The 250496-nt window shown below is 38.5% G+C and overlaps 1 protein-coding gene across 1 annotated transcript; it reads right to left on the bottom strand.

Annotated features, from left to right (window-relative positions):
• Positions 1 to 30276: 30276 nt before the first annotated feature.
• On the bottom strand, positions 30277 to 196176 carry SDK2 (sidekick cell adhesion molecule 2). Its single transcript, XM_051995180.1, is given in 44 exon segments — positions 30277 to 31543; positions 49652 to 49778; positions 52979 to 53117; positions 54065 to 54205; positions 55550 to 55714; positions 67251 to 67376; positions 73324 to 73485; positions 77565 to 77702; positions 79722 to 79908; positions 88239 to 88354; positions 88607 to 88708; positions 90874 to 90930; positions 94813 to 94948; positions 100025 to 100095; positions 100791 to 100894; positions 103050 to 103251; positions 107039 to 107176; positions 107179 to 107232; positions 109939 to 110037; positions 111418 to 111607; positions 112508 to 112623; positions 113977 to 114214; positions 118541 to 118691; positions 118864 to 118973; positions 119562 to 119683; positions 123629 to 123820; positions 125254 to 125352; positions 125582 to 125777; positions 130431 to 130546; positions 132160 to 132341; positions 133239 to 133379; positions 135979 to 136126; positions 136491 to 136627; positions 137656 to 137832; positions 146151 to 146253; positions 152962 to 153129; positions 154360 to 154476; positions 157253 to 157294; positions 157297 to 157446; positions 160323 to 160406; positions 160576 to 160766; positions 161520 to 161631; positions 178055 to 178188; positions 195311 to 196176. Coding segments are annotated over 44 exon segments (6312 nt in total). The 5' UTR covers positions 195592 to 196176; the 3' UTR covers positions 30277 to 31192.
• Between the last annotated feature and the right edge of the window lie 54320 nt (positions 196177 to 250496).

The raw sequence follows: 250496 nt of genomic DNA, 5'->3' as shown, positions 1-250496 counted from the left end.
CATATGTAGTCATGTAAAAAATTTCCATATAATCATATTGTAAAAGAAAACAGGACCTTCCCCTCCCCCCCCCAAAAAAAAAAAACCTCTCAAGGAAAATAAAGACTAAAAAGTATGATTCAATCTGTATTCAGACACCACTGTTCTTTCTCTGGTTATGGATAGTAATTTTCATCATAAGTCCTTTAGAGTTGTTTTGGATCATTGTATTGCTGAGAATAGTTACGTCATTCACAGCTGATCATCTTACAATATTCCTATTACTTTGTACATAGTATATTTCACTTTGCATCTGCTCCTGAAGAGCCATTGGATTTTATTGAATGGGTGAAGGAGGATAGCATGATATATGTAATCAGATTTGACTCTTTTTGCGAAAAGCCTTCCTCCTCATTACTAATGCTTCCCTCTAAATTATCTCTAATTTATATGCTATGTGACTTGTTTGTACATAGTTTCAAGTTGTCCCCACCTTAGAATAGTGAGATAAAGAAAAGGAATTATTTTTGCCTTTTTTCATATCCCCAGAGGTCAGCGCAGTGCCTAAAAAATAATAAGTGCTTATTGCTTTCTTGACGATATAGCTTGGATTTTTTAAAAAAAAAATGTTATATTTAACACAGTAATACCAATACTGCCCTGCATGTCTCTGTCCCTTTCAACATTTCCTTCTGTTCTTGTACGTGTATTTTATGTTACACAGTTATCATAAATTTCATTCTCTCTTCCATTCATTAATATCCAAGGACAGCACAAAAATTAACATGACTGGCAATGGCCCTAGATGCAGTGAATGACCTTGGCATGTGTGATGTCCAATCAAGCTCTAAAACAACTGCTTCAGTTGCTTTCATGGCCTTTGGAACAAATGGTTCCACCCGTTCTGCCAGAGGAATTCTTCACATGCTTGGGGTACACATCCCACTAATTCACCAATAGGTTTAATACCTGTAGGTTACCCTCAACCTGGTTTAGCCCTTCTTCTGAGATGGTTTACCAGGATACAGCTGCTGTTGCATGTGCATGCTGCAGCTTGGAGCCACAGGTGAGAGTTGTATGAATGTGAACACTAACTGTGGGTGAGCAGCCCTGCAACAGGGCTTGTTAAGCCCTCAAATCTCAGGTTCTACTCTTCCCTGAACACCCTATGTCCCCTATTATATTTTTTACATATAACTTTGAATTGTATGAATTTTAATAAAGAGAACATGACAAAGGATCCATATTGCAAGTGCTATTTGGGACCTGGCTGTTTTTTTTTTTTTTTTTTCTTTTCCTTTGACCTAGAAGCTAGGATATCTCTAAATGTTTTATTTTGTGGTTGCTTTAAGGATAAGATTAGGAGATGCTTTCTATTTTCACTTTGACCTCTATATCTCATAGGACTGAGGGTAATTTTCTTTTTATGATTTCTTAAAATACAATATCTAATTTTTTAGTTTGTTTTATTCTGCTATGCTTTTCAGGGTTCAGAAATGGTTTTCACTAGTTAAAAATTCTTTTTCCTTGAGCTGTTGTCTAGGAACCAACTTCTTAAACTGAAGGTTGCAACTCCATAAAGAGTTTCTTAAAACTGAATGTAGGGTTACAAAAATTATGATTTGTCATCAGTTAATGATTGATTTATATACCTGTTTTATGTACCTATATACCCAACTTTATTGGGAAAAAGGGGGTTGAAAGTGGATAAAGTTTAAGAAGTCTTCGTATGAATCATTTGTTATTAATAGTGGATAGTTGACATGGTGGGTGGCTAGATTGTACAATGAATACTAGGATGGGAACCAACAAGACACATCTTCCTGAATTCAAATTCAGCTTCACTTATTAGCTGTGTGATCACAGGCAAATCAATAACTCTATTTACCTCAGTTCCTCATCTGTAAAATGAGGTGGAGAAGGAAATGGCAAACTACTCCAGTATCTTTGCCAAGACACCCAAATGGGATCACCGAGTCTGCCAGGATTTAAATGACTTAATGACAACAAACTTTTGCTATGATCTTTCTTTTCTATTCTGTTTTTGTTTTACTTTTTTTTTTCAGTTTGTTGCATTCCATTTTTTTCAGGGAATTTATTACTTGGGTAAATGTTTCTATCTTATATTCTTTTTTAAACAAAAAAGCTATGATTGATATTTCTAATATAACTATAGTTATCTCAAGTATCCCTTCCCCTCCTAGAGAACCATCCCATATGACAAATAGTATTTTTAGAGAGAAAAAAAATCACAAATGAAGGATACACTGAAAAAGTCTGAAAGCATGCAGTATATAACACCTGTGGACCTTCCACCTCTATAAAATGGTAAGTTGGTTGGTTTTCTATCATATGTTTTAAGCAATTTATTCTTCCAATTTTTTTCTTCCAGAGCTCTTATTTCCATTCTAATTTCATTTTAAAAATCTCTTGCTTCATTTCTCCCACTTTTAGAGTCTTTGTGGCCAATTCCTTTTTTTTTCTCTGATATTCTTCTTGTACTTGTGAAGTGATGCTCTTCTAGGCTTCTTTCTTGGGATTCTCTTAACCCATAGTAATTCTTCATTATGTTCTCATTGTATAAGCACTTTTTTCCTCCTTACTTATATCTCCAGTCTCAGTTCTTGAATTAAGACTTTGTGCCAGGGCAAAATTCTGCTCTTTCCTACACTCTTGGGTGAGGGAAGATAGAACCTATTTGATCCTATATTCTCTGTGGTCTGCAGTCCCAAACTAACTCACCATTGGCCAAAATCCCTGCTTTTTGTCTCAATCTTCTGGTCTGCCTGTCTTTGTCTATCTGTCTCTTTCTCTGTTTCTCTCTTTCTATCTGTATCTCTTTGTCTCTCTGTCTCTTATCCTTCCACTCTTGATGTTATACCTTCTTTTTGTTTTATACACCCACACACACATACAATATTATAATCCTCTCTTCTCTATCCTCTCCACTTTTGCCAATATCACCTGTGAAACTATCCTCTTGCAAGCTTTTAATATTTGCTTCTTTTAGGAAACCTTCATAACCAGAAAGGCACATAGAGGAAAAAACACAATTGGGAATGTGAAGGCTTAGACTCTAGTCTTAATGTGCTGAGTCACTTTGGGAAAGTCATTTAATACTTAATTTTTTTTACAAAAGAAAATAATACTTGCCTTGTTTATCTTTGAGGGTTGTAAAGATCAAAGGACATATATATCAAAAGTGATTTGAAATATGCAAGGTGGTTGTTTCTCTTATCGGCTCCTCCTAAAGAAAGTCCTTCCCTTTTGGCCATAAAGGAAACAGGATATGTTCCAAATTTGAACACTCCCACTCTCCCCCATAGATTACATGTCATTTCTGACCCAAGAATTACCTTTCTCCTTTTCTGTACAAACTGATGACTCCTTTCCCTTTCCAAGAACCAGCAGTATGGCATAGCATAGGGAAAACAGCAAGAGAGCCTCTGCTTGGCCACTTTCTACCCGGCTGATGTGGGAATCTGGAAAAGTGGGCTTGAGATTTGGCTCTGACTGAGTTACTTTGGACGGGCCACTTTCCAAAGGCCTGATGTTCTCTGTTTATAAAAATGAGGCGATAGCACTAGATAACTTCTTAGCACTTTTTAATCTTTAGCTAAAATACTAGATTTCCAATGAATAAAACCATCCCTGTAGAAACCACTTAGGATTAATTCCAGAGATTCCTGACCTGATTCCTTCCCAGCCTTTGTAACTACTTAACACTTGTATTTTCAATTTGTAATTTATTACTTGACACCTGTATGACTTTGGGTATTTGGGTCTCAGTTTCCTTATGTAAGATGAGGCAGTGGAGAGAAAGCTGTACTTGAATCAGAAAGATTAATTCAAATTCTTCCTAAAAGGGCACTAGGTAGCTCAGTGGATATAGTGCTGGGCCTGGAGTTAAGAATCCCTAAATCCCAATCTGGCCTCAGACACTAGCTGTGTAACCCCTGGCAGGTCTTAACTCTATTTCCCTTACTCCACTGGACAAGGAAATGGAAAACCACTCCAGTATCTTTACCAAGAAAACCTCATGAGCTATATGAGGTCATGAAGAGACTGATATTACTGAAAAACAACCAAAGACAAATCTCTTAACTTTTCTCAGTCTCAGTTTTTTCATATGTAATACAGGATTAATAATAGTACTCATCTTACAAAAGTGTTGTGAAGATCAAATGAATCAACACATGCAAACAACTTTAAAGTGCTATATAATTGCTAACCTTCTACCTCCATGTGATAGACCCAGTTTGCAAAATGAGACATGCATTTTCATTTTTGGATATGGCCAGTGTGGGAATTGGTTTTGTATGACTACATAGATTTATTACAGAAGATTTGTTTTTCTTCTTTCTCCTTTTTAGGGGGGTGGGGTAGGTAGAGGTGGGGTAGAAGGGAGAGGACATAAATGCTCATTAATTGAAAAAAAAAGTTATAGAGTGAAATGAGGAGATTGACCTCAGAGTTCCCTTCTTCCAGATTTATTTATTTATTTGTGTGTTTTTTGGGGGTACTCTGTGATAGTTTCTTTGCCTCAATTGCTACCTAATCTTAATCACTGAATGGGTATTGCCTCAGTCAAAAATGAAACCTGTTGAAGACCTTAATTTAAAAAGGTCAAGGTCTCCCATTTCATCTAGGACCATTTCATCTCCAGTCTTGATCTATATCTTGCCACTGGACCCAGATGGCTCAGGAGGGGAAAGTGAGGCTAGGACTTTGCCCAGCCCTTCCTCACTTAAATCTGACTCACTTGCATATGCATTACATTTCTGTTGTCATGGTCCTCTTCGAGAAGGAAGGACAAATAGCGACAATAGCAACCTCCAGGTAAATCTCAGATTCTGTTGCATCATAGAAAGGGTTCTATTTATAAAACTCTCTAGAATTATCTTGGCTATTTCCTTTCCTTATTCTTTACTCAGTTGGCATTCAGTGCCAACCAATACATTTTCCAACCAGTTTATTGAGAATCCAAGAAAATTAGTGAAAAAATCAAGATCTTATTCTGTCTCCTGGTTCTGAGGGAGATGAAATACTCTTGCCTTTAGATAGAGATTTGAGCTCTGTAGCTTCTGCTTAAGGGACCCATAAGCCTTTAAACCAGAGAGTGTGTCTTTGCATGTAACATTACAGCTGTTAGCCTACTGTTGGGGTTCAGAAGAATTTCAGGAACGAGTTATCCTTGCATCTTCATGAGCCCTTTCTTCCCTTGATATCTAGCTTCTGATGTTTATGCACAGAGTGTTTTAAACATTTAAATTTACTCAGTTTTATCAAGTTCATAAAAAAATCAATGAGATATGATAGAACAATAGGAAACCTAGTCTCCAACACAGCTCTTGAACTGGCTCTATTAAGGTGGGCGAATCACTTTATAGCTCTGAGGCCTCAAATTCCACATCTGCATTTTACAGATAATACTCACACAACCTTATTTTCAGGGCTGTTGTGTGGAAATCACTTTTGTCAATCATTAAATGCTATATGAATATGTTATTAGTAGGATTTTAGATTTAGGAGTGGAAGATACTTTATAAACCATGTAGTTATTCCAACCCATTTATCTTTTGTTATTGTTGCTCAGTCATACCTGACTCTTCATGACCCCACTTGGGGTTTCTTGGAAGAGATAAGGGAGAGGTTGGCCATTTCCTTCTCCACCTCATTTTACAGATGAGGAAATTGAGGCAATACAGTTAAGTGACTTGCCCAGGATCACATAGCTAGTCTGAGGCCAGATTTGAACTCAGGAAGATGAGTCTTATTCCTGGCCCATCTCCTTGTGCAAATCATTTAACCCTGTTTGCCTCAGCTTCCTCATCTGTATAATGAGCTGGACAAGGACATGGCAAACCACTGTCTGCCCAAATAGGGGCATGAAGAATCAGACGCCACAGAATAACAGTGCTCTATCCACTTAGCTGCTCTCTCACTCATCTTACAGAAAGGAAAAGGGAAACCTGTCAAGGTTAAGTGATTTGCCTAAAATCACAGATGTAATAAGTGACATAAACAGACTTCAGAATTAGATCCTTTTACTCTAAATCCAGCTTGCTATCTATTACATTTTAATTTCTGACTTCATGGAGGTCAGTTTAGCTCAGTTTCTTGGAATCCTGAGACATGACTTTCTAGGTCTGGGCTATGACAATTTCTCCCTCTTCTTTATCTCCAACAGCCTTTTCCACTGCTCTTTAAAGAATTAAATATATAGGTCACTTAAACTGCCTCATCTCCAACAGGGGACAGGATCCTTACTAACCCTGCTATTCTTCTACCAACAAGTCCATCTTCTGGATTGGCTACAGCTGATTTAGTGACTCTAAATTAGGTGCAGGGTGTGATCCATACAGTAAAGTACTTTCCCATTAGGGAAGGTTGGGCATAGAGAATATCCAGCATAAATGGTTCTTGGGCCAAAAGAGGGAGGGCAGCCCAGATGTGCCCCTTTGGCCCCTGCAAAATTGATTACAGTCATGCACAGCCTTTGCACAGGAGTTTATTCATTGGTGCTCAGAATACAATTGGAGACAGTTGGGCAAGAGCAGAAGGCTGAGTAAGTGTAAGGAGATGAAATCAAGGGAGTGGGCAATCTAATTCTTAGCCATAATCAAATTCCTGATTTAAAAACAACAACCAGCCTTCTATTTGAATAGTTACTTACACCTTAACAAAATATTTTCATTAACATTATCTAATCTGATCCTTATAACAAGCATGGGAGGAATGAAGTAAACAGAACCAGTAGAACAATAAACCAATATCTACAATCATTTGAGAAAATAAAAAGTAAACTCTGGTTAATTGCAAAGATCCATCTTGGTTAAAGATAACAGATGATGAGACACATTCTGCTTCCCTCTGCAGTTTGGGTGCAGAGGATTGTCTATTCTGACTACTGCAGCTGAAGTGATAAGTTGTACTTAACTTTTCCTTTGCTATCAGGGAATTTAAGGGGAAGGAAGAGTTATATTAGAAGATTTCTGGGATGTAAGAACAAAGGGGAATAACTTTTTTTTTTTTTAAATGAACTAAATTGGTAAGGTAATTATCATCCCCACTCCTTTTTTTCAGCAAAAGAAATTAATTGGCCAAAGTCACATAGGCAATAAGTGGCAGCCGTGGAAATCAAATCCAAATCATTTCCATTTCAGCATGGTGTTATTTTTCTACATTTCTGGGAAAGGAAGATGTAGTAGTATAATGGATATAGGAGGAAATAGAAGATAATATTGATGAGGGGATCCCCTCCCCATGGGTCATCACAATTTTTACAGTTTCAAGTTTTTAGGTCCATACCCTGCTGCTTTCTAGGGGAACTAGTCCCGATTTAGTCCTTTCTTACTGAATGGTGTATGTATCAGTTCTGGTATAGTCAACTTCACTTAGGTCAATGGACATTTTGGAATTTTAGGAAGGAAATGGTGCTGACTACCCCTTGGGTCAGATATCCCCATGAGGTAGGATTAACGCGAGGTGTGCTATCAAGTTTCATCTCCCCAAAAGGAAAAAAAGTGCAGATTAGAAGAATAGATCTAATCCAGTATCTGTAGCAGGAGCAGAGGTCAGTCAGCCACCACCAACCTCTTAGGTTTGACTATAAGGAGAAAGGGACTGTTTTTTATCTCCCTTAGAATGAATGGATTTGAAGCTACACAGGATCCTAAAAGGTTATAGATTTGAGCTGGGAAGGATTTTAGGGGTCATCAAATCTAATTCCTTCATTTTACAGATGAGAAAATTGAGGCAAAATGAGGTTAAAGGATTTGCTCAGGTTCATAGATCTTTCCTGACTCCAAGTCCAATTCTGTAACTACCAAGCCCCTTAGTCCAAACCAGGTAATTTTCCAATAGGATAATTGATGGGAGAACATTTGCAGAGAAATGGAATATGTCCAGTGGTTCCACAGTTAGCAGAATAGTATTAGTAACTGAATTAGTATTGAAGTCTGGGTCCTATTTTCCCTCCCCATCCCTACCAACATACATCTTTGGGGTAGAGTTGGGGATCTTAAGTGATTACTCAAGGGAGTAGAATGAGAAAATGAAATACCTTCTAAGATCTCTGTTGTTCTTTTCCACAATGAATTAAATAACAGAAGACTCCAACTATGAGCTTCTGATTCAGGGTCCTTTCAGATGTAGGTGAGCTTTCAGAAACTAACTATGGCTCTCCCCCCTTATCTCTGGGCTAGTAGGATAACTCTGGTTGGGGGAAGGAAGAGCACTGTCAGTTCTAGAGATGGTTAAGGTTGTTACTCCAGAGAGGAACTTGATTCAGTTAAGAACCCAAGGAATTGGCCAAAAATAAATGTTTAGACATCATGAAGAATTTGATGTGGATTAAGAGAAAGCTGCTTTTTGGATGATGTCTCTTCTGAAGATCTCTCTTTATAGAACCAAGAAAACATATACAGAAACAGCAATATTGTTTTAAGAACAACTTGAATGAATAAATCATTTTGACTATTATAAACATCCAAATTAACTATAAAGGACATATGAAAGAAGATACTATCTGCATCCAGATAAGAAGTATGTGTAGAATGGTTTTATATATACATACACATACATGTATATACACATGTGTACATTTATGTATATAAATATATATTTGTGTGTAACAGTAATCATCTCTAGAATGGGAAGAGGGGAAAAAAGAAAAAAAAGAAATTTATATAATAACTTTATTATATATTTAAAAGGAATAGCAAGTTGTATATAATAGATTTGCATTTTCATATGCAGTCATCTTTTTTAGTTATACTATGTTATAGAAATGCTTATTTTATTCCCTAAATGAGAAATAAAATAAAGAATTTAAAAGATCTCTCTTAAAAAAATTTTTTTTTTTTGCTTAAGTTTTTTTACTTTAAGGATTTCTTTTAAAATGGGAGTAATTTATTGAAAGACCATAGAAATTCAGCACCAGCTAGGTCTCTTTCTTGATTCTAACTGCTGCCTCAAATCTATTAATAAAAAGATAATCAAAGCTTAGTCAACTCCATGGAGGGGGCCTCTTTTAAAGTTCCTTTCCCAACCCCCACTCCAAACACACACACACACACACACACACACACACACACACACACACACACACACACACATCCAGGACTCCAATTAAATATCTCCCTGGGGCTGGGGCTGTCTGGAGAGCCAGGACTGCAGCCCTTGAAGGTTTGAGCCCATCAGTCTTCATCCAGTCAATCTGAATGTGATGTGACACATCGGGCCAGATGTTGGCTGAGCTTAAAGAAGCATTCGTCCCCCCTCACACACACCTTTTTCCTGACATGTCCCCTCCCCCCTTCCCTAATTCTAGGGAGAAGTTTTACTTTAAGACAACCAGGAGTCTCTGCTTCTTGGGGAAAGCTGCCCCTTTCCCTCAGACCTCCCAACTTATATCGACCTCCACCATCCTAGGCTAAAGAACAAGGTTCTAGATGCAAATAAAAACCTTACTCAAACTAGAGAATTTTCCTCTTAAAAAGGGAGGGAGTTTAGTTCTTGCTCTGCTAGTGACCACTTATTTCATCTTGGACAAATTACTTGGCTTCCTGAGACTCAATTTCCTTTTCTTTACAAAGTGGGGTTGTGCTAATCAAAAGATACTTCTTATTCTTGTTGGGGGAGATAACATGTCAATAATTACCTACAAACAAGAGATAGACAGGGTATAGTGGAGATAATAACAGAGGGAAAGCATAATCATTAAAAGGAATTTAGAAATGCTGCTTGCAAAAGATGGGATGATTTCTAGAACTCCTTTAATCTTCAAATACTATGATCCTCAGGTTGAAAAGTCATCTTAATTGTTATTTTGGAATTGTTTCAGTCATGTCTGACTCTTCAAGACCCTCTTTTGGGTTTTTCTTGGCAAAAATACTGGAGGGATTTCCTTTTCCAGTTGATTTTACAAGTGAAAAAACTGAAGCCAACTCATTCAAATGACTTTCTCAGGGTGACCCAGCTAGGAAGTGTCTGAGCTGGTCCAGCACTCTCTCCACTGTTTCATTTAGTTTGTTTGATCTTCCACCTAACAAAAATAGCCCTAAAAGATTTGTGCCAATGAGAACATGTTTAGCTTGAATTCTCAACTTCTAAGAAAATGCTTAGCGTCCAGAATGGCAACAGTCTTCCTTGGCTTCCTTCAAGTCTCAGCTGAAGTGCCATCTTCTATAAGAAATCTTCCTGTTCTTCTAAATCTTGGTGCCTTCTTTCTAAAACTACCCACAATTTATCCTGTATATATTTTGTTTGTCCGTAGTTGTCTTTACCATTGGATAGAAGCTAGGTGGTGCAGTGAATAGAGAGCAGGGCTTAGTGTCAGGAAAACTCATCTTCCTGACTTCAAATCTGGCCTCAGATACTCACTAGTTGTGTGATATTGAGAGAGTCACTTAACTCTACTCACCTCAGTTTCCTTGTCTTTAAAAGGAGTTGGAAAAGGAAATTACAAACCATTTCGGTATCTTTGCCAAGACAATCTCAAATGGGCTCATGAAGAGTTAGACATGACTAAAAGTGATTGAACAGCAACTGAGAGATGGAAGACTGGGGACAAAGATAAGAGAAAGTCAAAACTGTGGGCTAGTACCTATTTGCAAAGCTCCAACTAAGCTGTGGGATTTTTCTTCTATTATTTTCTCTCACTCTCCCTATTCTTGAGTTTCGCAAGTGGTGGCTGTGGGGAATTTTTCTGTTTGTTTGTTTTTGGCCTATGTGTGTGTTTTCTTTCTTTGCCTCTGGGAAAATTTGGAGTCATAACAATAACCAGTTCTGGATCAGTGTCAAGCATAATTGTGTTTCCAGCTTGTCTTGATGCTGCAAAATGCCGAGCTTTCTTTGATTCAATACCATGTCCCCCCTCCTTCTCAAGCCCCCTTTCACCTTCCCAAACCAGTTACTCCCCAGAAAGCTGTTGCAGTTGATTGAGACAACAACAGGAACTGTCAAAGGGAAAATCACCTCAACCTGACCTCAGTGGGCATCAGGCCCAAGGACAAACAGTTTGATTGAAGTTCTGAGTAGCAAAAGAGGCTGAAACTGAGAGTTGACCACTCTGGCCCATGGCCAGGCAGGACAAATCCAAGGTGACCTAGAAGGCCAGTGGAAGAATGGCCCCCATCCCTCAGCCCCTTCCAAAAGCATGTGTCAATATACACAGGAAAGGAGGCTCTTTGAAAAGAAGGGAGGGGAGGGCCATGCAACATCCAGTACCCTCAGGCCTCTTCATAAATCTGAAATCATTGCTGCAATAAACCTCATCAGAGAGCCCACAGTGGGGGTAATAGAAAGCACCCACCATCTCTGATTCATGTGGGACTGGTTTGGGCAGAAACAGGGCACAACAGAGACAGCTGGCTGACTAGAGGGAAAAAGTCAAGGAGGAATGGAAAAGGAAAACATACAGAAGGTGTTATCTTTTTGTTCTTTTACCCACATCCTCTTACAATCACTATGCATGTGAGAAAGGAAAGAATAGGGAAAGTACCTCCTCACATAGAGGGATGGATTCAAAATGAAGGAAGAGACAGAAGCCAATGTGAGGAGCATAATGGTTGTTCCTGTTACTGAGGAGACTGAAACCAGTGGAAAGATCTTGGGTTCTGAGCTGCCTTAGGTCTAGCTCTTCCATACTTTTTGGCATCAATGTGGTGAGCCCCCCTGGAAGAAGAGTATAGGTAGATCTATGGATTTAGTGAGATCATCTGATCAGCAGGGAGATCCAAGCAATGATGGTCCCTATGCTTTCAGCCTGGGGCAAGATAAAGAAAAATAGAGAAAAAGAAAGAAAGAAAGAAAAATTAAAGAATTAAAGAAAGAAAGAGTAAGGAGAATGAATTTATAAAGACAAACAACTTTCAAAGACTTAACTCTGATAAATGCAGTAATCAACCATGATTTCAGAGGACCCATGATGAAATATATTACACATCTCCTGACACAGAGGTGATGAATTCAAGATATAGAAAGAGATAGAAGCCAATGTGAGGAGCATAATGGTTGTTCCTGCTATTAGGGAGACAGAAATCAGTGGAAAGATGATGGGTTCTGAGTTGCATTAGAGCTAGCCCTACCAATTTTTGGCACTAATATGGTGAGCCCCCTGGAAGAAGGGTGTGTGTGAGTTATTCCAGCCTGGGGCAAGATAAAGAAAAAAGGGAAAGAAAGAAAGAAAGAGAAGGAAGGAAGAAAGAGAAGGAAGAAAGATCGAAAGAGAAGGAAGGAAGGAAGGAAGGAAGGAAGGAAGGAAGGAAGGAAGGAAGGAAGGAAGGAAGGAAGGAAGGAAGGAAGGAAGGAAAGAAGGAAGGAAGGAAAGAAGGAAAGAAAAAAAAGAAAAGAAAGATTTTGTGTTGTTTTTTCCCAAAGTGGGAGGGGACTTAAGGAATTCAGGGATAGAATTTCTCTCCCCCTTCTATCCCACTCTCTCCCCTACCATATAAGAAGAGAACAGAATGAAGGGAAGAAAGAATCATAGATAAGCATGTTATCTTTGAAAATCATAAGCTCAATATATTATACACTTTAAAAGAAAACAAGTGTTACATAATACAGATTTTATGTATACATATATTCTCTTTATATAATCTATAGTATATTTATTCTATATATGGAAATTCTCATTTTATAAGAAGTTTGTTAAGTTCAGACTAATAAAATAAAATGGGGAGGGGGCAGAAAGAAAGACTCAATAGGAAAGAACATTTACATTAAGGCTAGATGGAAGTTAATGCAGCAGTTTTTTTTTTTTTTTTCCTTTTAATTTTCAGTGGGGATTACCTTGCAGGAATTTCTTCTCATTCTTATCTTTTGCTTCATTTGTTTCATTTTTAGATGTGTCTGAAGTGGGGGCGGTAGCTGAGTTTGACTACAAACTTTAACTGTACCATTTTGGAGCTCTTTTCCTGCCAAAATAACAAACAATTTCTAAACCAATCTCTCTCTCTCTCTCTCTCTCTCTCTCTTTCTCTCTCTCCCCTCCCCCCTCCCTCTTCTCCCCCTCTCTTTCTTCCTCCCCTTCCCCCTTTGTGTAATGCATATCCCACTTACATTTGTTAATGTGACTGTCCATGTTCTTTTTGGACTTTGTGTAAAGAAATCTGAATTTGAGGTCACAGGAAATGGATTCAAATCCCAGTACTGACATGTACAACTCAAAGTAAGTCATACATCCTTTTCAGGTTTTAGCTCCCTCATCTGTAAAATGACAGATTTAGACCAAATAATCTCTAGCGTTCCTTTTGGATCTAATACTTTACAACTCTGAAACGTTGAATAATTCCTTGAATTCTGAGGTATAGTCAGATTTAAAAACACAACAATCATAACCAAAGGGACACTTTTCTGAGATTGTACACCATTATGAGACTTTGATGAGAGCCACAGTTCTAAAGTAGGTTTCACAATTTTTCTTTCTGTTCTATCTGATATGTAGTTTCTGATTCATGTATCAGTCCACTCCCTGTTGCCTTTAACCTCCCTTTCTTGTATGGAGGAATGTTACTGTCCTGGTAGAAATCTCTGTAATCTCTGTAACTATTCTCTGCATTCCTAAAATCTAGCTGAGTCCAGCTGGGAAGGATTCCTGTCTACCCTGATTTCATGCCTCACCCCCTCAAAGCCTCCTAGAATAGGACCACACCCACTGTGGGTGGCCAATTAGTATTTGAGAAAGGGAAAGGGAAAAAAAAAAACCCGTAGTAGAATTATGTCTTTTTCTGGAGTAACTTTCATCCCCAGACATAGAGAGCCTACCAAGGCCCAGAAATCCAGGCCATTGACCCACTGAGCTTCTCTGGGGTTCTCTGGGCTTTCTTGAGCTAAATACTAGTTTTTGTAAACTTTCAGAGAATTGCAGCTTTTGAGCCAAAAGGGATCTCAGTAACTAATATAATCCATGCAGGAATATGCTTGGTTAGTGATTATTCAACCTTTGTATAAAGACTTCCAACAAGGAGAGCCTGTTCTTGTTCTCCCACCACCACTCCCCTAACTCCTAGACTGCTTACTACACATTTGGACAGTTCTAATTATTAGAAAGTCTTTCATTCCCTGTCACCAGGTCCAAATTCATCTCTTTATAACTTCCACTGATTTTGTCTTCTTAACCAAACTCTTGTCCAGGGTCACAAAGCTAAGAAGTGTCAAGTATCTGAGAACATATTTGAACTCCATGTGGAGGTGATTACTGAAAGTTGAGATGGCTGTGGCAATTTCTTAAAATAAGACAATGAAATTTACCTCATTCATTAAAATTTCCTTTCACTTAAACACTTAAAGGCCCTTGTAGGGTTATCAATTAACTTAATTTCAATATAGTTGTATCTCAGGGAATAGGAGCAGAGGGAGAGAGATGGATGGAGGTAGGGGTGTGTGTGGTGTGGTAACAGCTAGTCAGTGAAGCAGTCAGAACACACATACCATAAGTTTACAATCTTATATGAGTGCCCCCAAACAATTAAAATAATAACATTAATAATAATAATAGTAAGAGTAATCAGTGACCACAGATCACTATAACAGATATAATAATAGTGAAAAAGTTTGAAATATTGGGAGCTACCCAATGTGACACAGAGACATGATGTAAATACTGTTGGAAAAATGTCATTGATAGACTTGCCCACTGCCACAAACCTTTAATTTGTTAAGAAGAAAAAAAAGCAGTATCTGCAAAAGTGCAATAAAATGAGGGATGGCTGTCCTAATTTTTGTTTTTAGAAAATATTATTACATTTAGCTGTCTCCTGTGTCTAACAGAGACCGAGTTGGTCCATCAGACAGAATGGCATTTTTTTTCCTCTGGGCATCAGGCCTCTGAATGGAGTGTCCACTCTGAAAAGTAGATATTAGTGACCCCAGGGATCCCCATAGTAGAATAGACTGGCATGATTGGGGGGACAGGAGGAATATTCTTTTGTCTTCTAGGATTCCTCCAATAAGGGCTTCATGACGTTGGAAATTAGAAAATCCATTTTTAAATTTTGTAGCTTCGAAGGGCTCAGAGGTTATCAGTCCAATACCTTCTTTTTAGAACTGAGGAAAGTGACATCTAGAGAGAGTTTCTGTTAGCAGGACTTGGAGGAGATCAGTTTCAACTAACTTCCTTTCTATTCCAATCTATCCTTCTCAGTTGACAGAATGATTTGGGTCTGACTATGTTTCTTCTCTATTCAGTATACTCCCTTGGTTATTCTGGAGTAGACTTCTAGTAGCAAATATAAAAATCTAATGTAATTCACAATTTGCATCTTTCCTTCCTTTTGAATTTTTCTATACTACTTTATTCTTCTCTACACACTGTATGGTTAATTCAGTCCTATTGGCTAACTTGCTGTTATTCTAAAACATTGACCATTTCTGTACAAATGTACAGAATGCTCAAGCTGCGCTTCATACCTGGAATGAATTTTCCCTCTCACCTCTGCCTTTAAGTTTCTTTAATTTCTTTTGAGACAGCTTAAATTCTACTTTCTTCAGGAGGCCTTTCCAAGTCCCCTCAGCTGCTGGTGCCTTTCCCTCTGAGATAACCTCCCATCTCCTTTGTATTTATTTGAGCTGTTTGTGGACAGGGACTAGTTTTGTTTTGGAAATTTATTATTTATTTATTTTAAACATTCCTTTTCTTTTAAATTTTGAATTCCAAATTCTTTCTATCTCTCCACCCCCCCCACCTAGAAGACAAACAACATGCTATCAATTATACATGTGAAATCATGCAACATATCCCTACTAGCCATATTTCCAAAAAAAAAAAAAAAGGCAAGAAAAATAAAGAGTGAGAAAATTGTACTTCAATTTGCTCATAGAGTTCACCAATTCTTTCTGGAGGTAGACAGCATTCCCCTGAAACCATCCAGTAAGAGACTATTTTTATCTTGATTGAACCTATTTGACTTTCTTGGGGTTTCATACTCTATCCTACTTACTTTTATAAAGACAGAGAAAAAGATTGAGGATATAAACCCACTTCATGCTCATAATCACAGAATCTTAGTTTAGAGGTTTTCTAATTAAGGTACAAATTGAGGAGGGAGTGACTTCTCCAAGTTAGCAGGCCCTTTTCCAAAAGAGACATTCTTCTGCCCTTAGAAACTTTCTTGGACCCTGGGCTACCCTGTTCCCAGCTGTGGCCCAGGGAGGAGGGACTGTGATCAGATCAATCTCAGGAAGGAACTGATAAGCCATTTGGAGTCTCAGTCATAAGCATTTGTGATTAATATTTTGTGGGCTGGCTTCTGGGTGAGGGTTTTTCCTGACCTCAGGGAATGACTGAGTATTCACATCTTAGTCACATGTGGAAGCAATTTAAAAAAATCCAAACCTAAAAGGGCACTTTAGCTTGGGGGTGGGTATAGAGTGGGGCCTTTCCAGAGAAATTTGAGATGGGGTTAGGGAAAAATAAACAAGGAGGACCCAAGGAACTAAGAAGTTGCTTGATTATAGAATCACGTGATCCTGTTGGAGGAAGCTGATCAGAACCCAAAAAGGAAAGTTTAAGAAAGTCCTATCTATATAATTTGAAGTCTTGAAGTCTCAAGTCAGATCATTGCAAAGATTACTGTCAATGTGGACTTGACTATAAAATTGGTTTCCTGGATAGAAGGCTTGATGCATTTAGGGGTGTTAAGTAATGCCCAGAGTTGGGAGGAAAGAAAAAGCATAGTGTTAAGGCATCTATTTTTGTCAGTGGCTCAAACATCCCTGGGCAACCAAACTTCCCTTCAGTTTGACATGCAATCTCCCCTTTGGGATTCAGATCTCAGACCCTGGAATGGCCAGGAGTGTGAGCATGAGAATGAGGCCAGTGGGCTTCAGGCTACAGTGGCTGGCATCATGGGAGACAAAAGGACCTGGGTCCAGGGGGCTGTAAGAAGCAAAAAGTGAAGGTTAGCTAAAAATTGACTGGAAAAATCTTCTTGATTGGCTTTCAATGTCCAGAAAGCCCTTCTTGCTCCAAGTTCATTTTTCTGACTTCCTTCAAGTCCCAGATAAAATGCCTTTCCCAATCCCTCTTAATTTCATTGCCTTTTCTCTGTTTTGACTGTCTCTGATGTATGCTGTTTATATCTTATTTCTACAATAGTTGTTTGTATGTTGTCTCCAGAACCTGGCCCAGTGCCTGCCTCATAGTAGGTGTTTAATGAATGCTTATCAACTGACAGACATGGAAGGTAATTATGGAGTGAAAGAGAAAGGGGACTTTATGAGAAGTACTAGCATAGTGGATAAAAGGAAGTCAGAAAGACCTGACTTCAAATCCTGTGTCTGATATATACTGATTGTGTGGGTCAGGGGCAAAATACTTTATACTGCAATGTTCCAGGCAAGTTTCTTCATAGAGATGCTTTACTTTTATTGTATTATGGTCCCCTTGGGCAATCTGGGGAAGCCTGTGGGCCCCATCACTGAAAATTGTTTTTAAATACATAAAATAAAAGACAGAATAAATTAATTCTATTGAAATAGTTATTAAAATATTAAAAAAAAAACAATTTCCCCAGTCCTATGTTAAGAACCTTTGCCTAAAGCTATAAATTACAGAGATACTGATCTTCATTCACTTGAGAGAATTCCCTACAATCATGAAATCATATCTAGTCAAAAACAAATTTGAAATGCAAGTCACCTCATTACAAGTATAGAGTCTTACTTAGCAAAAAAGAATGTTTTCATAAGCACTAATACTTTCTACCCCTTTCTGTTATTCCTTGACTCTGCAATCTGACTTCAGGTCTCAACACTTAACTGCCCTCAACTGAAACAGCTTTTTCCAAAGTTACTCGTTTTAATTTTTAAATCAAATGGTCTGTTTTTAATCTTATCCTTCTTGACCCCTCTGCACCATTTGACCCTTTAAGCACCATTTGATAAGCTTCCTGGATCTTTTCTCCAGGTTTTTGTGATTTTGTTTTCTCCTGCTTCTCCTCGGATTACCTGATTGCTCCTTCTCAGTCTCCTTTGTTTGCTCTCTATCTCTGTCTCTCTGTCTCTCTCCCCCCCTGCTCTCTACCTCTCTCTCTCCCTTTCTTTCTCTTTCCCTTCTTTTCTCTCCCTTCCTTCTTCTCCTTCCTCCTTTCTCACCTTCTTGCTCTCTCCTCTCCCTCTAACTGTCCTTCTCTCTCTCCCTCCCTCCCTTGTCCAGGGTCCCATGGAGCAGTCCGCTGCATCATTTAGTTGGAGTGGAGGAGGGAGAGACTGAAGACAAGGAGTCCAAAACACGAGAAGTTGAACTAGAATAATAGCTGGATGGTGCAGTGGATAGTGCACTGGACCAGAAACCAGGAATACCTAGGTTTAAATGCAGTCTCAGACAATGTGACCCACCTTCTAGTATAAAAAGTCTTTTTTAAAATACCATTTCATTTTTCTAAATACATGCAAAGATAGTTTACAACATTCACCAATGCAAAACCTTGTGTTCCAAATTTTTCTCCCTCCCTCATCTTCCCTCTCCCCAGGACAGCAAACAATTCAATATAGATTAAACACGTGCAATTCTTCTAAACATATTTCCACATAGCCTAAAAATGCTTAATGCTAAATAGAAGAGTTTTTATTTTCTCCTAAGAACAATTGGAAGTTCCTATAATTTCTTGAATAAGGGAGTGACATAGTTATTATGCTTTTCTTAAGGAATATCAATTTGGCAACTATATATGGAAGATAGATTGGAAAGAGGAGACTTGGATGCAGACCAATTAGAAAGCTGTTGCAATAGTCTGGATGAAAGTCAAGTGGTTTAGCTAGAAGAGATTGAGAAGGTACACTTGATGAGACTCGGAAGCTCATAGGATATGTTGACTTTTACTCAACAGTGAGTAAAAAATCATGGGTCACTTCTAGCTTGGGAATCTGGTATGATTGGAAGAATGGTGGTTCCTTGGATAGAAATAAGAAAATTAAGACAAGGAGAGAGAGATTTTAGGGGAAAAATAATAACTTCTGTTTTGGACACAATGAATTTGAAGTGTTTTGGCTACATATAGGTGAATGTATCAAACAGATTTTTGGAGAAGCAAGACTGTATCTCAGGATAGAAATGGGAACTTGATGTATAAATATGGGAGGCATTTGGGGAGAAACAATTGTGGAATGTTGATGAAATCATCAGGAAAGTAAAAGAAAGACCAGGGTAGAGCCTTGGGGTACACTCCTGCCATAAAGTGAAACATTTGAAAGACATTTCATAGAATTATTGTGTTTTGGAGGTCATCTAGCCTAATTTATCAACTTCCAATGCCGGAAGATCCTTTGTAATATCCCTGACAAGCCGTCATCTTGCCTCCTGACTCTGCTTGAAGGCTCACCAATTGATGAGTTAGCCCATTCCTGTTTATGACAGTTCTAATTGTTAGAAAGTTCTTCCTTTTTATAGGATCACAACATCTCTTCACTGGGCACAGGGAGAGACCAGCTGGGAAAGGAAACATTTCAGGAAAGACTCTTAACACCGGGATGTCCCTGAAGTCTTAAGTTTTAAGATCTTGGAAAGGGATAGAGAAGCTCTTGCACGCTTCTCTTCTGACCTTCAGAAATACTACAAGCCTGGAGAAGAGAGTAGGAATAAGGAATAGACCCTAGGAGTTGGAGAGGCCAGTTTGGGATGCTAATTAATACTCCTAAACCTCTTTACTTACTCCTTATCTTAGCTGCAAGTGAGTTGCTAAGTGGATCCCAAAGCAAACTGCTTTCAAAAGTCTGCTTTATTAGTGGCTCCTGGAGCCATATGTCAACAGAAGGAGTTGGAGACCCCCACCCAACTCCCTGCTGTGTCCTTCTTCCTCCTCAGCAGGCACTAGGAACACAATCCATTGAAGCAGTTGTTTAATGTGGGTGATTAATAAGGAAAATAAAAAAGCTTGGCTTCCAGACCCCCAGCAGGAAGGGACAACTGCCACCAAATAAATTAGGCATATGTCCCGGAAGTAAAGCTCTTGGGCAGGGTTTCCAAAGGAAACCAGGAGGCTTCCTGACATAGTGGAAAGGGCATTAGATTAGAAGTTAGAGGACCCTGACTTGGCCACTTTCTTATGTGAACTGGGCAACTCCTCCACACTTTAAAAATATTTATTCATAAAATAAAATTTGTTATTGTGCTTAGTCATTTTCAGTTGTGTCTAATTCTTCATAACCTCAATTGGGTTTTTCTTGGCAAAGATACTGGAATGATTTGTCATTTCCTTCTCCAGCTCATTTTTACAGATGAGGAAACTGAGGTAAATGGTGATTAAGTGACTTGCCCAGGATCATACATGGTCTTTCAGCTCTAAATCTATGATCTATTGAGATTAACACATGATTTCTGTTAGTTTGATTATTAATATAGTCAATTATGGCAATAGTTTTCCTGATATTGAACCAATTCTGCATTCCTGGTATAAATCCCACCTGGTCATAGTGTATTATCTTGCTGATAAGTATCTCTTTGTTAATATTTTATTTAAATTTTTTGTTTCAAAAATGTTTGTAGCAACTCTTTTTGTGGAAACAAAAAATTGGAAAATAAGTAGATGTCTATCAATTGGGGAATGATTGAATAATTTGTGGTATATGAAAGTAATGGAGTATTATTGTTCTATAAAAAATGATGAATAAGCTGATTTTAGAAAGGCCTGAAAAGATTTACATGAACTGATGCTGTGCAAAACAAGTAGAATCAGGAATACATTGTGCACAAAAAAAGCAAGAATGTGAGATGATCAACTATGAAAGCCTTGGTTCTTCTTGGTTCAATGATTTAAAGTAATCCCAATAAATTTTGAATAGAAAATGCCAGCTGCATTCAGAAAAAGAACTAAAGAGACTGAATATAAATCAACTCATACTATGTTCACTTCTTTTTTCTGTTGTTGTTTTCTTTTAATTTATCCCATGGTTTTTCCTGCTTGCTCTGATTTTTCTCTCCCAACATAATTCATAAAGCAACGTGTATTAAAAAAAATTTAAAAAGTATAATACAACAATGTGTGTTAAAATAAATTTAAAAAAATAAAATTTTTGCCTCGATTCATTAAGGAATTTTCTTTCTCTGTTTTGGCTCTTCCTGGTTTAAGTATAAGTACCATATTTTTGTCATAGAAGGAATGTCTTTATCTTTCTTTTTTTCCCAAATAGTTTACATAGTATTAGAATTAATTGTCCTTTAAATGCTTGGTAGAATTGTAATCCATTTGATCCTGGAGATTTTTTTTTCTTAGGGAGTTCATTAATGACTTGTTCAATTTCTCTTTCCAAAATGGGACTATTTGAGTAATTTATTTTCTCTCCTATTAATCTGGGCAATTTATATTTTTTAAAAATATTCATCCATTTCAATTAGATTGTTAGATTTGTTGGCATACAGTTGGGCAAAATAGTTCCTAATTATTGCTTTAATTTCTTCTTCTACGATCTATTCTTTATACCCATCTTCCCAAGGAGTTTCACATATTCTGAGCACTGGGGATAAGTATACAACATTGAGAAGTGGACTTACCTGCCAGAAGTCATAGAGCCATTTTGTTTTAAGATAAAAACTTGAAATCAAGTCAGTCCTCTATTCATTATATCTCCCTGGGTTTAATGCTCCTAAAACCCTAATAAAAGATTATGAAATTATAAAGCCCAAACTTCTCTGAAGGAGTGTTTGGTTAGCTTAAAGGGTTCATTGTTGTTGTTTTTGTTGTTTGCCAATATCTTCTCCAGCTCATTTTACAGATGAAGAAACCAAGGCAAAGAGACTTTGCTTACTTGCCCAGATTTACACAGTTAGGAAGTGTCTGAAGCTGGATGTGAACTCAGGAAGATGAGTTTTCCTGATTCTAAGCCCAGTACTCCATTTACTAGTCACCTAGTTGCCCCTCTAAATATATGAGAGACTGCAAACCTCAAATAGAGAGATCCTTAGATCTGGAAACAGGGTCAGAAAAATGCCACCTCTGAAAAAGAAATTCAACATAAGATAAATGAACTTGGCCAGGGCTGCAGAAACTACTTAATCTAACTGTAATGATCAATATTGACTCAGAAGAGATGAGGAAACATACTTCCCTGCTTCTAGTTGAAAAGTAGCAGGACTTACAGGGGTGAGATGTTGCAACCATTGTTACAGTTACTATAATGGTTTTGCTTAACTTTTTTGTTGTCAAAAGAAGGACTCAGAGTGGGAAGGAGCGGAGGAAAGGGGTTTAAATAGAAATGGAAGTTGCTGCCCTATAACAAAACACATCAATAATTTTTTAAATTGCAAAGTTAAAAAAAAAAAAAAGAAATAACTCAAAGGAATGATGTGTGAATGGGCTTGCAAATTATCCAGAGTATTTCCTGAAATCTCCCTAAGGAGATACAAATTCTAAAGCTCAGTTGATTATTCTTTTCTTTTAAATCTGCTTAATTTGTACTTTTACAAACTAAAAGTAGTAAACCCAATTTATTTTTATATCAAGTTTTATAGTTTACAGAAGCCTTCCTCATTATCACTGTATTGTAGATATTCCAAGTATTATTTCCTTTAAAAGATGAGAAAGCTGGATCAGAGACATTAAATGTGTTGTCATGGTCACAGAGCTCGTAGAAGAGGTCTGAATCCCCATCTTTACTACTTCAGCTCTAGCAGTCCTATCCATTATATCATACTGCCTCTCTTTTACCATAACTGAAGCAAAGAGCGTAGAAAAAGAGGAGCAAAAAGTAAAGATTAGTCAGTGTTTGTCAAACTGTTAGACAGAAAGACAGACAGACTACACAGTGTCTGTGCTTGACTGAAACTAGAACCCATCTGGTCAATAGAATAGTATGTTCCATAGTAACGCAGGTCAACTTTCCAAGGTCAGCCATAGTCTGGACAAACCAGTTCCTCCAAGTCCCTTTGTTTTTTTTTTTTTTTTTTTTTTTTTTTTTTTGTTTTTGTTTTTGTTTTTTTTTTTTTTTTTGGTGTTAATGTAATAATATTCTCCATACTAATTCAGTTTTCTAAATACTTGGACATTTAGGATACTGCCTGAATAGCAGTCAGACCCAAATCACTAGAATGGTAATAAAGTGGTCTACTATTTCTGCCATTTACTTCCCGTATAACCTTGAACAAGTAAGTTGCTTTTCCTATTCTGTGCCTCATTTCTACAAAAAAGAGAATTGCACCAAGAATTCACCTCTAAGCTCCCTTCTTGCTTTAAATCTGTGGTCTTTTCTGTTTTGTAGCTTGTTTTTCCCTCTCTCCTTTTTCTAATCAGATTTACTGAAGGCTTATCAATTTTATTGGTTTTTTCATAAAACCAACTCTTAGTTTTATTTATTAGTTCAATAGTTTTTTACTTTTAATATTATGAATTTCTCCTTTTAATTTTAGAATTTCAAGTTTAGTAATTGATTGGGGGTTTTTAATTTGGTCTTTTTCTAGCTTTTTAAGTTGCAAGCCCAATTCATTGACCTTTCTTTGTTTATTTTATTCAAGTAAGCCTCTAAGGACATAAAAATTCCCCTTATTACTGCCTTGGCTGCATCCCACAAATTTTGGTATGATGTCTCATTGTTGTCATTATCTTGAGTGCAATTATTAATTGTGTCTATAATTTGCTGTTTCACCCAATCATTCTTTAAGATGAGATTATTTAGTTTCCAAGTACTTTTTGGTCTATTTACCCCTAACTGTAGGTTGTTTTTCAATACTAAGATGAACAGTTTTGTGATATAGTTTGCTCAACAATATCATGTAGATTTCCAAACTAATAAATACTATGTAAACCTTCAAATATGAATAAAATAAATAAATTAGTGAATAAATAAGACACTTGGTGATTCAGTGGATAGAATGCCAGGTGTGGAATGAGGAAGAGCTGAATTCAAATCCAGCCTCAGATACATATTAGTTGTGTGTGACCTTGAGCAAGTCATCTAAACCTACCTTCCTTAGTTTTCTCATCAGTTAAACAAGCTGGGAAGGAAATAACAGATCATTTCAGTATCTTTGATAAGACAACCCCAATTGGGGTCATGAAAATTTAACAACAAATGGTAAGAAGATGTTTCCTTTAAGAAAAAAAAAAAGATTGCTAGTAATTCTGGATATTCTGAATTAGTTTCTCTATACCTCCTCATCTCTGGGAGGGCGGTAAAATCAAACGACTCAGGCAAGGGAAGGGAGGGAAGGAAGGAGGGAGGGAATCTTCCAATTGACCAATTCCAAGCAGAGCCAATTTTACTCACAGAGGTTATTTGTTGTTACTTCTCCAAAAAGACCATGACAATGATAATGGTGTGTTGAACAGTGAGAAACTAAAGAATTGATCCCTGAGACAAGCAGGGAGAAGGCACTAATAGAGATCAGTTCAGTTGAGCTTCATGGTCCTACCCTCTGGAGAGGTTGTGTAGTCTTAAATTCAAGTTATGTCAAATCCCTGAGATCTACCCTCTGTTGAGGTCTCCAGTAGTCTTACCTTGCCACCCCCTGTCAGAAATATCAGTCATGTCCCTGATGTTAAATTTTTCCTATAAAATCTATTTTTTGGCCAGATCATGGCTGGTGCCTTCCTTTGGGTTGTGATATCTTTCACTTTTCCCTTACCCCATCACCACATGGTATCTCTTCTAATTTCATTATGCTTTCCAACAAACACTACTTTTCCTCCTTATAGCTAGCTAACTCTTTTGGGATGCTATGTCCCTTTCGAGAAAATCACTTTCTATGCTTTCCCAACCCTATTTAATATTTATCACCTATTCTATCCCTTCATTTTGTCTGTAACTCCTTCCTCTAAATAAATCTACCTTTTGCCAAAGAAAAATGTGTGCACTCTTCACATAACCAAAACCCCATATTTGGTGCAAAACCCCACATCATAAACCACATCAACATAAGGAAAGTGATGGCATTACATACAAGTGAATGGAATTAAAGTGAGGAAAGGCTATGCAAGGTCACCTGCCTCACTTTCTCCTCCAGAGCCATCTGGGTCCAGTGGCCAGATAGAGATCAGGACAACTGGAGATGGATCTGGACAAAAATGGGAAATCTTGGCCTTTTTAAACTGAGGTAGGTCCTAGGCCAAGTCCCATTTAGTCTTTTTTTTTTTTTTTTTTGGTGCTAATTAACTCAGATTGAATGTAAATAGCAATTATTTTGCTTTGTCCAGAAACCCTGAGAGTCTTTCCCTCCCAGATTTATTTATTTATTTAGATTTTTTTGACTAGGTGAAAGAGGATATTCTTTGCCTCAGTTGCTATCCAGGCTTAATCACTGAATGGGTACAACCTCAGTTAAACTGAGACCTGTTAAAAAAAAAAAAGGCCAAGGTCTCTCATAGCATCCAGAATATCTCTAGTCATTCTGATCTATTTCTGGCTATTGGACCCAGATGGCTCTGGAGGGGAAAGTGAGACAGGTAACCTTGCACAATCCTCCCTCACTTAAATGCATTTCCCTTGGATGTCATAGCATCACCTCCCTGAAGTCAAGGTCCTCTTTGAGAAGGAAGAACAAACAACAACTTCTGTGATTTCATTGGTATGAAAACTTCCAATTTTCACTATCAATTCACCACCACTGAAACAATGGTCAGGAGAGAGCTGTTTAGAGTTCTTCAAAGTTAAATAACTTAGATTCACAGCCAATCTGTATCAGAGATAGATTTGAACTCAGATCTTCCTAGCTTCAGGACTATAACTTTCTGTCTTTCCCAATTAAGAACAGATTGCATCATATCCGGAAACTTAGTAAAACTACAGACTAGAACTTTCAACTGATTTATAGATCTGACCCTAATCTCTAGGAGTTAATCTCAAATTGATTGTTCTGAGAATGATTGATTTCTTTGGCCCTTCCCTTCAATCCCACCCCTGTTTAGGTACTGATGCAACAACAAAAGCATGGTCAACATGACATTTCCTAATATGACCTTGACTGGGTTCTTTTAAAGAGTGAAAAATCCACCAAATCTCAAAAAAAAATTTTTATTTAGAAAATGCTGACAGTTTGACAGGACATGAGACATCTTGTGGCATTATATTTCAAACCATTTCCCCCCCTTGCCTTTCATTTAAAAAATAAACCTGCTAACAAGCTATATGACATATAGATATATAATTTTTTCTTACAGACACCTGCCATGATTAAATACTCTCCTCATATTTTTTTTCATTATCTCTTTTAAATCAAAAATAAAGATTTTTGTTGATTTTATTTTTCCTTTTTTTTTTCAGAGTGAACGTGAGAGTAAAGAAAAATAACATGTTCAAACACTTTGGGTTATTCAGAGGGGACACAAGCACATCACGAAGGCATGGACACCAGGGAAGGGGGGCATTGGCATTGACCTGCCTGCTGGCAGTCCACAATGGGAGCTGGACTTGGGCAAAGGTCAGAGTCACCCCTTTCAGCCTGCCTGTTTGGTCACAGGAATGACCACCACGAATATGACTGTGTAACAGGACTCACAGAGTTGACTTTGGCCACTCAGAGAGCTTCTGAGCTGCTCCCCATCCCTCCTCTTCTTGAGCTCCCTTTCCCAAGGGAGTGCAGCTTCCAAAGACTTGCTTACCCCCAGAGAGCAATTAGGCTGATCTTGGCACATTGAAGACACCAAGGATAAAGGGAGTCCCCTCCCAGGAGTGGGGCTCTGGCACCTTTAAAATCACTGCCCTAGGAGTGGTGTGGACAATGTCAGAAGGCCACGGGGCAGCATGAGCTGGGCAGGGCTGAGCTGGGCTGAGGCAGGTTGGGCTGGAGATCATCTTAAGACAGTATCCTTTTTCTATCTCTTCTAGACGATGGCAGTGGTGAGTAGGAAGAAGAGTGGTTGATGACCTCTTGAGATCTTCACCCTTAGAGCTAGTGCCTGAAAATACCCCTTAACTCAGGGGAAAAGGTGCTTTTGGAATCCAAGGTAGGAATATTTGGTTCATCTTGCAATCCTTGTGTGCAGCTGGTCCTGTGTGCAAGAGGCAATGAAGGAATCCCCAAAAATAAGGCTCCCTTGATGCCGACATTGGTGAGCGACTTTAGTTGCTTCCCTTAGTTAGATGGGGTCATCCATAGGTAATGGGCACATGAAGCCATTGGGAGGTCATGGTTCAGTCTTGAGATGAGATCTGTTCCTCCTAGACCCTTGTGGATAGTAACATGGGCATCCCTTCCAAGACCTAGTCAAAGTAGGATGTAGCATCCAAGGTGTGCTTTCTTGGGATGCCTTTCAGTACCCTATGCCAAACACTTGCCTGATGCAAGTTATCTGGGAAGAAAGCAAGCACAGTGATCTAGCTCAGTGATCTATGTAAACAGGGGTGGAGAGAAGCTGCTTTTGGAGAATATGGTGTTTCCCAGATGCCAGAAACCTGGGTTCCCAAATGTGGCTATAACCAGCAAAAGGCAAATTTCCAGATGAATGGGCATCTGATCTGTGAAAAAGACTCACCTTTGGGTTAGCTTGACCCCACAAGTACTTCTGGTCTATTCTTTGTTCTGACAAATCTCAAACACTAGTTTTGGCCCAGCCAAAAAACTGGCTAGTTACCTGTGTGCCTTGTCCAAGAGAAGCAGATAAGTACTACTTGGGATGTTGTTTTTCTCTCTCTCCAAGGAAGCACTGGAGGATGTTAGCATGAGGTCAGATGAGGGTTGTATCTATATTTATATCTATGTTTGTGTGTATGTGTATGTGATTGCAAGTTTATATATTTTGTGTATAGAGGCAGTGTGGTATAAAAAAAAGACAGCTGGCCTCAGAGGAAGGAAGACCTGGGTTTCTCCAACTTTTCAGAGTCCCAGGTATCTCTAAGACTATATGACGCAGAGAAGGTAATAATTTCTATTGGTAGGGAAAGTTCCTCACTAGCAGTTTCCTGTAGTAATGAATTCACAGGTCTGATTAAAAAAATAAGAGTGCACATTAAAAAAAACAAACCAAAAGAAAATTTGGCAGTATAAGATACATATGTGTATATATACATACATATGTTATATATTATGTGTATAATATATATCTGTATACATATACCCATATTTTATATTTTAAAAATTCACAATTATCTAAATGGAATGGAGTTTTAATCATTACCTAATATTAACTGGAAACTTCTTTAAGGGACCCAAACACATTGCAGGCTGGGAAAAGGAGGTTATTTCTTTTCTTTTCTTTTTAATGAGAAAGAGAAGAAAGAAAAAGCAGTATGATCAAATGGGGACAGTGGCAGATGTGTTACCATGGAGATGATGGGATGCTTGATATGGGGTTGGGGGAAGGGCTTTCTGAGACTTGAATCCCATGCTGGCTATTTCTATTCTTTTTTCCTCAAAGCCAAAGGGGGCTTTCACTAAGCTTAGAAGCTCAGGTTAAAAAAAAAAATCCCCCAAACCCCATACCTTTGCTTTGTGGTTTTGTGTCCTAGTATGTATCCAAGGACAGGGATTTTCCATTCTTTAAGGAATCATCTCTGAACCATTTTCTGCCAGCTAGTTTTGATACCTTGCACAGACAATCTGTCAGGTAAGTTACTCCTCTGGTCTCCAAGAGCATTTCCTTCACATGTGGCCAGGTTCTAAGTTGTTCCTAAAAAAAGCAGTGGTTGATTCTGCCCCATTACTGGACTCCTATTACTTTTGGAACTCTTGCTAGAAGGATGATCAGTATAGAAAAGGCAGACCATATAAACCAGTCTGTAATAACAGTGAGTTTTTTTTGGAATGGGGTAGGGTTTGGATTCCCTCTCCCTATTTCCTTCAGGGTTTCTCATAATGTGGGCCCCGAATGTTGTTGTGCTAATCCAGTTTCATACCTTGTAATGTTCTGATGGGTTCTTTTAAGAGACCTGGTCAGCCCTATCTATATAATCTCATCAGCCACTACTATCACCAGGAAGTCATTGGCTCCATTCTCCAGCCAATTTTCCAGAAGAAGTTCTAACTCCCCGCCCTGCATTGGGGTCCCAGACCTTAATGGTTGCTGTGAGGATGTCCATCTACCTTTCCCTAGTCTCTGGGTATTCTGGGTACCTCTTTTGGGATAGGGATCCTGTGTGATTCTCCCTTTCTACTGCTCTATAGACACTGTCTCTGGACATGACAAACTGGTGAGAATAAACAAGAAATCAAAGAAAGTAACTTTTTAAAAGAACAGTCTTTGAAGTGAGTAATTTTTTGGAAAAGGATTTCCCGCCCCCTGTCAACTATTCTTGTCTCCCAGGCCATCCTCTTGGCTGCCCTTTTCTGGGGCTGATTCCAAGGGACTTCCCACACCTTGTGACCAGATTCTCCCATTTATCTCAAAGGTATTTTTCCCCCTCTAGAGAGGTCTTTGGCTCTTTGTAAATGGGGTATTTTAGGGAATGTGCAAATGATGTGTACCCTTCTTAAGAATGACCTAATCTCTCCCCTTTCTTCTTATCTCTTGGGAGGAGGAGATAGGACATTAACATAGCTTCCTCAGGCCTTACTCCTGTGCAGGCATTGAATGTGTGTGTGTGTGTGTGTGTGTGTGTGTGTGTGTGTGTGTGTGTGTTTGTGGCATATGTATAAATGTGTGTTGTATAAGACACAGAAAAATGAGACGTCAATGTAAATGTGTTTGTTTTGCTATGCTAGTAAAAGAGATCCAAGTGTTTTCTGTTCTAAAAAACAAGAGGCTTTGACTATCCTTCAGAATACCAAGCCCCGATCCTTTTTCTCCTTGCATCCTGTCTGTGCTGTAAGAAGGGGGCTCCTTCAACATGGAAGAAGGTTATAGAATGAGGAGGGAGAAGTCTGGTCTTTACCTAGGTGAGGACCCTTATCTCCCACCCAATTCCCAGCTCCAGGGAACAATGTTTACATTTTCGGTTTCTTGCTTCTCCAGAACAGTTCTTCAGAGGAACTTTCCCTTCTCTGTTTTCCCCTGAGGCAATTGGGATTAAATGACTTGCTCAGCCTTACACAGTTAGGAAGTGTTAAATGTCTGAAGCCTCATTTGAACTCAGATCCTCCTGATTCCAAGGCCGGTGTTCTTTCCTATCCACTGCACTTTATAGCATTCTTCTTCTTCTTTTTTAAAGGATCAGGGAAAATACAGGAACGGAAAAAAGATGAATCAAAGCTTCATCCTTAATTTCAACACACTGACATTCTCCAGTAGCATCTTCCCCAACGAACCATGCCTTCTCTGCAGTGGTGCATCCCTGCTTCTTGCCAGCCTCTACTCTCCTAAGCCTGCACTCAAGATATAGAATTCAAGTAAAGTGATTTATAGAACTTAAGCTGCCAGGCCTTCTCACCCAGCTTCCAACTTGCCTGCTTAACAAACAATAGGTTAAAAAAAAAAAAAAAACTAGCTGGGCTGCCTCCTGAGCTTCATTTATTTCATATTTTAAAAAATAAAGGAAAAAAAAAAAGCTTGTTGGAAGTTGAACCAGAGGGAAGAATGGAGTATGGGCAGATACCAGGAGAACAGGGAGCTATCCCAGGACCAGTTGTGCCCAAGTTGGATATGACAGGGCACTGAATGCTACAAAGCCCAATATCTTCTGCCTATGGTCTACTCACCCTGAGTCCTCACATTGTCTAGATTCCCAAACCCTCAGAGGTTCAAACTAACCCAAACTCCCGTTTCTTCCCGACTCCCATCTTTTATCCACTTCCACTCCACCCCAACCCAACCCCAATCCTTGAGGAATTAGCAAGGCCAGCCTGGGTAAGAGGGGATGAGAAGGGCAGGGCTTTGGCTTGAAGGATTCCCCTCTTAGTGGAGAAAGGCAGCAAATGTTGGCGTGGGCGGGCACTGGCATTTCCACATCCCCAAACTGCACCCCAAGTGCCATAGTGAAAACGGAGCAGGGAGATGGAGGCCAGAGTCCTCCTGTGTTCTGCGGTGGAGAAGGCTTTAGTGTCCCAGCTAACTGCTTCTTGGTTTTCCCCTTTCTCCCCCATGCCCTGTTGAGGTCTGACTGGACTTGTCCATTCTGTGGAGATTGGGCTCTGTTCTTCATCTCTCTGCAACCCTCAAAGCAGCAAAGGCCTAAAAACCTTAACTAGGATTGATTGTCTTCCACAGGCACGTAAGAACACATCTGCTTGGTTTTTCCTTTCTCCCTTCCATTTCAGGATTAGGTTTTGTTAGCCCCTGGAATCACTGGAAAAATAAAGTTGGGAGGTGAAAAGTTGACTCGACTCTGAGTTTTGTTTTAGGAGAGGGAAGGTGGGGTGGGGTGAGTAGGAGGATTTATCTTGTACCATTTCTTCCTTTCCTTTCCAACATCAAACAAATGATGAGAATCCTGCTATAGGGGCCCGAGAGCCAGGAGCTAGGCTACTGGGGGGCCGGTAGAGCGTGCTCTGTTGGTTGGGGGGATTGGCAGGGTTCTGAGGCGTTGGAGTCCGACTGGCTTTGGGCCGGAAGAGGCTGCCCTGTTGGGTGCTGTTGTTAGCGATGGCGGCCTGTTCGGGCTCCCCTGAATCACTCTCTGTGTAGCTGTAGGCTTGCGCCCGAGAGATCCCCTTTTGCTGCCGTCTCCACGAGTTGTAGTAGGTAGGATCACTGATGTAATGGTTGACAAACGAGTGGGCTTTTTGGTGGTTCTGGTCTACCTCATACTCACTGTCGCTTCCCTGAGGGGACAAAGGATTATATTAATGGCTAAGACAGTAGATCAGTCAGACATTACCCTGAGGGGAACAGAATGGGGTCCTATGTCTTACAGAATTGGGGCGGGGGAGGCAGAAAGCTTGAGTTTTAGCTCCTGGTCAGCCAAAGGATCACTGTATGAACCTGATCTGGTCAGTTCCTCACGCATGAGCATAGAACATTTTTCAAACTCATACAAGGCCCAAGGAGATCAAAGATATAAGGATATTCTCTGGAACTACTCAATAAGCATTTATGAAGTGCTTATTGTATACCAGGCACTGCACTGAGTGCTGGGGATACAAAGTTTCTCCCCCAAGGAGCTTATGCTTTAATATAAATCAGAACATGCAAGATAGACTGCTAGGTTTAGAGTCAGGAAATTGTTCATTTGTTTCGTTCCTGTCCAACTCTTAGTGAGTCCATTTGGTGTTTTCTTGGCAAAGATAATGGAGTATACTTTTCCAAGAAGACCTGAGTTCAAAGCCAGCCTCAGACACTTAATAGCTATATGAGCCTGGGTAAGTCCTCTTGTTTGCCTCAGTTTCCCCATCTGTAAAATGGGGATAATAATAGTAATTGCCTCTGAAGTTCGTTGTGATCAAATCAGATAATTATAAAGTGCATAGTACAGTGCCTAGCACATGGTAAGCACTTATATAAACATTATTTCTTATTATTATAATAAATACAAAATAACCTTAGTGGGGATTGAACCGGCAGCTGAGGGTAGGGATAGAGGAGGAAAAGGCCTCCTGGAAAAGATGGCCCTTGAACTAATTTCTGAAGGAAGCTGAGGATTCTAAGAATCAAAGGTTGGGAGGGAGACCTTGTCAGCTACCTGTTAACACTCAGGGCAAAGATTAGTGATAAGAGTCAAGAGTTTGGGTAACAGCAAATAGGCTAGTATGACTGGATCATAGAGTGCATGGAGTGTGGAAAGGATGGTAAGATGGTAAAAGGGAGATTAGAAAGATAGGAAGGTGCAAAACTGTCAAGAGTTTTAAATGTCAAATCGAAGAAGTCATTGGTGTTTAGTGAGTGGAAGGGACGGTTTTAGGAAAATCACTTAGTTTTAGTGGTGGATGGTTTGGAGTAGAGGGACTCCTCAGGCAGGTGAGCCAGGTTAGAAGGCTATTGCAATAGTCTAGGTGATGAGAACATGATTTTTTTGTTGTTGACCAGTTATTTGAGACTCCTTGTGACCCCATTTTGGGGTTTTCTTGACAAGAGATACGGGAGTGGTTTACCATTTCTTTCTTCAACATATTTTATAGATGAGGAAATTAAGGCAAATAGGATTAAGTGACTTGTTCAGGGATTTGTCACAAGTGTTTGAGGCTAGATTGGAACTCAGGAAGACAAGTCTTGATTCCAAAGTCACTGCTCTATCCACCTAGCTGCCCACCATCATCTGGATGGAATCATCTATAGAGAGGTAATAATTGAACTCATGGGAGCTGATAAGATCACTAAATGAGAAGGGAAAATGAACTAGAAGATAATAAGAGTGAAGATTGGTGAAGAAAGGGACTGCTAGTTTATACATAATTAATCTTTGATTTTTTTTTTTTTTGGATGCTATATTATTTCACATGGCCTCTCCTCTCATGGAGATTTTGCCCTATAGGAAGTGACTATATCTATGCCATGTATTATTGTATGAGAAGAATTTGAGGGAATAATACTCAACTTTTTCCTAGAATTAAAAGCACTTTATAGATGAAACATCAGTATAAGGAACAAGTTGTGATAATTACTTCTGTGTTACAGATGGTCATTTACAGGGACTGAGGAACAGCAAAGAGATGATCTGGTATAAAGGAAAAAGCCTTAGTTTTGGGAATGGGACACTTAGATTTGAATCCTAATCTGTGTATCCAGCCTGTGGTAACCTGGGGCAAGGCAATGAATGTCTTAGAGTCTCAGCTCCTTAATCTGTAAAATAAAGGGTTGGATTCAATGATCTCTGAGATCCCTTTTTGCTCTAGACCTATAATTATATCATCCAATGAATCAAGACTTTCTAAGCTAACCTATTTCTTTGCTCCCATGAGACTGTTTTACTCCAAAGCCAAACCCAAAAATGGGGTCACAAAGAGTCTCAAATAACTGGCCAACAACAAAAAAATCATGTTCTCATCACCTGGATTATTGCAATAGCCTTCTAATTGGCCCACCTGCCTGAGGATTCTCTCTATCCTAACTATTCACTACTAAAGCTAACAAAGTGATTTTCCTAAAACAGGTCCTCTCCAAAGCATCTCTGGATCCCCTGAAAGATGAGTTAGAGAGATGCCTCAGATCCTGCTACTCCCCTGCCTTACCCCATGAAAAACTCCTGCAACCAACCCTAGCTCAGAGACCCAGCTTGTCAGGCAGCTGCTGGTGCCTGCCCAGAGCAGCCAGACAATAGAAAACCCTCCTGCCCAGCTCTGCCTCCTGTTCTGTGACACAATCCTGCACAATACAAACCACCCCTTTTCATTTCATTAGTCTAACGGCCTGCCTGGAGTGGAACAAAGAGGGGCAATGGGATAGGGAGGAGAGACCCATTCACCATTTCCCTCTCTCCAACCCAGAAAAAAAATGTGGAGGGAGCCTTGTCATCTGGCTGAAGGAGACACGGCTGGGTGGGAACGAGCCCAGAACAAAGTCATCCTTACTAAGCTGGGGGGGAGAGGATGTGTCAGGCTACAATTGCTTGAGTTAACAGTTCCTCTTCTAATATTGAAGGATGTGAGTAAGGACTTTAACTCCCCTACCTCCCTCTGTCTGAAGTCCTTAGTGGCTCACAAGTTTTGGATATGATGGAAGTCTTTAATTCCTTCCTTCTGATGAGATGGAGGACCTTAACACCTACATCATTATGCTAAGGTCCTTCAGGCTTAACTTTGCCTACCTGTCTCCTAAGATTATCTGACCCATTTATACAATCTAGGAATCTGTGAATCCTTGTTACCACCAATGCTGGGACCTTTCCATGTACTCTGACTTTTCTTAGAGCTTAAGCTCTCTTTGAGAGGCCAAAACTGTTTCAATTTTCCCAGTTCTATGCTCAGCTTTTAGCATGGTGCTTGGTACACGGGAAGCACTAAACAGAAAAAAATTTCACTCAGTCATTTAGAGCTGAGAAAACAGGGAGCAAGAAGGTAGATTGACCTGCCAAGTCAAACAGTGATAAGGAGCAAAACCAACATTTAAACCTAGACCCTCTGACTTCAGATCTTATCTTCTTTGTATTATAGCATGGTCTTGATCTTGGAGAAATCCCAGGGAGGCTGGAGTTGCTCTGGGGATGCCCAGTCATTTCAGGATTTTGGGTCCTTTTGCTCCCTCCCCCAGCCTCTAGAAGCTTTCCCTGTAAGCCTTCGTTGAGCTGTTGTTCCACTAGCTGTGACCCCGTTTGAGATTTTCTTGGCAGACACTTTGATGAGTGGTTCATCGTTCCTTCTCCAGCTCATTTTTTAACAGATGAAGAAACTGAGGCAAAGTGGGTCAAATGACTTGCCAGAGTCACACATCGAATGAGTGAGGCTGTATTTGAACTCAGTTCCTTCTGACTTCAGGTCCAAGGACACCTTATTCACAGCATCACTTAATTTCCCCATTAAAGGGTTACCTTCAATCTATTCTCTATCTAGTTTTGTACACATTGTCTCCCTTACTAGAATGCCTCCTTGAGAAGGGTGGGGCAGGGATGGGATTTCTGGTGGATTTTCTTTCTTTTCTTTTTTTTTTCTTTTTTTTTTTTGGGACCCTGGGGCTTAGATCGGCCTGGAACATATTAAGTATTTAATAAATGCTTGTTGATTGATTGACATGGGGCTGGATCAGAACTGGGCAGACCTCTGGGAGGAGATGGGGAAGTATGGAACTCTCCAGTTCTGGGATGGCAGAGATACACAATGGGGGCATCTGTGGCAATACTTGCCTGAGTCTCTGAAGGGGGCAATAAGGAGGTTTGGGGAAAGTGCAGGGAGGTGGCAGGGGGATTCATGTCCCTGTGCAAGGAGAAAGCTGGTGAGCAGCTGGGATGGAAAAAGAAAAACTCCTCCTTCTACCCCTTCCCCCCTGATTAGCACGAAAGCATCAAGGCTTGGAGCCGGAGAAATGGTTGTAGCTTGGCAGGGGGTGGAGTGGGGTGGGGAAGCCTTTTTTCTGCTTCCCTCTTGAGCATCTGGCACATACCCTCCTGGGAGATCACATCCCCCATCGAGAACCCCATCCGTTGGGTTGGAATGTGGGACAGGGCTTTTTATGTTCCTGGTAGGAATGGGGGTTGGGGGGAAACCCGGTGCGTGAATGGGGGGAGGGGCCCTTGCTTGTGAACTGGGGGAGGGGCTGAGAAATGAACAAAAAAAGGGGAGAATCTTTATCTAACCTGCATTTGCTTCTACCCCAGCAAACTGACACCCCTCCTTTCCCCAGTCTCTGGCCAGGCCAGGTCAGGTTAAAGTGGCTGCCCTGAGCTCTCTCAGACCCAAGGGAGGGCGGTCTGTCATAACTGGAGATGGTGGGGGGGAGTGGGAGAGTGGGCTTTGTCTTTTACAACATCTGTTTCTTTTCAGGCAGGAGGTGGAGTGTGAGGAGGAGGAAGAAGAGAGATGGGGAGGGGGGACCAGGGGCTCCAATGCTTTGAATCTTCTTTCTGGTGCTTTCAGCTCTCCCTCTGCTCCCCATAATTGAATTCAGCTTTGCTGTAACTCTGCACACAATAGGGGCCATTCATGGGCAGCCCTCAACTCTACCAGCCAGGCAATCGAGTGACAGCTTTCAGCTCCTGCAACTCTTAAGAACTCCTCAAAGCCACTCCATCATCGAGAAGAGGAGAGTTTGGCAAGAGAGGGGCTCCAGGGGCCGGTGGCACAGAATCCAAGCTGAGGGAAGGGGAGCCATGGTAAATAAAAGTCGTGACAAAAGGAATGGGAAGCAAAGGGCTTCTTGTTTTGAGGCTCATCACCATATTGCTGACGAGGTTCTCCATCAGAAAGAGACACTTTCCAGTGGGTAGATGTAGGTGGGTACAATCAGACTGAAAGAGCTTGGGGTGGGGAAGGAGGAGGAGGTGTCCCCCTGATACAAAGCAGACAGTGGCCACGGGACTATGGAATGCAATGTGCTGTCACCCTGGCTTTCTGTCTTCAGTTCCCCTTTGCACTGGTATCCACCTTTATGGGAAGCTTTTTCAAATCCTTCTTAATTTTAGTGCTTTTCCTCTTTATTTCCTCTTTATTCTATATATAACTTGTTTGTACATATTTGTTTTCCTATTGTCTCCCTTATTAGATTGCATTAAGTTCCTCAAGAATAGGAATTGTCTTTTGCTGTACTGGTATCCTCCTTTATGGGAAGCTTTTCCAAACCCCTCTTAATTCTAGTGCCTTTCCTCTTTATTTCCTATTTCCTATTTACTGTGTATAACTTGTTTGTACATATCTGTTTTCCTGTTTTCTCCTTTATTAGATTAGATCCTGTCCTCAAGGATAGGAATTGTCTTTTGCCTTTCTTGTATCACCAGCACTTAACACAATGTCTGCAATATAGTTAATAGGTATTTAATAAATATTTATTATCTGACCTGGCTTTTTAAAACTAGAGGAAGTTAATGTGGTATAGTTGATAGAGTATGGTAGGGCATTCAAAAAAGTTAGTTTGACCTTGGGCCAAATTAAGAGAGGCAATGGAGAATGAGGAGGCAATAACTGTTCTGATCAGATTTCTGGAATAGGAGGTTCAGCGATGGGCTGTTAGTGAAAAGAATAATAATAATAGCTAGCATTTACATAGTGCTTTAATGCTTACAAAGAGTTCTATAGATATTTTATTATTTGATTCTCATAATACCTCTAAAAGATAAGTGTTATCATTATTCCTATTTCAATAATGAGTAAACAGAAACAGAGGTTGAATGATTTGTCTAGAATCACACAGCTAGGCAATGTCTGAGGATGTATTTGAACTCAGGAATTAAGTGACACAATGGATAGGTTGCTGGTCTAGGAATCAGAAACTAACTTCCTTAACTCTGGGCAAGTCACTCAACCTGTTTACCTCAGTTTCCTCAATTATAAAATGATGATCATAATAGCACTTACATCCCAGAGTTGTGAGTACCAAATGAGATATTTGTGAAGCACATAGTAGGTACTCTATAAATGCTATAAAATGGGGGAGAGGATGGAAGGAGGAGTTTGTTTTCCTAGCATTTAAATATTTTAGGTCTTCCTGATTTGGGGTCCAGAGATTTATCCCTTCTACTACCCAGCTACCTCAGCTTCCTGAGAAGAGAGACATTGTTCCCATAGTCTCTGTGGGATTTTTGATGGACTTAACCAGACTTACCTATAAGGCAGTCTGATATGCTGAGGTTAGAGTTATATTAGAGTTCCAGCATTTTTTAATTAAAAAGATGAAAATAGGAAGCTATTTTCCTGTTTTTGTCTATCCCTGAAAATGCATTGCTCGATCACCATTTCACAGACTCTGATATTTTTGAGTAAAGTAATGGCAAATTTCATGGCACTGGGGCTCACTTCTCTCTCCCTTCCACAGAACAGAAGTCATATATTTTTTTTAAAGGTTACAGAGGGTGGGTCCATTGAGGCAGAGAACTAAGATTATTTCCTTTTTGGGAATGTTTTGGGGATACATTCTGGAAGAGGCAGAATTGGGGCTCAAGCCTGAAGCTGGATTTGAATTTTCCTTCTTTTTTCTCTATAGTCTTAAATCCTACTCTGTCAGCTTTTAGGATATTTTATTGTGTTGAGTACAGGGCTAGGAAGTCTTTTTTGAATTATATCTAGATTTTAGATGTGAAAATATAATTTATAGATTGTCCCAAGTGACAGTCCAGTTTTAAGACTTAAATAGTTTGAGACTTTTGGAATAGCCTTTTATTTGTTATATCAATACTCAATAAACTCCAGTGACTCCCTATCACTTCCAAGATCAAATACAAAATGCTCTGTTTGGCATTTAAAGCCCTTCCTGACCTAGCTCCCTCCTACTGACTTTTTCCATCTTTTTATACCTTACCACTCATTGACAGTCTTTGATCCAGTGATACTGGCTCTCAGCTAGCTGTTGTCCAAACAAGACACTCCATCTTTTAGCTCTGGGCATTTTTTTCTGCCTGGAATGCCTGCAACTCTGCCTATTGACTTCGGCTTTCTTCTAAGTACCAACTAAAACCCCATATTTTATAGAAAACCCTTCCTAACCTTCTTATTTCTAGTGCCTTCCTTCCGTTAATTATTTCCTATTTATCTTGTACATCACTTGCTTTGTCTATCTTTGTTTGTATATTGCCCCCAAGATGAGATTAAGAACTTGTTCAAGAGCACAGACTGTCTTTTGCCTCTTTTTGTATCCTCAGTGTCTAGCATAATGCCTTGGTATATAGTAGGTGCTTAATAAATGTTTATTTATTGATCACTATTTGTAAAATTGAATTAGGGTTGGATAGGGCAATCTTGTGACAATGTAAAGGCACAGGAGGTAGCAACAGGTGAGGCTGTAGCTACCTTCCTACCTTGAATTTGTTAGAAGAATGATGAACACTACTACTGGCCTGGGGAAGACATAGCACTTGGAACATGACAGTTGTGACCATTAAGTAAAGAAGGTTACTTGCGACAAGACTCCCTTCAGAAAATAGACAAATTCTAGCATATTCATTAAGAGAAACCAGAGTTGCTCCCATTGGGAATTTGGTCATTCATTCCAATGATGCTGCCTTTACTGAGGACATGAAGCATCTCTTTGGGAACTAGCTCTTGGACCTATGACATATCTTTTTTCCCTTTGAAGGTAGAGTCAATTTTCAGACTGCCAAGAATCCATTGGAGCCAAGTGTAGTAAATGAGGGATCAAATATGTATTACTAGGACATCAGTTCCTTCATTGGCAAAATGAAAATAAGGGCAACTTCCTCAAAAGTTTGTTTTGAAGGTAGATAAAATATCCTTGAAGTCTTAGTGGAATCTTAACCTATTGCACTTTGTTTTTTTGGATTCCCTTTGTAAAGCTGAAATGCTATCTACAGAAATATGAACTAATTGTAATAAAAAAATGAACTGGAGCTATAACTGCCTCTGAAAGTCAGAATTTCCAAAGAGGGGTCAAATGCTACTAATGGTAATAGTAACACATTTCTAAAATGATTTAACAGATATTCATATGGCACTTAGAACTTAGCTGTACATCCATTGTTTCACATGAGTCTAACAAATCTGTGAAGGAGATGCTACCATTGTTGGCCCATTTTTTAATTGCGGGAAAGTTCCCCTTCCTTGACTGCTAACTGCCTATCCTGAACTATTATTTCAGAAAAGTACCAGATACTATGATCTACTTTATTCCTTATTTTCCCACTCTCTCCTCCTTTCCAACCTCTTCTAATTTCCTTTTCTCTCTCCTGCTCCTCCTTTTCTTACTACCTCGCAAGTTTTGAACTATGAAGTATAAACGCATCTCAAGGTTCTTTGATGGGATGTGTTAGTCTATGCCCTTATGGCTCCATTCTCCAGCCCTGTATTTTTCTCCAAAATGCTTCTTCCTGACTACCACTTTGCTTTATTTTGTAGCCTCTTCCAGCAGAATATAAGCTCTGTGAAGGCAAGGGCTTGTCTTTGCTTGTATGTTTATGGTCCTTGTGCTTAGCACAGTGCTTGGCCAGTAGTCAGCATGTACAAGCATGTACATTTATTCATATATATTCGATTTAAAAAGCAATCGCATGACTTCATAATCATGCCTCCAACTTCAGCTATCTTGTTATCAGTTGGTGAACATCAGCCATCTTGCTGACTTGGAATCAGTCCAGATTGATCAGCAGCTTCCACATGACCACATTCTCTCTCTTTATAAAATAAAACCTAACAAAATAACCACACAACCCACACTTAGGGCCAGTGTTGATATTAATCCTCTTTGAAAGAAAGCTTTTAAAGTCTCCAGTCCAATTATTCCCTAGAGCCTGAGGCAAGTAGAGACCATGTGGCGTCCCCCTTTTCACTTCAACAAATGGAATTTTGAGTTGCTGATTTGTCAGCGTCTGAAACCTATACCTAAGTTTCCATAAACATAAGATAGCTACATCCAAAGGTGTGTTGATAAATGTTTAACAATCAGTTTTCTGGGGGAAAAAGTGCACACGACATACTTTTAAGTTTCATCACATTACTTATATTTCTTAATTCTAGCCATTCAACCAAGCCCTGATGTGTAGCATTTGCTGATTTCTGAGGTGAAAATGTTCACGATAAAAATTTAACAATTGGCTCTGTTAAGTGGATTTTAGCTGTTCCCTTGGCTAAATCCTAAGTAAACCCAATCAACTCAAAAAAAATAAAGCTTCAGAGCATCCTTCACCCAAGGGGAAAGTCAATAGTTTCCAAAAGAATATGATCTATGATATAGATTTCTGCCCATGCAGCCTCTTTAATAAAGGGGTGGGGGCTTAGACAACAGTATACTAAGCATACTTTCCTCTTGGTACACTTCTTCTCATGGCTATTGCATTTATTTCCATGGTTTCAACATCTGCCCTAGTGTAGTTCATAGATCATAGCAGAAAGAGTGCTAGGTTTAGAATTAGGGGGCCAAGGTTTAAATCCCAGCTTTGCTACTTGGAAATTGTATAACTTTTGGCAAATCATCTGACCTTTTATTTATCTGGGAAATGAGGGGGTTGAATTAGATGACTTCTGAGGTTTATTTTAGAAATGAATGCACAGTCCTCTTATGATTCTTTTATCATTTGCTTGGCCTTTTGTAAAAGTCTAGTAAATAGGCCTTCCTGCCTCCACTTTCACAGAATCTTGGCAGGGACTTCAGAGGTCATCTAGTTCAAGTGGGATTTGGAATCGCCTCTCCATATATGTAAATGGTCAGTCAGCTTCTACTTAAAGATCTCCTGTAAATGGAAAAACACTACCTCCCAAATCAGCTCATTACAATTCAATGTTGGATGGCACTGATTGTTAGTACATTCTCACCCTCCACCCTTGCCTTCCCCATCTCCGCCCTTATATCAAGTCTAAATCTGCCTCTCTACCCATTACTTCTAATTTGTTTTGCTAGATCAAGAACAGATCTTATTTCTTTTCCATAAGGTAGCCCTTCAAATATATGAATTAATCAATTAACTTATAAGCATTTATAATTATATTATAATATTAATCACTATGAATTTAGTTAATATTTCAATATTATTAGTTAATTATATATATCAAAATTCCTTCTACAGGAAGTGCTGGTTGAGCTTAATAGTTTTATAAAATAGATTTTTATTGATATCTTATTTTTGCTTCTAGATTTCTCACTATATCCATTCCTTTTTCCTTCTCTAAAAAAAAACTATTCCTTAAAAACAAATAATTTTAAAAAAAGGAAGAGGAAAAATGAAGTTCTACAAAGTCAATACCTTTAAACAATCTGATGTTAAATCTGCAAAGGTGAGAGGAGATATGTCTCTGAGCTATGTAACAGAGATATGTATCTAACCTTAAAGGAAGCCAGGGATTCTAAGAGATTAGGAGAGAGAGAATTCTAGGCCTCCAAATCAGCTTGGACAAAGTTATGGAGGCAAGAGAAGAAGGATTGTATATGAGGAATAAGTAAGTAAAGTTGCACTATAGCATTTGTGATGGATAGTAATGAGTCAAAAGATTGGGAAAGTAGTAAGGAGTTTAGTTATTAAGGGCTTTAGATATCAGTCAGAGGAGTGAATGTATATTTACACACTATGCACATGTGTGTATCTTCTTCACACAGTGCATTCATGCTAGATTTAAACATGTGCATATATTTCACACGTGCATGCATGCAAACATTCAACAATATTTATATGCATGTATATGTTCACAGGAATAATATGTGTATACATATATATGTAACACACACACATACAATTTTATCCTTATAATAACTTTAAGAAATAGTTACTATTTTAATCTCTTGTTTTTCAGATAAAAAAAACTGAGACAGATAGAAGTTATGTGTCTTGCCCAGTGTCATAAACCTAAGTATCTGAAGCAATATTTGAACTCAGGTCTTCCTGACTTCTTGACTCTTATCCACCATGTCACCTGGTTGCATCTCTTGAGTTTATATTTACTTAGAGGGAATAGGAAGCTATTAGTATTAAATAGAATGACACAGTCAAATTGATGCTTTCGATATTTAGTAGCTACATGGAATATAAGATGGAGTAAGAAGAATCTTAAGACAGGAAGCCTAAGAAGAAGGCTATTGCAAGAGTTCAGGTAATAGATAAAAAGGACCTGAACAAGGTGCTGGCTGTGTGAGAGAAAGAGACATATGTGAGAGAAGTTGTGGGAAAATAAGTCACAGGATTCAGCAATTAACTAGATATATGGGATGATTGACATTGAGTTGAAGATGATACCACTAGAAGTTTTTGCATATGATTGATGGAATACCAGTATATTATAAGAAATTTTGATTAGGATGTTCTCAGAAAAACCTGGAAAGACTTATATGAACTAACGCAAAGTAAATAGAAGCAGAAGAACATTGTATACAATAACAACAACATGGTATGATGATTAGTTAGGAATAAATTAGCTATTCTCAGCAATACAATAATCCAAGGTAATTCTAAAGGACTTATAATGAAATGTGCAGTCCATCTCGAGAAAAAGAACTGGTGAAGTCTGAATGCAGATTAAAGCATGGTTTTTTTTTTTATTTTTGCTCCATTTTTCTTGTGCTTTTTGGTCTATGTTTTCTTTCACAGCATGACTTGACATGGAAATATATTTTGCATGATGACACATATATAACCTACATCAAATTGTCTGCCTTTTCAATGAAAAGGGGAAGGAGAGAGGGTGGGAATGAATTTGTAACTCAAAATTTGAAAAAGCATGTTGAAATCGTTTTTACATGTAATTGGGGAAAATAGTAAAATTTTAAAAAATAACACTATTGGTTGCAAATCTGGGTTACTGGAAGGATGGTGATTCTCTTAATAATAACAGGGCAGTATGGGAAAAGAGTAGGTTTTAGGGGAAATAAAACAAGTTTTATTTTGGACATTTATTTTTATTTATTTCTGTTGAGTTGGAATACTTATGGTACATACACAGTTTGGAATTTAGTGTAAGTTGCTGGTGATGTGGAACTAAAAGGTAGGGGAGGAAAGAGAAAGAGAGCGAGAGTGAGAGAGAGAGAGAAAATGATGATAGTAATGGAAAGAACAAGAGGTGATGAGATCACGAGAGTTGTTGGCCTTGGCAGTTAGCTAAGTTTCCTCATAATTGGAGACAGAGGTGAAGGACAAGATAGTGGAATATGAGGAAGAAGAGAAACAAGAGTGTTCTCAGAAAATGGCCTCAATTTTTTTTGGTTAAGTATGAGATGAAATCTCAGCTGAAAGGGTAGCATGGAAGGTATAATGATTAAAGAGATGGTACAACTATTGTACTCTAGAAATCTTTGTACAGTTTAAACATCCCTGTTTCCTTTTCAGATCCTCATGTGGCTTGGTTTCCATTCCCTTTACCACCCTGATCATTGTTTTTTGGACATTATCCATTCTCAATCCATTTTTCCTAATACTGTCTCAGTAACCTTCCTTACTGGTGGATTTGTAATTGTCCGTCCTTTGCAAAAAATTGGTCGCTCTTCATTGCTCTTTTGTTTGAGATTCAAGGACCTCTATTCCTTTTCCAGCCTTGTCTCATCCTATCCATTCAGTTCAACCTCCAAATCTGGTCAACTTTGCTACTCCTGGATATACACTGGGCTCTCTTGCCTCTCTGCCTTTGATCATGATGTTCTCTGTGCCTAGAATATCTTTTAACCCATACTTTGCATCTTTATTCCTACCCATTTTCCCCCCTGAGGCAATGGGGTTTAAGTGACTTGTCCAGGATCATCATTGTTATTTTTGAAGAGGACCAAAACATCAAGGAGATGACACCATGACAGCTAGTAAGTGTCTGAGGCTGGATTTGAACTCAGGTTGTCCCGACTCCAGGACTGGTGTCAACTAGATACTGTCCCTATTTCCTGCCTATTTTAAAAGCTAAACTCCAATGAAACTTGGAAGCTAAACTCTCATGAAAACTTCCCTGAGTCCATTGGTTGGTAATGACCTTCACTTTTAGACTTCACATAGTCCCTTGTGTTGTATTTCTCTAATTCACTTATCATATATTATTATGTTCTTGGGACTGAGATTAGATATTATCTCCTCTTTGCATCTCATGCAATGTTCTATACCCAGTTGCTGTTTCACATGTGGTTTGTTGTTTTTATAAGTTGGAGGAAACATCCTGTTCCACTGACCGACCTTCGTAATTCAACAGAGAACATTCACACAAAGTCATCACAGACTCCTTGGAGACTTAGGAAGACATGACTTGGTACTTCCTTTAGCTAAATCCTTCAAATTTATAGGAAGCAATTAAAGTGCTGAAATCTGGTTATTTAACTTGCTATGGATTAATTCTCATGTGGCTCTAAAGCTTCTAAAAAGTTACATAAAAATACAATCAAAGATTTTGATGAATGGAAAAGGAGATAAACCAGGCCCATAGCAAGGGATCTGTATGGCATATTCATCTGGACTGGGAGTTAGAGGATATGATTCATTCACTTACTGACTTCCCTTCAATTCTTAAGACTTCTTCCTTTGTAGAATCGCTTTAACTATAAAATGAGGCTTTGTGGCCCAATGGAAAGAGTTTTGGATTTGGAGGCTGTCTTTTGAGGCAGATGGTACGGAAGACCTGGATTCAAATCTAGTCTTAGATACTTACTGACTGTGTGACCCTAGGTAATCCAGTTACCTTTTGTCTACCTTAGTTTTCTCAACCATAAAAATGAAGATAATAATAATACTTCAAAAGGTTGTGAGGACCAAATGAAATATTTACAAAGCACTTAGCACTGTAGGCATTATATACAATTTATTTTCTTTCCTTCCCCTATTAATCTTTGGATATCGAATATTTAGTTTTCTGCTTGGTATACAGTAGGTATTATATAAGTGCTTATTCTCTTTTTTCTCTCTCTTAACCTCAGGAACACAGAATACCAGAGTAGAATGGACTTCAGAGGAGTTATGAACAACATTCTTCTCTACAACATTATTCCTGACAAATATCTCATTAGGCTTTTGCTTGAAGATTTCTAGTGACCAGATACAACCATTTTTATTTATTTGTTTGTTTTTGGCAAGGAAATTGGGATTAAGTGACTTGCCCAGGGTCATACAGCTAGGATGTGTTAAGTGTGTGAGCTGGGATTTGAACAAGATTCACAACCTTCTGACTCCAGGGCCAGGGCTCTTTGCCATCTAGCTGCTCCAGGTACCACCATTTTTGCCAGGGGCAATCCATTCAACTTGTGGACTGCTCTAATTGTTTCCCCAGTATCTAACCCAAATGTGCTTTGTTGCAGCTTTTCATTTTTCATTCTAATTATGTTATTTCTGAACCTTAATTTCCACATCTAAAAAATGGGGATAATCATACCTCTTGGATTTGCTACTTCCCAAGGTTTCTGTGAAAATCAAATGATTTTTATTGTTGTTGTGAAGTCTGTCTGATTCTTTGTGGCCCTTTTTGGGGTTTTCTCGGCAAAGATACTGGAGTGGTTTATCATTTTCTTTTCCATCTCATTTTACAGATGAGGAGACAGAGATTAAAACTAGGTTAAGTGACTTGCCTAGGGTCACACAGCTAAAAAGTACTGAAGACTAGAAAATTAAATTATAAGTATAAAACTTTTTGTAAATCTCAAAGTACCAAATAATCATCAGTTATTATCACTAATGTTATTATTAGTAGAAGAATGATATTTAACCAGAACAAAGGTTCTTATTCTGGAGGCCATAAACTTATATATATATATATATGTATTGATAAACTATATTTGAATATAATTTTTTTCTTTGTAGTATTATATATTTTATTTTATACATTTTTAAAAACATCATTCTAAGAAGGGGTGTCTAGGCTTGCCTAGATAGGGGTCCATGGCAGAATAGTCCATAGAGTATTTCCTAGTATTGTACTTGTTTCTATGAAACATTAAAATGACCAGAAAAAGATTTGTAGTCTACTGGGTGGATGCCTTTTGAAGAATTTCTGGAAACACAAGGATGAGAATAACAAGAGAATGTGATCAGAAGGCATGGATAGACTGTGATCCGTAACCATGGGAGTAAGAAATACTCAGGCTGGTGAGGTAATAGTTCTTTCAAAGTAAAGAAGTGTCTCTAGTGAACCCAGGGAAAGTACAGAAGGTCATGGGTAGCAAAAAAAGAGGTGGGCTTTGGGAGACAAAATGCCTCTTTTTCTTCTTTCTGTAGAAGTGACTGTTCTTTAAGTAGCCTCTGTATCGTATCACTTCCAAGAGGAGAGAGAAGAGGAAATAAAATAAAACTCATGCATTAGTAAAAGGAGTCATTCCTTGCTAGGCACCTTGACACTAAGCCAGGAACTCAGTAGCCCTATTTCTTAGTTTTGGATAGGTCAGTTAATTGTGGATATTGGATTGGTTCAGACCACTATAGTTAAGACTCCTGTACTTGAGTGTTCATCAGTACCAGTCTCCCCAGTAATTGGGATAATAACTAGATCCTGATTTGTGTGATTGCTCTGAAGTTATACCATTATCCAGATTCACACGGTATATTTTTTCCATTGGATTCTATTAATTATCTTATTTCTAGTCTATTTTGTGCCATTTTGTACCAGTTATCATCTTTAATATAATCACTTCAAATAGTGAGAATTACCATATATGTAGCCTCTTCAGAAAATTCATTACATGAATTAATTGGGACTTAGCTAGACAGACACAATGATCTCTTCAATATACTATATTGCCTAGGTGCTTTGGGGTTATACTAACAGGTGGGAATCACAGTTAGGATTAAATCCAAGTTAGGATAGGGACAGGAATTAGATTGGAACTCATTCCAAGTCACTTTGATTAATATCACTTTCATTTCCCTTCTAATTCTTTATATAAAGTTGGAATTGTCTCTTTCAGGAGCAGCTTTGGACCTGGAAGTTAGGTTTTTGCTGTTTGTATCTTTGGCAAATCATAGTGGAAAGGATGCTAGATTTGGCATCAGAAGACCTGATTCAAATCTTTTATGAATGCAAATGAGTCAATTCTTCTTTTTGGATGTCAATTTCCTTATCTGTCAAATGAAAACCTCTAAGGATACCTTTGATTCTCAGTTCCATGATCTTAGATTACACACAGCATGAGCTCTGCAAACAAAGGAGTAGCAAGTTTGGAGTTTCTGTAGCCTCATGGAAATGAAGATGGCTAGATGATACAGTGGATAGAGCCATAGACCCAGAGTCAGGAAGACCTGAATGCAAAAATGGCCTTAGACACTAGCTCTGTGATCTTAACTCTGTTTGTCTTAATTTCCTTATAAAACAGGGATGATAATAGCAACTATCTCTCAGAATTGTGTTAGGTGCAAATGAAATGATACTTGCAAAGCACAGTGCCTGATACATAATAGATGCTATGTAAATCCTTCCTTGTTTTATTCAGTTGTTTTAGCCATGATTCTTTGTGATCCCATTTGGAGTCTTCTTGGCAAAGATACCAGAGTGATTTGCCATTTCCTTCACTAGCTCATTTTACAGAGGAGGAAACTGAGGCAAACAAAGTTAAGTGACCTGTCCAGAGTCACTCAATGAGTAAGTGTCTAAAGCCAGAATTAAACTCATAAAGATGATCTGAGTCCAGGCCTTGTACTCTATCTGTACATACAAGTAAATGTCTATATACACATACACACATTTATATATGTACATATATACATTTTCTTATACATATAGTATTATCTGCATAGATACAACCATAGATAAATTTACATAGAACATATAATATGAATTATGTTTCTATTTGTATCTCTCTCTTGTAGAGAGTACAGCCTGTGTGGATATTTATATAGCTCTTTCTATCTATCTAGATCCATATCTGTGTAAATAGTACCATCTGGCTCCCTTTTTCTTTTTTATAATATTTTATTTTTCCTAATTACATGTAAAACAATTTTTAACATTTGTTTCTTTAAATTTTGATTTCTAAATTCTTTCCCAGCATCCCTCTTTTCTCCTCTCCTTGAAATGTTAAGCATTCTGAGATAGGTTATATACATCATGTACATGTATATAATTTTGCGGCAGAACACTTGAATGACAGAGAAAAAAAAGAGGAACAAAGAGAGGGAGAAAGGAAGGAAGGAGGGAGGGAGATGGAGGAAGAAAAGAAAGAAGGGAAGGAAAGAGGGAGAAATAATATATTTCAGTCTGTATTTAGACTCCATTATTTCTTTCTTAGGAGGTGGATAGCATTTTTCATCATGAATCCTTTGGGATTGTTTTGGATCATGGTAGTGCTGAGAATAACTAAGTCATTGACAGTTGTTTATCATACAATATTGCTATTACAATATACAATATTCTCCGTGTTCTATTCACTTTACTTCGCATCAGTTCATGTAAATCTTTCCAGGTTCTTCTGAAATCATCCTGCTTGTCATTTCTTATAGCACAATATTCCATTACAATCATATCCCACAACTTGTTCTGCCTCCCTTTTTCTGATGCTGATTTGCTCTACCTTGCCTTAGATACTTTCTTTAAGCAAATTAGAGCTAAGTTACTAATGAATCTTCCTACTAATTAGCAGAGAGACACTACCTCACTATCTAGTTCCCTGTCTAGCTGATGACAGCTATCATTCTGAGTAATTAATCTTCAGAAAATAAGGAATCCCTTAAAATTTAGAGCATTGTACTAATGTGGACTTTGTTCTGACAGAGCCTTAGAATTTTGTACTAATACATAGGTCTCTTGTTCTGTTGTCAGAAGCTGGGCATGGGTAGGGAGCTACCCATGGATTCTGTGCCTTGTGGATTGGAATCTTGGGAGGTTCCCTTCATCTTTCTGACTCCCAAACCCTGCAGGGGCTGCTTATGCATGCAGTCCCTGTTCCTATGGCAGTACTGCATTATTCTCCACCTTTCTTTCCAAACTCAGGGTGTGGAGCCTTGATCTCAGCTGGAACCTTTTCCTCACCTGAGAGTCTGAGATTTCGGAGGGCTTTTCTGTCAGGCTGCTGCTTTCTGCCGGAATCAGGTCATTGTACTTGGTGACATCCTCATCTGAGTAGTGAAGACTGCCTGGGCTGGGTCGTGGAGGAGACCTGGAGAGGAATGGGAAGGCAGGATAATGGGAAGAGGAAAGATGGAGGCTACAGGGTACTATTTACTGTGGAGAGAAGTTTTTCTTCTGGGCCAGTTTTTTAGTAGAGGGTTTCTTCTTTCACTTTTCATTTATTTATTTAAAAGAAAATGTGTGTGTGTGTATGTGTGTGTGTGGCAATTAAGTGACTTGCCTAGGATCACACAGCTAAATAAGTATCTAAGGTCAGATTTGATCTCTAGTTGTCCTGATCTATCTATTATCCAGCTAGCTACCCCAAGAAGGCTTTTTCATATTTCTATTTTAGATTGCTCTGGCTAAGACATTATTTAAATTGCTTCCATCTCTTTGGGTGAGGTGGGGGGAGGGAATCTGGCTGTGGATCATCAGAATACACATGGGACAGAGGAGCTTCTGGCTTTTAGCATGAGGAGGAATAAGGGGATATGTATAAGAGATAGCAGAGATAAGGATGATACTCATTTGAGTAATTTAAAAATGAGTTTGCACTCACTGCAGGAGATGGCTGTCTGCCTCCCTATTCTCCTTTTTCACCCTTTCATGTGAACATCACTGCTGTGTCTGGGACCCTTGAGAAACCTGTGTACTTCCCAAAGAAAGAAGCTGGATCGCCTTCCCAGACAATTTTCCCAGCCTGATGGGTAGCGGTCAACCCTTTCTGGTACTCATACACAGAGAGGTAGCTTTCTAGGAGGGGGCTTTGACTCAGAGCTGTCTCTGCAGCTGGGTTAACGACTGGTCCTGCTTCGAAGGAATGACCTGTATCAAGGAGGTCCCTCCCTCCTCTTCACCTCAGCTTCTCCCACACAGTTTAAGTAGGTCCCATTCATCTCAAAGGAAGTAACTGAAAACAAGCTGGTGACCTGCTGCTGTTCTGAATGTAAGTCACAGAGAGTGCCAGGGTGGAAGATCACAAATACAGTTTCTTGTACAGGCAGCTATGAGGGAAAGCTGGAAGCAGCTCTGGGGAGCTTGGGGCATGTGTATATGGCTGGAGAGGCATTCTGTATGTACACAGTGGTTATAGAGAGGGCCCCAGGTCTGTGTATTCTGTGGTTGGGTGGGATGGGGAGGGAAAGGAGGGATAGTGAGGTGCTCTGTGAAATATGCCCTTGTTCAGCTGTGGCTGGGCAGGGGAACCAGCCCAGTGGGGCTGATCTGGCCATCCTGAGTCCTGCTGAGGTCCTGACGCTCTGGCTTCAAACGGCTCTTTCTTTGCGGAGGCCTGGGGGTTGGCTGGGGATGAGAGCTTGCCTCTCTGGTCTGTAACAGCCCTCTTCTCTTCTCTCCCTCTCTCCGTCCCTCCCCCTGCTGAACACACACATCGCTTCTTCCCCTCCAGCCCTGGGAACAGAGCGTGCTTTGTTAGCCTTGCCTGGGAGAGTCTTGAACTCCCTTCCTCTCTGAACTGCCTTCTCCTGATGAGCCTGAGACATGCATGCTAAATAGATCCTGGGGAGGAGCCTCTCATGCTGGCCCTTTTCCCTCCCTGTTTTCCCTAAACCCTAGAAAAATAAAACATTCAGGTCAGTTAAGGTGACCATTTTGCACCCCAATAGATTGCTCTGTATTCTAGCTTTGCATCAGCCCTGTGGCCTTCAGCAGAGCAAAGGATCGACCATGGGAGGGGACAGTGTGTTTGAAAGGAGGTTGGGGTGAGAGGATGAGGAATGTGTCTTTTCCATATTGTCTTGCCCTTTATCTTCTAATTCTTAAAAGGCCAAGATACAGCCTGGTAATCACAGGATTGATCCAGTATGTGGGAGGAGGGATTAGCAAATACTTTTACATTACATATGGATAAATGAGGCTCTGGGGCAGGATGTCTGGGACTTTGGAAAGAAATAGCGATGGAGTGAGGAGGGGAGATGAGTCTGAACAAAATCCCAGACCCCCACCTGATGAAATTTCCCTTATTTTCCAAGAGACATGGAACCTCCTAGATCATGGGGTATAGAGAGGTCCCTCAGAAAAGAGAGATGGTGTCACAGAGAGCAGTCGGTGTCCAGCAATGGCTCCCCTGTTCTCTCCTTTCTAGGTAATTCTTTTCAGGTGGTACTCATGGTAGGACAGAAACTGTTAGGTCTTTATGCTTTCCCCCAGGAGAGTTCTCTTGGAGAAGAGAATGGGAAGGTGACACTGTATTGGAGAAAAATCTTCAGCCCTTTGCACACAGAAGCACTAAGCCTGACCTGGAGATAACTTCCTTCATTCTCATTTTGGCAGAGATGAACATCAGGCCATGTCCTTTTTTCTTTTAAACTAAAAATGCCAAAGCACCTGTCTAATGGAAGTAATCAGTTTGCACCTGTGCAGTATCTTTATGTAAAATGGCAAAAGAAGAGGTAGGGGAAGTCAGGTAACTCAGTGGACAGAATGTTAGATTTAGGATCAGAAAGATCTGAGTTGTAATCCTACAACAGACACTTATTGTCTGTGTCTAACTTCCTTATATACCTTAGTTGAAGCTACTTCATGTGGTTGTTATGAGGGCCAAATGAGATAATAAATGGAAAGTGCTTTGTAATCCTTAATGCATTGTAGAAATATTAGTTATATTTTTAAAAAATTAAACAAAAACCATGTTAACTACATATGATTTATGAAAAGGTGGACCTTTGATTTTATTGGTATAGGGAGCTCTGGATGAAAAAATTTATATCAATGGGGACTATCACCAGCTCTTCAACTGATAATTCTGGAGAATTATCTGTGGTACTAAGAAATAGTGACATACCCAGGGTCACACATCAAGGATGTGTCAGAGTCAGGACTTGAACTCTAAAGTCAACATTCTATTAGTGTTATTATGCCATACATCCTCTTATGTATATATGACATATTAGTATCAAGCTATAATATATAGATACAATACATATGCTGACATATATGTATAAATAAAAACCAGGACCCATAATCTTTTTCCTTTTTTTCCTAATACCTTACTTCATCAGGTAGAATCAACCCAACTTGAACAACCCCCCTCCCCTGATATCCTAAACCCTAATTCAATGAACACTATCAGTCTTTTGAGCTGATTTAAATTTTTCAGGAGGCCGCCTTCTCTTGGCTGTTTTCAGGTTCCTGGCCCTTCTTCTCCACACTTGGGAATTCTGGGGTTGCTGATATCTGACTCATAAACTTTTTAACCTCCCACCAATACTATGGAATATTCTCTACCTGGTATAGATACCATTCTTCCGACAGAAGGAATTCTTAACTGAGAGACGGCGATTGTTGAGTTCCAGGGCTGGGAAGCTGCTTTCATCCAGACTCACCATCTCTCCATGGCCCAAGGCACTGGATTTGGCATTGTTCCCTGGGGAAAAGGAAAGAAGAGAAATGATGGACAGTTGGTCACTTCTATCTTACCTTCCCCAAGTTACTTGAATGCCTTCTACTTTGGGCTGGGAGAAGGGACAGATGGGTTTACAGCAGAGAGAGAATCTCTCTCTCTCTTTAGATTTTTTCTGTAGGGATCAGATTAAAAGCACTGAATGATAGGAAAATACTAGGGAAGGCAAGAAAGAAAGAGGAGGGACAATTTTCATCCTACATCTATTGAATGAGAGCATGTTTCCTCAAGAGAAGGAGGGATTATTGATGGCTGGTCACTCTCACTATTATAACTCTGTAGATTGCTTGTGTGGTCTTCTTCATGGCCTTCCACTATGTGGAGGGCAGGGGTCTCTTAAGATTACCACTCCAAAATGAAAGGTTGGACTTGATCTTTTCAGCCCTCTCCCCTTCTACCATAGCACTGATCTCCTGTCTACTACAAGCATCTTGAATTGAAATAAATTTCTTCTTGAGCTGAATTAAATTCTTTGGGACTGGCCTCAGTCCCTTGGTAAAGACAAATCAGCAGTTTCCAGGTTTCTGATTCCTGATTAGAGCTGTAACTAATATGGGATCAGCAGGGCTCCAGGATGCTAGTGAGGCACATTTCTTTCTTCTGGTGACTGCTGTCTCTACACTCTTAGGGTCTTTTAGCTGTCTCCCAATGCTCCTAATTCCTCCTGCCTCCACCCTTGTCACAAGTTTCACCTTTACCCTATAACCACTATGGGTGCAAAGATCAGATGCTCCCCCTTCCCATTCCTGGTATGACTGTCCCTGTTATAAAACTATATACACCATCTCTATATTCCTTATCTTCTCCATTGGCTCCCAAATGGTTTTGGACTCAGTAAAAATATTCCCAATTGGAGATTTGGACATGAGCGATGATATCAAGTTCATTAGTAAATGGATGCCCCAACTCACCAGAATCTGACTTCTTGGCGTACTTCTTGCTCTGACCACGGATGATAAGGACAAAGACCAGCAGGAGAATAAATATGAGGCCGACCAGGGCGATGACCACCAGGAACCACCACTCTTCATAAAAGGGATTAGCTTTCTGGGCTAGAACATGGGTTGGCAGTCAGTGTCTAGAACGCTCACTCCCTTTTCTGGATTAATATTCTTGCTCATGAGGGAATGTGTTCTATAAGCAGAATCCTGCTAATTGTGTCCCAAGTATGAGCAGGGTTGGTAACTCTACAGCCCCTGAATAGGGGAATGGCCAGTTAGATTCAGTCCTAGGTGGAGAAGGGAGGTATTATAGGGAAGGTCTAATGTTGTCTGAAGCTAGGCTGGGAATGTACCTCTTAATAACAGTTTTATCCCTCATTCTGAGTATCTTTCTGGTAGTAAAGAGGAAGGGAATGAATCTGGTTGGGGGCATTAGAATGGGTTCTTTTCAGGGAAGATTTTATAACATTTTCCTTTTGGGGATGATGTCACCTCTCAGATCTATTCTCTACCTAGAAGGAAGGCACTAGGGTATGATAAATATAAAGACCCTTTTTGGGAATTATTTTAAAGAGTCCAGTATGATGATCTACAGATCATATTATATAGGTGGTTGCTCAGTTAGTATTGCTGATTGACTGTAAGTCAGAGTATTTTAATTGAATCTTAGGGGAAAATATTTATTTTCCCATGAGGATATATAGAAGGAGGAAAGAGGCAGGAAGAATTCTTGGAACTTAACCAGAGCATAGATAACTTGAGTTATATCCTTACCTCCTGGGGTTGGGAATTTGGAAAGAGACAGCTCAGAGTTACTGTTGCAAGTGATTTTAATTTTAATTTTAATAATGACTAGGATTTGGGGCATAGGGTTAAGTAATCCAATACCATCTTAAACTCAGAGTATCTCAGAGGACAAAAATGATTAGAGATGTGATGATGAAAATTCTTAGTTCAATCTGGTAATTGCCCAATATACTTGGAAGCTTCTTCTCTATAAACTACTGATCCTGCCTGGGTATTTTTGGTTACCAAGGAAATACAGGACTTATTGACATGGTGCTCTAGGTTTCTCTAGGGATCTCAATTTCCAGTTCCATTGATGTTCCCATCTCAAACTAACTGCCTAATTTATCTCTTATTCCATCCCCCACCTTGCTGTGATTTCTTTAATAATAACTAGAACTAGAAAGAGTTATAAAAAATCAGCTCTCCAGTTTCCTAAAAAGTTCAAAGCTAAATAAATGCCTGGCTTCCAGGTTTTAATGTTCTGGGAAAATGACTTGGTTTGAATTCTAACCACCCCAATTCCCCTACTCTAAGACCCTGTTTGCCCTGGTTGTACCTTTCCTTCTTTCCCTTATCTGCCATGATTGTATTGATGACATATTTGGATCCTCCATTCTGCAACCAGTTTTTCTACCTCCCACCTTCCCAGTCCCCATAGACCAATACCTGGGACAGACTGGGATGGGCTGCTGGGTGTGCCATAGCCATAGTCATTGACCGCGATGACTCGGAAGTCATAACTGACACCATGCTTCAGGATGTCCATACTAAATGTGTATGAAGTCACTTCCTTAGGAATGTCTTTGATAAGGATGTCCCATAGTCCTTCATCTGCAAGATCAGAGAAGAGATTAATCTTTGGGGGAGGAGGGAAGGAAAGGGAGGCAAGGGCCCTCATCTTGCATCTCCATCTCCAGGATTCTTGTCTGTTTTCAATATATGCCAGTGGTACCGACTGACTACTTTCCCTACTCCATCACATTGTAGCCAACCTTATCAGCAGTCCTTTGTTCACTAAATTAAAAAAAAAAGATTAAATTGTAGCAGGAAGAATTTATGTTACAACTTTTCACCTACAAAATCCTTAATACTGTGAAATACTTCTAATGCCAGTCAATAAGCATTTATTAAATGTCCATTCTGTAACAGACAATAGATCAAGAACTTTTATATGATTAAGTTAAATTTTATCTTTTTCCTTAAGAATTGAACCTAAAAAATAAAAAGAATGTGGAGGATCTGAAGAATAGCATATCTTATAACTGAAATACTAGGCAATCTCTCTCTCTTTTGTTTGTTTGTTTGTTTGTTTTTCTGTTGTTTGCTTTTCCTTTCAGTGTTGATTCAGCTATTTTCCTTCTTCTCTTTGGGGAATCACTTTTATATAATTTTTGAACTTGGTCAATGGACCTCTTTATTCTGTTTGAGTTTATATGATTCTTTCCCCAATGGGATGTAAATGACCATGACCTCATAAAAAAGTTATGATGAAAAGCTGTAAAAATTCAAGAACAGACAAACACCTTTGCTCCTCAATCACTGATCTTGTAGGCAGGGAAATAAGGATAGGAGAGGGAAGGGGTATCTTTTGTCTCAAGGGAACATGCTTTGACCATCTGGATGAAGTGAGACTCAGTGGTAAGGGCAAGAATCTCATAAAACAGGAAGTTGTAAAACTACTTGAGTTGGAGAAGGACATATGTATGAGTATTATGGTCCTATGCAACCCTGGATTCTTTGACAAAAGTCAAAGGGCATTAGCTTTGCAGTAAGAAGATTTGGATCTGAAATTTGGTTTTGTACTTGCTACTGGTTTGGAGATTATGCAAGGAGAAGCCAGAGTCAGCCAAGGTGAAAAACTGCATGGGGCCCCCCTTTACCCCCCAGAAGATTAAGGCAGGAGCTAAGTATTGAGAAAGAGGGTAAGAATGAAAATAAACTACCCCAAGGCAGCAGCATCCAGACAGGACCCCCTAGAGAGGAGAGGAGATTAAATAATGCTTATTTCTGATTCAAAGGGATCAAGGAAGACTTTTCTCAGAAAAAAAAAATCACAAACCAAGAACTGAGGCTGAAAATTTGTTAAAGAAAAAAGAAGAAAACATAGAATATAGTGAAGAAATAAAAGAAAAAAGAAACCTTGTGATAATGAGAAAGATGGGGGAAGGGAGGAAGGAGATGGCTTGGCCACCAGGACTACAAAAGTGGCTGAAAGAAATGAACCAAGAGAAAAACAAACAAAACAAGAATTCAGAAGAAAAAAAATGGAAAGGGGAATAAATAGCTTAGAAAAAAAGATGGAAAACCTTATTCAAGTAATGGATTCTCTGAAAAATATGGAACAAGCAGAATTCAACAATTCCCTAAGACAAAAAAATAAAAATTAGAACAAAGTTAAAGTTTGAGGAAAAAAGAAAACATGAAGTTTATGCCATCAATAAGAATTGATTAGGAAAATATTGAAAAGTAACAATTAAAGAATCAATAGACTTTTTGAAAACTGTTTAACCAAACAAAAAAATCTAGACATATTTCCAGAAAACATAAAAGTCAATCTAGAAATATTTTATTAGGCAACTTCTGAAAGTTGCTGAATACAATCAGGAATGTTATAGCCTGAAAGGAGGGAAAGCACATTATACTTACAGGCTTTTAGAAAAATGAAGTAATAACACTATTTAGTATATATCCACTGCATGGAATAGTATCTTAGTATTTGAAGGAGAAGCTAATCAAATTACTGGCAAAATAGATAATAGAATTATAATAGTTGGGGAATCACCTCCTCACTTCCATGACCATTCACAAACACATCCCCAGATCCAAATATTACAAATTATAAACAAAGAAGTTAAGGATCTGAACAGACTTGTAGGAAAGATAGATATGATAGCTCTTTGGTGATTACTGAATAGAAATAGAAATTATGTACATATTTCTCAGCTAGTTATGATACCTTTACAAATAATGGACATATTCTAGGGCACAAAAACTTCATAACAAAATAGAGAAAAATTAAACACATTTTTACTGGTCTCAATGCAATAAAAATGGCACCTGAAAAAAAGGTTTCAAAGTGGAACCTATTCTTAAAGAACTAAATTTAGTCAAAGACTAAATTGTGGCAATAATAATTAATTTCAGGAAAGAAAACAATGCGATAATGTAGACTTTTGGGATGAAGCCCAAAGAGTCTTTAAAAGAGAATTTACATCTCTAAACACTTTCATCAACAAAAAAGAAAAAAAATAACAAACCAATGGATGAAACTAAAAAAAAAAAATCAGAAAAGCAACAAATCCCAAATTCCTTAAAACACAAAAATACAAATTCTAAAATTAAAGACATAAAATTCAAATAAAAAATCACTGAAATAACTAAAATTAGCAGCTTTTAAAAAATAAATCAAATATTTGTTTAAACAAATCAAATGAACAGAAATGAAAAAACAAACTAATAAAACAAATTTATTGCCTAATCTAATAAAATAAGACAGGGCAACCAAGTTGCCAATATTAAAAATGAAAAGGAATAATTTGCAGTAAATGAGGAGATAAGGGAATTTATTAGAAGCTATTCTGTCTAGGTTATATAGCAAAAAATAAAATAGATGAATATTATAAAAACTAAAATGCCCAGGTAACAGAATATCTTAGAAAATTTAAATAATGAAATCACAGAAAAAGAAATCGAACTTGTCATAAAAGAACTTAGAAAGAAAAAAAAGCCAGAAACAGATAAATTTATAAATAAATCCTATAAAACATTAAAAGAACAACTAATTCCAATATTGACCAATTTGCAATATTTTCAACATGTGAATTTGCTTTATCATAAGAGAGAGTTTTATTTTTTTCTTTTTGGGGGGACAAGGAGATAAACAAAGGAAATAGAGGACAGTAATAATGATGCTTAAATAATGAAGAAAAAATTCAAAATTGAGTCAATGAATCATTAAAAAATAAATAGAAGATAGCACAAGCACTAAGGATATATTTATTTTTTAACATGATAAAAAGTACCTTTCTGAAGCCAAATGCTAGCATTACATTTTATTATTTTGTTGTGTCTGACTCTTTGTGCTCCCATGGTCCATATTACACTAACCCTGTCCATGGAATTTTTTTTGGGGGGGTGAAAATACTGGAGTGGTGTGTCATTTCCTTCTTCAGTAGATTAAGGCAAACAGAGATTAAGTGACCTGTCTGGGGTCACTTAGCTAGAAGTTTGAATTCAGGTCTTCTTGACTCCAGGCTCATGGCTCTGCTCTATCCACTGAACTATTTGGCTCCTTTTGTATCGCACACAAAGGTGAAACACTAGAAATCTTTTCAACAAATACACAAGTAAAGCAAGAATTCTCTTTTTCCCCACTATTATATGACATTGTTCTAGAAATACCAGCAATAGTAATAAGATAAGAGAAAGAAAAAGCATAAAGATAGGCAAGAAGAAACAAAACTCTCTCTTTTTCAAATGATATGTAGTTTAAAAATCTTGGAAGATCAGCAATGAAAATAAGACAATGAAGAGCCCTAATAAATAATCAGGACACAAAACAAATGCACAAAATCCAACATTTCTATTCCCTCAAAGGGAAAAATAGAAAGAAAAATTCCACTTAAAATTATTACAAAATACATAAAATATCTATTAATTGATTTTTAAAGGAACAGTCAAGACCTAAATAGAAACAACAACAAAATAATTCTTACAGAAATAATGAATGAATTTAAATTTAGCTTAAATTAAATTTAAAATAAGCTCAAATAACTAGAGGATATTTACTGATCATTTAAAGGAGTGCTAATATTTAAAAGACAATACTACTAAAATTAGTTTAAAGATTTAGTTGTATATCAATCAAATTACTTCCAGAGGTATTATACAGAGCTAAACAAAATAATGAAATTCATTTGGAGGAACTGAAAATACAAAATATTTAGATATTAAGAAAAAGAGTAGCAGGAAAAAGTAGAAATAACTTAAAGAAATTCTAGACTTATCAATTACTTTATTATGCAATAATTATCAAAGCTATCTGGTACCAGTTTAGCCCTACTTGCCCCCCAGAAAATCACATAAATGAAATAAAATAGATAAAGAAGAATCAGAAACAACTGGCCTCAACAACCCACTGTTTGATAAATCCAAAAACATATGTGTTATCTAGAAAAAAATTCCCTGCTTGACAAGAGTTTTTAGTAAAATAAGAAAGGTCTTTGGAAGTAATGAAGTTTTAATAAATATCTTATACCATATACACAGTTAGCTATAGAAATAATATGACTAAAAGCCATTCCTAAGTACATACATGCTCAAAGAATACTAACAAATTTTCCAAAGGATAACTGCAAATTATTAACAAGTATATAAAAATTGTCATAAATCACTAACAATTAGAGAAATTAAAATCAAAAGAATTCTGGTTTCACCTTACACTTGAAAATTGGGAAAAATGATAAAAAATGGGAATTTTTAATGATAGAGAGGTTATACTTAATATGAATGCATTTTAAGTAGTGCTATAAACTGGCTGAATTATTCTATAAAGTAATTTGGATATTTACTTGTTTTGTTTGTGTTTTTTTGAGAAGCAATTGGGTTAAGTGACTTGTCTAAGGTTACAGCTAGACTTCAGAGTCAATGTTCTATCTAATGAGCCACCTAGTTGCTTTAAAAGTTTACTAAGAAAATGAGTGATGTGGCTATTTCCTTTAATCCAGAGATTCTACTGCCAAACATATATCCCAAGAAGGTCACTGATAAAAGAAAAGTCCCATGTATTTCAAAATAGTTATAGCAATAATTTTTTTAGTCATGAAGAACTGAATAAAAAATAGATGATTATGAATTGGGGAATAGCTAAACAAGTTTTAATGCATGAAGATAATAGAATATTACATACTGTGATAAATGATGAATCTTGTGAATATACAGAAGCATGGGGAAAACTTATATGAACTGATGCAAAGCAAGATAAACAGAACCAAGAAAACAATACATGACTACAAAAAATGTAAATGGAGAAAATAATTACAAAACAATAAAAACTGAATGCTGTGTACTTTTTGTGACAGTAAGGAACAGCAATCAGAGTGTATGCCCTTTGATTGGTCAATGACTAACAAATTGTGGCCCATGAATATTTCTGTGTCAACAGAATATGTTGAATATAGAGAAATATGACGTACATAAACTGAGGTAATATCAAATATCAAACTGGAAAAACATCACTGTGAAACAAATGAAAATGTATGTTTAGTTTTCTGCTTGCTGACATAAAGATTGATCGACTTAGAATGCAGGACACTTTTTTTTTTGGATGTGACCAATGTACACATTTGTTTTGCTTGACTTTTATTATATTAAAAGGGATTTTCTTTTTCTTGCCTTCTCAAATCGGAGTGGGGCTAGGTAGAGGAAGAGAAGGCACAATGAAAATAAAATAAATTTTAATTGAAAATTTTAATACATTTAAGAGAAAGAAAATGAATGTTACAAAGAATAATCTTATGCCCTTCAAAACTACCTGGCTCTCCTTTAGAGGTAGGACCTCTTTTATAGCCGTTGTGCAGAGATATGGGACAATGCATATATTGTTACATTTTTTCTGATGTTTTAGTTTTTTTTTCTCTTCTATATTCTTTAAAAAATTCTTTGTAAGGAGTAACTTTTTAGGAGAATAGAAGAAGAAGAAGAATACTAGGGAAAATTTGTTCTTGTTGTTTACTTGTTCCAGTTCTTCATAACCCACTCAGGGTTTTCTTGGCAAAAATGTAGGAATGGTTTGCCATTTCCTTTTCTAGCTCATTTTGCAAATGAGGAAATTGAGGCAGACAAAATGAGGGCACTTGCCCAGGGCAATGCAGCTAGTAAATTTGTCTGGGATTTGAACTCATGAAGATGAGTCTTCCTGACTTCAGGCATCTCATGTGCTACCTAGCTTGTCATGAGGGGGGCATTTAGGTGATGTAAATAAAAAAAAAACTATCAATAAGCTTAATTAAGGGGAATAGGTGCTACAGTGGATAGAGTACCAGGTCTGGAGCCAGGAAAACTGTTCCTTGTGATTTTAAATCCAAATCACATCTTGTTTACCTCAGTTTCCCCATCTATAAAATGAACTGGAAAAGAAAATGGAAAACCACTCCAACATCTTTGCCTAAATGGAGTTACAAAAAATTGAATATAACTGAAAGACAACTCCATACTAAGAAGATTAATTAAAAATAGTGTGCTATGAAATTAGATTGACCAAGCTAAGTCCCAAAGAAGACATAAAAGAAGGCATCTTTCTCTCCCTTCTTTGCAGAGGTTACATACACACCTTGGCTGTGGAACACCAACAATAATATGTTAGTAGCATTATTGAATTGTCTTCCCTTTCTTTTTTGTTTTCTTTGTTTGAAGAGTGGCTCTCTGCAAGTAGGAGGGTGAGGATCATATGGGGAAATATAGATAGTGCCAAAGAGCATTTATTTTTTTAAAAAGTTGAGATCTTCCTCTTGCTACTTAATCTAATCCATTCCCACAGTAAAAGGAGAGAAGAGAAGGAGCTCAATAAGGGCTGAGGGGCAACCTCAGAAGTTGCTAGAGAGCCATGGTACAAGCTGTTTGTAAAGAATGTGTTTACATGCATATGTTCATGAACATGTGTGGAAGTGTCTCTTTTTAAACATCTCATTTTATTTTGGAAAGTGCACATTGGAAAATAGCTCATGATGAGAGAGGACAGGGGCTGTCTTTGAAATTAATCATGTTCAATATTTTTTAGTACAGAGAAATGCATGAGTTTCTAACAGTAGAAGAGATGTGATTTGTAAAGTTAAAGAATGGGGGGAAATGGGAGTGGGGGTAACATGCTGGGAGAAGGGAAGGCCATACATTATAAAAAGACACAGCAGTGTGTCTTATACAGGATCCTGGAAATGGTGATAGGCAGAATGCCCCAACTGGAATTCTTAGAGATAAATTCTGGAATTCTGGGACATATTGAACAAATTTCCAGGGATATCTAGAAAACCAACAGGCTTCTAATATTCTCATTCCATATTTCTATCCTACACTTCTCTGTTCCTTAGTAGTATAAAATATGTCAGTTAATAAGCACCTACTATGGTGTGAGGATCCCTTGACTAGCTGAATGAACTTTATTACTAGGTGCACTGGGAATATATTTGAGGAGCCAGCTGGGCTGAGCAAAAAGAGCCAGACCAATGTTTATTCTTCTCATGTGGAATGTTCACAGATGGATTTAGTGGCTATTACCATTTCAATTATTAGTTATTGCAATGGTTGAGTTTTAGGGGCTTGGAATGTTTTGATATTCCTGGAATTATTAAATATTTGCTATTATAACCATGAGCTCTTTGTTACAATAATAATTATAGCATTTATATAGTGCCTTAAGATTTACAAAGAGCTTTATGTATATTTTTTGGTCCTTACAACAAACTTGTGAGATAAGGACTACTAATATCCCCATTGTGGGGATGAGGATGAGGAAACTGAGGCTAAAGAAGGTACAGATTTTAAGTGTCTGAGGCAGTGTCTGAATTCATGTTTTCCTGATTCAAGGTCCCGTACTCTATTTAGCAGCCAAATCAATATCAATATTGTTATTGCTTTTTGTTATCAATGTTAAAAACTACTGAAATTAGTAGATATTTTTCATTTAAATGACTAGTTATTCATTCTGCCTTCTTGGCAGTCCTTAAGTGACTACTGACATCATAACAGATACAGAAATACCTCCCTCTTCTTTCTTTTTTTTTTTTTAGAAATTAAAATTATTGGATATTTTTCATTTTAATTACTATCTATTTACTTTGTCTTGACAATCTCTGAATGATTACTGACATCAGAACAGGTTCAGAAATATCTCCTTTTTTTTGTTAAAAATTGAAATTATTGGATATTTTTCATTTTAATTACTAGCTATTCACTATAATTTCTTGATAGTCCCTGAGTGACTACTGATGTTATAATAAGTACAGAAATGCCCCCCTCTTTTTAAATTTAAATCAACTAAAGTCTGATGTCACCAAATACTTGATGTCTTGTGACAGTAGCTCTGTTTCTGACTGACACGTCTGATTAACTTGGAAGTCTAGCAAGAGAGATAGCTGGCAGTGGCAGCGAGTTTCTCGGGATAAGCAGAGTCCTGGAGAATCAGGTGTCCAGCTAGTTGTGCAATGAGAGCTAGGAGAGCAGCCCCTGAGCAAACATCAACTGCTCCTTCTCTGATGGCTTTGGAAGTTCTTGTGATTCGATTGACAGGAAAGACTAGTGCAATAACAAGAGCTACAGGAGCTGTATAGGAGGCGAAACAAGATTTAAAGAGGCCACTTTGAGAGTCCTGGAGAGGTGCTGCAGTGGTAATAGCCCCCTTCAGTCTGACCTCTGTTGGGAAAAGGGATATCCAGGCATGGACACATTGCAGCTCCCTAGGTCTGCACGTATCACTCTGACTCTGGGAATATGTCTGATGGGTGACCTTGGGGAGCGGGGGGAGCAAAAACTCTCTGTAGGGATAAAAACTACCTTTGAGTTGGGATGAGCTTGAGCTGAGTCCCCTTTACTCATAATCTTTTGGCTGAGAGTCCATATTTATATTATAAATTCCCCTGAAGGGGTGGGATTCATCAGCTCTAGAGAAATCCCAGTCTGTGTAGTCTGCTGTCCAGTCTCCAAGAGGGGGCATTTCTGGAGCCGTGGGAACCATGAGAAATGGCTCTGACTACTCAAGACTTTTTAGAGCAATAGTCTCCAAATGCTTTTTTGATGGTAAAAAATAAAAAAAAACAAATAAATAAAAAGGACAAGATAAAAATAAAATCACTATTTTAAAAATAATTATCTTATTTTATTTTACTCACAGTATAAAAAACCCCTTTTTGCTCCCACTTGAAAATGTAATAATTTTTAGCTACAGCAATGTGATTGATTATATTTTGTTATTTTTGAACTTGTGGTTTAACAATTAGTCATGTAGTGATTTAAAGGTCTGGTTTTAAGTTCAGTTGATTTCCATTCTTGGGTTATGAATGGCTGTCACTGTTGAAATGGGTAGAGCCAATAAGAATAAATACTTATTGACTGTGCTTACTAAATTACAACACCCATTTTCATTCTTATCCACTAATTATGCAAAGGCTTTTGTTGAATCACAGCCAGAACATTTCCCAAAGGTCTGGTTCTAAGTTCAGTTGATTTCTACTTTTGGCTTTCGAATGGCTTTCACAGTGGAAAAAAGATACCTCTCCAAGATGGATAGCCCCAAATGAAAGAAGTACATTATTAACTGTGTTTACTAAATTACAACACTCATTTTTCATTCTAACCCACCAATTATCCACAGTTTTTTGTTGAATCATAGCCAGTACATTTTCTGTCTTGATGGAAGGTGGCAGGGAATAGTCTCTGGAGTTTAGAAGGTGCCTGTGGCAAGTAGGGAGATGGAGGCAGTATCATTTGTGGTGAGATGCCTAGAGAAGTCCTGGGTTTCTGCAGATAGATGACCTTTTAAATTTATTTCTAAACTGTTCAAAGGGCTGGGGAAAAGTGGGTGGGTCTTTGGGAGCACGATTGCAGAACTGAGAGATGTGTCTGAGCCCTGTCCATCCTGCTGCTACCTCTCATCTCTTGCAAGTTTAGTTATCTGTTTCTTATAGCCTCTCATTTCTGTAATTTTGCCAGGACCTATTATCAATCTTCTTTGGGGAATGGGGAGGCCTTCCAAAGGATCTGGGGGAAAAGAGTCTTGGGAGCAGTATAACTCTCAAATACAGCTGTCCCAGGTATAAAGGAGCTCATATTCTTGGGAAGCATTTCTCCTTTCGTGGGTCAGCTTGGCTCATCATCATCCTATCATCTTGGGATTTTTGTGCTGTGTTTCCAGTTCGTCCTGGGCTATAGAGCATTTATTTAATACATCTTCCTCTCAGGATGAGGCCCTGGAAGGGTAGCTGAGGAAATAGGGTCTGCCTATCATTAGAGTATCTAGCTGTACTCCCAGGCAGGGATTGGGTATATGGGAAGCTCAGTTAAAGGATATAGTGAGATGTGCACTGTTGCAGCAGGGTGAAAGATAGGGACATATGGAGTAAGGAAAGGAGGGAAGTAGGCAGTAATGTTTGACTGTACAGCAACTTGAGTGCAAGCTAGGAAGGGGGGCAGCAGAGGCAGGCAGAGCTGATGCTGTTCTTGTCCTAATATTTTGTGAGTTCCCAGTGGACCATCTCATGTACTCCCTAGGGTATGTTTATACCCCATCTTGGAAATTACTGATCTAGAGAATGCTGAATTCCTTTTCTCTATTCTTCAGTAAAACCTATGCAAGCAAACCAATTCAGGGCATCTTCCTCATGTCAGATCACAGGAATCTATTGAGCACAATGGTCAAAGCCAAAGACAGCTGAGGCAGCAGTGTGATTCATGGCTATTCAGCCAAGGTAGTCTCCCTTTCCAACTCTGGTGGTTCAGATGGCCTTAAAAACTCTGGGGCTTGTCAACTTAAGCCGCTTGTCTTAAGTAATGATAGTCCTCAGGCTATAGTCAAAATCTGGTGGCTTGTCTAGACACTAAAACACAAAACTAGTTTTTCTTTCTGAGGCATGTGGGTGACCTCTGAGCCAGACTAGCTTTTTCTCCTAGAAGAATGTACTAATCCTTAGATATTACCTACCATGTTACAGTTTTTATATCTCTGTATTTATCTTCTTTCTTTCTTTCTTTCTTTCTTTCTTTCTTTCTTTCTTTCTTTCTTTCTTTCTTTCTTTCTTTCTTTCTTTCTTTCTTTCTTTCTTTCTTTCTTTCTTTCTTTCTTTCCTTTCTTCCTTCCTTCTTCCTTCCTTCCTTCCTTCCTTCCTTCCTTCCTTCCTTCCTTCCTTCCTTCCTTCCTTCCTTCCTTCCTTCCTTCCTTCTTCCTTCCTTCCTCCTTCCTTCCTTCTTCTTCCTTCCTCTTTCTTTTTTCTTTCTTTCTTTCTTTCCTTCTTCTTCCTTCCTTCCTGCCTCTTTCTTTCTTTCTTTTTCCTTCCTTCCTTCCTTCCTTCCTTCCTTCCTTCCTTCCTTCCTTCCTTCCTTCCTTCCTTCCTTCCTTCCTTCCTTCCTTCCTTCCTTCCTTCCTTCTTTCTTTCTTTCTGTCTTCCTTTCTTTTTTCTTTCTGTCTATCTTATCTACCTATCTATGTTACAATACTAGATACTATAGGTCCTCAAACAGCATTTTCTCAAATAAAGGAGAGAAGGTTTCTGTAAGAAAAAGGAAATCGGAAGCACGAACAAGATGGATTGTGGAATATATTATGTCAGGAAAGCTGGAAAGCAAAGATAACTTTGGACTGAGTAGTACAAGTGTAATGTACCTGAGGGTCGGGCCTCTATGACATAGCGAGTGATAGGGCCTTTGCCAGGATCTCCGCTAGACCAGTGGATGGCGATAGCTGAGCTGTACCGGATGATGATGGGAACTCCAGGGGGTCCGGGAGCACCTGGAGGAATTCAAGGACAGTCAATCAATCAGTGATTATTTTTTAAGCAACAAAATCAAGCACTGTGTGAAGCACTAGCACAAATAGGAAGAATGAATTGATTCCTACTCTCAGCGAGTTTATATTCTGATGGAGGGACAGGTATATTAAAATATATACAGCCTAAAGTCAACAAGTACAAATACACAAACACATATAAACACATATGTGGAGAGTCAAGTATTTCTGTCACATGTAACTAATCTATTCCACTAATTCACCACTCTATTTCTTAGCCAGTACCAAATACTTTTGATGACTGCTGCTTTATAATATGGTTTTAGGTTTGGTACAGCTAAATCAAAGAAGCATTTCTGAAACTCCTCTTTTCTAGACACTATGTAAAGTGTTGGAGATAATAAGAAAGGCACCGACAGACTGGCCCTCAAGGAACTCACAAACTAATGGAGGAGATGATATAAACATCCAGATACAAACTGGAAATTATCCTAGAAAGAAGACATTAGTATTAAGAGAGACCAAGAAAGGTTTTATATAGAAAGTGGGGTTTTAGTTGAGACTTGAAGAAGGCCTGGATTTTGGGGATAAGGAGGGAGAACATAGCAGGCTTGGGAGACAGCCAGGGGAAATGCACAGTGAGGAGGAGATGGAGTGCATTGTGTGAGGAATAGCAAAGAGGCCAGAGTCACTTGATCCTGGAGTACATGAGGAGGAATAACAGGTAAGACAAAGGTACAGATGGGAAGGAGTGTACACATAACTCGGGGAGAGCTACCCCACTGTCTCCTCCTCCAACAGCACTGCTCACTTGAGGAGTACTTAGAGAAAAAAAGGAACCTGAAATTTTGGACACTTTGTAGCCTTTCAATAAATGTTTGTGATGGACCTAGGATTTAGCTTGTGAGGCCTGATATTTGAAATAGGACGTCTCATTTGAGTCTTTTCAACAATGAGGTGATTCAAGGCAATTCCAATAGACTTGTGATGGAAAAAGCCATTTGTCGAGAGAAAGAGAGAGAGAGAGAGAGAGAGAGAGAGAGAGAGAGAGAGAGAGAGAGAGAGAGAATGAGTTATGAAGATTGACTGTGGATCACAGCACTGTATTTTACCTATTTTTGTTGTTGTTTATTTGCTTTTTCTTTCTTTCTCATTTCTTCCCCTTTTGATCTGATTTTCTTGTACAGTATGATAAATATGGAAATATGTTTAGAAAAATTGCACATGTTGACCTATATTGGATTACTTGCTGTTAAGTGGGGAGAGAGGAAAAAAAAAATTGGAACACAAGGTTTTGTGAGAGTGAATGTTAAAAATCTATCTTTGAATATATTTTGAAAAAATAACAAGCTATTATTATTATTATATAAAAAAAGAAATAGACTGTCTCAGCCTACTGTCTTGCTACCTATCTATTCAAATTCTCTTAAGTGTTTGCTATAAATCTAAAGTATAAAAATGAAAAGGTCAGAAGAGGAAGTGGTGATGGTGATGTGATTTCCCAGTCATACAGGCAGAAGAGTTGGAAAGATAGGTGGTACCATATTGGATAGAGCGCCAGGTCTGAAGTCTGGAATATACATCTTCCTGAGTTCAAACCTGACCTCAGACTTCTTGTGATATTGGGCAAATTATTTCCCTTTTATGCCTTAGTTTTTTTTTTCATACCTGGTAAATATTGTAAATAGAATAGGTAGCTTCTAAAGTGTCTGCCAGGTATAAATTAATGATCATATAAATCCTGATTCTGAACTGACTGGGTGAGTTTGAATAAGTCATTCCTAGGCTTCATGAGTAAAATGAAGGGGTTAGACTAAGTCTAGGGTGCCTTTTCCCTCCAAGGTACCTTCAAGATCTTAATTTAAGATGCCCCGAAGGAAGAAAATGAATATTTATTAAGCACGAGCATTATGCTAAGTATTTTACAAATATTATCTCATTTGAGCCTTATAACAACCTTGTGAGGATGGTACTAATAGTCTCTTTTTACTCTTGGGGAAATTGATTAAATGACTTACTCAGGGTTACACAGTAAGTGTCTGAGGCTAGATTTGAATTCAGGCCTAGTGCTTTATTCACTTAGCTTGCCTGTCTCCAGCAAGGTCTCTAGCACCTTGGATAGGTCCTCTATGGAGCGTTTATGGGAGGATATTGTCCAAGAATACAGCTCAGGATGTGAAGATATGCATGAGTAGTGGTTTGCCCCAAATGTGGGAATTTTATCATCACTGTACCTAGAGTCAGGAAGACCTGAATTCAAACTCTGCCTCAGTCACATATCTGGCAAGTTATCTTAATCTCTGCCCTCCTCAGTTCCCTCATATGTAAAATGGGAACAATAATAGCTTCTACCTTCAGGGTTTTTTTGTGAGGATCAAATGAATTCTGTGTAATGTACCTTGCAAACTTTCAAGCTCTACATAAATGCTATTAATGTGCTAATATTACCTCTGATAATAACTCACTAATGGGTCAGACAATAATAGTAGAAGCATCATTATTATATATTTCCTGGGAAGAAAAGGAGAATTCATCATCTCTTCTAGCCCGCCAATTACCATAGATTAGTTTATCAGAGCAGCTAATTGTGACCACTGGAGGTAAAGAAAATACTTTGCAGCAGCAAGATTGTGTGATGATCAACTATGACAAACCCAGCAATTCAGTGATCCAAGCCAGTTCTAATAAACTTTGAATGGAAAATGTCATCCGTGTCCAGAGAAAGAACTATGGAGACTGAATGTGGATCAAATCATACTGTTTTAACTTTTTTCCTTCTTTTTTTTCTTTCTTGTGGTTTTTCTCTTTTGTTCTGATTTTTCTCTCTCAGCATGACTCATATGTAAATATATAAAAAATTAATGTACATGTACAACCTAAAACAATTAAAAGTAAAATAAAAAATAGAAAAAAGAAAATGCTTTGCCTTTGTGAATGAGATAGGACAGAGAAGTTTTCAGTTGTCTGGAAGAAGATGACGAGCTTCATTGATGACCTCAACAATGAACACTGGGTGGCAAGAAGTCAGTGATAGGACAGCACTAGGATAGACCTTTGTTTCTGAAGTGTTATACTGAATGTTATATGTTATACTGAAATGTCCAGGGGAGGTGTTGAGTAGAGAAGTTTGGAGTAGAAGATGGGATTTGGAGAGAGATGAAGGAAATGCTGATAATGCAGAACAACAAAGACATTTGGCTCATTTTACAAAATCAGCTCTGCTTGGAGATCATGAACATGGAAAAGATGTCCAAGTCTGGGATGTTGCTATCCAAAGATTGGCAGGGGAGGGCTGGAAGTCACAGAGGTGACAATCACAGGATTTCATCACTTTGTAGTTCAAAAAACTGAGGCCAAAGGGGACCTGTAGAGTTTGGTAAATCCTAATCACAGGATTATAGATTTAGGGTACATCGGAGATAATTTAACACCCCTTCCTCCATTTTACAGGTGTGGAAACTGAGGCCTAAGGTAACCCCAGAAAAGCTATGGCCTTATAATTTTCAAACCTTTCTTTCTTTCTTAAATATTTATACCCCATCCATCCCACTCTCTGGTCCTGGAAGTATCATGCAAAGACAGAAAGTAGTCAAGCTGATCAAACTGGAGTAGTGAGGTGACAATCCACTGAATGAGTATGTTTATGACACCCTCAGAAAACGGGGGCCTCAGCACACAAGTTGGGGTTCAGAGGCTGAGCAATCCAGAGACAAGGAGAGTCACACTAAATGTGTTACACCTCTCATCGCTCTTCAAATCAGAAATCTCTGGCAATGTCTTAGCTCAATACTTGGGAGAGAAGAGGAACATAGTTTTAAAAAGAAAAGCAGTTTATACTTATCCCAGATATTTTCCCCCCTTATACCCACTTGACTGCATTTTATTTTTTAAAAGACCAACATCTGGTCATTCTGATCTGGTTCATTTACAAGCTCTAGTTAAAATAGACTTTAAAATTTTTTTCCCCTTTCCCTTCAGAGGGCTAAACAATCTGGAACACTTTATGCTTTAGTCTAAAACAAGCCAAACAAACCTTTCCTGCTTGCATATCACTGGTAGGCCTGCCCACTTGTCAGACTGCTGGTTTTGTTTATTCCCTGGTGTTTGTAAGGGGAGTAAGTGGGCAAGTTAGCTGAGCAGTGTCATGAATTTTAGGGGCTGGAGTTTGGGACTGATGAAGGAGAAACCCACAGGGGAAGTCTCCTGGACAAGATTCTCTTTCTTCCTGCCCTTCTGACTTCCAAGAGAGCCCTGAGGACCCAGACACAATTCTGTAAGAAGGAGATTGGAAATGAAATTCGACCAGAAACCCAAAACAAAAAGTACTGCCAGAAACAATGCAGTAAAATGAACTACATTCTGCAGTAAAAAAGTAATAGAGGTAATAGCTGGAGGCTTGACTCAATTTCTTCCCATTGTTATTAACATGGGTTCAGATTATTTAGGTAGTGGAAAGAGTAGAAAGTTTCTCTTTTTGTACATAAATCACAGAGGCAGCTAAGTAGATAGAACATTAGGCCTGAATTCAGATCTGGCATTGGTCACTTATTGTGTGATCCTGTGCAAGTCATTTAATCAGTTTCCCAACAATAAAAAGGGAATATTAGTACTACCCTCAAAAGGCTGTTATAAGGCTCAAATGAGATAATATTTGTAAAACACTTATACTGCCTGTAATACCCATATATTTGGAATCAGAGGCCCCACTTCAAATCCTGGCTTTGAACCTTATCACTTATGTGACCTTGGGTGTCAGTTTTCTCAACTGTAAAATGAGGAGATTTAACCAAATGATCTCTCTGGTCCCTTTTACTCTAAGTTGTCTATCCTTTGGTGAATTTTTAGCTTGAATTTAGAATGTGTAGCTCATCCCCTTTGCTAGTGTTTCCCTTTCAATCTTAAAGACTATTTTTACTACCACAACCCTTGCTGTTTCCCTGGGTTTGGAACAAGGTAGGATGACCACATGGAATAAGGGACATGGGTTTAGTGACCTGAATAGCTGGGTGAGGTGACTAATATTATCTTCACTTTTTTAATTAAAGCTTTTTAATTTTCAAAATATATGCATGGATAATTTTTCAATATTAACCCTTGCAAAAACCTTGTGTTCCAATTTTTCCCTGTCTTCCCCCCACCTTCTCCCCTAGATGGCAAGTAATCCCATAAATGGTAAAATATATGTTTAATCCAATATATGTATATATATTTACACAATTCTCTTGCTACAAAAGAAAAATCAAATCAAAAAGGAAAAAATGATAAAGTAAAATGCAAACAAACAACAACAAAAAGTGAAAATGCTATGTTGTGATCCACACTCAGTTCCCACAGCCCTCTCTCTGGATGAACAATTGGAATTGGCCTGAATCATCTCATTGTTGAAAAGAGCCATGTTCAAAAAAAAAGAAAAAAAAAGAAAAAAAAGAAAAGAGCCACATCCATCAGAATTGATCATCATATAATCTTGCTGTTACCTTGTACAATGATCTCTTGGGTTTACTCATTTCACTTAGCATCAGTTGATGTAAGTCTCTTCAGGCCTTTCTAAAAGCATCCTCCTGATCATTTTTTATGGAATAATAATATTCCATAACATCCATATACCATAATTTATTCAGCCATTTTCCAACTGATGGGCATCTACTCAGTTTCCAGCTTCTTGCCACTATAAAAAAGGCTGCCATATGTGGGTCCCTTTTCCTATCTTCACTTCTTTAGAAGGAGAGGAAGCAGCAGTTGCGTGAGCCCCTGGACACTGTCCAATGTCCTAGCAATTTGGGGATTTTCCTAGTCCATGTGGAGAATATTGTCCTGGGGCCTGGAATCTTGTCCAGGATTTTTCTGGATTATTCCTTGTTTTTCTTAACAAAGGTCTCAACTAAAAAGATGCTTCAGGCAGAGCTAAAATAGTAAAGGAAAAGCCAGTACTTAGGTGGATCTTTCTTACCTTCTCCTGGACCTGTGGTGATATTGGCTTCGATTTCTGGCCCATAGGTGAAGGTTTTGGCCCGGATTCGGAATCTGTAGGTCATCCCCTCTGCGAGGTCTTTCACTTTCAACCACAAGGGACTATTCCCTTTTACATCAACTGTCACGATCTTGCTGACCCCTGTGGAACCAAACACAAAGAGTGGGGATTGCAGGGATAGAACTACTGCACAGGGGCCCATGAGGGGGAACTGCACTATAAGAAGCAATATGATATGGTGAAAGGAAAGGGAGGTGGAATCAGTAGAACATAATCTCCCCAAGGACAGAGGGACTGTTTTGTCTTTATAAATCCAGTTCCTAGGATAGTCAATGCTTCTGTTCTGGGAGCTTTTTCCCTTTCTTCATTTTTCCCCCTTAAGATAAGGGAGACTGAATATTGAATGGCCTTTATCATATCTAGTAGCAGTCAGCAAGCATTGATCATAACAGAAGTGAGAGATAAAAAGATAAGACTTTTGTTGCATCAAAATGTACCATATCTAAGGAGATGACATTGAATTTGCTTTAAAAGGATTCATCCCTGACTTCAGTAATGATTTTTTATGATACTCTGGGTCTTTGCCTTTGGACCCTGAAGAAACCTACTTAGACCTTAGTTTTCATTTTTAAAAGAGAATACTTGTATTATCTGTATTGACTCTTGTAGACTTAAGCAGCAAAGTTAAAATGGTCAAAGCCTAAAGTACTGGAATGGGTGAGGATGGAAGGGCCTTTAAAATATATGTGAAAACAACTAATATGGAAATTTGTTTAAAATGTATAACCTATTTCAGACTACTTGTTCTTTTGGGGAGGGGAGAGTTAAGAAAGGGAAGGGGAAAAGTTTGAAACTCAAAATCTTACAAAAAAGAATGTTAAAAAACTATGTTTACATGTAAGTGGAAAAAATTACTATTAAGTAAAAAAAAAATAAAATGTATGTGAGTAATTATTCTTAGACATCAGTTATAACTAATGACCTTAGTCTTTGGAGTGTGTGTGTGTGTGTGTGTGAGAGAGAGAGAGACACACAGAGACAGACACAGAAAGAGACACACATAGACAGACACTCAGAGACAGAAAGAGAGAGACAAAAAGAAAAAGAGAAAGAAACTGAGAGACAGAAAGAGAAAGAGAGGAAAAGAGAGATAGAAATGGAGGAACAGAGAGAAGGAGATAGACAGACAGACAGAGATAGCATCATGAGAGATATTGGAAAGAAAGGGAGAAGTGAGGGTCAATCTCATCCTTCCAGCGCCTCATCTGTAGGAACATATAAGTACCACTCTACTGAGAAACCAATCAAAGCAAAGTGCTTTGAGATCCTCTGCTGAGAGCTTTTTTGGATGGACTGAACAGGCGGTCACTGGCATGTGTACTTCCTCAGTGCACTCCCCTTTTGCTTTCAGAAAACACAGCCCTGCTCTTGGTTCCCTCCCCTGTGATCCTATCTCTTTCTTGGGGCTCAGCTTCCCTTATTGTGTTCTAGAGTTTGACAATACACAGTGCTGCTTTGGAAAAGAGTCGTGGGCATGCAGGTGGCAGCGGGGAAGACTGAAGGGCCATTGTTTTGTGGACAGGGCCCTGGGGCTGACCCAGAAATGTTGGCCACAGACTGTGTTCCCAGGGTCCAATGGGCTCTCTTCACTCCATGTCCTAATGAGTCTTCCCAGCTGAATTCTGGGGGAAATAAGGCAGGCGGGAGCTTGGAGGAGGCTTCAGGGATAAGAGTAATATCGGGGACGCCCTGGAGGCACTCACCTTCAGCATCCTAGAATGTCACCTGGCCCAACCCCAAGCCCTTTTAGAGCTCTTATATGCCGGCCGTCAGGAGGAATTTGACACCAGCAGAAAAGAGCCAAGCCGATTTCCTTCCCCCTCAGCTTCTCTTCCCACTGGTAAGATGATTATCAACAATGAAATAACCAGGGATTTGTGGACACTTGGCTTGTATGGGGCTCAAAACACCCTGATTACTGGGGGGCAGCCATCACTGTGGAGAGATTCAGCAGCAGTCCAAGGCCACATGGCAAAATACTGCCTGGGCTTCGAGGACAGGATGGGGAAGGATCCAAATGTCCTGGTAGAAGCTGCTTTGAGGTAGAAAAGTGAACAGGGAACTCCTGTAAGGTACAGGAGACCTAGATTCAAAGATCAGATAAAGATATATAGAACTTTTGGAGAGGATGAGTTACCCTTCTGGATAAGACCAGGAGAAGGAACTCTGACAAGGCTCACTAAGCCCGGGCAAGGTTGGAAATCTGAATCCTGTATCTCACTGCCTCTAGAAACTGAGTCTTCACTAGGACCCTTGAGACTTGACATACCACAAAATTAATAATCATGTGTCATGGAGTGTAGAGTATTTTGGCATGAAATACTTGTTCATGTGTAAAGAATGAGGATTAAAAAGAGACATCTGTACATCCTCCCCCTAGTTGTGGGGCAATTGGGTAGCTCAGTGCCACCTAAGTGGAGTCAAAAAGACCTGAGTTCAAGTCTGGCCTCAGATACCTAATTGTGTGATCTTGGTCATATCATTTAAATTTGTTTGCCTCAGTTTTCACATTTGTAAAATGGGAATAATAATAATAGTATCTATCTCCTAGGGTTGTTGTGTGAATCAAATCAAAATAATTGAAAAGAACTTAGCATAGTACCTGTCACATAGTAAGAGCTACATAAATGTGATTACTAACAGAATACTATTGTTTTATAAAAAATGGTCAGCTGATTTTAGAAAAGCCTGGAACAACTTACATGAACTGATGCTAAGTGAAGTGAGCAGAACCAGGAGAACATTGTATATAGTAATAGCAATAATGTGTGATGACCAACTGTGACAGACTTAGCTCTTCTCAGCAACTCAGTGATCCAAGGCAATTCCAATAAACTTTGGATGGAAAATGCCATCCTTATCCATAAAGAGGACTATGGAGACTGAATGCGGATCAAAGCATATTATTTTCACTTTTTTTTCTTTCTTGAGGTTTTACCCTTTTGTTCTGATTTTTCTTTTCCAACGTGATTCATATGGAAATGTGTTTGAAATGAATGTATCTATTTATATATATAAATGACCTATATCAGGTTGTTAGGGAGGGAGGGAAGAAAATTAGAATTCAAAATCTCAAAAAAATGAATGTTGATAACTTTACACATTAAAGAGGGTGGGAGATGGGGAAGAAGGGAGAGAATCTGGAACTCAAAGGTTTTTTTTTTGAATTATACTAATAGTTTTTTATTTTTCAAAATACATGCAAAGATAGTTTTCAACATTTACCTTTGCAAAACTTTGTGTTTCAAATTTTTCTCTGTCCCTCTTTTCCTCCCTCCCATTACTAGACAGCAAGTAATACAATATAGGTTAAATTATGTGCAATTCTTCTAACACATATCCACATTTATCATGCTGCACAAGAAAAATCAGATCAAAAGAGAATTTTTAAAAAAGGAAGAAAAAACAAGCAAGCAAACCAACAACAACAACAACAAAGGTGATAACACTATGTTGTGATCCACATACAGTCCCCACAGTCCTCTCTCTGGATTCAGATGACCCTTTCCATCACAAGTCCACTGGAATTGGTTTGAATCATCTCAGTGCTGAAAAGAGCCAAGTCCATCGTGGTTGATCACTACATAATCCTGTCATTGCTGTGTACAATGAGGAACTCAAAAGTTTTAAAAACAAATGTAATTGGGGGAAATAAAAATATTGTTGAATGTTGAAATATTGAATGTTGAAAGTCATCTTTACATGTAATTGGAAAAATAATATACCACTAAAATAAAATGGGGAAAATGAAAACAAACAAACAAACAAAAATGTTATTACTATGATTACTTCAGTCTTGCCAAGGAACTAAAGTAATAAACTTTAGACAGTGCTACAAATAAAGCTGAATAGGCTCCCTGATGCTTTCTAAATTTGCTAAGGACTCCAATCCTGCCCATCTTCCTGAGGCTTTACATTTTACTTAGATGAGTCTTAATTCTAGTTCTGTTTCATCTTGTTTGGTTTCCAGTGAGACATGAAATCAGGAAATCTGAGTTCTAATCTTGCTTCTGTCTTAACCAGCTGTGTCACCTTGGAAAAAAAAATTACTTCACTTAATGGAGAATCCATCCACGCTAGAAGAATGAAGTGAGATCAGAGGAGCTTTGGAACCAAGTAGTTCATAGGGATATAGAGCAAAGAAAGGCATTCTCACTTACCATCCACTGGAGTGCAGGGCTCATAGATTAGTCGGTAGCCCTCAAGGACGCCATTGGGGAAGAGAGGAGGCTCCCAGGACACATTCACTGAGGTTGTGGTCAGCTCACTGAATTTGACCATGCTGGGTGCACTGGGAGCTGTGAGGGAGCCAATAGTTCTTCAGAATTCATCACAAAGCCCATGCAATCCATTTATCTGTTCAGCAGAACAATTCAGCTGAACAAAGAGCTATCTAATACCCTTTGGGGGAATGCAATCATTCTCAAGCTCGGTCTCCCCCCCTTATTGTGGGTTTGGAACCCCTATCTAGACTACTTTCTTGACTCTGAGACTTCAAAATACCAACAAATCCAGTGTCCTGATATTCTGATGCCTGTGTTCTGAGACTGGAAAAAAAAAATGAAGTGCAAAGGAATATAGTGGATCCCAGGTTTTCCCTTCAACATTTTATTTATTTAGCAATTACTTAACCTTAGGTGCTGGGGGTGGGGGGATTTATCTTACTCTGTGGTAGAGGTTTCCTTGCTACTGAGGGAGGACTAAGACCAGCTCTTAAGGTTATTTTGGGGCAGAGAGATTTCCTTGGCTTTCATATTTACTTTGAAAATTCTAGGGGGAAAGCAGGGTTAGAGAGGGGAAAAGTGACAAGAAAAGAAGATACATAAAAAAAAAAATTTTTTTTAACAAGAAAAAGAGATAAGACTTGGGCCTCTAGAGAAACTCCCAGAGCATCAAGGGACACAGCTCCACAGACCTTGGAGGTCTCTGAGGCTGCCAGGGCCTCCCAAGGAGGAATATGAGAGCCAGAGACTGGGGATCTGTTGAGTGCATTCAAACCCTTCACAGAAGGATGTTTTCATAGCCTCCAGACCCCTGGAGTGACATTGAAAACACAAAGTCTGAGGAGCCAAGTAGGGGGAGAGGGGAAGGGGAGGAAGGGAAGGAAAAAAAAATCACCAACTCACTACACCACCCAATTCAGAAGCATATAAGGAGGCTTCAGGATTGATAACTGTGGCTATTATTGTCCAGCTTCACCTTCCCTCTAAATTGGAACCAGTCCCAGAGGCGACTTCCGTCTCGGACTTTGGGGAAGTAGTGTCAGCCAGCAGTCTTTGAAGGAGGAAAGTTCAATTCAGCCTAGTCTTGCGGCTCCCCCCCACCTCTCCTCCCCAATACTCTGGGCTTACAGGAAAGTGGTGAAAGAACACAATGTCTTCTCTCTTCCAGGAGGGTGAAGTTTCTAAATTACCAGGGGTATACAGTCTACTAATTATACTAACAGGAGGGAGAAGGAGCCTAGATTTTTTTTTTTTTAAAGACCTAAATCCAATACTTTTATTTTTGACTTTAGAGTACAATCCGAGATATACGCTCACACAAATACAGACATCTGGTTCACACTGCCTTAAATCTTAGCTTAGATTGCTGAAATGGCAGATAATGGTGGCAAAGAAGATCCCAGGTAAGGGAAAATAATCACTGATTATTAATTTTAGAATTCTCAAAGCCTTGGAAAGGAAGACACCCCCTGTTGTTTGAGGGCAGGAGACTGGATGAAATAATATTTATATCTTATTTTCTGATACTAAGAATCAAGAAAACAAACTTGTCCCATCCCTTCAAACACAGGCAGGACAAAGGTAATTGCTGGGGAATCACATAAGGTTCAAGGATACTTGTCATGGTTGGAATGGGTTTCCGGGAATGGAAGGCGGATATTAGACAGTAGTGCCAGGCTGGTCAGGAGGAGGGAGGGAGAAGCAGTGGAAGAACAGGAAGGATTACAAGGCAGAAGAGGTGTAACATAGGATGGGAAAAGTCAGGGATGCTTGAAGTCAAGCTAGGAGAGATGGAGGAATGCTCACCAGTTAGTTCACCATGCAGATTGTTTCTCTCTTCTTTTCCTCCTATATCTTAGATCTAAGCCTCTCTTTCCTATTTTCTCTTCACTCATTGGATTCTAAAGAAGATTGCTGCCCTGGTACTTGGCATGGGTACCTCAGAACCGAATAATAATATTAAAATCTTCCTTTTTTTAATAAGGAACCCAGTAACCAGATAGGTAGGTGCTCCTTTTCTAAGTCAGAGCATAATCTAGGCTCCCACATTCCCTGGGACAAGAACAAATGTGGGGAGTATCATCCATTGCTCACCTGCTTGTTGAGTTCGTCCCTGACTGGGGGCACTCCGTGGCCCATCACCTGCGGCATTAAAAGCTGCCACACTGACCAGATAGGCAGTGTAACCAGTCAGGTTCTTGAGCTTCACGCCATTCTCAGGCAGGAAGAGTGTCTTGAGCCTTTCTGTACTGTTCCGCCGTTGAGCTTCCCAAAAATAAATCTGTGAACAGAGGTAATTGCAAGGAGATGGGTGAGGCTCAAGACAATGAGGCTCTTAGGCTTTCTAGCTCCCATAAGACATGAACTTTAGAGTCAATGAAAATAGCTTTTGAGCTGCTTGGGAAGTAAAATGAGAAGAATGAATATTTAGCTGTTTCTGAGAATCAAAATGAAGAACTTTTCAGTGGCCCTTCCATATACTTGTTTCCCCTTATGTTTATCTACAAAGAATGTCTCTATGTGCTTGTGGAAGTCTGAGAGAGAAGGTGCCAAGTCCTTAGTTGAGGTGTATAAATTTCTACTATGTACAATTTATTTTCTTTAAAGTACATTTCAAATTTAACAAATTTGTTCTAACAATTCTTTGCTTGCCTATGTCCCCTTCTGAAATTTCTTCTTTTCCTTTTAGAATTAAAAAAAATTCCATCATGCTTCTTTTTTCTGATATCAGGATTACTCCATGATTCATCACCAGTCTTCTGGAATCCTGACTGGTCATTGCATTACTCAGAATTCTTAAGTGTTTCACAGTTGCTTTGATTGTTTCATTGAATACAGTCTTGTAGTCATAATACAAATTGTTCTCCTGGTTCTAGTCACTTCATTCTGCATTACTTCATATTAAGCCCTCCCAGCTTTCTCTGAAACCATTTCTTTCATCATTTCTTATGGAACAATAGTACTATGTAACACTGACATACCGAAATTTGATTAGCCATTCACCAATTGATAACATCCATTTTGTTTACAATTTTTTGCTACTATAAAAAGAGCCATAAGAAATATTTCTGTACACATGAATTTTTTATCTCTTTGATCTCTTTAGGGATATGTATTTAAGTGGTGTAAAGTGACAGACTGGAGTCAGGAAGGCTCTTTGAAAGTTTAAATCTGGCCTCAGACACTTAGGCTGTGTGACCTTGGACAAGTCATTCAAATTTACTGACCTCAGTTTTTTCATCTGTAAAATGAACTGGAGAAGTAAATGGCAACCACAACAGTAATTTTGCCAAGAAAATTCCAAATGGAGTTATGAAGAATTTGACATAATTGAAAAATGACTGATTGATAACTTAGTATTTATATATAGTTTAGTCACTTTTTGGGGACAGTTCCAAGCTGCCTTTTAGAATGGTTGGAGTGATTTATAACTCCATCAAGAATACATTAGTTTGATATTTAACATGTATTAGTCAACCTGCCATCTGGGGGAAGAGGTGGGGGGAAGGAGGGGAAAAGTTAGAACAAAGGTTTTGCAATTGTCAAAGCTGAAAAATTACCCATGCATATATCTTGTAACTAAAAAGCTATAATATAATAAAAAAGAATACATTAGTTTGCCTGTTATATTTCTGCTGTCCCACCAACAATTGTTATTTGACACATTTTCCAAACTGATGGGTATGAGTTAGTTTAGAATTACTTTAATTTGCATTTCTTCTTATTTGAAGTGATTTGAAGCATGTTTTTTATTTTGTTCTGGATGGTCTGCCTTTCTTATATGAAAATCATTCATTTATATCCTTTGACTATTTGGGAACAGTTCTTGTTTTTATACACACACAAAGACACACACACACACACACACACACACACACATACACATGTTCCCTATAAATCTTGGTATCAGTCCTTTATCAGAGAAATTTGCTGCAAAAGAGTTTTTTTTTTTTTCTGAGTTAGCCAGTCCTTTTCTAATTCTAATTGCAAAGATTTTGTTTGTGCAAAAACTTAAATTTTATGCAGTCAAAATATTTTATTTTATTTCCTATGATCTTTCTTATCTCTTATTAGTCAAAGATTCCTCCTCTCTCCATACTTGTGAAAAGTATTTCCTTTCTTACTCTTTTAATTTGTTCATGATGTGACCTTTTATATCTAAGTCATATATCCTCTTGGAGAAACTTGTTGTAGTACAATCTCAGATGTTGGCCCACACCTAATTTCTGTTTATCTCCTTTTTGGTTTTCTTAGCAATCTTTATTGAAGAGTGAATCTTTATCTTAGTCTTTCAGTTTCAGGATCTTATGTACCTATCTTATTCCATGAATAAACTTTTCTATTAAAAAAAAACCAGTACAAAATAATTGCGATTACTGCTTTGTAGCATTGTTTGAGACCTGGTGCTGCTAGACCCTTTTCCTTTCCATTTAAAAAAAGATTTCTCTTGAGACAATTAATCTTTTGTCTATAGATAATTTTTTTTTCTAGTTCTTTAGAGTCTCTCTGCCCTTCCTCGCTTCCCTACCCTGGTTATTAGAGATTATTCCAGTTTCTCATGGTTTTGGTTTATCACAATACTATCTGGAATCCTTTTCAGATATTTCCTGGCATGTGTATTGGGGATCTGGGTTCTGAAAACTCTCATCTGGTAATATAACCCAGCCTCTTAAATCTTAATATCTTTGTGATTCTAGAGCTTTGAAAGGAGCCACAGACATTTCCTTCATAAAATGAGTGGGATAAATTAGATAAATTTTAAAATGAAGACCCATTTGAGGTTCCATAGTCTATAACTGTCAATCTCCATCACAAAGATAGGACCAGAGGAAATTGAGATTATTTTTGCCATTTCAAGTTATCTGGCGCCACCTTCTGGCTCAATTGATCTTTACTGGTACTAGGTTCTCAAAGGCTTTGGATTTTGTTTCCCACTCCAAGGCAGCAGAAGGACCAAAGGAAGTGAGAGAGCAGGACAGGCTACTATGTTGCACTCAGCCAATTACAGTAATCCCTTGGATAAGGAGCCCAGAAGCCGGACTTCCTGATGCTTAAACCTTTGCTTTCTCCTGTATCTTCCCTCATAGCTATTATTGTTCAATTGTTTCCATTAACGTCTGACTCTTCTTGACCCCGTTTGGAGCTTTCTTGGCAGAGATAGTAGCATAGTTTTCAGCTTCCTTCTCCAGCTCATTTTACAGATGTGGAAACTGAGGCAAGCAGGATTAAGTAACTTATCTAGAGTTCCAGAGCTAGGAAGTCTCTGAAGTCAGATTTGAACTCAGGAAGCTGAGTTGTCTTGATTTCAGACCCAGCACATTAACCATTGAGCCATTTTGCTGGTCCCCATTGCTCTCTCATAAACTCTTCTTTAGAGAATGATATAAATAAAGGTGTGTTTGTGTGCATTGTATATCTCTGGGTCTTTATACATATTGGAGCATGTAAATAAATACATGAGTGTCTTTTTGTATAGTGTGTAGGTGTTGTCTACATCTGGATAGCATACTAAACAGCACAGATATCATCTTGCTGACAAAACGTCCATATAGTCAAAAATATGGTTTTTCCAGTAGTAATGAATGACTGTGAGAGTTAGATTTTAAGGAAAGCTGAGAACCACAGAACTGACACTTTTGAATTGTGGTCCTGAAGAAGACTTTTGAGAGTCCCTTGGACAGCACAAAGAGCAAATCAGAAAATACTTAAAAAAATTAATTCAGGATATTTTCTGAAAGGTCAAATACTAAAGCTGAAACTTAAGTACTTTGGCTACATAATGACAAGATGGGACTCAATGGAAAAGACCCTGAAGTTGGGAAAGATTGAAAGCAAAAGGAAAAGGGATGGCAGAGAAAGAGATGGTTAGATAGTGTCATGAAATAATAAACATGAACTTAGATAGATTTCAAGAGATAATGAAAGACAAAAGGGTCTGGCAGGCTATGGTCCGTGGGGTTAGGAAGAGTTGGATAACAGAAACAATTGAAGGGCACAATAATAACAACAATAACAGCAGCAGGAACAACAATTTTACATTAGTGTTTGTATCTATCAGTTTTTATGGATCTCATAGCCAATGTCTGATTTGAATATTATGTCATTTTCAGATTCATTTGATGGCTAACAATGTCCATTTGGGAGGCTAGAAGTGCCAAGTCTTGCTGATTAATGTTAACATTAACTGCTTTGGTAATACTGTTATCTGGATAATATTCAAAAAAAGAGAGGTAGATTGGTAATATGGTATTGTGGATAGAGAACAGGACCCAGAAAGTTCTGACACTTGTTAACTGTATGACAGTGGGCAAGTCAATAATTTCCTTGGAGCCATATAAGAGGGGGATAACAATTATTATGTATTTTATTTCATATTATTAAAATTTTATAACTTGAGAGAGATAACTTATTTAAAGTATTTTGAAAATTTTAAGGGGGGACAGCTAGGTGATACAGTGAATAGAGCACCAGCCCTGAAGTCGGGAGGACCTGAGTTCAAATATGGCCTCAGATAATTAACACTTCCTAGATGTGTGACACTAGGCAAGTCACTCACTTGCCTCAGAAAAAAGAAAAAAAGAAAATTTTAAGGCATCAGCTTAACAGTCATTATTCTTATGATTATTGATTTTAAGTTGGCCAAAAATTAATTGACTAATACTAACATTAGACAATTTCACTGTCTGGCCAAAGAATAGAAAATACACATATATGCATGCAAACATACCTATTCACATATATGTAACTATTAGTGGGAGATACATACATACATGTGTACATGATCCTGTGTCTATCATATGCAAATAATTATCCACAGATAAGTGTATATTTGAGGGACTTCTTATTAAACTAATAATTTGTACTGTACTTGGTTATATATTATATATTGGTTTATATTATACATTTTAGCTGTTTCATATATAGAAGAGTTGGGCCCACATCATCTATTTCTAAAGTCAACTGGGGGTTCAAGAGATAGAGTGCTAGGATTGAAGTTAGGGAAATCTGAGTTCAAATTTAGCCTCACACACCAGTTGTATGATCTGGAGCCAACTCTCTTAATAATTGTCTCAATTTCCTCATCTGTAAAATGGATATGATAAAAATAGCACCTATCTTGCAGAGTTGTTATGAGGATTAAATGAGATAATGTTTATAAAAAGTGCTTAGCTTAGTGCCTGGCATATAGGTGCTATATAAGTGCTTATTCCCTTCCTTTATATTCCCCACAGTGCCTAGAACAGAGTTAGATTCATAGTAGGACTTTAAAAAAAAATCTTATTTTATGTATGGGGTGTATGTGTGTGCATATGGAAGTTTAAGTCTTAATGTTTGCCTGTGAAATTTCCATTCTTTAACACATTACCAGGCTGGTGGCTGCCCAACTATTTTTTGCCTCTTTTTCACTCCAATGCATGGGTGACATATGCTATAGGCACAGTGTTTGTTTTTCCCAGCTGCCACTGCCAAGTGTTTCAGGGTGATATTTCTCATGGTGTCATATGTCCTTATGGCTCTCTTGGCCAGATGCCTTCCTCGAACCTCTGGAGGGCAAGAAACCCCAGAACTGGCTCTGGTCTCCAACCAATTAAAGGTACCTTAGGAACTGAGGCTGGATGCTAGCAGTGGGAAATGAGTCTATTACAAACAGGCAACCTAGTCCAGTGGCTTGGCCCATTTCCTTTGTCTAGAGGTCTGAGAATGAAGAAAGCAATCAAGAATTTGACACAACTGCCTCAGTACTTGAGGCTATTTCTAAAAATGCCAGTATAGGAGAGAGGGGATAAAATTATAGGAATCAAAAGCCTGGGTTCTATTTTTTTTCCTAATTAATTCCAATATTATCTAATTAATTGCAATTAAAAAAAGTCTTTTCCAGCTCTAGATCTCCATACCTCTGATTCTTGTGTCTTCTCGCTTTCCTTTTCCCTCAGCTATTTTTGTTCAGGAGAAAATATTACATATTTACAGCTCTAGGGGAAGGGAGAAGTATGGCCTTTTGAATCTCTGGGCTTTGGGAAAGACACTTTTAGCTTCCTTATCTTTAAAATGGTGTCAATATTCTTTGCCCTACTTTTTTTGTGTAGTTAAAAGGCAATACTTCACATTTCTATAGTGATTTTTTAAAAGACTTGGTATTCCTCCTGTCTCACTCAGGCTGTTCATGGGCCCAAATCTTCTAATGATTAGCATGGAAGCTCTGCCTGCTTCATTTCTGACTTAGAATGGTTGATCTCTCCTTAGGCAGCAACCTCCTTACCACTCATTCCACCCCTTTATTCCTGGGGAGTTTATCAGATTAGTGTGGATACTCTGATTGTCTTTATGCTTACTGTAACTCAGAACTTCCTCAGCTATTTCCAGGAGAAAAGATTGCAAACACAAGCTTTCATGCTCAGCTTCTCCAGGGTTTTAAGTGAACAAAGCCCTGAAAAGTACATAACCCACAACAACAAATAGGTAGTATAAAATTATTATCTTATTATCTCCATTTTACAGGTGAGGAAGCTGAGATTTGCACACATAAACATATGGATACAGGTACATATTTATACAAGTACACACAATATACATGTATACAACATACATATTATATATCTATATATACTCTATATGCATATATATATCTATATATACTCTATATGCATATATATATATATATATATATATAATATATATATATACACATTCCTGTAATCTATATCTCCTCTAGGAAATGATTATTTTCAGTACAAGATATGAACTGGAATTTGCTGTAATGGATTTTAGTCTGTGTTATTACCCTAATTATTATCATTTTTAACCAAATAACATCTCTGAAGAGTCCCAAACTATTCATAGAAACCTCACTTAAAGCCTTTGGGAACACAGAATCATAGAATTTAGAGTTGGAAGAGAACTTAGAAATTATTTAGCACAACACTTCCCCCTCTGCTTTATAGAAAAGGAAGCTGAGATTAAAGAGAGGACATGATGTATCCCAAATCACTTATCTGGTAAGTGGTGAAGCTGGAATTTGATCCCAAATCTTCTGACTCAAAGCCATTGCTCTTTCCATAATGTTATGCTTCCTCTCCAATGTTTTTTTTTTCTTTGTCCCAGTTTTGAAAACTCTTTTTGAAGTGGGGTTCTCCTTGTTATGAAGAGATTTATGAAAAAAGTCCAGGAAGAACAAGTCCATCCCTCTCCCCTCTCCTCATAGCTGTAACTAGGATTATGGGGAGAAAACTAATTGGTTGTAAGTTAGAGAGAAGGTAGGGGAGTGAGAAAGAGGTTATAAGGCATTAGAAACCTAGATTTAGAACTGGAAGGAACCTCAGAGGTCAACTGGTCCAATTTCCTCATTTTACAGATGAGGAAACCAAGACTCAGGGAAGTCATTTGCCCAAAATTACACAGCTAGTAAATGCTGGAGCTGAAATTTGAAATTGTCTGGTGACCTTTTCACTAGAACACATAGCTTTATTTTATAGGTGCAAAAACTGAGAACTGGGTTAAAAGATTTGAAACAGAAGACAAGTTAATCTGAGTCTACTTGGCCTTAGAGGGCAAAACTTTGAGCAACAGGTAGAAGCTACAAAAAGATAGGCTTAGGAGAAACTTCCTAACAATGAGAACTTTCCTCAAGCTGAATGGCCTGTTGTGAGTTTCCCTTTCACTGACAGTCTTCAAGCAAATCTTGGATGATTGCTTCTTAAGCAGGTTTTAGAGGAGAATTTTTATAGTTGGACCTTTTACACTCTTCTTTCTTTAAGATCTTCAGAGCTTTGAGCTTCATACTATGATGAGAAATTGGAGGAAGACTTGAATGGAGAAACTGGATGAAGGCTTATAAAGAGAGATAAGAAAACTGAATGTAGCAGCTCAGGTTGAGGACAGATAGACCAAGAATGGAGATAGGGGTGGTGTGTAGGAGTGGAAGGTCCCAAGAATTGGTTGAGAGAGAGGTAAAGTGCTCTCTCTACCCTCTGTATAAGAATTGGGTTAATTCATCTTCTATATGACAGTCTTTCAAATATTCTTTTTTTTTCTTCAAATATTTTAAGACAGCACTCCTCCTGGTTCTACCTCTTACTGGCTAGTATGTTGTTCATAGTCACATCTGATTCTTTATGACTCCATCTGGGGTTTTCTTGGCAGAGATACTAGATTGATTTTACACACACACATACATACACAAATACATACATATACATACACATATACACACATATATAGAAATAGCTGCTGTTTTCTTGTCCACCTTATTTTATAGATGGGGAAACTCAGGTACAGAGTAAAGTGACTTGCCATGGGTCACACAGGTAGTAAATTTCTGAGATCAAATTTGAATTCAGGATGATGATGCTTCCTGACTCAAAAACTGATATTCTCTATTCACCGAGCCACTTTATGTGAACCTAGACAAATCATTTCACCTTTAGCAAAGCTCATCTAGACAGTACATTGTACACTGGGGGGTAGAGGTGTGGGGTGTCCATCCCCCAATCTAGGACAGAAGACACTGAAAAGTTTTTTACAGCTAAAGCCCTGCTGGTCATTCTGTAGATTGCTAAGGTCTTTCTTTATTTGTTTGGTTTCCTGTATTCTGTTGAAGAACGTTATATGTACCTTATAGCCTTGGATGTCACCATTCTGTGCCTCTAGTGGAGGGGGTTCCCATGTCACATCTAGCTGTGTGGCTGTGGCACCATGGACAGCTACATTTTGTGGCGGAGCAGTAGGCACTAGAAGATGAAGAGGAAAAAAATAAGGCTGATTGTGTGTGTGTGTGTGTGTGTGTGTGTGTGTGTGTGTGTGCTAGAGCAGGTGGAAGGGCAGCCCAGGCGAGTAGGGTCTCCATACTGCAATATCTTTTCCAGTGGCCTTAAAAGGTGGCTGGGAGAGGACCAAGGAAAATCTGGCATGGAAATGTGTGCAGTGGTAGATGCTAGGAGGAAAAGGTGTTACGGGGAGAAATGTCATATCACTTTACTCACCTGCCTCTCCAACGAACACTTCCTGGGGTGAACTGGATGGTCCCTCCCCCACAGCATTGTAGACACTCATCCGGATCTCATAGCGTTTGTGCTTACTTAGATCTGGTGGGGAGGAGGGGAATAGGAAGAGGACACAGAGAGAAGTTACTGTGAAGGTGAGGGTGTATGTATGGGACAGGGATGAGGGGGTGCATGCTCTGGTCATTCAGGGAAGGAGTTCGGCTTGGGTAGAGATGAGAAAGGGGCTGGCTTGTTGTTCTGCACACTGATAGAAGAAGTTAAAGGGTGAAAGCAATACTGGGGTGGGGGTCCATTTCTGCTTCATGCAACTGCCTTCCCTCTCTCTGGACACACTTTTGCTTTGCATCCTACTACTATTGCTTCTATTATTCCACTGCAGCATCTATTTTAAAAGTTCAAATTCTTCCCCAACATGCTGATAAATGTTTAACAACTGAACTGGGATGGGGAAGAAGATTACACATTTTAAAATATAATTTGCATTTTAACATTTTCTCTATCATTTTCTTAAGCCTTGGCAATAAATGAAACAATAAAACAACCCTGATTTGTGGTATTTGCCAATTTTCTTTCTTTCTTTCTTTCTCTTAGGCAATTGGAGTTAAGTGACTTGCCCAGGGACACACAGCTAGGATGTGTTAAGTGTCTGAGGTCCAATTTGAACTCAGGTCCCCCTGACTGGCCAGTACTCTATTCACTGTGCCATCTAGCTTCTTCTTTGCCAATTTTCAATGTGTAAATGTTCACTCTGAAAATTTAATAATTAGCTTTCAAAGGCTCTTTTTCCCCCATACCCCTGCCCAACTACTCCTTATGTGTCTTCTGTCCCCCTCCTACAGAGCTGCCAAAATTTGAATCTCAATCTTTTCTCCTTATTCTTTGTACACTGTTGTATATATACATTGTTGGATAGCTTTCCTAGATAGAAAATGTGAACAGGTCCTAACCGTAACACTTTTTTTTAAAAGAACAATAACAACAACAACAACAACAAGTAAAGGTAGATCTCAGAGGAAGAATGAAAATTTTCCTGAAACTAGAGACCATCCCCTCTAAACTTTCCCATTCAGGTTCTTGCCACTTTTTGCCTTCAGAAGTCACTGCTGCCTTTCCCATTAGAAAGTGGGAAAAGGAGCGTGAAGAGGTACGGAGAATTTCTGGACTCTGATGTGGTACAGAATGAACAAATCATAAGGCAGAGGATCTTAACTTTGGTCCCTTGGAGCCTCAAGGAGACTGTGGATAGATTTTAGGAGGGTAAAAAGCATTTTTTCCCCCTAATCTCTAATTAAAAGTTAGCATTTCCTTCAATTATTAAAAAAGGCATTATTCTGAGAAGGGATCCATAGACTCAACCAAAGGGATTCAGGTCACACAAAAATGATGAGAAACTCAAGGCCAATACATGAGACTTGTACCAGGGAAGTCAGAAAGTCCCTTTGAAAAATGATATTCTTAAAAGCAGCTCAAGACTTTGCAAGCCCCTTGCTCAGTGTGGGTTCATATGTATGATAACAGCACATAGTATACAAGATTCCCAACCTCCAATCTCCTTGATCTCTCTCCTCCTATCTTACTAGTGGATAGTGTGTGTGTGTGTGTGTGTGTGTGTGTGTGTGTGTGTGTGCGTGTGTGTATGCATATGCACACATACACATATGTATATATGTGTATATATATATTAGTTCATACTTGGTGGGAAGGACTAGAGGAGAATATCCATGATAAAACAAATATCCAGTGGGTTTGAAGTTGCTGATTTTTCTTTTTGTTGGGAAAAGGCATGGTCGTGTGTGGTGATAGAAATGAGCTGGGGTATGGTTTGCTAGCTGTAGCATTCTGGTGGCTTCTTCCTTAGCTCCATTTCTCTGCAATAGGTTAACACTTTAAGTCTTAGCAATATCCATCCCCCCATAACATGTCATGCCTTTGGTTTTTTTCCACAGTTGTTTCTGGACATACTGAACTACGGTCCCCATAATGAATCCTCCCTCTCTAGCAGTGAAAAAACCGTCAGACAGAGTGATTTCATCTGAATGTATGCAACATTTTGCACCTTTATACTCTCATGTCTCCATCAAAAGAAAGCTGTTTCTACTCTATATTCTTTCTTCAACTCAGGAATCAATTTGGACAGTGGACATCTTGTTTCAGAAGCCCTAGCCCTTGCCCAATAATAGAAGAACACCCACTGGGGAAAGGGGGCTGTTAATTTAGAGGTCAGATGAAGAAACAAGGAGACTTACTGTCCAGTTCATATTGCGTGAGGCTGGGTCGGCTCAGGTTCCGCACAGCATACATAGCTGTTGGCAGGTGTGGGGAGGCAGGGAGGAGGGGCAGAAGGGATAGAGTACATGGAAGTTAGCACACACACGCACATCAAACATTTTACAGAGAGAAACTAATGATTTTGACACTATTAGGGGGAAATGGGAGAAAGACAGCTACTAAGGGAAGTTAAAGATTTTAGTGGAAGTGAGAGAGGAATGAGCATGTAGACACCAGATCAGCAGCCAGAATCAGTGGCAAGTGAGGAGAAAGCTATGATGAAAGCACTTATCACAGGGTTAAGATTCTGGGCCCAGAGGATCCTCAAATACTCCCTGATTTTGTCTCAGATGATTTGCCTCATATCACAACCAAGTTGATTGATTATTATCTTTCATTCTCAAAAAGGACCAAAATGACCTCACTATGTTGGGATCAAGATAGAGTGTCCAACTCTGGCTAATCAGACAAGCTCTGAGGGTTCTCCCACAAGTCAGGACTAAGTGAATATGATAGTTGGATTCTTCTGACTCTAAAACTATTCAGATTCTACCTTAACCTTTTCTCATGGATCTCTATATGTTTTACAGATAGAATCAAGGAAGTAGAAGTATCAACTCTCAGGGGTCTAAGACTGCAATCACCAGGCTACATGGACATTATGTGGTTTTAGATAACTAGAAAAAAAGGCAGGGGTGGGTGTAGGATTTTGGGAAAGAGAATATACACATAAATATACCTATATTGTGAACATTTATAATGCATGTATATGATATAATTATAAAAATGAGACTCTTTTTTTTTGCATGGTTTGTGAAAATAGTTGCATTCATTACTTCTTGGCTAAGTCATATATGAACACTTAGAAAAATCCATATGATGATTCCCTTTTGCTTATTCTGAGGTTATAGCCCCCTAGTAATTCAATCTCAATCAATCTCTCTCTCTCTCTCTCTCTCTCTCTCTCTCTCTCTCTCTCTCTCTCTCTCTCTCATTTGTTTTGTTTTTGCTGAGGCAATTGGGCTAAAGTGACTTGCCCAGGGTCACACAACTAAGAAATATTAAGTGTCTGAGATCATATTTGAACTCAGATCCTCCTGACTTCAGGGCTGGTGCTCTATCCACTGCGCCACCTAGCTGTGGTGTAATAAACAGGTATACAACAAAATTATTGCAATCTTCTTTTAACACAGATGCAATCAGCTTCCTGAAGCAAATAAGCACAGGGTCTGGGATTTCACAGGTATAGGGAAGTTCCATTTCCCAGTGTCCTCCATGATTATAATAGGTAAGTCTTAGGGAATTGGCTAAGTCATAAACAGATTAAATGACTTGCCCAACACAACCCAATTAGTCAGTGTCTGAGGCAGGATTTGAACCCAATTGTTTCCTATACTAGGTTGCCCAAGACTGTCCTGTTATAATAATAGAGCCCACTTCATAGGATTATTTTGAGAATCAAATGTAAATGTAAAGTCCTCTGCAAATGTTAAAGTGTAATATAAATGTGAGCTATGTTACTCCTCATTATAAAGGGCTTACTACATCTATTCATCCATTCATCTTTATATCTATTTAAATATCTAACTATTCTATCTATTCATCTATTTATCATTTCTGGCTAAATAGCTTTATATATCTTTACATTTCTATATCATTTTTTGCTAATTTATGATCATCTATATATATATACATCTAAAATTTATTTCCAAGTCTATTATATATCAATCTATTTCTATCTCTAATTATCTGTCCCTAATTAACTATTTTGTCTAATTATCTATATCTATCTCAATTCAACATCTCTGAGTAATTATTTTTCTGTCTACCTATCTCTATTTTATCTATCATCTCTATTATATATTTGTCTAATTGTCTATATTATCTATCTGTATGTCTCTCTAGTTATCTTTCTAGCTTTGATTACCTATACTAATTATTTATGTTATTTCTAATTATTTTTCTATATCTGTGTCTATTGCTTTTGAATTCTTTATCTGTCATCTTTGACTAATTATCTTTATATTCATCTAATAGTTTATATCTTTCTATGTCTATTATCTATCAATATATCTACTCCTAATTATCTGTTTTTAATCTATCTTTGTCTAATCATCTATCCTTATCTCTAACATCTTTAATTGTTTTCTATATCTTTGCTTATCTCTATCATTTCTGACTATTTTTCTATATATCTCTTTTATCTATCATCTCTTTCTATACATATATATGCCTATCTATCTATTTGTTTTCTATCTTTATCTCTGTCTAGTTATCTATTTTTGATGATGTATCTCAAATTATCTACATAATATCTAATTATTTTTCTATATCTGTATATTGATTTCTAATGATCATTCTTCTCTGGGTATGTCTCTTTGTGCCTATATGACTGTCTCTCTGTCTTTGTCAGTATGTTTATTTTCATGTCTCTCTCTGTGTCATCTACGTTTGTCTATTCTCCCCTTGCATTCTTCTTTTAATCTCTCCTTGTGGTATGGAGGCAATCCTGAATTTTCAAAGGTTATGTAAGCTCTGGCACATCCTACCAAATCAGAAGGGATTTGAGAGGGAGTCTGTTGATGTACTCCTGCTATTTGAGGACTAGCCTAGCTAAGTTCAGAGATGCTCAATACCAGTTTGGATGCAGGGTGATAAATACTTTGGCTATAGGACTGTTGAAGGTCTCCTATGAAGTTGTAGAGTGGTTGCAATCGATCTTGATGGAGGTGATACCCACATCAATGAGGTGACAGATTTGTTAGAATGTCAGTTCCTTGAGAGCAGAGATTGTTTCATTCTTTGCCTTTCTATCTATCTTCTGTGCCTACTATAGTACTTGATACTTACATATGTACTTATATATGTACTTAATGTTTGTTAATTGATTTTTTTTGCTTCAGTTGTTTTCAATAGTGTTTGACTCTTTGTGATACCTACCATTTGGGGTTTTCCTGACAAAGATGCTGGAGTGGCTTGCCATTTCCTTTTCCAGCTCATTTTATAGATGAGGAAATTGAGGCAGAGTGAAGAAACTTGTGCAGGATCATACAGCTAGTAAGTTTCTGAGGCTGGATTTAAATTCAAGAACATGGATCTTCTTGATTCCAGGCTTGGCACTATATTCACTGAGCCACTTAGTAGTCCCTTGTTGATTGATTCTTCAAGTATTAAGTTACGTGTGTGTATGTGTGTGTGTGTGTGTGTGTGTGTGTGTGTGTGAGAGAGAGAGAGAGAGAGAGAGAGAGAAGAGAGAGAGAGAAAGAGAGAAAGAAAAGAGAGAGAGAGAGAGAAAGAGAGAGAGAAAGAGACAAAGAGAGACAGAGAGGGGAGAGGTGGGGCAGGCCCCTATTTTACTGGGGGTCAGGCAGAAAAGCAAAGTCGGACTTTGTAAAGATAGAGAATGATGTTTAAACATGGTGATAGGGTTTCTTATGATCGAACCATTCTTTTAAGATCCAATTTATCTGCTAGACTGAATTTTGCTGACTTTCTAGGATACTTTATCTGCTTTAAAACTTTTCCCCCAAATGTAAAGAGCCAAACTCTGGGGAGAGGGATGCACATGAATAGGTTGGTTTTAATCGCAAGAACACACAATAAACAAGAAGGATATCCTGGCCTTACTGACCCTGAACAAGAGCATGAGACAGGATGGAGGAAAGAAGGGTCTGAAACTACTGTCTGATAGTGGAGAGGAAAAAAGGGTTTCAAGGCTATCAGATGGCTGAAGGATTGTCTTCTACAGACCAGGCAATGCAGGGATGAGACAGAGCTTGAGGATAGGATGCCAGACACCACGGGAGTCTTGCTGGGTTTGGATGGCATCTTTTCACACCTCTTCCCTTCTTCCCTCCTCCCTTCTCTCCTGCATCCCAAATCCCCATTTCCTCCCTTTCCTAAGCCTCTGTACTCACAGGTGAGCTCAGCCCATTTGGTATTGGGATTATTGATGTTTCTCATGGTGAAGCCCCGCAAGCCTTCATAGAGCAGCTCTCGATAACGGATCCGGAAGCCCAGCAGTATCCCATTGATTTTATCTTCAGCTGGTGGCTGGAGATGGAGGGAACCCAAGGGAGAGATATTCCAAATCACAAACATGTAAAATGACATTTTACTTTCCTAAGCACAAGTCTGTTTCACCTTCCCCTCACCACAATCTCTAGTAGCTCCCTATTACCTGCAGGTTCAAACATTAAATTTGGTTTGGCTTTTAAAGACTTTCATAAACTGTTCCCTTCCTACCTTATCATTCTTATTTTATTTCCCTCTAGGTACTCTGTAATCTTGGGACACTACCCTCCTTGAGATTCATCACACAACTCTCAACTATGTATTTTCTTTGACTGTCCCTCATGCCTAGAATTCCCTCCCTTGTTATCTCTGTCTTTTGGCTTCCTTCATGTCTCAACTAAAACCCTACTTTGTATAAGAAATCCTTTTCCCTTAATGCTAATGGCTCCCTTCTGAAATTACCTCCAAAATACCCTGTCTATATCTTGTGTGCACATAGTCATTTTCATGTTGTCTCTCCCATTAGAAGGTGAGAGCTCCTTGGTGTAAAGACTGTTTTTGCCTTTCTTGGCACCCCCAGAGCATAGTAAGTTCTTAATAAATGCCTAGTTCCTGACATATACTTATAGTATACCCTTCTCTATTATTTGTTTGCTCTTTCAAATATATGTCTTTTATACCCACTGGGTGTGCTGGTAAATATTTAACAACTGGGTGGTGGCAGTAGGAGAAAGTATTCAAGCAAGACAGACACCACCTGCATTATAAACATTTTCTCCCCTCATTTTTTTAAGTCTAGGCAACCAACAAAACAAAATTCTGAGGGTAAAAATTAAATAATTGGCTATCTCCATTGGTATAAGACAGTGTAAGCTGGATCCAGTTTAACCCTCTTTTCTTGAGAGGTGACAATTGGGGCAACTGTATAGTGTAGATTGCAGGAGTCCTCAAACTTTTTAAATAGGGGGCCAGTTCACTGTCCCTCAGACTGTTGGAGGGCTGGACTGTAGTCAAAACAAAAACTTTGTTTTGTGGGCCTTTAAATAAAGAAACTTCATAGCCCTGGGTGAGGGGGATAAATGTTCTCAGCTGCTGCATTGGACCCCTGGAGATAATAGGGCACTGGCCCTGTAATCAGGAGTTCAAATCTGGCCTCAGACAATTACTTGCTGTGTGATCCTGGACAAGTTACTTAACCCCAATTGATTTTTTTTTTTAAAGGATGATAGTCATCTGTTGTTGGGATGGAAGTCCTGGAGTGGAAGAGAGAGAGAAATTGGAAGGAACACTGGATTTGAAAGAAGACTTGGTTTTGAGTTTTGATGTTAATACTTATTAGTTTTTTGACTTTAGATAACCACCCCTCTGAAATTTAGATTCCTCATCTGCAAAATGGGCAATATTAGCCTTGTACTATTTACTTAGAGTTGTTGGGATGAAAGTCACTTAGTCAACATACATTTCTTAAGTACCTATTATGTGCCAGGACCTACACTAAGCATTGGAGAAACCAAGGGAAAAAAAACCCTGCCTTGAAGAAATTTTCATTCTAATGAGGGACACAACAAGCAATCAGCTAGGTATACAGGAAATAGTCTATGTAAAGGGAGGCAATGTTAAAGGGAACGTTATGGCAGCTGGGGAGGGATAAGTAGGGATGGAAACCAGAAATGACTTCCTACAGCAAATGGGATTTGAGTTGAGTTTTAAAGAATGCCATGAAAGGCTATAAACAGTAAAATGCCTTATAAATTTGAACTATGGTATACAGTTCCCTACTGTTATAATGTTTTAACAGCGGATTTATCTGCTCTAAGAAAATAAAAATAATACAGTTTTTAAAAGTCAAGTCAATAAGTATTTATTAAATGCTTACTATGAGTTAGGCACTGTGCTAAAAACAAATAATCCTCACTCTCAAAACAACAACAACAAAAACTCTCACAAAAAGAGGCAGCATGATGTTGGAGGTAGAGGAAAAGCTTCTGACACATGCGCTAGCTTCAGAGCCACAAAGATTGGGGTTTGTGTCTTGACTTTGTGACATACTGGCTTTGTGTGACCTTGTACAAGTCACTTAACTGCTTAATAAGCATTTATATAATATAAAATATAATTTACATAACAAAGATGAGATAATAACCATCTATAATAAAGCTTTGAGGTTTAAAAGCACTTTACAAATATTATTTTGTTTTGTCTTTATAACCTTGGGAGGCAGGTAATATTATCTTCATTTTACAAATGAAGAAACTGAGGCAGACAGAGTTTTTTTTTAAAGTGACTTGCTCATGGTCACATTGCTAGTATCTGAGGCAAGATCTGAACTCTGGTTTTCCTGACTCTAAGTCTAATCCTATCTGCTGTACCACCTAGCTAGTGTGTCTACAAGTTGAGAAGAAGGTACTGACCTGTATTGGGAGAAAGAGTTTCCTTATTTTTAGGAGCTCTTCCTACTCTCTCACTCCGATACTGATGAAATCATAGGCTCAGTTCCTATCTTTTTATATCTATTACTCTTTCTTCCTAAGATCCCTATGAGGTAGAGAGGGTCAAGTATTATTATTATTATTATTTATTACTTTCCATTTAACAATGGGAGACGCTTAGGCTTAGAGAAAGATAGAGCAAGCTAGTAATGGATCCAGAAACCCAATTCTTTTTAATAGATGCTATTGCCTTTCTTTCACGCTTGGTGCCATCTTCCTTACAACTGTTGATCCCTCATTCTAAACTCAATGGCCCAACTCTCCTTGGAGTTTCTGGGAAGCTGTGACAGACAGTTCCTTGAATTTTCAAGAGCTGATGAACACACACACACACACACACACACACACACACACACACACACACACACACATTCTCTTTGTCTTCCTTTTCTTTGCTTACAGCTCGATCCACAGGGACTTTATGTCTAGGCTAGGATAGTGGAAAGGCTTAGGGAAAAATGATACCAAATTTATGGAACCTGCTACAATGGTTCTTGCTTTAATTAGCCCTCTAATTGCCTCTCAGCCTGCTGGTGGGGTGTTCATGCTCTCTGCTATCCTACTGTTCTGATTTTAAGTTGCAGCATTGAAGGAAAGAGGGAATTTTTATTCAAAGAGCTCTCAGATATCATAAAAACTCATAAAATTTAGACTAGCTGCTCCCTGCCTTGGGCTAGGGTCAGAGTGGGAACACTTTCCATAGCTGGGATAGTTGGTTAAGGGAAGAGTCCTCATTACTGGAGGGCAAGTTGCCTCTTTTGCCTTTAGTTCTCTCCCCATTATCAGTCCCAGAGCAATGAAAACTAGCATCCCCTTTTCTTCCTCTCTTTCTCTCCTTTTGACCAGGGTTTGTCCCAGAGCCCAACCAGAATAGTTGGCTGAAAAGAGAAATTCATACCCCTCCCACTTTATTGTTCCCTTCCATGTTCTCCCTCTGTCCCAGGGTTCTCCCTCTGTCCCAGGCCATCCCAGAACTTTCGCAGAATTCCAGGTGATAGGAAGGCAGGAAAAATTGTTGCCAACAACAGACTTCTCTACTTTTTCTCCTCTATTTCCCATGCTGCCTGACTATTCACAGAGATTTCCATGAGATGAAAACCAACAACTCTATTCTTTCTGATGAGATGAGAGAATATTAGGCTTATTACGTGCTCTGTCTTCACACCTTGCAGGCTTGTAGAACTGCCATCTTAACTACTTCTATAACCTAAGGACTTCTGGGCTTTGCCATCTACCTCTCTTCTGCACCCTTAGGATTTCAGGACCTTTCTGTTTGTCTTATAGTCAGATTCCCCCCTTTTTGTTTTTTAAATTATTCCCCCCCTAACTCCAATTTTATATATGTAAAGAAAATTTTTTTCATTTTTTTCCCTGAGGCAATTGGGGTTAAGTGACTTGCCCAGGGTCACACAGCTAAGAAGTGTTAAGTGTTTGAGGCTGGATTTGAATTCAGGTCCTCCTGACTTTAGGGCCAGTGCTCTATCCACTGTGCTATCTAGCTGTCCCTTTAGCATTCATTTTTACAAGCATTTGAGTTTCAATTTTTTCTTCCTTCCACTCTCCCCTCTCCTTTCCAAAAATGGTAAGCAATTTGATATCTGCTATATATGTTTGATCAAATAGAACATATTTCCATATTAATCACAATTGTGAAAGAAGAAACAAACCACAAGGGAAAAAACACACAAAAAAGTAAGTGAAAAAAGTATGCTTCGAACTGCATTCAGAGTCCATCAGTTCTTTATCTGGATGTGGATAGCATTTTCTATCATGAGTTCTTTGTATCTGTCTTGAATCATTGTGTTGCTGAGAAGACCTGTCATTGTTGATCACAGACTTTCTTTATATATGTCTCCTCCAATTAGAAAGACAGCTCTTTGAGAACAAGAGATCTCAATTGTTTGGGGTATCCTTAGTACTTAACACACAGTAAGTGCTTAATTAAATACCTTTTTTAAATTCATTAATTGATCCAGGCTTCTATCTGCAGAAAAGGAGGGCTGATTAAATCTAGGATTCTATAAGCCTGGGATAATATATAGCACTATTCTTTGGACACTGAGGGTCAGTGTCAGGAACTTGGAGGATAGGAGGAAAGGGCAAAGAGGGGCTCAGAAGGTCACTGATAGGGATCTGGCACTGTGCCCCCAAACCTCTTATTTTCCAGATCCTTAGATAGGGTTAAGCTGGTTCATTTGAGGAAGTATCTAAGTATGTGACTTGGTGGAGAATTAAAGGAAGATTGCTGATTTTCTTGGAAGGAAAGAACCTAAAAAAAGGCTTCAAGCACAAAACTAGGAAGGAAGGTGTATATAAAATAAGCCACATATCTATTTCTAAGTTTTATTGCAGGGAATCCCTTCACTTGCTGATAGAATATATGTGGAAGACTTGGATGAGTCCCTGCTGTATCAGCACAGTCCTTGTATATGTGCTTTAGAAGAAGCTGCTCTCTCCCCACTGTAGTTAATCTCTCTCCTCAGTGCCTTTTCTTTTACTATCTAAAGGAAGTATTAGATATATTCCTTAAGATTTTGCTAAGGTTTGAGTCTCAGCATAGAGCATATCCCCATGTCTTTAGGAGATGGCCACCTCATCCCTCCCCAACCTTCCAGCCCCTCGCTACCTGCCAGGAGATCAGCACCGAAGTGGTGGTGTGAGGGGTAACAGAGAGGATGGTGGGAGCTTCTTCAGGGGCTGGAGAGAGAGAGAGAGAGAAAGAAAATGCTGACATCCTGGAGCTCAGAGCTTCCCTTCAAGTTCTGAGATGAACCTTATGATTTCTTCATGTTGGCTGACCAATGATACTTTGAGCTTCATGGTGTTGAGAAGAACCACCCCCTAGCTGGTGGAAAATGAGGTCAACCTGACTTCTTTGGGGAGAGGGGAAAAAGGAAGAAAGATCCCCTAGGGACTCCAAGGACAATGGACAACAGGCCTAGGGGCTTTACTACAGCAAACCTCATGGGATTAGGTGTCTGGCTCCCTTTGCCTTGTTCTTGTCCATGGCAGTTTCTGAGATGATATTCTAAGAACATCCACATTCAGAGATTACTTTGGGTTTCTCACTCTGGATTTCTTTAGGATTTGAGAAGAGAGTAAATACTTGAACTAGAGACCAGTGTGGTGGCTATACAACCTGATAATTAACCACTTAATATCATTTAAGCTGGTAATGTTGGGTTTTCTCCGCTCTTTGCATCCCCAAGCCTGTCACCACATTAAGATGGTCACTCTCCACTCTTCTGGAACTCCAACCAGAGATTATACTGCACCTTCTCCCACTTTAAGGGCTGAGAGAGATGGAGTATGGCTGCTGCCCCCTTGTAGGACCGGGAAATGGCTCAACCTAAGGTTATGTCACAGGGTGGGGAGGAAAAAGGATCACTGACCAGCCTGTAGCGTGGTAAGGGATTCTGATTCTTCACTGTATTCACTGTCCCCGATGTCGTTGGTTGATTTGACTCGGAATTTGTAGGAAGTGAAGGGCTTGAGCCTGAGATGAAATAAAGAGATAATTTAATTAAACAAATGAATAGTAGTCCAAGTTCCAACAAGACTCTTGTCTGTAGCCTCTGACCTTTTCGTGTTCATTTGCCCATCTTGAGCTGATGAGAAGGGGCATGGATTCTCATTCCCAAGTTACAAATTGGAAAACTAAATTCTGGAAAGGTTAATTGCTTTGGTCAACATCCAGTGCTGCAAGAAGGGATAGGTAAGATAGGTAGCTATCTAATGTATTATACATGGTGGTGTAGCAATATTTAATTTAACATTACTATTTATAATTTTAATATAACTTTTTATATTTAGTACCACTATTCATATTTACACTATTTTATTTACTATTACATTTATTATTTATATTTAATATTACTATTTATAAATTCCTACAGCATCACTGGATCAGATTTAAAGCTAGAAGGGAGCTACCTTAGAGGCTACCTGAGTCCAACCCCCTCATTTTTGAGAAAACTGAAAAGTTAAGTGACTTTCCAATAGTTATATAGCTAATAAGCATTGGTGATGAAGTTTAAATGAAGAATCTTTTTGCCTCCACACCCAGTGATCTATCAATTGCACACAAGTTACATTTCCCTATTTTAAAACAATGTTTCACTGATTCCTTTTAGCTTAAAGCATTTGCTCTTTTTTTACATCCTGAAGAAACCTGAAGCAAGAAACCCAAAGCACTGTAAGCTATAGCTTCTGAATGTGGATGTACTTAGATATGCCTATCAGGATAGAATACTTTAACTTTGCATTCGTATATGACTCTTACCTCTCTCCCTAATGAGTTCTCAATTTTAAACAAAATCACATGACACAGTGACCTTGTCTTGTGGCGTATATAACATTCCATACCCATGGTCTCCCACTTTTATTGAAAAGAAGAAGGTGCTTCCTCATCTCTTTTTGGAGACCCTAGCTGGTCATTATAATTACTCACATTAGAATGCCCAAATGTTTCATTCCAGAAAACTGTGTTTTCCATAGCATGCAAGTAGTAATTAAAACATGCATTACAGTGAAGACTCTAAGTCCCCTTTGGACAATAACATGCAGGGATCAAAATTTTCAAATGCATCAAGGATGGAGGAGCTGTAAATTTTAAACCTGACCCAGTAAGTATAAATGCATGATCTCATCTCTGTTAATAACAAATGAAGAGAGAGATAAATCAAGTACAGAGACCACTGTTACAAACTTCTAGGCCAGGGCTTTTTCAGCTCATGGTAGTTTAATTTTCTGGCTTCTTTTAAGATTTAGCTGTGAGCAAGAAGTTGCTGAGAACATATTTATTCATATTAAGTGTGTGTGTGTGTATATATTTGTAGACATGTTCTTTGTCTCTTTCTGTCTCTGTGTCTCTCTGTTAGTGTCTTTTTCTTTGCCTCTGCCTTTCACTCATTCTCACTTTAGAACTAAGGACAGGATCTTCAGATTGCTGAGATCTGAGCTAGCTCTTCCCTAGGTATTGCCATCTTCTCCCTGCATTTAAGAGGCTTAAAAAGAATTAAATATCCAAAGAGTTAAAGTGTAGTACATTGCTTCAAGCTTCAATTTCTTTCTTTTTAATTTTTAAAAAAGGGTAGTTGAAATTCTTGCTCATGTAAAGTGTAGAATAAAAATATAACCTATTGAAAATTAAATTACATTAAAGCCAGCAATCTGGAGTGTGGCTCAGTTTCCCTATTAAAGATGAGGAGAAAAATGCTGCAGTTGCAGAGAATGGTTAATGAAAGACTGGAAAGCACCCCACTGATACTGTACTCAAGGCTCTAGAAATGTACAATAAAGAAGAAATTCTAATAAGGTACCATGGGAAGCTGGGTTAGAGCCAGGCAGGGAGGAGAAGCTGGTTAGAATAGATGGAGAGGGACCCAGGCAAATGACTGAATGGAAAGGCAAAACTGAGAATATAATAGGATTCTAAACCCCCATTAGAAGAAGGTTAGGAACTTCTGAATGGACTAGAAGGTTGGGGTCTGAGAGAATGGGGATAGGTGGGATTTCAGACTGCAACTGTCTTATGAAACCCTTTCAATGAAAGAAATGAAATGTAAACAAATGCTCTGCTGGAGGAGGGTGGATCCCCAGTACTAAAGTAAGATCCCAGGGATGGGTAAGGGTTGGGGTGGAGGTCTCACCTGTCCACAATAAATGAGGTAGCATTGTGGGTCACAGAGGAAGAGTGCAGGGACCATTTGCCATTAGGGAGTTCCCGGGTCTGGATGGTGTAGTAGCGGACAGGGGAGAGGCCGTCACTACCAGGCTCCCAGGATAGCAGCACACTCCGTGCCTTCACATTCTCCTGATTTATCACGGGCTTGCTAGGAGGCTGTGGGCGGTCTGTAAGGGGGAGACATAAATTTATCATTGAATAACTCTAGATAGTAATAAGGCATGTGCCCTGTTGGTACCCTTCAGGATAGAAAAAGTAAAGCAATAGCCCTGAGCTGTTGAATTTGTTTTCTGGTTTGATGTCCTTACAAGAGAAACAATCAAGCAATGTATATTTGCTGAATGTCACTTATGCATCAAGCACTGAGTGAAACTGTCCCTAACTTCAAGGAGTTTGCATTCTCACAAGGGAGACAAAAGTGGATGTTTAGAGGATTATGCTAAAAACAAACAAAACAAATATAAAGTATTACTATGTGTTCATGGGGAGGAAGGCTATAGCAGGAGAAATCTAGAAAGATCCATGCAGAAAGTGGAATTTGAGCTGAGTCTTGAGGGAAACCTGAGATCACAAAAGATGGAAAGTGGGGAACAAATGCATTTTAGGCATGTAAGGACAGTCTTCACAAAGGAAGAGAGGTGGGAGTTATAGCAAGAAAGTCAATATAACTAGATTGCAGAGGGTATAGAGGGAAATAATTCACAGGAAAGTTAGATTGGTCAGATTGTGAAGGACTTTCAATGTCAAATAAAGAATTTATACTTGGTCCTAGAAGCAATAGGGAGCCACTGAAGTTTAATCAGTGGAGGATGGGGTGACATGGTCAGATTTGTGCTTTAGAAAAACTATTTTGGTGTCTATGTGGAGGATAGATTGTAGTGAGAGAGATCGATTAAGAGGCTCAATGAATAGAGTGCCAGATCTGGAATCAGGATGCTCTGAGTTGAACTTCAACCTCAGATACTTAATAGCTATGTGACTCTGGGCAAGTCACTTAACCTTGTGTTAACTTCAGTTTCCTTATCTATAAAATGAGCTGAAGAAGAAAGTGGCAAAACCACTCCAGAATCTTTGCCAGGGAAACCCCAAATGTTTGATAAAAAGTCAGATATGACTGAAAAACAATAGAATAACAAGAAAACCCTACAAAACAGCCCCGATCAGAAATGACAAGGGTCTGAACTTGAATGGTGGCAACTTCCAGAGAAGTTGGTGTAGGCAGAAATTATAATATTTTTCAATGTAATGTAGGGTAAGTGAAAATAAGGAATCCCCAGTTGCAAACCTGTGTGACTGGAAGAACGGATATGCCCTCAACACAAAGAGGAAAGTTCTGAAGAAAGATGGATTTTGGGAGAAAGAGAATGAGTCCTGGTTTGGAATTTGAATTTGAGATGTCTTTGGACCAATCATTTCGAAATATCCAATATGTGGTTAGTGGTGATATAGGACTGGAACTTAGGAGAGTTAGAATTAAATACACAGATCTTAAATATAGAGATGATGATTAAATTCTTGGGAGCTGATTAGGTGTATTTTGACAAATAAGAAAGGATCGGACAGAACCCTGGCTTATGCCCCCAACTAGGGGACATGACATGGATGAAGATTCAGGAAAGAAGCTGAAGAGAAATGGTTAGACAGAGAGGAATGTGATGAAAAACCAGAGGGGATACAGTATCCAAGAGGAGAAAGGTATCAAATGCTGTAGAAAGAGAGGGCAAATAGGATAAATGCAGAGAAAAAACCATTAATTTATCAATTAAAAAAGGATGGAAAATGCCATCTGTGTCTAGAGAAAGAATTATAAAGATTGAATGTAGATCAAAGCATACTATTTTCACTCTTTTTTGGTTTCTTCTCTTGTGATTTTTCTCTTTTGTTCTTATTTTTCTTTTTCAACATGACTAATACAAAAATATTTTAAAATTACTGTACATGTATAAACAATATAAGATTATTTGCTATCTTGGGGAAGGGAGAGATAAAGTAAAAAAGAAAAATTTGGAACTCAAAATGTTACAAAAGTGAATGTTGAAGATCATGTTTACATGTAATTGGTGAAAATAAAATCTATTAAGTAAAAAAGAAAAGAAAAGAAAAAAAGAGAGTAGTTTCAGAGAGATAATAGTAAGCAAATCTCCAGACTTCAGATGGATGTATCATTTGAGCTATTCAAAGGTATTGGCCAGGACTCTGTGGGAGAGAGTTGGTAAACTCCCTAGAGAAACTGAGAAACTGTTCTATTGTGATGATTATCTGAAATGGGATACCGGTGGGAAGGAAGGGAGGCAATACATTGAGGGACCTCGACTTTTTCTTCTCTCACTGTCTTCTTAACCCTTTATAATCTGGCTTCCAAATATAACATTCCAACTGCCCTCTCCAAAGTTGCCAATGAGTCTTTATCTGTCAAACATAATAACCTTTTTCTCAATTCTCCTCTTCTTGACCCGTCTGAAGCCTTTGATGCTGTTAGTCATTCTTCCTTGATGCTCTTTTTCCTAGCTTTTTGAGACACCACTTTCTCCTGGTTCTCCTCTTACTTATATGACCATTTTCTTTGCAGAATCCTCATCCATATCACGCTCTCTAAGCATAGATTCTGTGGCCCTCTTTTCTTCTCCCTCTATACTACTTCACTTGTTGATCTCATCATCTTTCATGGAATTAGTTACCATATCTATGCTGATGATTCTCAGAGCTTCCTATACTGCCCTAACTTCTCTATTGATGTCCAATATTACATCTCTTAACTACCTTTCAGAAGTTCAGTAAACATCTCAACATGTACCAAACCAAATTCATCTTTTCCTCTAAACTAATTTTTCCCTTCTACTTCCCTCTACTTTATTATCATAAAGTAATAAAATCCCAGTCCTTCAGGCTCAAAACCTAGGAGTCATCTTGGACTCCTCATTATCTTACATCCCATGTTTCCAGTCTGTGGCCAAGACCTGTTCATTTCACCTTTTCAACATTTCTCAAATACACTCCCTTCTCTCTTCTGACATTGTTGTCACTCTAATGGCTAGTATAATAGTAGTGTAATAGTGTAGGGCTAGTGGACCTCATATCTTATACCAGGATGACTGCAATAGTCTACTGGTGGGTCTACCTGCCTTAAGTTTTCCCCCACTTTACTCCATTTTCCATTTAGTCACCAGTTAGATTTTCTTGAAGCACAGTTCCAGTTATGTCCTTTCTGCTGTTCTACCTCCCCCAAGTCAATTAACTACAGGGTCTCTCTCTCTAGAACTTCCAGAATCAAATCCCAAATCCTTTGCCATTCAAAGTCCTTCATAACCTACCCTTTCCCCACCAGTCTTCTTACACCTTTGAACTCTTCAATCTAGTGACACTGGCCTTGTTGATGTTCCATGAATAACATGAACAATTTCTTTCATCTCTGGAAAGCTGTCTTCCATTTTCTCACTGTCTCCCATTCCTGGAATGCTATTCTTTCTCATCTGTACCAAGACTTCCGTGGATTCATTTAAATCCCAATTAAAATCCCATCTTCCACAGCACACCTTTCCCAACCCCTCTTAATTCAACTCCCTTCCTTCTCTTAATTATTTCCTATTTATCTCACACATATTATTTGTACATATCTGTTTTCTTTTTATCTCCCTCATTAGACTATGAGCTCCTTCAGGGCAGGAACTATCTTTTGCTTCTTTTTGTATCTTCCAGCCTTTAGCATGCAGGGCTGGGAATATAGAAGGTATTTAATTTCTTGATTACTGAATCCCACCTGAGCTCTTCAGGTTTATTTATTGACTGTTGACTTTAATTTTGGAGTCTCTGAGATCTGGCTTTGATCTAGACCCTTTCCCAAAGTTCCTGGGAGTTATCCACCAAAGGAAGCAATCCATAGGACTTGGGATCACAATTCTCCTTGTTATAATCCTACATCATTTTAATCTTTCCCAGCCATCCCAGGGCAGTTACCTCTCTTTTCTGTGGTCACCACAAGTGCTTCAGCTGCCTCCCCCCAGCCCTTACGGGTCTGGGCCATGATGCGGAATAGGTAGATAGATTCAGGCTTGAGACCAGTGGCGGTGTATTGGCGGGCACTGGGGGTTAACACTCTACTGAGGCAGTGTTGGCTGTAGTTGTGTTGAGCCTGTGGGTAATCTGGTAAGCTGTGGAGAAGCAGGATAACACTGGAAAGCAGGACAGACTCTTTCCCCCACACCCTTCAGTTCACCCAACCTTTTCCCATAGACAGAGAGGACCCTACATCACGTGTTTGAGTGAGTGCTCTTTCCACTTAAATGGTCACCGATTTACTCACACGGCACATTCTATCAGGGGTCCTCAAACTTTTAAAATAGGGAGCCAGTTCACAGGCCCTCAGACTGCTGGAGGCCAGACTATAGTAAAAACAAAAACTTTGTTTTGTGGGCTTTTAATAAAGAAATTTCATAGTCCTAGGTGAGGGGATAATCATCCTCAGCTGCCGCATCTGGCCCACAGGCTGTAGTTTGAGGACCCCTGTGACTAAGTGAGTGTTTTCTGAACCCTGGACCAGGTGAAAATGACTTGGGCATTTGTGATCAGCAATCCGCCCTCAATTGGTAAAAGACACCAAATCCTAGGACCAGCCACTAGAGGGCATTGTATGCAAAGCAGACATAGTCCATCCTTTCAGTTTAATAGGATAACATTGATATTCTATAGAAAAGGTGTGTAAATATAAATACGAAACATACAAATATATATTTATGTATGTTTATATTTGGGACTATCATTGTTATTTCAGTGGTATAGGAAATTTCCCTTGTGGAGAAAATCTATCAATGCAGAGACATCTATGCAGTTTATAATCTTAGAGATTTATTTAAGAGGTAGCATGGTATAGAGAGCTGGCCTCCACTCAGGAAAACCAAGTTCAAGTCCAGCCACATTGGCTATGTTACCCCTGGCACTCTGTCCTGGCCACCCAGGACAACTCTTTAAGCCAGTGACCAAAGAATAACAATTCCTTATAAAGATAAAATTAAAACACCCGCAGGGTACACTCACCCATACCTACTCATCCCCCCCACATAGACACATATTGTACTGAGTGAGCCATTCATTATCTCCTAATTTTCCTCATAGCCACAAGTATATAATTCACAGGAAGGCTAGCTAGGGTGGCAATATAATTTGTGGCTCCTGCAAAATGAATAGATCTTTATAATAATATTAATAGGGCTAATACAACTCTCAAATCAATATATAGTACTTTATCACAAGAGCATCACATGATCTTTTTCTCTAGTATGTTTTCTAACAAATTGCTAAAGTCAGTTTAGAAAAATTAGATATACTACCTTGGTTTCAAGGAATTTATAATTTAAAAAACCCATTTTTATAATATAGAGATAGATATGCAAATGGCTATATACAAGTCAGGAATTATTTTCCTTTTCCTACTCCTCATTTCTACTTATCTTGAATAAATGCCCACATGTATACATGCATACAGAATACATGTGTGTGTGTGCATGTATATATATATATATGGCATATATGGGGCAGCTAGGTGGCACCATAGTACCCAAAGTGCCAGGCCTGGAGTCAGCAAGACTCATCTTCCTAAGTTCAAATCTGATCTCAGACTCTTCCTAGCTAGGTAACTTCGTTTGCCTCAGTTTCCTCATTTATAAAGTGATTTGGAGAAGAAAATAACAGATCACACCTGGATCTTTGACAAGAAAATCCCAAATGGGGTCATAAAGGGAGATATACAACTGAAAAATAAATGACAAAATATATGCATCTATAAGTTATACACACAAATATATGTCTGTTTATATATACATGTATGTCTAGATCTAATGCCCAAATAGCTGGGAAGGATTTTCTATTGGGGGGGGGTGCTCAAAATTCAGAGAAAGATTTTGCTTATTTCACTGAATAAGATAAAATGATCTGGTTTACCAAAGACAAGGGAAATTGAGAATAGGGACTGCTTTATAAACCAGCAAAAAAAAAAATCTTTGCTTTTTCTTTACTATCTTCTTGGTTTGGGCTCAAGAAAAACAAATTAGGAGACATCTTGCTTTGTACTCTGAAATTCAGGGTTCCCTAGTAGGACTCAGCCAACTAATGTTTTTTCATCAGTGGACATGGGTGGAATGGGAAGGCTGCATATTTCTTGACATCCCTACTTCTTAATTTTGTTATTGAGTCATTTTAGTTGTGTATAATTTTTCATGTCCCCATTTGGGGTTTTCTTTGCAAAGATATTGGAGTGGTTTGCTATTTCTTTCTCCAGCTCCTTTTACAAATGAAGAAACGGAGGCAAACAGGGTTACACAGCTAGTAAGTGTCTGAGGCTAGATTTGAACTCAGGAAGATGAATGAGTCTTTTCCTGATTGAGTCCAGTGCTCTATTCACTGAAGCATGTAGATGTCCCTTTTGTTACTTGCTTTACCCATATTATTTAGAGTTTCTTTCCAACACTTATGCTCCTCACTGTTTGTAGATAATCTCAGCCTTACTTCTTCTTGATTTAGAAACCTTTGAAAACTAAAGCTCAAACCTTTGAAAACCAAAGCGCTTATCTCTATCTTCTATCCTCCAAACATGGATTTTTCACTAGCAATCTGAGAGACAGCAAATTCCAGGAAGATGGGATTTTTTTCTCAAGTTGAGAAAATCAGGGTTCAAGTTGAGCCATATTGGCTATTTGACTCTCCAGGGGTCGAAGAATTCCATACAATGGTAAAATCACGAGTCTAGAAGCATGAGTGTTCATGTGTGTGAACACAAACACACACACACACACATACACAAATCCCAACAAAGAAGAACATAAACCTCTCATATTTCCAGAAGGCAGAGGATTGAGGCTTACCTAATATGATGCCATTAGGGGCAGATGGAGGCTGCCAAATCAGCCGAACTGATGTGGGTCTCACCTCTGGGAAGAGAATGCCCATGGGAGGTCCTGGGACTAGAATGGGAAACAGAAAAGTCACAGTAAGATCCCCAATGCAGCTCTGAGTTTTAGTTTACTGCCAGTTGCAGGGACTTAATTGGGGATGGGTATGTGTGTGTGTGTATAGGTCCATGGGAAAGGGACTAATAGAGGCTGGAGTCCATATTTTGGGATTCTTTTGCATGGTATAGGGGTCTGTTGGCACAATCTAACAGGGATTTTTGCTATTGTTATTCATGACACTTTTCCTAAGAGGACCAATGACATTATAAAGGTGATGTCTCGACTTGTGCTTATTAGATCTGTTTTAAAAAATAAAAAAAAAAGACTTAGGAGGAGCTGATGTGCAGGAGAGAGAAACTATCAAAAAAAAGCCCTTCCTCTTCTTCTTCAGTCCCTTGCCCTTTACTGATGCTTCACCCTAGAGATTTGCCCCAGCTTGAAATGAAAACAAAATTGGGTAGGAAGTTGATATTCAAAGAATCTTTGACAACTTGCTCCAGAAATTAAAAAAACTAATTATAGATTGAAAAATTCTTCAACTGTGAGTCATAATCTAGGATTTTAGTAAAGTCTCTTGCTCTCAAGAAGCACCATGGAGTTGTGTAGAGAGGATCGATTCCAGAGGCAGAAAGACATCTCTGACATATACTGGCAGTCATACACTGTGAGCATGGGCAAATAGCTTTTAGTCATCTAGGTCAGTGATTCTCAGACTTTTGTTCTCAGTACTATTAAAATTATTGTCCAAAGAGTTGTTGTTTATGTGAATTATACTTACAAATATTTGCCATATTATAAATACTAACCATTTTTTTTTGGCAAGGCAATTGGGCTTAAATGACTTGCCCAGGATCACACAGCTAGTAAGTGTCAAAGGCTGGACCTGAATACAGATGCACTTGACTCCAGGGCTGTCCGTTTTCCACAAAGACATCTAGATGCTCCCTTTTTACTATCCTTTTTTTGGGCCATATTGGAAATAAAAACTAATTTTGAAATTGTAGCCTCTGAAAGGGTTTCAGAAACCCCAGGATTCTCTAGACCACACTTTGAGAACCACTGACCTAGGCAAATTTCTAAAAGTCCCAAATTGCAATGACATAATTTTTTTCATCTGGCATTCCCTATACCAATGAAAACTCAAGCCTAGTCCCTATCCTACCAGTGCCCTTCATGAATAGCAGCAGATAAATATTGCAGTCCCTGCAGGATAAGATTTTTTCTTACAGCTGCTTTCCCTCCAGAAAAGCCAATTTTGTTTTAATTTCAAGCTGGGGCACATCTCCAGGGTCAAGTATCAATAAAGAGCAAGGGAATGAGGGGAAAAAAATCATCTAAAATGGGATATGGGATGAGTCTCACTTCTCAAGAGTCCCTCAGCTATGTACTCACCATCATCAAGGGTCCTCTCCAGGATAGGCGGAGAACTTGGGGTGCCATCCCCGATGCGGGTGAAAGCCAATACCTGGATCTCATACAGTACATAGCGGCCTAAGCCAGTAAGCTGGGCACTGAGAGATGAGTTTCCTTCCACAAGCCAGAACTGGGGCTGGGTGTCAGAATCCTTCTCTTTATACACCACCTGGTTAGACAGAAGGACAAGCAGTGTGAGGACCCCTGGAATCCAGAGGCCAGGAAATCCCCAGTGAATCTCAATTCCTATGGTTAGGGCTAGAAATAGAGGACAGAAAATGGTGGTTTTTGTATGGCATATTATGGTTTCCTAGGGAACTAAGTATTATGTTGGGGATAGATGGGGTATCAAAGAATGCAGACTTGGTACTTCCTTAAGTAGAGTACCAAAAAAATACAGACTTGGTACCTTTTAAAGTGGGGTACCAAAGCATGCAGACTTAGTACTTAAGTGGGGTACCAAAGAATGCATACTTGGTACTTATTTAAGTGGGATACCAAAGAATGCAGACTTTGTACTTAAGTAGAGTGCCAAAAAATGCAGACTTGGTACTTTTTTAAAGTGGGGTACCAAAGCATGCAGACTTGGTACTTAAGTGGGATACCAAAGAATGCATACTTGGTACTTATTTAAGTGGGATACCAAAGAATGCAGACTTGGTACTTAAGTGGGGTACCAAAGTATGCAGACTTGGTACTTAAGTGGGGTACCAAAGAATGCAGACTTGCTACTAAGGTATTTAAAATCTCTTACGTCCAATATAGGGGGGAAATTCTCCCTTTTGCAGACCTAAAGAAGGATGATAATGGACTGAAGGTAACATAGTATATCAGTGGCGAAGATAAGAATAAGACTAAGGACTCCCAACTTCTTGCCCTATTCTTGGAAATCTGGAGTCTTTTTCAACCAGGGTGCAAGGGTCCTTCAGCACCCCCAAACGAAATCCTCTTCCCCTAAGCAATGACAGAGCCCTGACTGGGGATCCTAAGGAAAAGGATTGCCCATAACAGTGATGCTGTAGGAGTTGAAACTCCAGACTCTCTTCTTTTCTCTCATCCTAGAACCCACCTTATAGCCCAGTACAAGCCCATTTCGATCAGCCTCTGGGATTTCATTCCAGCGTACCAACATGCTGCTTGAGGTAGTGGCCAGGGCAGACACATTGGTTGGACCTGAGGAGGGAACTGTGGGAAGGGAGAGCAGAAAAGAGCATGTCAGGACTGAAATTCCTCTCAGTTTTATGCCCTCAGAAGGGCATCACAAAAAGAAGGGGAAATACAGTCAATCTTCTATACCACCTCACTAATGAAAGGGAAGAGAGACAGAGGTAATTCCCCAATGACAGATAATTTCCACGCTAACTTCTATTTGCTTCTCTACACATTATATGTCTTTCCACTAGAGATCTATCTCCCTAATTATATTATGGTTACTATTAAAAGGAGTTCATATGCCTTGAGAAAATCACAACTGATAATGGGAGGGAGGAGACCCAGGCTCTTGCTAGGTGGCCCAGGAAGATGAGCTTGGAATCGATAATTTGTCATGACAAATCTATAAAGTGGATAATTCATATGTGAAGCACAGCCACCTGACCACATCCTGGAGGGACAAGAGGTCCTAGCAATTGGTCAAGTTAGACAGCTGCAAGGTGGGGAAAGAGAAGGCAGACCTAGCTTCATTCTTATGTTTTCTAGCAACCTTTCATTCCATTTTCCAGTCTCAATATCTCTCAGACTTCCTGGGGGAAGGCAGACATCTTTAATGACATGGTCAAGGCTGGGAACATAGAGGCAGAATTCAACTAGATTTTTTTAAATGAACAATGATTTTTTTCTCATATCTCACCCCTACCAAAGAAAAACAAAATATTTGTAACAAATATGGAGTCAAACAAAAAAAATTCCCATATTGGCCATGTCCAAAAATGTATGTATCTTGCTCTGAGGAAGGGGAATTTGGTCTTTTTCTTTTTCTGTTTTTGGTCATGAGGTAGGTGGAATGCTTCATGGAATTAGCTTTTTTAGAACAGGGCTTCTTAAACTTTTTCTACTTGTTATCCCTTTTTGCCTGAGGAATTTTTCTATGACATATATTCTATGAATATAAAGATAAAAAATAGATATACAAATTAAAAATTTATTGATAATAAATCATAATTTTGTGACCTTCATTTAGTTACATTATCCCATATGGAGTTGTGAATCACGGTTTTAAGAAGCCAGCTTCTGGATCAGACTGGATCAGCCCTCCTCACCTGAAGGGAATAGGGAATCTAACTAGGATGCAGGTAGGAATTAGGAAGCTGTGGAAACAGAGCAGGTGCTCTGAAGAATATCACTCCATTTGGTTGAGAAATCACATGCAAACTGAATACAAATGAACATTTTTGGTCCCTCTGCCACTGTCCTTTATAACAGCTCAGGTAACACTGTGTGCTGAGATAGCCTTTGGCTGTGTCTACATGCTACCCCCAAATTCCAAAGGATGTTGTAGGAGATATCAGGGAATGTAAGGCTATGGGGCAAGGGAAGTACCTGACTCTCTGGTCCTGCCTACAACGATCTGGCTCCATGGTCCAGTCCCGATGGCATTGAAGGCCTGGACTTGTACTCGGTACTCAGTCCACTCTTCCAGGTCCTCGATGGTGTACTCTCGCTCAATCCGGTCATGGACCACATGACTCAGGGTCTTGCCATGCCCATCAGATCGGGTGTACTTGATTTTATAACCCACTGACTCTGGGTTCCCGTTGTATTCCATTTCTGGGAGAGGCTGTAGCAAAGTGAGAGAGATGGAGCAGAGAGACTGGAATATACAAATGGCTTCCCCTCTTTCTACTATGTCCCATTACTTCCCTTCTTTAAATTGCCACTAAGAGCTTATCTTATCCAGGAGAGCTTTATGATTAGCTCAGTCCATTTTCCAACCTGTCAAGAGGAAGCCAGATGTCCCCTTCTTGCCAAGTGCAATTTAGTAAAATGGTAAATCTATATTATTTCTGTTGACCACATGTGTTTCTCCCATTAGACCTTGAGGTCATAGACAGTATCAATTCTCTATTATATATCCACTACATCATTAGGTACCTTGTGGTTGCTCAATTAAATCTTGATGACAGATGGAGTGGTTGGTAGAACCACCGTAGGGCCAGGTGCCCCTATCCAACTTCCCACCAAGTCTCCCTCAATCTGCCAGTAAATCATTAGAAATTTATTAATCGCAGCAATATAGGAAGCCAGGTGGATGGAGTGCTGGACTTAAGATTCAGGAAGACCAGAGTTCAAATTTGGCCTCAAATACTTACTAGCTGTGTGATTCCAGGCAAGTCACTTAAGTTTTGTCTGCCTCAGTTTATTCATCTGTAAAACAGGGATAGCAATAACATCTACCTCTCAGCACTATTGTGAAGATCAAATGAGATAATATTTGTAAAGTGCTTTGTAAGAGTAATATGTAATTGTTAGCTATTATATACTGATGTTGATGGTGATGCAGCTTCAGCTAATGACTTGTCATCAGAAAAGCTGGTGTAGGCAGTAAAAAACCTAAGTAACATATCTATCAGTATCCACTGACTGATCAATTAATCGATATATAGCAAGACATACATAGATATATACATATCTATATACTATACATATATAGTGTGTATACATATACACACTATATATGTATAGTATATAGAAGAACCTCATTATTAGAACCATCTTTCAATCTAAATTCAATTCCTCCCAAGATAGTTTAAGCCCTTTTCCTCCTGGTTAGATTCATAATATTGGAGTCATCCTTGAGTTTTCCTCCAAGTTTAACCCATCACCCCCCATATTCAATTGCTAAAATTTGTAGATTAACCCTCCACAGTATCTGTGTGTCTAGAGGGGATGGATTCCACCTTGTTCATGTCCCCATCCCCTCTCAGCTGGGCTATTTCAGCAAATCTCTTTATTAGTCTTCCTACTTCTAGTATCTTATATCTCCAACTGCTGTTAAAGTGATATTCTTAAAACATGGGCCTGATTATGTCATTCCCTTGTTCAAGAAACTTTCATGGCTACTCATTCTCTCCAAGTTAAACTACAAATGCCTCTTTGACATTTAAAACCCTTGGTAGTCTGAGCCCAATCCACTTTTCCTGACTTATTTCATATGACTTCTCCTCATACATTACATTTCAGATTAACAGGTCTATTTGATGTTTCCTAGCTTTGTGCTCCATATCCCGTCTCTATAGCTTTGCAAAAGTATTGTTCTTCATGCTTGGAATGATCTCCTTTGCCACCTTTTGGAAATCCAGCTAAGTCTTTATTAGTGTAAGAAATCTTGTGAAGGGGTTGCATTATTGGAATTCATGCTGCATGGGTCCACTGGGCTGGAGCCAATGACCATATTTTTACATAATTATAACTTTGAATAGTGCAGATTTGAATACCTGCTACCACTTCACGGATTCATTATTTGCACCAATCAGGATATCCCTGTCTTAGCTCCCACATAGGTCCTCAGATTAGGGAACAATTCCTACATGAGTCCTTTCCTGATCTTCCAGTTGTTATTGCTCTTTGTCTTCTCACGCCATGACCCCAAATAAAACTCATAATAGCATAGTTTTAGAGCTAAAAGGAACCTTTGAGGTCAATGAGTCCAATACTTCCATTTTACAAATGAAGAAACTGAGGTTGTAAAAGAACAAGTGACCATCCAAATTATATAGCTGATTAGTGTCTGAGACAGAATGAAAAGTCAGGTCATCCCCATTATTTTTGTATAGAGTTTGTATTTACTTATTATCCCTGTATAAGTTTTCTTCTTCTAGTAGAAGACAAGTTCCTTGTAGGTAGGGACCAATTCCTCATTGTATCTCCAGGGGCATACCACACAGACAGCATTTAACAAATGTTTGTTGAATTGAATTCAATTGAACTTCTCTTTAGAAATCAAGGACAGGTATTGTGTTTAATGACTTGGTTGATGGGCTCAGAATATCCATCATACTTCCAATCTGGGATTGTTTCTCTTGGTTGTTAACTTAAGGTAGCCTGGAAAATTTATTTGCTTTAAGTTGACATGGTATGTTGATAGATGATAGTAGGTGGTGTGGGTATACAGATTTCCCATCAAATCCTGAAGATTGCCTATGAATGTAGTTGTGATACAAGTCATATGAAGAGTCAAATAGGTAGCCTTGGTCTCGTATCTTCCTTATATCTCCTGGTCCTTTTAGATGTCCTTTGACCTCATCCATAGAACTGATATAAGCCCCCTTAGTTCCATTTCTTACCCTACAACCTCTTCTCATTATCTTCTGCTTTGCCCATCTGCCACATAAGTCCTCCCTCCTCCCAAACCTCGGCTTGTGAAAATACTTAGTGAAACAGACCAAAGACCATTAGGATGGCAATTGATGGGATTGCTAAGAGGGAGAAGGAACTTTATTCCAATGATCTGGTATCTGCAAAGGAAAGGTAACGGGCCATGCACCATTAAGTGAAGCTAAGAGTTGCCCAGGGCCTTCTACTAAGTCGATGATTATTTTTTTATTCCCCCTCTACTCTCCCTTGGGTATTAGAGGGTTTAACCTTTTAGCTACCTGGCACACTTAAAACCTTGTGAGGTATGGAAAGGGGCAGCTAACTCTTGAATGGGATCAAACACTGCTTAGCAAGGAAGAGATGCAGGATGTGGGTAGAGAGCTGTATTTAAAAAGTATTTTCAAGGCAAGCACAATACGCTTAAAGATATGGATACATCATCTTACTATAGTTGACAACAGTCCCAGGAATAGGAAGTACAAGTAGCATCATTCCCATTTCACAGATGAGAAACCCAAGGCTCAGAGAGAAAAATAATTTGCATAAATTAGAAACACATTTAAAAAATGATGGGCAAAGGAAGCAAACCCCAAGTCCACTTTCTTTCTCCACTACTTCTTTTTAACAAATACTGCCTATTTTGGCGCAAAGAGATATTTAGCAATAAATTGTTATTGCTAAAACGGAGTTTAGAGATAATTAAGTCTGATAGTTCCTATTTTGTAGTTTGCTAATCCCTTAGGAGGTTGATATTGATAATTCAAAGCACTTTAATGGTGCTTTAAGTATTAAATAACTGTAAAGAATATCATGAGTAATACATAGTTCTGGGAGGGGGTTCACAACACACTTTTGTTGTTGAAAGGGGTTCATGAAACCAAAAATATTGGGAACCATCGATCTAGCCCATTCTCCTCATTTGACAGATGAGCAAACAGATCCAAAGAGATTAGTAACTAACAAATGGAGGAAATGGGACCCGATCCTGGGTCACCTGAGTTCTAGTATATCACATGATGCTGCTTTCCATTTCTTGATCTTTTTGACTTCCCACCATCCCCTTGGGGAAACATAAGGGGTAAGGATTTTCCCTCCTACTTCCCAGAAGAGGGACCTCTCAGAGTGAAGTTGTATCTTGCCTAAGGTCATGTTGCAAGTCATGTTGTTGCATTTATTACTATGTAGTTATTATGTAGCCAGGGACTGCACTAAGTGCTGAGGATACAAATAAAGACCAAAACACTATCTTGCTCTCAAGGAGCTTACATTCTAATAGATGACATGGAAATAACTAAGTATATAAAAATACATTTAGACACAGGGATAATGTCACTCTTGATACCCCTGAATTCTAATGACTAACCCTTTCAAATCATCTTCTATTTATTTTGTACATGTCTCCATATGTTGTCTTTCCAGGCTAGACTGTAACCTCCTTGAGGCAGAGGCTGTTTTTGTTTCCCTAGTGTTTAGTGTGTATCTGATACATAGCAGATGTTTAATAAATATTTGTGAATTAATTAAAAAGGGAATATAGGTATGCATGAACAAGATTTTTTTTTTAATTTCCTGATAGCAAAACCACTCTCCATGTCTCTCTTACTCTATATCTCTGTTTCTTCCCTCTCCCTCCCTCTGCCTAATATTGGATTCTGATGGGCACTCAGCACCTGTCATGCCCACTGACCACTGTAGGTACCCGTTAGTGATGGTACCTTTATAGAGACTCACAATCTCCAGTGATATTGTTCCCCTGCTCCCCTCCGCCCCTCCCAGGAGTTTGTCTCACCATCCAGCGCAGCCAAAGGCTAGTCTCACTGGCCGTACGCAGGGTCACGTTGGCAGGTGCCATGTCGGGTGGAGCTTGGAGGGTTTGGATCTTGCGAGAGGGTTGGCTGGGAGGGCTGGTACCCACAATATTCACCTGGCGCATGCGGAAGCTAGGGGTAGGGGAAGGGAAAGGGGAGGATGAGAGACCTAAGGAGGATGACAAGAAAATTGTCGCCCTAGGGGAGGACCAGGGCTGCAACCCTCAGAACCAGCTTCCCATCCCTTGTTTCCCTGTTGCCAACATCCCCTTTCACCTTGGTCTTGCCCCTTTGTCTGCTTTACCTGTAGAAGGTGTAGGGGTTGAGGTTGGGTACCTCCATGGAGCGGGCATCAGGTTCATTAGTCAGTTGGTGGATCAGTAGCCATTCTTCTCCCTCACCCACCACTGCCACCTGAGAAAGGGGAGGGGCCATCAAAGCAGATGGTTAGAGTACTGCTTAGTCACCTGGTGGTATTCCCTCCACAAGCTCTGAGTCTGTCCCAGGATCCTAGGAGTTACATAGATACTCAATGCTCTCTGCTTCTGCTCAGGGACCACCCTTTTGGACAGCAAGAAACAGACCCAAAATGTGGCCCCCATATTTTCAGATCTTAGAGTGTGATTTGTTTTTAAAGCAAATATTCCTTAAGGACTAAAGTAATGGAAACATCCAACCAGTTTTACCTCCTAAGGTTGGCCATGTAGTCAAAGACTGGTATTGGATTGTGTCAGTTAGAGGCAAAGGGGGGCTTGGAGGAGATAGCAGGAACATGGGAGATTGGGTATTTTTAGTGCATTTGAACATCTGATACATCAATATATATATATATATATATATATATGTTTTATATGCAAATTGCCAGAGAGGATTGTAAAATTAAGAGTTTAGGCATTCATTACAATAGGATTGCATCCTAGTTTTTATGGGCAAGATTGAACATGTAATGTGCTTGTCTTGGGCATGCTGGATAAAGATAGAGAGTCTCTTTGCCTGGATTACCTGTGCCTCCACCAGCCATCGGGAGATAGATGTTTTCCCATCATAACCAGGTCTGAACTGTAATGTTACAGAGCGGGGGCCAATATTAGAAATGCCCAAGTTGGTGGGGGCTCCAGGAAGCTCTGAAAGAAAAAAAAAACAAGGAAATTCTATAGGAAGGGAGAAAGTTCTATCATCTATCCTACCATTCAAGACTTTACTGGCTATCCTGGTATGTCCACCATCTCCTCTTTAAATCACATCTGATTGGTTAGAATGACAGGGAAAGATAATGCAGAATGTTGGAGGGGATATGGGAAAACTGGGACACTGATACATTGTTGGTGAAATTGTGAATACATCCAGCCATTCTGGAGAGCAGTTTGGAACTATGCTCAAAAAGTAATCAAACTGTGCATACCCTTTAACCCACTACTGGGCTTACCTCCCAAAGAGGTTTTAAAGAAGGGAAAGGGACCTGTACGTGCAAGAATGTTTGTGGAAGCCCTCTTTGTAGTGGCCAGAAACTGGAAAATGAGTGGATGCCTATCAATTGGAGAATGGCTGAATAAATTGTGGTATATGAATGTTATGGAATATTATTGTTCGGTAAGAAATGACCAACAGGATGATTTCAGAGAGGGCTGGAGAGACTTACACGAACTGATGCTGAATGAACCAGGAGAGCATTATATACTTCAACAACAATACTATATGATGATCAATTCTGATGGACATGGCCCTCTTCAACAATGAGATGAACCAAATCAGTTCCAATAGAGCAATAATGAACTGAACCAGCTACACCCAGCGAAAGCAGTCTGAGAGATGATTATGAACCACTACATAGAATTCCCAATCCCTCTATTTTTGTCCACCTGCATTTTTGATTTCCTTCACAGGCTAATTGTACACTATTTCAAAGTCTGATTCTTTTTGTACAGCAAACTAACTATATGGACATGTATACATATATTATACTTTATACTTATACTTTAACATATTTAACATGTATTGGTCAACCTGCCATTTGGGGAAAAGGGTGGGGAGGAGGGGAAAAGTTGGAACAAAAGGTTTTGCTATTGTCAATGTTGAAAAATTACCCATGCATATATCTTGTAAATAAAAAGCTATAATAAAAATAAATCACATCTGAAGATTGCCTTGGAGTTTTTAAGAGCTGGATGGGACCCTGGGGTTATCAAGGCCAATCTCCTATTTTTACAGATGAGAAAATTGAAGCCCAGGGTCACATGGCTAGTAATTATCTAAGTTTAAATCCTTAGGTCTTCTAAACTCCTATGTACTGATCAGTACTATTTTGGTCTATTATGTGACTTCAATTTTACTTTTATTGTGTATTATTTACATTCTGAGGCTGGAGGAAGATTTGGACACTTCTGGAATGGTTCTATATGTAGGTTCTTTTCCAGGATAAAGGAATTTGGGGAAGAAAGCCTGCTTTGAGTCTTAGAAGTATATGGTTTGTGCACCTTAAGGTTTTTCCCTGGGATAGGTAGTTTCTCATAGTAGGATAACAGGGTATGAGTAAAACCAGCTATTTGAGAAATTTGCATGAATTTAGGATCTAAACTAGAAGGTCAAGAAGTATTCATTCAACATAAACTCACTGGAAACTACTGATCAATGGTCAGGGAATATTTGTGGACTGGTGGCATCTGTAAGGCTGACTTAATAATGTCTAAGAAGGATTGGAATGAAACAGGAGATGTGGTTTATTCCTAATAAAGGAATAATTTGGGATCTCAGACTTTAAACAACAAAGTTCCATAATGACTCTGGATCATGATTGTTTGGGGTATGGCCAAAACTTGACAGCTAATATTCCAAGTCAATGGCTGATCCTTTAGTGGTTAGGACTCTAGTGACTGTGGTCTTAGGTGCTCTTAAAATCAAAGAATTTCAGGATTAGGAGGAATTTCAGGAAGACAAGTAGTCACCTGGTCTCTGCTTAGGACTTTTGATGATAGGGAATCCAAAATTTCTGAGAAAGCCCATTTCAGTTTTTGGACATCTGATCATTAAGGAAATTTTTAGTTTCATTAGGCCCAAATCTGATTCTATAACTTTTACTCGATGTTCCTAATTTGGTCCTTTGAAGCCAAGCAGAACAAACTTAATCCCTCTACCACATGACATTCCTCTTGAAACCCAAAGGCAGGTATCATGTGACTTCTTAAACCTTCTTTCCTTCATACTCAACACCTCTAGTTCCTTCTGGTCATCTTTTTTTTTTTTTTTTTTTTTTAAATCTTCTCAGAATCATGGTCTTGTTCAAGTTAGTTAAAATCCTTGCTATAATGTATCAAATACAGTAGTCCAGATATGACCCGACTATGATAACAATTGATTAAAGTGATCAGAGGATTTGGAATTGGAAGTGACCTTCAAAATCATCTAATTTAATTACATGGTCACTTGTAGCCTACAACATTTCTAGGGCAACCCAAACTAGATTAAAATGTAATCCAATAATAAAATACATAAATAAATAATATACATAATATAAACAAACACATAAAGTAAAATACATACAGAATACATACACAAATAAATCCATAAAAATGTAAATTTATATAATAAATGTATACATATATAAATAAAATAAATACATAATATATATAAATTTATAAATATAATTATATAAAAGAATATATACATATATAATTAGGTAATCATAATGTAATATTTAAGTAATAAAATAAATAAAAATATAATAAAAACATAGATAATGTAAATATGTGGTTTTCTGAGTCAATATGTGGCCCTGAGGGATCCTTTTGTATGGTTTGACACCACTGTTCTAGTATATTCCTTCATTTTCCCCTTATTCATTAGGGTTACAATGCTAATAATGTAGCCCAAGAGAACATTAGTCTTTGAGGGACTGTGTCACATTATGGACTCACTCTAAGCTTGTCTGCAGTCCAATAAAATTCTTAGGTCTCTTCCACAAAAACTGTGGTCTAGCCATGTCTTACTCCTACCTCATCCTGTATTTATGCAATGTATTCTTGACCCGCAAGTAAAAGATTTAATTATTATGATCACATTTCATCTCATTGGTTTTGGCCCACTGTTCAAGTCTATTGGGAGCTTTCTGGATCCTAATTTTGGAAAAAGCTGAAAAGCATGTCACCAAAGCTTTCAAACATGTCACTGATAAAAGAACAGGGCCAATAACAGGATGCTTCTACATACCTCTCTCCAGGTTTACGTTAATCCATTAATCACAAATTACTGGCCCTGGTCACTCTAATACATTAAGAGTACTATCATCCACCCCACATTGCTTTGTCTTGTCCATATAGACAAGATGAGGGTTCTTTGACGGAACCAGTGAGGCTAGATCTTGAAATTCTACACAGAGGCAACTAAGTGCCATGGGGAATGAGGCCTGAAGGCCCGAATTCAAATTCTGTCTCAGATATTTATTATTTGCATGAGTCTGCTTAAGTCACTTAACCCCAATTTGTCTCAGTTTTCACATCTGTAAAATGGGGATAACAATAGCACCTTTTTCATAGGGTGACTGAGAGAATAAAATGAGATGATATTTATGTAATATATAATGCTATATAAATTCTTATATGTTTATAACATATAACACATGCAAGGTGCTTTTCAAACTTTAAAAAGCAATATAAATATGTTTAAAAAATAACAAAAAAAATAAAATAAACTTTTGTTATTTTTTGGGTTTTTTGTTTTTTTGTTATCTTTATATTTTATTATCTTTTAAAATTTATTGTTATTATTAAAGCACATGGTCAAGTGGGATAACAGGACTTCTAATGAAGAAGTTCTATTCTTGTGCACAAAGGAGTATGTCCTGTGTCCTGTACTTTTTTTGTGTGTGTGTGTATGAAAGGTTTTGGAGAAGCATTATTTCTTGAATCCTCTGTCCAATATCCTGGAATTATAGGGATGTGATATCTTCCTTAGAGGCACCCTATTCTGCTCTTCAAGGGAGACAGAATGCTCTAGAACACATCTAATATTTCCAGGAGAGAAGAAAACTCCTCCTTGGGTTCTTGGGGGGCAGAATGATACCTTTGCCATCTTACCTGGAGGGACCCCAGAGGAAATGGTAGAAGCCGAAACTTGGCCTTGACCCTTTGAGGTCATAGCTGCTACTTCAATGGTATAGGTGGTGAGGGCAGTTAGCCCCGTGACACGGTATTCCAGGGTGACGTTGGGCAGGTAATGTGTTACCCGGGTGTTGGTGCGGTTATATTCCTCCCAGGAGATCCGGTATCCTAAGAGGAAAAACAAGGAAAGGGATACAAATTTAGCTATGAGGGAAATTATGACCCATCTTTCTCACCTGATAGAATTTTCCTTAAGGAAAATTAGGCATTTACTTACTACAAAGGGCTGGGAGTTATTAGGAAGGATCTTTGGATTATTTGCTTTGTTTTACTTTTCAGGTATAGAGGAAGGACAGGGGGTGGCAGTAGTCTGGATGTCTAGATACTCTGCTCATTGGCTTGGCATTTTGTCTGGTGCTATTCTCTGGCCTGTTTCTGTGTTTTTGCTCATATTTTTCCTAAAATCTGGAATTCCTCCTTTTCTCCTGAATTCAATGTTCCTAACTACTTATAAGAGCCAACTTAGATGCCATCTCCTCCATGAAGCCTTCTCTGATCAGCCCTCCCTTCCACTGTCCATCCCCAAAGGTGAAAATAACTTTGATTCCTTAAATTTCTCATAATGTGTTGCTCGAGCCTTTTTTTTTGAAAATGTTTCTTTTGTGTTTCTATTGCTTTCCCTTTATCATAGTTATTCATCTGTATCATTTTACCCTATTAAATTGCAGATTCATTGAGGATTGAGATAAATTTTTTTATCCTTTGTTCCTAGAACAAGGTCTTGCACATAGTAGGTACTTAATAAATGTTTGTTGCTTATCCATTTTTCCATCCTTCTTACTATGGGAAGGTGGTAGGCATTCCCACCTTTGGACACTAATTATCAATCCAACTTCTAGTATTTAGGGAGGGGACAAATGTGGTCTTTTCAGCACCAATAAAATATTGAAACAGTATGGTCATTGCAAAAGAGATATTAGAAATTCATGATAATCATATCACAATGTGGCAAAAGAAAAGGCAGAAAAGTCAGAGATTTTAAATGGGAAATACTAGGGCATGTTACTGATTGGCAGTATAGAGAATCCTAATCCTTAGTTTCCTCAGCTGTAAAATGAGGATACAATACCACCTGACTCATTATGATGATTAAATGATATGAGATATATAAGGTGTTTTACCGACCTTGAAGAATTATATAAATTTTATCTATTCCTGATTACTTTTTTCCTATACTGTTCTAGCTTTCCTAATCAAAACTCTTTCTCTGGAGCTAGTTGGGTTCTGCCCTTGATTCTCTGGACTTTGATTTGACTCATCTTTGAACCAGTTTTCCAGTAATTTCCTGAATCTATCCCTTTCCCCAATTTTCTAACTCTCCTTAATGTCCCCTCATTAGAATGTAAGGTGTGGACTGTCTTGTATTTGTATCACTAATGCCTGCCTGGCACATAGAAAGTGCTTACTAAATGCTTTCTCATTTATTCTCTGAATATTTTTAAAGAATGGGTGGCAGGCTGCTGGTGTTTTAAGGATAATTGTTTGAGGTCCTGTCTGTCCAGCCCTGCCATTCTCAACACTAAGGAAAGGATTGGACTCACCTGTGAGGATGCCATTCCTCTCTCCAGGCTCTTGCCAGCTCACCTTCAGGGAGGTGTCCAGGATTTCATTGAAGCTTAGGTGTCCCACTGGGCCTGGCACTGTTCCCAGAAAAGCAAAAACAAAAACAAAACACCCCCAATCCCCCCCCAAACACAACAAAAGTTAGAATCAGAGAGTGAATGCTTTTTCAAAGAGATAAGATTATGGTTTAAGTTGGGTTGCAGATAACATAATAGGAAAACAAAATATGGGTGTCCCATTGCCCGGAAGAAGTTAGGTCAACTTTGCAAAGAAAAGGGGGGGCTAGGGGAGGACTGGGGTACATACCATCCTCATGGGTGCGCACCAACTGGGGAGAACTGCGGGGTCCATCTCCAGGTGTGGTAAAGCACAAAACTGAGGTAAAGTAGTCTGTAAATTTCTTCAGGCCAGACACAAAGCCCACGTGGATACTGTCCTGGAAGTTGGGTCGGGCTGTCACCATGGTAACCTCTTCTTCTTGCTCAGGCTCCCAGGCAATCAGCTGGGGAGAGAGGATGCTCAGCATGTCAGGTGGGATAAGATGAGCTCTAGCAAACATGGCCAAGCTCAGCCTTAAGAAGGCCAGGTTACTGGGCAGAGAATCCAGGTCCTGGACCAAAAATGTATCTTCCTGACTCCAGGTCTGGTGTACTATCCACTGGGCTTCAGACAAAAAAGCCTTTTATTCTAGAAGTTCCAAACAGTCCTTTTTCTTAATCACTTATTTTACAAACCCCATGCCATTTAGCAGCTAGATTCCCCCTTTCCTCCTCCCTCTTTCTCCTCTCCCAGTTTCCATCTTGCTCTCCTGTTTTCCAGTCATTTCATCTGTCTCTCAGGATGACAGCTGTTCCCTGAGATTTCCTCATTTATTCGAAGTTGATTAAATATCAATTAATGATGAAAAGCAACACTTGATGAGTTTTAATAAGCCTGAGTATTTATAGATATAAAACAATACCGCGGCCAATGTCTCCTGATTAACTCATGATTCTAACAATGCTTAATCTTCTTCCTTTCATGGTCTTATGTTTATAAACCATGTTTTGGCATTTAATTAGTATTGTGCAAAATAGCCTATAGCGAGTTAATTAGATACTAATTAGACCCTAAAAATACTAATCAGAAATACTAAATGGCATTTAATAAGTATGTTAAATATCCTCCTTATTCTAGTTATCTTGTTTTGTGGCAATTAAATTGCCAAACTTCTTTTGAGTAGATTAAGAAGCAAGTTTAATGTTTTAATTCAATTTAATTTATGCAAATTTGAATTAATTATGAATTAGAATTAATTACATAGTACCTAAGCCTTTGCTCTCCAGTAAGTGTTAAATCTTGGTAAATATTTTATTAGTCGTGGACCAATTAGAATAATGACTGTTTTAAAAGATTATAAAGTATGTGTAGGAAGGTGTCCGACAGATTCATTCCATGATTTAGCCAGTAGAAATGATCCAGAAATGAATAGACACAGTTAAGGAAGTGAGATTTTAAGAAGAAGCAATATTGACTTTATGGCTATAGTGCCATGTTTGAAACCTAGAACGTGGCTGTGGGTTTTGTCCTTCTGTTTGCACAGGGTTTAGGGGTGGAATCACTCCTTTTCTGCTATTAGGGTTGGGATCCCTATTTTATAAAGGGGAAAGTTGAGCAACAGTAAGAGAGAGAAAAAGAAGGTTACACATCTGCTCACTATTTCTATAGAGGAGGTTGGTTTGAAGAACAGTCACGGTTCAGGTGGGCTAGGGAGGACAAGGTTGGGCAAGGTCTGAAGGCAACATTTTTATTTAGTAACAATCTAGTCATTTCAGATACCATTTCTCCCTTGAAACAGTTCTTAACATTCTTCCTCTTCTAACAACTCTCTCCAATTGATCAGAGGAGAAGGGTTAGCTTTTCTCAAATTTATCCTCCAAGTAAATGTAGGAACAGCATTGTTTTCACAAGAGAAATATGATCTTTGGGGTTCTATGACATTACAGTGCAGTTGAAAATAAAAGTGGATGAAACAATATTTTCCAAAGAGCTCCTATATTTTTCTTTTTAGTCCAATCTATAATTTCATACTTGTGGGTATGCTAATTCCCTTCACAGATAGGCAATTTGTATGAAGCTTATAATTTTGGCTGGGATATAAACAACTGGCATATAAGTGTCTATAGATTTACTCATACCTGTTCATACATACACCCGACATCCACATATCTATTACCTACAGAGAAAGTTGGATTGAAGACCAAGCATGGCCTGTTTATACATATACATACCACATATTGTGCATATAAAAAAAACACACAAACACCTTAGACAGCAAAGGTCACAGTATAGCTACTGGAATTAGAGTTAGGAAGACCTGAGTTTCAATTCTTTCTTGGACATATGGCTCTAAGTAAGTCACTTGACTGCTAAGCCTTAGTTTCCTTATCTGTAAAATGGGAATTTAATAGCATTTACTCTATAGAGCTGTTGTGAGGCCTGAATGAGACAACACTTATAAAACACTGTGTAAATGCCAGTTAACATTATGTGTAGGCACATATATAAACACACACATGTTTATAAAAATATCTGTTGACAGAACATTGATATTTTACTATCAGTTCATATTCATTTTATCTTTTCTGCCCAATATATAGTCTTCCCTTGTTTATCTGAAGCAGTGTCTTTCTTAACATTTGGGGCAATGGATTGTGAACTCTAAGGCCTTTATTCTTGACTTTTTTCCTCCCATAGCAAAGTAGAACCAAAAGACCGGCTATGATTCTTTCTGTTTGTGTGATCCTATGAAAGTCATTTAAATCTCTCCAAGTCTCCATTCTCTCCTACGAAAATGGGACATGCATTATCTACCCTAAAGGATTTCTTGTAGAGAAGGCACTTTGTAAACTCCACATAAATAATACCACGGAAATGTTAGCTATTAATATTGGTGATGATATTAAGGTAGAGGACATTCATGGCCACAGGGCTTGGATACTCTGCCTGGTAGTCAGGCCTCCTGGAGACCAATTTAACTTGCTCAAGGGAGGTCACCCCACTCAGACCTAGAGGGCAGAGACCAACGTAATACCTGTGTGTCCTATAAGTCACTTTGTCTGTTGTTGTTTGTCCTTCATTCTCAAAAAAAAAAAAAAGAAGATGAATGACATCAAGAAGATGAAATCTTGACTTGCAAGTGAATTGAGTTTAAATGAGGAAATTGGATGAAACAAGTCTCTCCATGGGCTTCTCCTGTTCTCAAACCTAGGATTCTATGAGCTCTCACTGTACAGCATCTAAAAATAATAATTAAGTGCCTACTGAAGGCTTTACTATGATGGCAGGGGAAAAATATGGTAAGAGTGAAGAGAAAGAGAAACTGATCTTCTCATCTTAACAGCAGCTTCTGAACTCACCACGATGCATAATCAGGTTTTTCTGAACTACTTGCTTTTGATCTGGATATAATCATAGGCTGAGACCTAACTGTTTTGGCCTCCTCCACCAGCCTCTCTGGCTCTGCTGGACTTCATTTGCTTTTGAAGTTCCCTCTCCCATGTCTCATTTGAAGCCCAAGTCTCCCAACTGGGTATGAAACTTTTGTGCTGAAGGCAGCTAATTGTTCCCAACTCGGTGACTTGGTGGAGAGATCTGCCTTCTTCTTCCCTCTTGAGTCTCAATTAAAAAACCCTTCCCTGCTAATGCCAAGAATGGTTTCATGGTTTCTGGTTTCATGAGCAGGGGTTAACAGCTCCGTTTCTCCTTTCCTTCCCTATGTAGACCAGGAACTGTCTCATCTATCCCTCCCACTCAGATTCTGTAAGCTTCCTTTGGGTGAGGCGGTCCGTGTGGCTGCAGGGTCTCTACATAAGTTTAGGTAGCCCAGGAAGATAAGAAGGTCTTTGTTTTCCCGGCTGGAAAGTGCCATAATTGTGATTAGAGCAAAATTTAATTAAAGAAAGGGTAGAAAAGTCAATGAGGAGGGCAATTCCGCCTGCAGTAATTAATTATGTCAGCATAGAAAAGGCTCATTTACCCTCCTGGGCTAGGAACAGAAGGTGGCTCTGGGAGAAGGATGACACAAGGATGGGTTGTGAAGATGATATCTAGGGAGTAATTGTGCTGGACAGCAAGACAAGGTTTGGAGCTGATAGATATGATAAGGAGAAGTGATGTTTCTACATTTCACTAACATCATGAAGCAAAGTCCCATTTGCCCCATGCTAGTTATGGCTTTGCCTATTTTAAAAACTTCTCTCTAGTCTTGCTAGGCAGTTTTTCCTTCCAGTTTAAAATTAATACCCCCCACTGTTGTAATTCCAAATCATGACAGAGGAACAATCATAGGTATTGCACTTTTGTAAATGGGTCCTTTACAGGAGGTTCAGTTGCCTGATAGATAAGACTGTAGGAATCAGCAGTCAATCATAAATCAATAAAAAAAATCCCTTCAAATAATTAAAGAGTTGGCGATTCCAATTCCAGCTATGCTGCTCATTGACAGTGTTAACTGGTGTATGTCACTCAATCTTCGTTTACCCATCTGCTGTCAAGAAGGACAATTCTATATATGAGGGTACAGATCCCGGTCTTCTCAACTATTAAGAAGGGGAAACTGAATTATGGAGGTAAGGACCTCTACCCTAGTTATCCATCAGACTGAAGAAAGATACTTAGAGAAGGTTGAGTCTGTTCTATTTTAGGACACAAATTCTTTATTTTCTGATAGAACCAAAGCATTCTATTTCAACCTAAGACACACTGATTCCCTCAATGGACTTAACCACTACCGTTACGCTGATCTAGGCTTTGAGCTGGGAATGGGCTGGGAGCCAGTTTGAACAGGCTGATTGTTAAATATGTAGGGTGAAAATTCATACTTTTGAAATCAGCAAGTGCTACAAATCAGAACTTGATTTATTCTTTTGTCCTCTATTCAGATTTAAGAAAGTGATAAAGTGTCAGTAATGAAAATTAAACTTAAAAGTATATTATGTAGAAAAAAATTTTTTTGAGGGAAGAGCTGGTTGTTAAACATTTACTAGGACAATACTGCCAGGATCAGACCAATATGTTTTTGTCTTACACGATCATTTCTGTTTCATCTGTGCCCTCTAACTTTTATAGAAAGACAGGATCCTGGAAGAAAGTAGTAAGTTGATATCTTCCTTACCTTATAGCCCTGATTGATGCCATTGATGAATTGGGGGCTTGGGGCATTCCAAGTGAATCGAATTGTTGTAGAATTGATGGCTTCAGCTCGAACATTGCCTGGGGGGACTGTGGGAACTGTATTGAGGGAGGGTGAAGGGAAGGAATAAATGGGAAAAAGCTTAAAATATCAGAGAGGATAAAGCTATAGGCCTATTGCAATATATATATACACACACCAGATACATGACTATAAAGAGATAAAAAGGCTAGACCTGTAATATAGGCCTAAGAAACTCCCAGGTAAGAAAACTCTTGATTGACTCAACTCTTCTCAGTAACACAATGATTCAAGACAACTACAAAGGACTTCTGAAGGAAAATGCTATCCACAACTAGATAAAGAACTGATGAACTCTGAATGCAGATCGAAGCAGATTTTTTCACTTTATTCTTCCTTGTGAATTTTTCCCCCTTTTGATCTGTTTCTTCTTTAACAACTGTGATTAATATGGAAATATGTTTTACATGTATAAACTGTATAAAAATGCCTACCATTTTCAGAAGAGGGGAGGAAAGGGAGTGAGGGAGAAAAATTTGAAAATCAAAATCTTATAAAAATGAATGCTAAAAATTTTCTTGACATGTAACTGGAGAAAAAATAAAATACTATTTTAAAAAATGTAAAAAAGAAAACTCTCTAATTGATGTAGGCTGGAATCTTCTCTGCAATTTATGACTTTAGAGTTTCTTAGCGCTCTGAAAGGAAGAGAAATTAGGCTATGATAACATAGCTAGTAGTATGTATGAGAGGCAGACATGAACTGGGGTCTTCCTGAGGGCAGCTCTCTAACCACTATACAATATTGACTCTCTAGTTTTTGTTCAGTTAATTCTTTTATAAAATAGATAAAGTTTGTAGATTTTACATGACCAAACAGAAACAGAAAGACCATTGGATTAAGGATCACAGAGTTAGAGTAGGAAGTGCTTTTAGAGAGGGTTTCCTCCAACTTCATTTTACAGATGAGGAAACTGAGCCCACAGAAGTTAAATGGCTTGTCTCAGGTCACAGCTAATAAGCTGCAGAATTGAGATTTGAACTCTACTCTTTGAACTTCAAATTCTGCATTCTTTTCATTGTATTCTTTTTTGCTGGAGACCTGAGCTTTAAAAAGTTCCAACTCCACTCTTAACTGTTGGTGTAGCCTTAGCAACACCACTTTCACTATGTGTTAGTTTTCTCCTCTGTAAAATGGGAATTATAACACCAGAATAATACAGGTCTAATAAGCAGGTTGTGAGTCTTGACCTCTAACGGATGTAAAAATGTTATAGAATTTCAAAAAATGCTATGATATAGAATATTAAATAATAACTTATATTATTCAATTAAATCTATCAAATCTATCAAAATTCATAAATGAAATATATCCTCAAGTCTTTATTTTTTCATCTCTATATTATCCTGTTTATTTACCCCTGACTTTCCCCATATTCAATAAACATACTAAGAACCTACTATATGCTAGGCACTGTGTTAATTATTTGTGCACTAAAAAGACTAAGGCATCGATATGTGATGGAAGGAATAGTTCTATGAAGGAAAAAATAAGCTAAGGTGTTCCTGATTTTCCTTTAAGGATGTTATAAGGAGAAAATTGAGTGCAGCAGTAATTGAAGACAGAACTGTCAAGAGATGATGAACTTTGATTTTTACACTAGCAAACCTGAATTTCTCTCTTGCTTACCTCCTTGCAAGGTCCACTCTGTCACTTTGCTACTGTAGACACCCAGGCCGGCACTGTTGTAGGCTGCCACTGAGATCTCATAGTTGGTCCAGATAATGAGTTCCTCCAGGAGCAGGTTGTTGACATCTGCATTGGTGATATTCCTAAACTGGTACCCAACAGGCAACCCAGCTAGACAGAACCTGGAGAAGTAAGGAACAGAGAGAGCAAGGTAGAATTCTCCCACAGCACTTTGTTGGATGAACTTTTCTGTTCATATTTTTCTTTGGAGAAGTAGCTTGGGATCTTGAGGAAAAAATCTGATCTTTCTTGATGGGAGAGAGATTCTGGTAAGAATCTTTGGGCTCCAAGGGGGAAGTCTGGTGATATCATATGTTCTGAAATAAGATAGCCCTGTGGACAGGGTATTTTGTTACAACAAACTAATAAGGTGATGGGCTCTTTATTCTTCTCCTCACAGGCCAAGCTTGAAATCTCTAGGCCAGAACTTTCAGAAGTCGTCTCATTTCTTCTATTTCTGCAGAAGACTATATTTAACTTAGCTCAGCTTTTGGACAGCCTCTTCTGTTCTTAAAGCTTCTACAAGAAGGTAAACACCACATTGCTTTCTGTCATCTACTTTGTATTCTACCAGTAAGAGTTCCTTTTCATATCTAACCTAAATCCTTCGTAGCTTATTAACCAGAGCCCATTTCTCATTATTAAAAAGTAGTCCATTAGAATGATGGCAGTTCCACAAAAGGCCCACATTAGCTTCTGTCTCATGCTAACAGCAGCACTTTCCAGGCAGCACACTGGCGTCAAAGTCAGGAAACCTGAGCTTAGCTCTAATACTTATTAATTCTGTGACCTTAGGAAGGCCATATGACCCATGCAAGCCTCATTTATCTCACATGAACATATGGATAATAATGACAATTAATTATTATTAAGTAATAACAATAACCTTAAAGAGTTGTAAAGAGTAAATTATTATTATTGGCATTATAATTGAGATTAGGAACATGACGTATGTTTTCAAGGGAACGCTCTGTCTTTTCCAATTTCAAGTTCTTTCTCTCCCTCCCTGGGTGGCTTACCTGATGATATAACCCTTCAAAATGCCGTTTTGATGGCTCTCAGGAGGAGGCTGCCACTGGATCATAATGGATTGGTTGGTTCGGCCACTGGCGATGACATTCTGAGGAGGGGCTGTGGGTGGCTCTTCGGGGAGGGAGACTCTGGGCAGTAAATGTCAAAAAATACATCTATTCCTTGTCAAATAGTCTAAAAAGCAAGCCTTAGAAAATCTAATTTTTTGTACCCAGATTCCCAGTCTGGGGTGCCTGCAAGTCTCCATTGGTGGGCTACTAGTGATCTAGGTTTCCACTACGTCTAGGTCCAGTATCTTGCCTTATATTGATTCACAACCTGGACATCTTCCCACCAGTCATTATATGATACTGGCAAATGTCCTTTCACTGCCCTTCTCACCTCTGAATCTGAAACCATAACCAAATTAATGCCATTCTTTTCTTAGAAATGGCAATTTACTCACCAGTGATTTCACTTAGCATCTCTGTATTTTCCAGGCCAAAATATCCTTCCATGGCCACCATATATATATATATATATATTGTGGAGCAATGAGTAGAACACTTGAATTTGAATCAGTGAATTCAAATCCTGCTAAGACATTTACTAGCTTCATGACCCTGGGGATGTCATTTAACTTCTTCTAGATTCAATTTCTTCATGTGTTAAATGTAACTCAATGGCCCCTAAGGTCTCTTTCAGTTCTAATTTATGGACTATGGATCTAGATGTAGTGGACAACTACTATCAATCCATGATTAATTAACAATTATCAATAAGCACTATTAATATATATTATTATTTAGGTAGCATGGCATATTGGATAGAGTGCCAAAAAGAAGACTAGGATTCAAGTCTTGCCTCTAATACATACTGGTTGTGTGACCACTGAGCAAGCTACTTAATCTCTCAAATATTCTAGGCAACTCTCTAAAGCAATAAATACAAGAGAAGGTTCTGACCCACATTAGTGAACAAAATTTCTATGTCAATGAAATTATAGGTCTAGTTTCTATCTATTTCCTATTATTATCATCTTCCCTTTTATTTCCTAGACCATGCTTGGGCACAGAATAGATGGTTACATAGGTGGGAGGCAGTGAGAGCATGTATATCTATATTCTAAAACCAAATATAGGTTATCTGGAATTATTGGTGAATGAACTTTTTTACACAAGTATATTTCCCTGAGAATTTAAACTTACTCACTTAGCTGCCCTAACTTTTCTTTATGCCAATCATTTTTAATAGAAATGTTTCTAAAATTTATTATACCTTTTGTACCTTTTTAAATAGAGAAAATCATACATAATTTAACCACTCCTCGATTCTCTGAATTACAGTATAAATGATAATGATTGTACTATACTATCGGGTTAGCCATATGCTCAAATATTGCTGAGGTGCAGAGGATTGTCTGCTCTTTGCTAAATGGCCCCATACTAAGTGTTTAATTTTGTAAGTTCTTCTGCATAACTGTCTAAAGATCAGGATGTCCACGATCACTTCCTCAAGATCATGATGTGCTTTTAGCAGGTCCTTTCTACTTTTAATTTGCTATTTCTTATTATCTGCTGTGTACTTTTAAATCCGATGGGCAAATTTATTAGAATTTGTGTGCAAAGCAAGATTACTGATTTAAGTCAACAGTCTCTAAGAGGCGCTGAGGAACTTCCCTGTGGACAAACTTCATAAGCTTTGTTACAGCCTTTTCACTGTTGTATTGAGACTGCTAGGCAGTGTTATAATGCATATAGAGCGGTGGGTCTAAAGTAAAGACTTCTTCCTGCGTTCAAATGTACCCTCAGATACTTACTAGTTGTGTGACTCTGTTTGCTTAGTTTCCTCCTCTATTAAAAGAACTGGAGGGTACTCTAGTATCTTTGGTAAGAAAACTCCAAACATGGATCACAAAGAGTTGGAGTGAACTGGAAAATGACTGAACTGGATTCAGTGTTGAAACTGCTTCAAGTCTAACCGCTGGAGAAGTGGTTACTGTAACAAATTTTTTTTGGAGGAAATTGAACATTTATTTGTATTCTTAGTGAAGAAATATTCTTATCTCCATTTATATTCTTAGTGAATAAATATTAATTAAATGCTTTTTTAATAAATGGTGCTATACAAGGTTTTTTTTTTTTAATTTTATTTTGTGGTTACAAAGAAACTATCCAATAGGGGAGTAGCTAAACAAAGTATAGCATATGAATGAAATGGAATACTATTTCTGTTGTAAGAAATGATAAAATGGAGAATTTCAGAGAAACTTGGGAAGACTTGTATGAAGTTATGCAGTATAAAATAAATAGAAACAGAAGAACAATTTATACTATAGCAACAACACTACAACTTTGATCTCTGATCAGTACAATGACCGATCACTATTTAGGAGATCTGTAATTGGAGCACTGTACTTGCTTTTTGACTGAAAACTGAAGTACTAAATATACAGTGTAAGATGTCCAATGTGCTGCTTGTTTCTGAATTACAGAGACAAGCATTTTGTTTTTGTTTTTCAAAGGGTTGAGGGAAACTGGGAGAGAAAAAATTAATACTTATTAATCAAAAATATTTAATTAAAAAATAATGCCATGCTTGGTCCTATACAGAAAGACCTACAAAGACTGAGAACTCATGTTTTGGGAACTCATATTTTGCCTGTTTCTTCCTTCCTTTTTCCTTGTCCCATTAACTCAGATCAAATGAAATTTGCTGATTATAATATGACTGGGATTTACTCCTTACCTTTCTGTATCCTTGCTGAACTGCCCCTTCCCCACATCATTGACTGCACAGAGACGGAACTGGTAGGATCGTGCTGGAACTAGACCCTTAACCATCACTGAAGTAGCCTCAGGATCCACACTAGGCAAAAGTACTGTCCAGGGGGCGTCTTTAGGGGCAGAGAGAGAGCAGGGTATGATTAGTTTAGGATAGGGGAAGGACAATTGTCTTCCATGTTAACACCCCAGTTAAATCTGGGAAATCTAGGGGAGCATGACTAGATATGGGAAGGGTAGGAACTGAAGGAGGAGCTCTGATTTTAAGGGTTTCATTTATTAAATGAATTATATTTTACAAATGCATAGACTCTATGCAATACCACGTAAAAATCACTTTTCAATTTGTGAACATTATTTTGGCGTCTAAAGCATGATACTTTGGGAGCGAGACTGAGACTATGGGTACCGTGCTTTTCATAAGGTAGAGTCCTGGGCAAAGGAGGATGTGGGTAACTGAAAGAGGAGGAGTCTTACTGTTCTCCGACATCTCCAGAACATAGTGTATCAGGGGGCTGTTGCCATCAAAGGGTTTGGCCCAAGTCAGATTGATGGAGCGTCTCTCAGCTGTGCTCAAGGTTGCCATGGGATGCTCAGGTGCATGAGGTAACTGACTGAAAGAAAGTAGTACAGCAAATATGTCCATGATACATAATACTATTAGATGATGGTGAGCCATTAAAGGTTCTCAAATAGATAGACATTAAGCCTCCTGATAGATAATATAATGGATAAGTATTCGGTCTTAAAATTAGGAAAATGAGTTCAAATTCTACATCAGATAGATATTAGCTATGTGATCCTGAATAAGTTATTTAACATTTCTTAGCTTTTTAAACATTTCAGTTTCCTTATTTGCAAAAGGATCCAAGCATTAAGAAAAAGATCAGATGAGATAATAGCTGTAGAATGTTTTGGTAACTATTAAGTACTTGGTATTATCATTATCATTATTATTATTCCACGGGGATGTTTTACGTTAAGGCAAGAGGATTATCTTATATTTCATATGCCCTTTCTGAATCACTCATCCTTGGAAACCAGTTGCCTCTGTATCCATAATTATGGCTGGTTACATCACCATAAGTAGCCTACAGTTATTAATGTTATAACTGCTTAGTTAGATACAGACAGAGCTAGAACTAAGGATAGGCAGGGTAGGCAGCTGCTTAGTGGGCAACATAGAGGGATGCAATAATGGAAATACTGAATATTATGTAAGATAGATGGGAAATCAGGAGTCACTTCCCTCTGCTTATACAGCATATGGACATGGGGCTGTCCCTTACAAAATCATCCATTTGGTGTGGGTGGGTGTTACAATTATTTTTTATAAATACACATATTTTTAATGCCAGGAAATCTCATTCTCCATGTATTGAGTCATAGTGAATACTCTAAGTCTCCAGTGGTGAGTAACATACTGGAAGGACAAGGTACAAATTTTGCCTGAGTTGCACAAATGTCTTATGCACAGTAAGAGCTCAGACAACATGATTTGGGTATCATTTGGGATGGGGCAGAAGGAAGAATGGCAGACTAGTGCTGGAAGCTGGTCCATGAGAGCTTAGTAAGGACCTTGCTCCAAACCTTCTGGGGGCGACCTAAGCCTAACTGCCAGGGTAAGGCAGGGGATACTTACCGGACTCGCAGGTAGGCACTTCGGGAGTCATTACCTCCTGCAGAGAGAACCCTGCAGGTGTAGGTGCCAATATCACCTGACCAGGTTTGTGAGATGTGCAGAGAGCCATTCTTATCTAAGCGCATGCGAGGAGTGCTGTCCACACTAATCACTGCTCCATCCTTTTCCCAGATGTACCTAGTAGGAAGAAAAAATATCACAGTCAAGTGATAGGAATGATGTTCTGCTGGGAAAGAGAGAATCCATAGTCCTTCTTCTGAGAGCTCTACTTTAGGGTGGGATATTTTTCCCAAGACAGGCTGACTCCATCCTACTTGGGTTGCTGGGCAGTTTCCATTGGATTGGTTTGGATATAATTTTTATTTATTTTTAATATTTTATTTTATTTTTGGTTTGGATATAACTTAGGGCTAGAAATTATCTTAGAGCTCACCTGATTTATAGAGGAGGAAAATGAAATCCAGATAGGTGAAACTGACTGAGATCATATGTAATGACATAACTAATATTCAAATCCAGGTCTGTTAAGTTCCAGACTCAATATTCTTTATGTTATACTCTTATTTAAATCTATTTTCAATCCCTCATGCTCAGATGTTGAGTTGACTATTCTTTCTTACCAGAAATAGCTGCCTTGTTGATAGGTTATAGTGTCTGAAATTCCACCATCAGAGCAGTTTTCTTGACTAAGAGATTCCACTGTAAAAATTAAGTATCTCTGGAGAGTTACCACATTAAGATATGACTCATCCTTTAGATTTCAATTGAAGTTCTGGATAGAAAATTACTTTTTTTAGCCAAAGTTCTACCAAAGAACTTCCAGAAAGAAGAACAGAAGCAAATTCTTTAGAAGACGTTAAATATAAAGTTCAGAAAGAACAGAATGAAAGTTTCTAAGTGTTGAAAGAGGTGACATCTTAGAGTTGGTTTTAATTGTGAAATCATTAGACCAATTCATGGCACAATAGGACAAGGGGTTAGGATTGTCTAAAACAATTATTTTTTTTCATTTTTGAGATATCTGGCACAAATCAATCTATCCATCTAATAACAACTATTTATTAAATCCTAGGATGTGTCAGATGCCCCAAAGAGAGGGACTTGAGAAATTATATATGTGGTTATATCAGAGTTGTTACTTTGTTTTTTGCAGAATATTTCATTTTTTTGTTTTTTGTTATTTTTTTTGAGTCAATGTTTTTGAGTCAATATCATCAGTATACTCAACATTGATTACAAAACTTACTTATTCAGCTAATATTTACAGTTTTATTGCAAAGTGACTGCAAGAACTACTAAATACACTGAGGGTGGACTAGGAGATAATATTGAAATTTCTCTAATTCATGGGTTCTGAAAAATGTATGTTTGGTAGGCTGCAGGAGTATTTCCTGGGATACAAGTTGTATTTTTCTTTAACTGTGGCCATGTGGATGCCCTGAAATAGAACTGAAGGCCATAGAGCTGACCAAGTCAAATCCTGATTTGCATTTAAGAATAAGGAAGTGAAGGCTGAAAGAGAAGAAAAACTGGCTTAAGGTTACCAAGTGGCCAGTGGTCCAACTGAACCTAGAATTCAAGGTTTCTAACTTTGGAATCTTCTGCTCTTTGACCACATTAAGCTCAATATTTTTAGATAAAGTGGGTGGAGTTAAAAAAAAAAACTCCTAGATTTTGAGCCACTTTTGTTTTTATATCACCTGGGGCATCATCTCTGGATTTCATTTTGCTCATCTCCAAAGTCCTCAGCAGAGCATTCTATTTCCTCTGATGTTATAATGACAATTAATTGGCTACTGTCAAGTTAATCAAATTTTTTTGAATGTTGCTTTTTTTCATCTACAAAATGGGTATAATACTTATACTATATAGGGCTTAGTAAATCAGAGTGATGGGAGCTGCTGCTATGATGATCTTCAAAGGGATAATGATGATGATGATGATGATGACCCTCAAGAACAAAGGTTCTTAAATGAAGGGACATGGTCTATGGACAGATTTCAGGGCACTAGGAAGTTGGATGGAAAAAAATAACTGCATTTCAATACATTTAGTTTCCTTTGTAATTCTATGTATTTAAAAATATTATTGAGAAGGGTTCATAGTTTTCACCAGACTGCCAGAAGGAGTCCATGACCCAGAGAATGCTTAAGAATCCTTGGTCTACAGTTCTAATGCTCTTGTGATGAAGAGAGCCACCCAAAGAGAGGACTGTGGGAACTAAGTCTGGATCACAACATAGCATTTTCACTCTTTTTATTTGCTTGTTTGCTTGTTTATTTGTTGTTTGCTTGTATTTTATTTTCTTTCTTTATTTTCCCTTTTGATTTGATTTTTCTTGTGCAGCAAAATAACTGTATAAATATGTATGCACATACTGGATTTAACATATGTTTTTACCATGTTTAACATATATTGGATTACTTGCTATCTAGGGGAAATGGTGGAGAGAAGGGGGGGGGGAATTGGAACACACACAAGGATTTGCAAGGGTTAATGTTGAAAAATTTTCCATGCATAACTTTTGAAAATTAAAAGGCTTTAATAAAAAAAAAGAATTCTTGATCTCAAATCACATATAAAAATATGTACTTGATCTCACTACTGGCTCTGTATTCCAAAGAGATGATAAAAAAGGGAAAAAGCCTCCTATGTGCAAAAATGTTGTATCAGCTCTTTTTGTAGTGGCAAAGAACTGGAAATTGAGTGGATGCCCATCAGTTGGGGAGTGATTGAATAAGTTATGGTATACGAATATAATGGAATATTATTGTTCTTTAAGAAATGATGAGCAGGCTGATTTTAGAAAAGCCTGGAAAAACCTACCTACATGAATTGATGCTGAATGAAGTGAGCAGAGCTAGGAGAACATTGTACACTGTAACAATAAGATTATGTGATGATCAGCTATGATAGACTTGGCGCTTCTCAACAATGTGGTAATTCAAGGCAATTCCAATAGATTTGGCATGGATATCCAGAGAGAAAACTATGGAGACTGAATGTGGACTGAAACATAGTCTTTTCACCTTTTTGTTTTGTTTGTATTTCATAGTTTTTTTTCCTTTTGATCTGTTTTTTCTTGCACAACATGACAAATATGGAAATATGTTTAAAAAGATTGCACATATTTAACCTGTATCAGATTGTTTGCTGTCTTGGGGAGGATAATGGAGGGAGGGAGAAAAATTTAGAACAGAAAGTTTTATAAAAATGAATGTTGAAAACTATCTTTATATATATATTTGGAAAAATAAAATATATCTACTATATTTACTGTATATCTAGGCCTGGAGTCAGGAAGTCTCATCTTCCTTAATTCAAATCTATTCTCAGACATTTCCTAGCTGTGTGATCTTGGACAAGCCCTTAACCCGTTTACTTCAGTTTACTCTTCTGTAAAATGGCCAGCAGAAGAGAATGGCAAACCACTGTATATCTTTGCCAAGAAACCCTCAAATGGTGTCACAAAGAGTTGGACTGAAATGACTGAACAATCACAACTTTATTATTAAAGACAGTGTTTTACAATGGCTAGAGGGTCAGCCTCAAAGCCAGGCACTCTTGAGTTCAAGCCTGGCCTCTGAAATGTAATTGGTTTGTGACTTTGGACAAGACATTTAGCCTTTTGGTTCCCCAGGACAACCGGAAGGCCTTGGAATGAGGAAGCCCTGGATTCAGGACTGACCTCTGACATGTGACCTGTGTGATTCTGGAACATCTTAATCTCTCAGTCTGTTTCCTCACCTGTAAAATGGGGACAATAATAGCATCCACCTCCCAGAGTTGGACCCAGGAGTTGGACCAAATGTAATCATTCTTGTAAAGCACTTTTTAAATCTTAATTTCAATGGTGTCTGACTCTTTGAGACATTTGGGATTTTCTTGACAGAGATATTGGAGTAGTATGCCATGTCCTTCTCCAGCTCATTTTACAGATTAGGAAACTGAGGCAAATAGGGTAAAGTAATTTGCCCAGGGTCATATGGATAGTAAATGCCTGAGACCAGATTTGAATTCAGGAAGATGAATCTCCCTGACTTCAAGACTATTACTCTAACCACTATGCCATCCAACTGCCCCAAAGTGCTGGTGAATTGTTAATCTGCATCGGTGAAGGGAATTTCTAAATTCTAATTGTAGAATTCTAAATTCAAAAAAAAGTTCTGCATTCCATTTTAGTCCCCTTCTTCTATGTTAGTGCTAAATTTGGCCACTGTTTGACCTTGGGAAAAATTTAGAGCATGAGTCAAAGCTATTATTCTTGACTAGTCTTCCAATGTGTCAATCAGCCAAGAGCAAATTTTGAGAGTACAGAGAAGAACAGAGGATCCTGACACTCATATAATGATAATATTTTGGGATGCCAATTCTGCCTTGTTATGCTAATGATGGGGATGAGGTAGGGTCCTATCAAAGAAAGGAATGGATGGAGTGGGAGTCAAAGTCCAGGCTCTGGTTCCTTTTGTATTCATTGGTTGTTTAGGTTGGTGAAGCTCAAACATTGTTCTCTCATCTGTCAAGTGAGGAACTTGTGTTAGATTCAAAGCCATTCCTAACCCAGTCCCCTCCTAATTGTGTCTTACTCCCCAACATGTACTCTTATATCCAGCGGCACTGGCCTCCTGGTTGTTCCACAAACAAGACAATCCATCACGTGTTTCTGCTTTTTTTCTATCTGAAATGCATTGACCTCCCTGGCTTCTCAACTAAAATCCCACCTTCTGCAGAAAGTTTTCCCCCATCTCTTCTCAATTCCAGGGCTTCCCCTTTCCAGATTATTTCCAATTTATCTTGTACAGAGTTTAATTTCTATAAATTTGTTTGCATATCTCTTCCCTCCTTCCTCCCATTATATTGTAAGTTTCTTAAGGACAGGGTCAATTTTTTGACTCTTTTTGTATCTCCAGTGCTTAGCATGGTACCTGGCACATAGTAAGTGCACAAAAAATGTTTATTGAATTGAATTGAAAACTTCAAAATCTATACTAGCAATGGGTATGGTGAGGTCCCCTAGTTGTAAAATGGGATGACATAGTACCTACCTCCCAAAATTGTTATAAGAATTAAATGAAATAATGTTTGTAAAGCTTTTGTAATAGTTTCTGGAACACAGTAGGTGCTTAATAAATGCTTGTTCCCTTCTCCTACTAGCTTTAAAAACTTCCAGTAAAATTGAACAATGGTATTAAATTAAGCTACATATGATATATTTTATTTTAAATTTCTTAATTCTAGAATTCTTTAGGTTTTTGGGGAATTCTCTGTGGGTGCCTCTGAGCTTAATTGACTTTAATCACCATCACAATTTCTCTCTGTTTTGTTGCATTCTTCATAACATAGATATCTACAATTATTCTAGGAAGTTGTCCTGCCTTCTGTTGTCACCTATCTCGTGTGGGGCATTGCATGTTAAGGTGACTTCTGTGTCATCTGGAATCCTGGCTTTCTAATAGGTGCATTTTGATGCTAGCAATACCTTCTTTAAAATATGAAAGATCAAATTATATTGAAAAAGTACTGGACTTTGGAGCAGCTAGATGGTATAGTAGATAGAACACTGACCCTGAAGTTAGGAAGCTCTGAGTTCAAATCCAGTTTCAGACACTTAACACTTCCTAATTGTGTGATGTCGGGCAAGTCACAATTCTAATTGCTTCACATATACAACAACAAAAAAGGTACTAGATTTGGAGTCAGAGAAGACCTGAATTCAAATACTAACACTTACTATTCATGTGCTCTTGTACAAGTCACTTAATTTCCTTTGACCTCAGTTTCTTCATCTGTAGCCCACCAATAAGCATTTAGTAAGTCCTAGGAATTGCAATGGATAAAATGCCAGACCAAGACCAGACTCTTCTTGTGACAGAAACTTACTAGCATTCTGACCCTGGGAAAACCACTTTAACCCTTCTTGCCTCAGTTTCCTCTTCTGTAAAATGAAGTACAGAAGGAAATGGCAAACCACTCTAGTATTTTTGTCAAGAAAACCTCAAGGTGGGTCACTGAGACTCAGACATGGCTGAAAAATGGCACATTAAGAGCCCTTACTACATACATACTAGACTTGTATTTCAGATACAAAGAAAAAACAAAAAGAGCCCCTGCCCTCAAGGAGCTTACATTTTAATGGGAGAAACAACACATACATACACCTGCAATCACAAGAAATATAGAATATGTATGCAGGTGACCACTAGTGAGAATAATGCATATTCTGAAGGGGTCACATTATTTGAGTTTGTACTGACTGTTTCTATTGGGTTGGAAACAATGATTATATCTTATAAAATTATGTTTAAATAGTATGAATTCCAATAAATGTGGCCACTTTGGGGGATTCATTCTACACATTAATTGAGACTTAGTTGTGGAAGAAGGTAGCATAAATCAGCTTTGAAACTGGGAAGGGTCCCTTGGAATTCTAAGATTTCCTCCAGACATGGAGATAGGAGACAGCTTTTTTAAATGAAAAACAACAAGTACCCTGGTATAGTTGGATGATAGAGTGCAGGGAAGGTTGTAATGTAATTAAAAGACTAGAAATGTAGGATGTAGCCAAGTTGTGAACAGCTTAGAATGCCAAACATGGATTTTGGACCTTTAAGGACCCCTCCAGCTTTCAATCTATGATCCCATTATCCAATGTATATATCAAAGAAGCTTATTACATTTGGCTATTTTTCAGTATGAAAACAGAATTAATTTTCCTGATTCTACATTAAAATGTCGGTGACCTCCCATATATACTATAACTCCCACTAGGAGAAATTTTAGAGATCATCTTTTTAAAACTCTTTGTTTTTATAGATGAGGAAATGAAAGCCTGGAAAAGCTAAATGACTTATCCAAGATCACATAAAGGTTAAGTGTTTGTTAGAGCTGGGATGCAAATCCAGATTTCCTGATGCCAGGTTCAGTATACCATTTTGTTTGCCTGCTGGATTCTCCAACATCCATTCACCTTTACACCTTTGGCATGTATTTCAAAAATAATAATATATTTGGATAATATACCTAGAGCTCAAAACTGTTCCTGGGCTGAAGTAATTTGGGAAACTTTGCTTTTCACTAACAAGAGCAAGGTCCTCTCCCAAAGGTTCCCACCCATTAGTTGTATGTTGTCTTATGTCAAGTGACCACAAGATGGTGCTCCAAGGTCGCAGTTTTCTCTAGGGATTGTTCCTAAAAAAGCTAGGGTGAGGAGGGGGAGTTTCACAAATTGGGTACCTACCACCATCCTGCCCTGCTGTCCACCGCTATGGCATGGATATTGGCCCATAAAATATTCGGAGATGTAGAATTTAGGGGGTATTAATTTTTAAGAGTAGAGTTAAAATTTTTACTGGTTTTATGAGAAGGAGGGAGAGGTACAGATAGGGAGAGATTTCTTTATAATTTTGAGCTCCTGGGCCTAGGAGGGTTTATCTTTTTGGCTTGTTTACCATAGATAATAAGATCATAGGTTTATAAGCTTACACGGTCATAAATATGGAGCTGGAAGGGAGCTCAGAAGCCATTAAGTCCAATCTCCAGTTATACAGATGGGGAAACAGTCCAGACAACGTTAAGTGTTTTGTCCAGGATTACCCAGCCAGGAGGCATCTGAGATGGCATTGGAGTCCAGGTCTTCCTGACTCCAAGTGCAATTCCCTAAACATTGGTTTGGAGTAACCAGAGGACCAATGCATCATTATCCTGGGGCCAGAAGGATTTTTAGATCATTAAGATCAGGAGAGTCTAAGTAATTTGTACAACAACAAGATTTGAATCCAGGTCTTCCAACTCCAAAACCCAACCTGGATTGGAGAGGAAATGGGGATCTTAGCTTTAGCAAAAAAAAAAAAAAGTAACAAAAGAAAATAAGCAGAAAGAGAATTGTATGATTTAGAGTTGGGAAAGATTTTTAGAGATTGTCTAATAATCATGTTTGGTGCTTAATATATGCTTGTTTCCTTCCTAATAATATCTAGTATTTATATAGCATTTTGCAAATATCTTATCATTTGATCTTCCCAACAACCTTAGAAAGTAGGTGCTATTATCCCCATTTTACGGAGGAAGAAACTGAGGCATAGAGGTTAAGTAATTTGTTCAAGGTTACACAATTAGTAAGTATCTGGTTAGATCTGAAATCTGATGGCAGACATCCCTACTCCTTGGCTACCTATCTCACCATCTAACTGGTTTTTTTCCCTCTTGTTTCTATTTCCCCTGTTATTCTTTTCCTTTGGTCCTCCTTCCCACCCCCTTTCACTCAGTGAAATGCAAAGACTTTTTATTAATTCAATTCAATTAGTATTTATTAATTGCTTACTGTGAGCTCACCATGGTACTTAGACCCAAAGCCCCATGGGAATTGCTTGACCCCACTGGAGACATGACTATTTTATTTTAATTCTACAAGAACTATGGTATTCGGGCCACCCAGTCACTCCGTTGCCCCGGAGGTCTGTCTTACCCCTCCCGCTCCCAATCACTGACAGAGGTACCTGATAGACACGCTGGGGTCATGGGTCACACCACATGTCATGAAAGCCTTGGTGCCCTTGATGACGCTCTGGTCCTGGGGGGCCATGGTGATGCGCGTTCGGGCTGAAAGGCAGAGGCAGTAACAGGAGTGAGCAGGGATGCGAAAAGGGACCGGGAGGAGAAAGGGCCGTTTGAAGGAGCCATGTGCGGAACACAGATGTATACAGCTGTAGTCCGTCTAAATCTCTGTGTCCAGACACTGTGTAGAAAGGGCTAAAATAATGACAGTCACCACATTTTAGATAAATAAGCCATTTTTAGATACAACTTTTACTTTCAAAGCAATTTTACAACTATTTTCTCATCTTATCTTACCCATCCTTACAAATTCCTTGCTATAGATTGAGACATATATTTTTTAGACATGGCCAATATGGGAATTTGTTTTGCTTGACTACGCATATTTGTTAGAAGAATTTTCTTTCTTTATTTCTTTTTTTTTTTTCCCAACTAGGGAAATGGAATGAAGAAAAAACAGACTTTTGTTCACTGGAAAAAAATTAAATGAAATGGAAAGAAAAGTACCAACTCCCCTCCTCCACCAACAGTTTTCTTGTAGTCAGAAATTCTTTTTGAGGTAGGGCAAGAATGATTTCCTGCATTAAAGGTGGAGTCAGCTAACAGGAAGACTGGATAGAGTACTGGTCCGGGAATCTGAAAGACCTGAATTAAAATCCAGCTTCAGATACTTACTGGATGTGTGATCCTGGGCAAGTCACTTCATCTCTGACTGCCTCAGTCTCTTCAACTGTAAAATAGAGCTAATAAGAACATATACCTTTCAAGGTTGTTGTAAAGATCAAATGAGATAATAATGTATGTAAAATGCTTAGAATTATGTTTAATAATAAATGCTTGTCTCCTCCCTTTCAACTTTTTACTCCAAGCCAAGAATTCTTTTTCCAGTCCCTTCACATATAATAAACATTAGTTGAACAACTACTATGTGCTAGACACCAGTGGAGTTACAATGATGAAATAAATAAACAAAAAAATCCTCTATCCTCAAGCAGCTTATGTTCTATCTGGGGATAAAACATTTAATAAGTCAATGTTATATGAAATTATTTGAGGATGGAGAGAATACTAAAAGTATTAATATAATTATTATTAATAAAAAGGCCTTCCCAATCCTCTTAACTATGTGACCCTGGGCTAATCACTTATTTTAGATGTCTCTGAGATGGTCGGTGACTTGCCTGGAGTCACACAGCTAGAAATTATCTTAGGATGGGATTTGAACTCAGTTTTTCTCCTCTGGACATCTACTAGTTTGTCATCATCTCTCTGAAGATGCAGCAGTCTCACAGAATAGGAGTAAAGAGATGAATTCTGCTGTCTGTTATGGTTATACTGATTGGTTCAAACGCTGAGCCTCTCTCTTTCCTGTTTTCACTTTTAATCCAAGCAGCTCAAAAAGCCTTTTAAAAAATCCTTAGCATATTTGGCAAATCAGCTCATTCTGGGTCATCCCCTTCCTGATAATATTCTTACAGGCATATGCCATTCTTTTGTATTCATCTTTCGTTAGATGGCCCTCCTTCCACCTTTTGTACAGTCCGTGTTCTTTAAAAATCTGAGCTAATGTGATCTTGGGCTGAATTAAGATCTGCGTATTGTCCAGAATGAGGAAGGTCATAGTCCTGTGATATGCTGCTTCTGAGACTTGATTTGAAATACAGTTTATAGTTCTAGATACCACATTTTTGGCAGGATGTGGAGAAATTTGAGGGCATCCAAAGGAGGAAGGTTAAAAGGGGTAAGGGGTTTACAGATTATGCTAATGAGGATTGAACTGTTTTGTCTGGAGAAGTGACTATTTAGAGGAAATATGATAATTGTCAACTATCTGAAAGAGGGGAGGGAAGAAAAGGGAAAAGAATTTTTAAAAATTTGATTGGAGGCAATCAGGATTAAATGATTTGCCTGGGGTCACACAACTGGTAATTATCACATTTGAACTCAGGTTCTTCTGACTCCAGGATAAATGCTTATCCACTGTGCCACCTAGCTGCCTTAGTGTTTACTGTGTTCCAGGTAGGGGCAGTTAGATGACAGTAGATAGAGCCCTGGATCTGGAGTAAGGAAAACTCGAGTTCAAATTTGGCCTCAGACATGTACTACGGCAAGTCACTTAACCTGTTAATCTAGGAAACAGCTAGGTGACTCAGTGAATACAACATTGGGTCTGTAGTCAGGAAAACGTGAGTTCAATTCCAGCCTCAGATATTTACTAGCTGTGTGATCTTGGCCACGTCACTTAAGTTCTATTTATCTTAAATCTACCTGAAAAGGAAATGGCAAACCACTCCAGTATATTTGCCCCCAAAATCTCATGGATAGTATGATCCATAGAGTCATAGAGTCAGATACAATTGAATGACTGAATAATAATATTCTCCAGGTACTGTGATAAACCTTATGCAAATATTATCTCATTTGATCTTTACAATAGTCCTGGGAGATGGATGTTATTATTACTCCATTTTACAGATGAGGAAACCCAAGGTTATACGACTAGTAATTGACTGAGGCTGAAGTTGAGCTCAGGGCTTCCTGACTGTAACTAGACCCTCTGTTCCATATGGCAGCCTGTTCTGCTCTTCTATTGAGGGCATTCTTAGGAGCAATGAGTGGACACTTCAGAGAGACAGATTTTAGCTTGATGAAAGGAAAAACCTCCTTAAGACCCTGAGCTGGCCAAAAAATACAAGTGTTTCCTTGGCAGATAGTGATCACAGGCAGACTTTAAGCAGTCTGAAGAACCACTGGTTGGGATAGCTGTGGGTGGCTCTGTGTTATAACTAACTTCTTTCACAATTTTTCTGAGCCCTGCCCTGTTCCCCTCTAACCCTGAGCTTCTATGAGTCTATTCTTCTCCCTCGTGCAGCTGGAGAAGTTTCTTCAGTCACATCCTTCTTTCCTCCCTTACTGGAATCATTTGTAATTGTCTTCTCAGAATTTCCACTTTTTGCCCTTCTCTTCCTTCCTGAGCCACATTTCCTTTCAAGGATTCCACATTTATCTTTGTTATGAACATTTAGAAATCTTCTCTCCTAAATACTAAGGTATGTGTTTGACTATACCCAGCATTCCCTTCCATTGCCATCACGAATTCTAAGCTGAGACTTTTTTCTAGGGGGTTCCTGTCAATTTCCCATCTCAAGATAGTTCCTCCTCATCCTTACCTTAATTCTCATTATCAAGTGTCCACCCTCAGGTTTATGGGGGTCCTTACAGGTGTAGATTACCCTCCTGACAGGTGGTACCTGCTCACCCACTGCTTCTGTCAATCCGATTTCTTCTGAATGAGTTTACATTCTTATACTGCTACATTATGGTCAGGAATTGCATTCTATCCAGCCTTAGGGAGGTCTATGAAAGTATTTTCTTATATTAAAATGTCAAGTTCGCTCTGTTGACTACTCATACTTTGGATATTGATCCACAGATATATAAGGTTATATGATTATCAATGATACCCTAATTCCAATTAGATTATAGATTCTCTGAGGGAAGGATTAAGTCTCATTTTTTTATTTACTTGTCAAGTCAATTTCACAAGCATTTATTATGCACTTACTATGTGCCAGGCAGATATTAGGTGACACAGTAAATAGAATGTTGGGCCTAGAGTCAGGAAGACTCATCTTAGTGAGTTCAAATCCAGGCTCAGACATTTACTAGTTGAATGACCTTGAGCAAGTCACATCATCCAATTCGCCTCAGTTCCTCATCTGTAAAATTCACTAGAGAAGGAAATGATAAACCAATCCAGTATTTTTGCCAAGAAAACCTCAAAAGGGGTCACAAAGAGTTGGACACAACTGAAAAATGATTGAATTAAAAAAAAATGTACCAGGCATTGTGCTAAGCCTTGGAAATGCAAATATAAGCAAAAAGACAATCAGGACTTGGAGTAGCAAGCCCTCAAAGAACTTATATTTTAATGAAGAAGACAACATATAAAAGGAATATGAGAGACAGAGCAAAAGAGAGAATGAGGCAGAGACAGAGAGAGATGGAGAAAGACACACACACACACACACACACAGACAGACAGACAGACAGAGACAGAGAGAAAGAATACATGTGTGTATAGGTATCCAGATGGTAAATAAAGAAGCGTGGAGAATTAACAGTGGAATCTAGAGAGAAATGAAGGAGAGAATATGGCTGCCCTGGGCAGTTTCCTTAAGATGAGGATTCTGGGAAGAATTGACCAATTGGAAGATGAAGTCTATTCACCTGCTATGTACAAAGTAGATGAAGTCTACTCACCTGTTATGTACAAATTGTGTCAGGCTCTAGGGATTCCAGGTTTTAAAACTGAATTATTCAATTTTTACTTAGGAATTCTTTCTATGGCACATTTATTGACATCATTAATAGGATTAAAGATGTGGAAGGGACTTTAGAAGTTTTATAATCCTATCCCTTCATTTTACAAACTAGGAAACTGAAATTCAGAAGAGGTAAGTGATTTACCTAAATGGCAGACCTAAATGTTTGATTCTCTGTTTCTAAATCTAGAGCTCTTTTCAATATACCATATTGTTTCTTTTGTATCCAGATGGACAACTCATCTGCACATTTTCCTTCTTTTTCTCTTTTTTCAAATTTCAACTGTTAATTTCTCTTCATTAACTCATCAACTTATCAAATATGTTCTTTCCCTTCCTTATGAAATACATTGCATCCCTCCATTCCCATGGGATTGCCATTGTATATACTATGGTCCAGAACAAGAAACCCTGTTCTTTGATCCCTATTTTCATACCTAGCTAGCTAGTTGCTCACTATCCACATTCTCTCTTTGGTTTAACAACTTCTCTCTAGGACAGTGAGGAAAAAGAAAGCAAGCCTGATCTCACAAGATCTCTCTCAAAAATAGCGATAGAAACTCCCCAAAGACTCAAAACTACTAGAAAACCTCAAAATAAAATGAAAAAAAGGTCACCAAAACAATGAGTAAATCAGAGTTCTCATGCAATGAAAACAAAGTTTTCATTTTCTTTTAAATGTTATGACCTTCAGCTGAAAGAAGCAAATTTCACCTTTGTCTTCTTAAATTTTATTTCTCTAACCAATATCTCATAGTCATTAGCAAGACATTGTAAGTGTTTTCTTAATTTCCACATAAATTAGTCCTTATCCCTATCCCAGAATCCATCAAGGATAGCTAAGCAATGGGAAGAACTATTGAGTGTGTGTGTGTGTGTGTGTGTGTGTGTGTGTGTGTGTGTGTGTATGTGTGTGTAAAATTTTTCTCTTTTCCCTTCTCTTTCTTTCTCTTCCAACTCAAGGCCATCCTATCCTTGGAGGGACTCTCCCTTCTTGACTTCCCATTTTAACTAGGCTATCTGACTGCTCATAGGATTTAGATGATATGAGTCATCAACTCCATTCCTTCAGATGAAATGAAGGACCAACAGCCCTTACCATTGGCTCTGCTAGTACCTCCTAAGTTCTTCTACATCTGATTACCTGGCCTGAAGTTCCTTTAGCAGTATCATCTCATCTAGTCATTCATGTTTTTATCCGAGCTGATCTATGGATCTTCTCAGTGGGAAATCATCCCCTACAATCTTGTATCTTACTTCTCTATTTCTTGAGTGAGTCATGGAGGTACCTGCTGAATTCTCATAGTTCAAAATCTTTCTCTTCTCCAAACAGTCAAGTTTCACCTTCTGAGTAGACTCATGATTACTTCAGTGATATTATCATTTAATTCTCCTTTGTTCCATTCTCTTCCCAATACAAAGCTTCTCTATCACTAGTTTTTCTTCTTCAAAATCTTTCCAGATTATGTTTTTTTTTTTTAACTTGGCTACTTCTTGAGATTATTTCTTTCATCGTGTATAGAAATTCTTTGTCTTCTCTAATAACCCAGGGCATAATGAGGTGCCCCTCAAGCCTTTTCACCTTTTTTAACAGGAAAATCAGCTTGTATTTACATGACACATAAGAGTTGATCAATCTCAGGCAGGAAGACACTCATAACCCATTCCTGCTCACTCCAAAGTACAGCGATAAATGAAGAATGGAGAGAATGGAGATGAGGGGTTTGGTAGAGTGAAGCATGAGATGACAGTTCTGGAGACAAAGAGAGATGCCCTAGCTAGGGAAGACTGAGAATCTGGAGATTGGCCCCAAGATTAATTTATCTTGCTTAGAGGAGTACAGCTGTGTATGTACCTAAGAGATAATGAGGACACTCTATAATTGCCACAACAAATTGACCTCTTCACTGTTTTTTATTTTTTTTGGAAGCTCCTAATTCTAAGGGGCTCCAGGGAATGTTATTTTTAGGCTTGCTGGGCTGCTCCTTTTCTTCTGACTTCTAACCTCTGCTAATGTTAGGTGTTATTAAATCTCACTGATTTGCACGACTTAAACATCACACAGAACCTCTTTCAACAAGCAGAGAAGCAATAATGTAACACATTTTACTTGCATCTTCTTATGTCTTTGGCTATATATATTGCCTGGGACCTTCTGGTTCTCTAACCATTACCAGTCCCTTCAAATATTTATCACATAACATCGACTTCAGACCTTCCTTAAAAAACCCTCTTCAATCTGACAATTTTTTAAAATTTAAAGGTAGTTTACAAAGGTAGAGCTGTTGGCTGCATCTGTAAGTACCTTATATGATCATGTACTCTGGGGAAGGGAGGTCCACAGGGATGTATTTGGGTATGTCCATCGTGTGTGGAGATTCACCTGGGATTTACTTTGCATTCTTAATAGTTGGAAATGCCGGCTTACCCCACACGATCAAATCCGCTGAGGCTTCATCTACGCCCCGTGAGTTGGTGGCCAAGCATGTGTAACTGCCGGCATCGGAGATGCGGGTGGGACTGATGAGCAGGCTCCCGGACTCCAGGAGAGTGAATCGGGGTAGCTGAATGGAGCCGCTGGCCAGGATCCGCTCACCTGCAGGGAGACACGAAAGAATATGGAGCCAGCATGGTCCCCCCTTCCCATTTCACCTGCCACTGCCAGGCCACCTCAAGACTGGGAAGGACACAGAGACGAACATAGTGGGAGAGTGGATTGTGGGCAGGATGACCTAATATCCCTTTTGTATGCTTAGTTTGTCTCCACCTTGCATTTCTCCTCACAAACACCCCAGTCCATCGCAGATCAGTTTCATAGCTGGAAGGGACCTGGAAATTATCTTTAGTGTCATTTTACACATCAGGTAACTAAGGCCCAGAAATGTGGAAAAATGACTTGCTTGAGGTCACATAGCCAGGTAATGGTAAAGTGAAGACAAGAATTCAGGTCTTTGGACTCCTAGTTCAATGCTGTGTCTATTATAGAGCACTTATTCCTTAATAGATGAATAGTTCTTCTTCTTTCCTAAGGCTTGGGGCTCAAATTCTAGATTCTATCATTACCTTCAGCACCTTCCTTCCCAGTGCCTCAGCCTCAGAGAGCTAGAAGCAGCTGGCACCTGTGAATCAGGTAGAAGCAAATATTTTTGATGAGGTGATGACAGGCATTTAGAAGCTGGATGCTTTGGGAAAAAGTCACCTTCGACTGAGCTGCATGATGGGAAAGACTGAGAATGGAAGGGGACAAGGGGATGAAGCAGAGAGGATGGAGAGTTTGGGAAAGGGGCTTTGGCAAAGGAGCTTGAAAGTCTTGAAGACTTGCCCTAAGGTTATGATTGTTTATCTCCATGAGTGTTCTGGTATGGGTCCACATCTGGGAGTATGTATTTGCATAAGTCCATGTACAGTTGGATATAAAATAAAGTATCCCCGATAAATGTGCATGAATGGATTTGTATGTGAATGGAAAAAAAGCTTTGATTAAGTGCTTACTATGTGCCAATCATTGTGCTAAGTACTGGGGATATAAATATGAAAGCAAGACTGTCTCTTGTTACAAAGAGCTCATATTCTAATCAGAGGAGAGACCACACGGAGGAGAATTCAGCTGAAGGAAAAACAAGAAGGTCTGATGGTCTTTCGGTACAGTGGCAGGCTCAGGAACCCTCAGGGTATATCCCAGATAGGTGAAATGATTTGCTCCATGTCACAAAGATAAATAACATGCTGAGCCAGAATTTTAGAATCCAAATCTCACAAGCCCTAGTCTCATATTCTTGTTACTTTAACCCACTGCCCATCTCATTCTGAATATCATCCCTTTTACCTTTTTGCCAAGTAATAGCTGGCCGGGGTGCCCCAGATGTCTCACATGCCAGCACCACAGACATGCCATCAATCACTGTGCTGTCCAAAGGGCCTCTGGTGATGTTAGGGGCAATGCCTTGGGAAAGAGATGGACAAACTCCTTAGTAAGACTTTTCCCCTATAACTGGAGGCAGTAGTGACTCTAAACCCTAAGCAGACAATCTTCTCTTTGCCCCCTCCCATTTTGCTATTTTATTCATTCATTCATTCAACAAACATTTATTTATGCAATGCATCATACTAGGTACTGTTGCCTGTTTTTTAAGGAGGGCAGCAGAAAATCCACACCCTATCCAGGTACCTCAACATATCCCAGAATCCTTGAAATAAACACATTTTTCTAGTTCACCCAAATGCTTTTCCAGTTTAACTTCCCCTGTGGAGGTTCATTGCCAGCAAAATGAATGATATCAATCATTCTCTCCTATTTGTTCACAAGCCCCAGTAAGGGGAAAGATCCAGGCCTCCTCAGGCACTTCAGACCTGGCATTATAACTGACCAACCCATCCCATCAGAATTTTTATTATGTTTTTCATAACTGTGAGGAACTATTAATCATACATAAATTGGAATTTATTATTTTTGTCATTAGTATTGTCATTGTTGTTACCTCCTTCCCTAATCTCATCCTCCAATGAATACTTCATTGTCATATATCTTTGATCCTGCTCTCAAAAGCTATGCTGACCAAGGGCGAGCTCTGGCAAGTTCGAATGAAGGATTTGGGTGGTTCACCCTCAGCCTAGCTAAGCCTGGAGAAAGTATATCTTTGAAAAGCTATTCAACAGATAATAAATTTTCTCTCTCTCTCTCTTTTTTTGATGTGGTAGGTACAGAAATTTATGAAGGAACTCAAATTGAAATGGGGTAGATGAATTGAGATCCAGTTCCGTGGAGGTAGTATAGATTTTGGTGAGATCATAGATCTTTTGACAATTCAAGAGAGTGTCATGTGAGAAATAATTGTTTCTTTCTCTGTTAAAATTGGGGAGACCCATAGATTATTTTTCTGACTTATTTCCTTTTTCAGTCTCTTAAGGACAACATTCTTCTTATTCTGGTTATTGCTACTCCACCCAATTAGATCAGGCTCCCTTTTTCTCAGATGAGGTAGAGGATAAATTCTTTGAATAGACTGCCTAAGGCTGGGAGTATAACTTAGAAGTAAATGACATAATCAAAGTTCATATCTAGCTTCTCGTTATAATATTCATACTCTTATTAATTGTTAACCAATCAAAGTTGATTGCCATCCTCAGGAATTCCCTTCTTCCAATGAGCACATAAGCCATGAGCTCATTGCCATGATTATCTTTGCTCTAAGAGAGAGATGACCAAGTGATCACCCTTTTATTAAAATTCTGGTATTATTAATAAAAGTAATTAAATTATCCAGATATATGTATACACATAAAGAACCAAATTCAAAATGTGTATAATACATGCAAATAATAGATATATACATATGCATGTTTATACCTATATAGATAAATATGCATGTATTTATAGCTATATATTTACCAAACAAAGCAATTTTTGAGGAGGAAATATGCTAAGAACTTGCATAGATCTTATCTAGTATATGATGCCCAAGCCAAGTCTTGAAGGGAATTAACAATTTTATGAGGTGGTAGCAATGTTTCAGATAGGGAAAACAGCTTGTACAAAGACATGGAGGTTGGAGATGGCACCTAGAAGCCTTTCTACGACATTTTAGGTGGTAAACACTGCAGTGAGTTGTCAAAGAAAGCCAATGAGTGGTGTTTTTATAGAATCAAAAAACTTTTGAAGTTTAGAGATTATGTTTTTCATTTTACAGATGGGAAAACTAAGGCTCAGAAATATTTAAGAGATTTAACCAAAGTCATATGACAGATAAAGAATTCAGCAGATGCCTCCATGACTTACTCAAGCAGATAAATGACAAAGTTGGAACTCAAATCCAACTCTCCCAACTCTCAAGTCAGTTCTCTTTCTAATTAAAACACTGTATTAAATTTCAGAATAAAATAGGATGGATGAGATAGGGTATGGAGACAGGGTATGGACAAATTGCCTCATTAAAGTTCCTTTCAGATGTAGGATTATATAATTCTGTAGCCTGAGACCTCGATTGGACAACCTCTTCGAGCAGATGTGGGTAAACCCCTATAAAAAAAGAAAATCCAGGGGCAAGTTTTAAGGGATTAGATACCACCTGAATGATGAGAATGGGGCGGCAGTAATGCCTAACTATGTTAAAATAAGAATACTATTCCACATTTATGCAGTGTTTTACAGTTTAAAAACTTCTGGAGAGATAGATGGTACAAATATCATGACCATTTCACAGATGAGAACACTGAGGTCATATACCTTGCCCATAGTTACATGGCTGTGGTACATCAAATCTAGTTTTCCTTAGTATATTTTTTTTAGGGGCGGGAAGGGACAATTTAATCATTTTTAATGATTAGTTAAAAAATTAATGATTTTGTTACTACAAGGCCTATACATTATCAAATTAAAAAGGATGGTCATTTATGTCCATCTCTTTTAGACCAAGACAAACATTTTATCAGGTGTTTCTTGAGAGTTATGAGGGGAGACAATGTGAGAGGGAAAATGGAAAAATGGATGGCGCTTGACAAAAATCAAAATGGGCAATCCCCTTTGTTAACTTTGTAGGTCCACTATGTCACAACGCCTCTCAAGTTCAGGTTGTCATACAAGCCACTGGAAAAATGACTTGGTTATCCTTTGGAGTAGTCCATCCTGAGGGTGTCTAGATTGATAAGTTTTTCTCAAGAAGGATCTTCACTTTTGGGAAAAGTTAAAACTTCCCATCCCCCTCTCCCACAACTCAACTTACTGGTGACAGCAAGGTAGGTAGAAGTCTGCACTTCTCCAGCGAGTTTCGGGCAAAGCACTGAAACATCCCTGTGTCATCAGGCACCAGTCCACTGATTTGTAGGCTCCCATCTCCATGCAGTCGGAACCTGGACAACTTTTTCACATCAATGACAGCAGCATCTTTGTACCAGGTGGTGATAGGAGATGGAACACCTACATGGGAGACAATAATAACTACGGCCCATCCTCTGTAATCTGTACTTGTACTTTTGGGTTGGGTTCCTAAGTGAGTAACTACTATGCAGGTTCAAAGCTGCTCTATGGGTTTGCACTCCTAAAATTATAATTTACAAGCCCCCACTGGTGCCCTTACCTTTAACTGTGAGTCAGAATATGCAAATAGACCCAAACAAGACATATATTTAGATGGCAGAAAAGAAGTAACTATAAGACATTTTCTCTCTAAAATTGAAGTAGACCGCTACAAATGCACACAGTCTCCCTGGGAACAGTAGACACAGTTGAGTCTACTGGTAGTGAGGTACACATATAGGAAACACACAGGATCAGAGCAATTCATTCCTCTGAAACTTCTGGGTCCCAACCTCCTTTTTTCTTGTGGTATCCTCATGCTTTTCTCCCTGGGCTGAGTATCTACACTGGGCTCACTGGACCTGCTCTTCTCCACAGCTCAGTTCCCAACTGCCAGGGCTATTTCCCTGAAATTGGTCTGCTCTCTTCTCTGTTGCCCGGAGTCATGCTTTTAAAAGAAACCTTTTACTAAGGTTCTTTCTTCTCCTTGCTGGATGTGATTTCTCCTGGATGAGTAGCTCTATTTCAACATCCCGTGTTTCATCAGGAGGAAGAGGGAAGAAGAGAGGAAGAAATCTGCTTGGCCCACTGGTAAAGGAGTCATTTTTGATAAAACTGCTCTGTGCCTCAACTACCACTCAGGGCTGGCAATCTTGCTTTTAAAGGGCCACCAGGGGCACAATCAATAAAGATTCAGCTCTAATCACACCAGGAATTCCAGCCCTTCACACTTCATAAAGATGTAGACTCCTCTTTGCACTTCATTGAACATATTAATGCCTTCCTATTTTTTACCCTTCTGTGATTTCATCAAATGGGTCAGCCCTGGATAGAACTAGAGCCAATTTCTGACTCCCACATCAAACACACTCATTTCATTTGAATGTTTGTAAATTGATTTTACATACATTATCTCATTTGGTCTTTTATATATTTTGGAAGTTTCCTCTTTAGATGAGAAAACCGAGGAAGCTCCAACGCATTCGGTGACTTGTCTGTGATCATAAACCAGTCAAAGTCTGGAGTGGTGGGTGTTTGGATAAGGTTCTTTTATGGAGAGTCCACACTCTTTCTGTTATACCACACTACCTCTTCATATGGGGACTTCAAGGAAGGAAGGAAAGAAGGAAAGAAAGACATAAGGAAGGAAGGAAACAAGCATTTATTAAGCTTTTAGTATGCATAAAGCTTAACTATGCTAAGCACCTTCCAAATATTAACTTATTTGATTCTCACAATAAACCTGGGAGGTAGGTGTTATTATTATCCCCATTTTATAGCTGAAGCAGACTGAAATTGTCTAGACAGACTGACTTGTCCAGGATCAAACAGCTAGGTTATTATTTAAGAACTCAAGTGCTACTGATTTCAGGCTCAGTTCTCCAAAGACTTACATACCCCCTAGAAACATTTTTTCCCCCAAGGCACTTTTGGGATGATGCTTTAATCTATTTTGGAGACAATACAAACCCTAAAAACATGATAGTTCTTTTTTACTTCCAAAGTTAATAGCCAACGATTATTCAGGAATATGGATTATTCAGGAACATCGAATGTCTACCCATAAGCAGGCAGGCATTTAAGGAAATCCCATTGGTTTGGAATTGAGTTGCTTAGTCATTTTTCAGTGGTGTTTGATTCTTTGTGACCCCATTTGGAGTTTTTTTTGGCAAAGATACTGGAATGATTTGCCATTTCCTTTTCCGGCACATTTTACAGATGAGGAAACTGAGGCAAATAGGTTAAGTGATTTGCCCAGGATCTTACAACTAGGAAGGGAGTAAATGAGGCCAGATGTGAACTCGCAAAGCTTACTCTTCTAGACTTCAGGTCCCCTTGATCTTCCTTATTTCTCATTACCCCTTTCTTATTTCTAGTTGCCCCTTCCTTATTTCTAGAGTCCAAGTACCCCAAAAGACCTTCTGTACTCCAAGACCATTCCTAGACAATCTGAATGCAACTGGTACTGACTTATTTTTTCTTCTCTCAATCTACCAGTTCATTCTCAGTTTTTCCTTTCTCTTCCTAAACCTTTCCTAATGGGGATTTTTTAGTACCTGTTCATATCTTCATCTCTCACCTGCCCATCATTCCACTGGGGGAAAGCTATACCTAGCTCTTTGTTTGATACCATAATATTGCCTATAGCACACACTGTGCTTTACTACTATGTCTTTTGTATGGTCTTATAAAGCTCATCTGCCTGTGAATTGTCTTTTGATTTTGCTACATCCAAAGAGGGAAAGGAGATTTGGGAACCAAAACAGTAGGAGAATTCATCATTAAGTTGAGGAAGGCAGAAGAGGTGGGAAAGTGGAGAATGCTGTCTGATGACTGAATAAAATGGCTAAGGACCCAAGTGCTGCTTTATGAGATACATCTCAGCGTAGATGCACCTAAGGCCTTCGCACTGCTGGTGCTTTCCCCTCTTGACTAGTGTAGCTCTGATATTATGGTAATTTGGCGTTGTCAATGACTCTGAAATTATGGGCAATTTGGCTGTCAGTAGCCTCAAAATTACGGTAATTTTGGCTCATTTGTAACCCTGAAGTTACCATAACTTGGATTGATTTATAGTCCTGAAATTACGGTAATTTGGCTTCTTTGTTTTCCTAGGTGCTGCTGACGGCCAGATTGATTTCTTTCCTAGTAATACGTCCACTTCAGGGGGACCTGGGAGCAGCAGAACGATTCAGCAAGGGAGGCTGTGTACACAATGGGGAGTGGGGAGAGCTGGGGCATTCTTTCACTTCCTCCAACGCCCTCACGCCCCTTACCTTTGGCCTGGCAGGGTATGTCCACCACCTTCTCCATCTCTGCTGTGATGTGTCTCTCTGGCTCCTTGATAAACTGGGGCGGCTCTGGGAGGAAGAGAAGAAAGAGGGCACATTGGGGGGCCTTGGTGGATGGGGACTTACCCTCCCTGGCCCCTGCCCCTGCTCCGCCTGCTTCAGGGTAAGAGGATGCTGTGGTACCTGCCGAGCATCTCCTCCCTGCATTTCCCCAGCCCCTCTCCGGGCTGTTACTCACCCAGCACAGAAAGGACAGCCCCACGGACGACGGAAGGGACACTGCTACTGCGCAAGACAGCCTCACACTCATAGTAGCCAGTATTGCTGCCTTTGGGATTTAAGATAGTGAGCCGTCGGTTGTGGTCACTGATCCCCCCTGACACTGGTACCCCATCCTTCTTCCAAATGATGTGCAGTTTGATCAAGGGCCTGGCGGGAGGCAAGGGAAGCAGAAAGGCTCATTTGCATAAATCTGCATTGATTATGCAGTAATTTGTACTTGAGAGAATTGGATTTTTAAAATTCAGTTAAGTGTCTTAAAAGTTGTCTCCTGGTATTTCCTTTTTCTATTTTCCCTCTCTATTCCTCTTACTCTTCAACCCACTGAATATCGAGGAGAAGGAAAGGGAGGGGAATTAAGGGGAAGACAAAGAAGGTGTGAGAAACAGGGATAAATATGAAAGTCACACCAAAAGGGAGAAGCAGAGGAACAGAAAAAGAGATATGTGAGCTCATATACACAAATATATATATATACGTACACATACATACATATATTAAAATGAAACATACATATATAACCAGCATATATAAGTGTGTGTGTGTGTGTGTGTGTGTGTGTGTGTGTGTGTGTGTGTATGTATTTCTCCATCCTGTTTGCACAGACCTCTCGGACTCTGGTTTTTCATAATCTTTGTTCCAGTTCCTTCTTGGCTATTCAGAGACATGTAGTTAAAATTGATTAATAGAGGCATAGTAAAGAGACATCAATTAACGTTAGATTAGGAGTGTCCAGTAGAACAGTGCAATCAACCATGATGGGGAACATGGGAAATGTGCAAGTTTAGTGCAACAGCAAGGCTGATATTTATTTCAGAGGTTTGGTTTTCTCCCTCGTGGTATCACAGGAGATTATGGTATTTGTAGTTTGGAGAGGAGGGAACAGGGGAGATGGTTACTGACCTGGCATTGGCCACACATTCCATGGTCACCTCCGAGGTCCCAGCCACCACGCTGGTATTCTTGGGAGGGATGATGATGGTTGGAGCAATAGGGTCTGCAGGGCCACCTACATCTGGGAAGAAGCCAAAAGTTAGCCCAAGAAACAGACTAGAAATTAGATCTATCTCTTAGCTTAGTCTTAGGGAGCTGAGATCACAGAGGCCTAGGAACCATAATAATAATAATAATAATAATAATAATAATAATAATAATAATAGCTGACATTTACCTAGTACCTTAATGTTTGCAAAGTACTTAAATACATTTCCTCACTTGAGCCTTGCAATAACCCTATGAGAGAACTACTGTTATTATCTCTATTTTACAGATGAGGAAATCTAGGCTCAGAAATTAAATGACTTCCTGGGGTTATGTGACTAGTGCCTGAGGAAAGGTTCTAATTAAGGTCTTCCTAAGTCCAGCACTCTACCCACTATTCTTCCATAGAAATGGGCCCATAAGAAACATTTGTTCCTAAGGCCTTATGAAGACTGGTGAAACAAATCCTTGCTAGCTATCTTGACTTTTGTCTTGCCACTGGACTTTGAATTCGATTTTGGAAGAAAGGGTGAGGCTGATGACTTTAGACAACTCTGCTTCTCTTAAATCCATTTTACAAGCAAATCAAGATTTAACCCCCATGATGTCAATGGTCCTCTTTGAAAATGAAGGACAAACAATAACAACCACCATGATATGCTTACTTCTTAATGTGAGATCACATTGGAATTATCTTTGGGGGAACAAAGGGGACACCAATCAAAAAGGTATTAGGGAGAGGAAGAGTTTGAACCATGTTAGTTGAAGTCGTGGATCTTTATTCTTCAACTACCAAATGAGATGAAATATTTACAGAGCTTTGCAAACCTTAAAGCATTATATAAATATTAATTATCCTTGTTTGTTGTTGTTAGTATTGAGCCATTCTCTAATTTGTTATTTTCCAGATTTCATATTACTTAGAGCACATCATTTTTCTTTCTCTCTGTCTCTCTTCCTCCCCCCTTCCTCTCCCTTTTCTTCTCTTTCCCTCTCCTCTCTCCCCCTCCCCCCTCTCTGTCTCTTTCTCTTTCTCCCCCCTTCCTCTCCCTTTTCTTCTTTCCCTCTCCTCTCTCCCCCTCCCCCCTCTGTCTCTTTCTCTTTCTCCCCCCTTCCTCTCCCTTTTCTTCTTTCCCTCTCCTCTCTCCCCCTCCCCCCGTCTCTTTCTCTTTCTCCCCCATTCCTCTCCCTTTTCTTCTCTTTCCTTCTCCTCTCTCCCCCTTCCCCCTCTCTGTCTCTCTCCTTCTCCCCCCTTCCTCTCCCTTTTCTTCTCTTTCCCTCTCCTCTCTCCCCCTCCCCCCTCTCTGTCTCTTTCTCTTTCTCCCCCCTTCCTCTCCCTTTTCTTCTCTTTCCTCTCCTCTCTCCCCCTTCCCCCTCTCTGTCTCTCATAAGCTTGGATATATATATATATATATATATATATATATATATATATATTATATATATATATATATATATAGATATATATATATAGATATAGATAGATAGTGTGATCATGGAAGAGAGACTCTTGAACCTGGGAAGCACAATACAACAGCAAGGCTGATATTCAGTGCAGGGGTTTTCTCCCCCATGATGTCACTGGAGATTGGGGTATTTGCCAGCATTTGGCTCACTCCAGTATTATAACTTGTGCTGCTTCACAACCAATCCACTCTCTATACTAGAATTGAGGATGTAAGCAACGATGAAGACTGTGGCAAATGCAACCAAGGTTTGCTTTATCTTAATTGTACCACCTGAATTCATTCTCTCCCTAGAAAATAGTGTCCAGATGTGGGCCCTGGATCAGACATGGGTTACAACCTAATCTCTTATATGTGAAGACCGTAAAGTCTTTCGTTCATCCCTTCATAGTTCTCCAATGTTTAGAACAATGCATTGGATGGGATAGATCAAAAGGTCACATCAGTAGTAAGGGTCAGAGTTAGGATGTGAATCTAGATTCCCTGAATTCAAATCTAGCTTAACAGTATAAATATAGAACCAGAAAGGAGCTCAGAATCCAACCTTCCCCATTTTATAGATCTGGAAATTGAGGCTGAGATTAAAATAATTTGTTCAAGGTCAGGTATTAAGTATTAGAGGTGAGATTTGAACCACTGTCGCAGTTTAATCAATATTGGATGGAAGAACAGTTACTATCATCCAACTCAAGATCCCACTTCTTCTACACTGCTGATTATCGGCAGGGTCAGATTGTCTCCCCAGAGGCTAAGCCACATTCCCTGGAGACTGAATTGAGAGGAACAGCAGTGGCCTGGCATCCTGGACATATGTTTTGAAGAGGTTATCAGGTCCCACATTGTGGTCTTCTTGGAAAACTCAAGTACAGGAATAAAATGTAAAAAAAAAAAAATGGAATAAAATGACAGGAGAATAGAAAGGAAGAATATAAACCAAAATAATTACAACAATATAAAAGCCTCATGTAGGGGCTGTAAAAAGGGAACAGACTGAAAGCTGAATCCATAAAAGGGTTCTCTCAGTTGTATATTACTTACAGGGATACGTTAGGGCCTAACCTGAAGCGGCTAATAGAACAAGGGAGTAAACAGAACCAAGAAGATGGCTAGCTCAGACATTATTAAAAAATACAATTGCTATAGGTGGACTCAGGGGCCATAATGTTTGTTTTTACAGAGCCGTGGATACCTTTCTGCAAGAATGATAAGTGCGGCACATTCCCAAAGCATACAGACTCCTGCGTGGGGTTGTGGGGTACATGGAGGGAACAGCCGAGGTCTGAGCCACTGGGATATTGGGGTCCTTTGGGGTCAGTGGATGAGCCTCCTGGAGTGTGTCCAGAGAACTGTGGGGAAATCAAACATTCTGTTCTCAAGCACCAAAAACAACTTTTCCTGGGTTTGGGACAGGAAAACGGGACTCATGGGAACTGGCCTTTCTTGACACTAAGGGGAAAATAAAGTGTTGTTTTCCCCTTTAAAAGGAAAATTCCTTAAAAGCAGTATTACTGTTCTGTTCCTTATTCAGTCAGTGTCAACAAACATTTATTAAACACTTACTATGTGCCCGGCAATTTGCTGAGCACTGGGGATTAAAAAGAAAGGGAAAAATAGTTCCTGCTTTCAAGGAGCTCACAGTCTAATAGGGATAAACAACTATGTACAAACAAGATTACACACACACACACACACACACACACACACACACACATACACATATGCAAACACACATATGTATGTATGTATGTATATGTGTGTATATATATATATATATATATATATATAATAAACTAGAAGTCATCCCAGAGAAACTAGAAGTCATCCCAGAGAGAAGACACTTGATTAAGGGCAAAAGGCTACTTATGGAAGGTGGGATTTTAGCTGAGACTTGAAGGAAGGCAGAAAAACCAGGAGAAAGAGAAGAAAAGTAAATACTAAATGTAGAAAATAATTTTTCAGGGAGAAAGGCCCTAAAAACCTCCACTGTAAGTGGAGGTCATAAATCAGAACAGGTATAAGGCAGCACCAGAGCTAGGCTTTGAAGGAAACTAGAAATTTTATTTTATTTTATTTTTTTGCTGAGACAATTGGGGTTAAATGACCTGCCCAGGGTCACACAGCTAGGAAGTGTTAAGTGACTGAGATTAGATTTGAACTCAGGTCCTCCTGATTTCAGGGCTGGTGCTCCCTATCCACTTCACCAACTAGCTGCCCCGAAACTAGAAATTTTATAATGTAGAAATGAGAAGGAAGTGCATTCCAGACATGGAGCACAATCTGTACAAAAGCATGGTGATGGGAACTGAAAATTCACATACAAGGACTCAATAAAGTAGGCCAGTTTGGCTGGAATATAGTGGTGTAAAGGAGAACACTGTTATATTAAGCCCCACAAAAGGCAGACTATAGTTAAATGGTATAGAGTTTCAAGGAGAAACCTAAGGATAAGGGAGAACTACTCAAATTTCCTGAGCTAGGAAATGACAAGTACTTTTGAACCTCACAACAACCAAGTGAAGTAGTAGTTTTAGTATTATTTTGCCTTATTTTACAAATAAGAAAACAAGCTCAAAATAGTTTAATTATTTTTCATTAAATCATGTTATGCTGGTTTCAAAGGTAGTCTTTGAACCTACAATTCTCTTGGCTCCAAGTTCAATGCTTTTCCTTTTTTACACTACAATGACTGGGTTTCCATAGGACAGTAGAGGAAGACAAGACTGCATATATAGGTTGAGGCAAGATTTCAGAAGGCCTTAAATGCAGCATAAAATGTTTAGATTTTATTCCATAGAACATGGTGAGAAAGGAAAGGATATCAAAAGTATATATAGTTATCCCTTGCACATTAAGACTTTGTCCTATCACAGTTTTGATATATTGCGTGTTGACATAAGAAATTAAATGGGAATTTTGCAGAAGCCACAGACAATATGCAAAGGTCATCAGATAACAAATTAAGAAGTTTAGAAACTCAGAAATGCATAAAATATATGTATAGCATTATATAATATCAACATATTTTATCTTTTAATACCATAATAATTGCTACCTCTTCTCTGGTATGAAGGGAGGGCAAAAAAACCCTTTACACAGATTTTCCAGATCTCCAGGGCATGGCACTACTATGATATAAAAGGGATAATTGTAGATATTTGGGGAAGGGGTTAGGGTTAGAAAAAGAGGAAGGGAAGTAATATGATGCAGTTTTGAGACCAGGAATCTGGTAGTGGTTTGAGCATGGATTGGAGAATGATGAGCTTGAAAGTGGAGAAACCAGTTAGATGCAATAGTCCAAGCAGAAAATAAGAAGGACTCAGTCCAGGGTATCATAGAATGGAAAGGAAAGGATGAAAATGGGAAGCATTAAGCAAGAAAGAATCATTGGGTTTTTGTTGACAGTCTCTGACATTTTCCTTTCTCAACAAATGTGAGCAGTATTTCACTTACTGGTGCCCCTGAGAGAAATAGAAAGGTCAGAAGGGAGGCCATTTGTAGGAAAAGATGGAGAATTCCCTTTTAGCTACTTTGAACTTGATGCTCTAGTGGAAATCATCAAAGCAGACACTGTCTAGCTGAGAGAGATGTGGGGTTACAATCTGTGAGAAAGATTAGAGATACAGACATAGATCTGAGGGTCGTTCATGTAGATGTGATGGTTGAAACCAGAAGAGTAGATGAGACTGAAGAAGGAAAGAGAATTTATAGAAAAAAGCAGAGGATCAAGGATTGAGTTTTGGAGTATAATCATATTTAGGGGTGAGAGGAAAAAGCAGAACCAGTGAAGGAGAAGAAGAAGGAACAGCCAAAGAGGAAAAGTAGCATAAAGCAAAGGCAGAAAAACATTTAACGAAGGGATGACTGAGTGCAGAGAAGTCAAGGAGAATGAAGACTAAAAAAAAGATTTTTTTAAAGTAAGTCTCTAGTGACTTTGGAGAAAGGAGTTACAAAAGAGCCATGTTGACTGGAAAAGACCTCAGCTCTAAAGGCCAGGGTCTCCCACTGTATCCTGGGCCATCCCAATTGTCCTGACCAATGACTCTACAGGAGGAGAGGCTGATGACTTTGCACAGCTCTGTCTCGCTTAAATCCAATTCATTCAAGACATCACCCTCCTGATGTCATTTGTCCTCTTCAAGAATGAAGGCTGAATAATTTGTGAGGGTTTCTAAACAGAAAGAAAATAGGAACTGAGGAAAGCAGTGAGTATAGATAATTATTGAGAAAAAAAAGAAAAATAGGTGAGAGGAAAAGGCAGCTAGATGGTACAGTGGATAGAGCTCTGGGCCTCCAGTCAGGAAGATCTGAGTTCAGAGTCAGCCTCAGACATTTACTAGCTGGGCAAAACACTTAGCACTCTTTGTTTCATGTTTTCCCATCTGCAAAATGGGTTGGACAAGGAAATGGCAAACTACTTTAGTATCTTTGCCAAGAAAACCTCATGTGGGACCATAAAGAGTTGGATATGACTGAACAACAACAATAGCTGATAGGGAATCTAAGAGAACAGCAGAATTAAGGATTTTTTAAAGTAAGAGAATGAAGTATGTTTATATGTTGTCCAAAATATGCTTTACATAGCTGCCAAAATGATATTATTAAAACCCTGCTTAGTAGACTACAGTGATTCCCTATTACCTCTCAAATCAAATCATCTGTTTGCCATTTAAGCCAACCTGACTCCAAACTAATTAAAAATCTGGCTCCAATCTACCTTTCCATTTTTATTATGCAATACTTGTTTTTCCCCTCTTCAGGCGACCAGATAAGCAGGTCTTTTCATACAGCATTCCATCTTGCACCTCCGTGTCTTTGCATAGAGTGTCCCCCATGTCCTTATATCCTTGTATCTGGATTGTTTGTCTTCTCTATCTCCATCTTGTAGTGCTCCTAGTTTCTTTGAAAGCTCAGCTCAAACTGAACTCCTCTATAAGTAAGGTCTTCCCCTGGCTGCTATAACCTCTTCCCCATGCCCAGCACTTCACATTTATTTTGTATAAGTGTGCATGCTATATGCTCAATTAAAAGGTAAGCACCTTGAGGGCAGGGCTACTGTATTATTTATGTCTTTGTAACTTGAGTGCCTAGTATAATGCATTGTAAATACTTAGTAAATGCTTGCTGTTTATATGCTAAAGGAAGAAATCCAATGGAAAGGGAGAAATTGAATATGTACTCCTCATTAATATAGTGTTGAGTATTCCTGCCTGTAATGCAGGAAAACAAGGTTCTCTGATCATTTTCAATGATTTTGGAAAATTAGAAAAAGATTTGCACAAAATAATGAAGAGCAAAATGAGCAGAAGCAAAAGAACACTGTATACAGTAACAGCAATATTGTTCTAAGAATGATATTGAATGAATAAATTATTTTAATTGTTACAAATATCCAAATTAATTATAAAGGAGAGATGAAGAAAGATGCCATCTGTATTCAAAGAAAGAACGGATAATTAGAAGCATATGTAGAATACTATTTTGTGTGTGTGTGTGTGTGTGTGTGTGTGTGTGTGTGTGTGACTATTTGTATCTAATGCTAGTCAAATCTGGGAGGGAAGAAAAAAAAAGAAATTTACAACATAATTTTGTTGTTTATTAGAAAGGAAGAGCAAGTTGTACATAGTAGATTTGTAGTTTCATATGCAAATTTCTATTGTACTATGTTATGGAAATGCTTATTTTATTACATAAATTAAAAATAAATTTTAATAAGGAGGAAAAAAAGATATAAAGATAACATACCTGACTAAATGTTATTAGAACATATTTCCCTGAAATGGGAACAAGCTGTTCTGAATACATTCTCTTTTCCACCTAGTTTTCCTCATGACCAAAATTAATGTATTTTTGAGATGTTTGGCTCAAGGGTAAGGACACAGTTCGATTTTAGAAAATAACTTTTCCCAGGGTAAAACTAACTGACCTGTTTGAGGACTGGTGTGATTCTATTTAATTTGATAAACACCTTTGAAATGCTGACTATGTGCAAGAGTCTGTGTTAGCAGCTGGAGGGGACCAAGAGAATGAGACTAAAAAGTGGAAGAAAAAAAAAACCCTATAGATTCCTTAGTCTAAATATTGAAATCCCTTTCAGCCTTATTTCCTCCTAAGCATGCTGCATTTCAGGCACAATCTCATCCTGCTCCTGTCAGCCTTCAACACAATCTCAAGTCAGTTCTCTCATGGCTGGAGCATATTCTCTCCTATCTCGGGCTACTGAAAGCCTTCCAGGCTCAGTTCAGATGTCACCTCTTCCATAAAGTCCTCCTTGGTCTTCCTGGCTAAAAGTATTTAAGTTAAATTTCCACTCTCCTTTTCAAATTAACTCGGAGCACTTTGCAGTCTCTACTTTGTCCCTAGTGTGTATATGACTAACTTATTATTATATATTTATTTGTTCAAATAGCACCCATAACTAGCTTATTTGTCTTTGCATACAGGACCCTCAGAAAAGCCATTCCAGCTTCACAGTAATCTGTGAGTTCACATCTACTCAAAAAACAGTTCAGTTCAATAAACTAAATACACTTTAAAAGTCTAAATGGGACAGGAAGAGAGTATGGTGGTACAAGACTCAGGTTCTTAAACTATGGATAGGGGCAGGTAACAATGTAGGGGTGATGAAAAATTTGGCAACAGTAAAAGGTTTCTGAACACAAAGACCAAAAAATTAATTCAAAATCAAACACATAATGAATCCAAGGTGTTTCATGGGGTATTGGCCCATGTTGCATCACTGCAACCTTGGTTCTTGAACGTACAGCATGCACAAGTACTGCCAGAAACATGTCAGCTCAGATTCTAGATGGGGTTGTATAAAAATTTCTTAGGTGAAAAGGGATTGTGAGTAGGAGTAGCATGTTTAAAAAGCCCTTGAATAGGGAACCCAAAGAGGAGAAATACTAGAGATTATATGGTATGGTATAGGAATTTTTAACCTGGGGTTTGTGAAACTTAAAAAAAAAACCTTTTGATAACTGTAAATAAATGATTCCTTTTGTAATCTTATATAATTATAATTATATATATATAAGATATATATATATATATACATATATATATACACACACACACACACACATATATATATATATATATATATATATAATATATATATATATATATAATTGATTTTTTTACATCCAACAAACATTATTCTGAAAAGGGGCTCAGAGACTTCACTGGATTGCCAAAGGGTTCCATGATCAAAAAATGGTTGTAGTGAAAAGAGCATTTGGCCTTTGGAAATCGAGGTTGGAACCCAGATTTGGATAGTTATTGGTTATGTGGCTGTGGACAAGTTATTTCATTTCTTTCAGCCTTAGTTTTCCTCATGTGTAAAATGGGGATAGGAACATAAGCACTACTTCTTTACAAGATTGTTCTGAGGAAAGTAATTTGTGAAACTTCAAGTGCTAATGTGAGCGATTATCATTAACCTGTCAAGCACAGAACCTAAATGTGGGCAAAGACAGAGGGTGTTTAAGCATGTGACAGTAGCTCACCCAGATTCTTTGCTCCTCTAGCTCAAAACTCATTTGGGATTCCATTGAAGACTTTTGGTCTTTGGCAGAAAAGACTTAGAAGGCTGGGGAGGGTATCATCATAACCCCAGTCCTGCCAGCAGCAATGGTTCGGGCAAAAGTGTCCAAATAAATTTCTCCAGCAGTTGGGATTGTGAAGTCAGCATAAGCTGAGCCTGGGAGATTTACTGCAAATTAAAGTTGGCCCTGAGCCAACCAGAACCAGCTGGGGATGGGGCAGGGGAGGTGATGGGTCAGAATTCTAAGCCAGGGGGAAGTCCACACGGGGTCAGAGTAAGAACCCCAATCCTGTGGATACCTAGGGCTTCTGTGATGACAGATAGTCTGGGGCACAGAGTTATGCATATGAGGAATTTGCATATATTCTTATCATTATCAAGCAGAAGCACAGTTGGACATGCTCTACTCAACGAAAGAGACAAAATTCCAGGATAACAGGCCACATTGGGCTGCCTTTCCAGGAATTGGTGACTGTCTGCTTTATCACCACAGGAGAAAACTAAAGTTGGGATACAGGATGGACTGGCCAGAATGGGCTACCACAGCTGCTCTGGGCAGAAGGGAAAACTGAGGAGAGAGAGAGAGAGGAAAAGGAAGGTAGAAGAGGAAGGGAGGAGGCAGAGATATAATAGAGGGAGAAAGAGATGGTGAGGAGACAGACAGAGTTGGGAAAAGCGACAATCCCTTCTTGTAAATTGGCAGGCAGTCTGGGGGATTTCTGTCAGTGACAGGAACGGGGTTTTGAAGTGTAGTCACTCGTGGGTGGAGAAATTAGCTAAAAAAATATCGGCTGATTCTGCTCTCAATCCAACACAAATCACTGAGTGGGAGGAGGAGGCAAAGGGCGCTTGGAACTGGGAAAACAGAGAAATCTGGTTTGCAAGTTACAATAGGAATGCCTGCTTTATCCTTGTGCCTGTCAGTTGGGGGGTGAGGAATTGAGGTGGGTTCCCCTGCTTTCTTTGAGTTTCTGAAGGGCTCCAGGGAGGAAAGGCATAGCAGAGAGATGTTGTGATGATTGCTTTTCTCTTGGGGTAAAGTGGCTTATGAAAAGCTGAGCTGGGAATATCTATATTCTTTCTATATTTGGGCAGGAGGGTATAGTTCTTTAATTTCCCATGAAAGGCAGGATCCAATGCCACCCAGGGACTGAAGGGCAGAAGGTGCTTCCCTCTTGTCCGGCAGAGACACGTAAGGTAGGAAGTAGGTTGGTCAGGAGTTAGTGTATCCGGGTCTATGCAAGAGTTTCTCACTTTATGCAGCCCACTTCTCTTCCTTCCAATTTGTGTTTTTCTCTTGCTCCATGATGAGGGTCAAAATGATTTAATGACCAGAAGAAATTCAAAGGAAAAACACATCTCCTTCAAATGGCTAAAACCTCATTTTGCCTATTAAGAAATTTCAGCTCAAATCCATAAAGTCAGAAAATCAAATTTGTATCATTGTCCCTACAAAATCAGGAAAAAAAAAAGGATCAGACTTCTTTTCTTAGGGCAGGAAGCAAATTAGACAAGAGAAAATGTTACTACTACAGGAATGAGATGATTTCCAAAGATTTTTTTTTCTTTTTGGCTCCAAGATGTTATAATTTCTATTTTAAAAAATGCTAAACTATATGGATTTACTTGGGTTTGGGCACTAATAGGACTCCTAAGATCCTTTCCAATTTTGGGATATTGTGGTTCTTCTGGCTATAGGACATTTTTTCTTGGAAGGGTTGCTTTGGATTCTAAGGAACCTTGAGTTGGGGGAACCAAATATATTCTGGGATAATAAGGAAGAATTTTGTGGGAATTTCGGAGGATCATGGATTGCAAAAATCTAGCATACTAAGGTATTCTTTATAAGTTTCTCGTTATTTATGGGAATATAGAAACCAGAGGTGGTACAGTCAAGATTTCAGAAATAATTAGCATTGCACCTCTTCTCAGCATTATTGAGAATCTCAGTCTAAGCATGGATGATAAATGATGCTTGCTTTTCTAAGCAGGAGTTGTACAGATGTGGAAGGAAAGGAACATCTGGCTCTTCCAGCTTGCAGCTGCTTTGATGCTAGAAGGAGGTGTTTTGCTCCTATCAAATTCACTCAGTGATTCCTTCTGACCTTTTCCCAGTCATGATTCTTGAGTCCACCACCTTTTTTTAGACACTAAGAACAGGATAAGGAATCTGAGTTCCTGGGATCTATCTCTGGATGGTTTGCGGAAAATATCCAGATAGTTTTGCAGTTTTTTTTTTTAAACTCATGGCTTAGTCTTACTTTAATTTCTAATTCTTTCCATCTTAACCCATTTCCTCTGTTTCTTCCCTTCTTTCCCAGATTCTGTCTCTGCCACGGAGAAAGCAAATTCCTCTCTAAGACTTAGTTGTCCACCATTTTCCCAGTGAGCCAAGACTGGCTTTGCTCATGGTAAAGGAAGAAGAGATCTAGGACTGATTAATGTTTGTATAAGAACCTTGCCTATTGATTCCAAGAGCCATTCAGGGATTTAGCAGAGTAAGGAATCTTAGGGGGCATCAAGTCCAGTCCTCTTGTTTTATAGATACAGAAACTCAAGCCTAGAGAAGCAATGAAATGTGTGCAAGGTGCCACTGATTATAGAGCTAGGCTTAGAACCTAGCTCTATCTACTCCTTGTCCCATGCTTACCATGCCTAGAGCAGGCAGAGTTCCATCAGTCTTTCTTACCATCTATTGGAGTTGGACACAGAATTAGACCAGGATCTTGTGATAGGCTGCACCCAGACTGAAATTGTGTTGACACCATGATTAAGAATTTCAGGTTAAATTGTGACTTGGAACTTTTTACTCACCTGCTATAATCAGCAGAATTGTTCCCATCTATTGATATCTGTCTTGAGTCATTCCCTGCTAACTAGCAATCTCCTACTCATCTTCCCTCTTCTACTCCTAATGTTGCTGATTTTCTGGCTTTGTAAGAGTAATCTACTTTCCCCACTTCCACTTTCCCTTCTCATATTCCCTTCCATCTCAATTTTATATCTCCAAGGTTTCACTTTGGATCTTCTTGCCTCTTCTATAATATACTTTATATTTCCTAGTCCATAAACAATAAATTTCCTTTCAATTTTGATGTCTTCCTTGTATATTTCTTGCATTTTATGGAGCTCACACAGACATGGATCCCCCAAGATGACACTGATCTCCCTGGATATCCTTTCCAATAACAGTTGCAACTTTCTTTTCTCATCCCTCCGATATATTGTCTCAAAGGTGAGTCAGAATGTTTCCTGTTCTCCATTATCATTTTCAGACTCTCCTTTTCTTCCATCACTCAGAAACCTTTCATCCTTTGAGGTTCACTTTATCTACATTAACAACTCAAACTAGATCTGGTGATTATTATCTATTGATGGCCAGGCAATGGTCTCTCTCCTTTCTCAAAGACTCCAGGGCCAGGTTTACATGCTTCTTTTGCATCCCAATTCTTGCTCTTCTACTAGAAGACTTCAAGATACATATTGATGTTCCCTCGAGTACTCTAACCTCCCAGTTGGTCAATCTGCTCAAATTCCATAACTCACTCTTTTATTCTACTTCAGCTCCCCATAGAGATGGTAACACCCTTTTATCTTTCCAACATGTACAAGTGTTTCACTTCTGTCATTAAGAATTCTAACATTCTTTTACAAAGAATCTCCTTATCACAATCTCTTATCAGTCCATCTCTCCTTATTCTTTATTCTTCCTAAATCTATTCTTTATCTTCATCATGATTTCCAATGCTTCCACTTCTCAGTTTGTTTGCAAGACATTACCTTACTTTGGATAATTTCCCTCTAAATCTTGACCTTTTCCAAACCCTGGAAAATGCTTGATTTAACCTTTTCAACTTAACGTTATCTTTTGCTCTTGAACCAGTTGCTCTCTTGACCAACTGCTACATATCTCTCTGCAAATTCCAATCTTGAATTATTCTTACCCTTTACCTTCTTCTCTCCTCTTCACATGCTGCTGAACAGAGCTGGAGAAATGCATACAATCCTCTTGATTAGGTTCACTACAACCTTGTATTATCTAATCTCAACAGTGCCCTCCTTGGAGCAAAGAAATCTTTTTTAATCCTCCCTAATTGAATCTCTAGCCCATTCACCAAACTTCCTTCCTATCCTTTAAGTTTCTTATAACACCCCTTCCCCCAAATCTCTCTGCTGAGAATCTTGACTCATTTTATTGAAGAAATAGGAAATAGAATTCCTTATTCTCTTCTTTTCTCTTCTCACAACTCCTTGACAACATCTCCCATAAACTCCTTCATTACTTGTCTCTTTTGAAAAAGTGGATTAACCTGTCTACGTGAACTTTTGATCTCTCTGTACTCTTGTTTTTACCAGAATATTGTTCCCACTTTCATTATTTTTCTCTTTCTGATCTTTATCTTTAATCTCTTCTTATCTACTCTTGCCTTCCCTGCCACCTAAAAACACTCAGGTTTTCCCATTCTTAAACAAATCCTTTACTAGATCGGGCCATTGTTACTAGTTATCTTTCCACACGGGCCCTCACTTTTCCCAGCAAGCATCTCGAAGAATCTGGCTACATTTCTTTCCTCCAATTCCTCTCACTCACTAATCAACCCTCTGCAGTTTGCCTTGTGACCTCATCTTACAAATAAAATCTGCTCTTTCCAAAATTACTAATGATCTCTTATTTGCCAACTCTGATGACCTTTTTCTCTAGAATGTGCTAGTAAATGTTTAGCAACTAGCTCTCTGGGGAAAAAAAAAGAACACAAAACAAACTTTTAAATTTAATCTCTATGATTAACATTTCTCCCCCACTGTCTTAAGGCAATCAGCAAAACAATAAATCAAGCCTTGACTTATTTGCCAGTTTCTGAGGTGTAAATGCTAACCCTGAAAATTTAACATTCAGCTTGAGGATTTAAATCAGTTTTTCTCAGTACTCACCTTTTCATTTTTTCTTTAGCATCTGATTCTGTTGATTACTCTCTTCTCTCTCATCTCTGGTAATCCCTAGTCTTTTAGTGATCCTCTCCTCATTTTGTTTTCTTTCCACCTATTAGACTGCTCTTTATCAGTCTCCTTTTTGGGAACATCATCCATGCCACATTTCCTAACTGGAAGTTAGGAACCAAAGCTCTGTCCTGGACCCTTTTCTCTTCTCTTTCTACAATCTCTCAATGACTTCAACATGGGTTTAGTTATTTCTGTGAAGTCTGACTCTTAGACTAAACCTTTTTACTGTTTCTCCTTAGCTTTGATGACATGTTGCAAATTAACTATTGGACATTTTGAAATGGATACTTTGTAGAAATCTCAAAGTCAACTGATCCAGAAAAGAACTCACTATTTTCCCACAAAAATACCCTTCTTCTAAATTTCCCTTTTACCATAAAGTATATACTATCAAGTATCATGGTCTTTCTAGTTCCACAATGTGGGTCTCATCGTCATCCCCTCATTCTTCTATCACATATCTGATCACTAGATACATTCTGGCTGATATCTCTATCTCCTGCATACAATCCCCCTTTCTTGGCTCACTTGGCTAGTATCTTCTTTCAACTCTTCATCACTCCTTTCCTAGTGTCTTGAAATGCCTTCTAATTGATCTCTCTGCCTCAAATCTCTCCTCATTCCAATGTAGCCTTCACACAATTCTTAAAGTAATCTTTGTAAAGTACAGGTCTGATCCCTTTTACACTATAAAATCTGGTGCTCCCAGAATCAAATATAACCTCTTTTTTTAAACATTTAAAGTTCTTTTCAATTTATCTCTTTTTTATCTTTCCAGTGTTTTTACTCTTTCTTCCCTTCCACTATTGTCCAAATGCACTAGACTTCTTGTCATACATCACATATGACCTTCCACTCATATTTCTGGGCCTTCCCATTGATTGTTTACAAAGCTCCGAATTCACCTCTTTCTCATCTTTGCTTCTTGTAATTCCTATTTTGCTTCAAGAATCAGCTTAAACATTTGAGCCCTTGTTGGAGTTTTTTTTTTTTTTTCCTTTCTTTTTTCCAACTGTCAATAGTATATACCTCTACATTCTTCTAGCTGCTTTGTATCTGGTTTGTATGAATGTATGTACACATGTCTAGAACATATCCATATATATGTAAATTTGCATATGCATATAAATGTCTATATTTTTAGATACACACATATCTATATCTATATCCATATGTGTATCTACATACACACACATACATGCACATACACATGGGGCCACTAGGTGACACAGTGGATAGAGTGATGGGTTTGGAATCAGCAAGGTTTTTCCTTCCTGGGTTCAAATCTGGTTTCAGATAAGTATCTTTGTGACCTTGGGGAAGTCACTTAACCCTGTTTGCCTCAGTTTTCTCATCTGTGAAATGAGCTGGAGAAGGAAATGGAAAGCCGCTTTAGTAGCTTTGCCAAGAAAACACCAAAAGGAATCATGAAGAGTTGGACATGATTGAAAATGGTTGAATGATATACATATATACATATAAATGTATACAATGTATATATGTGTATATACATACATACATACCTTTATAAAAATAAAATAAATGTCATCTCCCTGCTACAATATAAGTTTCTTGAGGAGAAGGACTATTTTGCTTTTGTCTTTGTATATTCCTTTCCTGTCATATAGTGGATGCTTAATAAAATACTTGTTGATTGATTCCTGGCAATGAGAACGATATCCTGGGCTGAATTCTTCAGGGCAGATAGGTTTCTTTATATGTCTTTCTAGTGGAAACATGAAACATGCCATCCTGCCTCCTTTTCTTTTGCTGCCTGAGTTATGGCAGTCTCTGGTCCCAAATATTAGGGCAAGATTCTTAACCTATGACATACAAATTGCCTCTTCTCCCCAAAGATTTGTGGATGGATTTCAGGAGATCCATGGATGGAGTCCAGGGGGTCCATGGATAGAGAAGAATCTTTATTTCAATATAATCGTTTTTTTCCTCCCAATTTTATGTAGTTTATGTATTTAGAAAATTATTTTGAGAAATAGGTTTCTCTAGACTGAGGAAGGGGTCCTTGCCACAATAAGGTTGGGAATCTCTGTTTTAGTAAGTTCAATGCCCGTACATACACACAAACACACACACACACACACACACACACATACACACACAAATACAACTACTTCCAATTTCCCAGGAGTGGGCTGAGAGCCTCTATAAAGCTTCATCATTCTTGGTGCTTCTTTTGATGAAATCTTAGGATTGTATACTTGTCAAAGGAGCCCACATCAAGGGCTCAGCTACTTGACTGTCTCTTTGGCAAATTGTCTTCCCCATTCCCTCTTGCTCTGGAGGTAGGACTCTTCCTGCCTCCCCTCTACACACTCAAGCAGACGAATATACTTCTCTGTGGTTCTCCCAGTTAAGTCCCCCTCCCCGGCTCCTCTGCTGAAGATTGAATGGCCCACTCCTTTTTCAGTCCCCAGCCTTGTGCTTACTTTCCACGGTGAGAGTGATGGGCTGGCTGGTCTTGTTATCCCCGTTCTTGTCATTAACGGCCTGCACGTAGTACCGGCCCGCGTCAGGAGCCACAGTTGACAGAATGACTAGGGTGTTATCCAGCGTGATGGCTCTGAGGAGGACAGAGAACTGATTGAGAGATTCAGTCAGGGTCACCCCCAAGCCTCCCTCTGAAGCAGTGTTGGGCTGGGGAAGGGGAGAATTCTGGGGACTTAATGCGTAAGGAAGATTGAAGGAGGAGGGAGTGTGTGTGTGTGTGTGTGTGTGTGTGTGTGTGTGTGCGCGCGCTGATGAGAAATGGGAAATGATAAGAGGGCATAAAGCTAAAATAAATAATGCCTTACATCGATATTGAACATTAACATTTTCAATTCATTTACACAGACATTATCTTTTCTGATCCTTATAACCCTGTGAAGGAAGGCAGGATGAAGAATATAATCCTTATTTTTGAGTCAAGAAAATCAAGGGGGCAAAGATATCTGACTATTCTTTATCTATTCATGTCTAGGGATTCCTTAACCTTGGCAGGGCTGTATCTCTTATCTCCCTATCTACTTAATTTCACCTTATTTCTGATTCCCAGCCTCTACTATAACTGATACCAAAGACCCCCTCACCCCATCCCAATTCTTTTTCTTGTCATGGTCCCCCTTTGCCTGTGGAAAAATTCACATCCTCTTCAAGGTCCCCAGATGTCAGAATCAAAATTAGATGTGTGTATGTGTATATGGTGGAGGGTAGAGAAGGATTGGTTTATGTTTGACCATTAATTTCACATTCTCTATGGAATTCTATCTTCAGAAGGTTATGCATGGATTCCCAGGATGAGGTAATTTTTAGGATAGGAGCTTTTGAAAAGCACTGGTGGGGGGAAGAAGGGGAAATCTCATGCTGTGAATTAATGCTTCCTCATACACTTTTCAAAAACTGCTATGCTGAGAGGTTCCTCATCCTTCTAGAGGATATTATTTCTAAGGGAACAGGAAAATCATCTGGGACCAGACATGTCCCTATACATAACATGAGTTCACATGCTAAATGACTGCTGAACTATCTGCTGCATGAACTTATCTATTTGGATAACATCATGTAGTTGATAGTTTAATTCAATTAAATTCAACAAATATTTATTATATATTTATTACTATATATAAAAGGTACCATGTAAGGGTTTAGGGAAAACAGGATGAAGATATATTCCCTGCCCTCAAGGCCGCAGTAGATATTAATGATGATAATTTAGATGAAAGCTCCAGGCATAGGGGATTATTAGCCAAATATACTTTCGGATTCAATCCATGTTTCCTTCTGCCAAGAATTAATAACTCCAATAGCTATGCCTCAGTTTCCCCTCTAAAATGGTTTAAAAAATCAAATCTGGGCAGCTAGATGATGCAGTGGATAGAGCACCAACCCTCAAGTCAAGAGGACCTGAATTCAAATGTGGTCACAGACACAACACTTCCTACTGTGTGACCTTTGACAAGTCACTTGTCTCCATGCAAAAACAAACAAAAAATTCCCACTCTCCCCTCAAAAAACTAAGCTGCCTTTTTCCACGTAGAGACATCTCTTTTCCCCGACGAGGATGGACAGGAATATGAGAGGGTATCTGAATTTTTTCTCCCCTTGGGACCATACTGGGGACTCTAGAACCAGACTTAAGAGAGAGTATAAATCCTAGGTGGGAACTTATTAAGCCTCATTAAACCTCTTAAAAATCTGACCACCCCCAATTTCCCCCCTTTTTGTTTTCCTTCTTTTATTCATTTCCCCATTGACAAACAAAACCATTAGTTTGTCAAGTCTAGCTCCAAATTTTAATGTGATGTGCACGAGACAGCTGTTAAACATCCTTAATGTTAATTTAACAAGGACAAATCCGGTTGAATCCTTTTCAGATTTTCCCATAAGGTGAATGTTACAGAGTTTTAAAAAGAATCTCTCAAAGGAACTGCTTCACAAATGTCTCTTTTGTTTATACTTTCACCAGGGCTGGGCTTTTATTTTTTATTTTTTTTTGCTGTTGGTCTTTTATATGTCAGTTCTCATGCCATCAATCGAGCTCCAGGGAATTGCAGAGGATGCTCATCCCCAGTGCTTCCTCTCCTTCCTTCCTGAAGAGTTCCCTCTCTGTTTCTCCCTGTAATCTGGGAAGGGGGAGTTAGAGAGGTAGGAGGTGGTCCTATACAGAGGTATGACAAATTGTGGTGCTATATACTGGTAATGAACAAAGTGCTGTTCTTCATATCAGGAAGACCTGAGTTTCCAGTTTGCCCCTTTCCCTCAAGAGCTGGGCAAATTACTTAATTTGCCCTCAGTGAATCAGTTAGTTAGTACATATAGTTTATATATATATTATATAATTATATATCTATATCTATATCTATCTATCTATCTATAGAGAGAGAGAGAAAGAGAGAGAGAGAGTATATATATATATATATTATATATATATATATATATATATATATATATATAATTAAATGTTCACTAGGCAAAAGACAGGTTTTATTCTAATGAAACTTATAGTCTAATAGTCTCAGTTTTCTCATCTGTAAAATGGGATAATAATAGCATTCATCTTCCAGGGTGGCTTGTTCCATGGGACAGCTACATGATGCTATGGATACAACTCCAGGCTTGGAATTCAAATCTGGCTTCAGATACTTCCTAGTTGTGGGCAAGGCTTTTTAACTCTGTTTGCCTCAGTTTCCTCATCTGTAAAATGAGCTGGCGAACGAAACGACAAAGCACTCCAATATCTTTGTCGAGAAAACCTTAAATGGGGCCACAGAGTTGGACGTGACTGAAAATAAACTGAATAATAACGACATCTCCTATTGTTGGATAATCAAATGAAATAACAGTAATAAAGGGCTTTGTCTATATAAAAACTGGCAATTATTACTGGTATTATTTCCAAGACTCTGTACCTCTGTCTCTGATTTTAGAATGCCAGTATTATTCAAAGGTTAATAAGAAGAAATCTTTCTTGTATTAAAAGCCAAGAGGGATTGGTATTGTGGAAAGAGTGCCAGATATCAGAGTCAGAGGAACAGAGTTTGTAATCTGGCTTTAATGTTTACTGGCTGTGTAATCTTGGACAGGTCACTCAAGTCTCTATGAACTTCAATATCTGCATCTATAAAATTAGGGAGTGGAATTAGTAATGATAATAGCTCACATTTATATAATGCCTTAAACACATTATTATTAAAATGGAAGTCACTTGAAGGCAGGGACTGCTTTGCTTGTATTACATTTGTATCCCTAGAGCACAGCACACTTCCTGGCACTGTATTTTAATTTAGTTTAAATTTTGGTACAAGGGTCTTAAGGAGAATGGAAAATACCTGGAAGATAGGAACAGTTTGGCATTTTTGTTGATAACTCTTGCACTTATCACAAACACATAGTAGGTGGTGAATTTGAATTCGCTGAACTGGACTGAATGAAATGACCTATAAGGGGCTTTATTTATTACCTCATTTAAACATCAGAACAACAGATCTTGCTATTACCCATAAATGTACCACTTTAGAGAAAGCAATTTTAGTGAAATGATGAGTTCAGAAGATATGTTATAAGGGGTTAAGAAGAGAATGAGAAGAGAAAAAATGGAGGCACTTATTGTAGATGGCCTTTTCAAGGAGTTTAGCTACAAAGGGCAGAAGAAAGAGGATGATAGTTATTGGGGATGGAAGGATCAAGTGAGAGTTTTTTGAGAATGGGGAAAACATGAGCATGTTTGTAGCCTAATAGGCAGGGATCATTCCATCCCCAATAACTATCATCCTATTTTTCTTGCTCTTTGTGGCTAAACTTGTTGAAAAGGCCATCTATACTGGGTGCTTCCCTATTCTCTTCTCATTCTTTTCTTAACTCCCTGTCACATACCTTCTGAACTTATCATTTTAATAAAATCACTTTCTCCAAAGTTACCAATGATCTCAGATGGAAAATCCAGTGACCTTTTTCTCATTCTCATCCTTCTTGACCACTGTGCAATATATGACCATCGACTCTGCTTCTCTTTGATACGTTCTTCTTGTAGGTTTTTGAGACATCACTTTCTCCTGATTCTCTTCTTACCTGACTGCTTCTCCAGAGATTCTTCTGCTGGATCTTTATCCAGGTCACACCCACTAACCACAGGATTACTACAGAGCTTAGTCCTAGAGCCTTTTCTCTCCTCCCTCTATATGATTTCATTTATTTATTTACCATCTCTGATAATTCTCAAATCTACCTGTCCTGCTTATCTCCAGTGTCACATCTCCAATTGCCCTTCAAATATCTTAAACTGGGGGTCTAGTAGATATCCTAAACTCAACATGTCCAAAACTCAACTCATTATCTAAAACTAAACTCTGCTATTTCTAACTTCCTTATTACTATGAAAGGCATCACCATCCTTCCAGTCCTTAGGATGGGATGTGGGTAGGTACCATCCTCGACTCCTCACCCTTACCCCCTTGCAATCTGCCGCCAAGCCCTGCAGATATTAGTTTTGCAACATCTCTTGAACATATTCCCTTTTCTCCTCTGACTCCGCCCACCATTCATCATCTTCATTTCTCAGCTACTGCAATAACCTGCTGGTTGTTCTGGCCACAAGTCTCTTCCCACTCCAGTCCTTCCTTCATTCAGTTGCCAAAGGGATTTTTGGTAGCATAGGTCTGATCATCACCCCTCCTTTACACCACCCCCTAAATCCTCCAATGCCTCCTTATCACCTAAAGATCAAATATAAAACCTTCTGTTTGGCATTCAAAGCCCTTTAACCTTTACAGTCTTCTTACATCTTAAATTCCCTCCATCCCCAAAAATCTGTTCCAAGTTTCTCTATTTTTTGGTTCAGCATTTTCTCTGGGTGGTTCCCATACCTGAAATGCTCTCCCTCCTTAGTTCTACCTCTTGATTTCCCTTCAAGTCCCAACAAAAATCTCAACAATTCCCATTTTTTTCAAAAAGCTTTTCCAAATTCCTCTTAATTCCAGAGCCTTATTTGCTACTTATCTCACATAGAACTTGCTTTGTATGTACTTGTTTGCTAGTCATGTCCTCTATTAAATTGGGAGTTCCTTGAGTGCAAGGACCATATTTTAGCTCTTTCTGTTTGCTCAGTACTTAGTCTAGTATCGGGACATAGTGGATACTTAAACTCTCATTGATTGACAGAACAACTCTGTGATACAGGTGTAAATATTATCCTCATTTTATAAATGAAAAGTAAGATGGCCATAGTGGTTAAAGATTGAAGAACACCTGTATTTAGGGTAGCTCAGTGGTGCAGTGGATAGACCACCAGTCCTGCAGTCAGCAGGACCTAAGTGCAATGTGATATCAGACTAGCTGTGTAAGAAGTCACTTAACTCCAATTCTCTTGCTTAAAAAAAAAACAAAAACCAACCTGTGTTCAAATTCTGCCTCTGAGAAATAATGACTATGGGCAAAGCCTTTAATTTTCTCCTGTGCTTAGAGCTGACACTAAGCTGCATAACCTGCACTGCTGGAGTTCCTTGCCAAAATCTCTCTCTCCCTATGAAATCTAGGGTTTGGTCAATTTTTTCCTTTACCCCACCCCCTACAAATGAAGAAATCAATGTTCAGAGAAATTTAGTTTCTCATTTAGGGTCATGCAGCAAGAATGTATTGGAATGTTTTGGAAGCAGGATTAAAACCAGATCTTTCTGAGACCTAGTGGTACTCTAATCCACAATGCTAGGCTGCCTTTTTAAGCCTCAGTTCCTTTACCTGTAAAGTGAGAATAATAGTACCCATCCCACAGGATTGTTGTAGGATCAAAAAAGGTAGTATAAGAAAAACATGGACTTCCAATTAGCTTTAAATTTGTGATTCTGTGGATCCTTTCCTACCTCCTTTCCTCTCAGCATCCCTTTGCCCCATTCTGTGTGCAGCAATTGAATACATGCAATACATACACAAGAGTACACACACCTTTTGGTATGTAAATGACCTGGAGAATAAAGTGAGGAGCTAGGATAAATATTATTTAAATTCATAACTAGCTCAGGTCATGCAGATTTCCATGTCCTTATTCAGTTGTCCTGCCCTGGCTATAATTATTGGCTCAAATTTAAAAGTAACACTGCATCTTTATCCTCAGGCTTGTCTATAAAGCCTCTTTTTCTCTGTTCTTTCTTTCAAGCAATCCAGGGTGGAGCTATAGAGGGAATAAGTCATCAGGGAAAGAATGAAGGACTGGATGGTGTAAGACCTGGGTTGTAGTTCCTGCAGTGCCACTAAATAGCTATGTGACTTCTGGGGCAGGTAGGTGGTCTGCGGATTGAGGAATGGGCTTGGAATCAGGAAAACTCATCTTCCTGCGTTCAAATCTAGCTTCAGATCCTTTATAGTTCTGTGATCATAGGCTAGTTCTTTAAGGCTGTTTTCCTCAGTTTCACCTTCTGTAAAATAAGCTGGAGAAATGGCAAACCACTCATATCTTTGTCAAGAAAACCCCAAGCAGGGTCATGAAAAATCAGACACAACTGAAAACACTAAACAACAAAAATAAGAAGACATTGGCAACCCATTTTCCCGCTCTGTTGTTCAAATCACAACAATAATAACAGCTGGCACTTATATAGTGCTTTAAAATTTGCAAAACACTTTTCAAATATTATCTAATTTTACCCTTACAACAATACTGCAAAGTAAGAGGTACTATAACCAACTCTGTTTAAAAATGAGGAGACTGAAGCAGGCTTTAAATGACTTGTCCAGTGTCACACATCAAGATTTCATTTACCTGATTCCACTTCTGAATACTCTATCCACTGAGCTCCCTGGTTACCTTTATAAAATCAATCAATGAAGATTTATTAATGTCTACTATGTCCTAGCACTGTGTTAACACAGAGGATACTAAAAGAGGCAAAATATGGTTCCTGCCTTTGTGGAGCTTTTATGATCTAATGGAGGAGATAGCATAGAAACATAATAAATACCAAGTGAGCTATATTCAGAATAATTGGGAAATAATTAAAACAGAACAGGCACTAGAATTAAAAAGGTTTAGGGAAGCCTTCCTGTACTAGCTAGGATTTTAGTTGGGACTTAAAGGGAGATCATAGCAAGAGAGTTAGATTATCTAGCTGATCCTGAAGGTCCCTTCTCTAACATTCTTTGCTACTTTCTCTCAACTTTCTGGTCCAAAGTTTCTTTATCTGTTTAAATTCAAGGTAAGCCTTTGTGGTTTCTGGTTGAAGTCATGCTGGCTTTGAAACAAATTTGTTTTCCATAAAGTTGGTACTCTTTGGGTCCTGGTTTAAAGAAATTCAGACTTCTACCCATTTCCTGCCCCATAACCTAGGTCCTATCTTCTTTCATCTATTTGTATTTCTATTTGGTGTTCTCTCCTCAAGTTCAGGCTTGGGAACTTTACTAAATTTCTAAGCTCCTGTCTACCCCCTTGGAATGTCAGAGTTAGAATAGAACACTGACCTCATCCATTCCAATAGAAGAGGAAATGGAGGTCCAAGATCCCATGACTAGTTAATAGCTGTACTCAGTTACTTGGCAAACTACTATTTCCATTTCTACACAGCATGCACCTATATTTTTCAGATCCCCTTCTGAAGACTCCCAGTGTATTTTAAGAATAACTTTAATTTAGGGGCAGCTAGGTGGTGCAGTGGAGGGAGTACTAGCTTTGGACTCAGGAGGACCTGAGTTCATATCTTGCCTTAAGGCACATATTAATTGTGGGACTCTGAATAAGTCAGTTAACTCACTTGCCTTCAATTTTTTTTTAACATTAAAAAAAAAAACTTTAGTGTATTGACCAAACATTTAAGTAGAACTATTATGTACAAGGCAGTATGCTGGGTGCTGGGCTTATGAATATCAAAGAGAATCTCTTTAAGACTCTCATGCCAAATCAGCTAATTTAAGTTCATAGCTATCTCTTTAGAACAGTAGTCTTCTAATAAAAACAAAAATGTCGGAGCAATAGTTCTAATGTCCCATCCATCTGCTCTGAAAATCTTTGTGCTAGCAGAAGCAAGGAGGCTGAGAGAACCAGATGATGATTTCTACCTTACTAGAAAGATTCCATTTTCCCTTGTGATTTCTCTTGATGGCTAAAGATAAGATAATAAGAGCTAACATTTGTATAGCCCTTTAAGATTTACAAAGTACTTTTATGATACATTATCTCACTTGATCTTTACGACAGCCCCTTAAGATGGATGTTATTATTAATCTCATTTATAGATGTGGGAACTAATGCTGAGAGAGTTGATTTGTCCATGGGCCTGGAAGAGAGGATTTGCATTCAGGTCTTCCTGCCTCCATAGTTCTTTCTCTAATTACTGACCCCCTTTTTCTGATTCCAAATTCTTGTTCTGGTCAATCTATTTGCCTTATATCTGTGGGAACATCCCAAGGGAAAACACACTAGCACTTGACTGAAGTTAACAGGAGACCATTTTAATGTATTCCTATGTTTTACGCTCTAAAATGTACATAATGGTACCCAAGCTTTGCAATGAACTTTCAGACAATTTAATCCCAGGGATAAAAGCTTTAGAAGAAAGTGACTAGAGTTCTAAGCATAGACACTCCTATGGGATAAGCAGAAACCATGATTTAAGATTTGAGAGGCAGCTGAACTGGTAGTTCAGTCCCAGAATACTGTTGGGATCTAGAGTCAGAAATCTGAGTTCAAGTCTAGACTGAGACACTTATAAGCTGTGTAAAACTAGGCAAGTCACTTCAATTCTGTCTGACTCAGTTTCCCCAACTATAAAATGAAAATAATAATTTTTATCTATTTCCTAGAATTGTTGTGAGGATCAAATAAGATAATATTTGTAAATAAATAATATTTGGCATAGTAATAGATACTTAAAACAGGTTTCCTTCCTTCCTGTCCTAGGGCTAGATTTCATAGCCTGGAGCTATGGACTCCTTTTCTAACCAGCTCCATCATATTATCCTGCTGGGTTAGTTCTGAATGGCCAAATTCCCACCTTCTAATCCACTTTTCTGTGACTATACCCTTCTTCTGAACTCAGGATGTTCTATGCCTGGGGACACTTGATAATTTAATTAGAGAACTGAGTAAGTCAGACTGAGTGCTCCCCAATGGCCTGTACATTTTTCTTATTGTTACTCTTCTTGCCTCCTTTCTCTCAAAACACAGCTAAGGGATGGATAAGGTATTACTAATCACTGTTTAGACCCCAGCAGTGGTATAGCCCATAGATAGAACTCTTCTTCAACCCTTCTTTCCTCCTCCCCTCCAGCTCTCTGAGGCTGATAGCATTCATTGGATATGTATCCCCTGCATACAGATGCCAAAGAATTTGCTTCCAGGGGTCCTGTCTACTCAGCTATGAATATTAATCTGCTGTAATTGTTAAGATAAAACCATTGGAATGGTTTTCTCACATATTCAGCATGGAGGAGGGAAAAAGAGTATCTGTGTGCATGCCAAAATCATGGGGGAGAATGGTGTTGTGAATTAAAATTACCTAAGAGGAGTTTGGTAAATGAGAACAGGATGATGGGAATGAGGATGCAGGGAATGAAGAGATGATAGAATTGTGGTGTTTCCTATTTATAGAGGAAAAACTACCCATTGCAGGGTTACATTGTAAGATAGTTTTCAGAGTGTATGTCTCAACTTTGTAAAGTTAGACAGTGGTGTAGGAGAACAGAATTAGTATCCATGCTCATGGTGCACTAGCAGTCTTGGGTGATGTGGAAGAGATAAAATACTTTAAAAGTTAAATAGTAGTATAGGAGAACAGAATTAGTATCCCTGCTAATTGTGCACTAGCAGTCTTGAGTGATGTGGAAGAGAAAAACTATAATTAGATGACTTAGTTTTGAGTCCTGAGCCCATCTCCGTGACCTTGGGCAAAGCAATTCATCTCTGTGGGCTTCAGTTTTCCTTTCTGTAAAATGGGAATAACAATCACAGGACCATAGATTTAGAGTGTAGGTAGTTTAGATTCTTCTGATCAGCCTTCCATAATTTTACAGACAAAGAAACCGAGGATCAGAAAGGTGAAAATTTGCTCAGGCTCCACAGGTAGAACTGGAAATTGAACCCACATCCTCTGACCTGGAATCCAGCATTTTCTTTCATTGTTTGCCTCCCAAGGGTCCCAAGGATCAAATGAAATAATGCTTATGCAATACACTGTATCCTCAGTTGCAGCTCTACATCACAAAACTGTCTATTGGGCATTTCAAAATGAATGTCTTGTAGGCATCTCATACTCAAAATGTCCAAAATACAAACTTTACTTCTTTACTCCAAATCTCATCCCTCTACAAAACTTCCTTATTACTTTTGAGGGTATTATCATTCTTCTATTCACCCAGGTTTATAAGCTGGGTGTCTTCTTTGATTCCTCATTTTCGCTTTTCTCACACATCCAATCAATTGCCAAATCTTGTCATTTTATCTCTATCACATCACCTTATCACCACTCACTCAGTCATCATCTTAGTTCATCCCATCCCCAACTTCTTGCCTGGATCAATACAACAAACAATCTCTTACTTGATTGATTTAACACTCACACCTTTTCCCCATTCTGGTCCATTATTCATTTGCTGGTGTTGAATCATTTCAGTCATGTCCAACTCTTTGTGATCCCATTTGTAATTTTCTTGGCAAAGACAGTGAAGTGGGCTTCCTTCTCTAGCTCATCTTATAGACAAACAGGGCTAACTGACTTGCCTAGGGTCACATGATTAGTAAATGTCTGAGGCTGGATTTGAACTCAGGAAGATGAGTCTTCCTGACTCCAAGCCTGGTACTTTGCATTGCACCACTTACTTGCCCCCATAAAGGCAGCAAGAAAAGTTTTCTAAAAGTGTAGGTGTGACCATATCATTTCTTTTTTTTTCTTTTTAATTTTTTTCTCCAATTACATGTAAAAATAATTTTTAATATTGTAATTTTTTAAAATGTTGAGTTTTAAATCTCTTCCTCCCTTCCCCAGTCATTGAGAAGGTAAGCAATTGGTTATATGTGTAGCCATATTCTGAAAGAAAATACACAATTCCTTACTTAATACACTCCACTTTTTGTTTTAGTTCTTCAGAATTAGCTGTTTTCCCATTTCCATACAGAAATACCGGTAAAATGTTTTTCACGGAGTGTGTGGACTCAATAAAGGAATTTCCCAGTTTCTCAAATGTAACCCAGCCTGTTCCATTCCCATTCAACTCTAGGCACAGTTTATTGTCTGTCTTTACTGTCTGTCCCAGATATGCACACTGTTGGAAAGCTTTTTAGGAAGTCTATCCAAATGCATGTTGAAATCTGGGCAGTATGATATGCTCCATCTACTTGGTCTTTGCTGTGTAGATGGTCAAGCCAGAATCCTTTGAGTGATTACAGATATCTTCCAGGAGGCCCTTCAGTGTTCCAAGCCTTGATGCAGTCGGCATAATATCAGTCACCAACAGGAGGATTTGGAGGCTTATCATCCTCAGGGAATCCCTATGTAACTTGGACTCTGTGATGTGTCTCCTCCATCACACTGGTAAATGTCTTTGGTGAATTTTCATCTTCCTGTTTAATGTTTCATGTGATATCTATGTTCAGAGGGTCATTGACAAGGTTATTTCTGTTTTTATATCTTCCAAGGAATCTTGAATGATCTTGATGTATAGATGGAAAACATCTTGCAAATAATATTGTAAAGCATTCTGTTCTTCAGAATCAAATGCTTTTTTTTTCTCATCATCAAACAATAAACGTTGCTGTCTTGGGGAAGACGAAGGGGAAAAAGGAAGGGAGGGAGAAAAATTTGGAATTCAGGATAATGAATGCTGAAAACTATCTTTACATGTAACTGGAAAAAAATATTATCAAGTGAGGAGGACATCAAACAATAAGCATCATGGGAACTTATAGATGCTTTAAGCCTTTCACTTAAATGGTTCTTTGTTGAGTGTCACTTCCAAAAACCCTACCCATTTCCTACTAATATCCTCATTGAGGATGACTTTGATTTGTATGTGCATAATTTATAAAGATTTTATATAGGGGGAAATAGGCAGATGGGCAGGAGTTATTGATTTTTATTTTATTGCCTTTTTGGTATTAATAAGATCTGAGATTCCTCCCCAACCCCCACCCCCAATGTCTTTGGTATCTTTCCCTTCCTCAAAAATTTTGTATATTAATTGACCTTGTAATTGTTTTGCTTCTAGGATGGATCTTCTCTACATAGAACTGGTTCTAACTTACTGCTCTTCCTGTCTGTCTCTTGAGAGTCATTTTTACCTTCTTTATAAGTACCTTGAGGAGTCTTATTTGGATGCAAGTGTGGTGATTCCACTGTTTTCTATTGAGAACGTAATTTGTGGCAAAGATTTTTGCAAATCTTTTTGATTTTTCTTCTGTTTGTTGTCCTCCTTCCATGTTCATCCTTAAATGCCCCTATGATGACTTTGCTCTCACAAAGATCTTTTTAAGTTGGTTTTATTTCCCACTGCTTCTCTCTGCTTTCTGAGATACTGTTGCTTATAATTTTCCAACATGCTTCTTTGTAAGATTTTTTTTAACAAATAAGTTTATATTCTAACATGATGGAGTCTAAGTTGAATATGATGATCTCTGTGATCTCTTTCAACTTAGAGATGCCATAATGCTGTCCAGGCTGGGAGGTTTCAGGGAGTTTCTTACATGGGTAAATGAAGTAATTTCTTTGCTCACAGTCCTTTTCAGAGGTATTGGGTGTTGTTTCCAATGTTCAGTTACCCAGGAGTCCAACTGCCAAACCCAACCTAGGGACTGCACAGAGGGTCCTTGTTCGTGATGAAAGGGCTTGTGTTTTTATTTAACCTACCCACCAAAGCCAGCCCTGGTTCCTCCCTGCCACACCTCCCCTCGCACAGCCAAAACACACATGTGCCAACACATACATGAGTGTAAGCCATAAACTCACACATCCAAGCTCGCCTGCTCTTACTTCCCCTTCTTGCCGGCATACCCCTTTGTTGCGGGGTTCCCTTCTCTTGGTCTGGCAGGGTTGCTTTATTTTTCCCCAGTGGATCTTCCTAGACCCTCCAAGACCCAGCAGGCTTGACTAACTGCTCCATATCCATAGTAACAACTCCAGTTCATAGAGATATTCCCTTCATAATATCTCTTACATTCATCTGTCCCCTTTTCTCCACTAGCACAGTCGTGGTTCAGGCCCCATTCCCTCTCATCTGGGCTATTGCCAAGAGTATCCTAATTAGTTCCCCTGCCTCTAGTCTCTTCTCTCTTCAATCCATTTTCCACCCAGCTGCTAAATTGATATTCCTAAAGCACAGACAAGTTTGACCATGGCACTCACCTATTCAAGAAGCTCTAGCGGTTTCCTTTTGCCTCTAGGATAAACACATAAGCTTTTCTGTTTGGCTTTTAAAGTCCTTTATAACCTGGATTCAGCTATTTTTTCAGGTTTATTGTATTCTACTTTCCTTCATGCACTCTGTGTTCCAGGCAAACTGGCCAACTTGTTGTTCTCTGTACACAACATTCAATCTCTTATTTCCATGACTTTGACAGGCTGTTCATCCTGTGCCTGGAAAGCATTCCTCTCCTCACTTCTGTCTCACAGAATCCCTAACTTCCTTCAAGGCTCAGTTCAAATGCTACTTCTTACAGGTAGCCTTCCATACCCTCAACTTACTTTTCCAGCACTGGCTTCATTTTCACTCATTCATTTTCCATCCCCTTCCATCCCATTTGAGATCATTGGTTGAGGAGGGAATACTCCTTCCTCTGCATTACCTCTTTCATTACTCTCTCTGTCTCCATTACTCATTAAACTCTCCTCCTTTGAGGTTCATATTATCCTTATCTACTACCTAATCAAAATCCAGGTGGCAGTTGTCCCCCCAACACTAGAAGACTCAAAATCCTGTTGGAGTTGTTTACATACTTCTAGGACACTTCCCCCTTCCTCAATGAATTCAGTGACTCCTCATCTTTCTCTCTTCCCCAACTCTTGTCCTCTTTCTAGGGAACTTCAATATACCCACTGATGCTGTACTCTGTCAATCTAATTTCCCAGCTCATCAACCTACTCATTTTCGGTTACTTACTTTTCTATCCTACTTCAATCATGTGCAAAGATTGTCATATCCTTGATCTTGCTGTCACACACAAATGGGGAACTATGACATTTCCTTATCTGATCAGTCTTCCTCACCTTAGGTCTTCTCTGACCAAATCTTGTTTTTTTGGTTCATGCTGTGATTTCTAATCCCACCATCTCTCATTTTAGATCACCACCCTTTCACAAGCCAACCCTACTTCTTTTCTTATTTGTTTCCTTGGTGAGCCAGTCCAATTTTATTCTGTCCTTTTTTCTTTCTCTCTGACTCCCTTTTAGATTGCTGATTTTTGTCCTGTCAAACCTCAGCCCAAGATCACTCCCATCATCCACTGCCTTTGCTGCTATACAATTGCTGCTGAATGTAGGTGGAGAAAAAAATTGTTTTTATTGGGTCCACTACAGATTTATGTTACATAATGTCAACAGAATCCTAACTGCTGCAAGGCAATTCTTTTATACCTTTTTAATTAGCTCATCATTTCACTTCCTATAGTGAATCTTCCAAATCGTTTCATCCTTCCTCAAAGCCTCCCATGGCTCCCTTGCCCGCCACCCTTTCAGCTGAGAACTTTGCCTCATATTTTATGGAAACTTGAAGCCATTTTCTGAGAGCTTTCTCTTGTTTCCTCCTTATCTCAAAAATCACTCAGATGCCCTTTGCCACTGTCTCCTGCTTCATCATTGTCTCATATGATGAGGTGGCTCTACTTCTTCCTAAAACCAACCTCTCTACCTGTACACTCAATCCTATTCTATCCCATCTCTTCCAGCAGATTACTCCCTTTATTATCTCTCTTATCTTTGATTTCTCTCTGTTTTTTACCTACTTATAAACATATCCCATCCTCAAAACACTCTCACTTGATTCTTCCATCCATATTATTGTCTCACATCTTTCTTGTCTTTTATGGCTAAATGCCTGGAAAAGACCATTACAATAGATAACTCCATTTTTTTCTCCTCTTACTTTCTTCTTAACCCCTTACAACTCAACTTCCCACATCATCATTCCACTGAAACTGCTCTCTTTAAAGTTGCCAATAATTCAATGGTCTTGGAGAAATCCTTGTTCTTCTTAACATATTTGCAGCATTTGACTGTCATTAACCCTCTTTTTGATACTTCTCTCTAGGATTTCAGTACATCCATTTTCCCCAATTTCTTCCTACTCTACTCACGCCCACTAACTGTTGGTATCCCACAGGACTCTTCTTGGGCCATCTTCTCCCTCTATACCATTTCATTAGGTGATCTCATCAGATTCCACAGATTTAATTATCATCTCTATAATGATGATTCTCAAATGGACCTAATCAAGCTCTAAACACTCTGCTGACTTTCAGTCTCACATTTCCAACTGCTTTTCAGGTATCTCAAGCTGGATGTCTAGTAGACTTTTTAAACTCAACATGTCTAAAACTGAACTCATAATATTTCATCCCAAGCCCACCTCCTTTCCAAACTTCCCTACTACCATCGAGGGCACCACTAGGCTCCCAGTCCCCCAGGCTCACAATCTGGGTGCCATCATTGACTCCTCATTATGGCTCACTCCCACCCTTCCATAGCCAATCTGTTGCTAACATCTGTTAATTTAACCTTTCCAACATCTCTTGAATAAAAACCCTTCTCTGATACCGCTACTGCTTTGGTATAAGGTGTTTACATGCTGTCTCTTCCATTAGACCATAAGTTCCTCAGGGACCAGGACTTTCTTTTGTCTTTTTTGGGGGGCTCATCTCCAGTGCTTAGCACAGTCCTGGGACACAACAGGTGCTTAACAAATGCATATTAACTAACCAAAGTATCCTCCTCCTGAAATTATTCTGTGTGTTATTTCCTATGCCTATGTTTCTCCTCCCCAAGAGAATTTAAACTTTGACTCTGCTACCCTACCCTCTTGGGGGGTTTAACTCTCTTAGCTCTGGTACTCAGATATCCTTTAGACTCATTCTCATCCCATACATGCCATTTCCTTCCCATTCACCCTGCAAGGCAAAATAATGTCTGTACCACTGAACTTGGTCACTACACCTTGCTGGGGGACTAAAATGTTCTGGAACCTGGGGACCTGTCAGATCCCAGAAGCAGCCTGTGGCTCACTGGATAAAGTGCTGGCTCCGGAGTCAGGAAGATCTGAGTTCAGATCTAACTTCAGATAATTACTGGCTTTGTGACTTCGGGATAGTCATCTAAATCTTCTCCCCTTCCTCCCTCAATTTTCTCAACTGTAAAGTGGGGATTGCAGGATTGCTTTGAGGATTAAAAGATGTTTGCAAAAAGTGCTTAGCACGGTCCCTGACACATAGTAGGTGATATATACATGCTTCTCCCCTTCCCTGTTGGGTGTTTTCACAGAGATATCTGGGTAGCCCAGACTATGGGCCATGTATCATATTCTACATCAGTTTCCTTTCTTTTTTTTGAGGGGGAGCATCTTCTGTATCCATATAAATACTACTCACTCCCAATCATCCCAGCTTCAGAATTCCTAGTCAAATCAATACTTCCATAGTTACTAGAAAAGACTTGCCCTTCTTTTCTGGCCCTTATCTTCTCAGTGACTTCCCAAACTAAAACACTATCACACCCATATAGGTCTTTTCTCCATTAATTAGCGTACAAGCTCCTAGAGAATAGGGACTGGTTTTTGTTGTTTTTTGTTTTTTGCTTTTCCATTTGTATTCCCAGGACTTTTCACAATTTTTGACCCTAACCAGTTAGATATCTGTAGTTCACAAATGAGGCTGGATGAAAGAATGAATAAAAGAATGAATAAATATTGGTTTGGGGATATCTCTGTGTTTCTGACTCTGTGACTTTGTTTCTGTCTCTGTCTTTCTTCTGAAAGGGAGATCCCTTTCAGAAGTTAGGAATAGTCCTTGAAATCCCTCACATTGGGTAAAATGTAATCTCTCTCCTTCATATCCTCAATTCTCGGTTAACTCATTTCTCTCTATAACTTGTCTTTGACTTCTCCAAGACTCACCAATAACCCAATATGTGTCCCCTCTCTTCTGCCCTATTGTTTCTTCCTGATGTCTGGTCTATGTCTGATCATAATGTGGTCTGAATGCCTCCACCCAACTTGTCCTGACTCATGAGGACGACTCTACTCACATTCTGCTGCTGGGTGGAATCTTCCGGCCATCCCGGAACCAGGTGACCTGTGGCTGGGGGAAGCTGGAGATTCGAGGGGCTTTGATGACAGCTGCCTCTCCGTGGGAGACACTCTGGTGCTTTTCACCCTCTTCAAAACTCCCCATATCTGTAGGAGGAAAGAAAAACAGAGGGAAGTTGTGAGAAGGGTTGGGAATTGGGATGGAATAAGCCAGCCCGAAGGAGAGTCTGGATCCTGTGATAGAGTTGGGAGAGCAGAAAAAATAATGGACAGATAACATGATACAGAATGATGGATGGTGGACAAATAGAAAATAGAATGGTGAAAAGAGAAGGCAATTACGAAGTTGGGTAGTAGCATCTCTTGTAGTCCTGGCTTATCCTTTCCCAATACTTTTGGGTCCGGCATTCAAGGTTGACTGAAATCAGGTGCTGTTGCTTGAGAAAGCCAAGAGGTTAGGGAGAAATAGGGTCAGGGATAATGAGACTTGCTATTAGTGCTAGTGATGAGGTCCTCAGTAATGTGTGATTGGCAGAGAGGGATGGAGCACTGATGGAAAAGCTCCCTGAGACAAGTGGAAAGGGGCACTGATGGGGATCAGCTTAGCCTTGTGATCCCAGTCTCTGTGGAGATTGTGGGTGGCCCCACCTTGCTATGTCCAGTCAGAAATATTTTCTGTCAAACTCCTGAGGTTGAATTCCCTCTGTACATTTGTCCATGACTCATGCCATCTTTGCTTTCTACTTCATGATGTCTTTTTCCTGCCCCATGCCACATAGTATCTCTCCTCTCAACCTCCCTTCCTTGTGGTGTCTTTCTCCTTCTTAGCTAAATAACTCTTTTAGGGCATTAAATCTCTTTTGTGATTTAGCCTGCCAGCTAAGGGCATACTCAAACCTCATGGGATGTTCTCTTTCTCCTAGTAAATTGTGAGTCCATTAAGGAACTAGTCTTTTCCATCATTAATTGTTAAAACCCCTTTTCTTACTAACTATAAGCTCTCCAACTTTAAACCACCATTCTTGGTGTCTATTATATCCCTTCATTTTGTCTGTAACCTCTTCTCCTAAATAAATCCACCTTTTGCCAAAGAGAATGGCTATTGTGAATTCATCCCATAATTGAACCCCAACATCTAAAACCTAAAATCACATCACTAGAGATACACATTCAAGTATTGTTGGAAAAGATTCTGAAAAGAGAAAGTCTCTCCTCGGCTACCACTACTCAATATCTTTCAGAAAGTAGATATGAAAATGCTTTCCTTCCTAGATCACAATAATATTAGCTGACATTTACACAGTGCTTAAAGGTTTACAAAGCACTGTTCATATATTATCTCTTATGACTCTTACAATAGCCCTAGGAGATAGATGCTATTATAATCTTAATTTTAAATATGAGAAATCTGAGCCTGGGATAGATTAGTGCCTTCTTCTATACTATTTCATTGGGTGTTCTCATCAGATTCTGTGGACTTAATTATCATCTCTATTCTAATGATTCTCAAATGGACCTAATCAAGTACAGAGTCCCTCAGCTAGGAAGTATCTGAAGCAGGATCTGAACTAAATTCATCTTTCATGTGTTATCGACTGTCTAGATATGGGAGTAGGGGAAGAGAAGTGAATAGCATCCGAGTCCTGACAAAGCACCCTTTCTGATTTGGCACATTGCTGAGGAAAAACACTTATCCTTGAAGTGATGAGCTGAAAGCCAAAGAGGAAATGGAAGAGCAAATGAGGAAGGTGTGAGACTGCTCAGGCTGGTTGCCCCACTGGGGACTTTCAGAAGAGAGACATCTGGGGACCTGCTTCTGTTCTCCTTCCAGAAGGCAGAAGACAAACAGAGGTTGCAGCTGTGCAAGCCCCAAATGGAATTGGGAAGATTTTTTTTAAGAGGAGGAATTTGGAAAATGAAGTCCCTAGAAAAAGTAAGGAGATGAGAGAAGAGGGTAGTTAAAACAAATGAAAACGGAGTCCTAGGAGAGAGAACCATCTCTTAGTACCTAAGAGACATTTTCAGGGCAGAAATAAGGGTACTTGGGCAAAATCACAGCAGGCTTCTGCCTCTTCCTCTGTTCCCTCTTTCCTTTTGATTTGTAGCCAATCACTTCTAGGACAAGTTTTTCTTTATAATATATCAAATTGGGATTAGTGTTTCATAAAGAGCAGAAAAAAAGGTGTGATCCAGCATCTTTATCTTTCCTCCCTATTCCCTGGGGTCCAGGAAGGACGTCTCTTCTTATTCTTTTTCAGAAGGATGTCAGATCTTAGCCTGACCTTGCTGACTACCTTCCCATTCTTCTCCGTGGCAGGGAAAACCTACCAGGAGACCTGATCTTGGTCTGTTTAATAAACGGGAACCATCATGGATTCACTAATTCACAGTAATGCCCAAATGACTGATAAGTACTTACTGTGTCCTAGACTTTAGGGATACCCAGAGGATCTGGGATTTAATCAATGGGAACTTAGCTTCACCATAAAGATCATATTGCCACAAACTTTAATGATTTAATGCAGGTTTTTTTTTTTTAAATCTTTGGGTTTTTTTTTTTTTTAATGTTATGGCTCTCTTGGGTAGTCTGGTGAAGGTTTTTGATTCCCTGTCAGAAAAATATTTCTAAAATCCATATAATTACATATATAAATGATACATCTATATTATTGTTATGACACATGAAACCAATTATATTGAAAAAATTATCAAAATATTAAAAGACCAATTTTACAAATATAAAGTAATAACGCCTGATTTTTGTAAGTCCTATGGAGTTTTCTGGGGCACACAAAGGTTAACAGACTTGTTGAGGGTCACACCACTAGCAATTCTGTCTAAGGAAAGATTTCAACCCTGGTTTTACTGACTCCAAGCCCAGTACATTTAACTGCATAATAGGTTGCCTCTGGGCAGTTATGGCTTCTTGCATTTTAAAGAGAGAAAATTCCTTAAATGAAAAGGGAAAATTCTCTACCAGGGAACTAATCCTCCCTGACTGTGCTGCCTGGCTTCCTGTAAGCTGAGGCTTGCTCAACTAAAATCTCACTTTTTACAAAAAGGCTGTGCTATCCCCTTACCCCCTACCCTAGGTGATATAGTATAGAGTTTTGGAATTGGAGTCAAATTAGACTGGAGTCAAATTGGAGTCAGATTGGACCTGAGTTCAATTTTGACCTCGGACATTTATTAGCTATGTGATCCTGGATAAGTAACTTAACATTTACCTTCTTCAGTTTCTTCTTCTATAAAATGATGATAATAATAATAGCCTCTACCTTCTAGGGTTATTGTGAAGATAAAATGAAATAATATTTTGTAAAGGGCTTTGCAAATATAAAAAAATCTATGTAATATTTTTGTTAATGTTCAGTTGTGCCTGACTCTTCATTTCCTCATGGACCTAACCTTGCCAACTGTTCACTGTCCCTCTCACTCCTTTCAGGAGACCTGATCTTGGATCTTCTGATTAATAAATGGGAACTACCATGGATTCACTAATTCCCAGTAATACCCCAATGGAAATTGTCCATGGCTTTTCCTTGACAAAGATATTGAAATGGTTTACTATTTGATGGCATTAGATTACCTCTAATTGCCATTTGATGTCATTAGATTACCTCTAATTTATCCAGAATCTATCTTGCTCGTATAGTATTATTTGCATATTTTTCCCCATTAGACTTGAGAGTCAGGAACTAGGCAGCTATTGCATGGACTGATGGATTTGCAATCAGGAGTACTGGACTTTTGTTCTGAGACACTAGCTGTGGTACCTTAGTCCCTTAACCTTGTTTGCCTCAGTTTCCTCATCTGTAAAATGAGCTGGAGAAGGAAAGAGCAAACTTTTGCAATATCTTTGTCAAGCAAACCCCAAATGGGGAATAGATTAGGTACACAAGACATAGTAGTGACCTTAGTAATGTATTTGATAAATCCTGGGATAAGAACTCATTATTTGACAAAAACTTCTGGGAAAACTGGAAAATAATATCCTAAATTAAGTATAGACTAACATCTTCCATCATACACCAAGATAAGGTCAAAATGAGCACAGGATTTAGACATAAAGGATGATATTGTAAGCAAATTAGGAAAGCAAAGTATAGCTTGCCTGCCAGATCTATAGAGTAGGGAAGAATTTAGGAAGAAATAAAACATAGAGGATATTACAAAATGTAAAATAGATAATTTTGATTATTTTACATTAAAAAGTTTTTACACAAACAAAATTAGTGCAATCAAGATTAGAAGGAAAACAGAAAGCTGGAAAACAATCTTTTTTTGCAAGTGTCTCTGATAAAGATCTCATTTCTAAAATATGTAGAGAACTGAGTAGAATTTATAAAAATATAAGACACTTCCAGTTGATAAGTGGTCAAAAGATATACAACAGGCGCTTTTCAGATGAAGAAATCAAAGTTATCTAGGCATAGGAAGAAATGCTCTAAAATAGTACTGATTAGAGAAATGCAAATTAAAATAACTCTGAGTTACCACCTCACATCTATCAGATTGGATAATATAACAGAAAAGGAAAATGACAAATGTTGGGGAAGATATGGGAAAATTGGAAGCTAATGCCCTGTTGTTGAAGATGTAAACTGATCCAAACATTCTGGAATGCAATTTGGAATTATGTCCAAAGAACAACCAAACTGGGCATACTACTAGCAATACCACTTACTAGATCTGAATCCCAAAAAAGATCATAAAAGAGGGAAAGCTCTTTCTGACAGCTACAAAAATATTTACAGTAGCTCTTTTTGTGGTGGCAAAACAAATGGAAATTGAAGAATCAATTGGGGAATGGCTGAACAAATTGTGGTATATGAATGTAATGCAATGCTATTGTGCAATAAGAAAGATGAGCAGACAGATTTCAGAAAAATCTGGAAAGAATTATTTGAATTGATGCAAAAATGAAATAAGCAGAACCAGAAGAACATTACATTGGTAACAAGTGACCAACTATGAATGACTTAGTTCTTTTCAGTGATCTAAGACAATTACAAAAGATTCATAATGAAAAATGCTATCCATATTTAGACAATAAACTGACAGACTCTGAATGCAGATTGAGATATACATACTATTTTAACTTTTTTTGGTATTTTTTTCCCTTTTGGTCTGTTTCTTTTTTCACAACTATGACTAATACGGAAATATGTTTTACACGATGGCACATATATAACCTATATCAAATTGCTTACCATTTTAGGAAGAGGGAAGGAGAGTGAGGGAGAAAAACTTAGAACTCAAATTTTTGTAAAAATGAATATTAAACAGCTAGGTGATTCAGTTCCAATGGTCTTGTGATGGAGTGAGCCATCTGCATCCAAGAGAGAGGACTGTGGGGACTAAGTATGGATCACAGCATAGTATCATCACTTTTTTTATTGTTGTTTGTTTGCATTTTGGTTTTTCCTCATTTTTTCCTTTTTGATCTGATTTTTTTTTTTGCAGTATGATAATTGTGGAAATATGTATAGAAAAATTTCATGTATTTAACATATATTGGAGTAGTTGCCTCTGGGGAGGGGATAGAGGGAAGGGAGGGAGAAAAATATTTGGAACACAAGGTTTTGCAAGGATGAATATTGAAAACTTATCTATGCATATGTTTTGAAAATAAAAAACTTAAAAAAAGTGCCTAGACATAATGTCTACCTCATAATAAGCTCTAAATTAAAAAAAGAATGTTAAAAACTATTTTTACATATAGTTGAAAAAATACTAAAAAAGAAAAAAGAAAACCCCAAATAAGGTCACAGAAAGTTGGAAAATGAACAAAAGGGATTGTTTTTGCCTTTCTTTTTATCCCCATATTTTAACCTGGTGCCTGGCACATAGAGGGCAGTTAATAACTGCTTATTGACTATTTAAACACAAGCAAATTCCCAAACATTTTGTCACTTGTAAAGTATTGTATAAGTTTAAGCTATTACCATTGTTGATAACTGTAAGTATCAGTGTTGATAACTATAAGTGGGTCTTGACCAGTGCTTGAAATATATTTTTTTTTTTTTTGGCAGTAGAGGAGGGGGCAGAGAATAAGAAGGGGAGGATCACACCCCATAGGACTGGCTCTGCTCAACAGGGATTGGCGGCTACGTCCAGCTCCCAGACTAGAAGGATTGACATTTGTACTGGAGACATAGTGCATGAGGATGTCTGAGTGGTGTCGAGGGTGCCGTGGGACTCATTTAAAGGATGAGAGTGGCTTTGGCAGGATCCAAAGTAATCCTGAGCTGATGACAGGGTGACAGTATGACCTTGGCTAGCTGGGAGAGGAAGATGACTTCTGGTCAGCTCCCAGGCATCTCAGTCATCTCTCCTCATTTTCACATGCTGCAAATGCATAAGAACTTTAAAAAACAAGAAAGAAAAGTTGAGTGGGAAAAGGAAAGAGGGGATAGAGGGGGGAGCTGTTTTATTGACTTCCCTTTAATTGCTGTAATTAAAAACATGTAAAAGAATCTTTTTTAAATGACTTTGCCATTATCATTAGTTGTTAGCACAGCTGACTTATTAATTTCTCATTAGGACTTTGATTTGCATTTTCTTTTTGGGAAGGGGGAATTCATGCTGGGTAAGAGGCAGAGATGGTACCTATCTTGTCCATTCCCTCCTTGGAAAAATCTGGAGAGTTATTATTCTGGCTATATTGGCCACTTAGAGATTTGAGGCTCACCTAGGAGATTCAGTATCACAGATTGAGAACTGGAATTGATATTAGAGGTAATTTTACAGATAAAGAAACTGAGACTGAGAGTAAAAGTGAGATATAAAGCTGGGAGGGGCCTCATCTTGTCCAATACTTTCATATATCAAATCAAGGTTAAGGCAAAATTGGATATGGAATGAAACTCAGACCCGGGGAGGTGGTGGCTTGTTCAAGGTCATACAGATGGTAAGTGTCAGAGGCACTCTACCCTGGAGGAATAGAAGCAGAAAGAAGGAGGCCACACTGGGGAAGGGTGTACCTTCTCCATTTTCATAGTTATGAACCTGATGCACTTGAGTTTTAAAAAGTGCAGCTGCTGCAGGGACCTTGAGGTCAGGATGGGAGAGTGGAGCGGGCAAAAAGCCATTTTGCTTCTTTCCATGGGCTAGAAGAGGAGAGCCATATGTTGAAAAATCAGTGGAGCCTCCTTCTATAAAGCCTACTAGATTAATCCCACCCAAGGAGCAAACCCTTATTCAGCTTTTAGAAAATTCAGTTTTTACTATATAGATTGTACATTTAGATAGGTTTTTCTGGAATTATTTTAAGTTATCTCTAGGTATATGTGTGTGTATATGTGTGTGTATATGTATCAGACAGACAAAGAGAGAGACAGAGAGAGACAAAGACAGAGAAAGAGGAAGAGAGAGAAAGAGACAGAGAGAGAGAGAGAGAGAGACAGAGAGACACTGACAGAGACAGAGACAGAGAGACAAAGACAGACAGAGGGGAGGAAGGGAGGAAAAGACAGAAAGAGAGAGAAAGGAACATGCTTTTTAGTCATGTCCAACTTTTCCTGGCTCCTGGAACCACAGTATACCAGGCCCTTCTATTCTCCATTATTTCTCAAAGTTTGTCCAACTTCATGTTCATTATTTCCATGACACCATCCATCCATCTCAACCTCTCTCATGTCCTTTTTTTTTACCTTCAATTTTTCCCAGCATCAGGGGCTTCTCCAAAGATTCCTGTCTTCTCATTAGATAGCCAAGTGCATCCTCTTTCTAACTAGATTAACTTTCATTATCCAGTATGAGCAGAGGGAATCTGAGTTTCTCCCCTTGGACCCTTTTTCCCTTTCTTTGCATTCCACCTGGAACCTAGTAGATACTTATTAAAAGCTTGTTGACTTGCCTTGCTTTGGGTATCCGTTAACTGTGATGTTATACTACATACAGGTATCAAGATTCCAGACCTTCAAGCAGATTAACCTCTCAAGCTTTTTACCTCCAACTCCACAGATATATCTGTTTGGAAGTTTTCCTTGTACCACCCTAATTTCATTTATTTCAAAATGAATCATAGATCAAAAACAAGAAGGGATCTTAGAGACAAGTCATCCTATTCAACTCTGTCATTTCACAGAAGAGGAAACCAAACCCCAGAGAAATTAACACACTTTTATCACGAGTCTGTTATGTGCAAAGAACTGTGATAAATATATAGTTGGAGAGAATGCCTACTCTGCAAGTCAATACATCACCCTCATGATGTCATTGATCCTCTTTGAGAGATGAAGGAAGAACAACAAGAGAAATAGGAAGGTTTATTCTCTACTAGGTTCCTATCTTACCAAAAACTGATAAAAAAAAATGGACAGACTATACGTGCCCAAGATGACAGTAGCTGTTGGTCAGAAGGGCCAAACCTGCATTTTATGTCTCCAAAAGGAAATTATTACTGATCTATACTGCTTATTAGAGAGCAAGGTAATGTAGGAGATGGAGCACTGGCCCTGGAATCAGGAAGACTAGAGTTTAAATTTATTCCTAGACTATTACTAGCTATGTGACCCTGGGTAAGCCATTTGTCTGAATTTTATCAACTGTAAAATGGGGGAAAATAGCATCTAGCTTGAAGGGTTGTCATGGGAATCTAAGGAGACAATAATTGTAAAATACTTAATACAACACCTAGAACACAGTAGACACTTAATATATACTTATCTCTTTCCCCTTACTTGGAGAGAATATGTACCAGCAAACCTTTGGAACCTGTCTGTATAGACAAAAAAATCTCTAGAAGGAGTTAGGGAAAATATGAACAACCTCATGAAGATATTTCTATTAGGCATGCACGAGCATAAATATTCAGTAATCAGAAATTTTTGATAGTTGCCAAAATAGGATGAGAGTAGAATTTCTCTGTGTATGGCTTGCATGCAAAGATCTATTCTGAATACAATGGAGAGTTTAAAAGTGTGCTGTTCAAGCTTTGGCAGAAGCCAAGACCAGAGCTATACCTTGTCTTTTTTTTATTTCAAATGGAAGGCTACTGAACATGCTGAAACCAACATGCTGAAACCTAAGCAGAAGGCATAAAGGAACCAGTATTTAACCTTTGGAGGGCATTCATACAATGCTATGAGAATGATCTCACAAACTTTTTTTTTATACCAAATTTGATAATATTTAGGTGAGAGTCACATTTTTCTATTCATTTATGCTTTGGAAGATAGAGAATGGAGAAAATTCACAACTAGCAAGTCTTTTAATTAAGACCAGCTGAAGCTTTCTAATATCTATGGACCAGTTGTGATGTTAGCTCACAAAAGTTCATAGAGAAACAAGAAGTAATATGAGGCTTCAGTTCTATTCTAAGAGCAACAGTAAGATATCCTATTGCAAAAGCTTAGTGTTCAAGGAAGACATCAGATAGCAGAGAAAGCAACTGATGTTAGATGAAATCTAAAAAAGAGCCCTGGAGAACTGATGGGATCTTGCAAAGAATATACAACCATTGTTGTCCAAGGGGGAGTTAATTATTCCTTGGGCATCAAGAAGATAAGAAAGATGGAAAGTCAGCCATGTGGGCTGTGACAAAGATCCACCAAACTTTTACAGATGGAATAAATATTGGTCCAATTTGAAGGGAAAGGAAGAAAACAGGCATTTATTAAATATCTACTATATACCTGATACTGGATTAAGTGTTTTACATTTATTAAATAATTTGATTCTCAACATCAAACCAATGAGACAGAACCTACTATTATTCCTATTTCATAGTTGGGGAAACTGAGGAATTTGGTGATTAAGTGATTTGCTCACTTCCCATAACTAATAAAATATATGAGGCTGAATTTGAACTCAGATCATCTTAGATCCAGTGTTCTATCCATAGCACCACCTAGCTGCCTCTAGGTAGGCAAGATCCTGACAGTGATTTGGAGGAAAGAAATATTGCATTTTGGTATCCTTCTGAGAATCGAGGCATGATGGGAGCTGAAAAAAAAGTGCTTATCCAAAGTCAAATACTAGAGGGAGTATAGACAATGACAGTATGGAGGCAAGGGAAGGAGTTCAAAAGGCAGAATCACCTTAGCCTAAGGGATTTTGCTAGCTGGCTAGGTACAACTGGTGGTCTGATGTACAAAAAAGCTGAAATAGCCCCTGAAGCTATAACCTTTCAAGACCTGAGGATCCTTCCCAGCAAGGAAAAAGCCTTATATTAGTGGCACTTAAATAGAACACTAGCAGTGGAGAAACAGCAGTGGGCAATTCAGTGTCAAGTGCCAACAAATGATAGAGCAGGCAAGTGAATGGCCCAGCAGAAAGCAGTAACAGCAGCTGCTCGCAGCATGATGACATCACAGGACATTCTATAACATCAGCACTTCTGCAGGGAAGTGGAGCCTGACAATGCTGAAGGCAGAGAGGGATTCCATCTGGGACAAAGACCTGGGAATATGAACTGCTTTGACTATAGGTGTTCCCTAAGCGTGCACTCTCACACAGATATTCCCTGTACATGTTCCTTTTCCCAGAGGTAATTGGCAATCTGTGAGAGGGTAGAGCCCAGTGTTTATGGAATAATCTCACATTACTCTTTTATTCAACTGGACTGATCATTTTACTTATCTGGTCCTCAGTTTCCCCCATCTACAAAATGAAAAAGTTGGATTATATGATCTTTGAGTTTTCTTCCAGCTTTAGACACATTATTCTATTATGATTCTGCAAATGATTTTGTTAGAATGTGAGTTTCCTTGGATGTAGGGATTGTTATATTCTTTGTAACTCATTCTTCTTTTTTGAAGAGAACCAATGGCTTCTCGGAGTGGTCTTGACTTGCACTTGAGTTGGATCTAAATGAGGGAGGGTTGCACAAAGTTATCAGTCTCACTCTTTCTTGCAGTCACTGAAGTTCAGTAGTAGGAGGAAAACCAAAACTGGTACTATCCCAGGATGCAGTGGATGACATTGGCTTCTTTGGTATCTGACCAAGTTCTAAGTGCTCCACAGCTTCTGTTTCAGCTACCTTCATGGTCGTTGGAACAAACTTTCTCATTCTCCCATTCTGCCGGGGAAAATCTTTACATGCTTGGGGTAGACATCCTTCTAATTCACCAATAGATTTGAGACTTGTCAGTTACTAAATGTGTAGTGCAGTGCCTAGCACATAGTAGGTATTTAATAAACACTTGTTGATTGATTGGTTCTGATTCTATAATCCCAAATGTCTTTTGTCCTCAATTAACATATTTCTTAGCTGGTCTGCTAAAAGAACATTGGTGGGAGCTTACAGGTTTGGTTTTGAATAGAACTTTCTGGAGAAAGTTCAAGGCAAAGTGGAAAGGAAAGAATATGATTATATATAAAAAAGGACCCAGAAAAAAGGTCACAAACTTTTTTTTTATACCATCTGGTCTTGTTCTAGGAGGGAAAGAAAATGGCAGGAGAGGAAAGATGAAAGCAAAACAGTATATCAGGTGAAAATTTAAGAGACCTAATTCTAGTCCTGGCCTTAGCCATATTTGTAACTATAGCAAATTAATTTTTTTATGGTTCTCATTCTCTTCCTCTGAAAATGAGGTGTTCAGACTAGTTTCCTTCCTGTTTGGTCAGCATAAAAAGGTTGTTCACAGTTGGTTAGGGGACAAATATCCATTTGTGAGTACAAATGTACTGTCCAGACTCATCTCAGTAAATAAATGGTAGATTACAGGAACAGAATAAAGCACACACCTTCAGACGAGGTCAAAGATTTGCTTCTATAACAAGAATTGTATAACAGAAGTGATCTAGTAATCTGATGGATTGGGGCATCTCCAATGGAGCCGGGCTTGTGGAAAGTAAAATACTTTATAAGTTTTTGCAATTGTAGGACTTTATTGAAGATGATTTGCAGGTTTCCCCAAGGATTGAACATCAAGCTCAGAACTAAAGCCTTTTTTATAAGAAAGGGGTTGCCTTCTAGATTATGGGTCACACTTTAAAAAAAACTATACTTTGTTGTTATGGGGCACAGAAAGGGTGCGATAGAGGAGTAATGATAATTTTAAATCAAGCATCAATAAACCATTTAAAAATGAATCAATCACTTGAATCCAAAGGGGTAGGTTACTTAACAGTTTCCTTCCTCTATTCATTCCTGACTCATCTCTCATACATGGGCTTCTATTTTGATCTTGCATCCCTCAACAATGGATCTTCTAGGCTTCATCTTTCACTCTTTAATTAATATATACATATATATATATTATATATAAGCATTTTACTTTCCACATTTATTATATACCTACTATGTGCCAGGAATTGTACTAAATGAAACAACATGTGCTCTCAAAGAGCTTAAAATCTAATGGGGGAGATAAATATGTAAACATAAATTTATAAGTATACAGTACAAAATACAAATTAATGCAAAGTAGTTAAACTTGGGTGAACACTAGAATTTGACAGGACTAGGAAAAACTTCACGAAGTTTATGCTTCAGCTGCCCCTTAAAGGAAGGAGAATCTATAGCACAGAGGGAATGAGGAAAAACACTACAGTCATCAACTAGTGAGTGAAAAAGTAGAAGGAAAAAGGAGATGGAGGAATGTGTGTGAAGAACCAAGAGAAGGCCAATTTGACTCTCTGGGAGAAAAATAGGAATGTTGGAGTGCTCCTGGGATGAGGAGTCATGTCCAGTGAGGCTGGAAAACTATGTTGGAGCAAAGCTGCAAGGGCTATTAAAGCTAAAGAAAGGAATTTATTTTTGATTCTAGAGGCCACAGGAAGGAATAGAATTTACTGAATAGGGAGTGACATGGTCAGATCTGAAATTATGGTAAATATATAAACAGCTTTAAATGTCCTCAATCACTAAAAACTAGACTTAAGCAATATTATTGGAAAGTAAGACAGGCTGGGATGGGTTATCTTCCATCCATAGCTGACTTATCTGGGGCCTTGGGCTAATTGAGTGTATTAAATGAGAGCATTTCATGAAGTGAGAGGAGGAGTTGAGAATGGGAGCAGGCCTCTTTGCTGCTTCCCAGCTCTGGGAACAGATTTCCATTCCTTTTTCAATCCTACCTCCTCACTTACCACCATCACCAGAAGAAGCAGGCCACTCAGAAATATTCATTAGCTTGTTAGAGCTTTCTCAGCTCCTGGAATGAGCTTCCTGGGGACTCCCTAATTCCCCAGGCTTTTCAACTAAAGAGGTTGCAAAGAGCTCTTTCCACTTTAAGATTTCACTGAGAGGATAGCTGCAAGCTCTTTTATTAAAGGGAATGACAACTTCTGGAGAAAGAGAACTTCTAAAATATAAAACAGCTGAACGATTGGAGGCCCAAGTGTCAACAATTGAAGCTTGAGGAGCTGCTGTATGATGGAAGAGAGTTTAATTTTGTGGCTTTCCACAGATTTATATTCCAGGGTTATATGGTGTTTGCTCTTGGGGAGAAGCCTGCAGTCACCTCTCCTCTGGCTTTTTCTCTTTCTTAAGGTTTCTCTAGTGAGGGGCCTTGTAACTACATTCCTCCTCAACAGCTGGCCAGGTTAACATGATGTGTTTCCCACTCAGCTAGGTAACAAATATGGTGATAACCAAATACAAAAGCTTCCTGAAGGTTGGGCTGCCAAGCATGATCATTTGGATTTTGAGAAATGGGAAAGAAGAAAGAGGAAAATTCTTAGCATTCTCCCTGGGGGAAAAATAGGAAGGTTGGATGTGGGTATTTTGGGCATCTAGGTGGCACAGTGGAATTGTTATTAGGTTTGGAGTCAGAGAAACGGAGTTCAAATCTTGCCTTGGGTACTTGCTAGCCATGCAACTCTGGGTGACATTTTTCTCAGCTTCAGCTTCTTCATCCATAAAATGGGAATAATAATAGGACCTACTTATCAGGGTTGTTGTGAAGGTTAAGGCTGATAATATAGGTAAAGGGATTTGTAAGCCTCAAAGTGCACTCTCTCTCTCTCTCTTTGTATATATATATATATCCTTCATAATAGCAGTGAATATTGATATATATCTATATATTTTTATATACTATTATATATATATAGCATTATATAATATAATATGTATAGTGTTATATATATTAATATATGTGTATATATATATGTGTGTATATATCAATGTTCACTGCTATTATGAAGGAGGAAGAGGAAGGAAAAAAGCTATGTGCTAAGTACTCTGCCAAGTGCTTTACAAATATTATTCCATTTGATCCTCACAACAACCCTGTGAAGTATGTTGTATATAATCCCATTGTTTTGGTCCATATCAGATTTTCTAATAGGTAGCCATGGCTGGAATGAGCCAAGTGGCTCACAGCACTGTTTTTCTTTACAAGGGGAATATTTATTTCCCTGTGATTTTTCAGTGTTGCAGAACAGTCATATTTATTCCTTTTCAATTACATCTCAAACCCCAAACAAGTCAGCCAGGAACTCAGCCCAGAGTTTGGGGCTGTCCCCTCAAACTCTCCTGTCTCCTGGGTTCAGGCCTCCTTGATCTAAGCTGACAGTGGTTTAGATCTACTATGTCATTTAGGTTGAAGGAGAGACCCCAAAATACTTTTACCCTACATTGTTAAAAAAGAGGATTTGAGGGGAGAGATCATATTTGGGTAAATTATATGATAATAATTATGTATTATATGTACATTTTTATAATTACATATTATACATTGTATTTTTGTCCCAGGTCACTGGTTTTCACTTCTTCCATCTCTCTCAACCCCAAACTGAGAACTTCTCGAGGGCAAAGACCATGTCTGTTTCAATTTTTGTATGCAGCACCTAACTGATGCCAGATCCAAATGTGCCCTTTAGCAAAAGTTGTATGATGGTGATTAAAAGGCAATGAATGGTTCTATTCAAAACACAACATGACCTTGTGTTCTGTGACTTGTTGGAGTATCAGGAGTAGTGAACCTGAATCTTCTCTAAAAATGGAGAATGGCATTAGCCCGAGGGATAACATGTACCTTTTGCAATTTTCCAGAAAAAGGTGAGAATGGATGACAGACAGGTAGGAAGTAACAGAGATTTGAGACGAGTCCTTGGACATCCTGCTGGTCAAGCAAGATGAACTAATGACCCTAACTAAAAGAGGCAATTTTGTTCTCACAGTCATAATTGAATCACTGAAACTGAATGGGATGAGGTCCATAACAGGATCTCCAGAGTTTAGACTGCTTCCCCCTTCCTCTTAAATGTTGCCATAGATGTTTGATGAGGTGGAAGTGTTTTACCTGGAGGGTTTAGAGGTGCAAGGTACACTGTCCCTTCAAGTTTCTTTTCACATAATGTAGTTGGTGATGAAAAGAGAAGAAAAAAGTATTTTTGTAGAAAAAATTATATTTATATTAACTGTCAGTGAAAGTGTCATACTACTGCTGTTATAGATGAACATTTTTGATAATCAGGAGTAGGAAGGAGTAAGAAAAGGAATTTGTTTTAAAGATATACTAACAGTGTTTCAAAAGTTAATCTTAAAATTGTATTATAAGCATTTGTATAAAGAAACAACTTTTCAAATAGGATTTAAGTAATTTTGGACAGAAAATGAACTGTGGTATAAATACAAAAGCTCAAATCACCTCATGACTTGTGGAATGATACCTTGTTTCTTTGGGAACAGTTTGCAGTTTGAAAGAGGCAAAGGGATAACTTTTATTTATAAAAGATTCAATAAATTTGTGGGTGAATAATCGTTGTTTCTAGGACAAAAAAGAAGATGTTAAACTATGCTGGAGATTTAGAGCTTCATGAGACTATGATACCTCAGCTATTTTACCTTAAGGAGGACAAAATTTAAGAACAAAAAAAGGAAATCACATAAACATTTGAAGACTAAGATATGATGAAGAAAAGACTATGGATTTCATTGGGGAAATTTGGGGAATTGTTACCTTTTAAGTGAAAGATAAGTCATTAGGTAGGACTCTTATTTAAGCCACAGAAGAATCAGAGGAAAGAGCTAATCTATGAATCTGAGAAGAATGGAAGATAACATAGGGGGTGGGAGGCTGAAAAACTGCTCTGTTAGAGCTATGGCAGCTAGATGTAGTCAGATGATAGAAATCACTACAAATTGAGTGATTCCAGATTGATGGTAAAAACTAATTAATTGCATTAGCTTCAATAAGTGACCCTGGTCTTTTCAATGATGTCTAGAGATGGTCCTTGTTGCTTTCTTCTGGCACCTCTGGTTCGAGAGGGGAAAAAAAGACTCTTTCAGCTGCTTTGAATCCAAATGATGGCTTAGGTTTGTTTGCACCATATAATGTACCAAATAGGTTTGTGTTGCTATTGAACTTTATTCTGAGTGGATAAAGCAGCATTTGGGTGAGTGAAGAACTAACTACCTGTTGTTCTGTATGATCCAAAGACAGTCAGTCTGACGAGCTTTACTGTTCTTAGGCTTAGAGGGAAATGTTACTCACATTAAGAAATAACAATTTCTAAACTCTCTGAGGTAACTTGGAATCTGAAAGGATGAAGTTCAAATATAACCTCAGATGCTAGCTATGTGTGATCTTGGGTAAATTCATTTCATCTCTCTCTGCCTGCCTCAGTTTCCTTATCTATAAAATGGAGACAATATGGCATCTACTTCCCAAGGTTATTATGAGGATATGACATATTTATAAAGTGCATTGTAAGCCTTAAAGGATTATATAAATGCTAGCTATATATTATTAAACAACTTTTAGAGGATGATTTTAAGTTGAAAAAAGCTTATAAATGCTGTAAGTAAATAATAAATAAGAAATGAGGACTTGTCCAGTGGAAAGCAGTGAGACTGAGACAAGCAATTAACAGAGAAATAGCTTCATATAGTTCAGATATTCCTGAATGAACCAATGACAAGAAAGTCTGTAGTCTAAAGTTATGAGTATTACTAAGTCATGGGTTTCTCTTTCTCATTTGTTTCACAGCCAGCTTCCTACAAGTGTGTTCCCACTCTTCCCCATAGATATTGAGAGCACGGGTGGGAGACTGTGATGTAGGTTTATATGCAGATTGTGTTATATTTAATTATTTTTACATCTGTTTTAGTATAAAAGAATCTACAATGTTATTACTTTTAAAATTGTTAAATAAATGATTATGTTCATGATTTGAAGGTGTCATTATTGTGAGTGGCTTGGCTGTGTAAATATTGGGCACTCTGAATTACATTATAAGTGACAAGTTATGTGGATAGGAAGCAAATCAAAGGTGGCTTGAAAACTAGATTAATGACGAGAGAGAGTACATTTTCCCTCAATAGGGTTTTCCCTGGACTTTCAGAGAATTTGAGTGTAACTCTGTGGTTTTGATATTTCCTTTCATGTGAGGGCAAATTGGAGGAAGCAAATGACTCTAGGAAATAGTAGATTCATATTGTGATAATTCGTTACATTAGTGGGTGGTTAGTTCACATCATGACACTAATGATGATAATCATTCCAATATCATTACATATATGTTACCCAAAGTTTCTAGGGATTTCCTTTAGGGAGATGCTATGTAGTGATGCAGAGGAAAAGAAAGATGTCATGTAGCCAGGTTCAATACTATGCTTCTAGCTTTGGATCAATACATGAAAATCTGGCAGCTGAAGGCAGGGAACAGAAGCAGCCATCAGACTGAGAATGGAAGCTGGGTGCTGTTGAGATACTAGTAAGAACTAAGAGCATGGACAAACAGGAATTAGGAGAGTAATAGACAGCAGATTGTGTCAAAGTAACAGTCAGAGTGAGACACAGTCCATTCCTCTTTTCTTCCCATTCTTTCCTAGAGGGAATCTTCCTGGAGTATCATTTCCTCTTACCTGTCCAACCATAGGAAGAAAGAGCTTCAACCTCTCCCTGCAATTTACATTGTATCCTGTTATTCTTTGTTTTAATATGTATCTTTTTTTTTTAAAAATGTGCTATTTGATACTGATATTAAAGCACATGATTATTCATAATGATTTTTGTCTGAGTTTATAAGTGCTTGGTTCAACCAAGCACTTAGGTTCAAGATTAGGAGAGGAGTAGTATATCAAAAATAAAAATAGGTTTTATCCAGTTCAGACTAGGGTAAGGGTGAGCCAATTAGAGAGTTTAGGGGTTTGGGGTAACTTCTGAGCATAACTATCCAGTAGACTGCTTTTGAGTCCGGAGAAAATCTTTACAAGGAAATGAGCCTGTAAGAACAAAGTTTTATAGGTTAACAAAGTTGTATTTAAATGTCACCTATCATTAGCTGACATCAGATGATACTCTACATCCACACTGTCCCCATTTCATATGTGAACTCCTCCCCCTAGTGCCATTATAATATAGTTCTGGATGGGTATACAATACAAAAAAAAAAAAGATAAGTAAAAGAGTGCCAAAATAGGACTGTGTATTAAGAAGATATGAAGAAATCTTACTATGAAAGAAAGAATTTGGGTGAATTTCATCTGGGTAAAAATATAAAGAATAATATCATTGAGTTGTATTATAGACATGTAGACAGAAAAAGAAAATAGTGGAAGAATTCAGGAAATAGAACACATATTGTCATGAAGGCCTAAAATTGAAGTGTGGGAGGTTTCAGCTATCAGTATATTCAGGGTATTTGCTAGAACATTTTTTCTGTTCAAAACAGAAAGCTAATATACATTTTTAACTTGCCCTAATCATAATTTCAACCTTTGAAAGATGAAGTTATAAAATAAACAAAAGAAACTTTTGTTTTGGATTTTATTCTTATCAACAAAGATAATATCTAGCATTTATAAATTATCTTAAGAGTTTCAAAGTGCTTTACAAAAATTATCTCATTTGATCCTCACAACCACCATGGGAGATAGGTGCTGTTTTTATCACCATGTTACAGATGAGTTACATGTAACTGAGGCAGGCAGAGTTACATGATATGCATAAGGTTACATGATATGCTTAAGGTCACATAGCTAGTAAGCATCTGAGGCTGTATTTGAACTCAGGTCTTCCTAACCTCCTCTCTAGCATTCTCTCTACTTTATTACCTTGTTTTAAGGAAGAACTAGCTTCTGGAGTAGAAGTGATGGGAGAGAGAAGGGGAGAAATGATTATTCCAACTTACATTTTGTGATAGAGGAGAAGAAAGCTGGGAGTGCTAATCTGACATTCATTTCTTAGTTTGGATGACTGCATTTTGTAGGAAAAAATAGGTAGGAGTCTATAGTCTGAAATTCTAGCAAGGAAGTCATCTCAGGAATAATGAGTAGCTCTTGGCAGTGAAATTTTGAAAATATAAAATAATTCTGATGAGAAAGAAAAGGAGTAGGATTGTTTAAATAAAGCAATGTGGATGACCAGGGAACTCACCAATCAACTTAGATTTTTAAAAACACATATTCAGAAAATGGAAGTGAGATCAGTTTGTGAAAGATGTGCAGAAAATCATGGCATGGCCCTGAAAGAATAGTTTCAGGAGTACTTAAGTTAAAAATGAGAAAAGCTAAAAGAGAATTTTCACCAATTTTTATTTGAAAGTGAAACAAGTTTTACTTCAATTTGCACTGAGAATTCACCAGTTCTCTCTCTGGAGGTGGATGGCATTTTTCACCATGAGTCCTTTGGAATTATTGTAGGTCATTGTATCATTGGATCATAGTAGCCAAGTCTTTCAGTTTTTCATTGTTATAAAATTGCTATTACCATGTATAATAATCTCTTGGTTTTGGCTCACTTCACTTTGCATCAGTTCATGTAAGTCTTCCCTGGTAAAAAGGTTTCTTTAAAGGCTATATATTGCATCCCCCCCAACAATACTGGGGAAAAGAGGACTAAAGAAGTGACAGGAACACTTCAGAGTGGACATGATGATGATAACTGATACCATTTAGCTCTTCTGTAGTTTTGTTTTCTCTGACAAGGAGAATGTTCTCTGGACTGGAAATGACAGAACAAAGTGGTTTAACAAAATGATACTAACTCTCTCTTACTATAGGCATAGTACTTAGCTATCATTGCTGAATTCAAGTCACCAATGCTAGATGGACTGTGGTCTGGAGTCCTGAAAGAACTGGCAGATGTGACTGGTGAGCCCACTACTGATGATGATCTTTGAAAGATTGTAAAGAATGGGAAAGCTGTAAGGGGATTGGAGGAGGGCAAATAAATATTTTGGTTTCAAAGGAAGGAAGGAATTTTCAAACTAGAGGTTAGTGAGCTAGAATTAGATCCCTGACAACTGTCTAGAATGTCTCATGAAAAGAATGTTGGAAAATATTTGGAAGAGGAAATGGTGATGTCAGAGCCTAAAGTGAACCACTTATGTGGCAAAGAAATAACCACCCATCAATGCAACACAATAACTTAGTTTGTTCACACTTGCTACTCTCTGGGTTAGCTGGCTCACTCCAACCTGCCCTCACATAGGCAGGTTTAGGTTCCCAGAAAAGATCACCCTATATGCTTACATTCAAACTCTTTAGGATACTGGGGAATAATAATAATTAAAAAATACTATCCCTACTCACTGTTCTAGCCCTTGTGCTCCCACCAATACATTCAGCATTCCCACATAGGTTAAACCAGAATAACTTCATTTTCTTTTTTGATGGATTACTAGATTACAGGGAAAACATGCAAAACCATGGCATGGTTATACACTGGATGATGGTCAGGATTCAAAAATTTAAGAATACAGCACTGGCCTGCATTAATAACATGACATTTAATTTGAAGAAATGTAAATTTTGACATTTGGATTCAAATAGTCAACTTCACAAGGATAATGGGTAGGTGTGACTGGGCAACAATTTGATAAGATTTGGGACTTTTAGTTGGCTGCATACTCACTATTAATCAAGAGTGTGATATAATAGCCACAACTATTCATGTAATCTTAGGCTGCATTAAAAGAGAGGACTAATCCTAGACTAGAGAGGTGACAGCCTATTATACATTGCCCTAGTCAAACCTTATCTGAAACATGTTATTCGGCTTTGGGTACCATGTTTTGGGCAGCAAGGTGGTACTGTAGTGGATAGAATACTAGGTCTGGAGTCAGGAACTTCCAGAGTTGAAATCTGACTTCAGATACTTACTAGCTGTGTTACTCTGAGCAAATCAATTAACCCTCTTTGCCACAGTTTACTTCATCTGTAAAATGCTAGAGAAGGAAATGGAAAACCACTCCAATATTTCTGCCAAGAAAACCCTAAATAAGATCATGAAGAATACCAGCTGAAAAACAACTGAATATCACCACCAGCACCATTACCATGTTTCAGGAAGCACATTGATAACCTAGAGGGCATCTAGAAGAGAGAGATCAAGAGGGGAACTGAAGATAACTCTATAAAAGGATAAAACAAAAGAAATGGGATAGATTTAAGGGAATTTGATCATTCTCTTCAACTATGTTAAACATAGAAAACAATCCACCTTGGTAAATTGTAGTTGCTCTAGTGAAGAGCTCTAGTGGAGAGTTTGAAGGCCTCTTTGATACTATTGACAGTTCTTAACTCACTCATAGAAGAGAGCAAAGTGGGAGAGAAGTGGCAGGTAGGAAGATGAATTAGGCAGGGGGAGACCGAGCCCAGGAAAAAAGCAACTGGTTATTGGCCTGAGACTGGTTTAGGGAATGGGACTAGTCATACTCTGGTAAAGAATCAGTGAAGGACTGTCAGACTCGAGGAGTGAGAGTTTGCTGTGGGGAATAAGCATGCTCCTCCTTTCCATGTTAGTATCCTAGTTTTCTTTCCTTCACTTCCCATTTCTGCTTATGACTTTAGTTAGACTGGCCCCAGAGAGAAAAACAAGGGAAAAATGAGTATAAATTGCATATTTAGGTTCCATTTAAGGAAAAATCCACAAAAAAGAGTTATCTAAAAGCTTAAAAGGTCACAGGATCATTGGGTCATAGATTTAGAAGCAGAAGAGAGCTTAGAGGTCATTGATTCTAATCCCCTTGTTTCATAGATGAGAAAATGGAGACTCACAGGTTATACAGGTAACTTGCTCAGGGTCACTCAGCTAGTAAGTGTCTGGGGCAGTTTTTTCTTCATTTGAACTCTTCAGTCACAGGCTGGATAATTCTTTGTTGGGTACAGTATAGAGGGAATTCTTGTTCAGGCGTGAGTCAGACTAGAGGGCTTTTAAGTCTTTTCTATCTCTGAGATTCTGTGATTCTTCTCTTGGGAGGGACTACCTTTCCTGCATACTAGAGGCTTCAGAGATGAGGTCTTTGTCCAAGGTGATGGAAAGAAAGGGACAAAGGCTGGCTCCCTTGGCAGTTATGGTAAGCAGGGGGCAGGGGACATGGCTGCTGAATTCCAATTGGTATACTAAAGAGAAGAATTCAGTTAGAATAGCTAGAATATTAGACCAAAGACTGTTTTTTCTTTTCTTTTTTCTTTTTCTTCTTGACATGGTGCAGAAAGTGCCTAGCTGAAGGACCGTTATTCTCTTCCGGAGTCTCCTCCAGAAATAGCAAGCTTCCTGCTCCAAATTTCCTATGAACTAAGGCTTGGAACAGACTTCTCTGACAGGCTTGGCTCAAAAAGATCTTTCCACACACATGCAGAAATGTACACAGCCTGACATATTTATATGCATTAACTCACACTTTCTTTCCATCCACCCTCTCTTTTTTACTTTCTCTATTTTACCTATGTCTATTGATATTGATACATCTAGATTTATTTCCATCCTTCCTCTTTCTCTTTCTCCCTCCTTCCTTTCTTTCCTCCCTGTCTTTTTTCCTCCTTCCTCCTGACTTCTCTCCCTCCTTCCTTCCCTTCCTTCTTTTTATCCTTTATTCTCCTTTTCTTCCTTCCCTTCTTCCTTTCATGTCTTTCTCTCTCTCTGCCCCACCAAATCCTCTCTTTCTCTCTATTCTTATCTCTCCTCCTTTTCTTCAACACTCCTCTGACTCACTGATGGGGCAAGTCAACTAGCTTAAAGATGCTGCATAGAAGTCACTCAGGTGATTCTGACAGCCACCTGAAATCCATCATTTTAATTCTGAACATTTATACCTTTTGTATTAAGTTGAGGTGCCTTAGTGCTGATTTATGGTCCATTTTTATTACAGTTGTTCCCCCCAATGATTCTAAACTTTTTTTGCTCGACTTGGGGTTTTCTTTTGCATTAGTCTCTTTTCCCCCTACTCCTACAGAGTAGTCCACTTTTGCTCATCTTATACCAAAGGGTGATTTCTGCTGTACAGCATGACTCAACTTTCCAATTTCATGGCTCCCCAGGCACTTATATTAGGATTCTTATGCTTCACAAAAATCCCTTTTATGAAGAATTCTACTCCACTTTCCACTCCAGACTCAGTTTACAGGTGAGGATCTATGTTGGTAGAGAAAGAGATCTTTACAGTGAAAATGGTAGAGGCCAGGGATAAAAGGGTAGAAAAACAAGAGGAAAGCTATCTTATTCTAGCTGCATCAGCAAATCTGTTTTGGGTATTATCAAAAGACTATTAGAAACAATAAAATTGATCTCTGGTCTCTTTTGGAATTCTCCCTTAGCATCCCTCAGTAGTTCAGTGGAAAGATGGTCAGAGGATCCAGAGATGGATCTCAGAGGTCATGTAGTCCAACCCACTCCCTATTATAGAAAAGCAAAATGCCCAATTAAATGACCTGCCTAAGTTTAACCAAATGATAAATGAAATGATTGAGTTGCTCAGTAAAGACTCGATCAATATCAACATTCTGCTAAGGAATACCTACTCCATGAAGAATTGTTCCAGTCATTCCAGAAATCAACTAGTAACTATGTCTCAAAAATTAGGATCAGTGCATGCTTTTTGATGCTGACAATATCACTACTAGGTCTGTACCTCAAAATAATCAAAGAAAGAGAAAAACAATCCATGTATAATAAAAAAAAAACATTTAAAGTCACTCCTTCATTGGATCAAAGAATTAAAAACCAACAGGATGGTCATCAGCTGGACAGTAACTGAACTAATACAGTATAGGAATATAATGGAATTCTATCTTGTCCTAATAAATGACAGAAGGGACAGCCTCAGATAATTTTTTGAAGACTTTTATAAATTGATGCAAACCGAATACAACCAGGAGAACAATTTATACAATATTGTAAAGATGATCAAAGACTTAAATCTCTGATCAGTGCAAGGACCAACCATGATTTAAGAAGCCTGCTAATGATACATGCTACCCATCTGTTGACTAAGAGACTAAGGATTCATGATACAGAAGGAGATATATTCTTGGACAAGACTAGGGTAGCAATTTGCATTATAAGGTTTTTTTCCCCCAAGTAGGGGAGATGGTCTGGTAAAAATGCTTGTTAATTGAAAAAAAATCCAAAAATAATTAAAACTTTTTAATAGAGAAAAAAAGGAATGCATGCTCTAGGAGATTAATGGCATCCATTAGCAAGTTCTACCCCCTGGGTCCAACTTCTCTCCCATCTTCAGGTATTCATTTCAGGCCATAGAGAATTTTATGGTATTGACTGGGCTAGGAAATATAAAAATCAGAAATATATCAATATGCAGAAGATAAAAATTAATCTATATTGCAATAAGTGAGATTTAGGTTATACATCAGAAAATTTTCTGACTTGAAAGACTATGAAACAAAAAAGAGAAAGCCAAGTGAAGGCTTTGTCTTTCCTCTCTTAAGCAAAGTTGAGGAAAGCCACCCTCCTGTGATGAATTGAAGCTACTTCTGAGTTTGTAGAGAGGCTGATGACTTTTAAACATCCTTTTCTACACCTTATCTTCAAATTTACTTACATGCCACCTGGACTTCTGTTTGCCGTTGCAGCAAAGCCCCCATCCGGTTGCGTACAATGCAGCGGTAGAACCCAGCATGGGTACGATCCAGACTGGTGATCATGTACCTTCAGGAGAAAAGATGTGGATATAGTCAGATAGTATTAGTAATGCTATCAGATAAACTGGGATCCACTGATGGGAACCTCTAATTGTGGGACATCAACTCAAATAAATATAACCTCTACTAGGAGTTTACTATATGTAAGGCATTTAAATGGCAGTAGAAGGGCACTTTTCCTTTCTTTGTCAATAAAAGCTTATTTTCAAGATATGTTCATGGATAATTTTTCAACATTGACTCTTGCAAAACCTTGTGTTCCAAATTTTCCCCCTTTTCCCCTCTCCCCTCTCTGGAAAGTAATCCAACATGTGTTAAACATGTTAAACCCAAGATATGCATACATATTTATACAATTATTTTCCTGCGCAAGAAAAATCAGATCAAAAAGGGAAAAAATGAGAAAGAAAATAAAATGTAAGCAAACAACAACAAAAAGATTGAAAATGCTATGTTGTGATCCACCTTTGGTTCCCACAGTCCTCTCTCTGGGTATAAATAGCTCTCTTTATCACAAGATGACTGGAATCAGCCTGAACCATTTCATTGTTAAAAAGAGCCACGTCCATCAGAATTAATCATCAATAATATTGTTACTGTGTACAATGATCTCCTGGTTCTGCTCATTTCACTTAGCATCAGTTCATGTCTCTCCAGTCCTCTCTAAAATCATTCTGCTGGTCATTTCTTACAGAACAATACTGTTCCATAACATTCATATATCATAACTTGTTCAGCCATTCTCCAATTGATGGTTATCCATTTAATTTCCAGTTTCTGGCCACTACAAAAGGGGCTGCCACAAACATTCTTGCACATAGAGGTTCCTTTCCCTTCTTTAATATCTCTTTGGGGTATAAACCCAGTAGAAACACTGCTGGATCAAAGGGCATGCACAGTTTGATAACTTTTTGAAAATAGTTCCAAACTGTTCTCCAGAAAGGTTGGATCAGTTCATAACTCCACCAACAATGTATCAGGGTCACTTAGCTTTTCTTTGTTCATTATATGAGGTAATCCCTCCTGATGAGAGGGCATGGACTGGGAGAGAAGAGACTCACCTAACATTGGGGTGGGATATTCCCAAAGAAATAGCTAGGTGGCATACTGAACTTAAATTCAAATCCATATCCAGACACTTAGTAGCTATGTGACCTGGAAAGTCAGGTAAATTATCTGCCTTAGTTTTCTCATAATAATATGTTGTTCAGTCATTTTTCAGTTATATATGATTCTTTGTGATCCCATTTGGGGTTTTCTTGCAGAGATACTGAAGTGGATTTGCCATTTCCCTTTCCAACTCATATTACAGGTGAAGAAACTGAGAAAAACAGCATTAAGTGCTTTGTCCAGGCACTTACACTCATACAGCTAGTGTCTGAGGCCAGATCTGAAGTCAGGAAGATGAGTCTTCCTGACTCTGGAGTCAGGCATTCTGTGCACTATAACCCCTACCTCCTCCATAATAGCATATTATAATATGTTATATATATCCACATAAATCATATATTATATATATCCACATAAATCATATATTAAATATATATGCATCTATGCTATGATATACATATATACTAACATGATATGTGAATGCATATATGTATGTGTATATATACATGTACACACATATAATTGTAGTAATTATCTCACAGGATTGTTGTGAGGGTCAAATGGGATAAGATCTGTAAAGTGCTTAAAACAACACCCAGCACATAGTAGGTGCTTATTAAATGTTTTTTATCTCCTTTCTTCCCCAAAGGACAATTAAGCTTTTGTCCAGTAGCTTATGGAATGATCTATAATGTGTGCAAGGGGAGCAGTAACACTGGTCTCGAGCCCTGGAAGCTCTGTCCAATGGTCTGACATCCCAGGCATTTGGTATGTTGTCCCACATTGCCTATCATTTATCCAGCAAAGAAATGAGTGAATGCCTTTCAGCCGCCAGACAGAGGAGCGCTCAGTAAATATTAATTGATGATGTGAGGTGACAAGAGAAGAAGCATTTGAATATTTCTCTAAATGCTTTGCGTTCTTAGAATTTGGGTAAATCTGTGGTGGATTTGTGTGAAAGCAGAGGGAATATTTTCAATAATATTTGCTGGTTTTCTCCTTTATGATTAACTGCAGATCGGGGAAGATCCCTTAGGAGACAGTCCCTGGAAAAAGCTCATGTCACCAGAGGTGTAGCAAAGACTCCCTTACAACCAGTAGTAAAAGAATTAGCATGTAATAGACTCTCTTTGCTAAGAAAGGGTATTAACTATTACCCTAAGCAGGGTAGGATAAATTCTAAAAATCAATTGATCAATCTAAACCCTTCATTTTGGGAGAGGGACTTGGCCAAGGTAACACAATGAATTACATAAAATAATATATATAATATATAAGTCTCTTGACTCTCAGACCTTTTCACTGCTTTTCTCTAAGGGATCTGCTCAGCCAGGATGCTCTTGTCCAGCCAGAAGAGTATAGAACCATGTGGCTGCCAGAGCACCTTATTGCTGCCTTCTGTTCCAGTTCTTATCTCTCCTCAGTTCCCATGCACAGAAGTGATGATCAAATGATAGGAAAGATGCCGGAGCTTATTCAGAGTTTCCTCTTTTCTCCTTTGACCAGGCAGGTCTATCTCTTAGCCCTTTCCTGGCTCTTGACACTATCCCTTCCTTGGGATGAACTCACCAAGAGATATATAGTTTCTTGGAGATGGGGTGCCATGGTGACTGTGTTTGGGAACTGGCTTGGTGCTGCCAACGGGATGTGGAGAGATGGTGTGGGTGGAAATACTCTAATACTTGAAATGGAATCAAGTTCGAAAAAGTGCCAGGAAGTTAGAGGATCTGTGTTGACGCTGTTGATATATAGCCCTAATGAAATTTTAATAGAACCGTATTTGCTAGGAAGAATCAACTTCTATATTGCCGATAAGGTGAAAAACTCCAAGTCAGGAGTCACAGACAATGGTAATATCTGCTTTTGTGACCTTGCTTCCTTAACTTCCTTCACTCATCCCCGACTGGAAACTGGTGCTGTGGGGATAAGACACTTTGACCTCCCCAGCTCCATCACGGGCTGATTAAGAGAATAATCAGTTCTGTTTGGCCTGGAAGGGCTTTCCTTTCTCTCTCTCTTCCACTTAGCATCTTAGATTTACAGCTGAAAGGTACCTCGGAGACAATCCAGTCCAAAACTCTCATTTGAGATATGAGAAAATTTGGACCCAGAAAGTTTAAGTAAATTTGCCTAAGGTCACACAGGTATTAAGTGGCAGAGTAGAATATGAATCACTGACTTTCTGTTGGCAAATCTAGCCTCTTGCCATTGGGTCACACATTCTTTCCGCCAATCTTCCTCCCAGGTTTGCTCCTCTAGACTCTCTCGTTCGAGCCCATTTCTCTTTCCTACATGTTCCCTCTGCCTCTGAGGTCTATTTCTGGCCTGGTAGACAAGATTATTTAAAGCAACAGCTTCCACCCACTACCTTCCTCACTAAAGCAAATTCTCTGGATTCAACCCAAAGTGCAATACTCCCCTCCCCCAGGTTCCAGAGGGTGGGGAAGAAACATTTGGACAACATGGCAGTTTGCAAATATAAATTACCATATGCGTGCCAAGTAATAAGAATAATAATCCTGATTATACTCAGAGTGCTCCCTGCTAGGTCACACTTAGCCCAGAACCTTGCTAGACCTAACTCAGGAAGGGAATTTCACTTCTGGCAAAGAAATTATCCCAGCTAGGTGTTGTAGTGGATGGAGTACCAGATCTGGAATCAAGAAGACCCGAGTTCAAATAGGGTCTTAGACATTTAGAAAGCTGTATGATCTTGGGCAAGCCATTTAATCTTTTTGCCTCAATTTCCTCCTTTGTAAAATGAGTAAAATAATCACATCTACTTCTCAGGGTTTTTATGAGGATCAAGTAAAATGATAATTATACAAAGCTCAGCATAGTGCCTAGAATTATTCAGTCAGCCATTTTTCAATCATGTCTATCCTCCATGAGTCCATTTGAGGTTTTCTTTTTGGCAAAGATATTGGAGTGATTTACCATTTCCTTCTCCAGTTAATTTTACAGATAAGGAAACTGAGGCAAAAAAGGTGACTTGCCCAGAGTCACACAGCTAATGTATTTTTTTATTACACATTCAGAGCTTAACTTTTGCCTCTTCACTGCAGATATACAGACATCTTTGTCTAACAGGTCTTTTGATTCTTCTTCCTATCTTTCAATGGAGATACTACAATACTACAACACATCTTGTTTATGGAACAGCTTCTGTGTTGATCTTCTCATTGATAGGGAATTCTTATTCTCATGTATCAATTTGAGTCCATTTCCTCTTCTTGTCCTGCCCTATATGAGAATGAAATCATGGGATCTCTTAGTCACCATGTTCAACAACCTTCCTCTGCCCTCATCTGCCTTGAACCTCCATTCATTGTTAAACCATACTTGAAACTCTCTCTTAGGTCCATCTTTAGGATAATCTTGACCAAACTTTTGATTTACTATATAAATGTCAAATATCATTTTCATCATCAGCACCATCATCATTACTATTATCATTCTTCTATTGCACTCCTGCTGAGATCAAGCAATATTTATGGAACAATATAAAGGTATGTGTATAAATATTTAACAATCAGGCTCTTTGAGGAAAAAACACGTGTACATATTTTTTAAAAATTTGCATCATTAACCTTTTTTAAGTTTAGGCAACCAACAAAACAATCAAACTTTGATTTATAGACTGTATAAATGCTCACACAAAAATTTTAGCAATCAACTCTCAGTAAGCCAGTCAGAGCTGGCTCCAGCACACCCCTGCAATGTCCCCTAAATCCCAATCTAATGTTCTTTCCCATTGCATTTCTAAAACTTAATAATGGGTGATATTTATATAGAGCTTTAATATTTACAAAATGCTTTATATCTATCATTTTCTTTTTTCTCATAACAGCCCTATGAAAAAGGGTATCCTCATTTTACAGATGAAGACACTGAGACTTAAAAGGTTAAGTGACCTGTTATACTTTTTTTTTTTTTTTTTTTTTTGCTAAGGCATTTGAGGTTAAGTGACTTAGTGTTAAGTGTCTGAGGCCAAATTTGAACTTAGGATCTCTTGACTTCAGGGCTAGTGCTCCTGTTCATTGTACCACTAGTCGTACTAGATCTGTTGTACTTTCACATAGCTGCTGTGTTTTGAAGGCAGGATTCTATTTCCAGCATTCATAAAAGAAGGAAATCATGAAGGTTATTTGGAGTATCTGGACTACTAAAGAAGGCCAGAGATGGAATTTGGATGGAAAAGATAAGGGAAATTTGGAAGAAAGTGAGGAATATTTGAAGAAATATTTCTTCATGGTCTTGGTCTAATTTTTACTCCAATGAATATGAAAGAAGATTGAAAGAGATGAAGAATTATCAAGGAGGATGAAAGAGGAGATAGAAGGACTTAGGAGAAAGGACCTGGGAAGAAAATTCAAGGAGGGAAAGGAGAAAGCAATTGGCAAGACAAAGGCAAGGTAAGAAAAAGAAATTAAGTGGGCCACTTGTTGGGTTAAATATATTAAGACAGTAGATTGATTGGTAAAGACATTTGTAGGATGTTGGTGCAAGGCATAAGATGAGGGGTGTATTTGTGGCATTATGGAAGGGTTATGAAGTTATTAAAAGGTAACCATTATTTTAACACAGCGTCTAGAGCCAAAGGGAAAACCATTCAAAGTTTTTTGAAACAAAAACAAGGCCAATAATTTCAACGGGGTTGGAGAGTAAGGGAACTATGCAGTGACCTTCACTCAGGGTGCTATGTATTTCTGCCATAGTTCAGTGCCTCTTATCTATGTTGCAAATGCGGACTTATTTCCATTCTAAAGAAGAAGGCAAAGGGACTTGAGTAGTTCTTCTACACTTCAGGTTTTAAAGGATAACAAAGTATTCCCAAAGGAGCCAGAAGGAAGCCTTCAAAGGAGGAAGAAGTATCTGAGGGATAGGAGGGCAGATCTTTGTCATGATGTTGAAGAATGGAGGAGTATTATACAGGGCAGAAGTAAAAGGAAGGGGCATTGTACATCTAGAGCTTAAGAAGAGATCTGAAACTCTTTCTAAAGATGAGAGCTGGATGTTCCCAGGAGGAAGCAGCTGCTTGCCCTCCAAAAATGATATATAGAGCCACAGAAGCTATCAGGTGATCGGTCATTCAACCAAAGTCAAAGGAAGAATCAGAGAACAGTCGTATAATTGATGATGCTCTACTCAGGGAGGAATTTTGTCCATATGATAATAGAAAACTATTATCTTCCCAGGCATGTATTCACAACAGAGCAGAGATTAGAGAATACAGGTTGGGTCAAGGGATAAAGGAGAGGAAATTTGACATGAGAAGTGAACAGCTAAGATCTTGGTTGAGAATGGGATTTGGACTTTTGAATCATGTCTTAAAAGATAGCTAAGTGCACAGTGGATAGATCCCAGCACCTCAGGAAAACCTGAGTTCAAATTGAGACTCAGACACTTTTTGTGTGAGCCTAGCCAAGTAACTTAACCCTAATTGCCTCTAAGAAAAAAAAGAGAGATAGGAAAAGATATTCCTGGCCAGAGACTGAGATTACTTAACAAAAGCTTGTAAGAATGTATAAACTGGAGTGACATAAGATCACATGTTTTATATTGTAAGGGATCTTAAGCAAGATTACCAAATTGAATCTCCTCATTTTGCAAATGAAGTCTCTAAAGCCCCTGGAAATGTAAATGATTTGATCAAAGGCACACAGCTCATAAATGAGTGAATCTGAATTTGAACCAAGGGGTCTCTGTCAGGGTTCTAACTAATATACCATGATGATGTTCCTAAATATAATCAATAACATTTTATACTAAAAAGATGGAGGAAGGAAAAGACTGCTCCCTTCAAGGAAGAATAGCATTTGAAACACCCTTAAGTTTACAGTTTAAAACCCAAGAAATGAGCCAGCAATAAGATCCCAAGGTCTTAATTATCTATACACAAATATTAAAATTTTGGAATTAAGGAACAGGAACAAGATTTCATCAACATGGGAACTCCCTCCACCATTCTATATACTGTAAAAAGCAGGGAAACATAGTGCGGATTGTTACTGCTTCTGTAGGACCACCAAGTGTATGCTATCCCACATCAACAGTCATAGCCTCATATTAGAATGTAATTCTTTGAGAGTAAGGGTTATTTCATTTCTTTCTTCATATCCTCAGTATTTGGCACAATGATATGCAAACAATGGATGCTTGATAAATGCTTATTGATAGAATCTCAGAGACTGTTAACTAAAAAATAATTTAATCTACAATTTCTCTGAAAAATGATTTTCCTGTCTTTTCTTGAAGACCTCTGGTGAAGGGAAAACTCACTCCTTAAAGCAGTCTATTACATTTAGGGAGAGTTCTAATTGTAAGGAAATTATTTCTTATACTACGTCTAAATCTGCTACTCTATAAGTTCTATTAATTGCTTCTAGGTAGAAAAAGCCTAATCCTTAGAAGGAAAATCATGACAGATTACTCAAAAGCAGAGACATCACCTTGCCAACAAAGGTCCATAGAGTCAAAATTATGGTTTTTCCAATAGCAATGCATGGCTATAAGAGTTGGATTATAAGAAAACTTTCAAACTGTGGTGCTAAAAAGACTTTTGAGAGTCCTTTAGAGAGAAAGGAGATCAAATAAGTAAACATCTAAAGAAATTAATTCGGATTATTCACTGAAAGATCAAACTGAAGCTTATACTTTGGTCACATAATAAGAAAATGGGATTCATTGGAAAAGACCTTGATATTGGGAAAGATTGAAGGCAAAAGGAAAAGGAAATGGAAGAGGATGAGATGTCTAGATGGTGTCAAGGAAACAGTGAAAATGAACTTGAGAGATAATGGAAAGTAGAAGGACTTGGAGTGCTGTGGTCTATGGGGCTGTGAGGACATGGACCTAACTGAACAAATCCTCTCTTTCCTGGGAGAACACTAAAATACTGGAAGATAGCTCTATCATCCTTTCTAAGTCTTCTCTTCCCTAGGTTACAGTCTCTGTTTTGCTCTCTTACCAATAGTTGGTTGCAAGACCAGGGAACAATAGTACATCGTAGTCTCAGTCCTATAATCTGATTTGCTTTGTTGTCCCTGCTCATTCCTTGGGATATAGAGGTTGAGTAATGTGAGAGAAAAAGGGGGAGAAGGGACAAAAATGCTCTTTCTGCTTTTCCCCAAAATTTTGATTTTTTTCTTTCTTTAACCCTATAGAACCCTGCTGGCTCAGACAAACCCACCTATCCCCAGATGAGGAGTGAAGTTTAGGGTACAGAGCAGGAGAAGATAACAGGCTGAAGCAGCAGGACTGATAATTGGATTCCAGGAGACAAGAGAGGCGTAGGGGAGAAAATAACCACCTAACAAATGTGGCATCTTCACACCCACATGAAGGAAACATACAATGCCCTTTTTGGTTCTAGTTCTTGAATGTCACAGCTGATATTTAAAATGATTCTTACTCACATTAAATAAGATATTTCAATTCCACGAAGCTGTCAGGAGCTGATGCGGACACCAGAAATAATAGGCAGACTCTCCTTGTATTGTCCTCATTAATAAATCATATACCCAGAGATGCAGGCTGTGATGCACTCACACAGTGGAGTGCATGCACCCATATGGACATACAAAACCCATATAAATGAATATATTGAGGTCCATACATACAATGAACGCATATACTCAATCGATCATTCACAAATTCATACAATCTCTTCACTTTCTCTCACCCAGTCATGCAGACAAGTTCATTCGGATGCAAATTGGGAAAATATACACAAGCCTAAACTATGCGTGTCAATGAATGAAAAAGCAGTTATTAAGCTTATTACATACAGAGCAATGAAAATACAAATAAAAAGTCAAGACAAGTGCTTCTTTCAAGGAAGTGAGACCACCCTTAGAGGAATTTTTGGATACAAGTCAGATGAAAAAGCCCACAATGGCCCTAGGGTCTGATAGCAGGTAATGACAATGCCTTTCTTCTAATGCCATTTCCACTGGGAAAAAATATTAATTACAGTTGCTTAAAATTTGACAATGCCAAGGATTTTGGTGGCAAAACCTTGCTTTTCTGTATTTTCCAGCATCTGTGGCTGCTGAGGAGGAAACTGCAGCACCTCTAGCAGCAGTTGTCAGGACACATGGTTTCTGCTCTAGATGATGGCTACAAAAAATGGGCTGGAAGCAAGTTTGTGTTCTGGGGAGTGGGATGAGTAGGAAGAGATGACTTTGCTCTTCCTAGAGCCCTTGGATTTACCTGCCCATTGGTGGCCATTGGCAATGGTTGGTCTTGATGGTGCTGGGGATGATGGATACCTCCTCTTTTGGACTGCTTTCACTAAGGGTAACCTTGGGGAGGGGAAGCAGTGGTATTACTATTCTCAGGGCTCTTGGACTCAGAAACCTATGCTGCTCCCACCAGAATCTGCAGGGAGATGGTAACTGAGATGCTGGTACAATTTGATCTGCCTGGCATATGTCATCACCTACTTGTCTCTGAGATTGACTTAATATCTTATCTTAGGTTAGCTTGCTTGCCCTGATGGATATTATTATTTTTAGCATTCCTTTCTTTTAAATTTTCAGTTCCAAATTCTCTCCCTTCATTTCATTCCTCTCTACTCATTGAGAAGGCAAGTAAAAATAATACATATGAAATCACCCAAGCAAATTTCTACATTAGTCATATTTTAAAAGGCAAAAAATAAAATAAGAAAATTACACTTTACTTTGCACTCAGAGTTCATCTCTCTGGAGGTGGAAGGGACTTTTATATCACAAGTCTTCTGGAACTGTCTTGCATCATTCCATTGATCACAGTAGCTAAGTCCTTTAACAGTTGTTCATCATTACATCGTTGCTGTTACAATGCACAATTATTTCCCAGCTCTTCATTTTGCATCAATATGCTTTTGCTTTTTTTTGACACCCCCTTTCTCATCATTCTTTATGGCACAATAATATTTCATCAAAATCACATGCCACAACTTGTTTAGCCATTTTCCAATTAATGAGCATCCCCTTCTTTTCAATACTTTGGAACCACAAAAAGAGCTGCTATGAATATTTTTTTATTCCTTACCTTCTTTAAGGTAAGACCTAGTAGTGGTACCATTAGATGTATGCCCAGTTTTGTGGGGATAGTTCTGAATTGTTCTCCAGAATGTCTGAACCAAGTCAAAACTTCACAAAAAGTTTATTACTTATTTTCCTCCATCTACTCCAGCATTTGTCATTTCTGAAAGGCATGAGGTGATACTTCTAGAGAATGCATCATCTTTCCACATCAGAATGTACAGTTTAACTTTATTGAATGCTTATTCTTTCATTTTTATCTTTTTATGCTTAAGTCTTGTGTTTGAACATCAAATTTTCTATTCAGCTCTGGTCTTTTCATTAGGAATGCTTGAAAATCCTCTATTTCATAAAAATTCATTTGCCCTCAGAAGGGTTAAATTCCATTTTGCTGAGTATATTATTCTTGATTATAATCCTAGCTCTTTTGTATGCTAGAGAATCATATTTTAAGCTGTTTGTTTCTTTAATATGTGAGTTGCTAAATTTTGTGTTATCTTTGTGTGGATATAAGATATTTGGATTCTTTTTTCTGTATCCTTGCAATATTTCCTTTTTGAAGTGGGAGCTCTGGAATTTGACTAAAGTATTCCTGGAAGTTTTCTTTTTGCGATCTTTTTTAGAAGGTAGATTCTTTCAAATTCTATTTTTCTCTCTGGATCCAAGATAATGGGATAGTTTTCCTTGATAATTTCTTGAAATGTGATGTGTAGACTCTGACTCTCTCTCTCTCTCTCTCTCTCTCTCTCTCTCTCACTCACTCACTCTTCCTCCCTCTTTTGGATCATAATTTTCAGGTAGTCTAATAATTTTTAAATTATTTTCCTTCAATTTATTTTCTAGGTTAGTTGTTTTTCTGGTTAAATATATCACTTCTTTATTGTTTTGATAGTATTCTATTGTTTACAGATTTCTAATGGAGTCACTAGCTTTAACTTTTCCAATTCAAATTTTTAAGGAATTATTTTCTTCAATGAGCTTTAGTACAATTTTTTCCCCTGATCTGGTCAATTTTGCTTCTTAGGGAGTTCTTTTTTTCAGGAATTTTTGTGCCTCTTTTGCCAAGCAGTTATTTTTCTTTTCACAAATTTCTTACATCATTTAAATTTCTTTACCCAATTGTTCCTATACCACTCATAATTTTGTTTACCTCTTCCAGGAATTCTAATTGGGCTTGTTTCTAATTAGCATTTTTCTTTGAGGCTTTTTTTGGTAGTAGTTTTCACATTGTCTTCTTCTGAATTTGTTTTGTTGTTTCTTGACACTATAGTAGCCTTTTATATTCAAGTTCTTTTTTCATTGTTTGCTCATTTTTCCAGCTTATTTCTTGACTTTATATTAAAGTTGGGTTCTGCTCACTTCAGAAAGGGGAGACATTGTCCCAAAGTTTGGGCTTTTCTGTGGTGTTGTTTTCAGAGACAGTTTTAGGTGTTTTTTGTGTTTCTAAAATGTTGTGATTCAGGGAGAGGTTGTGATCACTGCTTCTCTTGGTCTGAACTCTGGTCTTTACTCAGGACGGGTCCCTGCTTCCCTGCAGCTACAAGTGCTAGTGCTCCTCTTGACCCTGGAATTGTGACTAGATTTCTTATTCTCCTGGAATCACCAGTGCTAATCTTCTTTTGATCTTGGAATTGTGACAGGGCTCCTACTCCCTTGTGAAAATGAGAAGTGCTCCTCTCTGCCCTGGAACTCTGACCCTAGAAGTACTTATGGGCAATAGAGTTGCCAATCACCACCAGTTGAAAACAGTGCCAGCAAAAGATAATCTCTAAAAAAAAAGGCAATCCCTTTCTTACCAGTTCTCAGACCACCCCATCCTCCCCTTAAAATCTTTTGGTTGAGAATTCCCAAAGTTATTGCTAATGTTGTGGCCACCTCTAAGGACTATACTTGGTGCTGCCAAATTGTTCTCTGGGCTGGCATTCATCCTAGTGTCATAGACCTCTCCTGCTGATCTCTTTAGTAGTCTTATCTGGAAAAATATTTCACTTTAACCTCTTGTTGGCTCTGCCACTCCAAAATTTGATTTGAGGAGTTAACTTTACAGTTGTTTGGAGAGAATGTTGGTTTAGTTCATTTGGGGTGCTGCCTTTATTCCACCATCTTGGCTCCTTCCTTGATGGATATTCCTTAAGAATCCTTTAACAAGAATATATTTAGATCTAGAGGGAATTTTAGAAGCATTTTGCATATTAGGAAATAGGTCCAGGGATAAAATGAGAGTGGAATAGGGAGGAATACAGACAGAAATTTAGGTGATGTAAACACAAAAGATATCAATAAGATTTTTACAAAAGAATGCAAGGTCTTCAAAGGTAGGGACTTTTATTTTTGTCAATGCTTATTGTAGTAGATGCTTAAGATTGACTAATTAATGGTTGTAAAATGCTTCATAAACTGAAAAGTGCTGTATAAATGCCAGTTACTATGATTATTTCCATGAATAAGTAAGAAATCTCCAATGACAGTCGGAAATGTAAATGACTTTGTAGCAAAGAATAATAGTGACAGCTCTGTCCAGAATGATCCAAGAGTAGCTCTGCCCAGAATCATAGGGGTGGACCAGTTCACAATTTGCAAAGCACTGAGCTGTGACATTTGGACACATTGAAAAAAAAACCGCTTTGTTATTTTGAGGCATCCTCAGTTTCTTCATTTTCTTTTAGACAGTTTTTGATAGGAAGGGTGGTGGATGTTGGTAACCTTGGTAAAGACAAAGGAAGATGGCTGAGGAATGGGTATGCAATTCCTACACACATGTTGTTATCTCCAAGCAATGCTGTCTACTCTCTGATCTCCTACACCAGGACTTAAACCTTGGACTTTAGGCTCCACTTGATCAATGTTCACCTTATTTTACCTATTCTCAGCCCAAGCATGGCTACTGGGTCATCTCCAAGCACAAGTACCCTGTGTTCATCCTTTTTCCATCAACTGCTTCATGACTCTTGTTCTTGTATGTGTTGTCTTTTCTTATTAGAATTTAAACTCTTGAAGGCAGTCTTGCTTGCTAGTATTTATATAACCAGCTCTTAGCATAATACCAGGCACATAATAATCAAATAATAAATGTTCTTCCTTCTTCCTTCTTTCTTCTCTTCCCTTCCCTTCCTTCCCTTCCCTCTTTCCCTCCCTCTCTTTTTTCTTTTTTTTTTCTCTCTTCTATTCCTTCCTTCTTTACTATATCTATCTACATATCCTTCTTTCCTTCCTTGCTATCTCTGTCAATATAATGCACTATGGAATACACAGATGTCTGGCTTCATTTATCCCTTTATCTACAGAATCACAGAATAATTGAAGGTGGGGGTTGAATCAACTAGCTAGCACTTTCATTTTATAGATAAGAAAACTGAGATCTAGAAAAGTGACAGTGACTCACTAAGAGTCAATGAGCTCTTGCTGAGGATCTTTAGTGGATGCATATTTAGTGAATGCATCCTTTACTAAAGGCTTTTTCTTATGCCTCAATTTTTGGAATCCTTGAAGGTGTTCCAGTGGTATACAACCTTTTAAGCTAAAAAAAGTTTCCAATATGATTCTGGCATTGAACTTGAGGTTGATAGCTCATGTTATATGAGTAAGCTACCTGAGTTATCCCGGGTTTTCAGAGATAACTAGATATGTATCTTTAAGCAAAATACCTAAAAAACTATCAGTATAATTTGTAGGGACTACATTTTTATTTAGTAAGGGAGAATTTATGTTCAGGTATGGTATAAAGGCCATTCTTTACTTTATTATTTCCTGTGAAATTCCCTGGATAGGTCACCTTTTTGGAAAGGTGAGAATTTATTTTACCATCCTCCCCCCAATATTAAATTCTGAGAAGTTTTATCATCAGAAGGGCCACATTCTTGTTGTTCAGTCATTTCAGTTGTGTTCAATTCTTCTTGACCCTATTTAGAGTTCTTGTGGCAAAGATACTGGAGTGGTTTGTTATTTTTTTTTCCATCTCATTTTATAGATGAAAAACTGAGGCAGAATAAATGACTTGCCTAGGGTCAGATAATTAATAAGTGTCTGAAGATTTGATCTCAGGAAGATGAGTTTTCCTGACTGTAGGCCTGATACTCTCTCTGCTGTGCCATTTAGCTGCCCCTAGAAGAGCCATAGCAACTCATAAAAGGACCATCTACTAAAATGTACTGGGCAGTGAAGGGGCATATGTATAATTTTGATATTGGGTGAGGCTGAGACAGGTGGATTACTTGAGCTTGAAATATCTAAGCTTCAGAAGCATCAAAAGCTGATCAGATATTTCCAGTAAATGAGCCTTAACAACAAGAGAAGGGCTGACACCGGGGCTGCCTAGAGAGGGGTAAACTAGTTCAGGTCAAAAAATGAGCACGGAAGTCTTTCATACTGATTGGCTATGAGCAGTTGCTGTAATTCCTGCCTGAGCAAGGTAAGGGGACCTGGTACCAATGGCCAATCAACTAACCAAACAAGCAATGATACTCTGGTGTTGTGATTTGTAACCACTAATAGAAGTAGTCACAGTGATGGAAATATTTAAGTACTATGTGCAAAAATACCACATGAGATGCCGTAGGAGACACAGAAGATAATAAAACTCATATTCCTGCTCTTAAGAAGCTTATATGAGGACATGTCCAGGGTCCTGGATTTTGTAAGCTTAGTTGGCTTTGCCACCTGTGTGTGTGTATCTATGTAGAAAATATCTCCCAGTTATTTCCTCTTCTCTCTCCCTAAGGCTTTTACATCAGTGCAGGTCTTCATTTCTGAACTAATGCAATAAGCTCCTACCAGACCTTTCTGCCTCTCCTCCTTCACCTTTACTTATTACACTGCTAGAATCTGCCTTTATACTGTTTTTGTGCATATATCTGGTGATTCCCCTTCTTATTATTACCTGTACCTCCCAATGGCTTCCAGGATAAACTTCCTCTTTTGAGATACTCCACAATCTGATTCCATTCTACCTTCATATTCTTTTTTCATATCAGTTTTCTTCTGTCTTCTATGGGCAACCAAGTGGCACAGTGGATAGAATGACAAATCTGAAGTCAGAAAGAGGCATCTTTCTGAGTTCAAATCTGATTTTAGACACTTACTAGCTTTATGACCCTGGACAATTCATTCAGTTTCCTCATCTGTAAAAAGAGCTGGAGAAGGAAATGCCAAACTAGTCCACCATCTTTGCCAAGAAAACCCAAAATGGAGTCATTAAGGGTTGGACATGACTGAAAAAAGAATGAAAAACAAATGTCCTCTATATTCCAGTCAACTGTTTCTCAAGCTTTGTGTTCTCTTACCTTCACATCTATGCTTACACACATACCAAAATAACATCAAAATGGCTTCACGATTTGAGCATAAAGGATGATACCATAAACAAATTTGGAGAACAAGGGATAATTTACCTATCAGATCTTTGGAAAGGGGATAAATTTATGACAAAAGAAGAACTATAAAATATTACAAAAGGCAAAATGGACAACTTTGATTACATTAATTAAAAAAAAATCCTTTTTTACTCTTTAAAGATAAATTCATAAGACACCTCCTCCATGTGAGGAGGTTCCTAATTACACTTTATATAGAAGTTTGCTTCGTGCAACGTTCACAAAGAACCTTGTTCTGACTCCTCTAATAATACACTTAATAGCTAATATTTAAGTAGTAGTTAATTGAGTGTGTTTCTTTTTTTCAGAGGCAAGCAAACTTAACTCTTTCCCAGGGTCTTACATCTAGGAAGGGTCTGAGGCTGGCTTTGAACTCAGTTGTTCCTGACTTCAAAGGTGGTGCTCCCATTCTTTTTTTTTTTAAATTAAAGCTTTGTATTTGCAAAACATATGCACGGGTAATTTTTCAGCACTGACTCTTGCATAGCTTTGTGTTCCAAATTTTCTCCTCCTTTCCCCCACCCCCTCCCCTAGATGACAAGCAATCCAACATATGTTATACATGTTAAAATATATGTTAAATTCAATATATGTAAACATATTTATACAATTCTTTTGCTGCACAAGAAAAATCAGATCAAAAAGGAAAGAAAATGAGGAAGAAAACAAAATGCAGCAAACAACAAAAAGAGTGAGAATGCTATGTTGTGATCCACACTCAGTTACCACAATCCTCTCTCTGGGTGCAGATGGCTCTCTCTAAAAATCACAAGATCATTGGAACTGGCTTCCATCATCTCTCAGCTCCCATTCTTTAGTAACACTGTGCCAACTCTGGCCGAGTTCCACAGTAACAGCTCCAGCCTCTTTATTCTGTCAGCCTCAGGATCTCTGGCATCCCCATACCCTGGGGCCCCCTCCTTCCTCAACCAGCTTTAGGGGAGAAGGAAAGAGTTTTCACTGCCTCTACAACCCTTTCTCCTTTGCTGGTCCCGCTCATCAACTCTCTGATGGGAGACACCACCAAAGACTTAATTAGGAGGCTGTTCTGCCCAGCCTTTGGGGGTATGAGGCCATTAAAGTCTGCCTTTCCCCTTTGTACACAGAATGGATGAAAATAGCCTTAAAAAAACAAATTGGTTTTCCTGCTTGGCCTTGCCCACCAGTGATTAACCAAATCAAAGGGGGAGGCTTTGCTCCTGGAGGGTTGATTCCACTGAGGCTTTTTATCAGTTTATTTTAATTTGGCTTCATTTTTGTTCTCCCTCAGCATGAAGAAGATCAGGACTGATTTCAGACTTGTGCCAGAAACCTGGGACAAAGGAACCGTGGAGGGCTCTAGTACCCCTATAGTTGAATGGTTTTTTTTTTTTAATTTCAGGTAGAGAAAGGAGGGAGAAAGAGTGAGTGGTTGAGAAGGAAAAATTGGAAAGATTTTGAGGGGGAGACTGGTGTGGTCAAAAAGCAGCCTTTTTTGTTCTCTTTTCCTTTTCCTTTAAAAAAACCTCCACAACATAATACTCCCACAGCATTCTCAACTGATTCTCAATAGTCCTTCTTTAAATCATTAAAAAACAAACAGAATAAGAATTTTTAAAAAATGAAGGCAAACCCAGCAGGCCCCAGAGTCTAAATCCATGCATCCAAGACTTCATTGAGCTTTTCTGATTCTCTTTTTCCATCAGATGCTAATAATAAAAATGGTCCTGGTGCACCTGAGGATGGGAAGGAGTCAGCTTATATTAGGCCCTATTAAACCACCACCACTACTACCTACACTCAGATTTCAGTGGAGACAACCACTACCCAAAAGACTTGGGAATAGCAGTGTTCCTTACATCATTATCCTTGCTTCTGACCCACTCCCCAAAATTATCTATCAATTTAAAAGGAACAATCCTTTTAAAAGGGACCACCTTCCTCAATATCTCCCATGACAACTGTTGACCATCTGTCACTGACTGAGTTTGGCCCGAGAGTAAAAGCTATACACTCCTCCCCCAAAAATGATGATGATAATAAGTGATAATAATAATCATATAACTAGCATTTATATAACACTTCTAAGTTAGCAAAGCACTTTCATATGTTGTTAACTCATTTGCTTCCTACAATGCCCCTATGGATTTAGATGTTGTTATTATCTCCATATCATAGATGAGGAAGCTGAGGCTGGATGAGATTAAGGGATCAACTAAAAATTGAAAACTAATGAACTGTGAGTCAGGATTTGAATTCACTTCTTCCTGACTCAAAGTGTAACACTCTATCCACTTTGGCACTTAACTGCCCCAAACTACCTGCTTCCATCCATCTTCCTTGACCCTCATCCCAGAAAACAACTTCTATGGAGTTGAGGTCTAACAACTGTTTCTATGGGTGCTGCAGCCATAGCTACTAAAAACCCCTGAAAAGAAAGTTCTCATCATCAGTTTTCAGCATGTTAAGTGCTTCATCATCAAAAACATACATGATTTTATCAATGGAAATGGTACTGAAGAAGAGTCTTTCCTATCTTTGCCACTGCAGCATGATGACCATGAGATCTTTCCATCTCACTTTGAGCTCCTTGAGAGCAGACATTGACTTATTTTTCTATTTGTATCATCAGTGTTTTGCATAAACCTTCAACTCCTCACACATACCAAAATAACGTCAAAATGAGTTCATGATTTGAGCATAACGGATGATACCATAAACAAATTTGGAGAACAAGGGATAATTTACCTATCAGATCTTTGGAAAGGGGAGAAATTTATGACAAAAGAAGAACTATAAAATACTACAAAAGGCAAAATGGACAACTTTGATTACATTAATTTAAAAAATTTTGCACAAACAAAATCAACAGAAACAAGATTAAAAGAGAACTACAAATCTGGGGAAAATCTTTACAGCTAGGGTTTCTGATAAAGGTCTCATTTCTAAACTATATAAAGAACTGTATCAGATTTATAAGAATATAAGTGATTCCCTAATTGATAAATGGTCAAAGGATATGAACAGTTTTCAGATGATGAAATTAAAGCCATCTATAGTTATTTGAAAAAATGCTCTAAATCACTCTTGATTAGAGAAATGCAAAAAAAAAACCAATTAAAAATAAAAATTCATACCTCTCAGATTGGCTAAAATGACAGAAAAAGATAAAGATAAATGTTGAAGGGAATGTGAGAAAACTGGGACACTAACACATTATTGATGGAATTCCAGAGAACATGAATGGAGAACCATTTTGGGGAGCAATCTGGAACTATGCCCAAAGAGCTATAAAATTGTGCATAGCTTTTGACCCAGCAGTGCCATTACTAGGTCTGCATATCAAGGAAATCTTAAGGAAGGAGAAGGATCCACATGTGCGAAAATGTTTGTAGGAGCTCTATTTGTGGTAGCAAAGAATCTGAAAAGGATTGGATACTCATCAATTGGGGAATGGCTGAACAAGCTATGGTACATGAAAGTAATGGAATATTATTGTTCTATGAAAAATGATGAACAAAGTATAGAAAGGTCTGAAAGATTTACATGAACTGATGCTGAGCAAAACAAGCAGAACCAGTAATGTATTGTACATAATATCAGTAAGATTGTGCAATGATCAATTATGAAAGGGTTGGTTCTTCTCAGTGATTCAGTGATCTGAAACACTCCCAATATTCTTTGGACAGAAAATGCCACCTGCATCCAGAAAAAGAACTAAGGAAACTGAATGTAAATCAACACATGCTATGTTCATTTCTTTTTTTTTTTATTTTGTTTTGTTTTCTGTTCTCTCCCATGGTTTTTTCTTTTTCCTCTGATTTTTCTCTCCCAACATGATTCATAAATAATACATATTAAAAATAAATAAATTTACTAAACAAACACTTAATAAATATGCATTTATTTATATTTCTATAACACTGAAGTTTTTGAACTTTCCTTATAAGTCTTCAAGATGGGTAGTAGAGATTTAAAATTTTTCATTTTAGAGATGAGGAAATTGAGGCTGGCAAAAATTGATTTGCCTATGGTCATAGCTTAGTAAAGGTAGCAATTATTAAGAATAAGACATATATCTTATAGGTTAACTGCTAGAGGATCATCATGAGGAGATGTGTTGATCAAAGGTAGTTTGGAGTTCCTGGAGAAAGTAGAAGACAGATTGGGCCAATCTCTAAACTGAAGGCAGGATAATTTCACATGGGATGTGGTTTGAGAATCTTGATGTGGTCAAGGAGAGAATGAGTCAACTAGTGGATAGAAATCATAAGGCACTACTGATCATTTCCTGCAATGGGCCAACACAGGCTGGTATGGGTGATACCAAAGAAGTACTTTGGATGTTTCAAAAAGGCTAAAGAATAGAAGGCAACATGATGGCTCTTGCTTCTCCCACTTCTAATCCCCTTGAGTATATATCAGTGCAGATTTGGCTTCACGGCTGTCTTAGACTCCAGGAGTCCTTCTTTTTATCCACTTGCTGCACTGTAGAAAGCTAGGTCTTTCTCCAGGCCCCTCTACTTCCCAACCTGTCTTTAGTTCCATGAAGTCTTTCTAAGATTTGCCAAACTGATGGATAATAGCTTAATGAAGTCCATATCCCTCTTCATTGAGGGTAGTTAATTGACCCAGAAAGTCACAGGGCTGGCAATATCCCCTAGGACCTCCCCTGAACCAAGGGCTTTGGGCTGTCACTCTGTTAACTGCCCCAGAGCTCAATAAGCCTGCCATCAATCTCATTGACCACAAGCCTAATCCAGATCAATAGGAATAAAGAAGGCTCTTTCATGGCAGGGCAGGCAGGGCTTGGCTTGGCTTCTGGCCATGCTCACAGGAAGCAGGGGTAGGTACAGGGAATAAATGAAGGATACTGTGTTGGGGCACCCACTACTCCTTCAAACCAAGCAGGGAGTCATCTTGCAGTAACAAACAGCACTCCTAAACAGAAACACTAGACTGGGGATCATCTTTAATGCTAGAAAGTAACTAACTCAGTGTATACCTTTGACAGCCTTATTCTGAAATAAATATACTGCCATCAGCATTATCACCACCATTTAAAAAACCAAACAAACCACATAATATGTTTTATTGATATTTTTATATCATTATTTTTGTGATGATTAAGATTCTGGAGACATAGTTTCTGGATAATTTAACAGTTTTGTTAATAAAGCCAGCAGGTTATTAAGAAAAGAATGGTCATTTGGTCATCTCTCTTAGACCAAAGACAATCGTGATGATGGAGTCAGTGTTTATATACTCTTGGAAGCACTGAGGGGCTGCTAGTGACATTAAATCATCTTGGACAAAGAAATTATCTCTACCTGGACCACCAGTAACCTTGGGCTATCTAGACAAACGGATCTGTTTCTGCCAACTTTTAATAGAACACAGAGTTAGAGTAAATTCTTCTAAGATTGGAGGGGATCTGATCAAGATAGAGGAAAGTTAATGCAAACTCACTATTACTTATGTCCTGAATTTTTTAAATGAAGATTTTAGGAGAAGGGGAGAGCTCTCTAAGATATTAGTTATCAATAATCCTCTTTTTTTTCCTGGGGAAAAAAAAAACCTCTCATTTACCTATCCCACAAAACAGATTTTCTTTTGCAATAAATTAAAACAGTTCATTGAGAATACTTTAAGATGTATACAATATTTTGACCTGCCAAATCCACTGGCTCTTTTGAGTCTGGCTTCATGGTACAGAATGAACTATTGGCTCTTAAAATAAGAAGACACAAGTTAAAATCCCATCTCTGACATGTTGTCTGTGTGACCACAGGCAATTTGTTAAAAGTCCCCAGACCTCAGATTCTTCATCTGTAAAAAGAGGGAGTTGGTCTAGATAGCTTTTGAGGTCCCTTCCTGCTGTAGGCCTATGATATTTATTCTGTATCATTATTGTTATTTCAGCTACTCAGAGTTCAGTTTTCTTTTAGTGATCTTTTTATTTATAATTCTGCAATCATTAAAATTTGGGGTTCTGCTTAATTTCATTCTGCATCAGTTCAGAGAAATCTTCCCACATTTCCCTAATTTCCTCATATATGTAATTTCCTAGAACACAGTAATATTTTGTAAAATTAATATATTGTTGTTTATTCAGCTATTTTTTATTATAGCTTTTTATTTATAAGATATATACATGAGTAATTTTTCAGCATTGACCCTTGCAAAACCTTCTGTTCCAACTTTTCCCCTCCTTCCCCTCCACCTCTCCCCCAGATGGCAGGTAGTCCAATATATGTTAAATATGTTAAAGTATATGTTAAATATAATATATGTATACATATCCATACAATGATTTTGCTGCACAAGAAGACTTGGATTTTAAAATAAGGTAAAATTAACCTGTGAAGGAAATAAAAAATGCAAGTGGACAAAAACAGAGGGATTGGAAATGCTATGTTGTGGTCCACACTAATTTCCCACAGTTCTTTCCCTGAGTGTAGCTGGTTCTATTCAATACTGCTCCATTGGAACTGATTTGGATCCTCTCATTGTTGTAGATGGCTACGTCCATCAGAATTGATCATTATATAGTATTGTTGTTGAAGTATATAATGATCTCCTGGTCCTGCTCGTTTCACTCAGCATCCGTTCATGTAAGTCTCTCCAGGCCTTTCTGTTATTCAGTTATTTTTGAACCAACTTTGTTTCCCAATCAACAAGCATTTATTATGTATGAGGTACTGGGCTAGGCATCATGATGAATATATTTGTATGTGTGTGTATAAATGAGCGCACATAAGCATGATTATATGCTTTGGTGCTGACTTTGACTTTCTGGGCTTATGCACCAAATAATGAGATTGGTGTGTCAAAGGTTATGAACAGGTTTTTTAGTCACTTTAAAAAACATATAACTGAATTCGCAATTACTACTGGAATGGCTGCACAGTTCCCAGCTTCACCAACAGTATATTAATGGACTTGTATTTTATTAGTCTCACTAATATTGACTGTTTCAGTATATGTATGTGTTTGCTGTTTTACTCTTAAATAACTCGATATTCCCCAGTCACCAAGTACATACTCTAACTTCCCTCACTGCTAGCAAGTTCTTCTTGACATCTAGCCTAAAAATCTCTTGTTGTTGTTGTCATGTTTGACTTTCCATGACCCCATTTGAGATTTTCTTGGCAAAGATATTGGAGTGGTTTGCCATTTCCTTCTCCAGCTCTTTACAGAGACAAACAGGGTTAATTTATGTAACTTAGCCGGACATGCAGCTAGTACATGTCTGAGGTCAATTCCAAGTTCAGTGCTCTATCCACTATGCCATCTATCTACCCAGATTTCTTACTGTAGCTCAAATCCATTTTTTCCCCTTGTTTTATGGACCATCAATTCTTTCTTTGAATCTAGAATCCTCCTAGAAACTCATTATTCACCAGCCCTGAGCTTAACGCTGAACTACTCCGACACCAAGAGAATACTCATGATATTTCTGCAGAAACAGGTCATAGTTGAAAGGGTTAAAAACCATTCAGTGGCACAGCACTCTCAATCAGACTCATATTTGGGTTGGAATAGCTTTGCCTCCAGCCTCTTTAATTACCATAAAGCATAATGACTAATTCATACTAAGAATGGAGCAGGCAAATAGGGTTTTGAAACATTGTTTTATGATCAGTGAGTACTAGGCGGGTATTGAATGGATGGGCACTCAGTGAGCTTAGATAGTGCCAGGGCTCTGCCCAGACCCAGTCTGAGCCCAGCGCCAGGCATGATTTGATTGAGTCCCATTCTATTGATCTTTACTTATTTCCTGATAGGCTGGCACCAGATGTTCAGGGGATTAATGAATGTCAGGGAGGCCCAAGGAGGGGCTGCAGTTCTGCTTTCCTGTCTGACCAGGAGGCTAAGCCATAAGGGGGCTTTCATCTAAGCTTAATGTGGCAGTCAATCAGTTAAGAAGCCTCCATTTCAGTACTTCCAGGTCTTTTGGTTCTTTAGAAGAGACGATTACTCATGTTTTGCAATATTTTAAGATTTACACACAATAACCATGGGAGGTATATGGTCAGTCTGTCAAAAAAAACATTGTATTTGGAGGAAATAGATAGAATATCAACTTTGGATACAGAAAGATCTCAATTCAAAGCCTGCCTCTGATGTGTACTAGCTGTGTGATTATAGATAAGTCATTTAATCTTTCAACCCTCCATGGAACTCCCCAGTGTAGAAACCCTTTCCACCAAAGTAGATCAGATACCCCATCTCTGCAAATTATAATCTAGAGAGATTAGTTTGGGAATTGAAAGATTAGTGACTTGTCCATAATCACACAGGCAAACAGGGTAAAGTTACTTGTCCAGAGTCACCCAGCTAGTCAGTGTCTGAGGCTAGATGGTCTTCCTGATCCCAGACCCAACATTCTATCTACTGTGCCATCTAGCTGCCTTTCTAGGATTAGGAGTACTTAAAAGCAATGAAGTCAACCTGTTTTGTTCCTTCTAAGTAGCTTTGGCATAAAATTTTGCAGAGGTAAGGTAGAAAAGAAGATTTTTGGATTATCAATAGATTTTACCATCTACATTCTATCCTTTTCTCTAAAACTTTCCCATGGAAACCTGAAAGCTGCTTTCACCATTGATTGTCTAATAACAAGACCTACATAGCTCATTCTCATGAGCTGCCACAAGGGGAAACCAGCCTGTGGGTCTTGTCTAAATAGCTGTCAGAATCTGTAATATTTACTGTATTGCAGAGACTTTTGTCCATCCTTGCTTCTCCTCTCTCTAATTTTCCTTGGGACCTCCAAACCAGAATCGATGCCCTGGAGGACGTAACCCTTTCATTTTTGGTTGGTTGTAGCCCTTTGTTATTGAAGAGGACCAAAAGGACATCACTATGTTAGAGTTGAGTTACAGTGTGTTCAACTATTGCTTAACAGACCAATATGAGCTCAGCATGTCTGCCACAGGTTGAACACAAATAGTTCATATGAGTATTTTGGGTGGCTTCTCTAATTTTGCATATCTCGTGTTTCCTTTGGGCTTATTAAATTCTGCTTTGCTCAGAGAGCACAGTACCTTCTTGGATGAGGGCACACCATGCTGGGCGGTCCTATACCAGTGTTTCCTGTGCCATACAATTGATTCTAAAAATTTTAAGTCAAAGGCTCCTTTGAAAGTAAACTTGTATCACTTTTTCTGACTACTTTGTGAGCTCTTGCTCTGTGTAAGTTCCCTACAAAATAAATTTTTTGGGACAAGCATACATTTGGCATGCCAACAATGTAGCCAGTCCAACAGAGTTGTGCTCTCTGCCGGAGAGTTGGAATGCTTGGCAGCTTAGTTCGATAAAAGACCTCAGTGATTTTGCTTGGAAATTTGATAGCCAAAGATGGGTTTTCATAATGTAGTAGTTATCACGTTTGCCTAAAATGGAAAGGTTTCCGGGTTGGAAAACCCTTTCATATGCAGTTTCTATTCTAGGATATCACTTCCATCATTAGTGTTAGTGGCCCTCCATGCATAGGCCAGCCCCAGATGCATTCTTCCAACAACTATCTTGTCATAACTTTACATCATCTTTCACTTCTGCAATGATAATTAAATCAGCTTTGTCATTGGGCTTAGAAAGGGCTTATCAACCTCTAATATTCTACTTACCCTCCCTGTAACTTTCTAAAGCAAAATACCCTTCCTTAGCCACCATTTTACAAATGTGTTATTTTTCCTTATTTGAAGGTAAGGTCCTTGAAAGCTAGGACTTTGTATTTTGTGTGTTTAGCACTTAAAATAGAGCTTGACACATAATAGGTACTTAATAACTCCTTCCTTCCTTCCCTCTCTCCCTCCCTCCCTTCCTTCCTTCCTTCCTTCCTTCCTTCCTTCCTTCCTTCCTTCCTTCCTTCCTTCCTTCCTTCCTTCCTTCCTTCCTTCTTTCCTTCCTTCCTTCCTTCCTTCCTTTGCTGAAAGAAATAATTATTACTCCAGGAAACTCCAACTTCTTCACCCTCCCCACCTCCCCATTTATATATTACTCAGCTTTGTTTCCAATCCACATACTCTATTGTTTTCTGAAGACCTTCATTCCTATACAGATAGACCAATAATGAAATTAAAAAAGTATTAATGAGATGAGAGCCATGCTGCATATTCCCTAATTCTGGATAGAACAGCACATGCCGATATTTGGAGCAAGAGCAGGAGTCTGAGTGTGAAGGACTATGCACCTTGGGTGAAAGACCTCAAGTTGGACATCTCTAAGAACAATAAAGCATGTCATCTACACAAGGACTTATGGAACTCTTTGGATAAGCCTGTATTATTGTAGGGTGATGCGGTATAGCAATACTTCTTGTACTCCAAGTTTTTCTCAATAGTTTGGCATCCTGACTATCAATCCAGCCTGCTTTGGGACAATCAACTTACTCTATCCTGTGAGGGTCATAATCATCCTATTGGGGAAAATGGCTTCTTAAAACCGTTCTATATCTCCCCTAATAGAATCAAGCTGGCTTTGTACATTGTTTCTGGTCTGAATGTTCATATGGGCACCCTGGAAAAAAATGCTAGGATTAAGAACTTGAACTCAAATGCCAGAACTTCTTAGTACCAATGAGATCTTATGGGCAATTTATTTAACCCCTCTATGGCTCTTTTCCCTCAACTGTGAAATAAGACAGAAAATAAAATAAGACAGAAAAATAAAACATATCTTTTAGATATGGTCAATGCAAAAATCTGTCTTGCTTGATTATTAATAACTGTTTCGAGGGTTCTGTTTTTCTTTCTTTCTTTTTTTTTCAATTAGGGGAGAGACAAAATAGACTTTTGTTAATTGAAAGAAATAATAATGTATATATTTTAAAATAACAGGGCTAGATGACCTCTCAGGTATCTTTCTTAAGAGTTTCTTGCTACTAAGATTTTATTGGCATTAGGAATCATCCTTTACCAATTTAGTGATCCATGTGTAATTTATAGGTTCATAGAGTTGGTTACTTGACTATGGTCACATAACTAACTATCAGGAACAGAATTTGAAACCAGATATTCTTGATCCCAGGAGTGGCTCTCAATCCCCTATGTCATGTTGCTTGTCTGTTTTGTACATAGTATAAACTTAATAGATATTTGATGAATGAATGAATGAATCCTGTCATAGTCAGAAATTATAGATTGGAAGATCTCTTCTTCTAATTAGTCCCAGAAATCTTTATTTTAGTCCTTGATTTCTCAGGGAATTAGTTGGCCTGCTGTAAGAAAAGTGTCCCACACAAAATAGGGAGGCTAACTTACATTGGCAGAGACGACAGTTCATTCCTCAGTGGAGTAAGGGAAAATGGGTAACCCAAGACTTATTTTAGTTTTATAAAAGGAATGGAGAGAGAGAGACCGTTCCTTATTATATGAAGTGGGGAAGTGACTAATGAATGGGTTTGGGGGAGTGTGAGCAGAGGGCATAAAGAGCAAGGAACCAGTGGCTGTTACTAACTCTCTCAGCAGCTCTCTGAGCTATATGCTTGATGGAGCTTATATCTGAATCAAAGATCTAATTAGTTTCCTGGCCTCTGGCTGGGATCCAAGAGGCTTGCAGAGAGGCAGGGGCAAATCCTCAAGGTGGCCAGGAATTTCCAGCCCAGCTGTGTGGGGAAAAGAAATGGAGGCTATATTTACATATATTTACATATTCTAGATATAATACATATGGGCATACACTAAGAAGCTCTCCTTCCCCCCACATACAGACCCCAGAGGACAGAGATATATCCATTTTATATGCATGCTTTTAGATGCATTAGTTAGTGATTCCATAGGACCCCAGGATTTAGGACACATTCAAATAGGTCCATTACAGGTGATAAATTATTAGTCCTTCTTAATTTGCATGTTAAATTTTCTTGTGGTGGAAATAAATAGTCTCTGCTCATCAGAGAAGTATTTTCCTTGGGAGACTTTCATTATAGACATCAAGCATTTTCATTTGCATGTTCTGGCCTGGTCTACAGAGCTCTTATGCTCTAAGGAGTCTGGGAAGCAGTGGCTCCCTGTGCAGCTGAGATTAAATGTGGAAAATACACTATCTCCTGAAAAGCAGGATAAGGATGTAAGGCCATTCTCTGTGTTAGGGGATGCTGACCTGAATCAGGGCATGTAAATCCCACTTAACTGGCTATACTATGACTAAATCACTCAATCCCTCAATTTCCTCAGATATAAAATGGGGATGGGGGGGAGGACAATATGGTATGATGAATGCAGAGTCAGATCTTTAAGTCAGGAAGATTCAGAGATTTGCTTCTGACATATACTGGTGATGTGGACAAGTAATTCAATCTCCCAGTGTCTGAGGTAGCATTTTAAAATGATAAATTACATTAGACAATTGTATAATCTACATGAATGGACGGAGTTAGTCAACACACATTTATTAAGTGCTTATGGCATAGTAGATAGAATGTTAGATCTGAAGTCAGGAAGACTCATCTTTCAGAGTTCAAATTGAGCCTTGCTGTGTGACCCAGTTTGTCTCAAGCTTCCTCATCTATAAAATGGGCTGGAGAAGGAAATGGCCTAGCCTCTTTACCAAGAAAACCCCAAATAGGAACATGAAAAATTGGACGATTGAAATGACTCAATAACAACAATGGAATGCTAGGCACAATATTGAGCATGGGAGCAAAAAATGTCTCTGAATTCCTTGAGATGGATGTAGTCTGATGAAAGAGACAATATATAAATAAGGATATATATGAGATATAATTTTTTTAATTTAATTTTTATTTAATAATTACTTTATATTGACACTCATTTCTGTTCTGATTTTTTTTCCCTCCCTCCCTCCCTCCGCCCCCTCCCCTAGATGGCAAGCAGTCCTTTATATGTTGGATATGTTGCAGTATATCCTAGATACTATATGAGATATAATTTAAAAAATTGGAAAGTAATCTAAAAACAGAAGGCATCTGTAGTTGGGATGAAAGAGAAAAGTCTCATTTGAGCTGAGTCTTCAAGGAAGCCAGGCAAAGTAAGAAGGCCCATTCAGAAGAATAATTCCTTATACTGGTAAAATCAGAGATCTGCACCCCCCCTCAAAGAAATGGGAAGAGGGAGGATAATACTTGCACTCTCCATATCACAGGATAAAGGAAAACACTTTCTATTCACTAAAAATTACAGAATTTTGAGTTGAGTTACTTTTGATTTTATTATTTCATTAAAAATATCGAATATTTATTATTATTTTATTTATCATTTGCTATTATTACTAGTACTACCTATGTGAAGGCATTCATCTGGACCAGATCTGAATCTACTTGTAATTATATGGGTATACATGAGTACTATATCAACATTTAGTTAAATTAAAAAAAAATTCATGAAGATTCACCTTCTCTTTCTTTCCCATTGTTCCGATCTATTAAGAAAGTAAGAAAAAAATAAAACTTTTTTTTTTTAACAAACTTGTATAGCCAAGCAATACAAATTCCTGCTTTAACTTTGTCCAAAAAAAAAATCTCAGATGGCACTTTGAGTGCAAACATTCATTGTGTACTGTCTCTATAGGTTCACGATAGATACTGGTGAAACAAAGAGACAGATATACTCCCTGCATTACAATCTAAAAGAGCAATTATGTTTCTAGATAAAGACAATACAGATTAGAGGGTGTTCATTTTGTAATATGAATGTATCATTCTATAATACTGGCTAAAGGAGGAATTCTTTCCAGTTGTGTTTGAGATGGATCTTGAAGTCAAATTGTAACAGTTCAACTTACCCATTAACATTAAAGAGAACTCATGAGTTTTGTTTTTGGAAGCCTGTGGCAAGGGCTGTAAATAAACTCTGGCAGGGGTCTTCTGGACAAAAAGTTGGAGAGCAGAGCTTTCATAAATTGGGATGAGAACTAGAGAAGTAGGATCTTTATAGCACGAGCCACTATAGCTTCCCAATGCCCCTTCCCTCCTCTTCCCCCCTCCCTCTTTTGATCCCTCCCCCAAATCCTGCTACTTAGAAACTATGCTACATCCCTCTGACAAAAGGCACTCGGGTTATGGCCTAAGACACACACTGAAATGAATTGCTCACAAAACCTGTCAATAGGAAGAGGGATCATACAGGGGGGTCCCTGCTCCTTTTCTGGTTCCCTACTGTGCCAGCTTGGGCTGGTTCAGCCTGTGTATCCAGCTCCAGCTGCTTTTCGGGGGGCCCCCTGCCTCCTGCCTAAGCCAGGGGTCTTGGAAGAGCAGCTGAGATTCCTGGCTTTGCAACAGTCAGGAAAAGCGGTTGCTATGGAAACTGAACAGACGCATATTTAGCGACTTTTTCTTTCCCTTTTTGCCTCCCGCCTTATATTTTGAACTTATTATTCTTAATAGCATAATTACTACACAGCTATGGGAAGGAGAAAATGAGTGCCAGCTAGTTGTGTGAATGGCCTTTGTAGCTCTCCAGCCCCCTAATCATGGAGCCCCATACTTTGATTAGTTTTTTTTTCTCGTGTTTCTTCAATTCCCTTTTCACTCAGTTCCTCCCCTCCCCCCCAAATAATGACTTACATTATTTGGAACCACATCACATTTTAAACTTTACAAAGCACATTACATACATTAACATATTGGTTCCTAAAAAATGTCTATAAGGTAGGTATTATAGGTATGATAGTTGCTATTCCATGAAGTAAACAGGGAATGCATCTTTACCAGAGCAACTTCTTCTGGGCTACTTCTATTGAGACATGTACTTTGGTTTCTTGGTAAAAAGCATGTTTAACTAAAGGCTTCTAATTGGTCCAAGAACCATATTCCTCTATACCTTTTAAGGGCTAGGACAGTAGGCTATATCAAAGAAATTGCTACTATGTGACTTTAATGAGCGTTACAACTTCTGCTCAACTCTCTTCTATTCTTCTGAATATGTCTTGGGCTATGACATTCTGA

Source organism: Antechinus flavipes, chromosome 4 (genome assembly GCF_016432865.1).
Source record: "Antechinus flavipes isolate AdamAnt ecotype Samford, QLD, Australia chromosome 4, AdamAnt_v2, whole genome shotgun sequence".
Lineage (NCBI taxonomy): Eukaryota > Metazoa > Chordata > Mammalia > Dasyuromorphia > Dasyuridae > Antechinus > Antechinus flavipes.
The sequence above is the reverse complement of the archived record's forward strand: the minus strand, read 5'-3'. Positions and strand labels throughout refer to the sequence as shown.